Source organism: Meriones unguiculatus, chromosome 11 (assembly GCF_030254825.1).
Source record: "Meriones unguiculatus strain TT.TT164.6M chromosome 11, Bangor_MerUng_6.1, whole genome shotgun sequence".
Taxonomy (NCBI): domain Eukaryota; kingdom Metazoa; phylum Chordata; class Mammalia; order Rodentia; family Muridae; genus Meriones; species Meriones unguiculatus.
This window is the reverse complement of record NC_083359.1, coordinates 50,632,796-50,907,489: the sequence shown is the minus strand read 5'-3', so window position 1 is coordinate 50,907,489 and position 274,694 is coordinate 50,632,796. Positions and strand designations below refer to the sequence as shown.

At 43.0% G+C, this 274,694-nt stretch overlaps 1 protein-coding gene, 1 long non-coding RNA gene and 1 pseudogene across 8 annotated transcripts; 1 reads left to right on the top strand and 2 right to left on the bottom strand.

The window, feature by feature from the left end:
- Positions 1-24,760: 24,760 nt before the first annotated feature.
- Positions 24,761-29,754, bottom strand: LOC132646349 (uncharacterized). The gene is made up of 2 exons (XR_009584538.1): positions 26,019-29,754; positions 24,761-25,639 (listed from the first exon to the last, which is right to left on the bottom strand). It is a non-coding gene; the product is annotated as an uncharacterized LOC132646349 (long non-coding RNA).
- Positions 29,755-31,389: 1,635 nt separating this feature from the next.
- Mrtfb (myocardin related transcription factor B) lies at positions 31,390-190,603 on the bottom strand. 7 transcript variants are annotated; one of them, XM_060364204.1, is made up of 19 exons: positions 190,359-190,577; positions 182,246-182,306; positions 173,303-173,380; positions 128,803-129,019; positions 123,058-123,120; positions 69,767-69,832; positions 68,078-68,133; positions 66,464-66,539; positions 63,360-63,521; positions 61,688-61,866; positions 52,772-52,909; positions 49,486-49,745; positions 46,060-46,141; positions 44,571-45,605; positions 42,898-43,032; positions 41,370-41,525; positions 40,959-41,096; positions 36,974-37,034; positions 31,390-35,232 (listed from the first exon to the last, which is right to left on the bottom strand). In XM_060364204.1, exons 4-19 carry the CDS (start codon positions 128,954-128,956, stop codon positions 34,697-34,699), a joined length of 3,297 nt encoding a protein of 1,098 aa, XP_060220187.1. In that variant the 5' UTR covers positions 128,957-129,019; positions 173,303-173,380; positions 182,246-182,306; positions 190,359-190,577; the 3' UTR covers positions 31,390-34,696. The 7 variants fall into 7 exon arrangements, with proteins under 7 accessions (XP_060220187.1, XP_060220186.1, XP_060220189.1 ...); XM_060364203.1 differs by lacking the exon at positions 173,303-173,380; XM_060364206.1 differs by lacking the exons at positions 123,058-123,120; positions 173,303-173,380 and having other exon boundaries at positions 190,359-190,576.
- Positions 190,604-232,801: 42,198 nt separating this feature from the next.
- On the top strand, positions 232,802-233,282 carry LOC110559022 (centrin-2-like; annotated as a pseudogene).
- Positions 233,283-274,694: the final 41,412 nt, after the last annotated feature.

Below are 274,694 nucleotides of genomic sequence, written 5' to 3'. Positions count from 1 at the left end.
CCAGATATTTAGGCTTACAGTTTTTATGCCAGCACTCAGAAGGAAAAGGCAAATGGATCTCTGAGTTGAAGCAAAACTAGACTGCACAGAGGGTTCCAGGCCATCCAGGGCTACATAGTGACCCTGTTTGAAAAACAAAACAAAACAAAACAAGAAGCAGGTATCACCTTCAAGACCCACCCTGAGCAATCCACATTTGCTAGCTGGGCTACTGGCACAGAAAGCTCCCCAAACAGTGTACCAGCTGGGGACATGGGGCCATTTCACATCTGAGCTATAACAGCAGCCTAGCCATATTACCTTTGGTCCTACTTTATTCCTCATTTGTTGCTGCTAATCTAGCAGGCCACCATAAGGTTTATGTAATTCCCCTCTTCCTGGCCTAGGTTGCTCCCATTTTTTCCTTTATTGTAGAACTGTTGCTCTGGCATCTTGGCATACACCCTGGAGCATGTATGCTGGTTTCTCAAGCACAGGCACAGGATCATTGCTTTCCTGAAATGGTTTTTCACTAGCTGTAAGCAGCATTTCTGGTAAGTGATACAACCAGCTGCCCCCAGCACAGCTGCCTGTCCACCCCACAGCTGCTCCCAGCACCACAGCTGCCCCCAGCACAGCTGCCTGTCCACCCAACAGCTGCCCCCAGCACCACAGCTGCTCCCAGCACCACAGCTGCCTGTCCACCCCCCAGCTGCTCCCAGTCCCCCAGCTGCCTCTCCACCCCCCAGCTGCCCCCAGCACCACAGCTGCCTCTCCACCCCACAGCTGCTCCCAGCCCCCCAGCTGCCTCTCCACCCCACAGCTGCCCCCAGCACCACAGCTGCCTCTCCACCCTACAGGAGCAAGACTGGCATTCGCTCTGACAAGAGTTCCTCAGTTTTGGCTTGTGTGGGGCTAAGGGAGGGGCAGAAACAACCAGCTCCGCACTTTTTATGACAGTGTAGCCAAGGCTGACACGTACGCTAAGGGTTTAGTACACCAGATTAAACCAAACAAATGCCTTGGGATCTTTTTAGAATAATGAACTTCGTAAAAAGCAGTATGTAAGCGTTCAGAATTCATTCCTTGGCATATGCTGTCACTGAATTGCCCTGAATGATGGATGGTGTGCTTCTGCATAAAGGAAAGAACCATTTACTTCAATTTGGAGTCATCAATATATAAAATTTCAAGCTCTCAGAATTTTACCCATACTGTTGAGAAAGTCTTTCCTATGTGTTTTGTGTTTTTGGGGGTGGGGAGCAAGAGTGGGTGTGGACAGCCGCAGCTGATGCACTTCTTTCTTACACGCTGAGTTAAGGTCTCAACTTAAACCCACAGCCTGCCAGGCTAGCCAGCTGGCTTCCCTGTGGAGCGTGTGCTCCTGATGCCGAAGCGCTGCAGGCTCCGCTCACTGGTGTGGGCAGACACACCTGCTCTGTTTAGGTGGGTGCTGGGGATCTGAACTCAGGTCCTCACAATTTTGCAGCAAGCATCTAGCCACTGAGCATTGCCCCAACCTGGGGATGTTACTTTGATGATTATACAGACCATTTTCTAGGTCTTGTATTTTAAGTTTCCCCACTATATAAATGACTTTCCATCTTTTGCCCCCAACCCCCCAATATATAGAGCTTTTGTAAATGTGCACTTCCATCTTCCATCACACATTTACCACTCGGGATTAAAACCTTGAGTTTGTCAGCGGGGAATGAAGCACCATGATAAAAGCCAGGCGGCCTGGTGGCTGGAGCCCCAGCCTCAGGAGTGCAGTGCTGTGGCCTGAAACTCCAGCTCTCAGCAGCAGGGAGGTGGAGGCAGGAGGAGGTTCAAGGCCATGTTTGACTACACAGTGAATTCGAGGCCTGCCTGGGCTACACGAGACCATGTTTAAAAAAAAATCTAGAGTGGAAGGAATACCTACATAATTAAAGATGAAATGGGTGACAGAGTTTAAGGTGATTGTTTAAAACTGTCACCTCCCGTCACCAGACGCCAATTACCACGTTCTCCTCAGTGCTTGGTGCGGGAGGTGATTATTCCCAGGTTGTTCTTAGCAACTTGACAAGACAAAAGGATGGAAGGAAAAAGAATCAAAAGGTCCTAGAGACTTTGTTGAGAACCAAATGCTATCTTTTGCTTTCACCTTGTAGCTTTGAACTCGACAACCATATAGGTAAAACTCAGATGTGAAAATGCCGCACACTGGCTCAGTAAGATGGCTCAGCAGGTAGAGTCACTTGCTTGCTGACAAGTCTGATGACCTGAGTTTAGTTTTTAGAACCAGGGAGGAAGGAGAAAATCAGTTCCTGAAAGTTGTTCTCTGAACTCCAGATGTATGTGTGCTGGTGTGCATGCACACAGTAAAACTTTTTAAAAAGTCAAGCACTAAATATTTTCTTTCTCCTCATCATGTTATGGATACATTAATTTTTTTCTCTATGGAAGTCAAAATAAGATTTTAAGGGAAGCCACGTGTCTTTGTGGCTCTGAAAAGGTTGCCCTCATGTCTTTGTAGGGCGCTGGCTCACTGCTCGGATTTTGAAGGATTTACTGGTGCTCACCTGTAAGGTTTGGCAGTTGTCATGGCGTGTTAGCCAGCGCTCCCTTGTCCTCTGCTAGCTTTAAAAATAGCGTAAGTATTACCAGCAAGATGGTTCAGTGAGTGGGGAGCTTGCCAGACAAGTCTTGTGACCAGGGCTTGATATTTGGTACCAACAGAGATTGCCCTCTGATGTCCTTGTGCAAACTGTGGCATGTAGACATGTACCCCCCCCACACACTCACACTCACACTCACTTTAATAAAAATGATAACAGCCACACAAGTAGGGGCAGCGATGACAGCTCAATGGGTGAAGCACTTGCTTTGCAAGCATGGAAACCCTGAATTCAGTCACAAGACCCATGTAAAAATGAGGTTTGCAAGGTTGTGCGCTTGTAATCACATGAAGGAGGCAAGAGAGCAGCCTCCCTGGGGCTTCAGTGGTGAACCAGTCTAGCGTAATTGGTGAGCTCCAGGTCGGTGAGAGACCCTGTCTCAAAGGAGGTGGATGACACTCAAAGTTGTCCTCTGTCTTCTGCACACATGCAATCACCCATCAATAGAACGGCCCTCAGACTTGCCTACAGGCAATCTGATGGAGCCATTTTCTCACTTGAGGCTCCATGAACACACACATGTACCCCTGAACACAGGAACATGCACATGTGGGTACACACAAAAGAATCATAAAAAATAATTTACAAATATACCCAGATTTCACTTAAACCCATGAATAAAACCAGGGGAGATTAGTTGTTGCAACCCTTGGTAGGTTTTATCTTTTAAAACAATTATAAATTGGTTTATTGATGTTTTTGGTTAGCATGCGAAGGGACAGACTTAAGACATTTATACCATCTGCCCCATTGCTCTTCCTTGGCCCCTCCTGTCTTACCCTTCCTCTGCCCAAATAGCCCTCTTTCTGACTTCATGGCATTTGCATAAATGTGTATGTAAAATACATACATTTATCTATTTGCATACATTTGTACACAAGATCTGGAGTTGTACACTCTGCATATGAGAGAGCTTTGTGTGCCTGAATCTGGCTTGTTTCACTTAACATAATGTGTTAGTTACTTTGCTGCTGTGATAAAACCTGAAGACCAAGGCAACTTCTGAGAAAGTTTATTTGGTCTTATGATTCCAGAAGTTCAGAGTGTGTGATGGGGGGGGGGGGGGCATGGCAGCAAGCATGGTGACTTGAACAGAGAGCTGGCAGCTCACATCTGGAGCCATAAGCAGAAAGTGGAGAATGAGTAGTGAAAATGACTGAGTCTTTAAACTCTGAAAGCCTGCCCAGAGTACATACCTCCTAAACCTCTCCAAACAGCCACCAGCTGGGGACCCAGTGTTCAAACGCATGAGCCTGTCGAGACTGTTCCCACTCAAACACCATGCATGGTGGCTTCAAGTTCTGACCATGCTCCTACAAATGACACAGTCTCCTCTTTCATGCTGAGTAAATCCAACACATGCACACCCCTGTCACAGTTCCTTCATTTGTCTGTTGATACCTTCTCAGCCAATCCCATTGCTTAGCTGTTGTGACTAGCGCTGCAATGCAGGTGGCCTGTGGGCAAGCTGCCTTGGCTCCTTCAGGTGTACACCTCACAACAGTGGACTTGGGTCATATGATGGTTCTTTGCTGTTGTTTATTTGGAAGTTCCATACTGATTTCCATAGTGGCTGCATCCATTTACATTCCTAAGAGCGGTGACTAAAGGTCCTTCTCAGCCTTTGTTCTTTTCTTGATGATAGCCATTCAACTAGAATGAGAAGGAAGGATTTTCATGCTTCCATAACATTGTGACCAAAAGCAACAAGGGGAGAAAAAGGTTTATGTTGCCTATAGTTCCATACCACAGTTCATCATGAAGGAAGTCACGGCAGGGATGCCAGGAAGATCCTGGTGCCAGGAGGCAGGGACTGAACAGAGACCATGGAGGACACTGCTTATGGCTTGATCTGCATGGCTCCCTCAGTCTGCTGTTTATAGCACCCAGTCTACCCAGAGATGGCACACTCACTGCGATCTGGGCCCGCAATCACCCATCAATAGACTGGCCCTCAGACTTGCCTACAGGCATTCTGATGGAGGCATTTTCTCACTTGAGACTCCATTTCCCATATAGCTCTCATGTCAACTTGACAAAAAAAGAGAACCTCTATGTAGTCGTTACTTTTGAGATAGGATCTTACACTGTAGCCCAGGCAGACCTCATCACTCATGATTATCCTCCTGCATTCACTTAGTTCAAGATAGAATTACAGATGTGGTCCACCACATTCAGCTCATGCCTTTTTTTATTTGCATTTCTCACACCTGGCAAAGACTGTTGAACATTTTTTTCCCATACATTTGTGGGTCATTTTTTTTTTTTTGAGGCCTGCCTCTTCAGCAATCTTTTTACTCTAATCATTCTGATAGGCATGCAGTGCCATCTCTTAAGGTCTCTCTATGTAGACAAGGCTGGCCTAGAACCCATGATCTTCTTGCTTCAGCCTGATGGATTACAGATTTGGAACATTGCTCCCAGCTGGATTCTCTTTGTAGCTTTGGCTGTCTTGGACTTGGTTTGTAGACCAGGATATCTTTGAACTCAAGACAGATATCTATCTGCCTCTGTCTCCCCAAGTGCTGGTATTCCTTTTTTCCTTTTTTATTTTTGAGACAGGGTTTCTCTGTGTAGTCCTGGCTGTCCTGGAACTCACTGTGTAGAACAGGCTGGCCTTCACTCAGAGATCAGCCTGCCTCTGCCTTCTGAGTGCTGGGATTAAAGGTGTGCGCCACCACCACTGGCGATGACTGCGATCTGAATTGGCATTTTCCTAAGACTGATGTTAGGTGTGAGCATAAGTATTAGTGTTCAGAACTATTGTGTATCCTTACTAGGTTTATTTTCTCGTTATTGTATGTAAGTTGTTGAGATGTTTGATGCTGTATGCAGTACCTGTATGCCACCTTTTGTCCTGCACACATCCTGTGAAATGCAGGGCTTCTACATTTGGTAAGCTCTGCTTTGTCACTTGATTTTTGTGACTCCTTGTTTCTATATTGGTTCATGTGCTTCAGTAACTTTGAAAGCCTTTTTCTCCTTCCTCTCCTCCCTCCCTCTCTTACTCCCTTCCTTCTCTGACATATCTTTACCTCTTTGTTGGGAATCAGCTGCCTGCGTGTCTGGTGTTTTGTGCTCTGTTTTGTCTCGTGATCTGCTTGTCTTTCTTTTGCTTTAATGTACCCATCTACGTATCTGAGCCTTGAAAGTAGGAGTTTTGTCTTGAGCTTTATTTTTCTTTTTCTCTTCTTCTACTTAAAAGTATTCTCTCTCTCTCTCTCTCTCTCTCTCTCTCTGTGTGTGTGTGTGTGTGTGTGTGTGTGTGTGAGAGAGAGAGAGAGAGAGAGAGAGAGAGAGAGTACACATGAGGAGTTCAAGTGTGAAGATCAGAGGACAACTTTCAGGAATTTATTTTCTTTATTCACCAGGTGGGTCCCAGGGTCAGGCTTGGTAGCAAGAACTTTTGCCTGCTGAGCCATCTCCCTACCCATTTGAATGTGTTTGTGTGTGTGTGTGTATGTTTATTTTGTGTATCTGTGTATGGTGTATGTGTGATGTTTGTTGTTGATTTGGGGGTAAGTAATATAATGTGTACATTCTGAGACTCTCTTCCTGTTATTTCTATTGTTTACACCATTTAATGGTACTATAGATATAGGTGGGCTTAAATTTATCATTTTACTATGTACCTTTCACTTCCCCATGATTTTTAGTATCTTTTTCTTTCTTCCTCCTCTGCCACCTTTGGGCTTTTGACGTTTTTGATGTAGTCTCATGTAGCCCAGAGTGGCCTTAAACTTGCTTTAGTTGAGGACCCCCCTGTCCCGACTGCAGGGATTACAGACGTTTACAGCCCTATCTAGTTTTTGTGGCCTCGGGGACTGAACCCAGAGCCTCACACAGGCAGGGCAAGCACTCAGCCAGGGCTCAATTCCCCTTACGTGGTTTATTATCTGCAACTCTTTTTCCTGTTAGTACAGCATTGCTGCAGGTGCCATCATATCCCTCCCTAGCTTGTAGTTTGAGCTGTAAAGAAATTGTACCAATTCAGAAAAAGACTATAAACACTGAGAACATTGTGCTCTCATTCCCTCCCCTGATTTGACGCTGTTTCTCTCATTTTATAAACTCATTATTTTGGTTTAGTTGTCAATAATCTTCTTAAAAATAAGGACTTTACATGTATTTTGTGTGTCCATATGGTGTATGTGCACATGTGTGTGCTCATGTGGAGGCCAGAGAAGGACACTGTGCCTTGTTTTATCGCTCTCTGCACTAGGCCCCTGAGACAGGGTCTCTTATAGGGCCTGGAGCTAGACTGAAAGCCAGCTGCCCTAAGCTCTTGTGTGACCCTGTTCCTGGGGATGTGTGAATAGACACACTCACCCCAGATAAGCAACCAAAACAGACAAAAGCAAGATGCCATCAAAGTCCAACCTGGTGAATCAACGAACTTTTTGGGGATTACTTACATGAATATGGGTGAGGGGTTAATTTACAGGGATAAAAAGATGCAAGGATAATTTGCATCACCAAAAGCCCACCCCAGCATGGGGATCCTTCGTGAATGCTGGGAACCTGGCGTGTACTGCCACAACCTGCTGGGAGCTCAGCTGGTGCGAGCATCTTCTATACAGCTCTGCTAGTCTCATTGTATCTCACCAGTCCTTACTATTTACATACACTTTGAGAGGGAAAGGTCTAGTAAATCTGGTCAGTTTCAGGGACTTCCTAAAGCCATTGAGTTGTTTACTTCTTGAGTTTAACAGCTTTGATGAAGGATGGAATTTTTCACTTCTCTTTAGAATACCCTGAATCTCAAAGAGCTTCCCTCCAAGATGAAATGTTTTACTTCAGAAGAAATTGCTACACAGCACAGGCTTGTGGTAGTGTGGATGAGAAGGCCCTCGTAGGCTCATATATTTGAATGTTTGGTCCCTTGATGGTGGAACTGTTTTAGGATTAGGTGTGGCCTTGTTGGGAGAGGTGTGTTACTGGTGCTTGAACCAGGGCCAGTTGCTCTCTTTTCTGCCTCCTGCCTGTAGTTAGGGTGTGAGCTCTCAGCTACCAGTCCAGCACCACGCTTGCCTGTGGGCAACACTCACCACCATGTGATGGTCATGGACTAACTCAGTGAAACTTTAAGCAGAACCCCAATTAAATGCTTCCTTTTATAAGTTTCCTTGGTCACGGTGTTTCATCACAGCGACAGGACAGTAATTAAGACAGAAGTTGGTACCAGGAATCGGGTACTGCTATGATAAGCCTGACTATGCTGTTCTTTGTAGAAATAGAAAAGACTTTAGGACGACTTTGGACTAGAAAAGTGGTTGAAAGCTGTAATTGGGGCTTAATGGGCCATTCTAGAAAGAGCTTGAAAGATAGTAGTGCTGAGAGCAATGTGAAGGTCATCTTCATGCATTTTAGGCTGAAGAAATCCCTCAAGCCATTAGCATTTTTTGTCTTTTAAAAATTAGCACATGTATTTCATGGTACAATGTAATGGGTTTACCATGACGTCTTTAGTCATGCACACTATGAATTCCATGTTCTTGATTTTAGTTGTCCCACATCTCCTTCTCCACTTTCCCACTGGCCCAGTGACTCTCTCTTCCCAAGTAGATCTCCTTCTGCATTTAACCTTTTGTTTGTTTGCTAAAGTTTAGATTTTGCGTAAGAGAGAAACAATGGCTGATTGTCTTCTGAGCCTAGTTGTTTCACATGATCCCGAGTTTCATCATTTTTCTTCATACAATAGAACATCACTCTCAACAACTGAGTTGTACTGTTGGTGGACCCCAGGATGATGCCATAACTTAGCTGTGTGACAAGTGCAGCAGTTAACACGGATGCTGTGCATACCTCTGCGGGTTCTGACTTGCATTCCTTCAGGTTATACTAACAGGGATATAGCGGCGTTCTCTGGTAGCCCTGTTTTTCATCTTTGAGGGCCCTCTATGTTGATTTCCATGGTGGCTGCTGTAATGTGCATTCCTGAAAACTATGTGTGAGAATTCCTGCTCCCTCTCCGAATCCTTGCCTTCATTTGTCATTTGTTGTTGTGTGTTGTAAGAGTGCAGGAGCACATACACCATACCGTGACGTGTGTAGAGGTCAGAGGCTAATCTTGGGTGTTGGTCATTTCTTTCCACCTTGTTTGAGGCAGGAGTAATGCTGTCTATGCTAGGCTAGCTTGTTGGGGTTGGTCTGGTGCTATACATTCTGTAATTTTGCTCCTTGAGGTCTGTTTTCTGTCTTTCATGAGCAGACACTCATATAATCAAAATTATGTTTGTAATACTTGCCTCCAAATTATCCCTGATTGGCTGAATAAATGCCTACACACCTGAGCAGGGCAGAATTGAGGTAGGCAGAACCAAAGTTTGAAGGCCTGGAGGAAAGATGGATCAGGAAGGAGCAGAAACAGGTATGAGAGAGGAGAAGGAAGCAGAAACTACCATGGGTTAGCAAAGAAGAACCATGTGGCCAGGAGGAATTTACTTTTCCGACTGGCTGGAGAGAAACAGCCCAGGTGGAAAGCATGTGCACTGTACTGTCTTGCATGGGAAGTAGCCTAGACAGGGACGATCAGAGCAAATGGGTGTGGGATTGGAAGGTGGTGAGGTAGTTTAGAGGGTTAATATTTGCTCAGCCCCAGGTGAAATAAGGCTTATTAAAAATCTATCAGGTATGGGACTGGAGAGATGGCTCAGTGAATAAGAGCACTGTCTGCTCTTCCTAAATGGACCCAGGTTCAATTCCCAGCACCTGCATGGCAGCTCACAATTGTCTGTACCGCCAATTCTAAGGATCTGACACCTTCCCATGTAAAATAAAATTAAATAAGGAAAAGTAAAATTAAATAAGTTATTAAAAAAATCTGTCAGGTATCTCTGTCTTTTCTTGATATGGTAGTGGGTTAATAACCACTGCAATAATTATAGAGAATTAATAGTTAACAGTATTAGCCTTTTTATTTCCCACAACACTATCTAACTCAAGAGCTCCTGGGAGTCTTCTGGCTCTGCCTAGCTTATGTGGGAGGTCCTCACGTTTCTAACAGGTGCTTTACCCACAGAACTGCCATCACCAGCCACATTTTTGCTTTTTTGTTTTTGGTTTTGGTTTTTGGCTGTGCCGTTTTGATAGGAATGGCCTCATAGGCTCATTTATTTGAATGCTTAGGGAGTGGCATTATTTTAAGAGATGAAATAATGCCTTGTTGAGGAAGTGTATCACTGGGGGTGGTGGGCTTTGAGGTTTCAAAAGGTCAGTCCAGGCCCAGTGGCTCTCTCTTCCTGCTGCCTGTGGATCTGAATATGTAAATCTCAGCTGCTCGCCGGTTCTCTGCCACGACAACAATGAACTAACCTCTGAAGCTGTAAGCCAGCTTTAAATGCTTCGTTTATAAGAATTGCCTTGGCCATGGTGTCTCTTCACAGCAAGAGAACACTAAGACAACAGGCATTTGTATTAGTCAGGGTTATCTAGGGTAACAGAACTTATAGAATGAATCTCTTTATAGATACATAGTGGATTTATTGGAACGACTTACAAGTTACAAGTCCAGCTAATCCAACAATGGCTGGCTATGAACAGAAAGTCCAAGAATCGAGTAGGTTTTCAGTCCATAAGGCTGGATGTTTCAGCTGGTCTTTATTAGAACTGGAATCCTGAAGAAGCAGGCTCCAAAGCCAGTGAAGGAATGACTTGCCAGCAAAAGCTTCTTTCTTCCAGCAGCAGTTCTTATCAGCAGCAGTCCTCAACAGTGGGTTGCAACACTTGTGGGGTCAAATGACCCTTTCACAGGAGTTGCAGATCAGATATCCTGCATATTAGATAGTTACATCATAATTCATAACTAAAAAAAATTAAGTTATGAAGTAGTGGTGAAAGTAATTTTATGGTTGGAGTCACCACAATAGAAGGAACTGTATTAAAAGGTCACAGCATTGGGAAGGTTGAGAACCACTGTTATTTAGGCTTCCAGCAGAAGGTGTGGTTCAGGTTAAAGGTGTGTGTTGTTCAGAGTAGGTACTGAGAAAGCAAACCTTTCCCTATCCTGCTCATGCAAGGGTATCGTGTAAAAGCAATCCTTTAAATCAGTTATTATATTATAAATTATTACCAAGATCTAGGTAACAATGAAGGTAAAGGAATTCCAGGTTGTGAAGGACCCATTGGTTGAATGACTCTATTCACTGCTCTTAAATCTGTTATCATCCTCCATTTTCCTGATTTCTTTTTTACAGCAAACACAGGAGAATTCCATGGGCTGGAAGACTCTTCTCTATATTGAGCTTTCAGCTTTTCCTGTATCGGTTGTTCAAGGGCCTGCAATTTTTCTTGTTATGGGCCAGTGCTCTTGCCACACAGGTCTATTTGATAGCCACTGTAAAGGCAAGGCTGTTGGCATCTCAGCAGTGCCCCCTCCCCCATATATTTGGAAACTCAATCCCTGTGATGATCTGTGCTTTTGACAGTGGGCAGTTAGGATTGTGAAACAGGGTTACACGGTGGGTTCACAAATCATGCCACGCAACTGGTTTCGATAAACCATATCGAAGGTTTATTAAGGGAAGGAGAAGGGGTCGCAGAGATATTCTGGACAGGGTAGGTGAGAGAGAGAGAGGAGGGGCTTTGAGTTCTCTTATAAGGCGACCCAGAGCATGCGCAGGTGGTTTCAGGTGGTGCATAAGTGGCCTCACAGATGCCTGATAACTGGTTTGTCAGGTCCCTTGGGGCTGGTGGTAGAGATGCCTGCTTACAGATCCCAAAAGGCACAGCTTGTGATTGTTCTTGATTATACTCCTGCTTCTCCAGGAGCATCTACCATTTCATCCCTAATTTCATCATCACCTGTCTCTGGGATTGCAGAAATTTTAATTTGAGTACCCCATTGTTGTAAAAGATCCCTTCCCCATAAATTTATGGGTATGTCAGCCACATAGCGTCTCAACTTCTCTATTTGCCTTTACTTGAGATAATTTACCAATTTTTTAAAACTGTGTAAACATTTTGAAGTGGTCATTCTGGTTTCCAAAACTTTTGGGAGAGGATACTGACATCAGCTCCTGTATCTACCAAACCTTGTATTTCAACACCATTCATTTGTACCATTAATTTGGGTCTCTGCTCATTAACTGTTGTTTGCCAGAACAAGTGTTTTCCAGTACTTCCCCAAAGCCCCTGTTCTTTCTGCTGGAGCAACTTTGCCCTTGATGGAGGGAAACAGTAACAGCTGAGCAATTCTATCCCCTACATTAATTTGTATCTCCTTTTTCACATAGGCCATAATTTTAATTTCTTCTTTAATTTCTTGCAATCTCCATCTACAATACACAATAAATTCTTGAGAAGTTAATCCATCTCTTCCCAAGATCATCCCTACTGTCCCTGAAGGCAAAGGTTCATAAACTCCCGTGGTTAATTTGTAACATTCAGCTCTTGGGGATAGGGTAAGAGGTTTATCTGTGGAAAGATCCAAAGCTCCACTACCTTCAGTTGTGTTTATCAAATCCAAAATTCTTAGTTTTGGTTTTTCTGCCTGCCCATTACCTCCTGGCTGTCCAACAGAAGAGAGCTCATATTGTTTGCCATGGGGCCTCGAGCTGACAGGCCCCTCCATTTCTTTCATGGTGGCAAGAGCTTACCTTGTATGTCTCTCTTGGAAAGGTAATCCCTAGATCGATGCTTTCCCTTGCCACAGCTGCTACAAAACCCTGGGAGCCTTGTATTCCATAGTAGCTAGAATCTGCTTGTTCCCATCTACTTGTAAATGTATCATATTCCTCAGAGTTAATACACCTATTTTGTGCTCTAAAGCAGGTAACCTTACAGTTTCTCTGCAAATGGCCAAATTCACCACAATTAAAGCACTGGGTAACTGAGACCTCTAGTATAGCTTGTCCTATGACATTGGCATGATGCTCCTGAGAGCCAATATCAGTTGTCTCTCTTATCCATTCATCTATTGGGGCTCCTCCTGCTTTTAATGGTTTAAGCGTTCTCTGACATTAAGTATTTGCATTCTTGTATGCAAGATTGGTAAGTATCAATGCTTGTCTGGTCTCAGGGTCAGGTATGGCTCTATTTAGAGCTGAACCCAATCTCTGTAAGAAGTTGGTGAAGGCTTCTCCAGGGCCTTGAATTATGTTAGTAAATGAAGTGGTTGTTTTACCAGGCTCCCAACCATATCCCACACTCTTAATGCTGCAACACGACATTGTTCAATCACTACATTATCAGATTGATTTGTTTTTGTAAATCTGCCACAGACCGGCCCAGCTGGGGTCCCACATCCTCGGGAAAATCAGAGGTTCGGATATCAGGTAAACACAGGTTAGGTGGATTTTGACAGACAGAGACCACACCAAGAAGTGTTTGAATCTGCTGTGATTTACTGAAGTCAAGCTAACACTTATATAGTGATTACATAAAGAAGCACCTTGAAGTTGACATACTTCCTGGAACATTCAGACTTTTACCAACAATACAAAGTTTACATTTTAACTGAAAGGGCAACCTGATATAAAGCGGTGTCTACAAAAAATCTTGGCCTAAAAGCTTTTAATCAAAACAAATACAAAACTTTAAACTCGTGGCTATTTACGCAGTTCTATTGCTGCTAATCAGTGAGGAAAAGGCCAGGGGTTGTCATTGCCCTCCAAGCCAAGTCGGCTAAAGATTTACAATCCTCCCTAGAGACAAGCACTGAGGAGAATTCCTCCTGTTTGTCTTGCTAAGGATTTACAATCTTCCTTTAGGGATAGGATGCTTGAGTTAAAACTCATAGTATAATATAAAACCTTCTGACCTCCTATGTTTGCCTATCTTCTTTCTGCCTCATCATAAACACCTGTGTTTGGTAATGGTTTTGTAGTAGTTTTACTGCAGTGGGAATATCCAGAGTACTCCTCCTGACAGATCCTGATTAAATATTTTCTTTAGAAAGACCTAAAACTCTTGCCCCTTTATTACCTACAATGTCTGGTTTTTCCACAAGCAATTCCTGATGCTGAACCCGATTTATTACCTCTCCTAAACTTTTTCCTTCCACTCTTATTTGCTAAAGCTTTTAGTAATCTATCAGAAATGTGTTTCCTTAAATAGTTAATTGTGCTGTTCCAAGAATCACAGAGAAACAGCCAAAATGCTCATCAATCCAACCCTGCAGTCGAGGAAGCGTGGGACTCTCAGAATACGTCTTTTTGGCTTAGGTGGCCATGGTGGGGTACTTTTGCCAGTGACCTGCAGAGAGCCTATTCCTGAGAAAAACGTATCTCCCGTCTAGTAGCACAATCTGTTGATATGCTACACTGACGACGCTGGAGAGGGTGTAGCATAAATCAGCACAACACCCTTCGCCAAGCAGCTGGTCCTTATCAACATTTATCTCCCTGTTATATTTTGGCTTCATTGCTCTACTACAAAAACCACTGACCAGTTTCTAACACAGCTGACACCAATCTCTCCCAATCTTGGGGCATAAGTCTATTTTGGGTAGCCCAGTTGCCTAACATTTGCTTACGAAACTTGAATGTATCCCATACTTTAAAGTGGACTCTTTAAAATGCTTTAAGTCTAGCATTTCTATTGGATGCCATGTCCTCTCCTCAGAAGCCTCACCACCATCAGTGACAGGCATATGCTTCACAAACACTGGGAAAGCTGATGGTGCTTGCTTAGCCCCAGAGGACTCTTTGGCAGTGCACTTGGCTCAACAGTAACTCATTTCCCCATTCTACCTCCTGCTCTTCCCAGCCTCTTGCCTCACGCAAGTGCTCTGGGGACTTGGCAGCGTGAAGCAGGGCGGCAATCTGCCTTCCAGCCTGATTTACTTTCCTCTTTCATTCTGTGGAAAATTTCCACTCGCAGACATCAGGCCCAAACCCTTTTGTTCTCCTTCCACTGGCACTTTTTGCTTTCTAAGCACCTCAGCCTCTACTTAAAAACTCTCTAGATGCATATAGCTTCTGCCATCCTTTCTAACACCAAAGAGTTGAGTGAACCTTCTGTGTTTTTAGCTTTCAACACTTTTCCACACAGAATATATAAAGACTGAAGCAAACCCAGAGAACTCCCTCAAGACGGGAGACCAACCAGTGGCAGCAGCTGCTATTTTGCCGACCTCCTTAAACAGCATTGCCACCTGACGATTCCTCTACTACATTAGAAGTGAAGTTACCCATTGTGCCTAAGCCATGCTGGGCAACACCTGTTGACCTTTTTTTTTTTTTTTTAACAAACCTGCTTTAGTGTTATTAAATGCTTCTACCTCCCTTTCAACCCCCCCCCAACATGGGTAGGAGGGAAATAAGGTTAGTGGGGACAGGGGGTGGTTTTTCTCTCTGCTACTTTCCACAGATAGGGTTGTAGGATTCTTTTGGAGCAATACCGGTATCAGTCATTCAGAAATCCAGAAGTCCATGGAACTAGCAAATCAGCAAACAGCAAATGCAACAGCAGGATGAACCAGCAGCAAGCAGTCTCCTCCAAGCAGCCGTGCCTTCTTCATCTGGGCTGTCACATTTATACCCCTCAAAGTCCTCAGAATTCAACTAATTCCACCTGGCAAAGACCATGAGACATTCAACAGGTGTGAACAAACAAACCCCCCAACTTGCAATTTTAACAAAAAGGTGTTTACATATCATAAACCAAAACATCCACAACAGGTGTGTGTCTTCCTGCCTCAAAGGTCTGGATTAGAAGTTGATCTTCACATTAAGAAAAAAACCCTTACACGAGTGCCCTCCTTGTTTGGATTTTAGTTAATTCCAGATATAGTCAAGCTGACAATCAAGAGTAGCCATCATACTATCCTAATAAGGTTGAGATAGACTCTCACTGTAGTTAAATTTTGTATTTTCTAGGCCTAGGGAGATGGTGCAGCAGTTAAAAGCACTTTTAAAAGCACTTTTGCAGAGGACCTGGTTTGGTTCCAAGCATCAAGCATCTACTTGGTGGCTCAGAACCATCTGTATCTTCAGTTCTAAGGGATCTGACACCAAAAACACCAAACAGACACACATTCAGATAGATCACCCAAACACAGAACATAAATCCAAAATCAAGACAAACAAATTAACTAAAAAATAAAAAAAAATTTATTTCCTTCATTTCTGCAGATGTTGAAAATCATTTTATGTAATTATTAGACATTTATACTTTTTTGACAACTGCTTATCTAATTTATTTGCCCACTTACTGGATGATTTTTTTTTTTCTGCCAGATAAACAGCTGGCAAAGATTGTGGGCTGTCTCTTCACACTGCTAACTGTTTGTTTTGCATTTCATTGGCAAGCAGTCTCGCTTACCAATCCTTGGTATTATTTTCCATGCTATTGTAATTCTTATAAGAAAGTGCTTGGGATGCGACAAGATGGCTGTGCCAGGAGAACACTGCATCTGAGGAGCAGGACAACATTTTCCGAAAAGCGACCAAGAGACTGAACTCTGGGCCCTAAAACAACAGCGATCGTGAGGAAACCCCCACGGTGTGGGGATCAGTCAGGTCCACTCTCAGTTCATCCAGCCAGAACCTGGAAGAGATCCCGGGTCACGTAGGCACTAGGTCACCAGACCAGAGCCACACGTGTCCTGATCACCTTCCCAGGCTGAACAGTGGGCACAAAACCACTGAGAGTCCCAGTCGCGAGAAAAACCCACAGGGAAGGAAGGAAACGGGACTGGCCTTGGGTCACCCAGAATGGCGGGTGTGAGCTGCCATCACTGAACTGGGCTACAGCAGCGAGCACAGAGACTTGCTGGGCACCCAGCTCTCCATCACAGACAGAGATGTGGGCCCCAGGGCACCAGAGACTTGGAGTCCCTGTTGGGAGAAAACCCCACAGGGAAGGAAGTAAATGGGAACAGACTTAGGCTACCCAGTATATCCCTGGAAAAGGTCCCGCAGACTGGCCCAATCCAGGGACCTGCTGTGCACCAGCTGGCCTGCTGCTCCCAGGAGAGCGGTACTCACCTGCCACAGATTACCACTTGGGTACTGGGGCACAGAGCCCCAACGTCAGACCTACAGAAGCCTGGGATCCCCAAGATCAACCCCCGGATACTGCTCCAACGGGCAACCAGTTATCCCTAACAAAACTGACCAAACCACGGGACACACAGATTACAGCAACAGCTCACTAAATTTACAGCAGGAAAACCAGAAGCAGGGCAGCTGTCTCTAGGACTTCTCCAGGTGAGAGGAGAGCCCTCTTGACTAACAAGAACCACAGTTACCACTCAGGTCTGTATGCCTGAGGTGAGCTGTGGCAACTCCTGAAAAACACTGGCCATACAGTGACCATACCCAAAAAGCTGAAAAGGCTTCCTTCAGGAAAAACCATCTTCCTGCAAAGGGGATTCTCTCTACCACAGGATTCCAGGAACCACCAGAAACTAAGACCCAACAGGTAAGATAGCCCAATGGGTAGAGGCCAGCGTAAAAGCTCAACCAACAAAAGACAGAGCAATATGGCATCTCCAGAACCCAGTTATCCAGAGGCAAGTAGCCCTGGACACCCCAGCATAATTGAAATTCAAGAAGATGACCTAACATCTATGCTTACAAAGAGGATATCAGAGGAAACAAATAAAACGTGTAAAGACTTAGAGGAAGATAAACTCAAACAGATTATGGCCATCCGTAAAGAAATAGAGAAAGATAAAAAACAAAACAAAACAAAACAAAAACAGATTATGGCCATCCGTAGTAAAGAAATACAGGAAGTTGCACCCAAACAGTTTGTCGCCTTTAGAGAGGAAATACTTAACTCACTGAAAGAAATAAAAGAAACAGAAGAGCGTTCAAACAAACAGCTAAAGGAATTGAAGGAAAAACAGAAAAATACAGGTGAAGGAAATCAACAAAACGGCTCAAGATCTGAAGATAGAATTGGAAAAATTAAAGAAAACACAAATGGAGGAAATTGTGGAGAGAAAGAGCTTAGGGAAGAAAACAGGAACTACAGAGATAAGCATAACCAATAGACTACAAGAGATGGAAGAAAGAATCTCAGGTGTGGAAGATACAATGGAAGAAATCGATGTAACTGTCAAAGAAAATGTTAAATCTAAAAAATTCCTGACACAGACCGTCCAAGAAATTCAAGACAACATAAAAAGACAAAACTAAGAATAATAGGAATAGAGAAAAAAGAAGATTGCCTCCTCCAAGGCCCAGAAAATATTTTCAACAAAATCATTGAAGAAAATTTCCCCAACTTAAAGAAGAGGCCAATAAGAATACAAGTGACCTACGGAACACCCAATAAATTAGACCAGAAAAGAAATAATCAAAACAGTAAGTATACAGAACAAAGAAAAAATACTAAAAGCTGCAAGGGAAAAAGGCTAAGTAACATATAATGGCAAACCCATTAGAATTACACCTGACTTTTCAACAGAGACTATAAAAGCCAGAAGGGCCTGGATGGATATCACGCAGACCCTAAGAGAACACAGATGTCAGCCCAGGCTACTATACCCAACAAAACTCTCAGTCCTCATAGATGGAGAAAGTAAGATATTCGATGACAAAAACAAATTTCAACAATACCTACACACAAATCCAGTGTTACAGAAGACACTAGAAGGAAAATACAAGCCAAGAAAACTAGCTACTTTCAAGGAAACACAGGAAATAATTAACCTCACTACAGTAAAACAAAAAGCAACCAAGCACACAAACTTATTACCACAGCCAACATCAAAATCAAAAGATCTAACAGCCACTGGTCATTAATCTCTCTCAACATCAAGGGACTCAATTCTTCAATAAAAAGACACAGACTAACAGAATAGATGCATAAACAAGACCCAGCAATCTGTTGCATACAAGAAACACACCTAAGTCACAAAGATAGACATTACCTGAGGGCAAAGAGCTGGAAGATGGCTTTCCAAGCAAATGGACTCAAGAAGTAAGCAGGAGTAGACATTCTAATATCTGATAAAATAGACTTTCAACCAAAATTAATCAAAAGAGATGGGGAAGGACACTTCATACTTCATACTTCATTCCACCAGGAAGACATCACCATCCTGAACATCTATGCCCCAAATGCAAGGGCACCCACGTTTGTAAAAGAAACATTGATAAAACTTAAAGCACACATAGATCCCCACACATTAATAGTGTGAGATTTTAACACCCCACTCTCAACAAAGGACAGGTCAACAAAACAGAAATTAAACAAAGAAACAATGTCTGTAACAGAAGTCATGAACCAAATGGACCTAACAGACATTTACAGAACCTTACACCCAAACACAAAAGAATTTACCTTCTTCTCAGCACCTCATGAAACCTTCTCCAAAATAGACAATATAGTTGGTCACAAAATGAGCCTCAACAGATACAAGAAGATTGAAATAATCCCTTGTATCCTATCTGATCACCATGGAATAAAGCTGGACCTCAACAACAACAGAAACAGCAAAAAGCCTACACACACATGGAAACTGAATAACTTGCTACTAAATGACAGCTGGGTCAGGGAAGAACTAAAGAAAGAAATTAAAGTCTTCCTAGAATTCAATGAAAATGAAGGCACAACATACCCAAACTTGTGGGACACAATGAAAGCAGTGCTAAGTGGGAAGTTCATAGCACTAAGTGCCTTCAAGAAGAAATTCGAGAGAGCTCATTCAAGCAACTTAATGGCTCACCTAAAAACCCCAGAAAAAGAAGAAGCAGACACACCGAAAAGGAGTAGACAGCTGGAAATAATCAAACTCAGGGCTGAAATCAATCAATTAGAAACAAATAAACAATTCAAAGAATCAATGAAACCAAGAGCTGGTTCTTTGAGAAAAATCAACGAGATAGACAAACCCTTAGTTAAGCTAACTAAAAGGCAGAGAGACACCATCCAAATCAACAAAATCAGAAATGAAAAGGGGGACATAACTACAGACACTGAGAAAATCCAAACAATCATTAGGACTTACTTCAAAAGTCTACATGCCACAAAATTTGAAAATCTAAATGAAATGGACAATTTTCTTGATCGATTCCACTTACCAAAGATGAATCAAGACCAGGTAAATCAATTAAATAGTCCTATATCCCCTAAGGAAATAGAAGTGGTCATCGAAAGTCTCCCATCCAAAAAAAGCCCAGGACCAGATGGTTTTAGCACAGAATTCTACCAGACCTTCAAAGAAGAGCTAACTCCAATTCTCTTCAAACTATTCCACAAAATCGAAACAGAAGGAACACTACCAAACTCATTCTATGAAGCCACAGTCACGTTGGTACCTAAACCTCACAAAGACTCAACAAAGAAAGAGAATTTCAGGCCAATCTCCCTTATGAACATTGATGCAAAATACTCAACAAAATACTTGCAAACCGAATACAAGAACACATCAAAGATATCATCCACTATGACCAAGTAGGCTTCATCCCAGGTATGCAGGAGTCGTTCAATATACAGAAATCCATCAATGTGATCCACCATATTAACAAACTGAAAGAAAAAACCACATGATAATCTCCTTAGATGCTGAAAAAGCATTTGACAAAATCCAACATCCATTCATGTTTAAAGCATTGGAGAGATCAGGGATACAAGGCACATATCTAAACATAGTAAAGGCAATATACAGCAATCCTATAGCCAACATCAAACTAAATGGAGAGAAATTTAAATCAATCCTACTGAAATCAGGGACAAGGCAAGGCTGCCCACTCTCTCCATATCTCTTCAACATAGTTCTGGAAGTCCTTGCTAGAGCAGATGATATGATAGCATACCTGAGTGATCCCAAAAATTCTACCAGGGAACTCCTACAGCTGATAAACACCTTCAGCAAAGTGGCCAGACACAAAACTAACTCAAAAAATCAGTAGACAAAAGGGCTGAGAAAGAAATTAGGGAAACAACACCCTTCACAATAGCCACAAATGACATAAAGTACCTTGGTGTAACCCTAACCAAGCAAGTTAGAGAACTGTATGAAAAAAATTTCAAGTCTCGAAGAAAGAATTAGAAGAAGATATCAGAAGATGGAAAGATCTCCCATGTTCATGGCTTGGCAGGATTAACATAGTAAAAATGGCCATCTTACCAAAAGCAATCTACAGATTCAATGCAATGCCCATCAACTTACCAACACAATTCTTTACAGACCTGGAATGAAAAATTCTCAACTTTATATGGAATAACAAGAAACCCAGAATTGCTAAAACAATCCTCTACAATAAAAGATCTTTTGGTGGTATCTCCATCCCTGATCTTAAGCTGTACTATAGAGCAACAGTTATAAAAACTGCATGGTACTGGCATAGAGACAGAATGGTGGATTAATGGAACCGAACAGAAGACACAGAAATAAACCGACACACTTATGGACACCTGATCTTTGACAAAGATGCCAAAACCATACAATGGAAAAAAGATAGCATCTTCAACAAATGGTGCTAGTCTAACTGGATGTCTACATGTAGAAAAATGCAAATAGATCCATACTTATCACCCTGTGCAAAACTAAAGTCCAAGTGGATCAAAGACCTCAACATAAAACCAGATACATTAAATTGGTTAGAAGAAAAATTGGGGAAGACCCTAGAACTATTTGGTACAGGAGACAACTTCCTGAACAGAACACCAACAGCACAGGCTCTAAGAGCAACAATCAATAAATAGGACCTCTTGAAATTGAAAAGCTTCTGTAAAGCAAAGGACATCAAAACAAAACGAATGCCTACAGATTGGGAAAGAATCTTCACCAACCCTCTACCTGACAGAGGACTAATATCCAGTATATATAAAGAACTAAAGAAGCTGAAAAGCAACAAACCAAGTAATCCAATTAAAAAATGAGGCACAGAGTTAAACAGAGAATTCTCTGTAGAGGAATATCGAATGGCAGAGAAACACTTAAAGAAATGCTCAACCTCCTTAGCCATCAGGGAAATGCAAATCAAAATGACCCTGAGATTTCACCTTACACCCATCAGAATGGCCAAGTTGAAAAACTCAAGTGACAACACATGCTGGAGAGGTTGTGGAGAAAGGGGAACCCTTCTCCACTGCTGGTGGGAATGTAAATTTGTACAACCACTCTGGAAAGCAATCTGGCGTTTTCTCAGACAACTAGGAATAGCGCTTCCTCAAGATCCAGCCATACAACTCCTAGACATATATGCAAAAGAGGCTCAAGTACACAATAAGGACATTTGATTAACCATGTTTGTAGCAGCTTTATTTGTAATAGCCAGAAGCTGGAAACAACCCAGATGCCCCTCAACTGTAGAATGGATACAGAAATTGTGGTACATCTACACAATGGAATATTACTCAGCAATGAAAAACAAGGAAATCATGAAATTTGCAGGTAAGTGGTTGGAACTGGAAAGAATCATCCTGAGTGAGCTGTCCCCTGAGTGAGCTGTCCCAGAAGTAGAAAGACACATGGTATATACTCACTCATATAGACATATAATATAGGATAAACCTACTAAAATCTTACACCTAAAGAAACTAATCAAGAGGGAAGACTCTGACTGAAATGCTCAATCACCATCCCAAAAGGCAAAGAGGATGGACATCAGAAGACAGGAAACAAGTTAGAAGCCTGCCACAGAGGGCCTCTGAAAGGCTCTGCCCTGCAGACTATCAAAGCAGATGCTGAGACTTATGGCCAACTGTTGGGCAGAATGCATGGAATCTTATGAAAGAAGTGGGACGTAGTAAGATCTGGAGAGGACAGGAACTCCACAAGGAGAGCAACAGAACCAGAAAATTTGAACACAGGGGTCTTTCCAGAGACTCATACTCCAACCAAGTACCATGCATGGAGATAACCTAGAACCCCTGCACAGATGTAGCCCATGGTAGTTCAGTTTCCAAGTGGGTTCCAGAGTAATGAGATCAGGGACTGCCTCTGACATAAACTGTTTGGCCTGCTCTTTGATCACCTCCCCCTGACGGGGGAGCAGCCTTACCAGGCCACAGAAGATGACAGTGCAGCCACTCCTGATGAGATCTGATAGACTAAGATCAGAAGGAAGGAGAGGGGGACCTACCCTCAGTGGACTTGGGAGGGGTATGTGTGAATAAGGGGGAGGAAAGGTGGGATTAGGAGGGGAGGAATGAGGGGTTTATGGGGAGACACAAAGTGAATAAAGTGTAATTAATAAAAGTAAAAAAAAAAAAAAAAAAAAAAGAAAGTGCTTGCCTATGCCTATGTCTTGACAGGTTTTCTTTTATGAGTTCCATGGTATAGTTTCAAAGTTTCAGGTTTTATTCTGATTTGGTTTGATACTTGGTCAAAGAGAGCCCTCCCTTGATCCAGCATGTCTCAGCAAGCCTTCCCCAGGGCACACACTTCTGCTGTCTGTCAGAATCCAGTGTCTGTGGCCACTGGGCTGATTTCTATTGTTTGGTACTGTATTGTCACCATAGCTCTGTAGTAGCTTTTAAAATCAGACCCCGTGATCCCTCCACCGTTGCTCTTTCTGCTCAGGGAGGGGTGGTTATTCACTCTTTTGACTCTTACTCCATAACCAGTTTCAAGATTGGCTTTTGGAACCTTGATGATTGCACGACTCTCCAGCTCACTTTTGTTAGTGCCCTCCCCCCTTCTTTTACAGTATTAATCCTCACAATTTATGAATACGAGATGGTTTTCCATTTTAGTATTTAAAGACATTTTTGTAGGCATAAGGTTATTGTGTAATTAAAATGCTGATTACTGTACCCCATATTTGGTTAGTTTCTTTGTTCTGAGACTCCACTGTCTCAATAATGTGTAAACACTGCCCCCCCCATTGTCCTATGATATGCTAATAAAGCATCTTACAGCCAATCTGTGAGCAGGGCTGCACTCCCTGCCAGCCAGGGGAGGAATTACAGGAGGAAGTAAAGGATTCAGCCTCAGGGCCAGGAGACATCAGGAGAGGGCTGAAGCAGGAAAGCTACAAAGTGCAAGTATCTCTGGTATGTATGATGGGAGGAACCCAGATTAGTTTAGTGAGTTAAGAATAGAGTAGTCACTTCTCAGTTAGTGTGTTGTGAAGCTTATTATTAAACAAATATAAAAGAGTTTCAATTATTTGTGTGATAGCCAGAAACAAACACAATTTTATAAAAATAACATTAACATTTCGGCATCCAACGTGGGGCCAAACCACAGCACAATTTCTTAGTTCTCTTAAGAGACAATTGCAGTTTCTAATTAGACCCTCCCCCCAGGAGCAATGCCTTCAGCCAGCTGCAGAAAAACAAGGTCTCTCCCTTCCCCCACAAAGCAAAAGCAGTTCTTTTAGGAGGCCCTTGTTTAAAAAACAAAACAAAACAAAAAATATCTCTTCAATACAAGCAAGCTCCTCAAAGCCAGACTTTCCTAGCTAAGGTAGGAAGCTAAATCCCTTTGAGAAGAGGCCCTTGCTGGCCTGACTAATGCAGGCCAGAGGAGCAAACACCTGTGACTCAATAACTCCCAGAATGAGGGAGGGATCAGGATCCAGTGAGGGAGGTAGGGACCTCTCTCTGGAAGCAGGAGCCACAGATAAACTGAAAAGCCTCCAGCATCTGAACTGGTGAGGTCTAGAAGGGAAGCTGGGTCTAAGAAAGTAAAGTCCTTAGGGGAAGGTTTTGAGATTAAAGATTATTTTCTATGTTGAAAATGAAAATGGAAGAAGACACACTGATACAGTGCTTCTGGATTTCACTTGAGTTTGTTTCTCTTAACACACAAACAATTTTTTCAATGACAATTACAGTTTTGTATAGTGTCTTTGGGAGAGATCAGAATGAAGCAGATTTGGAGAAAAAAAAGAGTGAGAAATTAGATGCTAAATTAAAGGCCATAGAACAGAGGTTGGAGTAATCTTTGAATAAAAATAGAGAAGCTTCAGAGAAATCCAATCTGGAACTTATAATAACACCAAAAGAAATAGTTCCAGATGATAAAAGTCCACAAAGGCTTGAGGAAATTGCAGAATGGCAGCCCATTGAGATGCTGGGTACAAAGTCTTCAGCTATAGGCCAACATGGTCAGACTGGATATTGTATGTGTATTGTCAAGGTTCAATTACTGGATGAAGGTCTACATGCTAAAGTAGAAATGCTGATCCTGTTTGGTGCTGTCTTGGAACAAGGTCATTCAGTGGCAGCAGGTGTAATTATTTATTAAAAAGCATGAGGCTGGTGACAACTGATATTCTCTGCAAGAAGTTTATTAGGAGGGAGGGGGGAGCAGGACATGGAGAGAGAGAGAGAAAAGGGAAGGGGCACCCTGAGAGAGAGAGAGAGAGAGAGAGAGAGAGAAAGAGAGGAGAGTAAGAGAAGAGAAGAGGGAGTAAGAGTGTAAGAGACAGACCATGTGTCGGGGTTGGCCCTTTAAGGGGCAAGGTAACCACACTTTCCAGGTGTGGCCACCTGGCTGTCGACACATGATGACATCATAGGTTGCTGGGTAACACAGGAGCAGGTTGTGTTCCAAAATACTAACATTCCTCCCTTTTTCTATAATTAAAAATGGGGAGCTTGGGCTGCTTTTTATAAGGTAAGTTAAAGTATATAAATTTCAGCTCATTGGAAGCAGCTCTTGGTTGTCATGCAAGGGTTTGAGAGAAAGAATTATAGCAACAAAATGGCCAGATTGCAAGGTCAAGAGTAAGGGAAGCCTCTGCCCTGGAAAATTTAGGGTAGAGGGTTGTCAATAGAGAGAGTTGCCAGCCATACAAGACAGCAGGTAGGGGCTGGAGAACGCTGGGAGAACCTGGAGTTGCTTGTCCTGGTCCTGAAGCACACCATTTCAGCCTTTTGTTAACAACAAGTGAATAAAGGGCGTAGATTCTCTTCTGGCTACTTCCTGCTGACACTGGGGGCGCTGTAGGGAGGTCAAAAGGCTGAAATGTTGGCCAAGTCCAGGAAGAATAGGCTGTTTTGACACTTTCCAGGGTCTGTAAGAACATCCATGGCTGGGAGGGAAGGTGCAGGTCCAGCTTGTTGGAAGTCTGTGAGGTCAGAGTTGAACACCTGTAGCTGCTTTGGCGCTGTTGTGGCTATAGGAAACATCTGTGTCTGGCAGGCCACTGAAACACATATATAGGCAGAAGATAAAGTTGAGTAGGGAGAAAATCCTGTAGGTATACATTGAAAGGTTTGGATCAATGAGGCTTGTACATGGGAACCTCCGTCTACCTGGGGGACCTTTATTTACCCAATCACTGGCAATATTTAAAGAAGGCTTTGTTTTCGATCTGTCATTGAGGTGAGGTTTGGTTACAGAAGTGTGTAAACTTAGAGGCCCTGGTGCTAGCTGGCACTAGGTGTAGAAACTTAAAATTCTCCAGAGGGCATCCTGTCTGGAGAGATGGGCGTCTGGGCGTCTCCCATTGGGGGCAGAGAAGTCAATGACCTTCCAGAGGCGTCCCAGTGGGAAGGTGTGACTCCGAGCAAGAGGGGTCCTACCTGGTCCAATAGCTCATCAGCTTTTGGCCAGAGACGGGGCGCTCTGCCCAGTGGGGCACAGCCGGGGAACGACGGTTCGCCTAGCGCTAGGCCTTCCCACGAGCGAGCGAGAGAGGGGGAGAAGGAACCATGTGCAAGTGTGGGCCTTCCCATGAGCAAGCGAGCGAGCAAGGGAGGGGAAGAAGGAACTGTGTGTGAGAGGAGACATACAGCCCAAGGGAGAATGAGGCCCTAAAATGGAGGTCAGCACAGAGGGTCAAACCTAGACAGTTAAGGCTATGGCTGGGGGGGGGTCCCTCCATCTTAAAAGATAGTATGACGTTGCTGAAGCTATGTGGTCAAGCTTCCCCTACCAAGACAGGTGTTTATGCTGAGAAAATGGAGTGAACTCACTGATCTAGTGGCTGGTCAATAAGGAGAATTCACCAATCCAGCCAGTGGTTGCATGCAGTAAATAGCAGTCTGGTAGCCAGGAAAGGAAGTCCCAAAACTGGGCAAAGGGGAGGAGTTCCACCTTTTGAGATAGGCAATAAGTGCAGTACTTATCTGGAGTCCAGTTGACCTGAGAGGTGGATTTAGGTGGAATTTCTGCAGCTTACAAGAATTACTTTTATGTTTTAAGGAGATAAAACTTTAGACATGTTAGTATCACAATTGTACTGTACATTATAGAAAAAGGCAGTAGACATACATATTTGTGTTAATAGCATAAGTATTTTTAAGGTGAGCTCTGAAAAGGCGCCTTTTATGAAGTAAAAGGGAAACTCACTTGATCTTAACTTTTACTATAAGTATACATATTATGGAGACTTACAATCTTGATCTTAGAACCATAATAGTACATGGTATAGTGGAATGTTTTTGTATCAGAGTCAGATTAATAAATTAGAGCCCTATTGGCTCTGGACAGTCAATACAACAGTAGCACAACAACAGGAGGAAATATTAAGCCTTTTTACCTATTTAAGATACCTTAAATCACTTTAGACCTTGTAACCTTTATAACTTGCATTTACCAACCTTAAAACATTTTTCAGACCCTCAAACATTTATAAATTGCATTACCAACCTTAAGACACATTTTTAGACTCTCAAACATGTATAACTTGTATTTATTAACCTTAAGACATCTCTCAAATATGTTTTTTGAGAGGAACCTTTGTATTTAGTTATTTACCATGAGACATAGTTGAAACTGCTATGAACATTTATTGTCCTTTAGCTAAAGGGATGGTAAAAAGGTTTCATTTAGGCCTGTTTCTTGAGTCTGGACTGTGTCTAGGCCTGAAAATAGCAGCTCTAGGACTTAAACTTAAGGCCTGGTCTCCTGCATATGAAGAGAGCTGGGAAGGCACCTGAAGTCTCCCAACACAGAAGTTGGCAATATGTCCATGGGTCCTCATTCTGAGGTAAAAAACAGACCTGTGCGAGAACTGTGGAGGTTGCTAAGTCGAGGAGCCACCTGTCCTCTGCCAGGCCAACGAGCTAGAAGGCTGGAAGTGACTGTGCTCTTGTGCTGGTTGAACCTCCATGGCTGGGCACAGAGGACAAGCCTGCTTGGGAGCATTTTGACTTCCAGAGGCCAGTTTGCCAGCAGTCAGCTTTGGCATGTTGCAGCAGCAGGACCAGCATCCACTTTGGCTGCATTTCAAAATGTCACCTGGCAGAACAGACTTTTGGCTAAGCAAACTTCTTGCGTTTTTGCAGGAACGCCAGCAGCTTCCGAATGCAGCTAGGTCTAGAGCCCTTTGGGATGGCTTACTATTTTTACCAACTCCTATATTGTGACTCAAGTACCATCCTCAGCTGTTTATTAAAAATTGCAATGAGACCATGTTTGCATCTGGTATTTGTCTGCAGGACTATAAATATGTATCTTATGAAATGACTATTAACCTGCATTTGTTAACCAGTAAATATCAACCAGAACTTTAGGTTTTGTCCTTGCTAAGTTAGAACCTTAAAAGTCATGAATATAACTTATTAAAGTGAGAGCACAAGAGTTTTTGTATGATTTAATATATAAAAGTTTATAGCTTATAATAGTCTAAGGCTATACTACAGATTAATAACATCATTTTAAGAGAACAAGACCAAGCTTATATTAACCTTTTGATAGCAGAGATACTGTAAATTGATCCAGTTTTAACATAAATAAATACCTCTAAAATTAATAGATCTTAATTTAGAATATTGGTAAACAACTTGTACATAATAACAAACCCTTGGGCTATAAGTTTAAAACCAACAATTTAGCAGAACAGTGTAAACCAAATTTAAAATTAACCAAGCATATTTTAACTCTTTGATAGTAGAGATGTATTAAATTGACCCAGTTTTAACATAAATAAATACATCTAAAATTAATAGATCTTAATTTAGAATATAGGTAAACAATTTGTATGTAATAATGAACCCCTTAGCAGAACAGTATAAAGCAATCTTAAAATTATATTTGAGCAACACATAAACCAACTTAATTTGAATAGATATTTATAACTTCTAAATTTTATTATTATATAAAATTTATTTTGAAGCAGGGTTGAATCATAAGACAGTAAAATGTAACTTTGAATTTTTATAAAAATCCATACCAACTTGAAACGTGGTTCATTGTTGTGGCCTGGTCTAAAAGATAAGATAAACAGTTAATTATGATTAAGACTTATAAATGCAAACCCAATGAGAAAATTATATAAATTATATAAGGCATTAGATAAGCATTTATCTAATTTAATTTAATTTAAAGCATAAGAGTAAAGAGTAAAGAGTACAGAAATCAGGGAGAAAAGTTTTTATTTTATTTTTTTCTTAAAGCTTGGGAAAAGCCTCTTAGAAGAAAGCACGGGGCTAGAAGCGAAATGGGGCTAGAAGCGAAAGGAAAGCAGCTTGGTGGGTGCAGGGGAAGAGCATAGCAAGAGGGAGCAGGCAGCGCAGGCACGGCAGCTTGGTGGGGGAGGGGCCAGGGGCGAGCCAGAGCACTGGAGAGACTGCGGCAGGGCGCGCGGGGGGCGGGGCCTCTCTGCCCGAACCTAAGATGGCGCTGCGCTGCATTGTTAAGTGAATGGTTAAGCTATTCTTACACCCACTTCCTCCCAGGACCAACATGGCACCAGCCGGGTATCCTGCGGGAAATTTAAAAGTTTCCCAACTGTGCTGGTTTTTTAAAAATTTCTTACCAAGTTTTCCAAAGTTGATTTTTGTGGTTGTGTGAGTCTCCACCACTCGGGAGCGCTGGTCCGGGTGGGGGCCTCGCTGGCGGTCACGGCACAGGCAGGGGGCGCAGCCGCAGCGGGAGCAGGCAGCTGCTGAGCGTCCAGCGCCATGCACCCCCGGCGCACGCCCCTGTAGCCTCATCACATCCCTCCGGGGCTGCACTGGGCATCTCCAGTCACTGACCAGAACCGGACCTGCACGGCTGCGCCTCTCAGAGAGCCCCTGCCAAGGTCCTGTTAGATTACAGGAGTCCGAAAGGGACCCTAACAAAGCTAGGCGAGCCCTTCCCGGGTTTCGGCACCAATGTAATGTTATTAAAAAGCTTGAGACTGGTGACAAGCAATATTCTCTGCAAGAAGTTTATTAGGAGGGAGGGGGGAGCAGGACATGGGGAGAGAGAGAAAAGGGAAGGGGTGCCGAGAGAGAGAGAGAGAGAGAGAGAGAGAGAGAGAGAGAGAAAGAGTGTGTAAAAGAGAGACCATGTGTCGAGGTTGGCCCTTTAAGGGGCAAGGTAACCACGCTTTCCAGGTGTGGCCACCTGGCTGGCGACACATGATGACATCATAAGTTGCTGGGTAACACAGGAGCAGATTGTGTTCCAAAATACTAACAGCAGGCGTGCTCCATTTTACAGAGATTAGAGAACTGAAATATATGCAGCATGTCAGAGGTTCATAGGCAGACTTCCAATGGGCTTTTGCCATAAATTCTGGAGAGCATGATCCTAAGGTTACACAGTTACTAGAAGTTATGGCAATTATGGATTAAATGTTTCTTCTTGAGGGAGGGAGAGAGAAGGAATGGGAGGGAAAGAGAGGGTGGAAGAGAGAAGGGCAAGAGAAAAAGCAGAGAGAGACACACACCTAGAGACAGAGATAGAGAGGAAGATAGAAAGGCAGGCAAAGAGAACAGGATTGGGGGTGGGGCAGCCTAGCAGCAGCTGCTACTGTAGAAGGGAGTGAGAGAATAGGAAACCCCAGGATTATGCGACCAGATAAAACTGTTAAGGACATCTGGTGTCCAGCCATCTAGATAAGCCTTCTCCACCTCATGCTGCTGGGTCAGGATGTGGAATAGCCATCATCCATCTGCAGCCATGCTGCATCCAATGCTTTGGTGTTGAGGCTTCCTAACACACTCAGTGGACTTTGCCAGCATCTCAAAGACTTTGTAAAGCTCAGTACTACTTGGGGGTAGGGGGGAGGGGATTCTAATGCCACAGGCCAACAGTCCTAGAGCCTGTGGTCTCCTACCCACCTAGCCCCATTTCTGGGTATTTCCTTTGAGGATCCCTTCCTGAAGTCCAACCCCAGCATCGAGCTTGCTGGCCTGGCACAGAGAAGGGCAGAGTAGAGCCGAAGTCCAGCGAGCCTCGCCTCATCAGAGAGTCTCCTCCCGATCCCTGCTGTAGTGTTCCAGCTCTGCCATCACATAGGCAGGCAGATCTGTGATACGGGGACACTGCAAACAGTTAAATTACTGCTGTTGGCTGTGCTCTCGCACCCAAGATACACAGATAACTAGCAATTTAATGAGCTGTTTTCTGCACTTGGGGACTAGCCTTCTCTGTCACACTTTATCACTTATGCCTGTCAGTTAAGCTTACTCACCACCGTTTGGTTTCTTCTAAGCCAAGATGGGAATAAAACATTAACTCAGATTTAACCATAGGATTCTGGCTGAAATGCCTGCCCGCCCCCAACTTACTAACCTCTAAAGAGCATTTTCTATGGGCCATAAAGTACTTTGAACATTAGTTACTTTTGAGAATTGGCTGAATTGAAGGGCTCAGTTCTGGGTGTTTGGAGGTTATGCTAGTGTGCTTATGGTCATCTCACTGTGAACACGTGTGTCCCCATAGTAGCGTGGACCACACACTTCAGTGCTCTTCACGAAGTAGCTGCTGTCCCTGTGGAGGACAGAACAGGTCTTAATGGTCAAGGAGAGGTCAGTGGGTGCCTGAGCTTCTGTTGTATGCTGTGTGAGGACATTGGGCAGGCAGCCTCCTTTCTGTGGTCTGCATGCCATACCCTACTAGGCCACCTGCTGATCGGCTAGGAGCTGTTCTGAAGATGCTGTCCTGCCTAAGGCTATCCCATCTCATAGGTCTACAATGGTTCCAGGGCCCCCAGTGTGTTCTTCTGTACACACAAAGTCATGGTACATCAAAATGTTTTTATTTGAGACACAAAAATGCAAAATCGCTGAGATATCAAACATTTCCCAATCAGCTACAATACTGTCACTATGTACAAAAGATGATAAATGCGCACACATATAAAAATACAGTCTGCATTGCCTATGTACAGTACATGTGCAAACGTATGGCATTCAGACACAGTACAGAATTGAGTCAGGGGTGCAAACAGCAGGTACAAAGGCATCATGGTTTTTCTTTTAAAAACAACATAAAGGCAACACACGAATGGACCCCCAATTGCCATGATTTCCTGTTCATTAAACAAGTGCTTCAACACGCATGGCACTGCCCACTGGTGCTTTTCTCCTGTCTTTTCAGGAGGTGAGATGCTAAGACATTATGTGAGGAAGAGAAACACAACAAGCAACAGAGGGCTAACCATGATAGGGAAGAGCACAGCTTTGCATGACTACCAAGTATGTTACTCTTACACCAACAACAGCTCCATAGTATTTTACAGGAAGACAAGAAAGAAATATCTACATCTCTTGAATATCATAACTTTAGATGGATATCTTTTTGGGACTGACTTGAGATCACATTACTCTCAATTTAAATAAAAAGTGGCTGCTTTTGGCAAATACCTGGTGATGCCTTTGGTTCCTTTTAAGCATTTTGGATTACTATTGATTTCTTGAGGTCAAGTAACTTTGATGGATACTGAACCCTTTCCTAAGCCTTTGTCTTCTGCCACTGGATGGGTTCCTCACAGCAGAATGCAGAGGTAACTTAACTGGCTGTTTTCCAGGAAGTCTAGCCACTCGCTAAAGCTTTGTCTTGGGTGTTAACATAAAGTTTCGTTTCACTGCTGATGTCTCTGATGACATGCCATCCTGGGATTCCAGACAGCACCCAGTAAATCTGAGATAGCCAAGCTGCTGTCATGAGCCTGTGACACCTCCACTCCCCAAAGCAGTGGGTCTGAGTGGAAGGTAAAAGCTTCTTGTAAACATGTGTATAAGCCTTAAGCGAAAGAAACGGGAACACCTCAGGTACTGTGAGAGGGTGAGTGGCAGAAAAGGTGACCTGCTCCCTGACAGTCATTTTTACTGGACAAGTAAAAATGGAGCCCACAGGCTCTTAAATGAAGAAGAGATTGAAGGTTGAACCAGGAAACAAAAATGACTACATCTCAAGTGCTACTTTCCAGTTTTGTCAGAAATATCCCAACTAGCTGAATGTTGAGAATGATGCTCTCCAAAGAAACCTTCTGTGAGCATGAGCACTGCTTCTGGATAAACCTGGCCTTCCAGTTAGTGTGCTGGGATAACCTGTGGCTAGCTGTCCCCGGGGCAGTGGGTCCCTGTGCATGTGACATCCTCAGTGTTGTGTGGGATGACAAACAGAGGCAAGTGAGGCTGCTTGCATTTGCTGGCCTTGACCTGGCTGCTGTGCTAGCCGGCTGCAATAGTCGCTCTCGGCCACTTTCTCTGCAAGGCTTGGTGGTACCCAAGTCCTCAGCCTCCTACCAGCAAGAGGTCCGGAGACTAGCCACCGTGGGAACAGCTGAGGCCGCAGATGAGATGGGGACTCCTCTTGGCTGATTGCCTGCCACCTACCGGGTGCCATCCACTGATTCTTGGTACTATAATTGGACACTCAAAGCTGGGGAGAAAGAGGACTAAAGCTCTCCACCAAAATAGAGCTGAAATTCCCAAGGAGAAACTACCTTCCCAGGTCCCCAGCTGGTGCTGGAACACAAGCAACTGTGAAGCAGAACCACCTCGGTTATATCATGTCCTATGAGAGCGCTCTCAGGAGGCTTGGTCGGAGGAGAATATCCAGCTATCAGAGTGTTGAAGCGAGGGAGTTCTGCTCACAGAGGGCTAAAACCAGGAAAAGGGGCCATTTTGATCACTTTGGGGCAAAACTGCCTTAGCAATGATTCAGGTTCTCTCTAGATGATGGGGCAGGCTACTTCCTCAATGTGCTGTGGAACAGGCATATGTATTGATGTAGGAAACCCACCTGGCTCAGGTTAAAGGGGGGGAAGGGGACGGGATAAAGCTGTCATTTAATACAAATTCTATACTCTGGTCGGTTATTTACAAATTGCCAATAACTAAATAACTAGATCAAGAGTTGTGGAAATTCCGTGGCAGTTGGCATTTTAGAAAAATTCTTAAATTACTTGACAAATGTAGATTTAGATTTCCATTCTAAATCAAGAGAAAAAGGAATAAAACCTCCAGTTTTAGGCATAGGCTTGAAGACACACTGAGAACAGGCAGGGCATCCAGTTACAAGCCTATGTAATGAGAACCAGGGATCTAATGACAGAGGGATGGTCTAACCTGTGCTCAAGGTGTCCTAGAGTCTGAAAGACACCCCACACCTTCCATTCTTCTAACTCTCTAGCTTGAGAAGGAATTTCATACTGAAGCCTTTTTTGGTTCTTTGAGATGGGCATGGTCACCAGAAAGAGTCTGTTAGCAAGTCTTCAAAGATGGAGACACTGTGGCTCAGGTACTCTAGCGATATCTTAGTTAATACAACAAGTAGGACCAGTGGATGCCCATCTTTTTACTCTTATCTCAGGCTGTAGAGGTCACAAGGTCAAAGCACATTCCAATGTCTAACATCACAGGACCAACCTCACGCACCTGAGTGAGGCCACTGGGGAAGCTGTGGCACCATCACTGTATCTGGACTCTGCGCACTGGGCTCGTGGGTGACAGTTTTTTATATAGTCATGTGCTCGTGGTGAGAGGCTGTTATTCATTTAGATTCCCAAACTCACAAAATGACCTATGACATCACACAGCCACGAAGATTTCAAAGTGGAACTTGGAGCCTCCAGTAGAAGCTGCCGCTGCTGGCTGCCCAGCCTGTGCAGTGCTTCTGACCTTGCTGTAGCCCAGTCAGGCCACTCGAGGGAGCACATGGGCGGCGGCTTCTCCCCTCCCTGGTGGCCTGTGTTTCAAGTGGAGCTGCTTGTCTCTCCTTAGGGCCATGAGGTAACCACAGAGGGTGAAAGGTAGTTGAGGACCTGAGCCCTAGTGCCACTTCCTGTGGATGGTGCCTGACCTTTGGCTTAGATAAGGCCTCCTGCATGCAACAGGCCTCTCTGTAAGTTGTGGAGTCACTGCTAGACGCATGACGTGTCTCACACTGGCTTCCAGGCTGTGACTTTCCTTTTTATCTGAGACAACATATTTTAATTTCAACAGTGCAGCTCTAACTATAGCTCTAAGCACTGACCTTTCAGGATTGTTTTCATGTTTTGAAACCTCATGAGCTCTGAGACATGTGACCTGTGACCTTAGTCCCATGGGAGTGGCAGATCCTGGGGGTCCAGAAAATCAGCAGAGAACATGCTTGGTGCGGTGGTGCTCAGAGGAGTGAGCCCGGAGGACGTGGTGGGCATGGTAATGTCTAGCCATTCCATGTTGTCCAGGTTGGAGTCTGACAGGTCGAGAGACAGACAGGGGGTCCCTGCCACCAGCGGGGTCTCGGAGGTCTCCATGGGAGAATGGGAGTGGTACAGCATGCTGGAGTGGCTCAGCAAGTCATTCTGCAGATCCTCTATCAGAGAGAAAGGCCCTCTGTCGTCACCGCCGCTCTGCACTGGGGCAGTGTCACTGGCCGGGGGTAAAGCTCCATCCAAGAAGGCTTCTAGTTGGTTTTCTAAGCTGGCGGACAGACTGTTCACAGGTTCTAAGGATGCAGGTGGTGCTATCTGGACCTGGGGCGGTGGTCGAGACACCACAGTACTGACTGGCATTGTGGTGATGCTGGCTGTCACTGGTTTCATCTTGGAAATTGGAGAAGGTTCTTCTTTTATTGGGAAGGAGATCTCTGCAGGAGAATTGAGGTGTTAGTAAGGCTTTATGTTAGTGATTGCTTTGTCACTCCATCTTAGAGCCAGGAACAGCATGCCCGCTCTCTCTTTTCAGTTTGGCAGTATGGTCTAGAAAGTTCCAAAAAGACCCAATACACCTAATCAGTGGCTCAAGGCTGACTCAAGACTGACGCTGGCTCCTTTGCCCTCCTTCCTTAAGGTGAGGTGGGCCAGCTGCTACTCTGAACTCTTGCTCTGTTCTGAGTTATAGAAACCTTGGAGGATTATGTAAACAGCTTAATAAGCACCCATTATTTAGTTTATCCTTAAAAATTAATTTTTCTTTATGTGTCCATGTGTGTGTCTGTGTTCCTGTGTGCAGGTGCCTATGGAGGCCAGACAGGGAATCTGATCACCTGAGCTGGAGTTACAGGCACCTGTGAGCCATCCAACATGGCTGCTCTGCCTCTGGGCTGCAACCAGCCCCGGAACTTTCTGAAAAATCGATTCTGTGCTTACTTTCTTTTAAAGACACATGAGCTGGGGCAGCCTTTTGTGTGTGTGTGTGTGCATGTGTGTGCATGTGTGTGCATGTGTGTGCATGTGTGTGTGGTCAATGTCTGGTTTAAAGACAACAGACTGTAAACTGATGACTTACTTTAATTTTTAACTAATTATGTAGTTATGTATGTGCATGTTGCCACAGCATGTATGTGAAGGCCAGAGAACAACTTGTAGGGATTGGTTCTCTTCTTCCACCATGTGGATCCTAGGTCTCAAACTCAGGCTATTACGGTGCCTAGCAACAAGCATATTACCCACGGAGTTATCTTACTAGCCCTGATGACTTACTTATTATCTGTAAAATTACTCTGAATTTTAATGGAACAACTGGAGGGAGCACAGGCCGAGTTACTGGACTGTCCTCACCCTATGGTGAGACTAGTGTACAAGACATTTAGTGCTGGCCCGCTCGCTGTGTGGGAATGGTCTTTCCTTTTTCAGAGGGACACCTGTGGGGATCTAACATCACACCCTGTTCAGTGCTGCGCCAGAGGCCTCTGTTACGTGGCTTAGCGGCCTAATGTGAACAGTGTCAGGACTGCCTGCTGTTAGAACTGGTTGTTTCTCAGACAAGCTCCAGCTTTAGAGAAAGGCTGACCTGGGCCTATGGTGTGAGACTGCTTCCTGTGGGCTCCTGTCCAGATTTTTTAGATTTAAATTTATTTTTTTAAAATTTATTCACTTTACATCCTCATTGTAGCCTCCTCCTTCATCTCCTCTCTCCCTCTTCCCTCCTAGCCCTTTGCCCTAGTCCTCAGAAAAGAGCCCTCCTTCACTACTATCTGACTCCAGACTATCAGAGTCCATGTCAGAGACAGCCCCTGCTCCTTTTACTAGGAGACTCAGTCTCCACTGGGAGACTGAGCTGTATATCGGCTACATCTGAGCAGAGGGTCTAGGTCCTCTTCATGCATGGTCCTTGGTTGATTCATCAGTCTCTGCAGGGACCCCTGGGCCCAGATTTGTTGGCTTTGTTGGTCTCTTGTAGGTGACTGGTCCCCTCTGGGTCTTTCTATCCCTCTACTCTTCCATAAGACTCCCTCTGCTCCACTCAATGTTGAGTCTCAGCATCTGCTTCAATCTCCTGCTGGGTGGAATCTTTCAGAGGACATTTATGGTAGGCTCCCATCCTATTCACTCTCTTCAGCCACTTTTGGTGTCTATTCTATTTGCCCTTCCCAGCTTTTGACCCACCTCCGCTCTTTATGAGGATGTCGAAGAGGTCGTCCATCTGCTGACTGTGCACGTTGGAGACCTGCAGCCAAGGAGAGCAGCGTTAGCCACCTGGACCAGGGCAGTTTCTGCAGCTACACCCGGAGGATTCCCTGAGCTTTGGCTTTAAACTAACATTTGATAATCTAGAAAACAGCAGAGTCACTTGGGAAATGAAGACATTTACCCAAAACATCACAGCATGATAGGCCAACTAGGAGCCCAGCAAGAAGTCAGCTCTGTGACTTCCGTATGTCCCTTACTGTCACTGGGAGATTTCTAATAGTTTATTTTAAACATGGCTTAACTTGTTTGCATTTAGCAAGTATTGACATATAAAAAGATGATCACATTATGCATGTGTTTTCAGCTTTTAGGTTTACTTGAGACATAAGTTGCACTTACCGTATGTGGTGGTTTGAATGAAAGTGACCCCCACTGGCTTATAGAGAGTGGCACCATTTGAAAGGATTAGGACTTGTAGCTTTGTTAGAGTAGGTGTGTCACTGGGGGTGGGCTTTGAGGTTTTAGAAATTCAAGCCACTGCCGGCTGCCTGCCAATCTGGATGTAGAACTATCAGCTACATCATCAGCACCATGTCTACTTGTGTGCTGTCATGCTTCTGGCCATGATGATAATGGAGTAAACCATTGAACTGTGAGCCAGCTTGGCTTTATAAGAGCTGCTGTGGTCATGACATCTCTTCACAGCAATAAAGCCCTAACTAAGACAGCACAGATAATGGAATTTAGTGTTCTGATACGTGTCTAAGAACCCCAACAAGATCACCACTTCTGTCACCTGGGAAACTCTCTTGTCTCTAGGACACCAGTGTCTTGTCTTCTGTCAGAACAGGTGAGTTTCCTGTCAGTGATTCAGATGTGTACTTCTTGAGGGTAAGGTATGGGGACGTGGATTCTTTTAGGCATTGTCACTGTTCTGTGGTTTATCCATGTTGCAGTATATACCTTAAGGACAGTTCACTTCTTCTTATTGGTGACTGGTACTCCATGAGTGGAAATGCCCGCTTGCTTATTCATTCACTTCTAATGGACACTTGGGGTGTAAGAGAGTTCCTCTAGACATCTGAGTACAACTCTTCGCACAGCCATATCCTGTTTTGTCTTGTGTAAGTATCTAGGGGTGGACGCCTGGGTCACAGAGGGGATGTACACTTACATCCCGTTAGTGCTACACCTACGCCAGTGTTGCCATAGTAGCATAAGCTACAGGGCGGGGGTATGTTTTCTCCGGAAATACGCCCCCTGGAAGGTCCCTGGCAAACTCATCCCACTTGGAAAAGAGACGTGTTCTGAGATTTTTACGCTTCTTCAGTTGTGGCTCTGGGGCTGGAATAATGAATTCTTTGATCTTTCTCTGTGACTCCTGAAACAGCACAACTAATTTTATAAAGAAATTTATTATTAGTAGATTGTTAAAGGCTTTAATAAAAATAATAAGTTTAAGGAAAGTAATGAATTAGATTTAGTATTAATAGGCATTAATAGTGAAATAATAATAGGCTCCTTAAGAAATAATAGCATGAGAGGTGCAGCTGGCGGGAGTCTCCCTTCCTTTCAGTGCCTTGTTCCTAGAGAAGATCATAAATCTTGGGCAGGACATATGGGAGGAGGGTTAACAAAGGTGTAGTTAGATTTTGATATAGAGAGGGACTTTGGCAGGCATCTGACTTAGCTCCTGACTTTCCTCTTCACTGGTTAGCAATAATGAAACTATATTTGAGGTTTCTTTTCCTTTGTTTGCTCTGATCAAAAAGTTTTTAGGCCAAGATTACTTGTGGGTACTGCTTTATGTTTGACTGCATTTTGAGTTAAAATGTAAACTTTGTATTCTTGGTAAAAGTCTGAATGTTCTGGGAAGTATGCCAATTTTAAGGTGCCTTTTGTGAAATCATTATAAAAATACTAGCTTGATTTCAGTAAAGTTGCAGCAGAGTCAAAACCATCAAGGTGTATCTGTCTGTCAATTCTTCGCCGAAACCGTGTCTTTCCTGTCCAAAGCCTTGTTCTCCCGTGGACGACGGGAGCCCGACTGGGCCGGTCTGTGGCACGTTAGGAAATGGTCTTAGGAAATGGTCAAGTTGTTTCTTTCCCAATGATAGGCATGCTCCCACCAGAAGTGGCTCTGCGTTCCCATTTCCACTTCTGTGTGTTGTGGGATGGAGCTGCGGTTCTAACACATTTTCCTGGTGATAGCTGAGTGTCTGCACACACTTATTCATTAGGTGCTTATCAGGAAATGTATGTTTAAGTCTTTTGCCACCAGCAGATCTAGTAAGTTTCCTGTTTAAATAGTGTTTCCCCAAGCCTTGACTTAAAACCTCATCTTTGTGTTTCATGGATTATGCTTTCTTCATGGGAAACTACATGGAATTTACCTTTTTTTCTTGAAGGACTCTCTCACTTGATACAGAATCCGTGTGGCAGTCTCTTGGGCCCCTCCTCACCAAGAACGTAAACAGTGTTGCTGCATTTTCTGGTTTTCATTAGTCTCATTGATTTTGTGAGTGTGCTTGTGCATTGTTTCATGTATGCCATGGTGCATGGGTAGTCAGAGGACAGTTTGCAGGAGTGGGCTCTCTCCTTCCACCACGAGGGTCCTGAGGATGAAACCCAGTTCTTTTGGCTTAGTCGGCAAACCCACTGAGCCACCTTGTTAGTCTCTTAACATCAGTTTTGATGAAAACCTGACATCAGTCACGTGACTGTTTCTTTCCAGTATCTTTTACTTTGATAGAGTGGTTGTAACGTGGAATGCTATGATGCAGCAGGAATTCTACTTGGCTAGGTTAGTGCCTGCTGAACATGTCAAGGCTGTGGAAACACGAGCTCCTATCTCTTCAAGTTCTCAGCCACCTCACTGTCTTGTTTTTCTTTCTAGGGCTTCCATGTATTCACTGTGGGAAACCATTACACAGGCTCAGAGGCGCTAGGCACGGGTTTGTGTGTGTTTTAGATTAGAGGTTAAGTGACATATTTATGGGACATATATGTATACAGTGTAATGGGCTACTTCAGAATGGCTCAGGCTTATGGACTGTTCAGATTAGCTCACTGCCTTTTCCTTCTCCCCTCTGCTAAGTTCATCTATGATTCTCCCTCTCTCTCTATCACCTTTTTCTTTCTTTCTTTCTTTCTTTCTTTCTTTCTTTCTTTCTTTCTTTCTTTCTTTCTTTCTTTCTTTCTTTCCTTCCTTCCTTCCTTCCTTCCTTTCTTTCTTCTCTCTCTCTCTCTCTCTCTTTTTTAAAGACAGGGTTTCTCTGTTTAGCCTTGGCTGTCCTGGAACCCCCTCTGTAGACCAGGCTGTACTTGAACTCAAATGATCTACACCTGCCTCTGTCAGGTCCATTTCTCAGGTCCTATGGGAGGCTGGGATCTTTTCTCCTAAGGAAATGTTCAACTCTGAAAGGGAGCTTTGGAGAGGCAGGGGGCTTAGATGAGCTTAGGTTAGGCGAGGCTACATCTTTTGTTTATATCTGAAAGCTCACTGGAGGCACAGAAGCCACTACTCCCATGTTAAAGAGGACCCAGGAAGGCTCCAAGGAAACATTAACACCTTGCCTGAGGCCACATTGTCACCGCTGATCCTAACAGTTAGTGTAGGCAAGAGGCTTGTGAGTCAATTAAAACCAGCCAGCTAGGTGAGGTGTGGTGGTGGTGGACACCTTTAATCCCAGCACTCAGGAAGCAGAGGCAGGTGGATCTGTTATGAGTTCTAGGTCAGCCTGCTTTACAAAGTGAGTCTAGGACAGCCCAGCCTCTACAGAGAAACCCAGTCAAAAACAAATCACCTCCCACTCCAACCCCCCAAAACCCCCAAACAAGCCCCCACAGCCAGCTAAAATATAAAACTTCTAGCTGTAATCTCTGTGTTCCAACTGAGGCAAGTTGGCACAATCTGAGAATGACCTGAAATGTGATGGGATATGACTGTGACCACACTCACCTCTGGAAGGGCTGGCTGGGTGCTTCGTGTCTGCTTGATGGCTTCCTCGTAGCGAGGTGGGTCTTTTGTCTTGGTGACTGGGGCCCCAAACAAAGAGTGCTGGACAACAAACTGCTGGGGTGGGGGTGGTGAGCTCGGCTGCATCAAACAAGGGAGAAGTACTTGTTAGCTCTGGGCAAGCCATATTTGCTCCTGCAGTGACTCAGCTGTGCTGTTCTACCCACAGCGGCTCAGTGCCCCAAGCGCCTGGCAGCTGGCAATTGGTGGCTGTCTTGTAGAAGGACTCCTCTTCACTGCCCAGAAACGCCAGTCACTGTCAGTTCAGCCCTCAGGACCATTAAGTCACCATTCACTCCAGGTGCCAGCATGGCTGTATGGCAGTAAGTGGATGCTGCTATCACTATTGCTTACCTTGCTGGCTGGGCTGGGTCCATTTTTCAGGGGTGCAAGTGGGGTGCTTCTAGATTGAAGAATAGGGTTGGAGGTCTTACTGATGAAGGGCTGCTGGGTCGTTGGGGGCTGCCTCTGATACTGAAGAACTGTGCTCGGTGCCGAGTTTGTGAAGACCTGTGACAGCGAGGGAAAGAAAATCACATTTTAGAGCAGAGGCCAACAAACTCACCTTCAAGGCTGTGGGTCACAGAGTCTCTTCTGGAAGCTTACTCTTCCAGCAGGAGCATGAAGGCAACCCTGGACAGTGTAAGACAGCAAGGCAGCTGTGAACAGGATTGGATCTTCAGACACAGGTGGGGTGTGGGCTCCTTTGCTAAGCAACTTATTCTTTGTGCCCTGTAGACAGGATCTTAGGGGAAAGGCTCAGACACTTTTCCTTGCTCACTGGGGTGACAGGTCTCCTTCTAGGGCATAGGATAAGATAACAGAAGCCATTTTGCCTCTTTTACCCTTCCACCCAAGTATGCCATCTCTTTGGACACCACAGTCTGTTCAAATATTGCTTTTTTCCCCCCGTCACTGCTCCAGTTCAGAGGGTGGCCTCCATGGCTCTGCATTCAGTGCAGTTTTCTGTCCTATTCTTGGGCCAGTGGAGCCACCTGCAGACCTCTTCCCTCTGCCTTTCCTAGTTCCTTAGTCCTAATTCCAGACGTCCTTTGCAACAAAGTCTCTCCCTGGGGTGCTGCTCAAGCTCTCCTATGACATGCCTATCCCATGGACAGTGATCCTGCCTTTGAAGTCTCATCCCTTCTAAAGAACCACTTTCTCTGTCAGCAGGCCAAAGGGAAGATAGTTTCACGAAACTCTGAAATGTTTCATCTGCAAGTTGTATCACAGCCACAGTTTAGGACACCTGAGCTTACAGACTAGGATGCCTAATTACCTGTTCAGGATCAAAGCTCTGAGCCTAGGGAAAACCCAGGATAGAAGAGCTGTTTTTGAAGCCTCAAGGTTATCCTTTTTTCCCTTCTTTTTCTGAGACAGGGTCTGGCTACGTAGCCCAGGTTGCTCTCACACTTGAGGCTTCCTGCTTTAGCCTTCCCAGTGATGGGATGGGTCCACCACACTGGACCCTCCCAGCTCTTCCTCCTTGATATGGCAGAGACTCTTAAAGATATACACATATAAAAGTTCTTACTTGAAAGAGAAATCCCAGAAGCACCCTTTTTATCTTCAACTGGTTCCCCATGGAACAGCACAGTTAATTAGAAAAGAAATATAGCTTAAATTCAGTAAATCTAGTATACCAGAATTAGAAAAACATACTCTGGAAATGTACTTGGAAAAGGGTACCTACCATGTTTTACACTAAAGGTTTTTCCCAATCCTACAAGGAGTATCTGTGTCCAAAAAGCTTTGGAGCTATGGTTGAGGATCATAGGGGCTTCCCAAAGAACAGGCTCTTGGGATGATGCTCACTGACAGGGGCGAGGTGACAGAAAAGAGCAGCAGTGGTCTGCCCCTGAAAGCATTCCACCTTTCTTACTTGTTGAGGCTGGCCCAGCACGTGCTGTGGGAAGGCTTCCTGCTTCTGAGGCAGTGCTGGGGCCAAGGCTGCAGCTGGAATCTGTGTGGCAGCAGCTACCTGAGGCTGAGCCTGGGCTCCTCCTTGTGCTGGGGTCTAGGAAGTAAACAAATATTAATCTTAGTGTGAAGAAGCACATCTGGAATTGAGTTTTTCATGCAGCACAACTGTTTGCTTGGGGATCGTAGTTATCTTATACATCTGATCCTCAGCAATTATTTTCAAATTTGTTTTTTTACTGCTAGAAATATAAGAAAAACTATCACTAATTGGGTGTCATATGACACTGTGCTGTACCCACATGTCATGTCCTGAAACATTTTCTCCTTCCTCTGGTCACCCCCTTCTCTGGAAATGGGGACTAAGGGTTCAAAACTGTCTTGCTTCCGGAAAAACACAGTACTTCATTACCTATGGTCACCCACCTGAACAACACATTGGGAATTCTATCAACCTTTCCTGAGTGAGCTTGACAATCTAGACAGCTGTCTTTATAGCCTCACTGTTCCTTAATGTGGCTAAGATCTCACTTGACAAGTTTTGAAGGCAGAAAATATAAACAAGACAACTCTATACACAATAGTTAGGTCTGCTGCACTTGTAGGAGTACCGCGGAAAGCTGTGATCCCCAACTGTCCACAATCCTGCTTTTAAGCTTGCAGCATACACATTTTGGGAACAGCCAGAGATGCTGGGGACACAGCTATACACAGGCCCAGCAGAAAACAAGTTCTGTTCTTGTATCAACTTGAACGAAAGATCTGGATCCATTTTTCCCCCTAAGATACGTTATAGAATAGACTTCCTACTCATGGGTACTCTACAAACAGAGCAGGGGAGTTTGGTTGTTTTCACTTGCTGAGGTTGTTCAGGTGCTGCCTCCTGAACCCAGGTGTGAGCTTATTTTTGCCCAATGCCAAAGGTACTGTGTAAATTACAGCTGAAGCACCGACTTCGTGTTTTCCTTAAGGCTTCATCTGGGTAAGGTCCACCGGAAGTGCAGCACAGGAGTGCAGTACACTTGCAGGTCCCCAAAGCCAGAACAGACCACTCGCTGATTTCCTCAGCTGAAGCATTCTTATGTAAATGGAGCCTCCTAAGAATAGGCATAATGACAGCCCCCATCAAGCCCAGACAGAAGACATGGGCTTACATGTCAGATCTGTCCTCAGACTCCTAGAAATGGCCTGTCATTTAGAAGCAGGGCAGGAAGTGATGGACTCAAGGCACATAGAGCCTATGTTAATATCATTAATCTTTTTTAAAAGATGTACTTTTCTAGGTATATGTTTGTGTGCCTTTGTGAGTTTAATATGCAGGTCCCCAAGAAACCACCAGAGTATAAGAACACTTGGAACTGAAGTTACAGACAGTTGTGACCTGCCTGATGCGGCCTGATGCTGGTGCTAGGAACTGAATCTGGGTCCTCTTTGAGAGCAGCATGTGCGCTGAACTGCTGAGCATCTCTTTAGCTCAGCATCCAAGAGAACAGGGAACAGAACAGGAGGCCACCTTCCCTATTTTTATTATGTAAACACAGTGGTAGCATCACACCTTCCACAACTGTAGCCCACAGTAGCTGTGCAACAGCTCAGGGCTGGCTGCGCAGTACTTGCTGTAATACAACACTGTACCTGGAGTTGGAGGTTGCCCACTGGGAGTTGCACTGAAGTAACATTCGAGCCCTGGATGGACAATGGCAGCAGCAGCTGAGTGGTCTGTGTGGTCAATAAGGCCTGAGGCTGAGCAACAAGGGCAGGTGGCTGTCCCTGGGAACTCAAGTAAAACTGCGAGACGACATTCTGCTGCTCTGCTTGGGCCACGGGGACCTCCTGCTTGATGACCACAGCCTTTTTGGCAACAAGGGTCTGGCTACCTGTGCAGATGGGCTGGCCTACAGAGTGGCCAGGTACTGGGATGGGCTGCTGAGGGCTGGAGCAGTCAGGGAGTGAAGCCTCATCCTTGATGGAGGATGCAGCACTGCCGTGTTTCTGCTCTGATGTACTGAAGGGATGTGGGGGGCCACTGGGCTGGGGGTCTGGTGGCCGCTGCTGCCCACGCTTTTCCACCTCAAGCTGCATCTTGAGGACCTCCACAAGCTTCTGTTCTTGTTCCAGTTTCTTCTTCAGCTCTTCAATCTGCTTTTCCTTCTCCTGAAGCTTACGGTCCTTCTCAGCAGCATCCAGTTCTAGGGTCGATAGGGTACTACTGGTGGGACTCAGGCTGTCCTCATGGCTTGCTGCCCTTAAGGGAGATGAGCACAGGAACTGGGAAGGGGACATCATGGTCATGATCTCTGTGAAGGTGTCTGCCATGTTTGTGTCGTCAGTACTGAGACTGGACTGCTCGGAGGGTGAGGGCGAGATGGGCAGAGGGGACTGTGCATTTTCAACAACGTGGGGCACACTGCTGGGTCCAGAAGGCGGCAAATCTGCCTTGAAAGTAGATACCGAGCTAGTCACGGCATTATGTAGTGTTGTGACCGGCAATGCCACTGTGACCTCTGGGTTACTGCTGATAATAGCTGCTGACGACACTGCCACAATACTGCCAGTGGCAAGGCCACTACTGGTTACTTCCTGGTAGGGTTTCAGGCGTTCGATGAGGTCTGGCTTAGTGCCTGACACTGGCAGACCCCTCAGTTTGAGCTCTGTCTTCAGTTCTGACACCTGGAGGTAAAAGCAGATCAGGTGCTTGGTTTTACGAGTCCCCGCTTCCCCCCCCCCCCGCCCCGAACCCCCAGAGAGAGATGGGCTGATACTCCCAGGAGATGTCTGAACCTGACATATAAACAGAGTTTCTCCACAAGTACACACTATGACAACGTGAAGTCTACAGAGGAGGCACAGAAGCCTGTGAGCAGTAACTAGAAAATAGCTGACATTGCAGTAACTGCTACACAAGAAGTGTTCTCTTCTGATGGTGCTCAAGTAAGGTCAGCAAATGAGAATTATCAGCTATTTAAAAGACAAAATTTAATGGAAGCAAAAAGGAAACAAAGGGTGCTACTATGTTGCTGGCGTTGACCACCTATGGAAAACTCTGCACATGACAGGCAAACCTGAGCATTCACTCACATGCAAGCACAGTACTTAGATGTGGACAGTTTGAGGGAATCATCACCTTTAAGTCATCCAAACTAGAAGGCAGAGGTCCTGGCTTCCTCGCAGCTGCACTTGTGCTACTACTGTTGTTCTTGTCATTTCTTCAAGAGGAAAAGAAATCAGAATTTACTGCAAGCTGGTTCTAGGTTTGGCTCTATTAACAATCTATCAGCTTACAGGGAGAATCAGTTGTGGATACACACGAGAAGATTCAGTATTGTGGAAATGCCAAATGCATTCTATCCCAGTCAGATCCCTAGAGGCTCTACCTGTTCGGGTGGAGGAAATTTAGAAGGCCACTCTATGCTGATGCAGAAAAGGCAAAGGACTGGGATTGGCTAAGATGCCCTTGAAAGGAAAGCTGTAAGGGCCACTCACTAGCTGTGGCAGGTGCGGCATGTTAGCAGCTACTGCATTCATTGGTCCTTTCAGTGCTTGCCTGATGTGATGCAGTGCAAAACCTTGTCTTGAAAATGAAGCTCTTTGAGGTTTAGGTGAAGTGATGTTTTATGTATAAATAGTCTCCTCTCAAATAGAACACTCATCTTGTAAAGCTTTTGTCTTTACTGTCATTCAATACTGTCCCCACAAGGAGCATTCTTGGATATTTTTGGAATTAACCTCACTACAAAGTTTGTGTAACAGCTATATTGTACTTTATTACCTGAGGTCCCCAACCCCTTGCCAACTTCCATTTCCTATTTAGTGATACTGTCCTTTGGAGAATATAGCCAAGCATTTCTAGGTAGATTACTAGGGCTAGGTAGATGGCGCAGTTGGTAAAGTGCCATGCGCACTCGAGGACCTGTGTTCAGATCCCCAGATCTACATAAAACATAAAAAAGCACAGAGCTATTTGTCTGTAATCTCAGCTCCGTGGAGGTGGTTATGGAAGGGTCCCAGGGTTTGTTGGCCAAGCGAATAGGCCAAATAACTGAGCTCTAGGTTTGATGAAAGAAACTATCTCAGAAAATAAGGTGGACTGTGACCAAGGATCCACCTGGTATTGACCTCTGACACCCACACATTTGCAGACATAAACACAAATGTAATCCTTAGCTACCTTTTGGCTGAGACTCTATGCCTGGGCCCATGATTCAGTGCTTAACTTATTTCTGTTATTTTAAAAGCTGAATTTTCTTTTCACCTAAGTCATAGATGAGAGAGCTGAGGCTCTGAGTCCTGAGGTGGGCTTCGGCTGCTTCCTATAACTCCTGCTTGTGTGTGGCCACACTGCACTTATCTGAAGACAGGCTTGTTCCTATGATAATAAGGAGGCGCAAGTATGGGTAGGACATTGCCCTGCCCTCACCAGAGCTTCAGGACTTTGTCTTCTTTTTGAGATAGGGTCTTTTGATGTGGCCTAGGCTAGACTTGAACTTGCAACCTCCATCCTTACCTCCTTCATGCTGGGACTGTGGCAATGCCTGACTAGATCTGGCTGCTAGTCTGTTTGTTTTGTGAGGAATCTTTGGTAAAGATTAACCACATATTGGAAAACAAAATCCTCACTTTTTAGATCTGGGAACTGGCCAGAACTTGACTTCTGTCTTTCCGTAGTTAAATGACACATGATACTAGATGGCTTTATCCTCTTCCTGGGGCAGGGGGTTTGGTCTGGCAGTGGAAGATGCTTGTGGAGAAGAGGGAAACTGAAGCCTCAAGGAACTATAGGCCTTGTGGAGTCTGGATTCCTATGCCATAGGTGTCCTCTTCCCCGGTAAAGAGGTAAGCTATTTCAATTTTTATTTTGGGGCTAAGGAGTGGACTCAACAGTTAAGAGCCTTGTTGTTCTTGTAGAGGACCTGGGTTCCACTACCATCACTACATGCCAGTTCACAACTGTGTGTCACTCCAGTCCCAGGGGATCTGATGCCTTCTATGATCATCTTGGGCAATAAGCATGACCAAGGTACACAAAGATACATGCAGGCAAAACACTCAGACACATAAAATAATAAACATTAAATATTGTTTAAGGTAAAATATTGTTAAATATTGTTTTATGTGCATGGATGTTTTGCCTGCATGTATGCCAGTTTCATTCACAGGCAGATATCACAGGAGAATTCTTTCTGTGGAATTTTCAGTTTTAGTTTCCTCACTGGGAATGGAGTGACACTTCAGGAGGGCTGATAGTGACGTGAACTGTGAACAGCTAGGTGAGCAGTCACCACCACTGTGGCTATTACTAGTGTCTGAGGAGGTGGTGGATATAAAATGCCTGCCCAGGTCTTAGACAAAGATAAAAGGAATGACAGTTGCTTGGTTCTGTCCCAACTCTCTGTGGCCTTCCTTGGATCCCTTCCAACAAGACAGTTCGCTTGGACTTACCTGCTCTTAAATAATGTTACAAAATTACTTCTCCATCTCCATGCTCTGCTGTTTTAGGCACGTGCTTCACAAGATAGTCTAAATTACCAATGGATTTAATCCTCATCATGATATTTACAATCACTCCCCAACGGGGAGCTATTATTTTGTAACAACAGCTTTTAGAAAAGTGGCCTTGGCCTGCAGCGTTGGAGTGTGTACAGTTGTACTGAACAGCTCTCTCACAGTATTGTCCTAATGATAAGCTTTTCTATCTTTTACTAGTCTATTCTCCAGAGACGGATAAGTGGGAAGTGAAAGATAAGAATTTTGTACCTTACAGTTTTAGGAAAAGCATATTGGGATGAATATCGAAAACACTGTCTAATCAACGATTTGAGGGTACAAACTTGCCTCTGCTGGGCCCGGTGATAGGTGCTGAGGTGTGAAAATGGCATTCCTCTCTATCCTGGGCATGCAGACCTTGCCCTGTGAGTCAGCTGCTGCCTCTTCCTTTCATCAACTCCTCAGTGCCCTTTGCCCCGAACATGTTCAGAGTCTCCTTCACCATCAGCATCCAATTGCTGTTTTAGTGGCTCAGGACTCAGTCTCACCAGTTCCCACTGTCTGAGACATTGCACTATCTCCAGGTGGTGCAGAGTCTTCTGCAGACAGGAACTCTACTTACTTTCTTTCACTTGTTTTAGGAACTGATGAAGGTCCCCATCAGGCAGCTTTGCTCACCACCACTGCATGCCCCTTGTCTTTCCATCTGTTTGGAAGAGCCTTTCATGTGGAACTGTCCACAAACCTTTCCTGACCACTCCTGCCCATGTTTCTTCACTGTAGGTGGGTGTGCACCCTGTGTTTTTTCTTGTATCATTTGATACTGACAGGTCCAATGGGCACATCTTTCCTGAATATTGTAAATATTTGTAAATATTGTAAATAGTTGTAAAGAGCTCAGAGCCTACTGGAGGACAAATGCTGGACGGCAGGTCACATTTGTAGACACTTGGACCATAGCCAAGGGAGGGTGGTCCTTGAACAGAGTGCTTGGCCATACCCAACCCTCTGTAACTTGGGACCCTCCCAAAGCCAGGGCATAAAGCCATACCAGGGCAAACCTTACTTGATGGGTGCCGGCAGGATGGTCTGGTAGTTGTAGTGCTGCTGCTGCTGCTGCTGCTGCTGGCTCAGGATCTGCAGCTGCAGGAAGAGCTGCTGCTGCTGGAGCAGGCGGGCATAGTTGGAGTCCATCTGTGGCTCATTCTTCTCCCCTTTCTGGTTGGGTGGAATGTACTGGTGGTACTTCAGCTTCTTCACTCGGGGTTTCGGATCTTTGCATTTTTTGCTGCGGTGTTTGTCGTTTGGATTCTTGGGATGGCTTTGCTATGGAGAACATTTTAAGAGATGTCCACCCATGAAAGTGATTCTATCATATGCCTTAGCGATTCAGAATTTAAAAAAGCAGTGCACCTTAGACAGTGTTGAGCGGTATTGGAGGCAAGGGGGAACACATAAAATACATTTCAAGAATCATTGACCTGGGCCTGTAATCCCAGCATTCAAGAGGTAGAAACAGGAGGTTCAAGGTCAGCCTTGACTATATAAGACCCTGTCTCAAATAACAGAACCACAAAGACACTTGCAGACTTAGTTTGACTTAACAACTGTCATTCTACAGTGCTCCCTTGACACAGCCGAAGTACTTGGTCTGGCACTGCCTGTGTAAGCGTAATAGACATTTACTCTGGCCTCCTGTATAGAGATGCGAAGTGTTTACACAGTATCACCTAGTGATAAGCAAGCTGTGCACTATGTGTATAATACGGGCATGATCACGTCAGCATTACAATGTGGCACTAAAAATATAGCTATGAGACGGGTGGTGGTGGGGGTGGCACACACCTTTAATCCCAGCACTCAGGAGGTAGAGGCAGTCAGATCTCTGTGGGTTTGAGGCCAACTACAGAGTAAGTTCCAGGACAACCAGGGCTATACAGAGAAACCCTGTCTTGAAAAACAAAACAAAATAAACAAAGGAGATACAGCTATGTAAAAATAAATAAATGTTTCTGTCTAATGAGAATAAGATATAAGTAGCTTTAAGGAAAATAAAGAATGCAAAATATTAAGTAATATACATTTCAAAAAACTGAAAATATTTAATTTTTATTTTTTAAATGTGGTGAGGCCATACATCTGTCCTATCTTAATGACCGACAGGCAGCTTTTTCCTCAGCTGTTCTTTTCAGTTTCAAAATCATCAGACAATTTTCTGCTTTTTGGTTATTCATACTACAACTTTATCTGAAAAGAAAAACAACAAAAAACAAAGCAAGTTTGTTTTGTCCTACTCTGGCTTGTTTGTTTTTGTTTTATCTTCTTATTCTTTAGATGAATGTTTGCTTTCTAAAAAGAAACAGTGTAGGGAGGGAAGGTGGGGGGAATCTTGTTGGAGCTGAGAGACAGTGACAGAATATACTGTATGAAAAACATCTGTTTTCAATAAAAGAAAAAGATGTAACAAAACAAAAAAGCAAAATGAAACAAAACAGTGGGCTGGAGAGATGGCTTAGTTGTTTAGAGCACTGGCTGCAGAAGACCTGGGTTTGGACCATTTACATATTACACATATATACATGCAGATGAATACTCATACAAATAAAAAATACATTTAAAAATTAAAAAAATCCAGACAAAACAAAGTGTCATTCCTAAGCTAATTTAGTGATAGACAGACAACTGACTAGATCTTTTGCTCATAACCAAAGAATGGGAACTTTACAAGTCCTTCCATGCTGCAAAGAACCTAGAGCAGATGCTCAGGCTGTTGGCTGTCATGCACATCCTTCCTATGTGAATGCTAGTGGGAACAGGGATACCCCATGTCTGCTCACTGGGAATGTGCCCTCTTCTCCATGCTCTACAGGCTGCAAAGACTCTTCCTGTCATAAAAGAATGGTTCTGCAGCATGACTTTTATAGTGGTGTTGCAGTTAATGGAAACAGGCTGCTGACTCATAAGAGCTCAATGTGCATCTTTTCCCAACTCTGTGCTTGTGATGTCACACAGCATACTTGAAGCTGATTGCTCTGGTGGGAGCAGGTATCCCTTGGAAACTGGCAAGGCTGCAACTTGCCAGTTTCAGACTGCTGAATTATTACATGCCCTCCAGCACACCACTCAAATGACACTTAATTGGCTAGTCAGTTTCAGCATATACCCAAAAGAATCTGCCAAATGTGAATGTTGCTGGAGCCTTGTACCTATAGAAGCCCTTGATGTAACCCTCTGCCTGCCTCCCCTGGAGTCAAAGCCTCTTGTAAAAGAAGAAATCAGAGGAGAGAAGCAACAAGGACAGGCTAGCATCCTGGGCCTTTTGTGCCATTGAAGGATATAATAGGTGATGGATGCATTAAGAGTGACTGTTGATATTCCTGGTTCTAGTGTTAATCTGGGGAAAGGTGTCCTGGAGCTAGCGTCCCCCTGCCTCAGACAGCCTTGGTGGGAAGATGGCAGACAAGACTATGCTCATCTGAAAGGCACACCTTTGTCTTATAACTGAGTGCTGCTGTGACCATCAGGGTAGAAAAGGCTGGAGTAGAACCTGGGAGATTGGATCTTTCTGGCCAGGCCACTTCTTAACTTATTTGAGGGTCAGAGTCCTCTGCATGATAGCAAGAGGTCAGCCAACACTAATGTACTATTTAGTTTTAAGAGTTTTGAGACATGTACTTTGACACTTTTAGGAAGAGCCACCTAAGAAATGATTAGACTATTCGTTGTTATTCTCCCATTTTATTTAGAAATTGTAAACAGGATTTTAAGAAGTTTAAAAATGTACTGCATATTTAAGGTTTTCCTCTTTCCCTGGGATTTATTCTAATTGAATTATTTCAACCATAAGCACTTTGGGGAACAGATAAGCCATGAACTGGGCTTATCTGAGATCACAGCAAGCTGCTTCTGGCCAGAACAGCCGAACCAAAAGGCCCTGCAGAGCACACATACTCTCATCTGGACACCCAGAGCTTCTTTACCTTGTGCATGAAGCATGTCCAAAGTTGGCTGTCCCAAAGACACCTATCTGAGGCCACAGCTCCAGTGCTATGCTGAAGCAAGTCCATCTGAATGTGCTCAGATGAACAGGGACTGCTGATGGCAGAACTCCTGAAGCATGCCATACAGCACAGCACTTCCTACAAGCCAAGCTCTGTGTCACTTTTCTGTTACTGTGAAGACATGACATGTGTGGATCCAGCCCAGCAAGCACTGCAGTTTAGTTTTCAAGGTTTGGGCTAAGAGGCAGGGGATATGGGGTGGAGTCAAGACACACTCCTCTGTTTTATGTCCACAGGCTTGAGGCAAAACCATGGAGTGAAGACCTGCAGAGCTGTGTCTTGGGTACCCACCTTCACCAGTGTTGGGCCAGGCTTCACTGAGGACACAGTGTTTGTAGGGAGGACAGGAGCTGTAGACCTCATGGGAGGCTGGTCCGCAGTTAGAGGGGTTTTCAAGAATTCAGGAACTGCTGGGGACACTGAGGTAAACTGGTGGTAAAGGCATAAAAAAAAAAAGACAAGGCCATGAGATCAGTTACTGTAAGAGAACTGGAGCTACAAGGAAATGACCTCATTTTACAAAACGGCCCCTTACTGATTATCTAGTACAAAGTGGCCAGCCCCAAACTTACTCATATAAGCAACAGGAATGGACTCAGCAGGTTGTATTTACATATTTGTCACACATACATACTCATATGCTAAAGAATGAGGCTATGAATTTAAGGGTGGGGATGCATGGAAAGGGCTTAAGGGAGGAAAGGGTTAAGTGATGCAATTCTATTTTAATTAAAAATGTATAAAAAACTTGCAAATATAAAAATGAAAATAAGTCTAAAAGAAAAGAAAGAAAGAAAGAAAAATACACTATTGTGCCTAGGATCCAGATAGAATTATAGACTTAATGTTGAAGAAGAAAATTATTTACCCTTTACCTCTGTCGCAACAGGCATCTGAAACTAAGTAAGGCTGGACTGATGCATGGTAGTGCTTTTAATTTTTTTTTCCTGTCAGAAATATGGTCAGAACCATACTTATTTTTGGAAAAAAAATCAAGACCCATAAAAACACTTTAAATAACAGATGACATTCCTAAAGCTTCCTTGATAGGTAGGTCATGCTAACCTTGGCTCATTCACGTGCATGGTTGGGTCTTATGGACCTGGACCACGCCTCCCTTCTGCTGTTGGCAGCATCTCAGTGGGGGCTCATGTTATCCCTGGGGGCCTTGAATGTGTTGCACACCTCACACTTCTGTCTTAGAACTGATGCTAACTGACCACATCCTTGTGTCTTTTAAGAGAAGCTGTTCCTTGAACAACTCTCAAATGCAGCATAGCAATAATCAAAATCAGTTCTCTTGTGGAAGTATTTTAAATAACAAACTGTATTTCCCTTCCGTAAGATAAACAACCTGAAAACCTGGAGTGCTATTAGCAACAAGAAATATGAAGCCTGGCTTGTATAATCAATAAACAGTTGTGTAATTGCAGAATGGCATCCTCATAGCTTTCCTCATGCTTGGATGTGCTTGTGTGAGGGAATGTGAGGCTGTACAAGTCCAGGACTCTCTCCGTAAGCTCCTGCTGTTTGTTTCAGCTTGTGATTGTTAACATTAAACAATCTTTGTAAAGAGAGCTGTGATCAGTGTCACTTTATCCAGAAATGAAGGCTATGGACTTCTGCTCTCCAACAGCATGGAGATATCTGGATCCCTGACAAACCTGTGGCTAGCCAAGTTTCCTGGATCAAGTAAAAGATGGTACTTCCTTAGGGGGCACATCTTACGTTATTTGCACCTTTTACCTGGCATACTTTGGGGACAGAGACACTGATTTCTGGGTGGTCTCACAGGACGCACAATCTTTGGCTCTTGTATCTGGCATATGAAGTAGAATCAAATGCTTACAATCTGAACTATACATTTACCTCCTTACAAAAGCATTCTACTTGGTGAGCTGTCTGACCGGCACAGGCATTCATCATCTGTCTGAGAGTGAGTCAAGCATTAACAACTTGAAGGGTCATCAGAAGCATGGGATGCTTGTGAAGATGTCTTCTTGCCTGCAATCCTAGGCTGTGCCTCCTTCAGCCTGATGCAGACACTGTCTTCTCACTATCTCTACTACAATGTAACTGCTACCCAGAAAACCCAAAGACTAACTCCACTGAAATACAGTGGTTACTCACTGTACCTGATGAGAAGATAAACAAGTTGAGAGATAACTAGAGACCTCCAGGCATTCTGTCAGGGTTAGCATGTCTTCAGAAGGACCCATACCAAAATATCCTCCCCAAATGGCACCTAGATCATGTTAAGGTGTTAGGCTCCTATTGGATAAAATCGCCAAAAGAACCCAGGTGTCAGGGTTCTGAAACGACTGTGTTTTAGTTTCTAAAAGGGTTGAAAATATCCAGACCATAGAGGAGATTTTCTGTGTTCTATAGTGAATTACGCAATATGTCATCACCTTAGAAAGAATACTAAATGACTGTCTAAACCGGCACCAAAACCTGCACTCACTCTGTGATATCTAACTTCAATGATTCAGAATTCTCTTCCTAAAGAATCGAAGCTGCAGACTTGACTTCCCATAGTGTGACTGTTCATACCACAAAATACAGGCTCATTATCACTAACAGCTTCATTTTCATCCTAACACCATCAAAGAACATATCAGGGGGCTGGGACTAGCTCAGCTGGTAGAACGCTTGCCATGTAAGCATGAGAACTGAATTTGGAACCCTAGCATCCATGCAAAAAATGCAAAGTCTGACAGTGCGCATCTGTAATACCAGTGCTGGGGAAATAGGTAGGATCCCTGGACTCCTTGGCTAGCCAGCCTCGCCAAATAAGTGAGCCGCAGGTTCAGTGAGACGAGACTGAGTTGAAGACGCATAATGTTAGCTGGTTGCGGTGGCACATTCCTGTAATTCCAGCACTCAGGGAGGCAGAGGCAGGCAGATCTCTGAGAGTTCAAGGCCAGTCTGGTCTACAAAATGAGTTTCAGGACAGCCAAGGCTACATAGAGAAACCCTGTATCGAAAAACAAACAAAAGACACATAAGGTTAATTTCTAGCTTCTAGACACACACACACACACACACACACACACACACACACACACACACACCCCTCCCACATAATTCAAGGGAAAATGGCAGAAAAATATTAAATACTGGATATTTTGAAAATAAGTTCAAACAGAGACTTTTAACTTTAAAACTACCATTTCTTTTGCTAGAAACTGCTACAGGAAAGTTCTGCCACTACAGAGAAGACGAGAGCCGGCTGCCTCCCCTGGAGACTACTGTCTGCATATGAAGGCCCAGGTGTTGCTCTTTGGAAAGCTCTCACTTTTTAAAATTATAGCTTTTCAATCTCTAATAAGCATGCTTTTCATCCAGGATGCAGAAAATGGCACCAAGCAAATATATTCAAACTGTGACTATTCTTTGAATACTGTTTATATATTTCAATTCCCACACAGATAAAATAAACAATGAATGAGCTGAATACAAACCCAAACACATTTTGTATGTTAAACACAGGCATATAAAATTCTTATTTTCTGAAGTATGTCACCTAGAATTTACTACTTTTTTCTATAGTATATAATTATAAGCAGAAACACTTGATTTTGAGAGAAGAAAATGCTTTTTGTCTTGTTTCAGGAATCTTTACATTATTTTGTTTATCCTCAACAACCTTATATAACATACATTTCACTTTTAAAACAAGAAGCAGAACGTTAGAAGTGCACAAAGACACCAACACAAGCTCTGGTGGGTCCTGGGTCAGTACCTCTTTTATACATGTACCCATGGTGAGTATGGATCTACACACAGTGTGCAGGCAGTAAGATGTATACAAAAAGTGAGGCTGGAGATATAGTTCAGTGGTTAAGACTCTATATAGCTCTTGCAGAGGATCTGAATTTGGTTCTCAGCATCACACTGGGTGGTTTACAGTTCCCTATAACTTCAGCTCTAGAGCGGCCTGTACCCCCCAAAGATACAAACACATAAGCCATTAGAGCTAAGCACATTTAGAACTACTCATGATGTTTCCTGGAGCCTCTATGAGACCCATTCTCTTCCATAGCAACTATTCTATTCCCTGTTCATGAATTTAATGACTTGATATATAGTGTGTCTGTCCCTTTGTGACTGGCTCATTCATCTAGTATAATGTTCAGGTTCATCTGCACTGTAGTTGGTGCAGGACCTCTCTCTTTCCCAGCATAGCTTTTTCTTTCTGCATTCAGACAAGTGCACACTAAGGCTGCTTTTCTGTGTGTCATGAGATGCTGCTCTCAGGAACAGGAGTGAATGCTTGGTATGTATGTATGTATGTTATAGAGAATACTTATGTTATTTTTGTTGTTTCAACTTTTTGTTTTTAAGACAAGGAATTACTGTATGGCCAGGCTGGCCTTGAATTTGGAGCAATCCCCGTGTCAGCTTGCAAAGTACTGGATTATAGGTGTGTGCCACAACATCCAACTTCCTGCTTTTAACTCATTCATTCAGAAACAGACCTGCTGGGTCATTAAGATCTAGATCTATCTAAAATGTTATTTACTTAGTTTCTCTACAGAGACTAAATTTATGTCATTGGACTTGGTGGCAAATGATTTTATTCACTTGAGCCATTTCACTGGCCCAGTAAAATTGTATTTTTAAGACACCACTTTCTACAGCAGTAACTACACGTTACTATAGTGACAATGCACAGGAATTCTAATTTTTTCACATACTTGTCAGAACTTAGTGTTTTCTGGGTATGTAATAGTATCCTGTGATTTTGATTTATGCTTCCTTAATGATTACTTTATGCTGCATACGTTGTAATGGCCTTTATTTCCATTGTTTATATAACACAGTTATGAAATACCATGGGTCATCATCTTATTGGCCACTTGTATACTATCTTATTTAGGGTTTCTATTGCTGTGACAAACACCACAACAAAAGCAACTTAGGAAGGGAACGGTTTATTTGGCTTATAGTTCCATATCGCTGTTCATCACCGAAAGAAGTCAGGATGGGAACTCAAGCAAGGTAACAATCTGGAGGCAGAAGCAGATGCCATGGCAGAAGCCATGGAGAGGTGCTGCATCCTGGCCTGCTCAGCCTGCTTTCTTATAGAATCCAGAGCCACCTACACAGGGATAGCAATCATTAATTAAGAAACCCCCTACAGGTTTGCTTACACAGTTTGGTCTTATGGAGTCATTTTTTTAATTGAGGTTCCGTCCTCTCAGTTGACTTTAGCTGGTGTCAAGCTGACATATCTTTTTTGGTGAAATTTTATTCTTGCACCTATTTTTGAATAGTGTTCTCTTGTGAGTGTCCTTTATGTGTATCAGAGATATTCCTTTCTCAAATACTTTCTCCTATTCTATGAATTGGTTTTATTATTATTACTTTATTTTTGTGGGCTGACCCACCAAAAGTAGGTATCTTATTCTGCTAATAAGATACTCTCTACAAAATTTTTAAAACTTTGATTGGACCTAATTAGTTACCTTTACTCTTGTTGCCTGGGTCTTGTGTTCAAGAAAACAGGGCAAATTTAAAGTTAAGACAATTTTTCCTGTGCTGTCTCTTAAGTCTTTCCTAATGTTATGTAGTTCACATTGTAGGTCTTCCCGCTCTAAGCCTCCTCCCACCAGCTCGACTGCTTATGAACTTCTGAATGGTTAACCCACTGACAACCTCAGTGCCCTCAGATTCTACTTACCTCTCACGCCCACCAAGGTGGCAGCCTTGAACACACAGGCCTTTCTTTGGTGGAACACAGTGAATATGTGCTGTGTGTTTGGCTTATATTTTCTGTGGTTCTATGATAAAATGAGTGACTATCTTGCTGGCTCAGAATGTGAGGAGCAATATGCTAAGGTCCTTTCCCTTTAGGGAAATCAAGAGTAATTATATTAAGGTAGGTAAACATGAATAGATTTTATGTACGTATCAACGTAAAATGCCCACCGCGGGCTCCCAATGGTTAGTCCCAAGGTCGGGGGTGGGGTTTTGGAAGGTAATGGAACCTTTAAGAGGTAGAGACTTAGTGTAGGAAGTGGGTCACTGGGGGGGAGGGGGAACCCACTTCCTAGGCCCCTGTTTTCCATAATGCAGTTGCAATGTGAAGCGCCACTTTGCCTCCTGCCGTGCTTCTCCTGCCACAATGGACTGCGTCCTCACTAACTACAAGGAAAAACAAGCCCCTTTTCCTTGAGTTGCTTCTTGTCAGGTATTTGATCACAGCCACGAGAAAGGTGGCCAATAAAAGAAATTAAGAAACCTGCACAAATACAATAAAGTTTAAAAATTGTCCAAAAAATTATCAATTCTAGATGATATAAAAATCCTAGACTAAACTGACATAAGGCTTGCCTCTGTACTTAATTAAAAAAAATGAAAACAGAACAGAACCCTGACAGTCCTACTCAAGATTTCCTGTTTTCAGGCATCAGGTTGCACAGCTGTCAGAGTCATGCAGATAGATGAACAGAAGTGTAAGGATTATCAAATTCCTTATGCACAAATATGCAACATTCAACACAGGGAATTTGTGACAGATACATACATACATACATGAGAGGTGATGCTGCAGTGAAGCCATCCTTGCCTATTCACGGGGTTGTTTACCTTCCCCAAAGCAAGTCTTTGCCACTGGCCTAGTTTCTGGGTACAGGGGAGTAGGCACTGTCTTGGTGGAGTAGGTACACACAGTGCTGCAGCCATACTGAAGGCATCTGAAGGTCAGTTCCTCAGGTCAGGAGCAAACTGAGGCTTAATGTACACTACTCTGCAATAAGTAATTATTCTTTGAGAAACATTACATTCACATTTTCCTTCAACAGGTGCTGCAATGTCAGCCTCTGGTTAGTTTCTCACATAAACTTGGATAGGGAACAAGTTTCACAAGCAAAATAAAAGCCTGGCAGTGACAGGGAGTATAGCAATCTCTCCTACAGGTAGAGCCTCTGTGGCCCTTACTTTTCTTGTTACTGTGACCAAACACCTACCTAGGAGCCTGAGGGAGGAAGGGCTATTCTGGCTCCGTCTTGTGATACTCTCCATGGTGGGGAAAGCATGACAGCTGGAGGCTATTTGCACATATCTGGCAGCAGAAGAGACAAAATGCTGAACTTGCCTGGCTTCCTCCTTCCTCTCGATTTATTTGGGGACCTGTCCCATCGGGCAGCACTGCCCTGGGTGTCCTCTTCTCACCTAAGCATGTCTAGGAGACAGCCCAGTAGACACATTCTTGCTTCAGTCTCCTATCTGACTCCAAAGCTAGTCAAGTAGATAATGAGGACCAACCATCACAGCCCCATCCAGGGACAGCTGAGGTGACAATTCTCTTCCTAAAGCTACAGCCATGTGAGCCTCACAACTTGACCTACAAAGACAAGCAGAACAGTAACCCAAATGGCTAAGTAAAACTTTTTTCTAAAGTTTATTTACTAACATACTTGACATTCTTCTTAGGCCTATTTTTCAAGCTTAAGCACGGGTGAAGTAAGTAAATGTGAGGACACAGTAAAGGCAGGCCTCCTTTCTCTCCCACCTGCTCAGATTTCAGAGGATGCTGCTCCTCAGTTCCCCTCAGGCCTTGATCCAGCAATACTGGGGGCCACAGACACTGCTGTTCTATGAACCTGGACAGACTATCCGGACCGTCACCATCCATGGTATCTCTGATGGGATCACTTTTAAACACAATACAAACATCTATATATTTTCCAGTCAGTCATTCAGACAGTTTAATTAAGTCAGCCTTTATTGAACATTTTTGAGAATCGGGTGCATACATACATGCACACACCTACACATACAGACTTAAGTTGTCTACCCTCCACATATACACTAAATTGTCTACTACCTGCACAAAATTGCCGGCCCCCAACTCTATGTGGTCTGCCCTTTACAGTCAGAGTTCTTTATTCTTGTTTTCTTGTTGAAGACAACAAACAAGCAGAATATATATATTGGAATACAGTGATGAGTGTAATGAAAAAAATGATGCTTCAAGACACATTCCTAACAAGAATGTGTTCACAAGAATAGGACAGAAGACGGTGCATTTTCAGTCTCTGATGTTTTCACATTTTTGTCAACTCAGGCTACCCTTACACCAAGGCCCAATTCAATAACTGGCAATTTAGCCAAAGAAATAATCAGCTAAATGCCAAAAAATATAATCAGCAAGCATGGTGAAGACAATGGCACCTCAGTGTAAATAAAAAAGTGAAAATGAGGAACTGGCCCTCAGTAGCCATGACATGGACTGGTTAACTGAGATGTGGTGTATCAGTTCAATTCTATTACAATATGTTTTTTGTTTTTAAGACATGGTTTCTCTGCATGGCCTAGGCACAACATGGCTGAACCTTGGATTTTATACTAAGTGAAATGAGCCAGTCACAAAAAGACACACAGTGTTGATCCCACTTTTAATGAGCTACCTCAAGAGTCAAATTCATTGTAATAGGTTGTAGGACAATGGCTTCTCGACAATGGCAGCTGGACAGACAGGAATGGAGAAGGTATCAAAGGGTATGGTATTTCAGAATCACTGCAGATCTGCTGCAAAAATGTGTGAATATATTTGACCCCTTAAAGATGGTTCAAATGACAAAAAACAGGTTATTTCTATCTATTTAGTTTGTTATTACTGTAAGAAGACGTGGTGGCCTGAAGAAAAGTAGGGCTCATTGGAAGCGGCACTATGGGTGGTGTGGCCTTGTTGAAGCAGGTGTGACTTTGTTGGAAGGGCTATAAATAGGGGGTGGTCTGAGGTCTCAGACACTCCAGCCATGCCTAGCATGGCAGTCTTTTCCTGCTGCCTGCAAATAAAGATGTAGAATTCTCAGCTCCTTCTCCAGCACAATGTCTGCCTGCATGTCACCATGCTTCCAGGATGTAGTGGACTAAAGCACTGAAACTGTAAACCAGCCCCAATTAAATGTTTTTCTTTATAAGAGTTGTTTCAGTCTTGGTGTCTCTTCACAGCAATAAAACGAGATAGAAAATTAAGGAAAAAAACAAAACAAAACACCAAAACCACAAAAAACAAAAAACTAGAATAATGTCTGCGCATGTATATCAGAACTGTATATCAGAACTATTCAGTGAGAACCAGCTGTGAAGTTTGACAGTGTTTGGCTCACAGGTAGAAAGTGTGAACACCTTAAGATTTTTCTTCTGGTGAAAATAGTGTCTTGACAGTCTACAAGAATGTTAGGAAGGTCTTACCTGGGCCGGAGTGTTTGCAGTTACAGGAGGTGGCGAGGCACTGACTTTTGGCTCACTGGGGGATGCAACTGAGCCCTGAGACTCCTGGCTTGCTGGCTGGTCTGGAGACAAAGCGTCACTGCTATCTTCATCAAATGAGAACTCACCATGAGTGTGGGGATAGTCCTCCTTCACCACGCCTGCAGAGAGAACCGTGGATAACTTGGCTCTGGAACCCCAAGTCTGACCAATAGAGGAGAGTTTAAGGAGCTGCTTTAAAGCTGGGCTCTTCCAAGGGGATTTACACTGCTGTTTATCATGCACTCTTGGGGGTTTGTTGTCCTTCCAGTCAGATCAAACCTTTGGCCCCAGCCCCAGCTACAGGAGGAACATAGGGCTGGAGTGCTTTGCTGTTGCTTTTGTTCTGTGTGGTGCTGGGGATGGCGCCCAGGGCTCTGCATGTGCTAGTCAAGATGCCAGAGCACCAGCCCTGCTCTGCAGCTCCACCCACAGGGGAGGATTCTTGATGACACTGGAGAATATTGCAAGAAGGGGGCAATGCAGGACGTAAGGTACACAACCTCCTCTTCAAAACATAGGCAGCTGGGCAAAAAACGGAAAGAGAAGAAACCCCTCTGAACAGAGTAATATTTAACAGCTCCACGTGGAACCCAAATGTTAAATGCATGGAGGAAAAAGAGTGGGAGTGTACCTAGGGATCTGCATGCCAGTTTCCATTTCAGGGAACAACACACCTAACTGCATTCACACCTTACCTTTGGGGGCTATCTTCCCAAATGTTTGGGATCAGAGTTGACTGTTTTAGAATTTTGTGGCTTAAACTCACACTGACTTGGAACAGGAAGTCCTTAGGAGTATGAGAGCTGTACTAACTTGTTTCTCAGTTAGTATAAAAACTATGAAAAGACTGCGCTGAATAAGCCTCATTACTCATTTAAACTGAAATGCTTTAAGTATACTAGACACAAACAACACAACAGTGACGGGGCAAACCTTGGTGCTAGAGAGTGTGCTGCGCAGGTACAGGCCTAGAATCAGGTAGCAAGAACAGAATGAGCAGCAGAAGGCAAATGTAAGAGCAGTGTGAAGCAGACAGATGCCACTTCCTTTCAAGGGTGGAGTGAAATACATGGCGAGTCTTCTTGCCCGTAAAGCTAATTATCTTTTCTAGATAGATATAATGAAGAGTCTAACGATATACAACAGTAGAAATGAAATGGTACAATACACTAACTTATAGGAAATATGATAATAACATGAGAAGTCACTCTGACATGAAATGACAGTCCATGCTAACTGCTACCAGACAGGCCATTCTCTAATCTGTAACAAAAGGATCTCAACAACAACACTAAATGACCATCAGCATCTATTTAACTCAGAACACAACATCCTTGATTGATGCTTTTATTATTATTATTATTTTTGTTTTGTTCTGGAGGCAACTTCTCGTGTATCCTAGACCTTCTAAGTGCTGAGATAACAGTTAGGCACCACCATGATCAGTTTAGGCAGTGCTAGGACTAGAACCCAAGGCTTCCTGCACTGGAGGCGAGTGCTTTATTAGCTGAACCACACCCACAACTCTGATGCTAGCATCTTAGTCAGATCTGTTTTATCTGAATCTCCTGTACTTCCCTTTCTCCTGAAAGACAAAAACTGGTACTCTTGCCTATAATTGCTTCCTTGACACTTGAGTCCACAGGAAGGATGTTCTTCTCTACTAGCTCCATCGGACCAGGCCTTTGAGCAATCTTCTCGTTCAGGTCATCTGCCAGCCGAGCTCTTTTCAGCTTCATCTGTGTGGCCTGAAGAGACGGTTCTGCAAACGTTTCTGGAAGAGGAAGCATAGCTTTAACCATGGTATCTATCAGGCCAAGTTAACTAAACTAAACTACTTGCCCAGGGCTAGGCTCTGGGAGGAGTGAGTGACTGCTGAGGGGGCTCAGTAGACTTTGTCTCCCACAGTGGGACAGCTACCTGTCTACGCAACCCAGAGGCCCCCGGGTTACCATGAACTGAAGCCAGAAATGGGACCTGCATCATCTGCCTACAGTAGGAGTCAGATTTGTGTAGAATACATTTACTAGTTATCAGGTGACACAGCATGAAGACACATGTGGCTCAGGCCTCTAAATGCATGTGGTTCTCATTTCACCTCACTGGAAAGGAAGGAGGCACTAAGTCTTAGGACAGAAATGAATTTTCTTCAGCGGGAAGAGCTATGATTCATATTCTTGGATTGATTTGTGTGTATTTCAGGGTCAGTAATCAAAATTAAGAATTTGAGCTTATTTGGAACAAAGCCCTCATTTTACACAGATTATAGTACACAGAACCACAGTTGCTCCACTCTAGCACTCCCAACTCCTTTGTTTCACCCTGTCAGTTCTGGAGCTGTGCTAAGTCATTAACATCTCTTTCCCACTGTCTTGAGCTTTGTTTCTGCTGGTTTAAAATAAGTGGGGCACTGTCAGCTCCAATTCTGAGTTGACTCTGAGCTCTTATGAGATGAGCACATAGAACTGAGTAGACACACCACATTAGGGAGAACAGAGCAGCCAGCCACAGTTAGTTTCTCAATGTTTCTTGAAGCTCAAAGTAGGAGAGCCTTCTGTGCCTCTTCCTTCCCCCTTTAACACCATGTAATGATGGCAGCAACACATTTGCAAAGAAAGTCTTCCCCAACTGTAAGCAGGTATGGCAGGTTGGTATGCTTCCGTCTGTCTCACTGCCCCCTTAACTCCAAGAAGCTGAGGCTCAATTTCTGCTGTTCAACTTTGGAAAAGAATTTAGACTCTAATCTGCCAAATACCCAATTCAATCAAATTAAGTTAATGTCAAAATATGGCTGGGAGTAGTTTTAAGGTAATTCAAAAATTAAAGATTCTTTTTCATTCTTCAGCTCTCAACTTGAGGTTTTGTGTTTCAATAGATGTTCATATATATATATATATATATTTAAAATAAGTGTATGAGTGTTTGCCTGCATGTGTGTGACTGGTGTCCAGAGAGGCTAGAAGAGGGCATTAAACCCCTTGGAGCTGGAGTCACAAGAGGCTGTGAGCTGCTTGACATGAGTATTGCAACTGAACAGTGTCCTCTGTAAGACCAGTACAACATGCTCTTAATTGTTAAGCCATCTTTCAGCTCCTTGGGCTTTTCTCTCTCTCTCTCTCTCTCTCTCTCTTTCTTTCTTTCTTTCTTTCTCTCTCTCTCTCTCTTTCTCTCTTTCTTTCCTTCTTTCTCCTTCCTTCCTTTTCTTTCTTCCTTCCTTCTTTCTTCTTTCCTTTCTTTCTTTCCTTCCTTATTCCTTTTTCTTTCTTTTTTCCTTCCTCCCTTCCTTCCTCCTCTCTCTCTCTCTCTCTCCCTTCCGTCCTGCCTTCCTTCCTTTTTTCTTTTCTTTCTCCCCCTTCCTTCCTTCTTTCTCTCTCCTTTTTTTCCTTCCTTCTTTCTCTCTTTTCTCTCTCTCTCTTTCCTTTCTTCTTTCTTTCCTTTTCTTTCTCTCTTCATAAAAGAAAATTTTGGGTGGATGTATTTTTTCATTTTAGTTCTATTAATGACATCTTCTAGAGTCCGAAGGTAAGTACAGACAGTGTGCTGTCCACAGACACATACACTCACATATTGTCGTTCTTTGCTGTGTTACTTAGTGGAGAGCTTGCTGAAGTTACTGACAACTGACAGCTGCAGTGCCCTACCTTAACACTGCATCTCTGATAAGTTTTTTAGTTCAGGAGACTTACGAGAACACAGCCCAAAGCGGAAAAAGGCATACATCTCCAGCTTCCCACTTAGCACCAAGAAAAACACACACAGTCTTTAGGTTTGTGGAGGCCAGTATGGTACTTGGCACTTCTTTAGAGCACATTCTAATGCAGTTACTGGCCTGTATCCTTGCTCAGTCATAGGTGCCTGGTTGTTCCCTGTCTGCTCCTAAAGCGTAACATGCTGGAAGGAAAGTGGCATCTGCCATCTGGCCAGTACAGCTCTCAAACAGCTCCCTATTGCTTGCCTCTTGAAGAACTGTACTTTTGGCTGTGTCTGTGCTACCAGGATGCTATCCTGCATGTGAAGATCATCTAAATTTTGTCACTAGGCCCAGATTGAACAAACTCTTTCTGCCTCACAGCTGTTTCCAAATGTCTAAGATGTCTCCAGATTCTTCTTAAAGCTTAATACACTTGACAGTGTCAAAGGATCAAATTTCTGTTCTTGTTCAATAAATTAGTTACAGAAGCAGAACAACGGGAGAACTAGAACTCTGGAAATCTCTGATGGAGAAGCTGGCTATCTTAGAGAGAATGACATGTGAGCCATGCATTCTGCAGGAATGGAATGAACTTGTCTTGCCTCCAAGGGCTAAGACTAGATGGCCCAGAGGTGATCAGTGACAGTCATATCAAAACTGCTTTAGGTAAATAGTGACATGGAGGAATAGCAACATGTATGGACATCATTTCAGGTAGATATCAATGAGATCCAAGCTAAATAGATGACAGAAAAGTCCTATGGACCAAAAACTCCCTCTAGGACAGTACGAACAGAAGTTAGGAACCAGGTGGTAGAAGCACCAGTTCACAAGTGATTGCCTAGAGGTCAAAAGCTCCCCAGATTTCTAACACAGAGCTTTAGTTTTGAGTCTTCATTGTGCTTTTCAATGTGGAGGATGTCAGCCTGTGGGTTAATTATTGAAAGGGGGATAAATAAAAATAGTGGACATCTCAGTTTCTTCTTAAGGAAATGCAGCCAAGCCAGCAGAAATAAGCCCCTTACCTTCTAAAATGTGCATCCTGACCAGCTCGGAGCGGTCCGGGCGGCTCCGGATCTTGTGCTTCAGAAAGTTTTCAGTCTTTAAAAAAAAGTATTATTCATGGTTCATTGTAGTTTCAGATTTTCTTTAAAAATAAATTGTATACCCTTTTCGTTGTGTCAGAGAATGACTAGAAATTAGCACTTAGGAGAACTATCATTTAGCACAATATACAGTGTAGTCTTCAAAATCATCCAGGGGTTTGAAGCATATTAGTATAAATTAACGACTTACAGAGTTTTATAGTTAAACTGAGAAAAGCTCAAAATTTTTATATGAGCTTTGAATAATGTAAGATTTAACTCCTTTATATAAAGCCAATACTTTAGAAAAGCAGACATTACTTAGATATTAGAATTCTTAAAAATAATAATATATTTTATTTACACTCACATTCTCAGACACATTCTCGAGAAGTATACTCAGTTCTCTAACAATAGGTCTAGGAGCTCGTTACTGTATTCTGGGGACAGTCTTAAGGAATTTTTATAATATTCTTATTTTCATACTGCCTAATTACCTGTTCTAAACAGGCAAAACAGAAAGAATGATTGCGCATAATGGCACCGAGCATCCACGTGGTGTGTGGCCACAGGGGAACCGCTTTTAAGAACACAGTTGAGTGCACTGTGTTCTTTATTTAGCTGTTTTCAATCCTCAGGCAAAAGAACAGTGACACAGACCCACAGGGAAATTGGACAAGCACCTTCATAAGCATCTGACTTCGTTGTCCCTCTCCAGGGCTAACACACAGCAGAGGCTCTTGCCCAGTCTGTGTGACAAAGACTCTGGTCTTGTCCTGATTGCTTTCTCATAAAACCCAGGACTGCCAGCTCAGGAATGGCCCCACCCACCATGAACTGGGCTCTCCTTTATCAGTCATCAGTTAACAAAATGCCCTATAGGCTTGCAAGTTGGTGGGGGCATTTTCTCAACCGATCTCTCTTTTCAGATGATTCTAGTCTTAGTCAAGTTGATAAAAGCTAGTCAGAACAGCCCTGAAAACAAATGAACAAAACTAGTTACTGTTTTGTTTTGTTTTTTACTTATGGTGTGTGTGAATACATGTACATGTTTATATGTGTGAGCATGTGCAGATGGAAGACAGCTGTCAGGTGATTTTTTTCAATCTTTCTCTCCCTCTCTTTCTCCTTCCTTCTCTTTCTTTCCTTCTCCTTCCTTCCTTCCTTTCCTCTATCCTTCCCTCCCTTCCTTTTCTTTCTTTCTTTTTTGATAGGGTTTCTTTCTGAAACTAGAGCTAGCAAGCACCAGAGACCATCTCACCTCAGCCTCCTCAGTGCACTCCAGGCTGAGACTTGTTTCACATGGGTGCTGGGGATTAAACTCAGCCCGTGTTAAATACTTGATTAACTGAGCCATCTCTGAGTTACTGATTTCAAAAGAACAAAACTGAATTGTCACGTACTTTCTGTAAGCCTCTAAAAACCAAGCATGCCAGAACACATGCTATCTACACTGCACATCTTGGAGATACCATGTATGCTCTGCACTGAGACATTTAAGAGGACTGGTGATTAAGATATAGCAGAGAAGATTTTTAAAGTGAAATTACTTACTCTGGCTCGCTCCAGGCTTTTTATCTGCTCATGGAATGCTGCTGGACTCTTTAGAGCTGTGAGGAAGAAAACACATAGTTTCCATAGCATAAACAGGAGCTCTGCTTAGCCTGCCACTCTGCTAATCCTATCAGTGCACATCTGTGCTGGCATCTATTTACCAGTTTCTTTATGAGACCTCTTCATTTGAAACCTTCAGGGTTACCCAATTATTTACTTCACAAATAAAACAAGTAGACATTTCAAAAGAGCTGCTATATAAATGGCTGTGTAAATGCCATATCAGACCACTCCATGGTCCAAGGACTTTCTTAGGTCTTTGTTTTTAGTGCCCAAACAGCTGCTAGACAAAGCCTACCTGGCCTTGGACACACACTCTCATGTCTCATAGATCTGAGGTACCATTTATTCAGAAACCACAAGTGGCTTGGCACTGTGGTGTAGCGCAGTAGAAATGTTGTTGGTCTCCCTAATAAGCCAACTTGCAGAGTAGGAATGAACTCTGGTACAGATGCTCAGATGTGTGAGTCCCTGAGATCACAGAGCTAAATGTTGGTTAAAGTGAGATTTAAATCTAGTATTCTAAATTTGTTCTTTGTACCACACCACAGTGCAAGACATAAAAGATGATCCTTTAATCAGTTAACAGCATTCTATTTTAGAATGTTTACTGTCATCTTTGGAAATTCTTGACTTGTGTATATTTACCATTGCCTTGTAACAACAGGCAGGTAAGAACTATGGACTTAGGTCAGTAGATGGCACACAGGACCAGCTCTCCACAGCAACCAGGGCTCATCTAACAGCAGTACCTTCAGCACCGTTATCTGCTACTGCCTGACTAGCTGGCTTGGGGAGGACTGGCAATGGAGAATCTGGCAGATTACCAAAGTGGCTTTGGGCTACCACATCTGGATTTAAGATATTCAGATGACTGACAGTAAGTAGTTTATAGAAGTTTCACTAAAGAGGAGAGGGAATCTGTGGAATAAAAATTCTTTATCTTTATTAACTGATAAATGATAAATGAGTCCTGGGCTAGCAATGAATTAGAGAACTGGGAAACAAGTTTGTTTTATAATTTCTAGTGTTTTAAAGTAGAAAAATTAACTCTTAGAAAAGTTAACTTCTAAACAATAAACAGGTAAATAATAATAAATAATCCAGAAATGTAATTCTATGGTTTTCCCATTTTCCCTTCTAGAACTTCCAAAGCTGATGGTTAAAGGTAAAGGAAACAGTTTAGATAAATATTCTAAAATCACCTGTTATGAATCTCTTGAAGGAAACAACTATATTTAGGCCAGAAATATTGCATTAACTGTAAAAAGCATTCTGTCAATTTCAAACCCGAGATACGTGTAGACCATAGCCTAGTACCAAGGAATTGAATTAAGTTTAAGTAAAACAGGTCCTAACTTAATTGTATCACATTATTCATAGAGCTTTAATCTCAGATGTGCCAGCAGTTATTAATCCAACCATTTTAAAGCTCAAACAAACATTAAAGTTCACAGTATTTTAAAGGCATTCTTCATTAGTATAAAATTCAAGCCCATTTTTAATGCTGCATCTGTTTTAAAATGTATTCTAAGGGTTCTCCTGAGTGGGCCATTGCTGACACCTGGCTTTCCTGAAGAGCCCACCCATTCTGTCCCAGCACACTAGAGAGAAGTGACTTGGTCTTACGTGGCATGATGCCCTGGTCCACTAGTTGTTCTCTTGTCCTCCTTTGTTGCAGCCTCAGCTGGAGCACTGAAGAAAGAAAACAGTTTGAGTTTATTAGCAACTGTAGAGCCTAGTGCCCACAGTTCCAGCAGAGACACTGTTAGCCTTTATTAAACACCCACGTCAAAATCCAATAGGAAGGAAATCAGTAGTGAAGGTCAGTGTAGTGTCCATATCTGTAATCCCAAGGGGTTGAGGTAGGAGGGTCAGCAGGCCTTGGGCTAGCCAGGTCGCATGTGAGTTCTAGGACATTCTGAACTACAGGATGAGACCATATCTTAAGGGGGGAGTTGAGGAGACATTACTTGCCACTAAGTTGTTAAAAAAATTATGTATGTATATGAAAATATATAATTATATATATTATATATACACTGTAACCTGCTTGTTGGTAAATTCTGAATTTACTCAGCAATTCTTTTGTTTAGTTAATATCCTAATTTATGAAGAATGCTAGGCATTTCCTATTTAAAAACTTCACAGAGTACTCAAGCAAACAAAGATAGCTTATACATTATGACTTGTTCCACAGCAACAATAGGAGACTCCTTGACATTTTTCTATGTTAATAGTAACAATTTACTTTGAGAAAAGACAGGCTTGTTTGGAAGGACTTCTCTATCAGGAAATAATTTAAAAGAAACAGCTTTGGTGATACCTGAGTACATACAAATTAGGCCAGGGAGAAACTTCTAAGTTAAAAATTTAACAGTCTTTGCATTAACACACACCAAATCTCATCCTACAAGGTCTAAGAAAGCTATAATCAACTGGTATCACTGTTTAATACATAGCAAATTGTGAACATTGGTAGAAATAAGACATACTAATTTAGGAAGTGTGGAATCTGGCTTGTCAAATAAAATTAATCTACCCCACCCACTGATTTTTCAAGGAGATTCTTTTTACAGCATCTATAAACATTCAATTTGGAAAACAAGCCTATCTTAAAAATAACATATCATGGGCTGAGAGATAGCTCAGAGATTAAGAGCATTAGCTACTCTCCCAGGTCATAAGTTCAATTCCCAACAACCACATGGTGGCTCACAACCATCTATAATGAGATCTGGTGCCCTCTTCTGGCATGCACGTGTACAAGCCGACAGAACATTGTCGGCTCCAGCAGCAGTGTCTTTCCCTTCCTCACAGGGATTCTCAAAGAAAGGTCACAGAAACATCAACAGCTCCCTTATAATAAATAAACCTTAAAAACAAACAAACAAACAAACAAACAACCACACACATCAAATACAACTGAAAACTTTTTCCTAGTTAATTTAAGATGCTTTGATTTTATTTTAAAATTATGGTTAATATGACTAAGGGTCTGCATAAGTCAGCAACACTCTAAACAAAATTACCTATGCAAGTGTCTTAATGGCGGGGAGAGAAGACAATTTTACAGCATGGAGATAGTGGCTGAACACAAGGCTTGGAATGTAGCAATGTGGTGTCTCCCATTTTCAGGAGACCCCTGTGTGCCTCAGGGACCAGAGTCCTGACAGTTGTAGGCCCTGCAAAGACTGCAGAGCTGAGTTCTGCCTTATGCTGCATTGAGGCCTCAACTATTTTATTTGTCCAACAGTTCTTATGAACACCTTCTTATCAACACTAGACAGGAGCACTGAACATAGAAATGTGACTGGGGGTTTTGTTTTTGGACCACAGAGTTTCACTGATACTGCATTTAGAATCAAAATGGTTGATATAAAACTGTTACAGAGAGCGGAAGCCAAGTTAAAGCAGCTTAAACAGCAAGCATGCATCCTTCCGACACTAGGGATTGCTGAGGAATGCAGAAGCTAATGCTGGGTGGTCACAGCAAGGGGAACCCCAAGGAAAGAAATGAGTGGACACAGGGGCAGGGTGCCACTCCAATTCAAAGGGTCTATGTTGGGGTGAGGCTCCAGCAGCAGTGTCTTTCCCTTCCTCACAGGGATTCTCAAAGAAAGGTCATAGAAACATCAACAGCTCCCTTAAAAGAACAAACCCCAGGGAGGCAGGGAGGCAGAGGCAGGCAGATCTGTGAGCTCGAGGCCAGCCTGGTCAACAGAGTGAGTCCCAGGACAGCCAAGGCTACAGAGAAATCCAGTCTTTTAAAGCCCAAAAGAAAAACAAACAAACAAACAAACAAAAACAAAACTCAACCCAAATCAAAAGACCACTACAGCCATCAAAACAACAAACAACCCAAACCAACAGAAAAACAAACAAAAGACCCCAAATCAATCCCCACAATATGGTATGTAGCTATGAGACATGATTTGAACACAGTGTACTCTCTGCATAATGACATCGGTGAATGATGAGGACACCAGCAGCTACTCCATCTGCAAGCCAATACCATGACAATAGTTTGTGCATCTCAGAGGCTCTTCTGATTGGACGCTGGCTGTTTTAGGGGTCCACAAGTACAGAAGTAAAATCCTGAGTCATTCAAGACTGAAACTCACTCATGTTGACATGTGCAATGCACCTACTGTGAGGTTAGCTCATAGAATGGATGAATGCTACTCCTGGGTTTCTCGTGCCAACAATCCTGACTGCAAATGCACGTGCTTTCCTTCTATCTCCCAGTTCGTCAATCTGAGGACAGTAACTGTGTGTCCAACAATTCCACTCAAATCTGATCCTATATACTCAGATGAAGGTAAGCCTCCCTAGACCCCCTAATTTCAAATACTAGACACTAACCTGGGCTATTCATACTATAACATCCTCTTCATACTTGAGAACTTGCCTGATTGTTCCACAAAAAGCAGGAAGGCACTTTACTTATATCGCTGCTTTAGTATGAAGGGCACAACTCAGAAACAGACCAATGGAAGAGATGCATTGGGGGTGGGGTGGGGTGTGTTCCTGGGCTTCCATCCTTTCTCTGACTTTATCTATGCCTTCCTAGAATTAAAGGTATCCAGAAGCCATCTAGGGCCCTCAGCTACCTATCATGTAGCAGATCCCAATTGTTCTCATCACTGGCAACACTGAGCAGCCTGTGCAGAAACTGAGGGCTAGGATCAAAAGAAGATGTTTACAGAAGATGCTTGCTCAGCCCCGCTCCCGAACTCCTATCACCTAGGAAACCATTTTAGGAGCTGTGTGCAAGAACTAGAGGCAGAGAGCAGGTGCACATTTCTCATACAAACAAAAACCATACACAAATCACTGTCACCACACTGGCACAGCCTTTGGTTCTTTGCTTTGCACATTGTTGTCTTGTCATGCTCTACACAGCAATAGCACTACTTTTAGCAGCTGCAGCTTATATCTGCTGGGGTGCCACCCAGTTCTCAACAGCCACCATTGATCACTTACTTCTTTCCAATGTTTGCAATAATCATATTTTGGTGGGGTTTTGTGCATAAAATTTACCTCCCATTTCTTACATTTAAATTTCTAGACAGGAGGGTGCCTTGAGGGGTTCTGCACCCAGCATGACTGCTAGATAATAAAGTAGTCTGTGTATATACCATCGTATTTTGAAGTTACAAGTTAGACCACACAAGACTTCCTACTCCCTTCATCGAGGTTAACAGTGTACTTGTTGACTCTAAGATGGCGTGTCTCATAGCTCTCAGGGCTGGCGGTCACGGTCTTGCCTATTCATTTCTGCAAGCAGGAAGATTTTGACATTTTAATTTAAATCTTCTTGTTAAAAAACACGAAAACCAAATTGTGTCAATACAAGTGTTTTGAACTTTTGCTCTATTTTAATAAAATGAAACATTTTAATTGCTACTATGAAATCATCTAATGATTGACCTTGTGTCTTGAAAACATGACAAATGGTATTAAAAGTGTCTTCTTTTAGTTACTTAAAATTAATATCTAACATAAAAGATCTTACATGTAATAACTTATACAATACTTATATAAAATTTCAGCCTTTCAAAGTAAAATGACCAGTATTGAAATGTTCCCTTTAAAAGTATCTTAATAGTGTAATTAATAAAAGTTAAAAAAAAGTTAAAAATAAGTGTCTTAATAACAATGAACAGTTAGCATGAGCTGAGCAAGTTAAAACAAAGCACAGCTTTGGCTTCGGGACTATGTAAGGGTCACCTGAGGACTGTATATTAGAAAAACAAGGCACAAATGACACTTTCTGGGAAACAGGATGGGACTCAGCCCAAGGCTTGGAGACTCTGACTAGTTAGAATTCAGTGCTGGGTGAGAAAAGGGCAGGTGGAGCAGGGGAAGAGTGATGAGCAGCTGCTACAAGTTAGAGAGAGGAGCCAATATTGTTATTTAACTATAGGACAAGAGTAAGGTTTATTTCATGAGAAGTGAAAAAGACCCTAAAAACCAACCCAAACCTGAGCAGTCTAGTAAAGGCTGGGTAAGCTGGGGCAAAGGCAGAGACGGAAATGAAGTGAACACCCTGGAATTGATGATACACTGATGGAAGAAACTGCAGGACAGTGAACAGATCTTGGCTTCAGCTTTTTTTCCAAACAGATGTTGGAGTAATTAAGAGAGCAAAGTGGTTGGGACTCTGGCAAAAAAGTATCCCGTATTGTTTGAGCAGGATGAAGTGAGGGGCCTGATTCTATAAAACAAAATGGCCCACAAAAACATTATCTTCTAGGGTTGGGCATGGAGGGTCAAGTAGGCCTGTGTCTAATCTTTGTCTATCAAGTAATTCAGTGGTCAAATGGGATTTGTTACAAGCAAATCACCTCATAAAAAATTTATTTTGAAAAGTCAAAGTGATGAATTATTCTACTTTCCTTCAAAACAAATGTTTAAAATGGTGATGACTGTTAATATTTTTACTTCCACTATACTTCAATCATGAAATTGTAAAACTAGAAAAAAATTTCCTCACAGATTTCCACATTTATTTTTTATTTCAAATCTCCGCGTGGGCAGGTATACATGTGTGCAGGTGCCTGTGGAGGCCAGAAGTGTTGGATCTCTGGAGCTTTTACAGGCTGCTGTGAGCCGACCACGCTGGGTGCTACGCACTGGATTCAGGCCCTCTGATGCACAGTATGGAATGTTAACCCCGAGAAATTTCCAGATTTCTTCGCTGGGAAGATTATTTTTTTAGTTATAGGGGAAGAAGTTACTTCAGAGGTTTCCTTTTGAGCCCAGGCTCCAGAGAAACACCCCCGCCTATGATGCTGGTACCTTGATGTAAGAATCACATTTTTATATAAAAGTTTCCTATTATTTGCTGAAATAAAAGTGAATATGGACAGGTAGTAAGAAGCAATGTGGAAGCCATTCCGTTCTACTCAGACTTCTATCATCTGTCACCACTATGAGAACTCCATGGCTTCAGAAAATGTCCTGTGAACATACTATTAACAGTACATATAAACTATGCAAAGGAAACACACAGGGAAGGGCTATATTCATCATGTAGGTTGTGAGTTGGCTTTTAAAAAATGAAATAGTTTCTTTTCTTCTTAAAAACTTAGTACTTATATAGCAAGGACTCTTGTTAATATAAACAGTTAAGAGCTTTATTCAGTTTGGCATATTTGATGATACAGTTGTAGATTAAATTTCTCATAGTGGATTTAACATCCTGACAGAATCATTTGCCACCCAAAAGTGGTACCAATACATAATGTAAGGAAGCATGAGATACTGTTTCTACCTGTTCCATGTATATAAGCATATTTTAAAATAAATTTAGAAACAAAAATTGCCTTAATCTATCCGACTACACTGGTGACCTCATGCCAAATAATATAAATATTCATTGAGTGATGAGACATAAGGGCTACAGAGAACAGGCATCCTAGGACAGCAAGGCTGGGCTGTGGTGTGGTGAAGAAGCTCAGGGAATCCTGGGGAATCATTCCAATGTCCAGGGCAGGAACTCTGACAGGCCTAATTTTCCTTAATGCTTTAAGAGTTGTTTTGAGATGATTTCAGGCCTGGGTTTTAGGCCTGAGTATTTGGTAGACCAGTTTTAGATGTGAGTTGCTCAGGCTGGATCTTAGGAAGCTCATATTTGATATGGAAGCAGAAATGTCAGATGGCAATTGGCTTTGTGTGTCTGTTGTATCTGAAGCCACAGGATTTTGCGGAGGCAGAGACATAAACAGAAGGCAAAGGAGTTCAGGGCTCAGCTGTCAAGAAATCCAACATTAAAAGTGCACTTGTGGGTCCAACTCAGAAAGAAGAGAGGAATGATGAAGTGAGAATGTCAGGTGCTTCCGCTGCTTCACATACACAGGAGTTGTGATGTGGAAGACAGGCTGGAGGAGGCGAAGCAGGAAGGAGCAGGAATGTGTCCTACATGCTGTGGGTGGGGCTGACACCCAAGGACAGCCTTTGTGAGGATACTTTATTATAGGAAGGCGGGTCTGCAGGAGGCTCATAGTTTTGTTTTGAGACAGCCAGGGAGTTCTGGAGCGATGGCTTATATTTTCTCAGAGAAGTAGGAAGAAAGGTCCAGTTGAAAGTGAGGATGAAGGGAAGGTTAGCTGGGAGGTTAGTAAAGGAAGCATGAAGTACTTACTCATAGCACAATTGGAAAACTTGAAAGGGAAACAATGTCATGTACTATTCCAGATAATAAGGCAGCAGCTGTGGTTAGGAAGTCATTCACTGGCTCTGAACTACGCCATTTCTATTAGCAAAAAAGACCACAGGACACAAATCTGAACATTTATCTTTCAAAATCTCTGTATATGGCATCTTTGTTAAGAATAGCACATCCTTGCAATTCTATTAAGCAAAATGAAGTACTATTCTGCCACAGAAAAGAATATGTAGGTTAGGGGCTGGAGAGAGAGCTCAGCAGTTAAAAGTATTTGCTGCTCTCGCAGAGGCCCCAGTTCAGTTCCGCATCCACGTTGTGTGGTACAGTTCAGTCACCTGTAACGCCAGCTCCTGAGGATCTGCCTCTCTTCTGGACTCTCAGTACCTGCTCTCTCTCTTTCATTTTATTTCCCTCCCTCCTTTCTTTCCCCTCTCTCCCAAAATACAGACACAAAAAACAGCTCTTAAAAATTTCTAAATGTGGAAAACATTTATGTGAAAGAAGCCACACATGGAGTGTCCCATATCATTTCAGTTATAAGAAACATCCAGAATAAGTGAAGCAGACTATTGGCTGCTAGGCACCATGGAGAGGGGACGTGGGAGCAACTGCTGATGGTGTCATGATGCTCTTGGTTATGAGATTATGAGGTGATGAAATTTCTTTGAGCCTACATTGTGGTAATCATTGTGTAACATGGTGAATGTGCAAAACACCATTGAATTGCTTCCTTTAAAACCGTTAATTGAACATTAGGTGAATTTCACCTTAAAAGTGAAATTTATTTATTTATTTCATTTCCACTATTTATTTATTTATAATAAAGAACTACATAGGATACACTAAAAAAGTAACTTCTCAGGATTCACATCTTCAGTTTCCTACCCCTTTCTGGCTTGTCCCTTTTCCACCAACACAATTCCATGAACCACTAATTTGTGACTAAAATTTTATATTTATATTTCCTGCCATACTGACTTCTGTTTATTTCTCCAGAATTACACCTTTTCTTTGTGTTTCTAGCATCTTCTACAATGTTTACTTAAAAACAGCATTTTTCCTCACTTCACATGGATTAGTTAGAATAAGCAACTAGCTTCAGTTTCCTAATACTATGCCACATTTCTATGGGTCAGTGATTATCCTGGGTCAAACAGTTTCACCTTACTGTGTGAATATGGGAGTTCTTTTTCCCAAAAATTAATGTTTTTTTTTTTCCTTTTATTAATTGACTGTGTATGTGTGGGGGGCATAAGTGTGAGTGTGAAGACCAGAGGACTGACTTAGTGTACAGGCGATTCAGCTGGCCTGCCTTCAGGGTCCTAGCAAATGCTTACATCATCACCCGTAGGCACTGCAGCCAGGTGCACCAGATGTGTGCAAGGATATAAGGATATACTCGCCCTCAGCCCTCCACCTCCCAATCTGTTCCAGTCTCTCTGTCTCTCCCCCCTCTTTCCTGGGCCCTCTCCCTTCTCCCCAATAATCCTCCTTTATACCAAATAACTCCTCAGGAGTGTACACGTTGGCATGGCTCACCATGGTGCTACCTCACTAGTGCTGCCTCTTCACGATAGATTGTAACACCAGCAGAAATCAATTCCCCCTACTATGAGGGTCCCTTACTCAGGGAGCCATCCTGTCAGCCCTTGTACTTATTTTTGAATTGATACTGGTGGTAGAACTAGAAACAAAATATAATCATGTTGTTGTGAAGGATAAAGGAGACTAAAAAGGTTATGAGCAAAGGCATGAAGCCTACAGAAGCATGGGGGATCCAGTTTGCTTTTATTCCTACTCACACTGAATGTGAAATCCATTGTGAACCTACAAATTCTCAGATGCTAAAGGAACCTGCAAATGTCACACGTATTTTTGGTGTCTAATTTACTCATAACAAAATAAGGTTCTTTAAGTAATTTTAAAAATGTTAGGCAAAGAGATGAAAACAAAACAAAATAAAACAAAACAAAAAACAAAATAAAACCTTGTGGCGGCATCCCCTGGACACTGTGCTGTTTGTACTGACTGAAAGCACCTCCATCTCAACTTGCTGTCTGGAACAAAGGCAACTGCACAGGGTGCCCACAGATGCAGGGCTCAGCCATGACCAGAAATCAGCATCAGCACCAGAATGTTTTGGCTCTTTTCTGATTAAAATAGGAGCAACAGCAGCAGAGTAACTAAAATGCTGTGTGGATTAGCTTCCAAAGAAAGTTGCCTGTGTGTGGCATCCAACATTAGGCCTCCCATGCAGCCCTGCAGCTGCATCCTCACAAGCCTGGGAAGGCCTGCTGCCCAGCAGCCACCTTCTAACAGCACTTAAAGAGCCCAACTGAAGCCAGGCTGAAAATCTTCTTCCCCGCACCCCTTTTCAGTACCAGGGCAGGAAGACAATGTTTTCACTACTCAGCCCTGGAAATTTACAGGAGCTTCGAGAACTCTTGGTTTGGCTGTTGCTTCTGTTGCCATGGAAATTGACTGCTAAAAATGGGGCATATTTCTTTAAACTGAGCATACCTTCACACAGATTCCTTTTTGCAGAAGTTGGAGGGAAGGAATGCCTGCTTGTTTTGGTATGACAGGCAATGTGATTGATATTCAGGTAGGGGTGGAAGGGCAGGGATCATACTAGCCATGGCAGAATTTCAGGAAGATGCACACATTTCTCACTTGGTGAAAAGCAGTGGAATAAGGCCCACAGAGGCTCTAACAGGCACGAAGGAGAAGGACACATCCAGGCAGTTGCCTGATGCAAGAGAGATCAGAATGTTAGAACAAGGGTTTGATTACTCCCCCCCAACCCCAATTTTTAACTTGAAGATTCATGAGGCTCTTTATGTGAAGACTTCTTATCTATATGGTTCAAAGGGAACAGAATTCTTATTTTTCTCGCTTTGTGGGTAATGAAAATTCAAATCCCTGTGCTATGTTAGAAGCACAGTGGAGGTCTCTAGTTAAACCTTCACTCATTTCTTAATCCTTCTGCAATGCCAAAGTGTGCAGTTCTGAAATTTTTAGCATCTAAGGTGGGTACTCTGAACAACAACCAACTAGAAACGAATCAGGAAAGCAGGAATACTGTTTCTATTCACTCTTCCAGAAAAGCCAGTGCAAGCAGCTCCAGGAACTCACCCAGGATCCCTACCCGGGCTTTTCTCATGTGGTGGGGTCAGGAATGTGGCGAGGCCTTCACTTAGTAGGATTACCATCCTTATAAGAAAGATACCACAGAGCTGGCAGAGAGCCCTCTGTCTCATATTATGTAAACATGTAAATGCATACACTTACATATGCGTGGACTCATGCATCTACCCATGTTCGTATGTGTGCAATGCATATCAAAGCATAAAGACAATGAATAATGTTGTGATTTGTGCTATCTTAACAGCACTGTGACTCCTCATGACGATCCAGATGACACATTAAGTAGTATGTGGCCTGAAGGGTCACCCCCCTGTACTTTACACAAAAGTTTGTTACACTCCTGGTATCATGATCTCATGGATGCACAGGGAAAGACTGCTGACTGGTGTTTAGATTACTAGATGGACTAGTGACTAGCTGTACTCTTTCCATTAACATAAATAAGAAAAAGTACAATTTGAGCCAGTGAACAAAAATGCTAGAACTTACCATGTCCATAGATCTCTAGATACTAAATGAATTTATATAAACAGGAAAGTTCATCATTCAGAAATGGTACATGCTAGGAAAGTGCCTGCCTCTGTGTTCTCTTGCTTTAGCAGCTTGGAAACTAGTCTGGTCTTACTCCAAGCTGAAAAAGAAGCAGGAGGGATCCCAGTGCTGTGCTGCCACTTACAACTTCTTGAGCAGCAGGCCCCGCTGGGAACTTGCCTGTCATCACCTGCCTCTTTTCCCAGCAGCACCATGAAGTGGGCTCCAATATTTATTTTTTTAGAGAAATTAAGTACTTATCCATTATCATATGTAAACTAGTGACAAACAGAAGCAGAATTAAAGTCAGAAATTAAGCCAGGGCAACCCAGGAAGTCCATACACACAGCCCTGCTGACTCACCTCAGGAGATGGGACTTGCTCTGAACGACTTTTAATGAGGGAGAAGCTCAGGCCCTGGGGTTTGAAATACAGAGAACAAAGGCAGCTCCTTCCCTCTGAGACCTTGGATTCCAGAAGGGGTAGTTTTTATAGGAACAATGTTGACACACAGGACAACAACAATCCAAGGAAGTGTGAGAAGGACAGGGCACAGGCAGGTCCCTGTAGCAGTGCCTGGCATCTGGAATCAAACTGGGTGCAAGGGAAGGGAAGCTGTGCTCTCAGGGACCACCACAGGCCTTCTGAGAGAACAGTGCTAGGGGACTGGGTTTTATTCCCCCATATAGCAGTGTGCACAGCTCAGCAAGGCTGAGCTTCACTCTGATGGCTCTTGCTACTGGCAGGGGTGCAGGACTGTTGGGAGGGAAGGGAGGTCTGCTCAGCATCTGATTCCACCTTAGCACATTCCTTGAAAGGCTGGGCCACAGTGCTGCAGTGTCTGGGGAGAGAATGTAATTCTGAAGAAGGACGGACAGGAGGTGGTTAGGGAAGGAACCCGGGATCACTCTCATGGCAACCCTTGTCATAAGCCACTTGCTGCATAGAGGTGATGTGTACTGAGATGGGACATCTGGAGGTCTGAAGAGAAGCTGGGTTCCCAGGCTGAACTACTGGCTCATTTGGACCAAAGCACATGTAATTTTCTTCTGGTGTCATTTTGTTTTGTGTATGTGTACGAGCTTACAGGTATTTGGATGTTTATGTTATCATCTTAGTTTCCCAATTTTTAGGCTACAGATGCTTTTAGAATGCATTGGCTTATGGAGGTTTATAATAGCTACCAGAGTCCTATGTAGAAGGCACTCCCCTTTCTGCTAAACAACATGATTTTCAATAAAAATTAAACTGTTATAATTTCATCTTAAAAGTAGCTATACCCATTTAAAAAGAATGAGGCATGTCTGGAAAAAGATTTTCTTCATTCATGTGTTGTCACTTAAATATGAAACCATATTTTTTCAAATGTTCTTTATTAAACACTAATTTAGTGGTAATTCACATGTATACCATGATGGCCTAATTGTGATGGCAGAACAGATGTTTAACATGGTGGTCTCTGGTGAAATGCCAATGACTCCAGTATGTTATTGGAAGTATACAGGAGATAACCAAGTATTTCCAGCTTTTAAGATGAGTGACTTTTTTTTTTTTTTTCCCTTTTGAGGCAGAGCTTCACTAAGACCAGGCTGTGGATCCTCCTGCTTGGGCTGCCTGAGTGCCAGGATTCTGGTAGGGCACCATGTCTGGTGTGAATGACTTTCTTTAGGAAAGGGTACAGGAGCTACATGTTAAGAGATTTTAGCCTGGAAAGCTGAAGAACAGAAGACCCAAGACATATTGTCCAGGCAAAGTTTACTGTGACTATGGAACTGTGCCAAATTTTTACTTAATTAAAAAAAATTCTTTTTCAGAAAGTAGTGTTACCATGTGGTCTAAGTAAAGTAGACTAAAGTAGTGTTACCAGGTGGGTCTTAAAGCCCTGGGCTCATATGATCCTTCTGCTTCAACTTTGGAGCCACTGCATTGAGTGATAGATAAACACAGGCATAATTTCACATTTGTTCATTTCTGCCACATGAAAGCTGTGCTTTGTCAAAGTTACTTATTTTGCTTATTCTCTGCTTATTGTCTATCTCTGGGTTGGATTCCCTAGAATATCTCAGACAAATGTTCTTTCTTTCCTTAAACAGATCTATGACAGACATGTTCTAGCACAGTGTTTCCTGTTCCTCAGGCAAACTCACACTTCACCTAGCCGTTCCCTCAGATCTGAAACTGCTCCTCACCCCAATACCAAAGTTCAGTCCAGTGAAAGGTCTGAGATATGCAGTCGCTGTCAGAGGACAGCTACTATAAGGATACACCAACTCCTGGCTGGGCCTGGAATGTGAGATGCAGAGGTCATGAAGGCACTTTCAGCTACAGTACACAAGCCCAGCCAAATACACAATCTAGCGTTCTTTATCTCATACTTTATTTTCAACAGCAGAGAGTTCATCTTAACTTTCACTTTTTTCTTTTTACTTTGCTTTTGATAAATATGGTCTATAAATAGCTAATAGCACTGGCGCTATGACTCATTCATTTTCAATGACAAGTTATCAAAAGGTTTATCTGGATTAAAGAACCCCAACTCACTGACTATTCCTGAAAATTCCTATGAACCTGCTATAGACCTGTAAGTTAAATTTAAGCTTCTATGTGCGGAACATAATTAGAAAATCTCCAGAGCCCCTGTAGATGAGGCAGGAGGTGAGGTTCACAATGTTGCACCCACAAACTGAGCTGCCATAAGGAATGTTCTATTTTGACTTTCTTCAGGGAAGTCACGATGATTGCTACTTCTCACCAAAAGCAGAAAGAAGTCAAATTCTCCAACCATGCATACTGACTAGGAATCACCAAAATGTGTGCATAATGATAAGCATTAGCAGAGTGTGTGGTGATGTCTTCTGTTGTTCAATCTAATCCCTGGTATATACAGCAACTACTAAATGGAGCACTTTTTCTTTGGGTTAAAGTTGTGACTCCCTGGTAGGCCACTTATTAAGCATTTGTAAAATCCTGGAGGAGGAGGAAAAGCTTTAGCTTTTACATATTGCAAATTTTCTTGCAAAAATTATACAAAGTTGTATATGTGTGTGCATGCATGTTGTTTTTTGTGCATGTGTGTGATGGCATGAGTATAGGGGTCAGAAAACAGCTTGTGGTAGTCAGTTCTCTACTTCTACCATGGTGGTCAGACTCAACGGCAAGCACCTTTACCCACTGGCCATCTCGCTTTCTCCATATAAACAAACAAAGAAACAAATAAATCTGAGCCCTATATTAATTTCAGCCAATCAGCACTGTCAACAATTATTGGCATTGGAAAAGACGTCAATATAAGCAAGCAAGACAGTTGTCACTTGAGGTAGAGAAAAGTCCAACCCTTAAAGCAGACACAAGTCAGCAACACCAGAGTGACCAGGCTGGGGTCTATGTGACTAGATTCCTGTGATGAACTAGCCATGGCCTAGAAACTTAAGATTATTATGATTCAGGTGTTTAAAAATTCTACAGGGTTGTCGTCAAAGAAACAGATCCAACTTTCTTAATGAGTAGAAAAACCCAACAGAACTGATGTGAGACAAAATAAATACCTTTAATAAGTGCCTCTTACCACACGAGGATAAACTTTTAGGCATTACTAATAAATTACTTATGTATTTACCTCTTTTGCCAAAATAGCACCAGATCTAGTTAGTCTTGAAGGCATTCTCAATAATTAGTCAATCTAAGACATCTGAGTGACTGTCTCTCTCATGAAGCAATGCAACTGATATGAGGACGACACTGCTCAGGAGGTGCTGGGCCCGAGGTTAGAGTTGGCCAATACATTTCACTCACCATATGCATCTACAGTTGGAATTGGGGCACACTGAATTTCAGGGTTCAGTTCTTCATAGGAAGAACCTATTTTCATATAACTCAAATAAAAGAGGTTCCTAAAATTTTTTTTCTGTTCTGATTAAGTTCAGATCTGAGGCACACTAGACAACATTTTTTGTTTTGTTTTGTTTTGATGGTTTTTGAGATAGGGTTTCTCTGTGTAGTCCTGGCTGTCCTGGACTCGATTTGTAGACCAGGCTGGCCTTGAACAGAGATCTGCCTGCCTCTGCTCCCAAGTGCTGAGATTACAGGCATGTGCCACCACACAATTCTTGATTTAATATCTGGCTATAAAATTTTATTCTCATTTAGGGACATATATAATACATTAAATAAGTTAAATAAAAATGCCAAACCCAGTTGCATAAAAATCTGGTGAGATGTGAAATTCATTATCAATCATTTTTGCAGAGTGTCCTGAAACTTGAGGCTTTCTCCTCTACTTCTGTATGAATTTGTATTTATGAATATACAGGCTACTTCTTTATGAGAAAAACATATGTTGGCTCTTAAACTTTAATTTCTGCATAGAAGCAAATAGTAACAAAGGGTTTACAAGTAGGTAAGGGGGTGGATACTGTTCCTCTTCACTGTGCAGATGAGGAAATAAAAGTGCAGAGCAGTGAACACATCCAGGCTCACAAAAGTAATGCCGCACCTGGGCTTGAACCTGAAGACCTATCTCTCCACAGCCCATCTTTGCTCTTTCAATACTGCACTGTTTACTGCATTGCATAACCCTCAGGACTGTCAGGGAGATTCTAATTATGTAATCAATCAGCTCACGACCCTTCTACCATGTATACATGTATGTATGGTGTTGGGAATCAAACCTGGGAATTTTATGTGCTAGGCATATACTCCATACTTCTACTCTTTTTCTTCATATTTTTGATCCTTATTTCCTAACTCCTTTAAATCACATTCTGCTGCTGATACGTATTTTTAAATTTTTTTCCTATTTCATTTAACTTGCCTGATTTTACAAGCACACAAAGCTGTTTTAAATATACAGCATTAGCAGGAACCTGCACTTAAATGTCTTGATTTAAATGATGTAAAGGGAATTCTTAAACTGTTTATCAATGAATGTTAAAACCTCTAAGCCCTCCTTACCCCTTCTCTGACTCTTCATGTGTCCTAAAAACTCACCTGACAGTGATTTTTCTAACACTCTACTGTAACAAACACTGCATAGTCAGAGCACACCCATTGTTCAGTTCTCAGCAACAGTCACTTATGTCTCACTGTGTGTTATCTGTTGTGACCTAGGTGTTTTTTCTACCCATTCCCAAAAGTAGTTCAACTCTGGGAAGTCCAAGAATTGTTTATCATCTTTTGCAATCAACAGCAGTCCATTGTCACATTTCCACACTCTTAATATCTGACAGAAAAGGGTGGAAGCAGCTCACTGTGTTACTCAGGGAAATGGGGTCCCTTACAGGTTGGCTCTCTGTAGGAGGGACAGGACTGGAGGGTTCTGCAGATGGAGCTGAGGGCATGGAAAGGAAAAAGCCTTCCAGAAGGACTGAGTGGCCTTTGGGATCAGTGACTCAGGTCTCAAATGGAAGAAAATCTCATTCTGTTCAGACTCTGGGCTTCCTCACTCACAGCCCTTGTTCTCAGCTGTAACAGCGAAGCGTGCTGCGCAAACAGGAGCAGCAATCCCAGATCTCTGGCCATTTTTAAAATCAGTGCAGTGCTCACTGACAATTACAACTGACAGTACGCATCCTCAAGCTTATGTGCTTGCTTTTTTTTTTTATTAAATCAAACTATGTAACATGCTTTTAAAAACAAAAATGCTTATAATGCACACAGAGTTGATCCAACATTTGAGGATTCAAGTAAGAATGAGCCAACTATCTTCCTGCTGCTAAACAACGAAAATTCAACATTAATTGGGAAAAATTAATTTTCATGAAAATTATATAACTGTAAAACAGAAATGAAGCAATGTTCTGATTACTGGAAATTAAGAAAATGGTCTCTCCCAAACCCACACAGTATATGGGAGACCCCCAAATTGGGGAGACACATAAACAAATCTGGATGAATTTAACTGAAACCAGGATTGGCTTCCTAAGTGTCCTGATTAGTAGCAGTCATTGCAGCGTGCTCACATCCTGTCAGCTAAGCCTCTCTGGAAGCAGCATTAAGCATTCACTGTACAGACCTCGGACAGAGTATGGGTAACAGTGAGCAGAGAGACATACAGATACATGGAAAGCAGAAGGAAATGACACCAGCCAGGTGACAGAAGCAGGATGCCTATACTCATGTTCCTGTCCAGGGACAAACTGACCTTCTTTGAGACTTTTCTGGTTGCTCCCCTCGAGGCATTCTTTTTCTTTGAAAGGTTCGAAATCCCCGGCAGTTAAAATCTCTGGGAAGCCCTGCTGCTGCTTCTTGGAGCTATCGATCATGGTGAGAGGCTTCTGGAGACAGGCAGCATCCAGCGGGAGACGCTCACTTCGCAGGACAGCAGACAGCACAGAATACTCTGGCCCTCCTCCCCTCCCACAGCACCCTAATCACAGGGCAATTAAATGTCTAAGTGGAGCAAGGCAGCCATTCTCTTGGAGTTTCCAGCCTGACCTGCAGACACACTCCAGCGGGCTGGAGCCCTTAACTCTTCCACATTGGGAGGGAGGCAGAGCCTGTGAGGCACGACGCTTAAGATCCCACCCTCTTTCCCAGCCATCCCCCTTCCCTTTGCCATTCCGGCCTCCCCCGCACTGGCGGATTCGATCTGCATATAGATGGTCCCAATCATCTGACAAGCACTGAGTCAAGCAGTTAAAAATAAAACCTCTAGCTGTTAAAGAGAAAGCTCTGCTGACAACAGGAGGAAGAACTGTGTCTGCAGTCTCTCTCCTGCTCTCTATAAGCAAAGCCTTAGGCTGTGGAGTACATTACCGTGGCCAGATAAGCACATGTACTACTCAGGAAGTTCTCCAGCTACACAAATGACAGCAGAGGGCACCCAAAGGAAGCAGAGGCACCAAAATGAATGAACATGCTATCAGCACATCTGGGTGGAAAGTGTCCCGTTACTCCCACCGTCCTTAGTGGGAGCCTTTTGCTGCTACGCTAGGCAGAGCCAAGGCTTTGTAGCAAGGAATGTGCTGCAAATGCAGCGGCTTCCCTGGCCATTGACAGCCCACAGAGCTGCAGTTTGCCTTTGTGCCACTAGTTGGCTGAGAGAGCTAACATCATGATTAATTTTTTTTAATTTCACGCATTTATTTATTTACTCATTCACTTATTTATTTATTTTTAAGGAGAACTGTCCTCCCAAGTAAGAAGCAATGGAACTGAGAGTTTATGCTTCCTAATAGATTCAATAAGTGATGGGATGGAGTTTTATTTCACAACAGAGAGCGTCTTTCCTGCAAGGCACAAGCCGCTGCTCACACATGCAAGGGGCACTCTGACAGAAAATGTCTATGGATGGAAGCTCCAGGCAATGTGGAAACAAGTTTATTTCCATAGTTACCAAATACCAGCAGACATAATACTCTTATTTTACGAGTTCAAGCCTTTGCATTGAGCTCCCATATGTCTATCAAATGAAGGACATGACCTAGGAGCTGTGCTCCATGAGGAGTCTTGGTGAATGAATTTTAACTTCTGCACAACCAAGGGAAGAGGCTCAGCTGGAAGAAACCATGATAAAATGGCTGACAACACTGTCTCTGACCAGGCACCATCGATGGAAGATGAATAAATATGCCTCTGAAGGAAGTACATTACCCTTCAAAATAAAATGCAGTTATATATTTAGTCACACAAACAGCATGGCCCTTTGTGGATTGAAGAACAGTTTACATCTTGAGCCCACAAGAAGCATTATTTTCTCTGCTTACACAGATGGGTCTGGATGAAGCCTTCTGTCCTCTGCCTCTGGTTCCAAGGCTAGTGTACACTTAACCTACACTGTCCTACAAAGATTGCTATCTACCCTTCTCCTACATCTCTGGACAATGGGATTACACAACATATGACATGCTTTTTTTTTTTTTTTTTTTTTTTGTCAACTGAGACTCCTTTTGAAGCAACAGGCGTTGCCCAGGGCAATGTAAGCCTCAGAACCTTCGGAGGCATCTATCACACTGTTTATATGCCCTAAAGCAAACCTTCTGCTACTGTCCTGTCCCTGGACTTATTCTCCAGATAAAACATTCCTGTCCTTCCAAAGGAATACCAAGAAGTAACTGCTGTTTAGCTGGGTACTTCATTAGATGTTTTGCACACATGATTTCATGTTATCCCAGTAGTCCTGCTGACCTCCATGATGATTTGAAATCACCAGACACTGACAGATCCAAGACCAGAGTCACAAAATTGAACCAAAGTAGCAGTTCTCCAAAGCTGAAGGTCTTTTTACTGCACTATACTGCCTGCTTTCTTCTAGAATAGACCCTTTCTTCTAGAATAGATCAAGGCTTTAGCTAGAGATAGCTTTAATAGCAGAAGTCATAGGTTTATGACCTCTCTGCTCTTGGTGAGAGACCGCAATGCACTGATTTATAAAAGCATTTTAACTTTTTATGAAGAAGAATACTTTAAGTGATCAATCAATCAATTAAGCAAACAATCAGTTATCCTGTTGATAGACTTATGAATTCAATATTATTAACCCAACTGAGAGATGGAAAAACAGAGGCCTAGGAAAATTCAATACTTCGTTAGAGACAGCATATCTCATAAGTGAAGGCCACAATACTCAGATAGTAAGCTTGGCTCTAGGACTTCTATCTTGCAGCACTTCAAAAAAAGAACAGTGAAAACAATAGCTGGGCACGTACTTTTCCTAGGTAGCAAGTGTTTTCAGTCTACAGGTTCAAAACCATGAATATATTTTAAGCTATACTCATCACTTTTTTTAAAAAAAGATTTATTTATTATTTATACAGCATATTTATTATTTATACAGCATTTATACACGCGAGAAAAGGGCACTAGATCTCATTATAGACGGTTGTGAGCAGCCAGGTGGTTGCTGAGTATTGAACTCAAGACCTTTGGAAGAACAGCCAGTGTTCTTAACCTCTGAGCCACCTCTCCAGCCCTATACTCCTCACTTTAACACTGTGAAAGAGGCCCTTTGAAGAATCCTCTGCAGGCATATTATCTCTCCATGGAAGTATCAAGATCCCAACAACACAGCACTGTCCACTGCAGGGTTATAGTAAAGTAGAAAGAAAATAATTTCTCTAGGAATGGATATATCTAAAAAAATGTTTTTGTTATTTTTTTTAAAACATTTGAAGTAGTTTCAAATACTCAAGAATTTTTCCCAAACTCTCTGTGAGAATTTCTGACACAGTATCTCTTGAAGAACACTGATGTGTAGGATCCTACACACCAGGGTACCTTTTTTTACAGAACCACAGCCTAATGACCAGTCCTGAGACAGCAAGGCTGATAAGCTACTGCCATCAATCCACAAACTTCATCCAAGTTCCAAACTGTCCAGATCCAAAGCAGGATCCCATGTGACTCTGAGGTGATAAATCTCTTCAGGTACCTTCAATCTGGCACAGTTTCTTGGTCTTTCTTGCCTTTTCTGTCATTGAATTTTAAAGACTACAGGCTACTTACAGAATGATCTGCAGTTTGGGTTTGGGGACTGTGTCCTTGCGATAAGGCTGGGTGATGCACTTAAGCAGGAAGACTACCATTCTGCCTGTAGTTAGAGATGCCCCTCGATTTATGTCCTGATACATTAATTTTAAATAAAAACACTTCTAAGTTCAAAGTGTATTAAATAATACCCCAACATGCTGGGCAGCACAGCAGCAGGGCACCCTGGCGTGTCTATTGGCTCCCAGTAATCCCAGGGCTGACTAGGAGTGGTGGGCTTTTGGCTACTGCCTAACTCTTGCACAAGAGGACTGGACTACATATCACCAGCTCAGGAAAAGATCAAAGTTCAAAGCACAGTTTCTACTTAACATGTATTGCTTTTACACCCCTGTAAGTTGGAAACTTATAAGCAGAATCATAAATTGTGAATCATCTATCTATATTAGAGGTATATCCAACTGTAAGAAAATAAATAGCTGGAAGATATTGCCAATTTACAGCACAGTCTCATGGCTTCCTGCTTTGTTCAATGGGTTGTACTTATAACTACCATTTATTTGACTGTCTCTATTAGGCCAGGCCTTCTGGTTTGGCATTATCCCCTGACAAGAAGTTTCAAGGGTACAAACTCCTGCCCCACTTAGAAACTAGGGTCTGAATGTGAGGTGTGGTCACTCTTCTGGCCTCCTGAGCACAGACCTAGGGTGTGCTGTATGAATTTATATGTTTACATGTAACACATACACACATCTGCATCTCTGTATATTAAGAAGTATAAAATACACTGTGTTCAGATGTACATACCACACATCTGTATTTATTTATCTACAGTGAACAGCACAGATTCACCCCAATGCTTCCAGTTTCCAGTCCAACACCTAAGGTTCGTGTTCATTTTCTCATCTCTCCTCTCATGACCCTCTTTTCTCTCAGGTGAGATATGCCCTCTGGAGTCCCTGCAGCTGCCCACAGTCTGTTGTGTAGTTTGCCCTAAATACGAGGACATCTCATTGTGACTTACCCCACTCAGTGTCCCAGGGCAGTCTTTGGGTTGAACAGAGAGGAGAGAGAGCCTTATATTTCTTTAGCAGAGACCCACAGAATCATAGGAACCGCTTTTGCAGAGGTCTGCTCTTCTTTCTGTCATGCACTTGCACAGTTTTATTATCATCTGGTTCTATTATCATGAGCAACATTTAACTTCAAATGATATGCTATGTGACTAAAATCACTATTTAAGATAAATTTGTTGTGCTAATGTTTGTGTGTATGCACACTCAAAAGAGCTCTTTAACCCTGAGAGGGGCTGCCATAAATCAAGCCAATTTCCTCAGCACCAAGCGAAGACATTTAATAAGCATGAGAAAAAATGGCTTAGAGTAGCAATGTTTCAAGAAAGGCTTCAGGGATCAAATATAAACAAACATGGCTCAAGGGACCCATATAAAAACCTGGCAGAGCCAATGGAGGGTCACAAAACTACTGATGAAAAGATTACTGCTGGGACGACCATACCCAGAGAGAACAGGGAATATTCTTAACAGGGCTTGTTCTACTGATGCAAATCCTTCAAAAGTAACAAAACAAAAAGGCTGCTGGGACTGAGGATGCTCTACAGGCATTCTGACTGGAAGTATAGAGAATGTGGTCCTCCTTGTCAGTGTGTTGATTTGCCACAGATCCTCACCCAGCTGCTGCTCTCTGGAGAGGAAAACTAGGCAGATCCTGCACACTGGCTGGATACATTCACAGAAAAAACATTCAGTGCAAAACACACTTCAAGTTCTCTGCTAAGGAGACCATGCTTCTATAAGTCTTACTGTGGGCTCTTATTTCTTTCCTTTTTAACACTATATACACTACTCTGAAATATAAAACCATTATTAAATACATCAGTTAACTTCCAATGGTGAGTGTGAAATTTTTTTAAAAAAGGAAATTAAAATTAAATTGTGCTGTGATTGAAATATGATCTTAAAAGGTCTTCATCCTTATTTAAACAATACATTTTTGTCAAGAATGATGATACATTCCTATAATTCCAGCACTTAGAAAAGTGAAACAGGATGGCAGTGAGTTTCAGTCCAGAAGGGCTATAGAGTGAGACCTGTTTTAAAACAAAAATAAAAACAACAAAACCCTCCATTCAGACTGGTGGAGCAGGGTGAAGAATAGAACATGGCCAAGGATTCACCCATAATTCATTCTTAGCTTCACCACTTTCATTATAGAGGCTTTGCTCCATGGCAAAACTGACTCCATGTGAATGTGTCATGCCAGGTTACACTGCTTAAAGTCATGGTATGAGAGATGTCAGAACACTCTTATTAGCTTAAAGAAGCCATCTGAACCCTTTCCCGACTTCTAAGCTTTGCAGCTACATAAATTGACAATTGGCTGAAAGATCCACAATGAAGAGCTCTCCATGGATTCTCTTCCAGGCAGTCCTCTCAGTTCTCAGAAGACATCAACAGCTTGTTTGTAACAGAGGGGGAGTTAACAGAACTTTGAAACCTCAGCAGAGATGTAGAGAATGACAGGAAATTGAAGCGGACCAAATCCCAGCAGAGACTGGATGGCGGGTTATCATACTACGGTCAGTGATGCTAGAGTGGCCGCTAGAATAATAAGAAACCCTGCCAGTGGAGCTGCCTTCTTCACCCCAATGCCTTATCATAGTTTTCTCCTAGTCCTGTTTCATGAAGATATGACATTACAAGGTTATGTAGCATGAAAACAAACCTGCATCTTGGATGTACTTGTGTAGTATTTTACACTCAGATCTCATTGACTTATTTTCACCCTGCAGCAAAGTCTTTTTATTTATTTATTTTTATTTTATTAATTACACTTTATTCACTTTTTATCCCCCCATAAACCCCTTCTTCCTCCCCTCCCGGTCCCACCCTCCCTCCCCCTTCTTCACGTATGCCCCTCCCCAAGTCCACTGAGAGGGGAGGTCCTCCTTTCCTTCCTTCTGATCTTAGTCTATCAGATCTCATCAGGAGTGGCTGCATTGTCATCTTCTGTGGCCTGGTAAGGCTGCTCCCCGCTCAGGGGGAGGTGATCAAAGAGCAGGCCAATCAGTTTATGTCAGAGGCAGTCCCTTTTCCCATTACTATGTAACCCACTTGGACACTGAACTGCCATGGGCTACATCTGTGCAGGGGTTCTAGGTTATCTCCATGCCTGGTACTTGGTAGAAAAATGCAAATTGATCCATACTTATCACCCTGCACAAAACTAAAGTCCAAGTGGATCAAAGACCTCAACATAAAACCAGATACATTAAATCAGTTAGAAGAAAAAGTGGGGAAGACCCTAGAACTCATTGGTACAGGAGACAACTTCCTGAACAGAACACCAACAGCACAGGCTCTAAGAGCAACAATCAATAAATCAGACCTCATGAAACTGAAAAGCTTCTGTAAAGCAAAGGACACCGTCATCAAAACAAAACAACTGCCTACAGATTGGGAAAGAATCTTCACCAACCCTTTATCTGACAGAGGGCTAATATCCAGTATATATAAAGAACCAAAGAAGCTGAAAAGCAGCAAACCAAGTAATCCAATTAAAAACTGGGGAACAGAACTAAACAGAGAACTCTCTGTAGAGGAATACTGAATGGCAGAGAAACACTTAAAGAAATGCTCAATGTCAGTAGCCATCAGGGAAATGCAAATCAAAACGACCCTGAGATTTCACCTTACACCCATCAGAATGGCCAAGATGAAAAGTCTTTTTTTTTAAATCAATTCTATTTTTAAGTGTGTGTGTGTGTGTGTGTGTGTGTGTGCAGGTATCCACAGGGGTCAGAAGAGGGCACTAGGTCCTCTGGCTCTGGAGTAACAAGAAACTGTGAGCTGCCTGCCTATGGGAGCTGGGAACCAAGTCTGGGTCCTCTGCAAGTGGCCACACTCTTAACCACTGAGCTATTTCTCCAGCCCCCTCCTTCCACAGAAAACTTTTTCTCTAAGAGGGAAGCCAATGACTCTTATCTTGAGAAACCCAGCAGCATGAGAAAAAACTATATGTACGAAGCCCTCAATGAGAAAAGATCAAACTTTTTTTAACATTCATAACAATGGCTTTGAGATCACAAGAAACTTTAGCATCTTTTGATCCTCAGCACCTAAGATGTCACATGTACTAACATGTGACAACACAATTAATAAATATGCATTAATACTAATAAACGGCTATATAAGAGAATATTACTCAGCAATTAAAATTACATCCAGCAACATAAATATACTCAATGAAAGAAACCAGACAAGCCCTGGTATGATATATGTATGATTCTGTTACTTTAAAAAAAGTTTAGATATAAAATGACATGATTTTTAGTCAGTTCTAGTGAGTGCAGGTCTTCAGTCTGGTCTCTGACTCCTCTGACATGCCTTTCACCAAAAGCAAACACTAGTTCACTTTTTTTTCCTGTGTTATTAATGCGGTATGACTTACAAAGGTGAGTATTTAAAAGATGATTTGTTTTCAGGCATCATTACTAGACTGATAAAGTTTAGAGGCTAGATGGTTCTGGGGAAGGGGTAGTACTTTAGAGCAAAGAGATCCTGGACAAATGGACATCTTTGTGTGTTACTAAAGAAATTCAGCAACAGTAGCAACTCTTCATCACAGCCCCTGTGTGCCTTATTCCTATCATGCCATCTCTCCACCCCCTACACTTAGATTTTGAATAAAAATTATCTAATAGATTTTTATTGACGGTTTTATTTATAAGAATAAAAAATGCAAACAGTCATCTGTCCGTAAGTGTACAAATAAAATTTTGAAATATCCAAACAAGAGAATATCACTCAGCAGTAAAAAAGAATAATATCTAGAGACACAGACAAAACTCAGAATAACCATACTCAATGAAAGAAACTAGAAAAACTCAGTACACATATATTCACATGTGTGTATATATGTATAGCTATATACATATTCATCATATACACACATGAATGTATACATACATATATATACATATATATATACACATAGCATGTTTCAGTTTCTGTAAGATCATAGAAAATGTAAATTAATTAACAGGGACAAAGATCAGACAGTGGTTGCCTGGAACCTGGCATGGAAAGAAGAATGAATTAATTGCACAAGATTATGAGGAGAATTCTAAGGCTGATGACAGTGTTGGTTATATTATCCTGATTGTGTTGATGGTGTCACAGGTGTGTAGACATGGTCAACCTTAACCTGAAAATTTAAATACAAGCAATTTATTGTATGTCAATTGCATTTTAATAAATTTGTCTGCCTGCCTTCCTTTCTTCTTTCTTTCCTTCCTTCTTTCTGACTCTGCCTCCGGAGTGCTGAGATTAAAGGCATATACCACCATGCTGGACTAAATCTTTTTTCAAAAAACCAACAATGGTATTTGTAGGAGCCAAAAGAAGGGCCTTTTATACAATATGATATCCCTGAAATAGTTTCTACTGTTCAGAAAACTGAGCAAACGCAAACCAGGTGCACTTACTCGTCTGTTAAAGGGACCTCAATGGTAACTGAGGTAGGTTTTCTCAGGGAGCAGGACTAACAGCCCTATGTCACTGTGATAGGCAGGAGGGCATGACAGATCAGTATGCTGCAGGTAATCATAAGAGCAGAACACACAGATTAAAGTAAAAAAATGTTACATGTGAATAAAGGTGCTTGCTGACCAAACTTGACAACCCAAGTTCTACACCTGGCCCACAGAGTAGAAGGAGGGAGCTGACTCTCAAGTGCTGTCTTGACAGACCTACACATTTATACATACAAACAAACAAATGTAAAATGTTATCTTACATGTAACCAGAGCCATGAGAGGATGACAGAGAGATAATGGATCAGAGAAACATATTTGCAAAAATAATCCCTGGAAATTCCCCTAACTAGATGGAAAACAAACTTAAGAGACTTTAGAAACCTACATATGCCCAGTGGGGCAGAATCAAATCGAGAGAAGGGTCTCTGTGAGCATAAAGAAGTAGTCAGAGAGCACCACAGCTTGGGATTCTTATGAGCTGCAGGCCAGCCTAGACTATACAGTGTGACTGTGTCTCAACAGAGCCAATGAAAACAAACGACAACAACAAAAACATTCTATGTAGGAACAACAGAAAAAACAAACAAAACGAAGTGGGGGAGCTCCTACTAATAAACTAAGAAATGTGTGAAGCTCTAGACAACACAGAAGTTGGACTGAATTGAGAGACAGACAGTCCTAAAACACAAACAAGACAACAGAGGATCTCTAAGTTAACCTACAGATTTGGTGTGAGCCCAATAAAAATACCCAGCAGTTTTTCAACACAGACTGACCATCTGACAGTTTATATGAAAAAAAAAAAAAGAAAGAAAAGAAAAGAAAACAAACAACCCACCACCCTAGGAGAGGCAGGAAAACATACAAAAATAAATGTCATGTAGTGGAGAGGGGGCAATACCAGCTCTGGATTTGGAGGAGGCTTGACAGTCAGACCAACCGACTGCCAACTGCTTTTGAGAGCACCTGATTCCCAGCACCCTTATTACGTGCCTCACAGCTCCAGCTCCAGGAGAATCCTTTGTCTCTGGCTCTCATGGACAACTGCAATAATGTTCTCAAGCATGCATGGGTGCACACACACAATTAAAATAATACAAATAAATCTTAAAACAAAACACCCGAGAGGCCCATGGATCTAAATGAAAGAAAAAATTCAAATCATATGAGTACTGTGAGTGAGAATCAGGGTTTTTCTAGGTCCTGGACATTAGAAAAGGTTTTAACCTTTGATCAAGATGCAAATGCAATAGATGACTGACAAATTTTGGCCACATTAAAACAAAGTCCCAAAGCATGCTAAAAAAGAATATTCATAATATTCTTCAAAAACTGAAAGTTCCAAAAACCTTGCAGAGAAAAGGAAAAAAAGATCACTTATCTCCCACACCCAAAAGTATTATAAAATAATCCTTAAAAACAGGAAAAGATGTTCAATCTTACTCATTAGTTTACTCATACAATTAGAGAAATTTAATCAAAGTCAGCGAAGTATCAAATGGTACAGATATTCAGCACACTTGGCTGCATAGCCTGTGGGAACTCATCTGCTCCTGCATTATTGTCTGGAATGTGAGCTGGCATCCTTCAGGAAGGATGTGGGCCAGCCACCTGTGAAAATTAAAATAAATAAATGTAAAGAACCCAACACACAGAGGAAGACTGAAAAAGGATGGGCTCTGTTAAGGGTCCTTTATGTTGTGTCCAATAGCAAACTTAAGTTTTGGTGAGTTATAACTGTAGTTTAATGAATTACACTCTAAACCTGTTTTTTTGGTGCCTGTCAGTCTGAGTGCTGTGCCTCCAAGGTGACTGTTGCTGTAGCTTGAATTACTGTGCAGTCTAAAGGCAGGGACTAAAGATGCTCAGTCCATTAACAAAAGCCACCAACTGTGAACAACAGCAACAACAACAAGAACCCAACACACTGAAGAGAGGACAAGAGCCAGCCACAGGCACCTTTGGGTGAAAATAAAAGGATATAAACACTCAGTCTATGTAACAGATATTTTAAACAGCTTTGCTGGAATATGACTTACAAAATACACACTTTGTATAAAGTGCTGACTTATTTTCATAATGCTAGGGGCTAACAATACTGAACCTAATGTGTATTCTAAACTTAACAGGATAAAAGCTATTGGCTGGTTGTGCTCGTTAGTTTTTGTCAACTTGATACAATCTAGAGTAACCTGTGAAGACTGAATATAACAAAGAAATGGCTCCATCAGATTGGCCTATAGGCATCTCTGTGGGGCACTTTCTTGGTTAATAGATGTGGGCAGCCCACTGTAGGCAATGCAGCCTTGGGCAGGTGAGCACTGGTTGTATAAAAAAGCTGACTGAGCCCATGGAGAACATGCCAGTAAGCAGTGTCTTCATGGTCTCTGCTTTGGTTCCTACTTAAATTCCTACATCAAATTTGAATCTTGGCTTCCACTGATGATGGACTGTAACCTGTAAGCCAATAAATCCTTTCCTTCCCAAATTGGTTTTAGTGTTTTATGACAACAATAAAAAACCAACTAAGACATTTGAGGTTATAGAGATGGCTCCACAGTTTAACTGCTTGCTCGTTCTTACCAGAGGACCTGGGTTTGATTTCCAGCACCTACAGTGGGCAGCTTACAACCATCTGTAATTGCAGTTGCAGGGAATTAGAAGGCTGCTTTTGGCTGTAGCAGGCACTACCCTCAAAAAAATGGACTATGGTTCTGAGCAGAGATTGCACAAAAGAAACAAAAATGAGTGATAAATATCTCAACAGGAGGCTGGCTGGTGATGATGTATGCTTTTAAGACTAGCACTTGGGATGCAGAGGCAGGGAGATCTCTTTGAGTCCAGCTTGGTCTACAGACTGAGTTCCAGGACAGCCAGAGATACACAGAGAAAAACCAAAAGTAAGTAAATAAATATCTTGAAAGGTGGTCATCATCCTTAGAACTTAAGAAAATGCTAATTAAAACAGCTCTGAGATTTGGTCTTGCCCCAGTCAGGATGCTAAGAGAACTGAAGGACTGTGACAAGGATGCCGATGTGCCGCTCTCCACAGCTAATGGCTCTGGTGAGAGGCAGGTAGAATAGGATTCAATTTTCTGTAGTGGCTGCCTATTGGGAGTCTGACTGTGCTCCACTGAGTGTATGGACAATACAAATAGAACTTTCCCCCCCTTCCTATTTTTTTCTTTCTTTGAGGGGGGGAGGGAGTAACTAGGGTGAGGGTGTGACATAGAAGGGCTGGGAAGTGAGTATGATCAGGGTGTATGATGCAAAATTTCCCAATCCTTAGTAAAAATATTATTTTGGAAAAAAATGTTGGCAAGGATATGGGGAAAGAGGAACCTTCATTCATTGTTGGTGGGACTGCAAACTGTTCCTACCACTCTGGAAATCTGTGTGGAGAATCCATAAAAAGCAAAAAATAAATCTACTAGATGACCAGCCCAAATGACTGGATAGCCTACTCCTCAGATACTGGCCCATCCATGTTCACTGCTACTCTGTTCACAACAGCCAGGAAACAGAAACAACCTAAATGATGAATGGATAATGAAAATACAGCACATTGGATGTGAGTACAAAACCTGGAGTAACCACAGAAACCAAAAAAGTCAAAATAGACTAAGAGAGAGGGAAGAAAGAGCTCTCAGGAGGAAACAGCAAGACTCAGATGCTACGAAGGAAGGCATGGGAAGACTGGGAATGGGGAAGAGGGACTTTAATTGGAGAGGGGAAGAGAGGAGCAATAGAGAGGGAAAGGATCAGAGGAGGTATACCTAAGAATGTTAGAAAAAGCTGTAGGGAATCATTATTTTATGCTTACTTAAAATACATTTCACATACATACATACATATATACACACAATTTAAATGAAGCTGTATCAGTAGAGGTTATAATGCTTTCTCCAGTTCCAGGTGGGAGAAACCTCCTTTTTGAGTTATTGGTCAGTCAAGTCCAAGACACCTCAAAACAATATAGACTATTTTCATTGCCCTTGATTGTCTCCCAGAATCTGAAGGAAGCAGATTCTGGGAGACAATGAATGACACCATAGATTTTGAACAAAGGTCTCAGAAGAACTGACCTATATTTGATCTGGAAGCCTCTGATCTGAGGCCTGGAAGATGCTATACAAACTTCTAAGGAAGAAAGTCAATCAGTAATTCTATCTAGCTGGGACACCTACAAAACATGACAATTACCAGGACAGCAAAATATCCCTAAAGATGTAATGACACTTACATCTTGAAGGTAACCAATAGCTGTCTAATTGGGCTTAAGGCCTACTCAACAGGAGGAAAGTCATGCCTAGTACTGTAAACCTAGCCAACCACTCAAGACTAGTGAGGCTATGGAACCCAGAGGAAAAGCCTATTACTACTATCTTCTTAAACCAGTGTAATTTCTAAGTGCATTCTAAAAATTTATCTTTATGCCCTCAGATAAATGTAGCTCTCATCCTTTATCAAAGAGGACTCTTTTTGTAGAGGGTAGAGATAATCATAGAAATCCACAGCCAGTAAAAATGCAGTGAACAACAGATTGTGAGGTGCCCAGCCCGAAAAATGCATCTACCACACATCCTATTCCTCCTGTTAAGGTTCAGAAAAATCTTGGAGAAACTGTGGGTGGAAAAACTGTAATAGCCAGAGGAACAGGAGATCTGCTATGACATAGTGTATATGGCAAAAAGGCTACAGCCATGAAGTCTCAACAATCAAGCTACTTAAACAAGATCCAAACAATGACAATATCAGTTGACATGTGTAGGACTCTCTTATATCTGTATGGAAGCATTACCTGCCAATAAAAAGCTAATGGCCTGTTAGCTGAGGCAGGAAACAAGGAGGCAGGGCCCTGGAGGTGGGGGGGGGGAGGGAGAAAGAGAGAGGGAAAGGGAAAAGAAGGAGAGAGAGAGAAAAAGGGAGAGGAAGAGGGGGAGACAGAGGTGGGGATTCACCTGGGATTCTGAAGATGGACTTATAAAACCGAGTAGAGGTAACCAACCTCGTGACAGAACTAAGAATAGAATAAATGGGATACTAATTATGAGCAAGTCAAGGAACATGCCTTGCTACATTGACCCAGGCATTTATAAATACAGTTAAGTCTCAAAGTGGTTATTTTGGGGGAGAAACACGAATTTACAGACATGCCAATGTAGATAGGATAAATCTTACAACCCCTCCCCCAACCCCCATGAGGAACTACAGGCAATTAATGACTACTGGAGAGGGAAAATCAGTTTTCTCCACGGATGAGCCCCTAACTGGTTATCCAATACCAAGTGTTAAGTCCTAAAACTCATATAGATAAGGCATATACACACACACATAAATATACATTCATATGTATACATGAAACAGTAATAGTTAAAGAAAACAAAAGAGATAATACATGAAAGTAGAAGGAAGGCTTGGAGATAGAGAAAGAAGGAACAATGGGGATAGGAGCAAGATATGATGATAGGAGATTGAAGATAATAAAAAAATATATGTATGAAATGTAATGAAATCCATTATTTTGTACAATTGATAAATTTTAAAAATAAAGTAATAAAATATTGAAAAGATATTTGATAATGGGAGTGAGTTACACACAGACAGGGAAGGCTCAGTGAAACCTTAGGGCAAGGATGACGGCATGATTTCATGCTCAAATAAGATGGGGAGGGAGGCTTGTACCTAAAGCAGGATATCATCTAATCTATACACAGAGCACAGAAACAAAAAACACCACTTGTAGTTAACGACCAGTTTTTTGCTCCAGACAAGAAGCATCAACAGCAATAAGATATTTAGACAGTGTCAACATATTTCTCCATACACATTATTATGAAAGCTTAAATGGAAAATAGAAAGATTGCTATGGTTAAACCTAAAAGTAACCTGTATTGGCCAAACAGACGACACACCTTACTTTCTCGTCCAATGCATGAGAAAGATAACTTCCCAGCATGGTGGGCTACTAAAGCTACAGCCTGACATAATTGTCACCTCTTGGGTGCCAGGAATCAAACCCCAACTAGGAGCCATTATACAAAATAACTGGCCAATATCTTCGAAGATGTCATAGAAAAGAAGAAATAAGACTAGAAAAAGGTTCCACTTTAAAGGAGAAGCAGAGACCAGGCACTGGAACATGAACCCAGACTAGAGCATAAAACAAGAACAACATTATTTCTTCTACATAGGCTCTGGCTAGATCAACTGGGGACCTGAGAGGTGTCTGATATTAGTTAACAGCAGTGAGTCAATGTCACACTCTCATTTTAATACTGTGGCTTCATGAGAGAGTATCTGTATTTTTAGTAAGCACATACCTAAGTATCTAGTACTAAGAGTACCACATCAGGAATCTACCTGCATGTGGTTCAGAGAACAAGCCAACTCTAGATGTAGAAAGAACAAGACAATTTGACAGTAGGGATTCTTTGCATCATTTCTGTATACATCCATCCATTTTAAAACATAAAGTTTCAGAGCCAGGGCTGGTGACACATATCTGCATTTCCCTAATGCAGTAGTCTTCACTACTCAAGAGGTTTAGGCTATGATCACTTGAACCCAAGGCTTCAAGGCCAGCCCAGGTAATAGAAGACCCATTCTCAAAGCAAACACAAAACAAAAACAAAGCTGGAGAGATGACTCAATAGTTAAGAATGCTGGCTGCTCTTCCGGAGGGCCTGGATCTGATTTCTAGCACCCACTCTGCAGCTTACAACTGTCTGTAACCCCAGCTTCAGGGAACTCAGTGCCCTCTTCTGGCCACCATGGTCACCCACATGCAAGCAGTACAGGTATATATGTAGGCAAAACACCCACACACCATAAAATAATTAAAAAAGCTTAAACCCCCCAACTCTCCTCAAATAGACATTTAAGATTTGTGCATTTCAACTTATGTAAAACACAACTCAACTTTTAAAAAAAGATGGCAGACCTTTTCAAGTAAATAAGAATACTATAAAACACTTCTCAATGCTTCCAATAAAAGCACAGCTGACACATCCTTAGAAAGCTGACTATGGGCTATGTCAAAAGCCCAGAAAGACATCTGGACTCTCTGGTCTAGTGATTCTGTATCTGTGATTTTGTTCTAAAGAAACAGCCTGAGCATCTTTTTCTTTTCTTTGCCTCTCCTCCCTCTGTCCTTTTTTTCCTCCCTCCTTCCCTGCTGTTACACACCAGCAAGGAGTGCAACAACAATCAGTATGATTCAATCATGGCATACACATAGCCATGAGATAGCTTCAAAACTGGGAAATAATTACTGAATGTCTTATTAGAAACAGTGAATTGACTACAGGGGAATATTTAATAACCAGGAAAAAATCAGTATGAAAGCAAGAAGAGAAAATGAAACCATATTCAAAATGAGAGCCATGTGAGACTGAGCACTGTGATAGAAAAGGTAGATAGAGGCAAGCACTGTGAATGTGCCCATCAGGATGTTTAAATGGAAGCTCATAAGCATGCTGAAGCCCACGGGTTTTCTGTATACATACCCACAATTTAACCTGAAACACATTTTTTAAAGAAGTAGACAGCTGGAGTGAGTTTGTAGGTGAGCAAACAAGACTGAAGAAGCATGATACAGTATTACTGGTGGAATCTGTGCTGAGACATAAATGCTCACTGTAAAATGCTCTTCAACATGTGCTGTGTGCCATAAAATTACTATAATAAAAAGTTGAGAACAGTTTAAAAAACCCTCATGCAACTATGTATTAGTGCATGAGATCTCCAGATATCATAAAAGATGCACACTCACACTATAAGAAGAAAGCAACATACACTGAAATGAGAGAAACTTTGCTAAAGAGAACAAACATTCTCCGTGCACTTTTTGGGAGTACAAAATGATTCAGCTGCTTCTGAAAAAAGATGTGCAAATTTAAACAACTAAATACATAATTAGCAAATCTATTCTCAAACATATACCAAGACTATCAGGCAGTGTTGTGCACAGAAGATCTGAAATAGAAACAAGGTCTTCATGAAAAGAGCATGGGTAAATTGTGATGTGTTCATACAATGGCATATCACTGAGTAATGTAAAATCCTGAGTGGACATCACAAGCACTGTGATGAGCATGAAGCTCTACCAAGACTGCATGGGGCAGGACTCCATTTACAGATGGTCTACAGCAACAGCTCTCTACAGGTTGAGACCTGTAGGTCATGACCCCTTTGACATATCGAATATTTACATTATGGTTCCTAACAGTAGCAAAATTAGTTATGGAGTAGCAATGAAAATAATTTTATGGTTGGGGTCACCACACATGAGAAACTGTATTAAAGGGTTGCAGTGTTAGAAAGGCTGAGAACCACTATTCTAGAGAAAAGGATTAACCACATGTAGTACAGGTCTTTCTGGGTGCCAGCAATGCCCTACATCTTGACTAATAAGGGCTCAGGGCCCTTAAGTGTATACACTTGTCAAAATGCAGTTAACAGGATACTTTAGATGTGCTTATTTTAATGCACATATCACGCATATGTATAACACATATATAGTATATTCCACTCTGAAAACAGAAACTGCTACTGAATTTTACATACTTACATACTTACATACATACATACATACAAGTTAAGTATACTGCTGATGGCAACTTTTTTTGATGTACACTAAAAATGTGATGGAATGATAAGCAGAAATAAACAAGGTTCACATTGGTATAGAATATAGGTATTTATTATATGGATACTGATTGTATACGATCAGGTTAAAAAAAAACTATCCTGATAGTACTTCTATGTTCATCCCACTGTCTGTCTGTCTGTCTGTCTGTCTGTCTATCTATCTATCTATCTATCTATCTATCCATCCATCCATCCATCCATTTGGGTTTTCAAAGACAGGGTTTCTCTGTATTGCCCTGGCTGCCCTGGAACTCACTCTGCACTCCAACTCAAGGGATTCTCCTGCCTCTGCCTGAGTGCTAGGATTAAATGTGTGCCCCACCATACCTGGCTCTATTCTAGAGTTTCAAATGATAAGATTGACATGCACACTTGGAAGTGAATGCTGTACTTTGTAAAGAGAGATGATATTAGAATAATTTCTTTCTTAAAAGTTATTATGTCCTCCTTTTATTTACAGGGAAGGAGACATAAAAATATAGTTCTAACTGCAGAAAGACAATCTCTTGTTCTTCAAATAAATATTCAGTGGATATTAAACCAGAATAGCCACTAAGAAACAGAATGATAAATATTTCTGTAGCAATTTGGAAAAAAACAGAAAAGTAATCACAATTAAGGTATGCCATAAAGGCAACGGCTGCTACTGAGAAGTTGGAAAGGACAAACAACCTTTTTAATCAGCTAGTTGGACAAAAGAGAGTAAGAGTGTTGAAGGATGGTATCTTGCAAACCAGAGCATGGGGACGAGAAAGCTGGGATGGGAAGGGAAGAACACCTACGAAAAGATGAGGTCACAAGACTGAGTTACTGGGGGTTAGAGCTGGTAGTTGCACAAGATTTCAGCACTGGGTGCAGGGAAGCATGAAGGATTGCTGGAGAGCTGTGCAAAAAGCTCAGGCATGACGGGACTTGCAGCTCTGTAGGGTGTTTGGTTTTTTGCTAACTAGAATCATGGAAGCATAATGGTGTGGCGTATGCTTGGAAGGGTTCCTAGGACAGTGAAGGAAAGCATGAGGCCATGGCCTGAGTTCAACAAGGACAGGATTCTTCTTGGTTTTCCTATTATCTGTTTTTCTGGAGAAAATGGTTGCACAGCTGTACCAGGAAGCACGCTTGATGCTCTAGACTGTGGAAAAGCAACACAGAGGATGGCAAAGAGGGAGGAGTAGCCTGGAAGTACTTTCCCAAGACCAGTCTTCAGGGGCAGCCAGGGCTTTGAAACCATACATCAAGTAATTAAACCTTCCTGTGAGATGCACACTCTGGTTAGAGGAAGTTCCAAACATGGACAAAAGATTCATGCTGGAAACTGTTTCTGGGAACAAGGTGTACCACTTCATCTGCCCCCTTTGAACAAGAAGATATGCAAACATCACAGCTAACCTTTATTTTGTTTTGTCTTCAGTTTTGTCCCCCTTAATTCTTACCCAGAATCAATCCTAATCCCAATAAAAATAAGTCTACTCTGAGAAAAGAGGCATGCTTATCACTGAATTTGAAGTCATGAAGACCTCGGCTCAGACCCTGCTCACCCAACATTTTCAGACCTGTAACCTGTAAAGTTGCAAATCTCTCAAAACTTTAGTTCCTCTTAGTTTTCACTTGTAACCCAAGGAGAGTGATGATCCACCTTTAGGGAGGAGGCCTGAGACAATGAAGGAAAGCACCAGGCACAGGGCCCTCAGTCAGCAAGGACAGGATTCTTCTCGGTCTTCCTAATACTTGCTTTTCTGGTGAAAATAACTAAGAAGTGATGTTTTTCTTTTCTTCCAAGACAGGGTTTCTTTGTGTAGCCTTGGCTGTCCTGGACTCATTGCAGACCAGGCTGGCCTTGAACTCACAAAAGATCCTCCTGTCTCTTCCTCCCGAGTGCTGGGATTACAGGTGTGAGCTGCCATGCCTGGCTAATGGTTTGTTTTTAAAAGTGGGACTGATATATGGCTCAGTGGTTACAAGTGCAGACTGTTCTTGCATAAGACTGGAGCCCCAGCTACAGGAGATCTGATGACCTCTCTGATCTCCATGGGCACATTAAAATTAAATTCACACATTCATTGACAATACACACACACACACACACACACACACACACACACACACACACACAATCTCTCTATAAGCTCAGTGTGCTTGGTGTCGTAGCCCATATCTATAATCCTAGCACTGGGGAGGTGAGGTAGGATCAGGAGCCCAGGGTCATCCTTGGCTACATAGTTCATGGGCTCGCTCAGTGGTAGGTCCTTTGCTCAGTGTTCATTATTTTTCTTTATGCTTGTTTAGTGTGTGTATGTAGTCCTGGGGATCACACTCAGTTCTGCAGACTTGGTGACAAGCACCTGTACTAATTAAGCCAGTTGTTACACAACCTTGATACCTTTAATGTTTACCATGTTCTTTAGGACACATGACATGTTTCACTGTTCTGATGACTCACAGCAAAGTATCCTTATCCACAGTCATGTGCATCCCAGACATCTTCCACTGCCAACTGTCTTAGTTACTCTTCTACTGTTGTGACGAGACCCCATGACCAAGGAAACTTAAAGAAAAAGTTCCTGGGTGATGGTGATGCACACCTTTAATTCTAGCACTCGGGAGGCAGAGGCAGGCAGATCTTTGAGGTCAGGCCAGCCTGGTCTAGAATGAGTTCTAGGACAGCCACAGCTACACAAAGAAACCCTGTTTTGAAAACCAAAAAGAAAAAAGAAACCTCAAATCCCACTTCCAGTGGGATTTGTCCAGGGCACACCTAACACTGCAACCCCTTAATACAGTTCCTCATGTTGTTAACCCCAACCACAAAACTACTTTGTTGCTATGCCTAACACCTTCACACACATGCTGAAGCTGATTCATGCCCACACATATACACATACACACTAAATACAAGTAAAAACAATGATGACGGTTACTGATAAAGAACTTAAGACAGTGTTTGTTTCCTTAGAAAAAACGGGAACCTCCCAGAATTCCAGAAGAAATGTGATTGGAAATCACTTTGTAAGTAACTTTAAAATGATCAGGTGAAAACTGTCATTTAGAGATGCGAGAGGAGAGGACCAGGAAACATCAGGAGAAATGTACCTGACCTAAGATATAACTAAAAAAAAAAATCTCCATCTGAACGTATATTTGCTAATGCTTACGAAGCCCTGGCCTACAGGACCTGCGGACATCTTGAGACCTTGTCACAGCACTTTGCCACAGCACTTCATGTCTGTTATCTCTGCTTACTGACCAGGCCTCTGAAGAAAGAACGGTGTCAGTCATTCTGTCTGTACATTACCAGCTCTGACTGACTTCAATGCCATTGTCTTTATGCTTTTCTTGAGAATATATTTATTTTATATTTAAATTTTTAAATGCATATAGCAGAACACACAAATCATACTTTTGTAACTTGGTGACTTCACTTTTATTCACATATCTATCTTCATGTATAATTCTTCTTAGAGAAAAAATTCTTCTAGTACTGGTGGCTTCTTCCAGTTGGTGCCACTTCAACAGTGAATTCAGAAAGTGTCCTGATTTATGACTTTCTTTGGTCTTCATGAACTGCTTCCATGTTGGACAATGGAATGAATCTGGGGTACGCTAAATCTGTGTTCCTGGGCCATGGTTACTCATATTTGCTGCCAAAATAAATTTTTATCTCTTGAATTAAAAAAAGGAAAGAGAAAAAGAAAACCATCATTCAAACAATGCCTGAAAGATGGCTAGGACATAGACCAGTCATGTCCTAAGGTAAGAGCCCACATACTTCTCACTAATTACAAAGAATAAAGGGTACTTTTACATAAAAATAGGAAGGAGAAAACACCATCTGAACCAAGAGAGTACCCTTAACGCATCCAATATGGGTTAATCTGTCACTCACCTCTTGATGTGACTTACTGAGGACAGAGCACCCATGTCATACTCTTACTTAAACTTCCCACAGCAACACAATCAGACAAATAAAAATAATAATTTGCCATTCTGCAAATAACTAACTGGCTTAGATACAAAACAAACAAACAAACAAACAAATAGAAAAGAAAAAAAAAGCCAAGTTGCAACTGCACTGCATTAAAACAATTAAAAACCTGTCAGCTAAACATATGAAGCTGTTCTTGGTATCGTCATGGCTGAAATGCAGAACTAAAAAGGACATTTCCAAAGGGCATGAGGAGATTAAGTGTGAAATACATCTCAAACACTGCTATTACATGCATGTCAACTTTTGATAAGAAAATTCTGGAGAACGTTTCTATTCTTAACAAAATGTATGCTAGTGTATGTGGGCATGCCTGCAATGTACACACCCATTGTTCTGGGGGCTGCTAAAATACCCTAACTCCAAGAGTTAAGAGAACATGTAAAAAGGCTGCTATGCTATTGTGGAAAATTACAACGAAAAATACTCATGATTACTTTATCCATAGAAAAGATAATTGATTTATAAAACTAGTAAAAGCAGATTTTAATTTTAGTTGTTAAATGTCAAATAGTTTATTATAAAATAAATTGCCATTAGAGGGTGATCTATTTTGTGTTCTTCACTTTCCTGAAAAGTGAAGTATACTTGTTTAAAAGATGAGTAAGAGGGTCAGTGACTGGTAAAGGCACTTGCCACTAAGTTTGATGACCGTACTCCAGTCCCAGATGCTGGAAAAAAAGACCCAAGTCCTGCAAGTTGTCCTCTGACCTCCACATGAGCGCAACGGTACATGAGCAAACAAACACAACACACATACAAACAAATAAACAACAAATATAATTAATTATTTAAAGATTAAAAAGATTCAAATGATTGTTGAAACATTTTTTCACTAGAGAAATTCTTAAAATTTGTTTGGTCATTTCAGAAAACCTCCAAAAGTAACTACGTAGAATAAAAAGACATAGCAAACTGCGCACGGCTCTAGGCTCAGCATTGCCATGGTAGTAGCTGTGAAGTCACTCTTCCTCAAGCAGTAACCCTTGGAGGTGGGTGGGCTTAAGGATAGGAATGCACAAAGGCAGCAGAGGAGATTCCTGCAGTGGCAGTGAGCTTTTGTTTGCATGAATGTTCACATGAATAGCACTTGTACTAGTCTGAAGAAGAAATAATCTCCACAGTCTTAGGCACTTAAGTGCTTGGCCTCAGCTCTTGGCCTTGTGCAGCTGTGCTGAGAGAAGTATGTCACTGGGTGCAGCCTTTGAGAACGTAAGGTCCCACCCTGCCTGTAGTTTGCTTTCTCTATTTCATGCTTAGTTCGGGGTAGAGCTCCTAGCTTCCTATTCTTGCCAATATGCTTGTTACTTGTCATGCCTCTATTCAGCCATCATGGAGTCTTATCTTTCTGGAACTATAAACCCAAATAAACTCTTGTATAAGTTCCCCTGGTCATGGTGCTTCATCACAGCGATTAAAAATTAAGAGCATAGCATGTGCAATACTTTTTGGCTAAATTGAGACAGAAGGCAAATGCAAGGAGGCTGGTGGTTGACAGGACAATGTTTCCATCTTTAGCTTCTCCTTCTAGCTTTACACATGGCACTTTATATCTTTCTAGCAATTTTATGCAAAAGAGGTGACACCTTAAAGATGGCTTTAGCTTCTTACTAAAACCAATCTTTCTGCATTGTAGCTTTCTTTATAACCTCTGTGAGAGCTTTAGAGTATCTATAAAACTACATTTCCGAGGAACCACTTTGTGCCTTATTTAGCCTTCTTGTGTCTCAGTTTATGGGGCACTTGAAATGGAAAGTTACATCCTATCTCACAAGTGCAAGGCTTTGCCTCTTTGAGAAAGAAAAACTCTGTGCAGAATTCAGGTTTTCTCTGGCTGTCCCATGGGAGCTAGGCCTACTATGTAGCAAAGAGGTAGAATGTAACAAAATGCAGCACCTGTTAGAAAACAGGACAGCTGCTTTTTTGTAGTTATTCATTGGTTATCTCATCAAAGGGAATGAAGATTAATGCATGGATTGTTTTTATAAAGTATAATCTGACTGCACACCTCAGAAAGGAGGCAAAGGAACAGTGGCTTCTGAAAGGGCACAGTATGGAGATAACACCTTTTAAAAAATATCCTGGATTAGCACACCAACTAACCCCTTAATTTAAATGATCAGCTCTGAGTGGCAGCCATGCCTGTAGTGCCAGCACTTGGGAGGGTAATGAAGGGGGAGGTCTAATTCCAGGCCAGCCTAGACTACATAATGAGACCTTGGATCAGAAAAAAGTTACAAGCAAAACCAGACCCACACACATAGCATGTGGGCTAATAAATTAAAACGCTATACTATGAAACTCCTTTGATAAAATCTCAGTCTGACAACTCCCAGTTCTAGGTGTCAATCAAGAGCTGATCCTAATTTCATTCTGCTCTTATTTGGCTTCCCACATTAGCAGCAGGTTTCCTGAACCTACCGAGAACTACTGGACTCATTAGCTCCCTGTTGGTACTATTCTCCTACTCTTGGTTCATCTTCAGCTCTGGTGCATTTTGATACAGATGACTAGAATACTCAACTTGCTATCAGATATGGTCTGCAGTCTTTCACTTCTTCTCATTCCATGTGAGATGGGATTACAATAGCACATGTGGGCAATGATGACAGCTCTATGAGCCGAGATGTGGACCTTATGATAAAACAGGGGCACAGCCTTTGAAGGCCAGACCACAGAAAGTCTGCTCAGTGTTTCTAGGGTTATGATGAGAAAGGGACTGAATAGTGTGACCAGCTGGTCACAGTGATACCCTATTTTATTTTTATCGCCATGTTCAAAGTAAGGAACAACATCAATTTTTCCTTAAAGCTTTTGCACACTAGTAAAAAATGATAACATATGAGTTATTTAGAGTCAACTTTATCAGCTCTAAGCAGACACGAACCCCTCACCCTGTATCATAATATAGTAATAGCCTACTGTTCTGTTGTCCTGCAGGTAAACTGGCCTTCCCTCCAAAAACTGGCCTCTAGGGTTCTGACAACTGTTTTTTTTAAAATTAAATCTTTAATTTTTATATTAATTACAGTTTGTTCACTTTGTATCCCAACTGTAGTCCCCTCCCTCACCCCTACCCAATCCCGCCCTCCTTCCCTCTTCTCCTTCCATGGCTCTCTCCAAGTCCACGGGGAGAAGGGAGGTCTTCCTCCCCTTTCATCTGACCCTAGCTCATCAGGTCTCATCAGGACTGGCTGCATTGTCCTCCTTTGTGGCTGGTAAGGCTGCTCCCCCTTCAGGAAGAGGCAGTCAAAGAGCCAGCCATTGAGTCCATGTCAGAGACAGTCTGACAACTTCTTCTGTTATCACCTGAGTCAGGGTGCTCAGTATATAACTCACCGCCTGCCACCCGGCCATGTCTCTCTTCTTCCTCTCTCCTCCTCTTCTCTCTGGTGGTTCCTCTGATTCTTTGTCTCCTTCTCCACTCTGTATTCTCCTCTTTTCTAAGCTCTTTCACTGTCTCAGATTTGCCTTTCCCATAATAAACCTCTTTATAACCACAACCTGTTGTGCAGTGTGTAATTTATATCATAACACCTACCGAGTCCCTGATATCCCACAATACATGTTTTTAAGGGAAGGGAGCTGGGCATGATGGAGCATCTCTGTCATCTCAGAACTTGGGAAGCTGAGGCATGAGGATCAAGACTACCAGACTGTTACAGAATGAAAGCATGTCATTCCCAGGAAAATGGACGTGACTTAAGAAAACACGTTAAACAAATTAATCCTGTCTCAGAATGACAAATATTCTTCACTTTCTCTTATCGATTTCTCCTGGATTTTACAGAGAATACAATCCTGCATGAAGAACTGTCTAGGGAACATGGGGGACTACAGGAAGGCAAGAAGGGCCTGAAAAGGGAGGGTAGAGGGCACAGGGAACATGTGTTTAATATACAACACATACTTGTATGAGTATCTAAATTAAAGAGACTAGTCAGATTCTATCTCAAAGACACAGAGACAAGAAGGGTGAGAGGGAAGAGAGAAGGAGACAGAAGTGTGTATGTTGTCAACTGACAAATACAGCTTGCTACTCCACCCCTGGCCTTCTCCCAGGTGTAGGCTTTGGTGGCAACTTTCCTTGAGTCAGGTGGAGGATGGTGGGAGAGTATGTATGCATAATACATTTATAGTTGTGTGTTTTTCTCTTGGTGAAATCTTGATGTCCCTGATAAGAAGGTTCCCATTTTATGCACATGTGAGATGAGAAGTGTACCCCGTGGTTATCTTGAAGGGCTGGCTTTTTCCCAAGTTGAATCTGATTCAAATACTGAAGGAAAGTGTTTGTTTTTAAAATTTCAGTATTTCTTTAAGGAGAAAAGAACATGAAGCTATTAAGGAAAATAGACCCTGCCAACTTGAGAAGCCTTTTCTTCCCAGTGTTTATACACGGAGGGAAAAATGAACTTTTCCAAGTGAGCAACTCTTGCCACTGGATCCAGGAGACCCAGGAGGCTTAGAAATGTCCATCATGGCAGTCCTGTTGGCTGCTCTTGTCAGCTGAGATGTGCAAGGCTGTTCTCATTTTTTTTCTGGTTTTATTCACTCATTGCCTCAAAGCACCAATAATCAGCACTGAGATGACACTGCTGCTACAGTCTGACCAGAAAGTCAAACCCCACACAGCCCAGAGGACAGGCACAGACTCAGGCTAAAATGTCAATTCCGGATCACAGATTTGGCCATGACGAAGTGACCAACACTGGGCTTCACTTCCTGCCATGAGAAACTAGGAAAACCAACATGCACATAGGCATTTGCTCACACACACTGGGAAATAGGGGTTATGTGTCAGGACTCAGAGATCAGGAGGGTGAGGCAGCTTGGACACTGTAGAGCAAGTTTCTCAAAAGGAAGACTTTGCTGACAGAGTACTGAAACCTCCCTGACAATGCCCTCAGTCTCTGCTTAGGACAGTGCTCTGTGATAGAGTAATGTCTCCCAAGACTAGGTAAAAATGACCAGCTGAACTGTCCCCACAGCACACATGCTCCACGCAAGCTCAGTGGAGAGCTCTCCTGAGGAAAGACAGCAGGGCAACAGCAGAGATGTCAAAGGAAATCAAAGTGACTTAAGTCCTGGTTCTTAAAGCACTCTCCTAGTACAATCGAAGACCTGATCATAGGGTCATGAGAGCAGGAGAGCTGGCCCTGCCCCTCACTGGATGCAGCACTTGGGAGAGCAGGCCCTGAACCTTCCCTGGGTAGCATTGTAGAGCTAGCTGGTCCTAGTGGCAGGGGTGTTGTGGAGGTTTTGGTTTATGATATGTAAACATGTTTTTATTAAAATTTTAGGTTAGGGATTTTAGTTTGTCCACACCTGTTAAGTGTTTCATGTGGAATGTGGTCTTTGCCAGGTGTAATTAGTTGAATTCTGAGGATTTTGAGGGGTATAAATGTGACAGCCCAGCTGAAGAAGGTGCGGCTGCTTGGAGGAGTGCTTGCTGCTGGTTCGTCCTGCTACTGCATTTGCTGTTTGCTGAAATGCTGGTTACATGGACTTCTGGATTTCTGGATGACTGATATTTGGTATTGCCCCAAAGAATCCTATGACCCTATCTGGTGGAAAGTAGCAGAGAGAACTCCACCCTCTGTCCCAACTAAGCTTATTTCCCTCCTACCCGGTGGTGCTGGAAGGGAGGTAGAAGCGTTTAAAAAAATCAAGGTCAGCACAGGGGTGTGGGTGAGCTGGCCCCAAGGGTGAGGAGAGTGAGAAAGAGCTGGTCCTGATACTCATCTTCTGTGAGGTGGCAGGAGTGATGCCTTCCCCCCTTATCCCTTGACACTTGTGACAGTGGAAGAGCTGGCCCCAGGGTCCTAAGAGTGGGAGAGCAGGCCCTGTACCTTGCCTGCTCAACACAGTGGAGCTGGCCCTGATGGCAAAGGCACAGATGAGCCAGCCCCAGGGGTGTGAGAATGGGTGGGCTGGCCCAGCTTCTTGAATGTCTGCGGCACTTTGGAAGAGTGGGCCCTGCCTTGACTGGGCAGCACAGTGATGCTGGCTCTGGAGGAGTGTGTGCTGGTGAACTGGCTCTGAGGGCACGAGAGCAGAAGAGGTGATACTATCTTCTGCTGATGGCCACTGGGTGGCCTGGCCAGAGAAGTGCTGGAGAGCTGGCCCTGGTGGTGCAGATAAGGGAGAGCCAGTGGGCTGACCAGCTCAGCTACCACCCAGGCCCAGATTCAGGGCTTTGAATTGGCCCATCTCAAAATCTACATCATCTGTGAACTGTTGGAGCACATGAAAGGTCCCATCCTGCTGATCCAAAGCTGCATGATCTCCATGACACAGGACAACAACAGGATAACTTGGAGGAAGTCCTGTGAGGATACAATACTGATGGCATCACAGAAGCCAGAGACCTTGAACCAGACCAGTTTCAATGAACATTTCCAAGTGAAGATGTATGGACAGGAGGGTACACTGTGTGACAAACTGTGACACACTACAGCTTCCATTAACAAGATGTTTTCTATGCTTTATTTTTGTGTGTGTTTTTTATTAAGGGCAGGCTGCAAGGGCAGAGGGTGGATACAAGGGGATGGGGAGATGGGTGAGACTGGGTACGTCATGTGAAACTCACAAAGAATCAATACAAAGTTTTTTTTTTTTTTTTATGTACTCTAGATATTCACAGGCAAAACTTAAGACAGGCTTTAAGGTGACCTAAAAGTTACTCAATGCCTATCAAGCTAAAACTCAGAGCTCCACTGAAGGCTGAGAAGCCATGAGAGAGAAACATTTTATTGGGTGGTGCCAGTGCCACTTTTCACCTAAATTTCAAAATACCACTGAACACTTAGTGGATAGGGGAAGTAGAACTAACAAACAGTGTAAAGATAAAAGTGAAAAAATCTTAAAAACCACTGTTAAAAATGGCAGGAAAAGAAGAACTAAAGAGAAAAAAGGGACAAACAAGATACCAAGAGGATGGGTCCAAACACAGCTATGGCTACAGCCCCAGCTCCTCTGCCTTCTAGTACTCAGGGCTTTGCTGACTCAAGTAATTTGCTCCTTGTCAACAGGGCATTGCAACTTTGAGGGATTTATTCTGTCTTCCTAGTCCTTTTTCTCTACTGACTGCAAGAGAGCAAGCTGCCATTTTGGAGAAGCCCAGGCAGCAGGTGTGGGGTGGCTACCAGCCAACAGTCAGGGTGTAGCCAAGGAATAGACTCTGCTGAGAACTACAGGCAAGATAAGAAGAGGCCGTCCTTAGCTGGCCTACTGATGAGCTGCAGGCTCCTGAGAGACCTTGAGCAGAGGTGACCAGATGTACCAGGCCTGACCAAATCCCTGACCTGCAGAACCGTATGACAAGACACCTGGGCACTGGTTTAGCCGTTACTGAGCCACACACAGTAATTACCATAAGTATCAGTGATCTAAATATTACAACTGAAAGATTATCAAGCAGGAGTAAGAAAGATTCAGTCCTATGTAGCCTATAAGAAACCACCTAAAAATACCGATGGTTAGGAACCAATGGTGATGCTAACAGTAAGAAAAACACTTTAGAAGAAGGCTCATTACCCAGGATGAGGATGTTTCATGATGTGAAAGATAAATTCATAAAGATACACAATTTTTTTTTAAAAGGAGTGCATAAAATTGGGACTCAAGGGGCTGGAGAAATGGCTCAGAGATTATGTACACTCATAGAAGACTGAAGTTCTGTTTCCAGCATTCACATCAGGTGGCTCACGACTGGTTGCAATTCTAACCCCAGGGGATTCAGATGTCTTCTGACCTCCCTGGGTACCCTGTGCATACACACAGACACAAACACATATACTTCAGTAAAAAATTAAAATAAATCTAAAAAAAAAAAAAAAAAAAAAAGGAAACCCAACTATAACTAAGTAAATTACTGTCTTCGTTTGCTTTCTTTTCTCTTTTGGTTTTTTGGAGACAGGGTTTCTCTGTGCAGCCTTGGTTGTCCTGGACTCACTTTATAGACCAGGCTGGCCTTGAATTCACAGAGATGGTAGAACTACAGGTGTACACCACCACGCTTGGCAAAAGTGACTTAGGGAAGAAAAAATTCATTTCAGCTTATGGTCCATCATGAAAGAAAGTCAAAGCAGTAACTCAAGGAAGGAACTGAAGCAGAGATGATGGAGGATCACTGGTGACTGGCTTGCTCCCATGGTTTTCTCAGATTGCTTTCTTTATAATCCAGGACCATCTGCCCATGAGTAGCATTGCCCAGTATTGCTCTGGGCCCTGAGATCAATCATTAATCAAGAAAGTGCCTCCATACTTTCAATTTGATGGAGGCAATTCCTAATTGAGGCACCTTCTTCCCACTTTGTGTCAAGCTGACAAAAATTAATGAGCATATTATCTTATAAGAAACTTCAAACACACGAGACAAAGATTACCCTGAAGGATCCAGTCATGATGGCACACACCTGTAGTTGCAGTACTTATGATGCAGACACACTGAGGATTGCCCCAAGCTTTAATGGCAGAGCAAGTTCCAGGCCAGCCAGGGTTCCACAGTGAGACCTTGCATCTAAACAAAGGGGACAGTTCAGTTATGCGTAAGGTGCTTGCTATGCAAGCATGAGGACCTGGGTTCAGATACCCAGCAACACATAAGAGCCAGACATGACAGCAAATATCCATAACTCCAATGCTGGAAGTGTTGAAAAACGGTGGGTGAATCCCTGGAGCTCAGTGTAGGCAAATTAATAAATTTCAGGTTCAGTGAGAGAGGTTCAGGTTCTGCTTCACACAAAACAAGGTGCAGAGTAATTAAGGAAGACACAGACATCAGCCTTTGTTCTTTACATACATACATGTTCACACATGCATACAGACTCTTACATACGGCACACACACAGAGAATTATACTGAAAGAAAAAATTCACAAAGATAATTGGCAGTTTTAAATTTCTGAAACATGGTTGAACAAGTGAACAGAAGATCATTAGTGACTGCAGACATTTCATAAGTGGAACTTGACATAAATATAACATTCTATGCTTAAGGGTACATGAGATAATCATAGTTGCTTATAAAATGCATACATTTCCATGAAAAAAAAAGCACATTTTAGAGAATGATAGTGCCATAACTGGAGAAAATACAACCAAAACCACTTGGCTTTGAGTCACAACCCCCACGTTATTTAAATGTCAACATTTGAGTTTGAACTTGATTTCATTAATATAAGATCAAATTCTTTATCTTGAAAATCCTCAAAATTATGACATTTGTACATCCATGTAAAATCTTATATACTCTGAAGGTGTCAGTGTAGGTGGTGTGAATGAGAAATGTCCCTATATGCGCACTATACTTGGGTGGGTTATAGAAAGGTGTGGCCTTGCTGGAGAAAGTATGTCACTAGGGCTCAGCTTTTAGAGTTCATAGCCTCGCTCCACTTACAATGTTCTTTACCCTACAGATTTGTGGTTGAATGTGATCTCTTAGCCTGCTAGAGTAACCTGCTGCCAAACCTCTCCCAAACACTATGGACTCTCCCTCTAGAACTATAAACCCAAAGAATTGCTTTTGGCATTTTATTACAGCAACAGACAAGTAACTAATACAGTCCACACTGTGCTTCTCTGGAAAGAATTTGGCAATCCTGCAGATACTCTATGTCCGTGACAAGCAAGCAAGCACATAGTTACACAAACAGAGAGTTCACTAGTGCATCACTACATTCCAGTTCTTTAAAAAACAATGGCGACTAGTACACATGCACATGAGGGGGGTGGTGGTGGTATTAAGATTTTATCTATTAAACATCACTGTTATTCCTGGTTTGAGAAAAGCACTCATCCACGTCTTTTCCAGTGTATATAGTTTACACAATGATCAGAAGCCACCCAACTTGATACAATTCAGGACAATCAATAACTATTTGTGACCAATTTATTACTTCACTTCAGATTCCTTCCTGTTCCTTCCCTCCACCCCAAAACTAGAACCATCTAAAGCATCCTGGGTTTCCAACAGAATATGATGAAATATATTTTATTTCTACTGCCAATCTGAAGGGTCTTGGTTGAGTACATTTACTTGTTTGTGTCCTTTAAAAAGTTATTCAAAAATTACTACCATCTTACAACAGAAATGGATATGGAGCCATAAGAAATTTCTAGTTGTACAGGATTCTTAACAGTTGAATTCTGTGGATTCATCTAAGGGTTAACTCGTTGAAAAGAAACAGGAAAAAAAAGCTTTAAGGACAACATCTCCACCCCTACTTCCTAGTGTGGAATCCTGCCCTACCTCTGGCATTTTAGACATGCCACTCAGGCTTCCAGTGGGACAGCCCCAGGACTTCTAGCATTTAAAGCCAACTATAAACCCAACCAACCCTAATTACGGCTTCTCTTATGTAATCCAGTTTGAATCCCCTGGGTTCTGCCCTTCACATTTATTTTTATGTGTGTCTGTGTATAAGTTATTTTATATAGAAATATATATTTATATATATAACTTTTAAAAAGCTATGATAGCACACAATAGTATTGAAAGCGACCCAAATAAAAACAATTTACAGCTTTATCCACTGAACTTAAAGCATCAGGCAAAACAGCTGCTATCACTGAAAGATCTCTCAGAACAACATTCTAAGTCACCACAAGCATTTCTACTTTTGTGCATTTCAAAGATCAATGGGAAGCAAGTCACAGCAACATAAACATGTTCTTAATACCCATGTTTATTTTTTAACAAGTCATTTCTGGACCTAATCTAATTTGTTAAATAATTAAGTCATAATAAAAAAAATCAGAGATGTGATTATGCCAGAAATCCTGTAATTAAAATGAAAAAAAGTTTAGATGATGACCTAGAAGACACCTCCTTAAACATTACAAACAGCTATTTTATTACTTTAAATACTTAACATCTCCTTCTCAGCACTTATCATCCACATCACAAGCCTTCAGCATCGTAATAACCACAGCTATTGACTTCACCTCCTCAGAATAAGAACACAGGAGAGAGAGAGAGCAGCTGTGCATCAGCCCTGGGTGGAGAGGCCTGTCGAGGAGCCTGCTGACTGGACACACCCTACTGGCACTCTTGCAAGTAGTCTGTGAAAATGTCAGCTTGGAGTCTGTTCTGGAGGACAAGGTCCCTAGAGGGCTGAGTGCTGGCCTATTTGTATTTTCACATGCTTCACAATCTGAAAGTCCTTCCTTGTAGACACTGACTGATGCCCAGGGAATGGTAGGACTGTGGGAACTGGCAGGACCCACAAGACACAACTTCATGGGAAACCTGTGCCCACTGCTTTTGCCCACTCAGGGCTCAACAGATAAGCTGCCTGTTAAGAGTTGTGAAGGTATATAAGCAGCAGGAAGAAGCTGTGCCATTTTATTTTCTTTAAAAAGAAGTTAATTGTGGAAAGGGGAAGCAAAAACTACTGGGACAACTAAAAACAAAACAAACCTATCAAGTTATAAAACATCATTGGGGGAAAGCTATGAAAGTGATATCCACTTCTAATCAACAGAGATAACAGATTTTCTAAGTATCTATATGAATTCTGCACTGTTCTAAACACTACAGAGATAAACCTATTCTCCTGTCAAATCAATCTACAGAGCAGGCAGTAGGTGTGGCCCCCAACCTGTGGGAGGGAAGCAGGCAGATGGAGGAAAATGCACAGCTAATAAAGGTCCAACTAGGAGCTAGCCCCTGGCTGGCATCAGAGTTGGTGTTCTGCTGTCTGCTGCTCCTTGGAGGTTTCTGCTGATCAAGCCCACAATGCTGAGTGCCCAGTGTGTTCTGAGAGTCATCTTCACATTGCTTGTCTGTATCTGGTCAGGGGAACCGCTTTCAGAGGCCTATGTACCCAATAGTTTCATAGGAATACACTGAACTCTGAATTGCTGGAAATCTAAAAATTATTTTATGGCAAGGCACACAACAGTCATCTCAATAAGGTTTGCTAATATTTTAAAAAATATCTTTCAGTAGCCAGCAAGATGGCTCAGACACTCAAAGCAACTTGCTGTCAAGCCTGATGGTCTGAGTTCAATCCTTAGAACCCATACAGTGGAGGGAAAGAACCATTCTGCCTTTACATGACACAAGCATGTTGTAGATGTAAACATGGTTCTGTTTTAATCCCAGGTGTAAGATATGGGACTGAATCAGATTGTTCACAGCAGCAAAGTATTCACTTCATGTGGGCTCTGAGAGGGGTTCTTTCTCAGCTGCAGATAGTTTAACTCTGAGGACTCTGGAGAGGAAATACATGCTGGGGGCAGGGAAGGGAAGAGGCTCTGAGAAAGAAGGCTGCTGGTGCTTCCTCCCTGCTGCTCCTGGTTGCTATTTATGCAGTTTGATGAGACGATGGAGAAATCCTAAAAGGTAGAGGTAGATTGGACTTGCCGCAAGGAACCCAACTACCCTAACCAGCAGGAAATAGCTAAAGAGAACTCTGCCACTAACTTTCTCTCTCTCTCCTACCCAGTATTGGGGTGTTGGAAGGGACTGGGATGGAGAAGGAAGGAAAAGGCATTAAGAAACCCAAATTAAAATCGTTTTAAAAGTATGCCTACAAGTAGCACCCAGGTGTCAGGCTTAGAATAATGGCTGTAGAGGAGATAGTACAGAGTCTCCTCTACAGGAAGGATACAGAGAAATGAATATACCGTTTCAGGATACGAGGAAAAGGTTTACTGTGGTTGCTACCGCTGGTTTCTCTTCTGCTGTACTTCCAGAAGGGATTTTCTAGTTTTGCTTCATCATCTTCCTGCATTCCATTTTAAAGAAGGTTGTGAGAATGGTTGAACAATTAGAAAACTTGTGAGTGGATATACAGGGGTCTGAGAAACAAAAAAATGGATTAAAAAAATCGGAAGGTTCACTGGTTTTAGAAAGGATTGCTGAGTTGGCAGTGCAACCAGAGAATTTTTGGGTAGAGACTGAAATGCTTGGAAAGCAAAAAGCACCATTGGGAAACAGTAAGATCTGGAGAGGACAGGAACTCCACAAGGAGAGCAACAGAACCAAAAAATCTGAGCACAGGGGTCTTTCCTGAGACTGATACTCCAACCAAGGACTATGCATGGAGATGTCCTAAGACCCCTGCACAGATGTAGCCCATGGCAGTTCAGTATCCAAGTGGGTTCCATTGTAATAGGAACAGGGACTGCCTCTGACATGAACTGATTGGCCTGCTCTTTAATTACCTCCCCCTGAGGGGGAAGCAGCATTACCAGGCCACAGAAGAAGACAATGTAGCCACTTCTGATGAGACCTAATTGACTAGGATCAGAAGGAAGGAAAAGAAGACCTCCCCTATCAGTGGACATGGGGAGGGGCATACATGCAGAGGGAGGGATTGGGACGGGAGGAGGAAGGGAACCACAGGGGGGATACAAAGTGAATAAAGTGTAATTAATAAAGAAATAAAAAAAAACAAGTTAAAAAAAAAGCACCATTGGTAAAGGGACCTGGTAACTAAGAGCCAGTTTCCCACAATTGCCACTCGGCCTACTCCAAGCACTTTCTATGTCAAGTTCCCATAGCCCCTGTGTGAGGCAAAGAGCAGGGAGGAGCAGAAGGCCATACGATTGAAAGGGTTAAAAAAGAACAGCCCATTTCAAGAAAAAAGATTAATCTTGAGCAAACTGAGCTGCCAGAGGAGCAGCCTCAGGTTAAGAGATTACCATCATTAACTTTCCCAGTAGCCAGCAAACCTTATGTATCAAAATGTAGTAGCCAGGAAACCTTAGGTATCAAAATGCTCAGTGCTTCAATTTGGTAAATACAGTCATTTGAAAAGAAATTGGGACCAAGTAGCTAAAAGCCTCAGAACTCAAAATGGCCGGTGGTTAGCTCTGAGAAATATGGTACATTCTGCCAAGAAAGCCAATGAGACATTTCTCGAAGTACTGGGTTCTTGGCAAGAAAGTTTAAGCTTCCTGGAATTCGACTAGTGAATGCATGTCCAAGAGAGACATACAAGGTAGCTTCTTGTCATTAGAAAACAGCTTTGGAGTCCTAGCTTGAGGCTTAACAGCAAAAAGTACCTGCAGTTCCAGACAAGAGCAGCTGAGAGCAACCAGGTTGTAGTAGAAACTATTGATCTAAAGAGTGTTTGATTCCTTGATCATCTTCAAAAACAAACAAACAAACAAACAAACAAACAAACAGCAACTCTCATTCGTATTAAAAGAAAAGCTTTTTTTTTTTTTTAAATCAGAAAGGAGGCAGTGTTGTGGATGTAAACATGGTTTTGTTTAATCCCAGGTGTAGGATATGGGACTGATTCAGATTGTTCACAGCAGCAAACTATTTGTCTGGTGCACCCTTTGCCAAGTGCAGATAGTTTAAATCTGAGGATTCTGGAGAGGGAATAAATGCCAGGGCCTGGACAGAGAAGGGAGCATCAAGAAAGAAGGCTGCTGGTGCTCCCCCTGCTGCTCATGGTGCTGTTGATGCAGTTGGATGAGAAGAAGTTGGAGATAGCCTGAAACGAGGACAGGGCTTGCCGCAAGGAACCCGACAATCACAGCTAGTAGAAAATAGCTAAAGAGAAGTCTGCCCCCTTTTCCTATTAAGGTTCCTTCTCTCTTACCCAGTGTTGGGTGTTGGAAGAGACTGGGGTGGAGAAGGGAGGAAGAGGCATAAGAAACCAAAATAAAGTGGTATAAAAAGTAACACCTCACAAGCACATGTGTATACACACTTATACGCACAAATAAATAAATGTATCTTTATCCTTGAAGTACCAATTTTCAACATTATGGGAGATGTTGGCTATTTTTTTTTTTAAGTACAGTACTCCTCTACAGCCCAATCAACTGCCCTGTCAGGATGATGGCTTTCATTCTAGGCAGCATTTTAACTTTGCTATCAACTTCTAATCTGCAGAATGCCAACCATCCAAACACCTGGCACATTCTAAATGCAGCCTGTGAGAACCAAAGACTAGTGGCAACTGAGACTTTCTTATTACTAAACACCAACATTTTAAGATGGTGAAAACAGACATTAGCACTTTCTCAATGAAAGCAACGTAAAAAAGAACACTGATTATTTGGGCTTGGAAAAAAAAGATGAAATGGTGTCTTTTAAACTGATAGAGTGGTGCTGCCATCAACACATTAACACATACCTGCTGAGGACCACCGGACTAGAAATCTGCACATTTTAAATTAGACATGTTACTTTAAGAATAACATCCATCAAGTCAACGTCTCCTTCCTTTTGATAATGAGAAGCATTTGACTAATAGAACTTATATGTTTAATAACATGACACATGACAATTCTGCATCTATGGAAAATTCATTAGCTAGCTATGATGGAAGCATATTTATGATTCTGCTTAATGAAGAACACAAGACAAAAGTGAAAATGACATAGAGGAGTACATGATGTGATGAGAAAGGGCAGCCAGGGGGAACACATGGCTGAAGCTGCAAGACAAACACTGCGATGGTGTGCTGTGACGGTGCTTCTCAGACTTACCTGTGCTCACAGACTGAGCCGGCAGTGGAAGCTGGAGTCCTGACTCCCCAAAGACTACACTTCCTGTTAATAACAGTGAGGGCAGCAGTGAGGCAGAAGAGCCAACAGTATGGTTAAAGGAGTTAGAAAACACTGATTATGACTGCTTCTTAGTTTAACTACAAACCAAAGAAAAATTCTAATCCATTTGTTGTTCTGTTATAATAGTACTACATTATTAATATCTTAAAGTATAAGCTAAATCACACTGAATAAAAATACTCATGGACCATGTTCCCTAATATCCTCCCTGTATTTAATATGCTCTTCTCAGGTATGGCAGAGTACATGTTTCTGCTGCCTCTTTTCTCTTCCTTGATGCTCTCTGAGGGAACCAACTCCTTCACAAATTCATTCATTATTCACACCAGTACAATGTCTAATAAAACATATAGTATATTCTAATTTTAGGAAAATATCTTAACTTATATATAAAACATACTTCTTGAATCTAGTACCTAAAAAGGCTTTTTAAAGTGTTTAGGTTAGGCATTTGTGTATGTTATGATAATATTTCAATGGTAGCTTAAACTAAATTGCTAATTACTACTATTCTCTAAGTCACCCTTTTAATACATATAATAATCACTGATGGTCCAGGGACATTTCTCTAAGAGACACTATTTAAAAGCCCAAATGACTCCAAATGAGGTACCAGGGGTGCTGTAAGTGGGGACTGTAGCCTTGTGGATGCACCAGATCAGATTCATGTCCAGCTCAGAAGTGTGGAAGAGGGTCCCTCTCTCACTCCCTGTCACCAGACAACACACTGAAGCAAACTAAATCCTTACTAACAGCAACTATCTGAATAAGAAACCCAGAGCAGAAAAGAGGGAAGACAGGTTATAGGCGCTTATGGACATTGTGAAACAAAACATGTTATTCAATAGGAGACTATAAGGCCTTTATGAAAGGGAGTGCCTCACCCCTGGGGGTTTATAAGGCTTCTCTTTCGTTCTGAAGGAGTCAGGAGATAACACTGTTCACAAACACCATCATCTGCCACAAGCAGGAAGAATTTCATTTGCAGGTGTCAGTCTAGCATTTGTTTTTGAACTTTATAATTGTGCTTAGTGTGTCTTAAAAGCTGATTGAAAAGTTAAAAACTTGAGTATAAAATATTATGCATATACAGTTTATTTTCTTAGTCTGACTTCTGAAGAGAAATAATCAAAATTCATCAGAGTTTAGTGATACCCTGAGGATTCAATGTAAGCATTTTGGACCCAAATGCTAACAGGAAAGCAACTGAGGGAGTTTCACAGAAAATGATCTACTGCCGTTATCTCCAGGATAGAAAGGGAGAAAGGAAGAGCCTCAGCTCTACCTTTGCTATCTGTTCATGGCCTCTGTGATACTTTTAGAGTTTTGTGGCTTCTTGCTCCAGAAACAAAAGCGCCCATCTCCTCATACTTACACTGCACTGTGCCAGCTCATGTGCAGGCTGAGCAACAGAGTTTGCTCAAGAACAGTGTTTATTACCTTTGTACATTTCCAAATACCTGGACCAACAGGTTAACGAGGGGTGGAGAAATGTTCTCAGAAAATGCAAAGAACAGAGCAGCTGTGAACAGAAGCCATTATTCACTAAGGTGGCTGCCCTTGGCTAAGTGCCACAGTCTGGAAAGTTCCCTGACTGTGTGTGGCAAGATAAAGCCCTGTGCTGAGTCCACAGCCAGGCGCTCTCTGTGCTTCCTTCTGGGCAATTAACTTTTGACTATGTTGTTTCCTTTTTAGTAAGGCACCATTAGTGAACAAAATAAAAGAGGTCTAAGTTGTTCACTGTGTAAATTTAATGCAACAGAAAAAAAAAATCTCATAAAAAATTTCGGATGAGGCTGTAAGTTCAAGACCCTAACTATGGTAACCAGTAATCTGAATATTTAAAAGAAATCTCCCCTTACTGGGACCTTACATATGTTATTTCACAGTTAATGCTTCAGATGAGACTGGTCAGCTGAGTTAGACAGAGGTGATAGGCCAGAGTCAAACTCCTTTCAGGACAGGCAGGCGGCAGGCACTGACTTTACTACTGCTGGATATTACTGAAGTTGATGAGCCTGATGCTGTGTGAAGGGGATGAATCTCACTCTCACAGAAGCACCCAAGATGCTCTGGAGAGTGTGAGACACCAGCAGCTCTTTATTACAGCAGTTACAGTAGCTTCTCTGCAGGAGCGCTGGCCATGGCTGATAGCTCTGCAGCCGTCCTGTTCTCAGTGACCTAACAACATGGTACCTGCCAGAGCAGAGTTCTCCTTGAGTGTGGACACAGGAAAGGGTAGACATCCTCTAGGAATGTGGCATCCACTTAGACCGTTCTCCACTGAGCTTTTCCTACTGAACACTAAAAGCCAACACAAATATGGAAATAATATGGTGCCCACTGGTGTGCACTGTGTGGAAACAAAGCGCAGTGTTCCTGTGGATGGACTGTTTCCATAAAGAAACTGCAGATCTACTTTCCTTTATAGGGCTCATCTGGAAAAGCTAACTGCCTAAATGACTGCCTTATTGAGATGTTACTAGCTGTAATTTTGGCAATATTCAGACAAAAAATTAGAAAATCAGACAAAATATTCAGAACAAAAATCTAGTGTATTTGTGCTGAACAGCTTCCATATTTACTCCAGAGTGGGAACATTCTGCCACTGAACTACTGGAATAACAAAAATATTTCTAAAAAACACAAAATCACATGAGGGCAGATACTGGATTATTTACTTAAATGTGAAGCCATCTGCTCACAGAGCTGAATTATGAGCTCCGATGATACAATACTTCCAATCACTAATCACAGACTTAACTACCTACGATTTCTCCAACAGAAAAGAATGTATCACCAGAAAGAAAAGTTCAACTGCTTAGGAGTAAAACAAAACACACAAGCGAGGACAAGTTAATGTGATTGCTTTTACAGTAGTTAAACAACACTTTGTAAATGATTTTGAGACCAATACTACATTTTGATACGATTTAAACATGGGAGTAGGAAGACCTGAAAAAAAAACATGAACAACATACATGAAAACATCAAAGAAAGCAAGTTAGGGTCTATCATCTATCTTTATTACTTGACATATATGTGTGTGTTTGTGTGTGTGTGCTCTGCTCAGACCCAGAGTTCTTTTTATTTAACATCTTAATTTGTTTTAACTGGACAAAATGACACATATTTATAATATCTATATGTAATGGCGATTTGAAATATGCACACTTTTTGGGGTGGCTAAGTGAAGCTTTATATCATATTGCCTGTGGGATGAGGATATAGATTCGACTCTCAGAACTGTCCAGGAATGCCAACACATCCTTAACCACAGTCAGTACACCACTTCAACTCACTCCTCCTGACTCAAGTTCTTATCCCTTGACCAGTGTCTCCCCAAAACCTAGATTTATGATAGCTGTACACAAGCTATCACACTTCAGAATGTGTATGTAACACAGGTGATGTTTCAAACTTTCTGCAGTCACCTCTTAGAAAAGGGAGTTAGTTCCCTCCTGTTTGAATCCTTAGACGGTACCTCACTGTGAGATGGTCTTCCATGGCTTAACACTGAATAGAAATTACTCTTGGGGAAAACACATTGGCTAAAAAGTCAACTTCATTCAAAATTAAATTTATGTTTATAGAATCACTATGGTGATATAGAAAATTACTTATTTCCAACCTAGAATCCTGAAGCACTACATTGTTGTTACAAAAAAGTGTTTCAAAACTATTTTTAAAAATATTTTCCTCTCAGACAGGACACTAGAAAAAGTAGTTGATTCTAGGGAAACAACCAGGCAGGCAAAGGACAGACTGGAGGCCAACATACTCTTCCTGTGTACTCAGAGCAGCTTAAATAATGTGCATTTGGCTTAAAAAAAAAAAAACACAAAGCAGATTTATTCTAAAAAGTTCACATCTACACAAGACTACAAACAGAGACAAATCAAACATAAATCAAGTCACAAAGATCATGGATATGAGACAACTGGAGAAAAGCAGTCCTACTATTTCATGAGTGGTGCTTAAAATTTATCATGAAAACTTCAGTATGTTTTAAAAACTGTTGGAATACAGAGAGACAGAAACAAAGATGTATCCTGAAAATTACAGCGAAGGAAATTAATTTGGGCTGACGAAACGCTAACCACACGAGTCATGCAGAATTTGGGCAGGGTGGTTTAATAACCGTGAGAGTACAAAGAACAATCATTCTACAAATGACTGCGTTATTTCATGAAATACAGCTATCTTAGTAAATTAAACATTACACCCTTTCATCTACCTCCCTAATGACATACACAGGAAGGGGATATACTTCAGTGGTAGAGTGCTTGCCTGGCCTGGATAAGGTTCTGGGTCCAATCCTAGCACCAAATAACAAACTCTGACTTGTCAGAGGGGAGCCTGTTCTGTACTGCATCCACTTTACACCAGGCACCTCCATGAGCATCTGTTAGAAAACATGGCTAGCTATATGAACTATACCACAATGGTATATCGCTTCATGTGCATTCCCTTCTTTGCTACACACTACCAGTTTGTGAGAGCTTGACCTTCTGATTTTAGAACAAATACAACCCAAATCCCTGGAACATAAAAACTGGTCCACAGGTACAGTGCAACTTGATTGTAGGTAGTCATTTATGAGTACATATGCTTGTCTCAGCCATTGTCCAGAGTAAAGCAGGCTCTTGGTGACAGACTGTCTACAAGCCATCACTCAGGGTTTTTAGAGAACTAAGCATATGTGTTGTTTAGGCTAAGATGGTCAAAGGCAGAGGCTAACAGTAAGATTCAGGACAGAAAACTACATGACTCTTAAAAGAAAGCACAGCAAGTTCATGTCAAACCCTGTGCTGAAGGACTACATAGTGCCCACTGTCCTCAGAAGGAGACGCCAGTAAAAGAAACTGGAACACAGTCCGTCCCTAGAAACATAATAAGGTGATAGGAAACATTCTGCAGAAAAACTATTTTATTTCTTCTTACTTTTAAAACTGCATTTTTTTTTTAAAAAAGTGTATTTGTTAAGGTAAAAGCACGAGGACACCAATGTGTTCACTGAACATCAAACTGTGTTTATAGTTGAAGTGTATTAGAATTAAGTGTATTTAGTCTATCTTTATTCATTAGTATTGTTTTCTGGAGACTCTGGGATGCTTCTGTCATCAAATGAGAATCTACCACACTGATAAGGACTAGTTAGAAAATACTCACTCTGCATATAAGAATGAACTAGTGCCAAATAAAACCTAGCTCATCTTGTGCCCATGAGTATAAAATCACATAAGTTCTTGCTGTCACTGAGGTGGGCTAACTCTCATCACCTCTGAAATTAAGGTCCAACACTCCAGAGATGGCAAAAGGAAGGAGGAAGTGGTCATGGCCAACACCCATTTCTCTGGTATCAGCAACTTCACAATGCCTTTCCAGCAAGATGTCTTGCCAGTCCAAGATGTGCTAATCTAAGGCTGACTTCTAAAAGGCAGCACTGCTATCAAAGACAGTTGCTGGTGACACACGCAAAAAGGTGAATGGGAAGTAAAATCTTGCCCCTCTCCTACCATTTCCTCCTACCTCTGGGAGACTGTCCCTTGTGGGGACTGCCAAGTGTTAACTGATAAAGAGTCACTCACAAATTGGAATTACTAAACTCACCAAAAAGATGACCCTCTAGATCAAAGTTCCACATGCAGCTGAAACACTCACCATTCTTCCGCTCGTTCAGAGGGGGTAAGTGCTGGCTGGACTGTAGAGAGAGTTCCTGGAATTCATGAGCCACAGCCTCACTTTGAGGACTTGGTGCAAGGTGGGCTAGAGGCCCCAGCTCTTCCTCTGTGTCTATGGCCCCTGTGTGCTCCATTGTGTTCCAGCCACTGGCAACAGGAAGTATGAGACACCTCTTCTACACAGCCTGCTGTAGAGACTGACAAAATTAAAAAAAAAAAAAAAGTGTAAATTAAATGGTATCTTAAGTTTCTCCAGTTTACACAAAGTATTAAGACATGCTCCCAGGCTCCATTACAATTCAGTTCCAGTTCAGTTCTATTCATCTCAGCACCTCAAGGTCCTTCTCCCACTCACAGGAATATAGTTCCTATCTAAAATGCATTTATACAGTAAATAAAAGCTAGAAGATACTTTACATATATTTTTGTATCAAGGATTAAAGAGAATTATAGCTACTGATGTCATTAAAAGATTTCAACAATGCTAAGTGAGAAGTCAACAAATACTAATAAAAATAAAGTCAACAATCACAGCAAACAGTAATATTTCAGACAAACAAACACCGAATAAAGAAAATGCAGTTCATAAGAAGGAATGTGTATCTTACGTCACCAAGACGGGTGCTGCTTGTTACCACAGTGTAACAGTATAGCACAGTAGACTGTGCTGACTACTGAGAAGCTGGTAACAGCAGAATCAAAGACACAATAAGATACTAACGAGGTATCATATAGGAAGCCAGGGGGTGGCAGTCCATCCATGCCATGCAGTGGTACCATGTCTGTGGCCCCACTTATGCCACAGTTCTCTGATAGAGATTTTCAGCTACCTAGTGGCTGGGTAGTTTGCAGTTTTGACTATTACAACACAGGAATTCTCCTGCACAGGAACCTGGATACATTCTTCCATTTCTCTGCCTACATACCAGGAGTGGGATGACTAGGATCACATGGCAGCAATCTTGCTGTATTTTTAAGAAACTGGCAACATATTTTCCACCCCTAGTGTTGGGGTACCAGATCCCAGTTGGTCCAATATCCTTGCCAATCCTTGTTATTTTAGACATTTTAGTGGGCATGAGGTATTTCACGGTAGTTTTGTATTGTTTCCCTGGTAACTAATGATACTGGACATCTTCTTATATATTATTTTCCATCCCTTTATCTTCTTGGATTAAGTAGCTACTGGAATCTGCCCATTTTTAATAGTATGTAGTTAGTTTTTTACAATTAATTCTTGGATGTTTGGCATATTCTGGACACAGGCACTTTGTCAATATGCTTCTAGCAATTATTTTTTCTCCACTTTTATGTTCATTATGGTTTGTAAAAATTAGATAAGTTTGATTCCGTAAGGTCCAGTTTATAAATACTTTTATGCACCATAGTTTTGTTGTTGTAGCTAATAGATCTTGTAGCTAATAGCCCAAGGTCACAAAGCTTAACTCCTATGTTTCCTTCTAGAAACAGAAATACTTATGTCCAAGACGTAAAGTTTTATATATGAAGTGAAATATGATTTAACACTGTGGCTTATGGACATCTGACTGTTACAGCATCATCTGTGAAAAAGATCATCTTCTCTAATAAATTTTGTACCTTTGTTGAAACTCAGCCTCTAAAGTATGCATGTATCCCTTGGCTTTTTATTTAGTTCCTCAAAAAGAGTGAACTATACCCCAGATCTCTGGGAGATCCCTAAGCACTACATGTGCAGGAAGACTCTGCAGGCCACAGTTACAGCAATAAGAACTATACTGAGGAGCTGGGCACAGTGGTGGGCGCTTGTAATCCCAGCACTCAGGGAGGCAGTGGCAGCTGGATCTCTGTGAGTTCGAGGCCAACCTGGTCTACAGAGTGAGTGCAGGACAGCCAAGGCTACACAGAGAAACCCTGTCTTGAAAACAAAAACAAAATCAACTACACCGAGCTGCGCCGAGCTGCCAGACACATGGAGGGAGAGCTGTACAAACAAGTGAGCAAGGTTACATTCCCCCTAGGACAGTCTTAAGAAACCATCAAAACCTAGTCTGCAGCTACCAACCAGAACACCATAGTCACTGAAAATACCCTGTAATAACAATGGCAATATGCCACCAGCAGATGGGGACTACTAGAGGACTCATGTGGGACAAAGAAAAGGTGTAGTTGATAGAACATCTTAGGAATAAATGCATCGAAGTGCTAAATATGCAAGTGAAGAACTAAAACTAGTCTTTCAGCTTAATTTCTTCAACATTAAATTCAATGCAGAAGTTGTAACTTTGGTCTTGCAGGTGAAATTCATATGACAATTTTAGCATAAAGGATGAAAGGGGCAAATGCAAGCAGCATTTTTACATCTCTATAGATTATAAGTAAAAACTTTAAAAAACTGAGACATTAAGGTAGAATACAGCAATTCCTAAAATAACTCTACACAACAATACAAATAATCTTAGAAGAACTACTGACAGAGGAATTTAAATGATATTCTAAATAATACCCAAAAGAAAGGAAGGATGGTAAGGAGGAGAAAGATGACACAGAAACAATAAAATCGTAAGCTTTATTTAATACAATCTTCTAGTTATTACATTACATTTTAAGGGGCTAAACACTCTAGTTGAAAGAGAAGTTGACAATGTTTGCTTCTTTTTTAAAGCCCAAAAATGTATGCTCACAACTAACACATAAAAAAAAAAAAAAAAAAGACACAGTTCTGTTTGAGGTAAAGGAATACTAACAGAAAGCCAAGAAGAGGGTGATGCCATCAAATAATGCTGACTTCAAAAGCTTCTATGAGGTATACAAATTCGCAAGCAAAATTACTTACTTTACTAAGAAACGTGAAAATATACCTCATAAAATTTTCAACACTGAATTTTAATTTTTAATTATGTATTCCTACAAAATAAAATCTGTCATGCCAAAATGTTCTGAGGAAAACAGTACCATGATGCCCTTCCAATGGCAGGATGGACAGACCCTGAACAAGTGATAATGATCTGGAGGGTCATTATCTTTAGACAGAGACTCTTAAATATTTTCAAGGCAATATTACCTGTTTTTAATACTGAAAGATCTTTGTCTACTTGTGCCTTGACATTCTATTCACCTTAAACTCCCACACACTTCCAAATCGAGAAAATTATAAGCTAAGTAAATCTTTACAAAATGTAGCAAAGGGAAAAGAGTAAGTTTTCAAAAAAGATTAATATTCATGAACATTTTTGATAGAGCATGGAATGTATTTTGAAATTTGCAGCATGTCATCTTAAAATCTACTTAAGTGCTTGAAATTTTCTTTTGAAAGTTAAATGCAGCATCAATATAAACAGCACTGTCTAGAAGTCTCTAATTGAGACGTTACATACAGCCATTGTGAAATGTTAAAAGAAACAGTATTAGAATGGATTGCCTCACTGGGTCACAACTGAGCTGTAAGGTAAAATATCACTCAGTTTGAAGGGGATGAAGAATGACAAAACTATGAGCTGTCCAGAACTGACAAAGTGAATGACTAGAAAGTTTATTCCTTATAGAATTTAATATAGAATTTAACATTAAAAACCCAAAACCAAACCAAACCAAAACAAAGCAAAACAAAACAAAACAAAAACCTTCAGCACTCATCTGTCAGGAAGTAAACACAGAGAGTACAGAAACATTAACTTAGGACTCAACTTCTGTTCTTAAAACAAGTCAGACACCATTCTCCAGGGTCTAGCTGGCTAAGAGTAGTCTTCACTCCTCATCAAAGAAATGTCTCTTTGCAACAGCCAGAGACCATTAAAAAAAACTGTAACTAATCAAAATGCACAATTGTGGAGCCCAGTTACAACTGACACATCTACAACACAGCTACTACCCCTAAGGCTCAGAGAATATTGCAAAGAGGAAAATGAAAGATTCTAAGGGGAGGATCGGAGAGATCCTCTGAAAGATTATGTGGCTGCCTAAACATGAGCTGAACAAGGATAACACCAATACCAGACAATAATAATGTGGACAACCCTAGACAAATACCTTGAGGAAAAGAAGGAATGCCGAGAGTGGGAGAAACAGCCTCTCTGAGGAATACCCATCAATTGGTCATTCAATAACAAGGGGTCAGATCTGAAGATGTACAGACAAGTAACAGTATACAGAAGGAACAGGTTACATTTATGTATTTAAGAATACACAAATATCTGTAATGATGAAAGAAAACGAGGTCACCAACTCAAAAGAGAGCAAGGGTCACATGGAAGGGTTTGGAGAGAGAAAAGGGAAGAGAGAAATAGTAATATTCTAATTTTAAAAACAATTATCAGCCTGGTGGGTTGGTGGTGGTGGTGGCAACAATCACCTTTAATCCCAGCACTCAGGAGGCAGAGGCAGGCAGTTCAAGGTCAGCCTGATCTACAGAGTGAGTTCCAGGATGGCCAGGACTATACAGAAAATCACTGTATGAAAAAACCAAATAAAATAAAATTTAAAATTATCAATACAAAACAAGTCACCATTATTTAATTCTGTTGTGATGATAGAAAAATATGGAAAAACAAAAGGTGTGGTTTTTTTTTCATCTTGGCTCTCTCAATCATTTTTAAAAATGGAATCAATACCACAAAAAAAAAAAAACCAAAAAAAAACCCAAACCAAAACAAACAAAAAAAGATAATACCACAAATAATAATTTCATATTTTAAACACTATTATTGGCTTAAGGTAGTCCTTAAATCAATATTAACACTTATTTTCAAATGAGCATAAATTCAAAGCCAACTTTCTTTCCATAACACCTCCTTACTTATAATGGCTAATTTCTGTGACACATAATAGCTAACACATAGTCCCTGCTACACAGAGAAAATGCTAACTGAGAAGGGGCTCAAGTCATGTCTATGTGGAGCTTTGAAAGTTCAGAAGTTTGATACACAACTAGTCAAATGCAGATAGGAGGATTACCCACTGCACACAGAAAAACAAACAAACAAACAAACAAACAAACGAAACAAAACAAAACAAAACACCTTAGCCATAGCAAAGCTGTGCCTCTAATCTTCAGGTTCTCCTAAATCACAAACAAGACAAACAAACAAACAAACAAAAAAACCTATGACAAAACAGCAGACTTGAATAAAGATGTTTAAAAGACGTTAATCACATAGAAACCACGATCAAATCTGTTTATATTTTATGAATAAAAGTTATTTCACAGTTGTAAAAATTGATCAAAATAATCACAGAAAAGAGCATCTCATTTCAGTGGAAAGGTGTAGGCAAAAGGTTATTGTGTAATTCAAATGTTGATTTCTGTACAACCCCCCACCGTATCTAGTTGCAACCCTTATTCTGAGAATCTCCTGTGTCAGTGTTGTATAAACACCTGCACTGTGCTGTTTAAACACAATTGCTTCCCAACTGTCCACTGATATGTCAAAAAAGCAACTTAAGCCAATGGCTGAGCAGGGGAGAGAACAGGGCTGGACTTCCTGCCAGCCAGGGGAGGAGGAGTTAGAAGAGAAAGTAGGGGAAACAGCCATCAGCAGAGGTCCAGGAGAGAGCTCAGCAGAGAAAGTCACAAAGCACAAGTATCTCTGGGATGTATGCTGGGAGGAAGCCAGATTAGTTTAGAGAATTAAGAATAGAGCTAGTACTGCTCAGGATTGTGCTGTGAAGCTTGTTAAAATAATATAATGGAGTCTCAATTATTTGGGTGAAAGCCAGGCTAAGAGAGAAAACTGAGAAACAAACACAATTTTATAAAAATAATCATAACAGAAAGATTTTGTAGGATCAATTCCTAGTAAAAGTGTTACTCTTTCCACTGTAACAATTAGCCTCTGAGGAGAGGAGAGACATCCAGATTCTTCTACAAGGAGTCTGAAACAGAGTAATTCTATTGCTAGCCAGAGAAACACTATCTCCTGGGACTCCTTTCATAGCGAAGAAATCATCTGTATAAAGAGTGGGCACAGAGAAAATTCCTGTAGCATGTATGAGGAAGAAATGGCCTGGAGATGAAACAGCTGTGAGACCTTACAGAACCCAGTGACTGTGCATGGGGATATCAAGGAACCAAGTGCTGACAAGCTGGCATTTGTCAGGAGGAGTTCTCTTCCTCAGTAAAAGGCAGCAGCACAGGAAGAGCAAGCACCCTAACAACAGAAAGAGTGACGGGAGGGAGCTGCTGTTGTGAACTATACAAGAGAAGTCTGGAGTGGCAGAGTAGGTCAGCTGAGGGATAGGAATTCTAATGGGGATCAGCCTAGATTTGGATTTTAAGAAGGTAACTGTGGCAGAGAATGAAATGCCAGGAACTAGGCTGTGGTGGTGCCAATGGACTAAATTTCAAATAGTATTTAAGAGACACAATTCCAAAGTGTCAGGGCTGGACCATGCATAAGATCAAAGAACTGAGAGTGGGTAGATGCTTCCAGACCTGGAGTTAGAAGGTAGGTGCTACACCTCACAATGAGGGCAAAGTAGTGAGAGGCAGAGGAGGAATGCCCACTGTGAAAAAAAAATTGCAGACTCCCAGGAATGACTATGAAAGAAAGGTGTGGCTGGGGGCAGAAACAGCTGTCTGATGTTGGGCAAATCCACCGAATTACACTCCAGATGCCAAGAAATAGAAGCTGCAGACTTATGTACTGATGTAAGTGGGGCATCTTTTGACACTATGGTTTATTCAAATAAACACCTCTAAGTAAGACTGTTATTTCTAGCAGTTTTACTTTATGTGTAGTGTCAAATGCAGGACAAAAGATACTATAAACATACCCAATACTGACAATACTCTGAACAGAAAAAGTTATGTAACAACCCTTCTCTGAGACAAGGTTACAACTCTGAGAATGCCAAGTAACGGTTTGTTTTCAACATGACATGGAACAGTGTATAGGCTGTTCTGCCAATAATGTCGTTGTCTTAATGATAATGACATATAAGCAAATAGTCAATGTGATCTATAAGCAGAATTAGTAAGTACAGAATCCATGTGGCCTTTCACTTATATATTAAAACAGCAGAATTAAAGGCAGAATTAATGCCAATCACTTCTAAGTAAAATGCCGCTTTCATCATGAACATTTGTTTTCAGTTTTATTCATAATGAATGATGCTTAAAGAGTAAGAACTGATTAGAGGATTAATTTTAAACTAGAATCATTTTCACATTTAGTAAGTACTGCATTTAAAGCAACTGCTGAGGTATGAACCAAAAGTGGCATCTGATTTAGATTTTAAGCAGTAAATACTTTTAATCAGATTAAATACTTCATTTACTTATTTTTGTGCAGTGCTGAAGACTGACCCCAGGGCCTTGTGACAGGGTCTGCCATTGCTGTACCACTGAGCCACACTTTCTAAACATTTTCTTTAACTGGTTAAAAACAAACAAACAAACAAACAACAAAAACCATCATATTCTCATTTGCAAGCACTCTACATCAGAAAGAAAAAAATAAGAAAGAAATATAAGGAAAGAGAAAACTAAACTGTCTTTTTATAGCTGTTTGCGCTTCTTGATATCAGCAATCAACAGAACTTAAGTTTAAATTTACAATACATATGGTAGAGGCAGAGTGTGAACGCAGGAGAGCTGGCCCCAACCATCACCTATTGTGTGGTGATGTAGGGGAGATGCACACATCCCACAATCTCCCTCTGCTACCTGCAACAGGCAGGTGAGCTGACCCCAAGGATGTGGCCCTTCACCGCCTGCAGCACGGGAGCAGCCCCTACACCTCACCTGAGCAATACAGTAGAGCTGGCCCTGGTGGGGGTGGGGGAGGCTGAGGTGAGCTGCCCCACGAGCATGATCATGGGAGAGCTGGACTCACCCCTTGTCTGCCATGGTGGTGTAGGCTCTAGATGACCCCCTTATCTGTCCTCCACCACTTGTGCAGGTGGGTGAGCCAGCCTGGTGGGGTGGGTACAGGAAAGATGGTAGGTTGACCAACTTAACTTCTGCCCAGGCCCAGGTCCATGGCTCTAAGTTGGCCTACCCACCTATGAACTGCTGGAGAGCAGCGAAGAGGCTGGTCCTAAAGGATATTCTAGAAAAGAATGAGGATCCAGTATTGATGGTGAAGCAGAAGCCAGAGGCCTTGAACCAGGCCAATGGCTCATTGCAATGAACATTTCAAGAAAAGCTGTTTGGGCAAAAAAGAATACTATGTGACATACTGATACACCACAGCTTCCATGGCAAGATGTTTTTGTTGTTGTTTTTGTTTATTTTTATTCTTTTTCTTTTTGGGGGAGGTTGCAAGAGCCAAGGGTGGCTATGATGGGATGGGGAGATGAGTGGGTTTGGGATACATGATGTGAAATTCGCAAATAATCAACATATATATATTTTAAATTTACAATACATGAAATAAGCCCAGTCTGATTTGGCTACCCAGGATACAATGACTAAGTAAGCAAGCAGTGCATGAGAATCACAGGACTCCTAATTTGTAATGAAACATTCATGTTTGATATATTACACTTACTGATTAGTAACCGGAAACGTTTAGCTGTGAGAGAAAAACAATAGAATGGACACATCTTGAAGTACTTTCTTTTAAATATAGTGTACAAACAGCCGTTTACTGCCAGCATTCTGACAGAGAGCCACAGTTTGTCTTGAATATGAGCTCCAGTTTTTGCTTCAAAAAAGTACATTCAAAAAAATGTACTCAAAAACATTTTGAGTACAAAATGTTTATAATACTTTCAAAATTTCAACCCACCTTTTCCCCGGTTTCTCACCTAGTTCAGAGGTTTATGCATCAGGCCTTTGTGGGTCTAAACATCAAGTATTCTGTACTCTGACTGAATCTATTTACATGACATTTCAGTTACTGCAGCAGCCTAAGCGTGTCAGAAGCAGGTACATCTGACTTGTAGTTAGAAGACTCCATTGGTAAGTCTAAACTCCAGCATCACCTCTTGTTCACAGCTCTGTCTGGGACAGAGAAAGGAGAAGGGTGTGGAGTAGTGGAGGATGGAGAGATTTGACCACCAAGCACTCACAGAGTCAACATTGGTGCCAAAGTCATCTCTACATAGAAACCTGAACCCTGTTAATATAGATTACAACCTGAACATTATTTAATAAATACTCTTAGTTCTTTGCAAATATATTAGTATTGTACTGGTAGATGATACCCAAGAGCTCATCTTTAGGGCTGTGAGAGAATACACTCTATAAGCATCTGGTATCATTAACAAAGTATGAGATAATTTACTCTGATCTTATCAGTCCTACAAAACACTCATGAGTTGTTTGCACCCATCTCATTCTCATGTATAAAATAAGTTTTAACCATCTGTGAACATTTTATCACTTGCTCTTTAGTTGTGGATAAAAAGTACCTATTTTTAAATACTTACATTTTTAATGCTGAGTTGTAGATAAGTCATTATTTTCTTGTTTCTCTAGAACTCATTGCTATTTCCTCATCTCTTCTCTCAGTGCCTGTCAACCACTAGTCTGCTTTTGAGTCCCTGGATTTGCCTGCTCTACATATTTTGTTAGCAAAAGAATCACAGACTGGCCTTTTCGTGTGGCTTCTTTTACTTAACTTAAGACTCACTCATACTGTCTCTCAAGCATTGGCATTTTATGGAGTTTATGGTTAAACTATTCACTGTGCAGATTCACCGTACTTTGTTGTCTCCATTCCTGACACGATGGACTTTGGCTATTATGAATTATGCTGTGGTGAACATTACTGCACAAGCCTCATGTGAACATATATATGCCTTTGCTGCCTTGGGAATATGCACAGGCCTGGAATTACTGGGTCACAGAGAAACTCTATTCTTAGCTGTCTGAGGAAATGCCCAATTGGCGTCTACAGGGCAGTACGGTTTGATGTTCAGCCTAGCAAAATATTACTTCTCCACTTTCCATGTATCTTTTTAATTTTATTTTTTAGACAGAGTCTCATATAGCCCAGGTTGGCCTTAAATGTTCTATGAAGCAGGCAATGATCTTGAACTTTTGATCCTCGTGCTTGCAACACCTGAGTGTTAGTTTATTGGCCTGCACCATCATGTGGTACTAGGGATTGAACACGGTACTTCCTGCATGCTAGGCAAGCACTACACTAACTGAGCCACATACCCAACACATAAATATATTTTAAAAACAACAGCTACCCTAGTAGATAAGAACTGATATCTAATTGTCATTTTAATTTGCATGCCACTAACACCTAATGAAAGTGAGAATCTTTTTTTTGTATCAGATTTTATAAGTCTATCTAAAAATATTTGTCTTTTTATTCTGAATTAGAACAATCATTTCTATTTAAACCTGTACTAAACATTAAACATAATTAATACTACATCATAATAAATTTGCTGACCACAGGAGATGCCTGCCAGAAAACCAGAGCCACTGTCAGCCAGTAGAGAATGAGAGCTAACATTGAAAGTCCAAGGATTTAGAATGACTCCTGCCAGAGTTCTTCTGATACGAAATATACATTATTCAGAATGTTCAAACTTCTAAAAACTCAAGAAATATGATTTAATTTCAGATTTTCAGATTAGTGTCAGTATGACAGGTTTGACATTGTTATTTGTTTCCATAATATATGAATCATAATTACATGATTACTGCCAAGAAAGTCCACTAAATAACATATTTTAAGGTATCCTATGTCTATATAGATCTCTGTGATGAGCTATTAAAACCTCTTCTTTTTGTTGTATTCTAATAGTAATGAATTGTGCAACTGTTTTTTTAAATAAATTTAATAATTTATCTAAAGATAGATTTGCTACTATTGTCTCTCATTCTACTGACTGACCTGTCTCTTTCTTAATAGTGTGCTTTTATATGTAAGTCTTTAATTCTGATGAAGTCTGATTTATCCAGTCTTTCCTTTGGTTGCTTGTTTTGTTATATTACCTAAGAAACCATAACCAATTCCAAATATATAAATTTGTACCCATGTTTCCTTTTAAGTGCTGTAGTTTTCTTCTATCCATTTTGAGTTAACATGGTATGTGCCATGGAGAAGGAACACAACCTCATTATTTGTAGTTGTATTTTATTTTGTTTTTTGAAGAATTTTTTTTTTCCTTAGCCAATTTGGTTTCACTCTGGCCTGGAACTTGTAGCCTTCCTGCTTTATTTTCCTGGGAGCTGGGACGACTAGTGGGTGCTACCATACACAGCAAGGCAGTCCACTTAAATGGTCTTGCTGCTCCTGTTTAAATTTAACTCAACATGCATGCATGTTCATGTTTAGAAGCTTAGTTCTCTCACTGATCTATATGCTTATAGATCAGTACCACAATGTCTTACTGCAGCTTTGTAGTAAGTTTTGTCTTTGAGACAATTTCAGCGCAGTCCTGGCTGACCTCAAACTTACAGCACTCTGCCTGCCTCTGTCTCCCAATCCTGGGGAGTAAAGGTGTGCGTTACCATAGCCAGCCACTGTAGCAACTTTTAAAAATGAAAAATGGAGCCAGGCAGTGTTGGCGCACACCTTTAATCCCAGCATTCGAGGAAGGCAGAGGCGGGTGGATCTCTGTGAGTTCAAGACCAGTCTAGTCTACAAAGTCAGTCCAGGACAGCCAGGGATACACAGAGAAACCAGGGCATCTTCCAACTTTGTTCTTTTTCAAGGTGTTATTCTGGGTCTCTTCTTGAATTAGCATGGGAACTTCAGTTTCCCCATTTTTTTTTTTTCAAACACGGATCTTTAAGGAAGCTCAAGAGTACTATGTTGAATCTATAAAAAAATTGCCAATAGTTGTAATAATATTAATTCTTCCAATCATGGGATGCCTTTCACTTTCTTTTTTAAGATTGTCTTTAATTTTTTTGACATTGTTTTATGGTTTTCAGTTATACTTTGGTTAAATTTCTTCTGAGTATTTTATCTTTTAGATGATTTCTTCTTGAAGTCCTCATTGCAAGTACAAAGACACACACTTCATTTTAACTCATGAATTGTTTCCTCTGCAACCTGAACTATTTCATTAGCCTTAACAGGTTTTCTTTCTCAGGTTCTTTGAGGATTTTCTATATTAAAAAATAATGTCATCTGCAAATCATGATAGTTTCCTTTCGTTCCTTCCTACCTAGACATCTCTATCTCGTTTTCTTCTTTAACTGTCCTGGCTAGATACTCTATACAGTGCTTAGCAGGCCAGAACCTCTATCTCCACACTAATTCCTGATTTTGGTAACTTGAGTTCTCTTTCTTTGTCAGAATAGTCAAAAGGTGGTGTTGCCAAAGTACAAACATTTATTATTTTCCATTTCCTAAAGTCTTTCTGCACTAATCTTCATTTCCTTCCATCCACTTGGCTTGTGTTTGGTTTACCCTTTTCCAGTGTATTAATATGGGAAGCTAGATTATGAATTTGAGATTGCTGGAATAGACTGATTTAAAGTTCTAAAGCATAGTGCTACCATAGCTTCAGTAATGAAAGGAGACTTCTAGTTGAAAGAATTAGACATTTTCACATGGGTATCCATAGCTTGGCTGTGTAATGGGGAGGCTAGTTATGATTCTGAAATGATTTGGATCTTTTACATTCCAGCTTTAGAGCTTTGTACTCCAAATGGTGATGTCAAGAAGAAATCATCTGAAGATAAAATACCCAGAAGAAATTTAGCCAAAATATAACTGAAAACCATAAAACACTGTTGAAAGAAATGAAAGACAATCTCCAAAAAGTTCAGAAAGTTCAACTCTTCCTCCTTGCTAGTTAGTATCTGTATTATTTCATTTGTGAGATTCATAAACTATAGAGACCACTTTTCATGTCTGAACTACTTAAGCCAAATGCTTCCTGAACTGTCTCTCTAACACTGGAATGTAAAATATCCAAATCATTTCAGAATCAGAACTAGCCTCCCCTTTGGACAGCCAACCTATAGATACCCATGTGAAAATATCTAATTATTTCAACTAGAAGTCTCCTTTCATTACTGAAGCTATGGTAGCAGATTTTTTTTTTCCCAAAGAGTAAAACACTACCTCTCATTTCATATATTAATACACTGCAAATGTGGCTGCTACACTATGAGAAAGCCACCAAGACACCACATAGAGCAGTTGTGAGATGACATGGTACGACCAAGAGAGATACACAGTCAGCCCCAACTGTTTCAGCTATCTTTTCTTTGGTGTTGTAGCTGAAGCTTCTGCCTGACCACAACCATACTAGAAGCCAAGCCAGAACTTCCTCAAAGAGCCTTTCCCAACCCACAGAAATCACAGGTTTGGAGGTGATCTGTTATATAGTGGCAGGGACTGGGACTCTCTATTATGTCCTTAAGATTATAAGGGGCCAGTTAAGCTGAGCTTGGTGGGACAGCCTGCAGTCCTAGTGACTCAAAGAGGTGAGAAATGAGGGTAGCCAGCTCAAGGCCTGCCTATTTACCAAAACCCTACCTCAAAAAACCCCAAACAACAACAACAAAACTTTTTTTCCCCCTCAGCGGAAAGGGTAGGTGCCAGGGATATAGCTCAGGGGTCAATTACTTGCCTAGCTTTTGTTAGACCCTGACTTCAATCCCAGCACCAGTAATATACAAGAAAATAAAATATTACCATGGGTTTCTATTTTTAATTATATCTGCATGGGCCAAATGCCAAGAGTTGGGAACCCACACCACTGGCAAGCCCAAGCCACACTTGTGCAACATGAGCACAAACTGTTAACAGTTTTTATGAAAATAAACTGTTAAAATCTATGAAAATTACAAATGGGTCAATCCTTTGACCTGGCACTTTATGCTCTAGGAATCTGTTCAAAATGAACAGAACAACAGCATTAGCCCTCTCCTGAGAGAATAATCACAGTGTCAAAAATGATTATTTCAGAACTCTAAAAATTGACAAAGGCAGACAACAAACAGAAGTGCTTGTTCAGAAGGAAACTGTTAAATCTGGATAAGCAGACATTCTATGGTACTGTGCAAATCATATATCTGGACAGAGACTGGCATCCAGAGAACAGAGACTTCTTGCAACTCAACAAGAAGACGACATCATGATTTTAAGCACACAAAGGATTGGACAAACACTTCTCTGAGGAAGACTTCTGGCAAGCACCAGTGTTAGGGGAAATGCAGCCAAACCCACAGTAGGGCACACTTCCTACTGGCAGAACCACTATTAGAATAGTGACATGAATTCACAGAAAGAGATGCTGGGAACATGAGAGAAACAGGAAGCCCACCTAGTACTAGCAAAGTGCAAACTGCTTTAGTTACTTTGAAAAACTTTGAAATATTAAGCATAATTTTCAGCAGGAGATCCTGCAATTCTACTTCTAGGTTATCTGCACAAGAGAAACATCCACAGCAAAGACTTGGAGGTAAATGTTCATAGCACCAGCAGCATTCAAAATCACCAAGAACCACTTATGAACTATCAGGCAGTGAATGAATACACAGCGTGGGATAATCATTGGATTCTGCTCAATAATAAGAAAGGAAGCAATCTTGACTGACACGCAGAAAAGGACAAAACTTGAAAATGTTACAGCAAGTGAAAGCAGCCAGCTCCCAACAATGTACACTGGTTCCATTCATAAGCAGGGCCCCAGTAAGCCTACAGAGGCAAGTGAAACGGGTGGCTTCCTGGAATTGGGGTCTAGGAAGAAACTAACTGTACACGTGTGTAACTGAGAGCTTTTGGTTTGTTTGATTGAAAATGATGTTAATTATACTGCAGTGTTTGCAATAAAATTCCATACAATTACAAAAACAATCAAAACTTACACTTTAAATGACTGAATATTATGGCATGTAAATGATACGGTAACATTTTTCACAACAACAAAATAAACACAACCCAAATGACCTTCAGCTGCGAATGGAACCATTAACTGGTGCTAGAATACAAGAGAGTACTGAGAGAAAATGAACTACTGACACCTGAAACACAACTTGGTTTACTTGCATCACAACCAGTGAAAAGATCCATACTTCCATTGGACCGATGATGCTGAAAGTGTGCTACTAGGTAAGCCAGGGATGCACCTAACTCCAGCCCTGAAACCTTCCAGGTAGACAGCCACTGGTACCTTCAGAGCCACAGGAGCTAGTTAAAAGTGAGGCCCACAGGGTACTGACTTTGACAGGATAAAGATAACAATAACAGACTTGTGGTGTACAGCAGAGACTTGAATAAATCAATTTACGTCAATAATGTGAGCAATTAGTGTTATTATTTTGTCTGCCACATTCCTGGTTATTGGCATCTATTATATGAAATAACACAAAAAGTACAGTAATTATTTTTAAAAGTTTCAAACTACATGTCAACCTCATTTCTGGCTTGTCTTAAATTGTACTTCAAACTTTCTAATTTGGGGGTATTCCTACCAACTCTTCTGACATACACACACAAAAAAAGTCTAATGAATAATGACAACAGAATTTTAAATTTCCATAAAACAGGCTGGTTCTAAAATGAACACACTAAGTAAGCTAGCTCAATTTTCATATAATATTTCTATTCTTTGAGAATATCACACAATGTACTTTGGTCATATTTATTCCAAACTCCTCCCAGATCTACCATCTCTCCATCCCCTCCCAACATATAGTCCTTTTTTTTAATTAAATATACATCAAGTCCAATGTGTGACCCATGTACTTCTGTGTGGGGGTCCATCGACCAAGACGTAGTTGATCTACCAAGAGCCTGCTGACTCTCCCTCCCTGAGAATCCATGAACTCCGCACAAATCTTCAGTTAGGAGTGGGGGCTCCTGACCCCTCCTACTCTTTGCTAGAATGTTGACTGGTTTAATCTTGTGTAGGTCTTGTGCAGGCACAGCCGCTGAGTTCGTGAGTACAGCAGTCATGCTCAGAGAGATTTCAATCTAGTTCTTTCTGAGCACTGCAGTTTTTCCACTTTTTCTTCGGAGATGGCCCCTGAGCCTGGGGTAGGTGGGTAACACAGATGTCCCATCAGCACACTACACATACTGATTTCTTACACTCTGATTTGGCCATGAGTCTGTGTTAAACACTTTCTCTGATAAGGTCTGGAGCTGTGTAATGTATGGGCATAGAGATATTTAGAGGACGTTTTGAGTCTATATCTGTTTAACAGAATAGTAATAACATGTTTATTCCTGGGATATAAGCTAGTTCTAAAAATAACCGAAGCTGGAATTATAGTTACTTTTTGAATAATTTTTCCAACCTTTAGGATATAACAAGTATTTAGGTTTTAAGATATTCAGTATATGGCTAAATTCAGATTTTTTTTTAAATTAAAAGTATGTTTTGTTTTTTTTTTTTTAACAATGCATCATCCCTAAATGTACTTCTTAAAACTAGTCATTCAGGAAGCGCTATTCCTAATTGTCTGAGAAAGCACCAGACTAATTTCCAGAGTGGTTGTACAAGTTTACATTCCCACCAGCAGTGGAGGAGCATTCCCTTTTCTCCACATCCTCTCTAGCATGTGTTGTCACTTGAGTTTTTGATCTTAGCCATTCTGACTGGTGTAAGGTGAAATCTCAGGCTCATTTTGATTTGCATTTCCCTAATGGCTAAGGACGTTGAACATTTCTTTAAGTGTTTCTTGGCCATTTGATATTCCTCTATTGACAATTCTCTGTTTAGCTCTGTTCCCCATTTTTTAATTGGATTACTTGATTTGTTGCTGTTTAACTCCTTGAGTTCTTTATATATTCTGGATATTAGTCCTCTGTCAGATATAGGGTTGGTCAAGATCCTTTCCCAATCTGTAGGCAGTTTTTTTTTTTGTTCTGATGACAGTAACCTTTGCTTTACAGAAGCTTTTCAGTTTCATGAGGTCCGATTTATTGATTGCTGCTCTTAGAGCCTGTGCTGTTGGTATTCTGTTCAGGAAGTTGTCTCCTGTACCAATGAGTTCAAGGTTCTTCCTCACTTTTTCTTCTAACAGCTTTAGTGTGTCTAGTTTTATATTGAGGTCTTTGATCCACTTGGACTTCAGTTTTGTGCAGAGTGATAAGTATGGATCTATTTGCATTTTTTCTCAAGATCTAGCTATACCACTCCGAGGCAGATATCCAAAAGATGCTCAAGTATACAACACGGACATCTGCTCAACCATGTTTGTAGCAGCTTTATTTGTAATAGCCAGAACCTGAAAACAATCCAGATATTCCTCAACTGAGGAATAGATACAAAAATTGTGGTATATCTACACAATGGAATATTACTCAGCAATAAAAAACAAGGAAATTGGGAAATCTGCAGGTAAATGGTGGGAACTGGAAAAGATCATCCTGAGTGAGGTATCCCAGAAGCAAAAAGACACACAGGATATATACGAACTCATAAGTGGATATTCAACATATAATATAGGATAAACATACTAAAATCTGTACATCTAAAGAAACTAATCAAGAAGGAGGACTCTGGCTAAGATGCTCAATCCCCATTCAGAAATGCAAAAAGGATGGACATCTGAAGAGGGAGAAAACAGGGAACAGGACAGGAACCTACCACAGAGGGCCTCTGAAAGGCTCTACCCTGTCGGGTATCAAAGCAGATGCTGAGGCTTACAGCCAAACTTTGGGCAGAGTGCAGAGAATCTTATGAAAGAAGTGGGAAATAGTAAGACCTGGAGAGGACAGGAGCTCTACAAGGAGAGCAACAGAACCAAAAAATCTGGGCACAGGGGTCTTTTCTGAGACTGATACTCCAACCAAGGACCATTCATGGAGATAACCTAAAACCCCTGCACAGATGTAGCCCATGGAAGTTCAGTGTCCATGTGGGTTCCACAGTAATAGGAAAAGGGACTGTCTCTGACAGGAACTGATTGGCCTGCTCTTTGATCACCTCCCCCTGAGGGGAGAGCAGCCTTAACCAGGCCACAGAGGAAGACAATGCAGCCACTTCTGATCAGACCTGATAGACTAGGATCAGAAGGAAGGGGAGGAAGACCTCAGCTAACAGTGGGCTGGGGGAAGGGCATGGGTAGAGAAGGGGGAGGGAGGGTAAGATTAGGAGGGGAGAAGGGAGGGAGCTACAGGGGGGATACAAAGTGAATAAACTGTAAAAAACAAAACAAAAAAAAAAACTAGTCAGTCTCTGTAGACTCAAACTTTTCACCATATTTTTATTTTTACTTTAACCAGTATAAAAAGTGTCTTTCCATGTACTCATTATTATACTGTTAGCTCTGAACTTCTGTAATGGGCCAAGGAAGCTTGGGATTTTGAATTTAGTTCAGGAAAGCAGTTATTTAGAGTTACCACTTTTGTACTGGAGAAGGAAAGACAGCCTGGATTTCTGTGTTAGCAAATCCTTTGTTTTCAAGCAGCATTATTTTAATTATTTCCCATGAATACATCAGAGTGCTTAAGAAAAATATTTTCACAATTTAAAACCTTTAATTACAGGCCAGGCGTGGTACTCATGCTTTTAATCCCAGCACTCAGGAGGCAGAGGCAGGTAGACCTCTTTAAGTTTGAAGCCATCCTGGTCTACAAAGAAAGTTCCAGGTCAGCCAGGGCTATACAGAGAAACCTTGTCTTGAAAAAAAAAACCAAAAAACCCAAAAAACAAAACAATAACAAACACACACACAAAAACTCCTTTAATCATGACTTAGAAATGACCTCAGAATATTATGAACCTTCTACCATGGATCTGATGTGCAGAACTCACTGAGTATGAGTGACTACTACAGCAGACAGGTATACAGAAGAATTTGTTATTTTAGGATTTCAAAACAAAACAAAGCAGTCTTCATCAGAAGACTGGTAACATGATAGTTTTAGAGAAATTACAACCGATAGTATAAAAATTACTAACTGGATAAAACTGGGGTGTTGGGTAGAGAAGAATTCTGCCCTCACCACTTGCCAAGCTGTGCCTACACTCAGGGCACCTCCTATTTGCCCCCTTGCCTGGCATGTAGCCTGTTCTTTTAGGCAGACTGCATGACTATTAAAACTCGAGCTAGAATTCCATTTCCTTTTAAATCCAGAAGGAATATAAAATATGACAGATTCAATCTCAGTGGAACTGAGGATGAAGCAGGTTCCTCCCAGAGAAGAGGCAGCAATGTGCCCAGCTCTGCCCTCACATCTACCTTGCCACAGGGATCTCAAGTAAGACTAAGGCAGCTGCCTGGGGCCACCAGCAAGCATGCACAGCAATATAACACTTGAACTCCTCTCTTGCACACTGGATAGCAGTGAGAACGCTAGGGAAGTCGGGCAACAGTCCTCAAATACAGGCAAGCAATCTGGGGGTTTTTATTTGCAACTACATCGAAATCCTAACAGCTATCAAAATACAAATGCAGAGTTCCCAGTTTTGAACAACCTGCAAAGTACTTAACACATAGGCAAAACATGAAGCAGAACACACTGCTTAAAAGCATTCATAGAGAAAAACTGAAAAACAAATGTTGGTGTATTCATTCCAGTGAAATCACAGCATAATTGACCAAAAGGAGATAGATGGAACCTTCTGTACTTTAAAGATGGTCTTGATATGTAACTAAGAAAAACAACGGTGTACAAACACAACAGACTATGAGACTGCAAGACAAAGAAACATAGAGAGTGCAGCAAGGGAAGTGAGGCAAAAGAAAGCGCACCCTGAGGCATCCCTTGTGTCCACATAACTATATTAGTATTATCGTTTGAAATGGGTATTGCTATTTAGTCCTGGCTAGCCTTGAACTCACGGAGATCCTTCGGCCTCAGCCTCTGGCATGTTGGGGTTAAAGGTGTGCACTGCCACACCCACCTTTAACTAAAAGTTAATTACAGTGAGATGAAAGACAATGGAGCTCCATAGCTGCACTGTCACATTCAAAGTGCTCCAGATACACATGGCAAACCGCCACCACAGCAGATACCATGAAGCAGAGACCCTGCATAGGCTGGGCTGTTCTGCAGCTTCAGACATTGCTGGGCCTTCAGTGACTGAGCAGCATGTCCATAGTCTGCCAAACATACAAGACATTATCAATTTGAAAAGAAAACATTTCAAAAAAGACTTGGAGGTTTTTTTTCTTATTTGGTGTCTCTTAACAGTTCTCTTCCCCACCACTAAAAGGCAGCAAAGGTTTCATACGGCCTTAATAACCTGTATAGCAGCCAGTTCTCTCCATGTTGTTTCTCACTAACTTGGTCCATAATACACAGCTCTGTCTGGAACAAAGCAATGTACTCCTGCTCTTAACATCTAAAGAGGCTGTGTTACCCATGTTCAGCAGAAGCAGGGCAGCTAACAGAAACTCCTTGCAGTGTAAACAGACATTTTAAAGTAAAGCTTTGCTTCAAAAGAACAATGATAGAGCATTTTTTTCTGACTCAATTCAGTACAAAGTAATGAGGGAAAAATACACTTAAGTTTAAAAAACAGAAGAAGAAAGAAAGGTCCTATGAATTGAGAAGAAAATTACAAGAATAAGAAGAGGTTGCTTTCAAGTGAAGTTGGTGCCTCCCCATAGTCCTCATGATGGTAGCTTTAGGCTTTCTGATGGAGTACAAGCTTGAGTACTGCAAAAGGCTTTTTATGATGGTTAGAGTTTAAAAAGGAGCCAGGTGAGAGATCTCTGAAGAGACAGTTGGTACAAGCTGGAAATGGAAACATGGAGGGGCAAAATGTAGATCTCAAGACTCTCAGGCCCAAGACTGCAGCTAAAGAGTCAGGACTTCGGTCCTGACTGCTACGTCCATCAGCAATCAGTGGCACCAGCAACCTGGGTTCCATAGACAGGTCTAATCTGTGCCCTCAAAGCATCAAGTCTATCAGCTTTCCTAGTGCAACCACTGACTACTCTACCCCAGACTCCAATCATCACGGCAGGGTCTTTCATAATACATAAACATGAAGCCATGACAATGGCAAGTGTAGAAGGTACTAACAGTGTATAAAGCCCAATGAAGCAGACGCCATGCACGGTGAGCAATCCAGACAAGTGACAAAGTGGCATTAGCAATCACTGGGGAAAAGACAGACTATGCAACAGTGCTGTTGGTTCATGTCACTAGTATATTTTCATGAAAATGTTTTTCCTATCTTATTCTCTCTTATGTTCCCATATAAAAATAAAGTATGGGTAGATCAGACTAACATTTAAAAGAAGGACAAACTTTTGGAAAAACAACAACAAAAAAACACCCCCCCAAACATCGTATGACTGTAGTAGTAAGGGTTCTTCAGAGTCACAGAAATATAATAATAATATTTATTTATAAACATTATAATAATATTTATTATCCTGTATAATATTTATAAATATTATAAATAATAAGTAATAAATATCATTTATTTATAAATATTATTATAATACTTATTATTATTTCATGATAAGGTCCTACCATGTAGTCTAGGCTGCAATTTATTGAAATGACTTGTTCTAAGCCAGTGAAGAAATGGATATGCTAGCCCCAAACTGTAAAACCTATACACTTTTTGCAATTCATCTGTGGCCCAAACTTGCCAGAACCATGTGGCAGCAGAATCAGAACCTGCCCGCCTTAGGTCCACATGGACTCTGCTTAATGTTCAGTGTTGCTAGAACTCAAAACAGTAGTGAGAAGGAGAGTTCACATTTGCAATCCCAGCATATAGGAGGCTGATGCAGGAGGCTACAAAGTCCAAGACCAGCCTAGATTTCATGGTAGTACCTTGTCTCAAAAAGAAAATAATAGCAATTATACTAAAAATTTAAAACTGTTAAAATATTATGCAAAATAAGACTAATTCAGAGAAATGCTGCATGTTTTCTCTCACATAGAATCTAGAGTCTGAAGAAAAGACATCAAAGTAGAAGGTAAACTATGTGGAAAGGGAGGAATGAGAGCAGGGGCAAGAGGGTCAAGAGGGCAGGAAACATGCATTCTGTATGTGCATGTTTCGAGACACACTGCTTCATACAGTTGTTATGTGCCAATGAAAGAGAGGAGAAAGTCAGTATTCTGACATGCACTGGGTTCAGGGTTCAATAAAGGAGATCATGGAACTACACCAGAAAAATGAATGTTTGCTAAATTAATTGAATAATCAGGAGAAAGGATGATTTGTGTACTCATTGCTGTCTGCACGAACAGCGTGAAACTGCACGAACAGTATGAAACCCCTACACCACATTGGATGCCATGCGATTAAGTTTATGGAACTGTTTCTTAAAGTCTTGGCAATTTGGCAATAGGATCCCAATGACTTGTGGAGTTCAGATGATTTGTGGAAAGAACTAAAATGAAACAACAATAAAAACCCAATGCACACAAGTTTCCTTATTTCCTTTCCAATTCCTTCTCAGGTAGCTGCTCAGAGGACAGAGAAAGTAAATCAAAAGGGTCCATCAGTGGGCTAAGTCTGGATGCATCTGCTGCCAGGAAGATGAAAGAGATGTGACATCTCTCCAAACCACTGTTTGCACATCACTCACCTGATTCCCTTGTCAGCAGGGAGAGCAGATGCTTTCTGTACTTGTGTTGAGAATCAGTGGTTATGGCTATGGCTTCAGAGGAAGGACGCAGGCCTCTCTTATTGATATTTCTTTCAAGAGTATCTGGGAAGGGCTTTCTGGGGTAGACAGGGAACTAATTTTTTTAATCCTAGATACTGAAAACACAGTAATTAGTAACACAATCAAGATGGTTCCTTGAAGGCTTTGGATGTTAGAGATACACGCATTCGGTGTCTATGATAATAGGTGTGTGTAGTAAGCTCTGGTGAGGAAGCCTAGGATGACAGTCCATGGGAGAGGGACCCAGCATCTGAGAGACTTTACAAAAACCTCCCTGAAAAGGTAAAGCTGAGAGCTGAAAATGTAACTAGAACTTCTCAGCCCAAAGGAACACAAGAGAAGAAAGAAAATGGACCCAAGCAAAGCAGAGGAGTGAAAAGCAACTGCAGAAAGCTGAGGATGGGTGAGGTACAGAAGCCAGAGTGTACACAGAATGGCAGGCCAAAGCCACAAGTGCTGGCAGGAGAGGGCTGCCACCCAGAGGAAATCCTGTTTGGAATGGCTTTCTACTTCTGAGGTTCTGGAAGATACTTCATCCCTAAAAACACACTACAAATAGAAACTTGAACAGGAAAGGCTGAAATCTTATTCTGCTGTGGTGAGAGTCCTCCTGTGCCCCAAAACATGCCTAAAGTGTACTTCAATGGGGTAGGAGGAACAGCTGTACACTGTACATCTAGAGAGCTCAAGACTGAATACCAAGTGAGGTCATTGCAATGTGCTGCTGATGCTGAAGAGCAGGATGGTCTGGCAGGATACTTTGAGACCATAAATTTTCCAGAAGCATAATTTGAGCTATTCAGATGTCAATGGAAAGATTCTGGTTGTGTTCAAGTTTCCAACCACAGCTCTAGTAGCATAACTCATACTCTGTATTTTGAACCTGTGACAGTTTGAAAAGCAAATGCTGGTACTCTGTCCCAAAGACCCAAAGCAAGACATACCACCTATTCTACTGACAGATCCTTGGCACTCCCTGTCAGTGCAACAGACTGAAAACTAGCTTACTTTAGTCTCTATTGCAGTATTTCTTGTTCTTAAGTGTAAAACAAAAAACAGCACTCAGGGAGGCATTGGCAGGTAGATTATTGTGAGTTCGAGGCCAGCCTGGTCTGCAAAGCAAGTCCAGGACAGCCAAGGTTACACTGAGAAACCCTGTCTCAAAAAACTAAAAACAAACAAACAAAAAACCCAAGAGCCTTACAAAGTCAAAGGAGCTCACAGGGGTAGGGTGGGGTGGTGTCTGTGTGGGAAGGGTGACTCCTCACAAGCACACTTGTATGAAACCATCACCTCCTTTCACTCTTGTCAAGTGTCACTGGTGACCTGACTGTGTTCCTGGGCCTGACGTCTGGCTCTTTGGAGTCTTGACATCAAGCCGGGAGTAGGAATTCCTAATCACCCAACTCCAGCAGATGGACTTTCTCAACAACCGGAACCTTCCTGTTCTCTGCACTTCGGTCTCCCTCAGTAACAACCCATCCCATCCCATCCCTGTTCCATCCTAAACTCCAAGGACTCAGGGTGAGCACATCCTTTCCTCTGACAGTTTGCTCACCCACCCATTCCTTTTTCACTTTTTGGTTATGTATACTCTGCACTTCACTAAAGTTTACAAACATCTGCAACCCAAAAGTTCTGTGGTAGATGCAGGGAAAATGCACCATTTTAAAGACAGAAATCTCTGCCTTACTTTGCTATATCAAATGGCAATTCAATAAAGTGTATGCTGTCAAACAGTGATGAAATCTTCAGGAAAAAAAATAAAAACAAAACAACAAAGCAATCATAGCAGAACCCTTCATGGGACCTAAGAGTGCTTAATAAGTGATGGGCTTTTGCCCAAAGAAGCCCTTAGAAAGAGATCTGAATGTGGAGAGGAGTTAACTACAGATGTGGAGAAAGAGTAGTCCATGCAAGTCCTGGAGGCAGGGACACTCTGGTGCAGTCCAGGCAGTGCAGCAGCCTGGAGCAGCAGTGGTGAGGGAGCCTATCCTATTCTCATGAGAGATGAGAATGGGAACTCTGGATGGACTCCTTCTGCAAAGCAACCAGGCTACTGAGAGTTTAAGATTAGGCTACCAGTGGAGTGAGAGCAGGCCGCCAAGAATCCTGGTGCTCACCTTGAAGACACTTGCAGCCCTTCCAAGTAGCCATTTTTCTTTCACAGGCCTCAGCAGAGTTCACTAACCTAGCTCACCATCATTTTCAAAACCCATCCTCATACCATACCTCCATTACCCTATCTCCTACCTCATGCAGCTACTCTCTACAAGCCGGTCCCCCTCCCTCAGTTGCTGTAGGATAAGGCCCTCAACAAAAGGATTCTTTTTGCCACCCCAAATTCATGAACCTAACTGAGCTACACCCTGGCCTACCTGCACTCCTTTTCCTCAGGCCTGAGTCTCAGTCTGGCATCTTTCTGGGACCTCCACACCTCAGATCCTTTACCTCTGCCCCCATCCCTTATATGGTCTCTCTTTCTGCTTTACAGTCACTCAAATGTCATAGCTTCTTTGAGCCTGCCCAGCAGAACCTCAGCACAGATTAAACCACATTCTACCCTGCTCCATACACACCCCTGAGCAGGAAAAAAACTGACAGCAACAGTTTTCATGTCAGTGAACTCTACTCTTGAAGAGGTAAGAGGGGGAAGGCAACCACATACAAAGAGTGCACTGGATGACAGCTGAGACTGTCCATCACCAGCATGGATATTCCCATGTGGTGGTTCCCCCTTCTAGAGGAGATGTATTGACCTGCCCTTACTTCTCTCCAAGATAACTCCATTTCTCCCTCTACTGCCCCCGATATTCAGAGCCGGTGAAGAACAGGGTCCAGATGCAGACACTGACACACATGATATGGTAGACTGAGTGTGAAGGAGCCAGGAAGTAAATGTGAGTCAAGGACAGAGACATGGGATGAAATGGGCACACACTGAAGCCTCAGCCACTCCTTCCTCTTGGCTAACCAGCCCTCTCTACTCCCACTCCCATCCTTCCCCTCTGTAGAACCTTCTGTGGTAGTGGAGAGGATATAGCCACTTCAGCAGTACCAAAGCCGAACTCTGATTCTCCTATCAGACCCATGAAGGCAAACACTGATTCCACCACAAATCTATGAACTGCAGCTTCATTCTCTACGCCTGCTCAGAAAATCTTGTCCACACTTGTAGATGAGAGGCCTCCCCAACAGTAAATGGTGATTTTCCATTTTTTCATGACCCCAGTAACACATCTCATCCTTCTAAGTTGATGAATTTGGCTTCTACTCTACTGAAAGCAAAAACATTTGGTGTGATAGTCTTCAAACTTCCTCTCTATGATTCAAAGTCTTGCATGGCTAATATCTACCTACCTGACTTTACCTCTCAATTCCCCATACTCTCTGCTTCTTTCTAAGGTCCACCCTCCCATCATCTCTGGCCCCTCTTCAGAGTTCTATTCAGTTTTCCTAAACCACTCTCACTTCTTGGTTAATTTGAAGGTATCATGAAGAGATATTTTACAAAACAAAACAAAACAAAAAGCATCTGCGTTTGGGAGATTTCAGTAGTTCAAATGCTTGTTATGAATGCATAAGAACTTGAATTCAGAATTCCCAGCTCCCATACCAAAGCTGGACATGTTGACACACATCTGTAACCCATGGTGGTGAGGGTAGACCCCAGGGCCTACTGGCCAGCCAGCTAGTCTAATGGAACTGGAAGACTCATTTTCAGTTTCAAAAAATATACTAGAGCATGACAGGTTAAGACCTCTGAAAACATACACACAGACACACACACAGACACACACACACTCACGAATGCATGTTTTCCTCATCCCTACAGTGCAAAGGCAAGCACACCTCATGCATGTGCTCACATATGCATAACAATACACACATAAAAATGAAACATTAAGGAAGTCGGAAAAACACAAGATGCTTATGGTAACTGTGATGATAAGGCAGAGTAGATGTCAGGACAGTAAATGAAGCAGGATAGATGGGGCAGCCAAGCTCACAGAAAATCTTAAAAGCCAGAGCCGAGTGACTTTTAAGTGAGGAAATGCTAATGACAGGATCAGTCTAAGACTAAGAGCCTAGAATTGAATGGGATAGGAAAGCAGAGGCCAGAAAGCGCTGGAGTCAGGTGGGAAGGGTCAGGAGATGCACAAAGTGATATGACACGCTAGGGGAAAGGTGAGTTTATAATGTAAGCATCCTAGAAAATACAACAGGACACAGGACAGTGAGAAGGGACAGAGAACAAGAGAGGACATTTGCAGAACACAGCAAGTTTGCTGACTAGCAGCAGTGACAGAGGAATCAACATGCCAACTCTACACAGAGGGCGCAATGTTACATATGACCTGAGTCAAAACACCTGTAAGGCTGAAGCTGTAGGTTTCAGCTACTCTGAGTATATAGAAGCATAGGCCCAGAAGTCATTTGTCACCTGCCATAAACTAGCTGTGAAGGAGCAGGAACAAGAACCCATCTCCTGACCTTCTAAACTCATTACTGCCTTTTCCAGAGCCCAGCCATTTCAGACCCGGACATGTCTGAGGTGCCCCATGCCCCAGCAACAGGCCACTGTTAGCTAAGACTAACAGGTCTAGATTGCTTGAACTTATTAACAGCTGCTTGAGTCATATCCACAGTGCTGAATACTTTCATTGCACAATTGCCTAACACTATTTGTTACCTGTTTTCTTGTTAATCCAAAGAACCATAACAAAAACATTTAAAGAAAAAGAACTGTATAAAACATAAGAATCCCTCTTAGCAACCTGACAATTCTGTGTTTCCAACAACTTTTCAAAGTGCCAGCTCCACAATGATGGCAGCTGAACTGACCCAATTCAGACATCAGACTTGATTGTGGCTTTGCTCCCATCTTACCTTACATCCTCATACCTGATGTTCTGACCACACATGCCTGAAGCCCCTCAAAACCCTAATCTGAGTGCATGTTTGCTTAGCAGTGTCAAGAAGGTCTCTCTGTGGCTAAGTGGCAGGTGCTGCTCAGCTTGTTTCCACTCCCATAAACAGTGTCCTTGAACTTACAGGCAAGGAAAAGCATTCAGTTTAGAGTTTGGACAGGAAGGAACCAAATACTAGTTTCTTCTAGAACAAGCTGCTTTTTCAGCTTTCTGGATGAAAAGACTTTCTGTGTTTTTCAACAGAACACTAAAAAACAATGAAGATAGACACTTAAGCTGCCTTAAGTCCTTTTAAAGAACAATTTCTTCTAATGACTATGATATTTAAATCAAGCCAGGAAAAGAAAGAGAAACTAATAAAACAGAAATGTAGTATTAAAATTTTAAATGGACTATACAATTTTTAGATTGCTATCTAGTGGGCCTCATACTTTCTTTCTGGTAATAAGACATTAATAACACTTTTTGTTTTGTTTTAAGAGAGGGTTTCACTGTATAGCCCTGGCTGTCCCGGAATTTGCTTTGTAGACCAGGCTGGCCTCAAACTGACAGAGTTCTGCCTGCCTCTGCCTCCCAAGTGCTGAGATTAAAGGCTTGTGCCATCACTTGTGGGTATACTTTTTGTTTTAAATGTCCTCAAATACTGAGGTACTATTCTTGATAGGGCGGATAACAGCAAGGTTTTCTTTGTTGGCATAGTTGCTATTGTCATGAAACTGCTTTAATCAACACATATAAACCAAATTCTCTGTTGAACACAGCTTTTTAGACTTTAACTTCAGAAACATTCATTGTTTCTTTAAAAAAATATGTTTCTTTAAAAATAAACATAAAATGCAGCCAGGATCCTGAGTGTGAGTAGAGACGGGATTTAACTTCTCCCAGCCTTCTACAGAGGGAGCAGTCAGCTCCCATGGCCTCACTCCAGCTAACAGATGCAGGGCCAAGAAGACAACTGGTCTGTCCACTAGTGCTAATATCTTTGCGTACTTTAGGATGTCACTACCATACACTTAGAAATCCTGTCAGGGTTTTTAACTAATTTAACCTTATGATGAAACCTCTCACTCTAGTTCCTAAACAATGCAAGTTCAACTCTATACAGGAGAGACTTATGTATGGCAGAGAACTAGAACTAACTCTGTTTAGGAAAAAAGTAATATGCATGTAGAACTATCAATTAGTCAGTCTCCTCAATGTTGTTCAGCCCACACCAACTCCACTCCTCCACTATCTCTAGAACCAGGCAAAGCAGTTCAACTGGCTGAATGCTCCACCTGAGAAAACCATAGTCCATCACCATTGCGTAAGCAAAAATCGCCCCAGAAGAGGCGATGGTAGGTCCAAGAAAGCAAGGCAGGGTAGCCAGAATCTGGAATGAGGCCACTGTTTCCCGTCCTCTGGGATTAGAAACTTAGAGAAGAAGGAAGGCACTCAAGGAGAAGTTCGTCAGACTTTCTAGCACCCCATAGCAATCAGATGCGCTCTCCTCATGACCTTGCACCTGCACCCTGTTCTCTCGGTAGAATCTGCCTGGTGTGTCCCAAGTCTCCGCCTTTCCTTCTGCCTGTAAGACTGAAGCCACTGAGGTAAGGAGACTATGCCTTCTCACCTGTGCTTCTCTTCTTAATTCAGCACAGCAGCTGGCACAGGACAGCTATTTGACACGTGTTGTTGACATGTGTGTTAGGGAGTAATATGAAGTCTGTCACTGGTAGATTACCATCATCGCTGTACTCCTATTCAGTATCTCAACTCTGATAAAAACCACTGTCAGAAAAAGCTGTGCTGAACCCTTTCTTTCAGGTATGTAGCTGCCCTCTGCAGTGCAGACTTTGGATGACCAGCCCCTCAGCATGCCATAGGTATAACTGTCTACGCCGAAAGCTGGCAGGCCTACCACACAGGAAAAGTTCAACTTTCTCCTCAGACTACCATTTCTGTGACCAGTCCTCTCTGGCAACCATGCCAAGGCTGCCTTGACAACAGTGCACAAGCCACGTGAAGTATGCTTCCTCAGTCAGCACACTGAACATTTGCATGCATGGCTATACCATACTCTGACATCTAACACTTTGTCTTATATCTGTCTTGTTCATTCTCAACTTGGCTGAAAGCTGAACAAGGACAGAAGCTATGTATATCCGCCCTCACTGAATCCTAGTCCAATACTTAGCACAAGGTAGGAATCTAAGAGCTAACATAAACAACCTCTAATATTCTTTGTAGTCTACAGTAAGCTAACTTGTTGGAAAAACGCCTTCCAGGAGCTAAATGAGCAGTGACAACCAGTGCTGCTAAAGGGCACTGCACATGATGCTTAGAAAATGCCTCTCTTAGCCACACAGCAGCCCCGGGAGGCTTAGAAGGCAAACTCAGGTGGCCAATGGCAGTTGAACTCGGATACTTACGGTCCCACCAATACTTCTTAGCTGTGCTGAGGCTGTGGTTTAAAGAACGGATTTAGACGAACCTTCCTTCCTTCAGCCCATGCTGGCAGCTCCCTTCATGAGAACACTGTCTTCGCCCTCAGCTCTCCTGGCCGCCTGGCAGCAGTCCTCCAGCAGCATGCACACTGCTTCCGTACCTGCTGTCCTGCCCGTCCTGCTTGTAACCCCCAGAAGAGTCTACACTCTTGAGGACAGAAACCTTTGTACAGTGATAGCATGGCAAGTGCGGCCAACACCTGTCACTGTAGCTGTTGGGATAGCATTTAGATTCATGGTATACAGTATCTTTCATAGATCAGTATCAAAATCTACATTATAACTTTCAATAATTTAAATTTGTTGCCATAGCAACTGGGCAAAGTATTCCTTATAATAGTGAGGAAGGCAAGTACTACCTTAAGGTTCAGCCAATAAAATAATTCACAATCATTTGCTTTTGTTCGTAAGTGTAAAGAGACAGAATACAGCATTTGTCTTCCTCTAACAACCTCTCTAAGAACTAACTTTATTAATAACAGTAAAATTTGTATCTTCAAACTAACTAGAGCATCCATTAAACAAACGGTAATGTCTCACTACTCCTGATGGCAGTGCCTTACTACTGTATTTCACATCCTGACCTGCAAAAAAACATATATCAAAGTATTTTATTTTTAAGTGAAAATCATTTATTTCAGAAGACTGACCTTTTATGGAGGACAGCCTCAGAAGTTCCCTCAGGGAGGGGCCAGGAAGAGAGCTTTCAAGGTCAATTTAAAATATGACATGACAGGCAAAGGAGATTACTCTACTAACACAACAATCCTAACACAAAGAAAGACATGGGCTCAAGTTTTCATTCTTTTGGTATTTGACTTCCTGAGATGAAGTCTCACTGTGTGGCCCAGGCTGACTTGGAATTCAGAATCCTCTCGGCTCAGCCACAAAAACACAGTGACTACAAAAGTGACTAATTTTCATTCTGAAGCTGGTTACGAGTGCTTACTGACTCCTGCAATATTATAGTTTTAATTTCTGGACATTAGTTCCCATTTTTTTTTTTAAAAAAGATGGCTTTAGCTGTGCACAGTGGCACATGCCTGTAATCCCAGCACTCAGGGGAAGCAGAGGCAGGTGGATCTCTGTGGGCTCGGGGCCAGCCTGTTCTACAAAGTGAGTCCAGGACAGTCAAGGCTACCCAGAGAAAACCAGTTTCAAAAAAATAAAAGTATCAGCCCAACACTGCTGGCACCTGTAGCTCCGGAGAGAGGTGCAAATGTTCCAGAGTCACTGCCCAGCTCCTTCACCGCTTTTGCAATGTGAATGGCCATCAGAGCCAGGAAAGAGGGCCACAGACAAGAGGATTACAAAGTGGAGGGCCCATGGCAAGCTAAATACTACAGAAAGTGGTCTCAACCAAAACTTTCGCCAAGCTCTCAAAGCTCGTGTTTTACAAACTCCTTTCTCAAATCTTACCATTGTAAGAAACATTAAATATTAGACTTTTCTATTAAACACTATAAAACTTGTGTTTATGACAAGGAATTCAAATATTCTTATCTTCTTGCCCTGTAAGACTTTTATGCTAATGTTCAAACCCTCCCTCCCAGATAAAACCTTTGTTTCCACAAAGCCAGTGCTGCATTCTTAGAGCTTAAATAGCTTAGGTGGCCCACCTTTCCCACTTTCCTTCATGCTCTATGCCCAAGTCTTTCTCCCTCCCCCTTTGGAAAATACTTTTTATTATAATTTTTACTTCTTTGGAATTCAGTCCTGGAACAAGCAGCTGAAGTACCTATTTAACCAAAGCAGACCCGGTCTCCAGGCTCTCCCAGCATCCCTCAATCCCTACCTGTTACAAGGCATAGCTGGCATATTTTGTGCTGTTCCATAGGTATACCTGTCTGTAAAACCACTATGCTCTTCATTTCTATTTCAATGACAATGTATTGCCATCTTGCTTGGCTGGCTTTATTCAGAGGTCAAGCAGGCTGACAGAAACCTAAGCTGCAAAGCCCAGAAGACCAAAGAGGAAACAGGAACCAAGGAACAAAACATGCATCCAACAAATACAAACTCAGAAATCAACAGCTAAACCTATAATCCTCCCAAACTCAGATGCCTAAAACACCAGTGTAAGAACACAATCAACAACAGCCAGGACAGTATGATACGCTAGCGCCCAGCTAGCCTAGGCCAGCAAGTGTACAGTGCAGGCATATTGTGTAAAGATTCAAATACTGATTGCTGTGTCCCCGCCCCCATATCTGGTCGTAATCCTTGGTCTGAGAGTCTCCTGTCACAATGTTGTATAAAAACTGCTCCCTAATTTTTCCCTGATATGTCAATAAAACAGCTTAACAGCCAAAAGCTGAGCAGGGGACTGGACTTCCTGCCAGACAGGCTGCACAGAGAACAAGCTAGACACAGGTGAAGACAGAATGAGCCAGAGAATGAGAAAAAAGGAGTGAGAAGATTCAAACACATTGCCAAAGTTAGTATGAGGCCAACCAGAGCAATTCAGTCAGAAGCTAAGAGAAGATAGATGGAATAAGTCAACTTTGAGAAGAATTTTGAGCCAGACAGCTGAGTTGAACCAGCCAGCCAGAATTCAGGAAGAGAGGAAAGGGTGAGCTTATTCAGAAGTACGTCTCAGAGGCTGAAAACATTCTAGGCCTAGATCAGATTGTATGGAGGCTAGAAACTTCCAGGACTAGGTCTAGGTTAGCAGACAGATGCACTAAGCCTCTGAGATGACAGTTAAATAAGTTGAATAAAATAATAACAAGTAACATCTGAATATTCTAATGCAGCTGATTGCACAAGAAAACAACCTTAAAACCAACTTTATGAAGATAGAGGTCCTTAAAGAAGAAATGAAAGCCAGGCAGTGGTGATTCAAGCATCATCAACAGAATACAAAAGATGGAAGAAAGAATCTCAAGGGTTGGAGACATCACAGAAGAAATAAATTCATTGGTAAAAATATATATATATATGTGTGTGTGTGTGTGTGTGTGTGTGTGTGTGTGTGTGTGTTAAATCTAAAAAGTTCCTGACATAAAACATCCAGTAAATCTGGAACACTATAAACAGGCCAAACCTAAGAATTATAGGAACAGAAGAAGGAAAAGAGTCCCACCTTAAAGACCCAGAAAATATTTTCAACAAAATCAAAAACAAGCTGGGGCAGGAGGATCTCTATGAGTTCAAAGCCAGCCTGGTCTACAGAGTGAGTTCCAGGACAGCTAAGGCTACACAGAGAAACCCTATCTCAATAAAATAAAACAAAAAGGAAAAGAGAGTGAAAGAAAGAGAGAGAGAGACCTATAACTATAAATGAACAAGACACTTACAGAACACTCTCCACTATACAATAACCAAAGCACTAAATGTGCAGAACAAAGAAAGAATATTAAAAGCTGCTGGGGAAATAGGCCAAATAACATATAAACTCAAACCTATTAGACTTCTCAATGTAGATGCTCAAAGCAAGAATGGCCTAAGAGACCACAGATGCTCCAGACTACTATACCTAGCAAAACTTTCAATCACTATAGATGGAGAAAAGAAGATATTTCATGACAAATCCAAATTTAAACAATATCTATCCACAAACATACTAGAAGGAAAACTCCAACCCAAGGAGTCTAACTAAACCCCCCCAAAACACAGAAAACAAATAACTCCACAACAGCAAAAACAAAAGAAGGGAAGCATACACATACAAACACATTCATCCCCCCCACAGCCCCCACACATACACAGACACTCTACCACTACCATCATCAAAATAACCAGAGTCAACAATCATTAGTCATTAATTTCTCTCAACATCAATGGATTTAGTTCATCAATAAAAACACACAGGCTAATAGAATGGATATGAAAACAGGATCCATCATTCTGCTGCATATAAGAAACATACCTGAACAGCAACATTACTTCAAAGTTAAAGAGCTGAAAACAAATTAATCAAAAGAGACGGAGAAGGACACTTTATACTCATCAAAGGAAAAATCCACCAAGATGACACCTCAATTCTGAATATCTATGCCCCAAATACAAGGTCACTCACATTCATAAAAGAAACATTACTAAAGCTTAAATTACATATTGAAACAAGCACATTAATGGTGGGAGACTTCAACACCCCACTGTCACTAAAGAATAGGTCATTGATTAAAAAAAAAAAACTAAACAGAGAAATAATGAAATTAACTGACATTATGAATCAAATGGACCTAACATATATCTACAGACCAAACATAAAATAATATACCTTCTCAGCACCTTACCAAAACTTCTCCAAAACTGACCATGTACTCACTGACAAAATAAGTCTGAACAGATAGCAAAAAAATTAAAATAACCCCCTTTATCCTATCAGACCACAACAGATTAAAGCTGGATTTCAACAACAGAAATGTCAGAAAACCTACAAACTCATGGAACCTGAACAACTGTCTATAGAATGACCACTGGGTCAAGGAGAAAATAAAGAAAGAAATTAAAGACTTCCTAGAATTCAACAAAAATGCATGAGCAACACACCCAAACTTACGGGACACAATGAAAGCACTGTTAGGGAAAAAGTTCAGAGCACTAAGTGCCTTCATAAAGAAATTAGGAGATCTCATAATAGCGACTAAACAGAACACCTGGAAGCTCTAGAACAAAACAATCAAACATACCCAAGAAGAGTAGATGGTAGGAAATAATCAAACTCAGGGCTGAAATCAATAAATTAGAAACAAAGAGGATATTAAACAAAACAAAACAAAACAAAACAAAAACCAAGAGCTGGTTCTCTGAGATAATCAACAAGATGGACAAACCTTTATCCAAACTAATTAAAAGCAGAGAAAGAATATCTAAATTAACAAATTCAGAAATGAAAAAGGGGACATAATAACAGACACTGAGGAAATCCAAAGAATCATTAGGTCTTTAAAACCTATACTCCACAAAATTGGAAATCTAAAAGAAATGGACAATTTTCCTGATAAATACCACTTACCAAAGTTAAAACAAGATCATATAAACAATCAAAATAGATCTATAACCTCTAAGGAAATAGAAACAGTCATTAAAAGTCTCCCAACAAGCATCTGGAGAAATGGCTCAGAGGTCAAGAGCACCAGATCATCTTCAAGAGGTTCTGAGTTCAATTCCCAGCAACTATATGGTGGCTCATAACCATCTATAATGAGATCTGGTGCCCTATTCTAGTATGCAAACAAACATAATAAAAAAAATCTTTAAAAAACAAACAAACTCTCCCAACTAAAAAAAATATATATAATTAAAAAAGCCAGGGCCAGTGGGTTTTAGACCAGAATTCTACCAGACTTTCAAAGAACTAATACCAATACTCCTCAAATTATTCCATAAAAGAGAAACATAAGGCATATTCATTTTATGAGGCCACAATCAGCCTGATACCTATGTTATACACTAAGACTCAACTTCAAGGGAATTTCAGACTAATTTCCCTCATGAACACTGACACAAATAACTCAATATAATACTTGCAAACAGAATCTAAGAACACATCAAAAACATCGTCTATGAGCTGGGCATAGTGGTACACGCCTATAATCCCAGCACTCAGGAGGCAGAGGCAGGAGGATCTCTGTGGGTTCAAGAACAGCCTGGTCTAAAAAGTGAGCCAGGACAGCCACAGCTCTTACTGCACAGAGAAACTCTGTCTCGAAAAACAAAAACAAAATAAAAAACAAACAAACAAATCACCCTCAATGATCAAGTTCTTCATCCCAGAGATGCAGGGATGGTTCAACATATAAAAATACGTCAAAGTAATCCACCATATAAACAAACTGAAAGAAAAAAAAAAATCACATGATCATTTCATTAGACACTGAAAAAGTCTTTGGCAAAATCCAACACCCCTTCATGATAAAAGTATTGCAGGGATCAGGGATACAATATTATCTTTATTGTATTTAGGTCTAGGCTAAGACCTAAATACAATAAAGATAATATACAGTAAGCCAACAGCCAACATCACATTAAATGGAAAGAAACTCAAAGCAATTTCACTAAAATCATGGACAATGGACAAGCCCATTCTCTGACATCTCTTCAATACAGTACTTGAAGTTCAGCTAGAGCAATAAAACAACTAAACGAGATCATGGGGATACAAATTGGAAAGGAAGAAGTCAAAGTATAAATATTTTCAGATGACATGATAATATACACAGGAACCTCAAAATTTTACCAGAGAATGCCTACAGCTGATAACACCTTCAGCAAAGTGGCTGGATACAAAATTAACTAAAAAGAATTAAAAAAATAAAAAATCAGTAGGCTTCCATATACAGAGGACAAACAAGCTGAGAAAGAAATAAGGAAAACAATACCCTTCACAATAGCCACAAATAATATAAAATATCTTGGTGCAACTCTAACCAAGAAAGTAAAAGACCTATATGACAAGAATTCAAGTCTCTGAAGAAAGAAACTGAAGAAGGTATCAGAAGATGGCAAAATGTCCCATGCTCATGGTCAGTAGGATTAACATAGTAAGAAATGGCCATTCTGCCAAAAGCAATCTACAAACTCAATGCAATTACCATCAAAATTCCAACACTATTCATTACAGACCTTGAAAGGACAATACTCACAATAAAGGACAATACTCACCTAAAAGCTCAGGATAGCTACAGCAATCCTGTACAATAAAAGAAATTCTAGAGGTATCATCATCCCTGACTTCAAGCTGTACTACAGAGCAATAGTAATGAGAGCCACATGGTATTGGCACAAAAATGGACAGGGTGATTAATGGAATTGAATCAAAGACCCAGAAGTAAATTCACACACCTGTGCTCAGCTGATTTTTGATAAAGAAATCAGAAATATACAATAGAAAAAAAGACAGCATCTTCAGCAAATGGTGCTGGTTTAATTGGACATCTACAAGTAGAAGAATGCAAATAGATCTGAATCTATCACCCTGCACAAAACTCAAGTCCAAGTGGATCAAAGACCTCAACATAAAACCAGATATACCGAACCTGACAGAATAGAACATGGGAAACAGTTTGGAACTCATTGGCATAGGAGACAACTTCCTGACCAGAACACCAATAGCTCAGGCTCTAAGGTCCACAATTAATAAATGGGAGCTCATGAAACCGAAAGCTTTTGTAAGGCAAAAGACACTGTCAAAGACACAAAATGGCAGCCTTCAGAATGAGAAAAAAAAAATTATCCACCCCATATTTGATGGCTGTTATACAAAATATATATTAAAAAAACTAAACTAAACATCAACAAAACAAATAATTTAATTAAAAAATGAAGTACAGATCTAAACAGAGAATTCTCAACAGAGGAATCTCTAATGGCCGAAAAACACTCTTAAAAAATGTTCAATATCCTTAGCCATCAAATCAAAATGACTCTGAGATTCCATCTTACACCTGTCAGAATAGCTAAAATCAAAGACACAAGTGACAGCTCATGCTGGAGAGGATGTGGAGCAAGGAGAACACTCCTCCATTGCTGGTGGGAGTACCAACTTGTATAGCCACTTTGAAAATCAATATAGCCATTTCTCAGAAAACTGGAAATCCATCGACCTGAAGACCCAGGTATACCACACCTGGGTATATAACCAAAGGACGCTCCATCCTACCACAAGGACACTTGCTCAAATATGCTCATAGCAGCTTTATTTGTAATAACCAGGAACTGGAAATAACCTAGATGTCTGTCATCTGAAGAATGGGTGAAGAAAATGTGATACATTTATACAATAGAGTACCACTCTGCTATTAAAAACAATGACAAAATGAAATTTGCAGGCAAATAGACAGAACTAGAAAACATCATCCTGAGTGAGGTAACAAAGACCCAGAAAGACAAACATATATACTCACTCCTACATGGATATTAACCATCAACTATAGGATAACCACGCTACAATCCACAGACCCAAAGAAGCTAAGTAACAAGGAGGGCTCAAGGTGTCAGGATGAGTGACTCACTGAGAAGGGGAAACAGAACAGATAGCATGGGTAGATAGGAGGCGGTGACTGGATCGGGGTCAGGGGAGGGTATGGGAACAGGACGGCTCAGAGGTGAGGAGGATGTAGGGAGAGAGTACTGAGAGAGACAACTGGAATAAGGTGTATGGGGGCAACTGGGGGACGAGCTATAAACCTAGGACAATGGAAACTCCCAGGTATTTATGAGGGTGACTCTAGCTAAGGCTCTTAGCAACTGGGGATATGCAGCCTGAACCAGCCATCTCCTGTAACCAGGCAAGACTCAGTAGAGGGATTGGGCACCAACCCAGCCACAAAACCTCTGACCTACAATTTGTCCTGCTAACAAGATGTGCTGCATAAATTGTGGGATTAGCCAAGCAATGGCTGGTCCAGCTTGAGACCTATGCCACGAGAGGGAGCCTACCCCTGACACTGCCAGAAGGCCAGAAACCAGAGGCTGAATAGCCCAGAGAGACCCAGGATACTGCAACCCCCCACAAAATGGAAGATGAAATTATTTCTAATGATATTCTGCTATCCTCATAGATTGGCATCTAGCTGAATTGTCATCAGAAAGTCTTCACCCAGCAACTGATTGAAACATATGCTAAGATCCACAGCCAAACATTATAATGGCGGAGCCGGGAGAATCCCGCAGACATGGCAGGGGAAGGATTGTAGGAACCAGAAGGGTCAAAGAGACCACAAAAATCAACTAACCTGAGGTGCTCAAAAAGACTGAACCACCAACCAGGGAGCCTACGTGGGACAGACCTAGGCCCTCTACACATATGTTACAGTTGTGTAGCTAGGTCTTCCTATGGGACTCCTAACAGTGAGAGAAGGGGCTGGCTCTGACTCTGTTGCCTGCTATTGGGATCCTTTCCCCTACTCGGTTACTTTGTCTACCTTTACTAAAAGAGGAGGAGCCTAGTCTTACTGCAACTTGATGTGCCATGGCTGGCTGATATCCATCAAGGCTGGTCCCTTTCTGAAGAAAAAGGGAGGAGGAGTTGGAAGGAAGGGACTGGAAGGAGAGGAGGGAGGGGAAATTGCAATCAGGATGTAAAATAAATAAAAATTTAAAAAACCTCATAAACAGATTTTTAACAAAGTAAACCAAATAGTATATTAAAAAGTTATACATCGTGACCAAACAATGCTGATGCTAAGTTGGTTACATCTGGAATGTAATATAATTCTCGACACTAACAAGCTAAGAGAAACAACCCAACCCAACCATATGATGACCTTAGCAGATGCAGAGCACTTACAATGCAATCTAACATGCATCTTAGCTAAAAGCAATACACAGCAAGAATGTAAGGACTCAACTTGATAAAGGGACCCACAGAACCCTACTGTTCCCACCACACTTAGTAAAATGCAGAATGCTTCCTTAAGATCAAGGAACAAGGCATAGATGTCCACACTCTCAGTTTGATCTAACATCACACCAGAGGTTCTGCTCAGTTCAGTAAGGCATTCAAGTTAGGAAAAGTTATGCTTTCTCTGATTTATAATGACGGTGGAGTAGTGTTCCAAAATTCCTTCCCTTGGGGAGATGTAAAACAACATATACATCCTCCTCCTATTAGTCCAATGACAAACCAAAGTGCAACACCACAGTTCACTCTGGGAACCAATCAGCTGATTGGGCTAACCTGTAGAGCATGGGTAGGAGTTACAGACAGGAATAGACAGGGACTCCAAAGCAGACGGGAAGGTCTGCACCCAGCATGGATGAAGGCCCCTTTTCCTTGTCTTCCCTAGCTTACATACTCTAGCCCCTCCCCAATGCCTAGAGGCCACATGCAAGCAGAGCAGTTCCATTACATTCAACTGGCTGGGAGGAGAGGCCAATAACAAGGGTCTATTGACCCTCTTAATTCCTAGTCCTGGGAGGGAATGTCCTCAGTCCACAGGCTCTGTGGTGACTCACTCCATCAAATATGCACAACTGGCCTCATAAAGACCTGACTGGGAGGATGGTACCTTTACAACAGTGTCTATACACAAAAGCCAATGAAGAACGAATGTATAGCAAAGTCCTAGGCTAGAGCCCCAGTGCCAGCAAAAGGAAAATTCCAATGAAACCTACAAGCAAGCTACTAACAAGGGAGCTCAGCAAGGTTGCCAGATGTAAAAACTGGAACCAAATCTCCATGTTGGCAATTTGCACCCATCTATTGAGATTCTAAGAACATCATTTATAATCACTAAAAATAAAACATTTAGTACAATATGTAAAAACTGATTCATTTAGTATAATACCTGAAAAAAACTGTCTAATATTTATACTTTATAGCATTGCTGAGAGAAAATAAACTAAACAAAATGGAGAAAAATATGTTCAGAAAATAATCAGTATTAAGCAAGCTTTATTCAAGCTGACATTCAGATTCATTATTTCAATTAAGATGACAGGAGGCATTCTGAATAAATGCAGAAACTAAACTAAACCTTAGATGCATATGCAAAGGACCTAGGAGGGCCAAAGAACTATGCAGGACAAACCTGCAAGATCAAGATGATGAAGCCATAGCAAGGAAGACAATGTGATACTGAGACTGTTGGAAGAAGACCAAGTTCAATGTGATCCCTCAGAGCTGTCATCACAACACTCTGAAGGCTGAGGCAGGAGGATTAACCAAATATGAGGCCAGTCTGGGTTACAGAGTAAAAGCCAGTGGAAGACAAAAAAAATGGAAAACAAATACCACACACACACAGGTCATTTTAATATATGGTGCTAGAACAAGTAAATATCCATGTTAAAAAAAAAAAAGTGAACTTTGATTCACATCTTATACAAATATTAGCTACGGTCTGGGGTTATGATCAGTGATACAGTACCTGTTCAATATGCATGAAGCCTACCACTACAGACCAATCAAGCAACCAAGCCATCTGTAAAGACATGAAATACTTCAAACTATAAACTTTCTCCAAGGAACTGGAGGTAAGCTCTGTAGCCTTGGATTTCATAAACACTTCTTAGACGTGACACTAAAAGCACAAGGCTTGAAGGAACCAATTGATAAACTTTACTCACTGAAGTCAGAACATCTATTTTTTCCAAAACACTGCTGGGAGAATATAAAGACAGATCACAAACTGGGATAAAATAGCTCAAATCATAAATCTGATTAAAAATTAGATACAAATCTACAACTCTCAAAAATAAGGAAACTACCCAATAAGTAAACATCTAAGATCTATGACACTTTATCAAAGAATGACAAGCACAAGAAAATATGTTCAACCTTTAGCTATTGAGAAAATTCAAATTAAAACCACAATGCAAGATAACTGTATTAGACTGACTAAAAGAGTAACAGTCTGGCCCTCGCAAGCACTGACAGCAACCTGAAGCAACTTAGTTCTTATGCACTGAATAGTCAGAATGTAAAAGGACGCAACTGCAGAAACAGTTGGCAGCTTTCATGCCTACCACAGGGCCTGCCCCTCCCTGCCCAGGTGTGTTAGTATGTGCTTGTAGCATTCGAGTGTTCAGATGATCACTGTACACAAATACATCCAAACAGTGTGAGCAGCAAGCAAACACACAAAGTTGGTATACCCACACAACACGATGGCACTCAAAGGAAAAGTACCAGCATATCTACAGTATCCAAACAGCTTATGAAAGCAGCAAACATATCCTGTCATATAAATCCAGGGACAATGCATCTAAAGTCACAGAAATGGGCAAAGGACCATGAGGGTAGATTAGAGGGGTGGAGCCAAAAGTCTTGGGGGATGATGTATACATTCATGCTCCTTATCTGGTTGGTGGTACTATGGGCATATGAGTGTGTTGGAACTGATCCAACATTTGGAATGGTCAATTCATTGCAGCTGTCAATTACACTTCCAAGAATACTGCCAGAGGCTTGGTGGTGGAGCTCAGCACATGCGAAGCCCTCGGTTCAGTCCCCACTACTTTAAAAACATAAAAAGGAAATTTAAAAAGATTATGGGTTAGCGTGATTGGTTCTTTTTGTCAACTTGCCACAAACTGAAGTAACCTGGCTGGACTGTGAGCAAGTCTGTGGGGCATTTTCCTGATTGATACAGTAGGCCCAGCGTACTGTGGGAGATACCCAGGCAGGATCACCCAGGCAGGTGATCCTGGGTTGTATAAGAAAGCAGAGTGGGAAGTCTCAACAGCAAGCTGTAAGAGGCATTCCTCTGTGTCTCTGCTTCTGTTCCTACGTTAAGCCACAGCCCTGGCTTCCCTCAAAGAGGGACTATAAAGTGCAAGCTAAATCAACCCTTTCCTCCCCCAAGTTGATTCCAGTCAGTGTTAGTAAACCAGAAAGTAACTAGAGCAGCTGGTGCTAACGCTCAGTAGAGAGGGCCTTCCTGGCACACACAAGACCTTGTCAGACCCTGCCATTAAAAATAAAGAGGTACACACCTTTAATCCCAGAATGAGGCCAACCTGGTCTATATAACAAGTTCCAGGCAGGCCAAAGCTAGCTACACATTAAAAAAAAAAAAAAAAAAAAAAAAAAAAAAAAGAAAGAGTGAGTTGCCTGAATTCTGCAGCTCTTTCAACAGCATACTGAAACTTTTGCTGTAGCAAAGGACTGATGTTATTGTCTTTAACACAGCTTTCCCTTTGACCTTTATTCTACATAAACACAACTGTAAAAGTAAATGACTATTGGGTAGAAAAGTGAACTAACTGGTCTCCCTGGATTGTGCAGTGGTCTACTGACTGGCTCTGAAGAAAGCCTGAATGTTTAACTCAACCATGACTGATTTCTGTCACTAGATACTGAAATCATTACTACTGAAACCTGCCCTAAAGCAGTTCATTAAGCCAGGTAAACTAATTCACTGTACATGCCCTCTTGTCTGGCCTTGTTGAAGTGCTGGACTTCATGCGGCAGGGCCAGGATCACATTACAAAGCTGTTGTGTCTTCTCTTGGGTAGACTTAGTTATTGTACTAAGTACAAAGTGAAGGAAGGCGGTGGAATACGCACTGCAGCCGACCCACAACAGCCACTCTACGAATAGAGCCGGCTGGCTCCAATCCTTCCTGCTTGGAATAGGAAAGGGAGTGGAAAGCTCACAAGGACTAGACCGAAAGCTTTGAAACTAGTAATAACAACTGAAATTTTCAAGTAAATTCTTAGAGGTTATATCAAAGACTTTATATTCCATACTTTTAAGTATTCCTTATTTTTATATCCAATAGCTTTTCATTTCTGTTTTGGGGGGATGTATTTGTGTATTTTCTGGTTTCCAACAGGCTCTTGCTGTGTATCCTTGCCTGGGCTGGATTACAGATGTGTGCTACCACACATCTTAAGAACATTCTTTATTCTTGGTTTTAGAGAATTCTGTGCTATGGACTCAGTACAAGAACTGTGTCATACAGAGGATAACAGACATCTTCCTACTGATCAAGAACATCTATTTGAAAACTACTCTTTACTGTTCCTTGAGTGATACTGTTTCTGGATTTTTCTCCCTAAGAATCAACTAAAAATGGACTTCAGGTTCCCTTGGGAAAGAGTTTCATCTTCTAAATGCTCTCAGTTGCCTCTGAAATACCATGTTTTATCTTCTCAAAAGAGCAATGTTATGAACACCAAGCTTTTCGTAGCCTGACAAGAGGATTCTCTGCAGCATGTTCTATAAGCATACCCTAACCTGGACCCACATTACCCTGCTAATCCTGCAAGTGTTCAGTAACCAGGGAAGACTGGAGCACAGGCTCTGTGAGCACAGTCTGCAAATACCCTGCTCCAGAGAGCAGTGGCACCCACCAAACAAAAGATGACAAGTAAACTACAGTACCCAGAAATTCACTTTCTGATTTTTGTTTTTCAGAGTTTTAAAAATGAAAATGATTCTTTATTTAGCAAAACAGTAAAACAACAACAACAAATTATCCAAAAAGCTGACACACAGCATGTGACGAATCCAGACTTTGACTTAGGTTGTCCTGACTTCTCACAGTGGAAGAACAATGTCTGTTGTGTGAGTGCCCTTCAAGCTCCAGAGCCATCGCTGCTTCCACATGACATGTCACTGGCAGGTACAGTCCTACTACTACATTTTACTCTGAAAGGAAACACTTCTAAGGCATGGCCCAGCATCTGCTGCCAGTTACCAATCACTTGGTACCTCATACCCATCATCCTCACCATGCTAGCGAACACTCAGATGATAGTGACCATGTCACAACCACAGAGCTACTTTGCATTACTAACAGTTCAGAGGACATCTTGTACTGTATAACAGGGAGTCTCCCAGGCCAGGTGCGGCTACACCTGCTGAGAATGTAGACTCACCTCACCATGTAGACCTATAGTTTAATTTTTCTAAGTGGGGCCAGTATTCTTTAATTTGCCTTAATCTGAAGGTCTGTCTTAGCATAGAGGAGAATTTATGACTACAGAGCTGGCTGCATACCACACCATCTACTCTGAACATCTCTAAGTCCATAGCCTGTGCTACTATATTTATGCAGTGAAGCCAGAGCTTTCTGGTAAGATGGCTCAACAGAAAAGTGTTTCCTGTAGAAGCATGAGGCCCTGACTTTGAACTCAGCACCTCTACCACCTCCCTGTACCACCCCCCATCCAGCTGAGCGTGGAGCTGGAGAGATGGCCCAGTAGTTAAAGAGTGCTCACTGCTTTTGCAGAGATCTGCCCTCTTCTGGTCTTCACAGGTTCCTACACTTTTTGTCCTCTTCTGGTCTCCACAAGTTCCTACACATAAATGGTACCCAAACACACAATCAGGCATAGACAGATATGGATAAAATAATTTTTTCAAGCTGGTCATAGCAGTTCACTCTACAACCAGCCAAACTAGCAAACCCTAGGGTCAGTGAAAGGCCATGTCTCAAAATATAAGGTGGAAAGCAACATAGGAAGACATCTGACATCATCATCTGACCTCCACCCTCAACGTAATTATTTTTACATCTATGGATGGCTTTATTAGCAGTACTATTACTCTTTATCATGTTTAAAGTGGCTTTAAATTATGACAATTCTAATTTATCAGTGCTTAGGAGTACATAATTTGTGGACAGCTATAACAGGGTGCATTATTAAATAACTTCTCATTCTTCCACTGTCTATGTAATACTGGCACAATGGTTTTTCAGTGGTGCTCCTGGAGCCCAGTCAAATGCCAGCAGGGTCTTGGAATGAAGCTCCTGCTTTACCTACTACAGACTGATATTTCCATGGAAAATAAATACATCCAGAAAAGGAGCTAGCAGGCCACACAATTCCCACCATTTTAGGACTTCTGCTATCTTTGAGATGAAGAATAAAACAGAAATTTGGACCTCACTACGTAGAAGCAAGAAGAACCTGAACAGCATCTACAGCCCTTTGTCATAAGGAAAGTCCAGACACGGTGAACATGACCTGTTATGAATAAAACTATAGCACCTACAAGTGATGTGTTTGTGAAATGTTGTTTACCTGCTGTGTGTGTACCTTCCTCCCCTCCCTCTCCTTACCTCCCTGTTATGGGTGTTGTAACCTGTTCTGGTCAGGATTTCTATTGCTGCAATGAAACATCATGACTAAAAAGCAAGTTTTTAGTTTACTGGGGCTACAGGGCTGTACTGGGCTTACATCCTGCTATTTATCATCAAAGGAAGTCAGGACAGGAACTCAAACAGGGCAAGAACCTGGAAGCAGGAGCTGATGTAGAAGCAATGTAGGGGTGCTGCTTACTGGCTTGCTCAGCCTACTTTCTTACAGAACCCACCCAGGACCACCAGGTCCGGGGTGGCACCACCCACAATGGGCTGGACCCTCTCCCACTGATCGATCACTAATTGATCTCATAGAGGCATTTTCTCAATTGAGATTTCCTCAGATAACTCTAGTTTGTGTGTGAAGCTGACATAGAATTAGCCAGCACATAGCCTAGCTTTTTTCTTTGTCTTGTTCTTTTATATTTTTGTATAAATATACAAAATTTGGTTTTGGAAATCCTGACTACCCTTCCTCTACCTCCCAAGTGCAGGGACTGTATTATGATTCATGCCAGCACTCAGCCTAACATCTATAAGCACTTTAACAAAGTGCTTAAATTAAAATGCTTTTTGTCTCAGTATGGACAGATTATTCAGATTTGCCACCTTCCCATTATTTGTGCTCTGTCCTTGGGAAAACAAAAATCATGTCTGCCAAAATTATATGAGATTGTGGTTACTTTTTTTTGTTTGTTGTTGTTAGTTTTGGTGTTTTGTTTTGTTTGTTTTTTGAGACAGGGTTTCTTTGCATAGCCTTGGCTGTCCTGGATTCACTTTGTAGACCAGGCTGGCCCCGAACTCACAGAGATCCGCCTGCCTCTGCTCCCCAAGTGCTGGAATTACAGGTGTGTGCCACCGCACCTGGCACACTAATTACTTAACTCACTAACTACTTCTTTAAAAAGTTATCACTTTAGAAAACACAATAAGCTGTACCCCATCAGCTGCACTTGGATTGGAGCAGGAACTGGTAAGTACATCTCAACTCAATAATCTCCACTACAGTTGACTTAAAGTGTGGGATTATACGTAAAGGTCTGAGACCCGGGGACAGGAGTTTCCTGTGTGATTATTAACCTACACGACAAACTCCACACCTTTATTTACTTATGCTTTTAAAATGTTTTTGCCTATGTGTATACTGCATACATGTGTGTATACTGCATACATGTGTGTATGCATGTTGGTATGTGTATGCATGCATATGAGTATAACAGATGTGTTCGTGAGTGTGGGCCCAAAGGAAACATCTGGTGTTGTGCTCAATCAGGATTTATTGAAGCCTTTTATTCTCTCAGTTAAAACCCAGAGTTCCCTGATCAGCTGGTCTCACTTGCCAGTTGGAGCACCTGTGCCTCCAGGGTGTGCAGATTCCAAGAGGACAAGTCTGCCCAGTTTTACCCGGGTTCTGGGTATCCAGACTCTTTTGAGGTAGTGTCTCACTCTGTAGCTGGGCTGGCCTGGAACTCTTAGTAAGCTAGGGTGGCCTAGAACTCAGAGAATCCCTGCCTCTCAGTGCTGGCCTTATGAGAATCCTGTGTTACCACAGTTGGCCCGGTTCTTCCATGTATTCTTTTCTCAGTCTTTGAGTAGCTTTGTGAAAATGCAGCTCATCTAAGGCCTTAATCCATCTGCAAAGTCTACAAGCTTTTAGCTACAGTTCAAATGAAAATGATCAGTTTTTTAAAAATAACTATAGCAACATTATCTTATAGTAATTTAAAAGGCTGTAACTTGACTTCTTGCAGAGATATGTCTATTAAATTTCAACTTGTTAAGATCCTGAATTTGCAGCCAAATTTAATCAATGTTCTATGGTAAAACAAACAAACAAAAACAAAAAACAAAACTATCCCTGGGTGACCTGCTTTTTTCTGAAAGAAACTGGAGGAGTAGTGGGTCTTAGGGAGCAGGGAGGTTAAGGTGGGTTGGAAACTGCTGTTGGGATACACTGAAAACAAACAAACAAAAACAAATAAAATCATGAGTCAAACAAACAAAAAAAACTAAATAAAAGTAACTTGTATCTTACTGTAAGGTAGACAGAAAAGATTCCAGGCAATAAGCAACAACATTAAAAAATATAATTAGCATTCTTTATCTGTCAGTTCTGCAGCTATGGATTCAACCAATTGCATATACAAGATATCTTTAAAAACGCTACTTTTATCGTGTCCATGTCCTCCTTTCCCTAACCTACACCATACAACAATTTATACAACATTTACACTATACTAGGCATGATAAGTAATCTAGGGATGATTTAAAATAGACGGAAGATCTGGAGAGATGGGTCAGCAGTTCACTGGGCAGCTTACAACTGCCAGCAAGTCTAGCTCCAGGGGAGTACCTAGGCCTCTATAGGAACCCATTCTCCTGCATAGATCCTGACACACACATAATTAGAAATAAACCTTTAAAACAGACAGAAGAATGTATACAGATAGGTAAGCTGGGTGTGGTGGTACACACCTGTAATCTCAGCACTCGGAGGCAGGTAGATCTCTGTGAGTTTGAGGCCAGGCTGGCCTACAAAGCAAGTCCAGGACAGCCAAGGCTACACAGAGAAACCCTGTCTTGAAACCCCTTCCCTCCAAAAAAGAATGTGTACAGGTTAGATGGAAACTTTATTATAAAGGCCTTGCACATCCTTGGATTCTGGTACTCAAAAGGTGTTTGGAAACAACAGTCCTGGAACTCAGAGATAGTTGAACATGCAGACACCACCATGCCATTGGCAGGGTGGTTAAACAAGAATGTTGAGCTTACAAATGCAACACAATTGCATTTTTGCCTTAAAAACACTTTGCCCAAGTCAGAACATAACATTACTAATATATATAAACACAAGCATGCTTTTATAAAATTTAAATATTAAAAATAATAGCACACTCAAGCCACCAATGGTTTGGTTTTCTTGGACATGGAGAGAAGATGGAGTTGGAAACAGAGTCACTTCAACATTAAATGGCAAACACCACAGTCAACCTTATCTCTGGCCCAGTGTCCGGCATCTCTTATGAGATAGAAAGGAGTCTGATTTGAAGACACCAAGGTTTGAAACCTGCAAATCATTTTATTTTTACACAGAAGACAGAACTATACTAATATTCTCAAGTCTAAAATATTGCTGTCAAACTGAGTCCTTATTTTTAAGGTGAACTTCCAGCCCCTCCCACTCAGAGGCCTGGAGTTACTAAGCTCCTTACTTCACATTTCCATGGCTGTCCAGGGCATGTTTTCTGAGTACAATCTGATTGTCCCAAGTGTTTCATTAACATCTTGAGTTTACAGAAGAGATCTGGAATCAGCCAGGATTCTATCCTCTGACTCAGTTATTCTTAAAGGGAAACTCTCTCTGTCTTTATCATTTTTATTCCCTAAGTCTAATTTTAGAAAAAAAAATTAATTTATTGACAGAATTGTCAACAGGTAATTAATGACATTAAATGTCAGGTGGAACAAAAAGGAAAGGAAAAGAAAAGAAGAAAGAAATAGGTACAGTAATATTACTTTGACCTGGAAATCACAGACTACACTAGAAATGTCCCTTTGTCAATAAAGGCCTGGCCTGATACAGTAACTCCCATGTCTCTGTTTGCTCTCCATCTAAGAGATGGCCCATCCAAGCACTCGCTTCAAACGCTTATCATGTGGCAAGCGCAGGATAGAGGCTCTGGAGAGGCACAGTGAAGAAAATATTCTCTAGCTTCTGGCAGTGAAAGAAGTCAAGTACATCAAATTATTAAAATGCTCACCCCAGCAGTGTATACCTAAACTAAATTGGTCTAAAACAGGTCAGCTGACTTCTTACCTTCTGCTCTTCCCCCTCTTAACCTCATCATCCTTGGGCAGAAATGGCTCCCAAAGCCACAAACTTTTGAGGTATCTGAGACCTCTCCCTTCCTGTCAGATCCTGGGCCAGCCTATATTCCCAGAGTGATATGCACCGATAAGACCTCCCAGACACCTTCCCCTTCTACTAAGAATCAGTGACAATGGCAGAGGGCTCCAGTAAAGAGGGCACAAAACTCACCCACGCTGGAGTGTTGCTGTGGCTTTTAAAACGAGAGCTGGAGAGGAGGAGAGGCTCACTCCCCTCTGGCTTCAGTGTGAGGCAGCCCTGCCCAGTGCTCAGGCCCACACTGCTCATTCCCACTGTACCTGCAGTACTCTGGTTTCTGCAATACTATGTTTGTGTGATACCTTCTCCAGGGATCTTCAAATAATTCTCCTCTAACCTGCCACAATATGAGCGAGCTTCCTGCTAACTTGCAGCGAGGCACCCTGACTAGCTCTCCTGCCCCATGCTTTTCCAGTGTCTGTCTTCACTGCACCTATTACTACTATTCTGCTAAATGGACACGGCATCAAACTTCTCTCTTATCTCCCATCTCTTTCCCCACAGATTAGTGCGGCTATCAGGACTCATCAAGACTTACAACTGGTCACACAGCAGGCTTAAACATGGGTGTCATGGATGGCAGGTGCCATATGCACAGCATACCCAGCAGCAAGGACCAAAAGAGACAATCACTGGAGATAAATTCTTGTCCCCACCTAGCTTTAGCATCTGAGCCCACTCTGTGCACCTCGACTCCCCAGCCCAACACACAAATAAAAAGCCAAGAAGTAGAAAGCACCCAAATGTCCACCAACTGATAACCAGAATAATGTATTTCCACATACCAGAATATTATACTGAATTAAAACTGAGGCTTTGATATCTGCTACAATGTAAATGAACCTCAATAACATGCTGTGCTGGACAGTTTTATGTCAACTTGACATAAGCCAGAGTCATTTGAAAAGGAACTTCAGTTAAGAAAATATCCACACCAGAGTGGCCTGTGAGCAAGCCTATGGTGCACTTTCTTGATTAATGATTGACGTAGAAGGGCTCAGCTCACTAAGGGCAGTGTTACCTGTTGTGACAGTGATCCTAAGTTATACAAAAAAGCAGGCTGAGCAAGTCACAAGGAGCAAGATAGCTCTCCTTCACAGCCTCTGCAGCAGCTCCTGCCTCTAGGTTCCTGCCCTACTTGAGTTCCCATCGTGACTTACCTGAGTAACTGTGTGTAAGCCAAGAGTTATAAGCTGAAATAAACTTTTTCCTTCCCAAGCTATTTTTGGTCATGGTGTTTTATCACAGCAGTAGAAACTCTAAATGAAAGTACCATATACTAGATGCCTACATTTATATGATACATCCAGAATAGCTAATCCATGAAGACAAAGATTAGTGCTGCCAGGAACAGGATAATGTGTGGGAAGTGATTGTAGAGGGATTTGGTATTCTGCATGGAGAGTTCACAATATTATGGACTTAAGACAGTAGTAACTGGTACAGAACTCTATGAATACACTAAAAACCACTTTTATGTACCTTGTGTAATTAAATATGAGCAAAACCATTATTTTAAGAAATAATGGCATAGAGGCAAATCATAGTGCCTCTGCTCAGGGTTCTGCTTGAATCTGCCTGCAGCAGAATAAGCTGTCTTCAGGACATACAATATGTTCAAATGAGGAAAGAATTTATTTTCCTACCAATAAATCCCTATAGTGATCAACCATAAAAGCAAATCCAAAGTAAACAGAGCCAAGAACAAAAGAGCATACAATCTGCAACCAGCCAGTAGGTATAGGATGGAACCACCTCAATACTGCATAAGAAAAAGTGTTCTCAAACACAGCTCACTTCCAGCTGACCACGGCAACTTCAACAGGTCCAAGGGCACCAGCCTCATGAGGAGAAAATCCGCAGCCTCTGGACTAGCACAGAGGGAGACAAGCTCTCTCCTCTGACTACAGCAAAGGCCTGCACAAGGCCTGTTTGTACTTGGCTGTCAGGAGCCTTGCATCTTAAGAGCATTGCTAAATTAAACAAGTCTGAAGACAGCCAGACACAGTGGCAGGCTGGAAGACTTCATCAGGATAAGGATGTAGGAAATCAAGAAAAAACAGCACTGGGAGGATGACATAGCTTGACTGTCATTCTGTTCAAGATTGCAGATTTTACCATATCACAGGCACTCTAATCATTCCTAACACAATGCCTACATCTTTTGTGGGCATACAGAGACATACAGATCTGGAAGCCAAAGAGAGGATTTGAGCCATGCTTTTTAGAACTCACTAGCTACATGCCCAAGGACAAATTTTACTGTGTCCTTCTATCAGATGCTGAACGAACAAAATAAGGTCATGAAAACAGGCTACAGTACTCAAGAATGCCCCGCCATAAAACTTTTTCTCCTCAGAACTCCATGTGATACTCTATACAGGACTTTTCCTCAGTCCCAGTCACTGACACCAGTCATGCTTCTTCCTGGATTCATCTCCATGGAGCAACCACCAAAAGACGCTATGAAGACTGTATATTAAGTAATCTCCCTCCTCCATCCAGCCTGACACAGAACTGAAGACAAGAAGCCATCAATAAAGCCTCTCAAATGAATTAAATCAGGGTGTGACACAAAGCCTTCATTCACCTAACAGGCATTTAAAAGCACTGAACCGAGACAGTTGAAGTGCATATTGTACAGAACAGTAATTGGTAACCTTTCCATAAGACTGATGCAATCTGATTATAATTCCCAAGTGTCAGCAGTCAGTATTTAAGGTAAAAGAAAAAGGAAGTGGGATGGCTTCAAGCACTGGGAGAGAGGTGTGGGAGGGTGTACTCTCCCCCTGACAACAATTCTCATTTGACTGAAGGCTGCTAGAACAAGCTCAGACTGAAAAATTCTGTCACATTAGAATCAACTGAAATGCAATCAAGATGAAATTTAATGGATTTAATATACACACTTAACCTTCCCTTCTCCGAAGACACGGAAAGAAAGAAACAGAGCCTGTGTGGAGTTGTCTCTATGCTAAAGGTGAAGGGCTGGTGTGAACGGGATTCTCACGTGAGATGTCAAGTCAGCCACTAGGCTCGGCCGCAGATGAATTTCCATCAAGCTACACACAAGGCACAGCTTCCAGGGCTGGCAAGGAAGCAAATTTTTCAGGGAGGATGGGACATAGAGCTGAGGGATGTGGAATTCAGGAAATAACTTTTGGCCTCAGGCTACTGCTTACCCCTACCCCCACCCCATCCAAAATTCTACCTTTAGCCTAGAAGCATAAGGAGCGATTAAGTCAGGCCAGCTCTGGGGGCATGCTATTCCTACCACACAGCAGCAGTTAGGCTCTTTTCCCCACACAGTTCAGTCTTATCTCCCTCACTACAAAACAGTTTTGTCTGGGAAGTCAACAGCAACACACCCTTAATGCTCAGGCTCAGCCTCCCGCCTTTGCCCAACTTTCCATCCACCGACCACTGACTGAGTCTGCCAGTTTAAAAGCTAAACTCTGCCTGTAATGGGAAGACACACCCACCAAACTACCCACTATGTAAGAAAGCCTTGAAATCAGTGTACAGTGCATTTCACCAATGCAACTGAATTTGAATTAAGACATCCATTTACTACTCACTTTCCCCAACTTAGAACTGGTTTCAAGGCATTCTCGCCAGTAAAACTAAAGGGACTATGTAAACGACTTCTATACTACCACAGAAAAGGGATTCCAGAACCAAGAACTGAAGAACAATAAGGGGAAATAGGATGGCTATACTATTATTCCCAGTAAATCCTTCTGACCAGAGGCAATGTCAAAGGAGGCACAGGAAAACCTCTTTCATTCAGAGCCTGTTACTTGTTGTCCAGTCCACCTCAGTTCAACTGTGAGCTATTTCTCATAAGGAGCTGTTAGCATTGGCAAATGGCTCAGCAGGGGAAGAACGTGCCCCAAAAGCTAACGACCCAAGTTCAATCCAGACTTCATGATGGAAGGAAGATATCAACTCAAACTTGTCCTCCGACCTCTACCTGTGCACTCCCTCCATGGGCACTCTGTGTGTGTGTGTGAGAGAGAGAGCGTGTGTGTTCCTGTCTCTCTTTCTCCCTGAGATGGAACAAATTTAAAATGTAGGTCCCCTATATACCTCACAACCCCTAGCTTCCATAACCTTAAACACTATACCAGAGAAAAGGAGGTTATGAAGAAATCATAAAAAAAGACTTACCTCAGTAAAAATATTTATTTTCCTGTCTTACATTCTCTTTCTTAGCACCTTTATTATGAACCTGAAAAAGAAAGCAGAAATTACTTTTTTTTTTTTTTTTTTTTTTTGGCCACTGACCTACCACATGCCAGCAAGTGATTACAGACAAATCAGAGGACTGGGGTCACAAAAAGGGACTCCAGGAAACAAAACCCTGCTGTGACTGGAAAGCTTCCAAATTCTTCAGGGATCCACAGATGATGGGGTCTCTGCAGTAGGCTGGGAGCTGGGGATGGACTCAGACCACCTGCACCACCCAGGACATCTTTAGTTGTGCCCATTTTCTGTGTGTCTACCAACAGCACCCAACTAAGGACATGAGGGTCACATCTGATGACCCAGCCAGGGACTCTTTGGTGGCTCTCGAACAAGCATTCACGTTTTTGTTATTGTAGCTTCTTATAAAGAAGAACCTGCCTCTCACATATCCCCCTAACATTTCCCATGGCTCCTATAACTGTGTTCAAGTGGCTAAGAGCATAACAGGTAAGAAGAGGATGAGATGGGCTTCTGACTCGCAAAGCAGAAAGGAAGACGGGGTCGGTCAAGTCTTCCCTCACTTGTTTAACTTTGGTGTGCCTCCACCAGGTGTTTGCTGGAGTACTAGCTTCTTCATGGTATGGACATGGTCTCTCTCCAGTTTCCAAGATAATTGTGGAACAAGTCATCAGCCAAACAAGCTACTGGATGTGACACTGTTGATCCTGACTGTCATACTGACTAGCATGAGGCAACAGAACAGTTTGAAGAGTATCCTAGAAACACAGGTCGAGCAGCAGCATGGCCAGGGTGTGTTCAAGAGAGGGTTAAGCAGTGAGAGGCCAGAGGGCAAAAAGGCAGCCTTGAGTGCCAGACTAAGCCTCATTCTCTATTCTCAAGTGTATTGATTAGTAAGTGTACTACGGCAAGCCTATAATCCCAGCTAGTTGGGAGACTGAGGCAGGAAGATTACAAGCTCAAGACTTGACTGAATTCCAGGGTGAATTCAAGGCCAGCCTGAGAAACTCAGTGGGACTCAACCCCAAAATTGAACAATAAAAGGAGAGAGACACTGAAGTTGTCAGAGCAGTGGCAGTGTCTGATATGCTTGCCTAGCATATCAGAGACCCTGGCTACATCACCACTACCGGAAAATAATTTTTTTAAAAAAGTTGATGACTCTGCTCAAACTAAGATCTCAGCTTTAACTTTATAACATTCCTGTGACTTTTCTCTTTCAAAAATGTCAAGGAAAGAGCAGGAAATGGAAATGGGGAGAAGATAAACGTACAGACTAGCTAAGTTTGTCCCTTTCACCTTAATATGTCTACTTAGTGTCTTTTATAGATGGATCAATTCAGGCTTGGAAAAAGATAAACACACTTTAATGTGGTTTCACTTCTTTCTTTATTTTCCCTTAAAAAAGTAGGGCATGGGTGGCGAGAGGTGACTAACACACACAGCAGCACAGCACTGAATTCCCAGACAAATGCACCGAGTACAGTGGGCAGTCTATGCCCCAGGCCCTTGCCCCCAAACCAGGCTGAATCCTAAATGGATCAAAGACTGAAATGTAGAAGTAAATTCATGGACATCCTAACAGAAACAGGAATGAGGATGCCTCCATGGAAACCTTAAAGAAAAAGATGAGGAGCTAGAGCAATGGCTCGGTGGTCAAGAGCACTGGCTGCTCTTCCAGAAGATCTGACTTCTACTCCCAGGACCCACATGGTGGCTCCCAACTATTTATAACTCCAGTCCTCAGAGGATGTAATACCATCTTCTGGCCTCTACAGGCACTGCATGATGTGGTGCACAGATACACATTTAGGAAAAACAACTATAGATATGAATAATTGTCTTTAAAGAATATCTTTTTTTTTTTTTAATGAGTCTGGAGAGATGGTTCAGTGGTTAAGGACACTTGTTGCTCTTGCAGAGGAACCAGGTTCAGTTCCCAGCACCCACACTGTTGGTTCACAACCATCTGCTACTCCACTTCCAAGGGATCCAATAAGCTCTTCTGACCTCTGTAGGCATGTATATGAAACACATACTTACTTGCAGGCAAAATCGCTTATATACATAAAATAAAATTTAAAAATCTTAAGAAAGAAAATAAAAAAAATGTGAGCCTTCTGTTTTTCACAGTGCACCAAGGTGAATAAATTCCAAGTGATAAGGTGAAGACTGAGACTACAGGCACACAAAGACAACCTTGATTATCTATAGAGTCCTAGAAATCAGAAAAAGAAAAATGCAGAGGGCATGGAAAGATGGTTCACAAAAAAGGAAAGTGCTGGCAAGGTGGCACAGAGAGTAAGGTGCTTGCTGTGCGAGCATAAGGACACAGGTTCAGATCTAATATTCACATAAAGCCAAGCATGGTCCTGCACGTCTGGAATCCCATGTTTCTACAGTGAGACAGTAGGCTGAAAAAGAAGGATCCTTGGGAAGCTTGCTGGCAGGCAGCCTGGCCTACACAGCCGCAACTGTGCCACACAGCAGCAGAGACTGTCTCAAGGTGGAAGATGAAGAACGATGCTCAAGGCTGTCCTCTAACCTCTACGTGCATAGTCTCCAAACAACAGTGATACAGTGACACACCCTGACTTGTGCTGTGCATATGTCTTAGGGTACTATGGCTGTGAAGAAACACCGTACTGATCATCACTGAAGTAGGTCAGGAAAGAAACTCCAACAGGACTAGAACCTGGAGGCAGGGGCTGGTGCAGAGGCCACAGAGGGATCCTGCTTATTGGTTTGCTTCACACAGCTTGCTCAGCCTGCTTTCTTATAGAACCCAGGACCACCAGCCCAGGGATGGCCTCACCCACTGGGCTGGGCCCTCCCAAATCAATCTCTAATTAAGATAATGCCCTACAGGCTTGCCTGCAACCAGATCTTCTAGAGGCCTTTTCTCATTTGAGGCTCCCTCCTCTCATATGACTTTAGCTAACACAGCATGTAATTCACAGATGATTTCACACTCCGTGGAGTATGTTTATGAGTTACATGTAAACACTATCTCATTGTATAACACTAAAACAAATCTGGATTTCATCATCTACACAGAATCTTTCACAGAAACTAGGGGACAACCAAGCCTGTGTAAGTTCAAAGTGGTGCAACTTGTGAAGAAAGGAATTATTTATGATAATTAAAACACACAGCCCACTGACCTAGCAACCCCACTTCTGGGAGCATATCACAGACATGCTTGTCTGAGTATAAAATCACACTCAAATTTTCACAATGGCATGATCTGTAAGACTGAAGACAACACAAATGTCTCTAAGTGGGGTTGGCCAAGCAGAACCAGGACAGAGCAAATGCCTAGAGCTGTTTAAAAATGTTTTCTGGGGACTGGCCATGTCCTACCCTGGCTTTCCACTAGTCACATGAGTTACACGCTCATTTACAGAAAACACCCTTTTTAAAGATTGTATCATTTTATTTTGTGTGCATGAGTACACATGCATATGTGCCACATGCACACAGTGACCTCAGAGGGCAGAAGAGGATTCCCTGAGACTGGAGTTACAGCTGGGTGTGAGCCAACCATGTGAGTGCTGAGAATTAAACCTGGTCCTCTGCAAAAGCCCCAGAAAACATATATATATATATATATATATATATATATATATATATATATATTAAAACAGGGTTTCTCTGTGTAAGAGCCCTGGCTGTTCTAGAACTTGATTTGAGAACCAGTCTGGCCTCAAACTCATAGAGCTCTGCCTGCCTCTGCCTCCCCGAGCACTGGGATTACAGGCATGCACAACCACACCAGCTTTAACAGATTCTTAAATGTTGAAATAATACTCACAAAAGAGAACTGCCTCTAAGCCAGAGTCCAAATTTAATGATTAAGAGAGACTGTTTCTTTTCAAGTCTATATTGAAAGACAATTTTAGTGTGGCCATGACAATAAGTTAGCATTTCCCTACTCAGTCAAGCAAAGCATGAGATGACGCCCCAATGACTTAATAAAATGCAAAGTGCCCCCTCACCTGCCCAGACTTCCGTGACATGCTGTATTCTGCTGCTACTTCTCCATGTATATGTGTATGTCATATGTATTGTGTATACATGCATGTGTCTGTGTACAGATACATGTGTGTGGCTGCACATAGATGTATGTGCAGATGCATTTGGAATCCAGAGGTAGATATCAGGAATCATCCATGATTGTTCTTTTACCTTATTCACAGAAGCAGGTTCTCTCACTCAAACCCAGAGCTCACTGCTAGGGTTAGTCTCACTAGCCAGCTTGCTCTGGGCGTGCAGTCTCTGCCTTCCAAGGCTGAAATTACAGGTGGGCCACCACTCCCACCCAGCATTTACCTAGGCCCCTTCCAGTGCTCAAGCCTGTGTTATAAGCACCTTAACTATGGAACCATCTCCACAGCCCCTCATCTGGCACTTCTCACAGGCTCAGCTCAGCACTGGTCTGCATGACAAACAAGCCTCAGGGTCTTATGAAGAGCTGCTAGCTGGGGGAACACCAAACATGAAAGCAAACAAAAACAAACCAAAACAACAACAAAAAGACAAAACCAAGTCCACCTGGGAACAAGGTGCTCAGCAATTGTGGGGCAGATTTCCCTCGTCTTCGGTGTCGAATGGCTGAGACACCCAGGGACAGCTCTCCGCTACACTGCCTGCTCACACAGTGTTTTCAAACACATTTCTTACGAAGCAGCAGCAATTGTGAAATTAATCCGAGGATGGCCCATTCAAGAAAAAATTATGAGAACAAGCTTTAGAGAATGGAAGAGCAAATAAATCAGCAGACCAGCATACCTCACATTCACCTCATGCTTGCAGAGGCCACCAGCCCACATAAGACTCTTCTACACACACACACACACACACACACACACACACACACACACACACACGTAAAGAATTCCAGTTAAGATGGAAGGGTCTGGGAAGGTGAGTAGCTTCATTTTGCAAGTTGTCCTTTGGATTGAGCTTCCATTGTTAGAAATCAACCAATGTGTGAACACATTTGTATGGTCCCTATTTCTGAGATGGCATCATCATCAAGACACGCTCTTAATTCATACTTACTTCATTTAAGATCAGGCAGGTTGTGCTGGCTGGTCCTATGTCAACCTGACACAAGCTAAAGTAATTTGAGAAGAGGGAACCTCAACTGGGTTTAGCTTGTGGACAAGCCTGTGCCACACTTGCTTGATTGATGACTGCTGTGGGAGCGCCCAGCCTGCTGTAGGCAGCGCCAGCCCACTGTACTGTCCTGGGTGGTATTAAGAAAGCAGGTGGCACGAGTCACTCCAGAGTGCTCGTCCACAGCCTCTGCATCACCTCTTCCAGGCTCCTGCCCTGAGTACCTGCACTGGCTTTCTCTGATGATGGTCTGTGACGTAGAAGTGTAAGTAAACTAAGCCCTCTTCTTGAACTATGGAACCATCTCCACAGCTCCTCATCTGGCCCTTCTCACAGTGCAGCTCTGGTCTGCAAGACAAGCAAGCCTCAGGGCCTTATGAAGAGCTGCTAGCCGGGGGAACACCAAACATGAAAGCAAAAACACCCAGTCCACCTGGGGACAAGGTGCTTGTGGTCATGGTGCTTACCATGGCAAAGAAACCCTAACTAAAACAAGAGTGCTTTTTAAAGTGGTGATTAAAAAAAAAAAAATTAGCCTTTTTTACCATGAAAATGGATAGCAATAAAAATTACTTTCACTTAGCTGAATTTTCAGCTCACAAGGGGTCACTGTGTCTATGGCTGGACAACTTTAAATGTATCCTATTTTCACAAGACTTTATTTAGATGTTAATATCTATAGTGCCTTTCTTATGTAACAAGTAACACAAAATAACAAGCAACTTATATTTAAAGAAAAAAGTGAAATTAAACTTTCTTTTCAGATTTAAACATGTTGAAGAAATCTACCTCACCGTGGCTACAAAATGTACTGAGCTGAACTTTTCTTGATTTTGTGTGTGTGTGTGTGTGTGCAGCATCCCCCAGAACTGCTTAGATAGGTAATTTTTGTTTTTACTTCTGAGCACATCTTTATTTTCTAAATTCACTAATAAGAATGTCACTAAGCAGAAAAGGCCCGTGGGCTGCACTGACTGGTACTGAATGCCACTCAGAGCTATCACCATCCATGAGGCTGCCGAGGCTTCCAACTCCATTCTCAGCTCAAGCTACACAGTTCAAGTATGACCAAGATTTCCAACAAGGATTTCCATCAACAAGAACAGCTGCAGAAGAACAGATACTAACCCTGAGTCCTGAGACCCAAAGATAATCAATGAAAGTGTCACAAACCAATGTCACAAACCAAACTTTTTTATATATCAGACACATCAGAGAGAATTTTATTTTCACTTCACAGTGAAAAGTGAGTATTAGATTCTGTGGCTATAATTAACTAGATAGTAGAGCATGTGTTTTGTATAGTGCTTCTCAAGAGGCAGAACTGTCCCCAAGGCACACTGTTAGTTACTGAAGAGACTCCTAGGCAGGAGAAGAAAAAAAATCTGCAGTGTTTGGGGTCCAGGACCAAGACCCAACTGGAACCATAGGTGATAGAGGTGATAATCAAGGCCATCCTGGCTCAATACAAATGAACATTCCTTTGGATTCAATATTGAATCATCTGGAAAGATACTCTGGGAAACACCCACCATTCTGCCCCAATTCTGTAGGACAAAGTGGTGAGGGAAAAGGGAACGGTGTGAACTTTCACCCTACACGTTTCACCTGCACCACAGCACTAGGCAAATCCAACTATTTCAGTCTTCTATTTCCTTATCATCAACGATAAACATTAGGGATTTGGTGTGATTCCTTAAATGTTGATAACTCGAGAGTTTGTATGGGTTACAACGTAGCTCAGAATACAGCATATCTGGAGGGCTGTGTTACATGAGTGTTGACTGAGACAGGCTGTGATTTATGTTGCACAGTGTCATTCAGCCTACATTGTTTCTCTCATTACCATCAATTATCCCAAGTAAGATGGTTTTATGTCTGGTCCCAATCCTTGTTCCTGACATGTTCTGAGCCACATGGTTACACAAATACATGCGCGTTCGTGTGTGTGTGCGTATGTGTGTGTGTGTGTCCCTGTCCAGACTCACTGGCCGCAGGGTCTGTGGCATTGTATCCTACCGAGCGTCTGGGCTGTACAAACACCATAGCGCATGTCTTCCCCTTTATTTCTTTCTTACACTTAAAGGGGGGCACTCCACTGACCTTGGTTCATGGATATGAAGACTTATTATTTATGAACTTTGTGTCAGGGTGGCAAACGTTTGCCACAGAATCAAGAGGCCTTGCTTACAAGCTTCACAACCACTCATCCGAAGAGTGCGATCTCGTGCCTCAGACAAGAGTTAAACTTTTCAAAAGTTTCCTTTGCCTGAAGCAAACCTCGGGCTACCCTCCGGGCCTGAGACCCCACGCCAATGTACTCCTCATCACTCTCAGACCGCGTCTGCTCTCACACAGGGCCAAAGGAGGGTTTTTGAACACTCAGAACTAGGGAACCTTCTGGGATAGAACAAAAGCGAAGGAAAACTTTCTCCCTAGAAACATGGGATGCTGCGTGCAATTTCAGGAGGGCTTTCAGACACACACACCCTTTGCATCGCCCCCTCCAGGGGGTGGACCCCGGGAGAAGACCCGAAAGCAGGACTGGGGAGGAGGATGGAGGGTGAGCCGGGGCGTGGGCCGTCCCCATCCCACCACGTCTCCGCAGTGTGGCTTCGGTCAAAGTGCAGTTGCACCTCTCTGCAGTTCCGGCGTGGGAGCGCGCAAGTAAGACGCCTGGTACCAAGCCAAGGCTGCCCGGAAAGATCGGGGGGCAGCCGCGAGCAGGGACCCCCGACGAGGGACACCGGGACTCGGTGGCCCCTAGACCGCGGCCGCCCCGCCCCGCCCCGCGCGAGTCCCGGGACAGCTCGCACCAGGCGGTGCTGCAGCAGCCTTGAGAGGCCACCGAGGACGCGCACCTTCCGGCCGCCCCTCTCCCGGAGCCCGGCCTCGCCCTCCGCAGCTCTGCCCTTCCTCAGCCCCAACAGCCGCCTCTCGCCCGTCCGCAGCTCACCTCGGGCCACCGACACCGCCGCCGCTGCCGCCGCCGCTGCAGCTACCACTAGATCTCGCGAGACTTCGCTCCGCCCCGCGTTTACCCTCCTCCCGCCCGGACACGACGGGCACCGACCCCGGCCTGGAAGCTCCGGGAAGTGCAGTGCCCACCTCGGGCTGTTCACAACGTGCTTCTCTTTCCTCAGCCGGCATCCGCTCGCGCCCGTGACCCGGAAAAGTTAAAGCCCAGGTGCGAGGCCGCTACCACCGAGCTCTCACCTGGCTGGCCCGGAGCGCATGCGCAGCCGGGCTGCGGAGCAGAGAGCTCCTCGGTTGCTACATAAACTCTGGCTGAGCCCACAGTCAGATGGTCAGTCATTTAGCGCCTGCTCTTCCAGCAAGCTCACAGTTCATGCTACCTCAGTAAGCGCATTCTTACGGCCTCCCCATTCCAGAGGAGGCTGCAGCCAGGTCGATGCCCGACCTACACCTCGGTGTTGACTTCTACTGTTGTTTCCTCCTCTTGAACCCAGCTTCACTCAGAATTCTCCAAAGTATAAGAAGTGACCCTGGCAGGTGATCTGTTGCAAGCCCCCTTTGTGCAGTTAGACAAAATAATGTTTCCCATTCTTTGCACCAACTCCCTAGGGCCCTAAAAGCAATATATGCTGCCCCTTGAACATAGTGGGAGAAAGCAGGATGGATTGGATCATGGACATGGAACTAGAACATACGGTGTTCGGTCAGCAGTTCTAGACCACAGGGTTCACATATCAGATATCCTGGATATCATATACTTACATTAAGACTCTTAAAGTAGCAAAAAATTACGTTATGAAGTAGAAAGTTATGTAATGATCTTACAGTCGCGGGGGGGGGGGGGGTTCGCCACAGCATGAGGGACTGTACTAAAGGGTCCCAGCACCACTGCATTAGGGAGAACTGTGTGACTTCTTACCGGGAGAAAACTTAGAATAATTACTTCTAAGGAAGAAATGCTGGCATGTTGAAATGCATCAAAGTAGGTACCCATAATCTCCCCAAGCCTGCAATGAAGAAAATACCCCACATGTTCATAGTAAGGCAGTATTTGAACTTGCATTGAGTCTAGGGCCTGGTACTGCTTTGTGAGAAGGTCTTGTCTTAGTTTAGGGAAGAGACACCATGAGCTCGCCAATTCTTACAAAGGAAAGCATTTAATTAGTGCTGCATACAGTCCAGTATCATCATGTCAGAAAGCAAGGCAGAGTGCAGGCAGACATGGCTCTGGAAAGGTAGCTGAGAGTTCTATATCTGGATCCTTAGGCAGCAAGAAGAGAGAGTGAGCCACTGAGCCTGGCTTGAGCTTCTGATACCTCAAACCACAGCCCCAATGACACAATTCCTCCAACAAGGCCATACCTCCTAATAGTACCACTTCCCATGGACCTCTTCGGGCCAATTTTATCCAAACCTCCACAGTCTTGTTCTGCACATTCCTGTGAGCTGACCCCTCTGTGGCGGTGTCTGCAGAATCAAGAGCCTGGAAGGTTCTAGCTCATTGCTGCAAGCTACACTGGGGCCTATCTGAGCTAATCCATCCTGCCAGTCACATTGTGCCAGAAAACATGGTCCCACACCAACCTTCACAACCTATTCTCCCCAGAAATCACGCCTCTTATAGAGACTAGAGTGTCTGGATTCTGAATGTAACAACACAGCTCAACAAAATGGGGTAGTACATGAAGAAAGGAGAGCCAGTTCAACTGGTTCAAGCACTGTTAGTTTGCTAGTCCTCCCAGAGACCCCTAAAAGCAGGTTCTCCAGTGAAAGAACCAACTTGAGGAGATTTATCATGGAGACTAAGCCCCACAATATGCTGCCAGCAAGATTAGCAACCATGAAAACCTGTGACATAACTCAGTCTAAGTCCAAAGGCCTGAGACCCAAAAGAGCTGATGATGCAGCTCTCAGTTTTTGGCTGAAGGCCCAAGACAATGCAAGGGGTAGGGAAGGAATTGGCCTAAGCCTCAGAGTCTGAAGACCATAGTATTGGAAGTCTCATGTTGAAGAACAGGGCAATAGTCTTGCCTCTAGAGGAGTGCACATGTTTGCCTTTAGCTACTGAGGTTTACTCAGCTCACTGATTCAAGCTGCAGTCTTCTCAAGGCGTGCCAGTGGACACACTCAGACATATGGGCTATCTGAGAATCCCTTAACCCCGTCACACAGATGCCTCACATTAACTGTCACACACCTATGTGGGGCTGTTGTTACTTTTTTGCAGATGAATAAGCTAAGAGCCTAGGAAACGCATGGAAGTGCCTAAGGACACACAGTTGGTAAGTGAAAGTCAGGGATCCCACTCCAGGTCACTAACTCCAAACCTGCAAAACTTGGCTTCGGTGACCTACAAATTATTATTGGGTTTTTATGTACCCAATTGTACATAAAAACATTACTGCCAATACTGGCCACCGAGTTCCATTCCTGGGATTGACATGGTGAAAGGAGAAAACTGACCCTCACAAATTGCCCTCTAACCTCCCTCCCTACAAATTCCCTGAGATTAATATTTTTTACCTAAAGTGTTCACTATTTTTCTCTGGGTAGACCAAACCTTCAGGGATCTCATATAAAATAAGGACATAAATAGGTTTTGGAGTATGAACTAAGTTAATGTTCTTGACGCATGTGTAAAAGTACACAGACTGAGACACTCTTCCCGTGGGAAAGAGCTCTGCAATGTGTGTCTTGTTTCTCGTTTTCTCATATAAACTCCAAATCATGCGGGAGAATATGCTTGGGTGTGGCACTGCAAGTACTTTCTAGCACAATGAACACAAAAATACCGGTCTCATATAACCCAGGCTGTCCTTGAATCTACTGCACAATAGAAGATGAGCTTGAATAGCCTTGGCTCCTGCATCCTGAGTGCTGGGATTAGGATGTGTGCCATCATATTTAATTGGTTTGGTGTTGAAGGTTGAATCCAGAGCCTCATACATGGTAGAAAGAGCTCTGCCAACTGAGCCATTGCCCGAGCACAGCGAATTTTCTCCTGGTCATGGAAGGAGACTGTTCAGAGTTCATTCTCTCCAACTTCCTATAAGAGGAGCAACATGCTCTTTGAAAGGCTCTCTCCACTTATACTGGAAAGTCTACCCAGACATTTTAAAATATCTGACTGTGGAAGTCACTGAGAAGGGGAAGCAGCCACAGAAAAATGAAAAGCAATCAAAACGGGCAAAGAAATAAGAAAGAGGGATAAAGCTGAAACTTGTTAAGAAAATTCTGGTGGGATTGGGGATTAACGTCAGGAACATTGTGATCAGAGAGAAGAGTTTATAGGAACTGAAGCTGCTATCACCTTAGGCCTGTCACTCCCAAACTCAAGCCTCTATACTGACACAGGCCATGTCCTATGTTTCCAACACCAGCTTGTTACAGGAGTGATCCTCAGAAGGGGTAGGTGTGACAATGTCCACAGGGCATGGCTCGACTGTAAAGTGGGAAGAGGTGACTAAATGTGTCTGTTCTTAAAGGGTCAAGGTATACCATATAGCATGTGCTATAATTAAGGATGTAAGGTTTCAAAATGTCTCTTGATGCACGACGGACTGTATAAATGCCAGTAATACTGGCATTAAAGCCCCCAATGAAAACACTTTAAGGACTAACTGGCAAGTATTGTGTTACTAGGTATGGGAAAGACTGACATTTCATGGTCTTGTTCTTCTCCTAGCAGAGAGGTAGGAATCAATAAGAAGAAATGAGTTCCCTAAAAAGGAGCTGAGGAGATAGACGGCTTAATGGCTAAAGCTCTTGCCTGGGCAAGTGTGAGGACCAGCCTTCAGATCTTCAGGACCCACATAAAGTCTGGCATGGGAACCCACATTTGGAATCCTAGTGCTCTTACAGCCAGATGGGAGGAAGAGACAGATGAATGCTGGAAGCTCCTGACACACTGAGGCAAACAACCGAGACACTGTCTCAAATGAACAACCAGCTTGTCCTCTGGACTCCGTGGACACATGCTACAGCACATGTCAGTCTCTCTCATACACATACACCATACACATACACAAAGGTGTTTTTTTTTAAAATAGCTGCTGGAAGGGGGACAGGAAAAACGTGATTAAAATGAGTCCTTCAGTATCCACCAGAGATAGTAAGTGTCTTAGTGTTCTACTTTTATGAAGAGACACTATGACCAAGGCAACTCTTGTAAAACTAAAGCGTTTAATTGAGGGCTGGCTTACAGTTTAGAGAGTTTGTCCTTTATTGTCATGGTAAGGGGCATGACAACAGGGAAGTAGGAATGGTGCTGGAGGATGTATAGCTGAGGGCTATACATCCTGATAGCAGGTAGGAGACAGAGGAAGCAACACTAGGCCTGGCATGGGCTTTTGAAACCTCAAAGTCCACTCTCAATGACATACTTCCTCCAAAAGGACAAGCTTCTTAATCCTTCCAAACAGTCATCAGCTGGGGACTAAGCTTGCAAATATATGAGCCTATGGGGGGCCAATTTCATTCAAATTCCCATAGTAGGCAAGGTAGAAAGGGGACAGCATTCTAGAGATAGGAACAACAGGGATCCGCAAGAAACAGTGGGTTTCTGGGAAGACAGGGCACTCTGGGGCCTTCGGAAGCATCATAAGCCATGTTTACGGCCAGGGATGGTGACACATACCTGCAATCCCAGCTCTGGAGAAGCTGAGACAGGAAGATTATTGAGTACCAAGCCAGCCTGAGCTTTACAGCCAGACCAGACCCTACTTCGACTTCAACCAGAAAAGACCTGTACATGATATGACCATGTAGAGGCACTGGAAAGGAGGTGACTGAACAGAATCACAAAGGCCCCAGATGCACTCTGGCTCACCCAGTCTCATCATTGTGGAGTCCTCCATGTCAGCCCAAGGGCTTGATCAAGGGTTTGATCACTTCTTTTGCTGTGATAAAAATACCTGATAGAAGGGGAGAAAGGGTTTATTTGGTTTAGAGTTCCAGGCTAGAGTCCATCATTGGAGAGGAAGTAAGGGGCAGGAACCTAAGCACCTAGCCACAAAATTTCCACAGTTAATAGCAGAAGGACATGAATGCACCTATGCTGCCTCCCTGCTCATGTTCAGCCAGCTTTCTCCACTCCCATATAGTTCAGGGTTCGTCCCAGGAAATGGTAGCACCATTCTTCAGGGTGGGTCTCTCCACCTCCATTTACAACCAAGTCAATGGCCCCCCTCCCGACATACCCACAGCCCCCCCCAACATGCCCACAGGCTCCCCCCCCCCCCCGACATGCCCACAGGCCATCTCTCATTAAGACTTCTTAGACCGCTCTCGGCTGACAGTTACAAGTAATCATCATTTCTTTGGTTCTGTTGCTCTCCTTGTGGAGCACCAGACCCTTCCAGGTCTTTCTATCTTCTTTCATAAGATTCCCTGCACTCTGCCCAAGATTGGCTATGTGTCTCAGCATTGGCTTTAATACCCTGCTGGGTAGAGTCTTTCAGAGGCCTTCTGTGGTAGGCTCCTGTCTTTTTCCTTGTTTTCACTTTCTTCTGTTGTCTATTCTGTTTGCCTTTCTGAATGAAGATTGAGCATCTTACCCAGAGTCCTACTTCTTTCTTAGCTTCTTTAGGTGTACAGATTTTAGTTTTATTTTCCTATATCTAATATGACTAATATGCACTTATAAGTGAGTATATACCATCTGTGTCTTTCTGCTTCTGGGATACCTTACTCAAGATGATCTTTTCTGGTTCTTACCATTTGCCTGCAAATTTCATGATTTCCTTGTCTTTAATTCCTGAGTAGTATTCCATTGTGTAAATGTGCCACAATTTCTGTATCCATTCCTCAACTGAGGGACATCTGGGTTGTTTCCAGCTTCTTGCTATTACAAATAAAGCTGCTACAAACATGGTTGAACAAATGTCCTTGTTGTGTACTTTGGATCTTTTGGATATATGCCTAGGAGTGGTATAGCTGGATCTTGAGGTAGCACTATTCCTAATTGTCTGAGAAAGTGCCAGATTGATTTCCAAAGTGGTTGTACAAGTTTACATTCCCACCAGCAAGGGAGGAGGTTTCCCCTTTCTCCACATTCTCTCCAGCATGTGTTGTCTTTTCTGAGACTGATACTCCACTCAAGGACTATTCATGGAAATAACCTAGAACACCTGCACAGAGGTAGCCTGTGGCAGATCCATCTCCAAATGGGCTCCCTAGTAAAGGGAACAGGGGCTGTCTCTGCCATGAACTCAGTGGCTGGCTCTTTGATCACCTCCCCCTAGGGGTTGGGTAGCCATATCAGGACACAGAGGAAGACTATGAAATACAGTCCTGATGAGACCTGATAGGCTAGGGTCAGATAGAAGGGGAGGCGGTCCTCTACTATCAGTGGACTGGGGAAGGGGTATGGGAGGAGATGAAGGATGGAGGGAAGACAGGATTGGGAGGGATGAGGGTGGGGCTACAGCTGGGATACAAAAGTGAATAAATTGTAATAAATAAAAAATTATATTAAAAATAAAAATTAAAAAAAATCAGCAAAGATAGGCTGTAATTGACAGCTGATGTATCTGTAGGCAAGTAAATGTCTCAGTATGAGTCCTGCTATCCCAGAATCAATCTTGAGATAAAATTTCCACTCCTTTGCTAGTAGGACAAAGGGCATGATGTCCCCAGTCAGCCAGTGGTCTCACAGGAAGCTGCCCCCCATAAGAGCCTTCACTCTGTTGTTGTACTGCCTGCAAAGCAGCAGCCCTGATGCCGACAGCAATAGTAATAGCAGCTGGGGTAAGCCCCTGACACCCAGCCACTTTGAGGTGGTAGAGGCTAACCTATCTTTCATTGGTAGTGAGTTCATGGGTCAGGTCTATGGTGTGGTTTGGGGCACTTTTCTAAGGAGCGTAATGGAAAGTGTTTCCCTTCTTCCAGTGCCTCTGTGGACACCTAACATCTTCTACCCTTCCACCTTTCTGCTTAAAGCACTAGGGATGTGTGTTCAAGAACTCTGACCCCACAGAGGCCAAGGAGAGCTGGAGGCTGGGAGACTTAGGGGAGAGGCTTGTTGACTGCAGGGGCAAAGGCAACTTTCTCTGCTTTAACTGAGAATCTCTTGGAAGCCAGCACATTCTGTGGTCACCAATGCTTTGCATAAAAGGGATGGGAGCCATCAAGGCAGAGAACAGAAAAGCCAAAGGATCTTGGCTGCTTGGTGACATCAGCACACTGTTGGGAATGCTCCAGATCCACAGGGCCCTGGATAGTCCCTTCACTGAACTAATAACCAATTACATGTGGTTTCTATCCTCAGCAACCCAAGCATTCAAACTGGCACAAGAGGAAGAAACGTGCACACCCTAAGGCTGTGCCTGAGCTGCTCCAACTGCTGCGCAGGCGTCGCGTGCACTTTTCTCCCCATCAGTCTTATTCAGTCTTACTCTCCCCATCAGGCAAGCCCCATCTGGTTGTCTTTCATTCTGGAGCCCGTCATTCATTCCCCGCTTCTCCCGTCTCTTTGATGGGCGAAGTGGTCTCTTCCCTTAGTTCACACAACTGTTAAGTAGCAAAGAAGAAGGCTGTCCAAATTTCAGGCTTTTAACTACTGCATTTAATGACATGTGCCCAACCTCATTACATTAGAAAATAAAGCTTCCTGACTCTGCTGGAGAGCATAAATCCAGCTCTGTCTCTTATTCTTTGTTCCTGCACACACTTCTGTTTTCTGCTTTGTTCTGCTTCTTTGAGGCAGGACCTCATGTAGCCCCTGCTGGCCTCCAACTCATGTAGCCCAGGTTGACCTCACAGAACTCATGATCCTCCTTCCTCTACCTCCCAAGTACTGGGATTATAGGTGTGCTACAAATGTTCCCCACCATACCTAGCTTTGAACACGAAATGAAGTTGGCAAGACCACCTTCTTGGAGGCTGCCTTTCATCTGTGCTACTCAGAAAAGATGTCTGGCTCCCCACTGTTTGGGTGCATAATCTACTCAGTCTACTCAGTTGGGTCACAATCTACTCAAAGAGTGTGAATAGAGGGATAATGTGCCAGTTTCTGGGACAAAACATTAAAAGCTAGAATGAGACGCGGTCTGCCTGTCCAGCATGGCAGTTCCCTGGACAGTGGTGGCTCTGCCAAGCAGAGTTCTCAGCCCACCTTTCACATGTACACATTATGAGCTAAGCATGAGCTCTCTGGTTCTAGCCATCTAAACTGGACCTTTATGGTTGTCCTGGTATGCACTGGTCTGTCTCAACTGACTGGTTTTCCTCCATAGCTATTAGTCTTACATGTGTGAATTCAACTGAGAGAACAATGTTTTAAACTGCATCTTTACTGGGCAGATAACCCTCTAAACAAGCACATGCCAACTCTTCATATCATATTTATGCTGTAGTGTATTAAAACAATCCAGAGATGGTTTAGTCTACTGAAGGTTATAAATACTAAGTGCAAATACTATGTCATTTTGTTTTTAATATTTCATTTGTTGTATGTATGTTGTATGCAAATGTGTGTGGGTACATGTGTAGGCATGTGCATGAGGAGGCCTGAGGCTGATGTGGGAATTGTCCTCAACTGCTCATCTATGTTCTTCAGTGAGGCAATGTCTCAATCGAACCAGCATTGGCTGATATGCATAGTCTTGCTGGCCAGCCTGCTCTAGGGAGTCTCTGTATCCACGTTTATGTAGGTTCTGGGAATCCGAACCCTGGTCTTTACTGTTGCCTGATACACTAACCACTTAGCAATTTCTCCAGCAACTGAAAGATACAGCATGAAGTGGGAACATACAGTTACTTTACAAGTACCCTTGTTGGTGGTACAGAGTCCCTGTCAAAATCAGTCACCACTGGGATGACAAGGTTCACAGCTTACCGACCTAACATGGAACACTACTTGTATCTGCTTTCGCATATATGGCTACTTTGCACTAGGCCCTCATTTCTCTCTTTGGCCTTAGGCATGTGTTGCCTTCACCTTGAACTGAACATTACCCTGAGCACCAAACTGTTGGCCATGTCACTCCTTTACACATTCACACTTTTCCCATTCCAGGATCTGTCTGGCATGTCTTCCAGCATCACTACCTGTCCAGATTCTTGAAGGCTGTTGGTGCTGTGACATCCAACACTGAGTGGCCCTAGTGTTGTCATCCAGGTGTTTCTGTCATTAGATTGCAAATATAGAAAGGGTGGAGCCTTGGCTGCCTTTCTCTCAGTCATGTGACTAATATTAAGAACACTTGTGCTAAAAAGCATCAGCCTTGGCTACCTGAATCAGTACTTGGATGAGTAAAACCAAAGCTTTGGGGCTCAGTCAGTGAAATGCATGTTGTGCAAGCTTGAGGACCTGAATTCAGATCCCCAGTACCCATGAGAAAAGGTGGACACTTAGGCACACTTCGGAGGCAGGAGCAACTCCAACACCTGCTCCTTTGCCAGTAAGCACTATCTTAGAAAATAAGGTGGAGAGCAATTGAGGAAGACGTTGATGCCCTCCCTCACACTTGTTCACACACCTACTTTAATACATTCATGGGACACAATAACACACTTTCAAAGCCTGACTACCCTCATGACAGACATATCTAACGAGACCACACAGTGAATATTGATCAAAGCCATCCAGGGCTTTCTTCTACCCCTTCCCACTTTCTGGCTTTGCAGCCACTGCACAGTGCTTCGGTTCTCTGGACCTCAATTTCTCAGATGTGAAATGGGATTGATGACAGCACTTACCTCACACAGTGAGAATTCAGGAAGACACAAACTCAAGAGTATTGTTCAGCTTATAAAGAACGTGGTTAAAATCCCAGCCACCTTCAGCACCATCACACCATCGCTGCCTTGTTGTCTTAACTGCTGTGAGCACTGCTCACATGCCCCTGATGACGTTACCCTTGATATTACTCACCACATCCTCTGTCCCTTCCTGCCAACTCAGAGTAGCTTTGCTAAACATTCCTCTCAGAGATGGAGAGTGTTCTTGGAACTCTAAAATGAGTTCTACATTGTCTCGTGAAGGTTCAGTGTGCAGGCAATGATTCAGATACCCTAACCCCGCAGGGAGCTACCCAGTGGCTTCCTGGGAAGTCTATGCCTTGTGATGTTCTCTCCAGACTTCCTAGAGACAGCTAAGAAAATATGGGCTCACCCTCGGCACTCTCTTCTGTGGTCTTGACATTTTTTTTTTTTGGCTGTGGAATGTCAGGAGTTTGCAGTCTCTTCCTGGTAGAAGTGGCAGCCACCTTTTGCCAGTGGGAGGGGCAGGGCTCAGGCGTCACTGGTAACATGAGAAAAAGCAGTACATGGAGCCGGCTTTTTTTTTTTTCCCTAGGAAAGGCTTACAGAAGTGGGCCTCTGTGGTCTGCAGTCCTAAAGCTTGTAGGCCAATGATTCTCAACCTGTGGGTCTCAACCCCTTTGGTGCTCACATATCAGATATTTACATTATGATTCACAGCAGTAGCAAAATCAGAGTTATGAAGCAGCAACGAAATAATCTTATGGTTGGGGTCACCACAACATGAGGAACTGTCTTAAAGGGTCACTATATAGGAAAGTTGAGAACCACTGATGTAGGCCATCAGAGAAAGCACATTCTGGCTGCCTCCCCTAACTTTCCCACATCCAGAGTGCAGTGGCCACCATTTGGATTCTTGGTGGAAGCATTCTTTGTGGTTTCATACTGAACATGACCGTGCTGTTATGAAAGGATGGAAACCCAGAATTTCCCCTACACACAGTGTGTTTATAAACTAAGGAACCTCAGAGGAGGAAAAAAGTCTTCAGATAACTAAGTAAATGCAAGAGTAAGTTCGGATTTTTTTGATGGTGTTGGTTTTTGTTTGTTTGTTTGTTTGTTTTGTTTTGTTTTGAGAACCCAGCTGTGAAAGGTTGCTGCTGGGACACTGAGGTGAAAATTCACAGGTATAAGGATGGAAAGTCAGATGGACATGAAACAGCAGCCCTCTTGGGAGGAGATGGGACCAGACATCACTTAGAGGGTAGTAGCAAGTGCTTCTAAGGGAGTTGGTGTCCGAAGTGAAAATCTACTGTTGCAGGATCTCAAAGGACCACAGCTGAAAATAGCCCCATCCTTTCTTCCCAGTACCATGTTGACACAGAACTGCTCAAATGTGTTTTCATTCCCATCTCTTCTGACTCATTTGCCTGGAATAATGAGCTCACATTCCAGAGCCTGGCAAGCCTCTTGGGCTCCTGCTCAGTGCTTTCTACAGAAGGAAGCACAGCAGGTCAGCATCTAACAAGGTCCAGCACCCACCGCTCACTCTGATGCCAAGCCATGTAAGGGGCAGAGAGAAAGGGGGAAGGCATGAGAGTGAACATTTGTACAGCTTTGTCAAGATTTAAGTATCAATCCTTTAACTGGAGGGAAAATATACAAAGTACAAATAAGGCATTAAGGCCTAAAGGCCTAGTGTCAAAAGTTCCTAGACTATGACACTTCTCTCCCAGATACCGGTTTCTAAATATCATCCAGGGAAAGGAGCCAGGACTCCAGGGGAGAGAGACACGTGGAAAGGTATGGGAAAGATCACCATCAGCCAAAGCTGGGAGAGTTTCAGCAACACAACAGTGACAGCATTGGATTCTAAGTCATAGAATCAACAGATCCCATGAGTCCATATGGATAGGAAGCAGGGAGGGGAGGAAGCATTCTCTTCTTTAAAGAGGACTTATAATTAATAAATGAGGAAGAAATGAAGGAACCATAGCAGTCCCCTTTGGACCACAGCATTAATTTCTAAGAGTGAAGCCTATGAATCAAACGGGCACCATGTTAATCAAGTGATTCAGGTTAAAAATCATCGTTAATAAACCATTCCAGGGCTGAATGCTTAGCATAGTTTACAGCACTTGCTGACCACCCATGTGACTGATGAAGACAACTCTCCAGTTTTCTAAAAGCATGAAAATTGTATATACTAAAAGATATAATAAAGACCTTAGCTGGGCCTGTGGACAAGCCTGCAGCCCAGGACTCTCGAGGCTGAGGCAGGAAGGATGTACGTTTGAGGGCAGTCTGGACTGCAAAGTATGTCTGTCTCAAAAAATAAAAACCCAAAGCACAGCAAAACAAAACAAAGTAAAGTACTTGTGACCAATTTCTACCTTGTGATGAAGCTTCAAATGGGATCCTCACTCAACAGCACATGCTTAGCAGTGTGCTGATCTTTACAGAAGTGAAGCTGAACACAGGCATACTTACTAAGATCTCACTAAGGAAAATACACTAAAAAGGAAGAAAAAGGGCTCAAGAGCTGTCTTGTAGTTAAGAGCAATTGCTGTTTGCTCAGAGTACCAGAGTTTAGCTCCCAGCGCCTCTGCTGGGTGGCTCACAACTGCTTTGACTCTGATCAAGGAGATAATGATATCAGCTTTATTTTGGCTTTTGCAAGCAGCAGCCCTCACATGGACACATATACACGGACATGCATATACACAGAAATAAAATGGAATCTCTTAAAAAAAAAAAGTAAGGGGCTGAAGAGGTAGCTCGGCAGTTAACAACACTGACTGTTCTTCTAGGACCTGTATTCAATTCCAGCACCCACACAGAAGCTCACAACTGTCTGTGACCCTAGTTCAAGGGGGCCTGATACCATGCCACTGCATGCATGTAGTGCGCATGTGTACATCCAGACAAACACCAGTTTGTCACATAAAAGTAAATATTTGTACAAAATTAACTAAGTAGAAAATGTCCAGAATCACTGTGAGCAATGGCAGATGCAGGCAATCAGCAGGAAGGTCTGGAGAATGGTCCTAAACTGGCAGAACTAAGGCTGGAGCTGAGGAACAAGGAAGAGCTGAATCTCCTGGGAGAGAATGAAGGACAATGACAGGCAGGGGCAGCAAGCATGAAGCCCCGAGTCAGGAAGGATTTTGATGTGTATGTTAGTTGTTTTCTGTTGCTCTAAGTAAATGCTAGAATCTGAGAATGTTATAAGAAAAACCTTTTTTTAGCTTACAGTTTTGAAGAGTGAAAGTTCATTCTGCCTGCCTCTTGTGAGCCCATTTGGGGGTGCAATGTGTGATGCAGGGCGTCCTGATGCGACTGCATTCAGTAGGAAGTGAGAGTCAGGTGTTGGGGCAAGAAGCTACAAAGACACATGGCCCAGCCTTGGTCTGTGAAAGTATACTCATGCGTGTGCACATGCGTGTCCCTCAGGTTGGAGATACAGTCTCTCACTATACCTGAAGCTGGACTGACTGACAGAAAGCTCCAGGGTTCCTGATTCTTCACTGCTGCAAATACTAGTACCTGCTGCCACTCCTGGCTTCCTGGATCCTGGGAATCCAGACTCAGGTCCCCATGCTTATATGGCAAGCACCTACCATCAACCCCAAGCCTTGCTCTTTTTAATATATGTAACATATATATATATATATGTATATATATCATATAACATGTAACAACATACTCTCTTGGGAGTGACTTGGGCTCCTGTGAGAACTATACATTCCTTCCAAGAGTATACCTCAAGAGCCAATGTTCCAGCTGCCTCCCATTGGGTCTTCTGAAAGATCCTTCACCTAAACAGTCCCTTTCTGGGGATCAAGCTTCTGATGTGTGAACTTTTGAGGGACAAACTCAGACTCTACCCAGACCATGGTAATGTGTTTCAGGAGATGCAGTACCCATTACCATGGCCAGGAGGCTTTAAGTTGACTCCTGAATCCGTGTATTTGCCACCACCGCCATTTTCCCCATCATCCTTCCAACAAGCCCGCCAGGCAGAAGAGGAGGAAACAAGTAATACAAACCCTTCAGCAAATGTAAGGAGGGACAGTGCGATCTCGGCATGATTTTAAATCTAAGAGCGAATGGCATGACACATCAAAAAGAAGCAAATCTCCCTGCTGCTCTCCTCTTGCTGCAGAGCCTAGAGCGACCAGAGTGGGAGCAGGCAGAGCAGGTACAGATACACTAAGGGAAATCCAGAGCAGAACTTGAAAGTAAGGAGAATAAAAAAGAAATGAACAGTTTTTATTTTAGAAAACAGAGAAGGATATTTTGGGAAGCATTGTAGAAATCAAGAGAGAAAGGATGTTCAGGAGGCTTTGAAAAAAAAAATTCTCAGTAGTCAACTTTGCCTTGACAAGTCTTTCACTTAACTATCTATCTATCTATCTATCTATCTATCTATCTATCTATCTATCTATCTATCTATCTATCTATCTATTTTTGTGGCAGAGTCACACAGTGCAGCAGACTGGTCTTGAACTTGTAACTGCCTCCCTTCTGTCTTCTGAGTGTTAGAATTACAGCAGCGCCTGGACCTGCACCCAGAGCCTCCAGGTTCCCAGAGCTTGTGAAGCTGGTCACACACTCAGGTGTGTGTGTCCATATGTTTTTGTTTAGCTTGAGAGCGTGTCTGTACTTTCACACGTAGGTCCACATATGGGGGTATGGTTACCCATCTGTATGTATATATCTATGTATCCACATACCTGTGTACATGTGTGCCTAAATACACTCTGTATCTCTCCCATCCAAGTACTAACAGAGTCTGTCTAGTTCCTGTGATCAGACAATATCAGGGTTGTTTAGGTTGGTGTGGCTGAGATGAATTTTCCTATTTGACTTGAGACAGAGTCTCACTTGATGGCCCAAGATGTCCTGGAACTCTATGTAGCCCAGACTGACCCCTAACTCACAGTGACCCACCTGCCTCAGCCTCTCAAGATCCTGGGATTGCAGGCATAAGCCACCATTAGCAGCAAGATGGAATGTATTTATAACTACTGGGGGTTGAGCCAAGTTGTAAGCAAGTACTCTAATGCTGAGCAACATCCCCAGCTCTGTCTGTATGTCTGTCTGTGTACCTCTGTGTGTATCTGTGTGCGTGACTGCTCTGCTTGTGTGCATCTGTCCCCTCTGGGTCTAGATGCCTTATTATGTGTGTGTGCATGTGTATGATTGTGTGCATGCATACATTCTGTGTTCCTATGTGTGAGTGTGTGTGCTTGTGAGCATGTACATCCCATGTAGTGCATGTGTGTATGTGTCTTTGTGCGTGTCCTGAATGTCTGTGTGCCTCTGCCTTGTGTGTGTAATCATTGCAAGTGAATTTCTTTGACAGAAAAGACAACTAAGTTGCTGCACAATCCAATCCAGAGGGAGGGCAAGAAGTCAACCTACACAGGAGGGAACATAGCCCTAGGCGGGAAGGTAGAGCTCTCAGAATCCAATGACCTCTTTGCATTGGCACCGGAATTTCCCCAAGACTGGGAACAAGGTGGTGGGTGGTGAGTTGAGTCAGTACTTTCTAGCGACCTCTCTGCTTCACAGCTGTGGAAATTGAGTCTCACGGGTAATGTTTTCATCAACTGAATAGGAGCTGCCAACTGCTGAGCCAGCAGAGTGGCTGGCCAGAGCACACCCGGTGGCGGCGATCCCCGTTCTTCTGGCAGCTTTCTCCCGTGGCGTAGTCCTGCACACTTGCACACCAGCAACAGCTTTTTATTATCAAACACTACAGTGTCTGCAGGAAACATTCCAGCCTCAGCAGCACAAACTGAAGCATGCTTTCCCACAGAGGTGCACCACACTAGCCTGACGCAGGATCCAAGACACTAGCACTGTCCCTACCCCCACTAGGTGATCTGCCTGTTATCTACACATGTATGATGGCATGTTGGCGTGGAAGGCATCACTTCTTTATTTGATAAACATTCAGATTTTGTTATCAATTTTTGGGAAATAATAAAAGTATTCAACTCATCAGAAACTATTTAACATCCCAAGTCCTCCTGAGCTCCTAGAACTTGGGCATTTGTTATGTGAGAGGTAAAATCAGGAGAGTTTTCACTTGCGTGTGTGTGTGTGTGTGTGTGTGTGTGTGTGTGTGTGTGTGCTAGCGCATGTGCAAGCACAAGCATTCATTCATGTGGGAGTTTGTCAGGTAGGCTAGGCTGCCAGCAAGCTGCAAGGAACTTTGTCTGTTTTCCCAGCATCAAGGTTTTAGATGCCTGGTTTTTGTTTTGTCTGGTTGGCTGGTTTTTGTTTGTTTGTTTGTTTGTTTTGTTTTGTTTGTTTTTGTTTTGGTTTGGTTTTTTGCTTTTGTTTTGTTTTAATAAGGTGGGACCTGGGGAATGAGCTATGTTCCCAACCTGAGCCAACCCTGCTTTTAGCCTTTTATTTAGGATATGTGTGAGGCACAGGGGTGCCTCAGGTGGGGGTTGGGGGGAGTACTAGCTTCACGTGCATGAACTTGACTTTCATTCCCAGCAGTGTTATCCAAGCACTGGTGGGGGGGGGGCAGGGAGAAGGTTAACAAGTCTGAGACTAATGTGTTTGAGGCCAGCCTGATCTACATGAGACCAAGGGTGGGCCTCAAAAAAAATACAGTTACAAGAGCAATACAACCATTTCTTTTATGTACTAGATCTAACCGTTTATATTTTTACGGTATTTTTCTTCTCTGTGTACCTCTCTTTTTGTGTCTATTTACATGTCTTCATATACACACACGTATGCAACTATCTCTCAATTTTAAAAAACAAAACAAAACATTGGAGGGCCAGCAAGATGGTGCAGCAGGTAGAAGTGCTTGTTAGAAAGCCTAATGACCTGAGTTTGATTCTTGGAGTTCACAGTGAAAGGAGAGAACTCTCCAAAATTGTATCTGATCTCCACATTTGCACCACGGTACAGACATGCAAACACCCTGGTCATAAACAAAGTAATAATACAATATAATAACATAACTTCTAAAATGCATTGAGAATGACTTGCCAATATGATCGTTTAGCCCATTTTTGCCTGTTTCATGTGTTTGTTAAGAACTAGGGCATGGTCATTTAATGAATACCTCTCAGCTATTTAATACACATCCAAATGTTGGACTTGTCAGTTGTCACAATGAGGCCATCTGAATCATTTTTGTATTGTTTTTCTGATTCAAAATCAATCCAGAATCATACTACATTTGTCTGTCTTTTCTTTTCACCTTCTTTTAACCTAATTCCTCAGGTCTTAATGATGTTGTTCAAACTCTGTTTTTAAGAGAGAGAAAGCTCGACAATTGTTTAGACAGATTTGCAGCACAGGAAAAATTCTCATGTTGTATGCTAGTGGACTGGAGAATTCGATACTACGATGGAGCAGCTGAGAGTGGCCATTGTCACAGTAAATTCTACCAGAGTGGACGCAGGACTAGCCACAGGATTATCAACATGGATTGCTGCAGCCATGAATCATCTGAAGGAATGGGCGGGCATGGGAGCGTTAGCAGGCCTTCTGGTGTTGGTCTCCTTGGTTTGCCTGTGGTATATATGCAAGATTAGAGTCTTACAACAGTGTGATGCAGCCATGATCATTCAGGCCTTTACAGCCATTGAAGCAGGACATTCTCCCCAAGCATGGTTGGATACCATAAAAAGCTAAAATGTTATGCTCAGGATGTGAGGCTAAGCACTGCACTCAGGGTCAGCAGCTTTCGACCCAGAGAAAAGCATGTCTGATTGCATGCGGGTTGATGCCCCAGGTCCCGCCTCTGAGAAAAAGGTATCAGACGGGTCTGATGCTCTTTGGGTGGATGACATCTAAATGAACATCGGTACAAAGTCCCAATTTATTTCTAATATCAGAGATCAGACCTCTACTCTTGCCTGATGCGTCTAAAACAAAAAGGGGGAACTGTAGAGAGCTGCGGAATGCTATGCCTTAAAGATGGAGCTGGTTTCCGCCTTCCACCTTCCCGATGGTGAGTGCTCTCTGTTACGAACAATTCCACATTTGGCTAAGGCTGAGGATCTGGCTTGCTTCCATGTATGTGGACCTATCTGCATTGCCCACGTGGCACGCCTGGGTTGGCTACCCAGAGGCTACTTAAGCTGTGGGCTGGCTTTCCCCAGGGTCAGAGGACTGTTCAAGGTTCCTGAATAAACTGCATTGAAAAAAAAAAAAAAGAGAGAGAGAAAGCAAGCTTCAGGCTCAGGCCCTTGAAGTGGTGGCAACATTCAGCAATGGTGTAACTGGTTTTTCTGTTGTGAGTGTTTATCTTCATGCAATGTTCTACATATTAGAAGTCACGCTGGTTTGTTAATTAGGGGAGCTATTCATTGTCTTGTTTTAATTTCACTCTATGTTTTATTTTTTTGTTTGTGTATTTTTGCAAGGTTGGGAATGAAACCCAGGGGTTCACTCCTGTTCAGGAGGGACTCTACACCCAGCTCTTCTTCCTTCCTTCTTCCCTTCTTGTCTTTCCTCTTTTTTTCTTTGTCCTCATTTAACAAGTGAACTCATTTGAGGAGATGTGTTAAGGAAGGAGAATCTAATCAAAGAACATTACACACTGGTATGAAAATGTCACAACGAAACCCATTATTTGACACAATTAACATGTGCTAATAAAAAAGTGTTAACTTAGAGGAAAATATCAGGGAAATGGTAGAGCAGGGATTTAGATCCAGTGCAGTGTTCCTCAACTTCAGAACTACTAGCATTTGGGGCCAGGTTGTTCTATGTCGTGGGCCACCCTGTGCCCTTGTAAGGAAACAGGATAGTGTGTGGTCGTTTCTCTTTAGTTAGGGAAGCAGCAGAATGTGTCTTCAGACATTGCCAAATGTCCAGTGGGAGGCAAAGTCACCCATCAAGTGCGAATGCCAGAACCATGAGCAGAGCCAATGGCAACAGGTGGGCCTCTTGGAGCAAGCACTTTCCTTCTGCCCAGTTCAGCTCAAGAGGTGCTTAGCAAGTGTCTCCACCACATGTCTGATCCTTCACAAGGTCCTGGGGAGAACAGGACACAGGCCAGCACTCTAGGAGCTGCCCTGGCATAAAAAGGGGGGCTGGAATGGGAGAGGATTTCAAAGAGGGAAAACTCAAAAGGAATTTTGCACCTTCAGCTGCAATTACTTTGCCTGAGCTTCTTGTCTTCTAGCACTCTTCTGCCCCAATGACGCTTTTGAAACTGTGAGTGGGTCCTTCCAGCCCCTAACAGAAAGCCTCTGGGTCTATTCCACCACCTCGATCCCATCTAAATGCCCCTGTGCTATCTAGTGTCTGTTCCCCTCTGTAGCCCTGTTCTGTTGCCCATGACATTCAGGCTTCAGTGGCCTTATACTTTGCTGTCTGCTAAGAGACACCCTCTCCCTCTGCTCCTGCTAGCTTCCGAATGTACCCTGCTCTGTGTGAAAAGCTCTGTTCCAGATCTTCACAGAGAGCCTTGCTTCCACTCACCAGGCTTTTGTTCTGGCCACCTCCCCTGTCCTTCTGACATAGACACCCTGTGTTCCCCTATCCTGGAGAAGGCTTTCATGGTACTTTTAGCTAGCTGACTTGACCTTCACTTGAGCGACTATCTGGGCAGAGGCGGCTGCTGGCCAATGATGTGCAGAGGTTCTCCAGCACGCCAGATAGGGCACTGAGCCCTCCTCTTTCTCATTTCCTTCCTCCTTCCTTTCCTCCCTCCCTTCCTCTCTGCTTCTGTTCCTCCCCTTCCTCTCCTTCTCCCTTCCTCCATTCCTTCCAGAATTCTTCCTTTCTCCTTCCTCCCTTTCTCTCCTCCATTCCTCCCTTGCTCACCTCCTCCCTTTCTCCCCTCCTTCCTTCTTTCCCTCTCCCCTCTTTTTTGCCTCCCTTCCTTGTTGATCTACAGGGGTGGAGCGAAATTGTGTTCAGGCCCCCTAAGGCCAGAGAGGCTCTCACGCTCTAAGCTTTAGAACCAGTGCCACCATCCTCCTATTTTCTGCTCCTGAGGGAAAAGTGAACCCCAAGAGTTTGAGCCACTGTTACCAGCAACAGCACCCCAAACCCAAATTCTATTTGAAATTGTAGTGTAATTTTACTATTCATGTGTGTGTGTTGTTGATACAGAACATGTATACATGTTTATGTGCTTCAGTGTGTCATTTCAATATGTCTATGCAACATGTTTAGACCAGGGTCACCAGCACATCTGTCTACCACTGCCAACATTTATTGTGTCTTGGAAGAGTCAAATCCTCTTCACTAGTTGTTTTGGGATATACAATTAAATGTCATCAGCCACAGTTACTTATGTGTCATAAAACAAGAGTGATCTCTCTATCCAAGTGTACCCCTAGACCCCCCAACAATTCTCTCTCCATGATTCCATATCCATTCCCCTAGGCTCGGGGCTGACTGATGATCAAGTCCAACAAACACTGACCTGTTCGCTCTCTAATTCTCTCTTGTATAAACCAGGAGTCATCACTGGGCCTTGAGATAGTGCAAGAATGAAAGGAGTCAATGGAGGAGTAGCACTTAGAGCCGTGCCTGGTGTGGAATCACTGCTCAGAGAACTGTCGTTGTCTGTTTATATCAGGATGGAGCTCATTCACAGATGGAAGGAGCGATCTGTGGTCTGTGTGCTTTTGCAGTAATGCACCTTGGCTTCTTTCTTTCTTCAGCTCTAAACTCTTTTACTTGGTGCTAACAAGTCAGGCTATAGATTAAGAATAATGACTATGGTAGTTAGAAATTATTCACACTGCTTTCCGAGAGCTGCTAGGTTAGCACTTTTGGGGTTTGGAGAGAGAGAAAGATAGTGCACAAAACATGGTATATTTCATGTACAGGCAGGAAATGCTGGGCAGGAAATGCACCTTTGCTGTGTGCACCATGGGAAGGATGAGGCTCAACATTCATTGTAACTGGTGCTCCTGAAAGCCACCCAGAGCTCCGATAGCATGGTGACAGAAAGCTACACCTCTCCAGAGCCCAACAGATGTATCTCTTTTAACTAATCTATATGAATTATATATATTAGTATATATATATTAAACTCAGTATATATTGTACTCAGTAAAGATGTATCTTGCAGGACACAAATGATTATAATCTGCCAGCTGGGGTGGAGCTCAGCTGGTAGAATGCACACTCCACACACAGAGCTCTGTGTTAGATGCCCAGTGACGCATAAACCATGTGTGTGACAGATGCCTGTCATCTCAGCCCTTGGGAAGTGAAGTGTGGAGGTTTGAATGAAAACGGTCCCGATAGGAGTGGCACTCTTAGGATGTGTGGCTTTGTTGGAGGAAGTGTGTTACTAGCTTTGAGGTTTTAGAACTCAAGCTAGGCTCAACGTGTCTCTCTCTCTTCTTGCTGCCTGAGGATCTGGATGTAGAACTCTTGGTCTTTCTCTAGCAGCATGTCTGCCTGGATACTGTCATGCTTTCTGCCATTATGATAATGGTCTAAACCTCTGAAACTGTAAGCCGGCCCCAGTTAAATGTTTTCCCTTATAAGAGTTGCCTTGTGAGCAAGAAATATTGGTTCATATGCCTTTAATCCCAGCAGAGGCAGGTGGATCACTATGAGTTTGAGGCCAGCCTGGTCTACAAAGTGAGTCCAACACAGCCAGGACTAAACAGAGAAACCCTGTCTCGAAAAACAAAACAAAACAAAACAAAACAAAACAAAACAAAAAAGAGTTGGCTTGATCACAGTGTTTCTTCACAGCAATAGAAACCCTAAGACAAGCACATAACAACTTTGGGGTCAGCTTGAGGTACAAGAACCCATTATATTTGGTGATTCTGAAGAAGTTCACAGTCTTCCCTCTGTAACCTGAAACCAACTCAGCAGTAGTGAAAGTTTTCAGGCCCCAACTGTGTTAATAACTGCAGTTCTCCAGAATGCACTCTCTACTTGGCACAACACTGGTGTCACGTCACCAGCCATGGTTAAGATCACAGGCAACACACATACTCAGTAGCATCCGTTTCTCTTCCTTGCTTCTTTGTAAATTCACCTTTTCACCAGTGAGATGCTTCACTGCCAGCAAGCTTCATGACCCAAATTTGATCCTCAGATTCCACATTGAAAGGAGAGAGCCACATCTGAAAATTGTCGTCTGATTACCACACGTACACCATCACATATAAGCACACACAACTACAGAATAAATAAAGAAATGCAACAAAAAACTGAAGCTCACTTTTATTTAGTCAAGTGCCAAGAAACATAACTCCCTGATGAAGCTGGCACTCAGATGTTGTTAGCACCAATAGCCATGTCTTCATTTATTTCTCACAGGTCTATGAGGGAGATTAATGCCACCTCCAATTTACAGCCTGGATAAGCTGAGATTTAGACAGCTTGAGCTGCCAAAGGTCAGACAGTTAGCTCCCAGCTGGTGGATATTGAGTGGGAACTCAAGAAACTTGATTTCAGAAGCCGTCCTCTTCTGACTGTTCTGGTCTTCCTATTCAAGCATTCTCTCTCCTTTTTCTCGATGCTGAGGAATGCTAGGGTAGCAAGCTAGGTTTTCAGATGTGGGCCACCACAGCCACACGTTCTGCCACTAGCTGCCTTCTTTCCTGAAGTCACTTATGTCTTTGACTGGGAACTCACTGAGTGGGATAGGTGGGTTGCAGCCAGCCTCAGGAGTCCACCTGTCCCTGCCTCACCATCCCTGGGATTATAAGTGTGCAACGCCTTCTTTGATTCTGGGGATCAAACTCTGGTCCTCATGTATGCAAGGCAAGTACTTTACTGACTGAGCATCATCCTAATCCACCCCTCACTCCACTCTTATATGCCCAGTGAAACTCAGCATATAGAAGAGGGAGGGAGAGGCAGGAAGCAATCAGCCTTCAGATGTCCACTTGAGCTGACCTTGCCAAGGCAGAATTGTTAGGTGGAGTATGGAAAATCCAACTACTGGGAAGATTCTACATTATTTCCCATGTGAGATCCTGGAAAGACTCAAATAAAACTGGCAAACAACATATTTAGGCAGAGGGAGGTCTTAGATCATGCACTTAGAAGTTTCCAGAAGGTTCCATGGATCCTATGGAGGGATGGAGACAGGGGCTGATCCTTCACCATCTCACCTCAGAGATGGTGAGGGCCAAAATGGATTGCTCTCAGAGAACAGTGTGGCATCGACAGCAGGGCCAGACAGCTGTCCAGGAATCCTGAAGTTGCAGGCTTGACAACTGCAGTCTTCTAGGAAAGTGACCATGGACAAAGGAGGCCCTGCCATGGGCTCACCAGAGCAGCAGTGAACAAATGAGACTCCTTTCCACACTTCTCCCTCCCTCCCACTGTGTGCGAGACAGAGGAGATGGGTGCAATGCTGAGACAATGAAGTCTCTGGGTGAAGTTCCAGTCTCTCTTGGCTAAGAGTCAGCGATAGGCAGAGCCTGAAGTGGGGGTCAAAGCAGGTTTGGGGCACCAGGGAGGAGTCTTTGCTTCACATACCTCAGCTGCAGAGAGAGAGTGTTCACCCTTTTACTATCACAGTGGCTTCCTGCTTCTCCTGCGTTTGCAGACAAACACAGTGAAAAGTGCTGTGACTGCACACAATTGCTGCTGTGGCTTGACTCTTGTCTGTACCCCGTTGGCTCGCAATTCCTAGATGCTGGTCCTAGTTTGCGAAGTTTCGGAAACATTGCAAGGCAGGTGTCTAATTGGATAAAAAGCGGGTGAGTCACTAGGGGTTTGTCTTTGGGGATCACATTCTTCCTCATTCTGTCTCCTGCCACAAGGTAAGAAATGTGCCCCCAACTCCATTTTCCCTCCATGACTTTTGGTAGAGCCCGAAACCAATGTCTGAAACCGTGAGTCAAATATATTTCTCAACTATTTGCCATAGTGTTCCAAATTCTGACTAATACAGTCCCTGCACATCAATCTTACTTTAAGATGGGACCAAAATCCATCCCGAGCATAATGAAGGCAGACGAGCATCAGAGTTGATTAGGACCACAAGGAAGGGCGCATACTATGTGTAGGACCTTAGAACATATGCCCTCTCCATCTTCCCACGGACACTGTCATGGATGTAGGTTTATCTTGTCACCACAGGTGTTCACTCACACTTTGTGAATTGGATAAGTGAATAGATAATGGATGAGGGCCTGGCTAGGCACATCAGCAGTCATGGAGAACAAATGGAATCTCTCAAAGTTCCACACTGTTCTTGGTGAGATTGCCTAAATAGCAGAAGGAAATATTTTTTCAGTCTCAATTTAGATGTCACCTCCTCTAGGAAGCCTTCCCTGATGCTCACAGTTGGGTCTAGGTGTCTACATGTTAATCAATACACTATAGTTAGTTTATTGTGGTTCAACCTGGCAAGATTGTCAGTAGCAGGTCTGGCTTAAGATAGCATTCAGGAGCTGAGAGGAACTTACATTGTTTTTGTTGTGCTGGGACTGAACTCATGACCTTGTGCTTTACCAGTGAATTACACCCTCAGTCCTAGGAACCACTTCTTGAATGCTTCAAGGTCCCCAGCAGTGTGGTGAATGCTTTATCTAGTAATGTTCCTGATTGCTGTAATAGTCTCAGGAACTGGGGTGGCCTCTGCCTATGTGCAGCCATGGTAAGACATTAGTCCTTCTGCTTCATTTCCACATTTCTCTTTTCTAGACTGACTGGCCTAAATTCTTGAGGTTTGGGAAGAAAGGGGAATGCTGGGAGACAGGATGGTCTGGGTGGCGAGGTGGGTGGGTGTTCGCAGCTGGCATCTGCTCTGAAAGCCAGACACAATGTGTTCTCCGTCAGAGGAGCACAATGCCAAGACCACCCGAGGAGAAACACCCTCGAGGCCCCAGTGGGGCGTGTTCACCTTACACCCCGAAGACTCCATCTGCTCCATGATTGGGAACAAATGGTGCAGGAAAGCTTAGGCTACCGAGTGCATGGTACTTCTGGAGGGAAGAATTAGGAAAACCAAAGAAAATGCCTCAAATCCCAGCAGCACATATGGAAGCGTGTAGCGGCGAGTTGTAGTGGGACGTGGACAGTTACACAAGAATATCGGCCCCCACGGCCAAGAGGGAAGGAAAGACCAATACTTGCGGCACACCAGTTCAGCAGATAATGTAAAACGAGCTTTTGCTTTGTCAGTGGAGCTCCGGGGGTCTCTCATGGGATCTAACTCCTTTGTAGACCTTTCCTGCCTGTGTTCTGTGCTGCCCTTAAATTTGACCCTTTTTATGGCTGGGGGCCTCAAGAGTTTGGAGGCTTACCGGAGCAAACAACTTAGCAAAAACAATCTGTCCTATAAACAAAGCCGGTGGAAGGCGTCCAGCCACACACAATGGAGCTATAATCTTCTGGGCACACATTTCCCGTCCAGGGCATTAGCTGTGCGCCACTTCCTCCTAGGTGAAGAAGGCCGCTTGGCCTTTGAGTCCAAGGACAACAATGCTGTGCACTTCCCCTACTTGTCTGCAGTGTGCGCAGCAGGAATTCAGAAGCAGGGGCCGTAGTCTTTCCCTCCTTTCTCTTCATAAAGAAGCACTGCAAGCCGAAAGGCAGGGTGACATGTTGGGGAAGACACTGTGATTAGGACCACATCACCCTGCTTTCTGCATGGGCTCTGTCACCATCTAGCCCTGTGCTCAGGATGAAGACTTTAGCTGTCCAGAGCTGCAAGTTTCTGTCATCCAAGTGGGACAATGTATGGATGCCCAGCTTCACTGGAACCCAGGGGGGCATGAAATGCAGGCATTGGCTCGCCGTTGTCAGAACAATTACAGAAAAGTAATAGGTCTTGTTAAACATGTGGGAAAACCAAACCCCTACAGCTCTTTGAGAAAGGGTTCCATGGATCCCAGGCTGGTCCTGAACTATGTGGCCTAAAATGCCCTTGAACTCCTGATCCTCCTGCTGCCATCTCATGAGTGCAGGGGTTATAGGTGTGTGCCACCACAGTCAGTTTATGCAGTGCCAGGGGTTGAATCCAGGGCCTCTTGCACGTCAGGCAGGCATTCTGTCAACCAAGCCATAACCCAGCCCAGAAGCTAGAACTCTTGTCTCATTGTTGCTGAGAATGTAACAAATACAGTGGTGTGGAAAACAGTATTGAGTGTCAAGAAATTAAAAATAGAGCTACTGCACAATCCAGCAATCCCCTTCTGGATATATATACAAAATGATTGAAAGAAATCTGTGCACCTGTGTTCATGGAGCCATTGTTTACAATAGGCAAAACATGGAGACAACCCAAATGCCCATCTGTAGGTACACAGATAAAGGAAGTGTGACAAGTGCCTCAAAGGAAGGAAATCCTGTCCCATGCTACAGTGTGGATGGAGTCTGAGAACACTGATAGAAGCCAACCAGGTGCAAAATGCAAATATGGACTGCAGGCTAGTGCTTACGTGAGGTTTCTAAAGTTGAGCTCATAGAGCAGAAAGCATTGTGCCTGTGGGGGCTTATGGAAATCTGTGTTACTTTTCAGACATAGTTAAAAATAATTAAGGCCTGGGTGTGTGGTTTAGTTGGTGGCTTGTTTGTACAATAAGTCCCGTATTCTGTCTCCAGCATTGCATAAACTTGGTGTGGGGACATAAGCCTATAATCTTAGCACTCAGGTGATAGAGAGCCAGAAGTCCAAGGTCATTCCTGTTACCTATTGAGTAAAAGGACATAAAACCCTGTCTAAAAGAACATTGACATACCATTTTTCTATCTATCAAACTGGTGGAAAAAAAAAAGCCAGTTGTCATGGTGCATACCTGTAATTTTACAATTCAGGAGGCAGAGGTAGGAAGACCATGGATTCGAAACCAGAATGTGGTATGCAGCAAGTCCCTCTCCAAACCATACACAATACAAAAAACAAGAAGACCTCAAAACCAACAACAACAGTAACAAAAACAAAAGATAGGAAAAAATAAAATTCATAGCAACAGGAGCTAGTGATGTTGTGGAGAAATGGAGAATGAGAATGTAAATCACTATTTTAATGGGCAATTGGCCTGTCTATCAAAGAAGAAATCATGCACCCTAAAACTGAGCACTTTCTCTTCCTTACTTATCCTTGAATCATCTGTAAAGGATTTTCAACCTTCACTGTTATAAAAGCAAAGGTCAGGGATTTCTAAATGGCCACCAATAAATAAAGTGACGTGTGCTGTTTAATTAAGGCGGTGTACCAGATGGCAACCCAGAGAGCTCTCAGAAGCATGTTGTTGAGTGAAAACCAGTTATATGACACACAACATTGCTCATAAATTAAAAGAACAAGCAACACTAACTCTTTGTTTACGGCTTTAAAGCTAATCAGAAAGCAGGACTTGTGACACCCTCTGGAGTGGCAACCTCTGAGATGGTCCCTAGTGAGCCTCACCCACTGCTACTCAGGTCTCTGTATCAGTCTCCTCTGCAGTGAACAGGACTGTCCTGGGTCCTCCATATTTCACAGCCTCTTGACAGAACAGAACTGTGAGTGATGGTGTCTGACATTGCTTCCCATGTGCTCCCTGGCTCGCTCTGTTGCTGATTCTGGAGCCAGGCAGGTAGCATGTTATCTCCCAGGCAGCCTGGGAGATACCCAGATGATACGGGGTTGAGAGTTGCTACCAACTTCCAGCACCACCCTGGGCCAACTTAGAGGTGAATCTACTAGTTCAATTAGGCCTTGAGGTTACCATGACCTCATGAGAGACCATGAAGCAGAACCACTCCTCTAAGATGCTCCCAAGTGTCTGACCTATGGACACTAGTCTAAGTCATGAGTAGTCTTCTGAGGTCACTTAATTTGAGGGTAATTTCTTACACAGCTGCAGGTGACTTATACAGCTGTGGGTTACTTGCTGGACCTCTGCTAGGGGCCTATGCTCCCTTTTCATTAAAATGTGTCAAAGGTATACTAAAGGCATCACAGGCATAGCAGTGTACACCTATAATTCCAGTTCTCAGAAACTTTGGGTAGGAGATTTGCAAGTTAGAGGCCAGCATAAGCTCTATGATAAGATCCTGTCTCAAAACAAAACAAAATAAAATCAAACCCTCAGCAAAATAAAATAAAACACAGCGACAAGAAAAACTAAAGTCCTATCAACATTAAACTTTACACTCCTTTTTATGTTCCAAGAATGTCTAATGGTTCCACAAGGTCTGCTTCTGCATATGACACGAAGCCACTCTCATCAGGAGCCAGTGCCCAAACGCTTGATAATGCTGGTCTGCTCTGTTACATAAACTATGACCAGAGTCGTGATCCCTTTCCCTGTAGCTCAGAAAGCGACTGTATTTGGAAACCAGATCTCTAAGGAGGTGACTAAAGTAAAGTCATGGGCTGGCTCCTAATGCAATATGAATGATATCTGTATAGAAGGTGGTTAGACACAGACAATTGGATACAGGAAAGCCAAGGAGGGAGGCCCCTCTCACACTGTGGGCCTGGGCCTCCAGCCTTCAGAACTGAAGAAATACCCTTCTGTTGTTTTAGCCACCCAGCCTGCAGTCATTTGTCATCGCAACCCTAGAGAGCAAATCCACAGTCCAACACTCTTGCCTTGCCAACTTAGGTCCAAAGGTAGATGTAACTCAGCCAAGGGCGCAAAGAGAATAGTGAGCGGTAGAGCAGCACACGGCCCCTAACTGAAGCTGTTTCTTCCCACGATGAGACCAAGTCCCCACAGAAGGAGAAGACTTGGAAAATGTTGGTGCACATCAAGCAAGCTCCTGGCTCCATGTTCATGATGGCAAAAAACAGCCTCTGGAAACTGAGGAGATGGCCCAAAGAGTAAGAGCCTTGCTCTTAGAAATGGGGGCCGGACTTTATATACCAGCACCTCCATACAGTGCATCCACTGGTAAGCCCAATGCAGTGTGGGCATGGCACTGAGGCTTGCTGAGGCTGGCAGGCTGCCAGGTTAGCTCCTGGGTTAGTAAGGGACATTGTCTCTAAGGTAGTAAGAGACATACCAGATCACAGAATGTCCTCCTTTGTGAAAATGCACAGGTGACTGCATGTGTGTGCTCGCATACACACACATACCTGTGTATACCGTGCACACATACACAGCACATGGACACAGACACACATACACAAACACACACACACATACACATGGAAGAGATGGCTCAGTGGGCAGAAACACTTGCTGTGTAATCATGAGAACCTGTTAAGATCTCCAGCACCTATGTATGATACTGACACCCTACCTTCAGCACCTGCCTAAAAGGCTGCTGTAGCTGCATCAGACTCTATAACCTTATTGCTGTGGGTGAGGGGTGGTGTGGTGGAGGTGGAGACAGGAGTTTGCAGGCTGCCTGGCTAGCTCCAGATTTAATGAGAGGCTTGCTCTCAAGAGAATAGTGTGATGTGACAGAGCAGGTCCCCCATGCTTTGGCTTCTGAGAGTAAGCATCGGCACACACATTTGCATACTCATACTCTTAAAATAAAGTAAGTCTTTAAAATGCTCTATAGAAAGAAGAACCAGTGCTAAGGGTGGCTTTATCTTGCTGGGTTATTTCTCAACAGAAAGGTGTCAGTTCAAGGAATCGTGTCTCCTCAAGGAAGCAATGCGTAGCATCCAACATAGCAGTGGTAGCCAGAGGCCTGTGAGCATGTAGAACGTACAAAAGTACATTACAAGATTTTTAAAGGGAGCTCCAGAGTGGCTCAGTGATTAAGAGTGCTTGCTGCTCTTGCAGAGGTCCAAAGTTTGGCTCCTGGAACCCATGTTGGATGGCTCACAGCTGCCTGTTACTCTAGCTCTAAGGGCTCTGACACTCTCTTCTGGCCTCAACGGCACCTATGCTCACGTTCATATGTCCTCACAAACACACACACACACACACACACACACACAAAAGTAAAAAAAAAATCTTCAAAAAATATTTTAACTTTTACCTCTGGGGCTGTGGAGATGAATCAGTCCATGATGAGCTTCCCTTGTAAGCACAAGGAGCTAAATTCCATCTCTGGAACTCCTACACAAAGAGAAGTCAGATAGAATGGTATGCACTTAACATCCCAGTGTGAGGGAGGCAGAGATAGGAGGATCCCTGGGGATCTCTGGCCAGCCGCTGTGGCCTACTTGGTGAGTTCCAAGCCAATGAGACTCTGTCTCAAAAACAAGGTGTGTGTCTCCAGAGGCGCAACACCTGAGGCTGTCCTCTGGGCCCCCACATGTAGACATAGATGCACACACACACAGCATCTCACTTCTGAGAAAGAGACTTTCTCAGGAGCCATTTTCACTCTAGAGGACACCCACAGTTCTCATCTCATGTGCATTGGCCTTTGTGTATCTTCCCCAGTGTCTTCACAACACATAAAACCTGACAAACTCCAAGAGATCAGTCTGCCTTGCTCCATCTCTGCCTCCCAGAGTCCTGGTGCTTGTTAATGTCCTTGTTGTCATAACAATGAAGACCTACCAGGTGCTAGCTGTGTGTCCGATGCTGCACATTGCCATCACTCCATTGAACTCAGTGGCACAATGTGGGGACTGTCATGTCCCTTCTGAAGACAGGGACACCTCAGTGCCCTACCATGGCATGTCATTGACTTCAGTGGCACAGCTGAGACAGACCCAAGCCCACTGGCCACACCTGTTCTACAGATGGGCTCTATTTGGTTGTAATAGCTTTTTGTTATTGGTGCTTTAAAAAAAAAATCTCAATTTGTTGCAAACATTAAAATGTTAGGATACTTCACATAAAGAAGCCCAATTTCTGGAGTTTCCAGGAAAAAAAAAGTAGATGATGTGAATAGTACCATGAGGAGATAATTAACTTCTTAGGGTGTAGCAAGATGAATGGAGGGAGCAGTCACTACGAAACTCTGCACAGTGTTTTAGGTGTGGGGCTGGCCTAAAGGGTCAGATGGTGAGAGTCATGCTGGTCTGTTTCATGCTGTTATGACAGAATGCTAGAGGCCAGACAATTTATCAAGCACTGAAGTTTATTTGATGTATTGTTCTAGATGCCTCCTTCTGCGGAGGGCTTCTTGCTTTGTGTTCTATGGCAAGAACAGAAGAGCGTGTGTACCGGAGAGATGGAAGTCCCTCCCTCTCATCAGGAGTCTGCTTCCTCGATCAGCGTGTCAGTGACAAAACACCTGGCAGAGACAACTTTAGGGGGACAATGTGTATTTGGGCTCACAGTATTACAGCAGGAAGACAGTGTGAAATAGTACAGCCTGCCACAGGAGTGTGTGGCGTCAAGGTGCACAGGGAATGGAGAGCCTGTGCAGGTCAGAACCTGCAAAAGCCTGTTCCCAGTGACCCACTTCCTCCAGGTTTTCCTATCTCCTAAAAGCACCATAACCTCCCAACACTGCACCAGATGGGGAACAAGCTCTGGAAATAAGAGCAGGAGGGGAGGAACAGGTCAGATTTAAGTATGACACCCACCAGCACGCTCCATGATCAACACTGTGTAAACCCGAGGACAGTGTCCTTTTCGACCCAGCACAGTCTAAAATCCCACCGACCTGCACTGCTTCACCGAAGACTAAGTGTGGAGATTTGTGCAAAGTAGCAGTAAAAAAAAAAAAAAAGAAAAAGAAAAGAAAACAAAACCAAAAACCAAAAACCAATGCATGATAGAAGCTGTGTAGGGACCAACTGGCATCTTGTAGAGGAGGGAGCCTTTCCTGGGCTGGACTCAGGTGTGGTTGAAAAGGGAGCATGATGAATAACACTTTTATCACTCTGGGTCTGTTTCAGCATCTGGGGTTTAAAAAAAAGCAAAATGCAGATGTAACAATTTTATTCATATTACTTAGAAGAGTACAAGGGTTTCAAGAGCTGTGGTCAAATTAGGACAAAGAAACAAAGACCAAGATAAATAGGTAGGTAGGTAGGTAGGTAAGTAGGTAGATGGATAGGTAGGTAGATAGATAGATAGATAAGTAGATAGATAGAGGTACTCCATATAGATACAGATAGATGAGAGATAAATGGGTGACTGATATATGATTAATAACTAGATAGTTGACAGATGAATGAATTACAGAAGATAGGTAGACAGAAGATAGCTAGGTGATTGATGATAGAGATGTAGATAGATACATTGATATTTGATTTGATATAGGGAAAATTGATTGATAGATGGAAGACTGCTTGATAGAGGTTAGATAATTGGTTATGGAAGGGTGGTTGATGGGTAAATAGATACACAAGTCATGTGTTACACACAGTATTACTCCAACTTATTACCTGTGATTTAATGATTGAAAATATTTTAGTCATATCTGTGCTATCTACACACAACCATTTTTTGTCATAGTTCCCTAAACTATACACTGTGGAGATTATAAGTGTTTGCTTTGTGTTGGGTATAAGCACTCAGAAAAGGTTCAGTGTAGACTTTAGCTGTAAGGTTCACTGTAGCACTTTATATCAGGGATTTGAACATCAATTCATCTTGGCATTGAGGAGAGTCCTTGGAACCAGTGCTCTACAGAGACACAAAGGACGACTGTACTTTCTTTGGTTTTATCTATTTTTTTATTTTTTATTTTTATTTTTTACAATTTATTCAATATATATCCCGATTGAAGTTCCCTCCCTCAACTCCTCCCAGTCCCACCTTCCCTCCTTCTTCCCACCTACCCCTTCCCCTAGTCCACTGAAAGGGGGAGTTCTCTTTCTGTGCCATCTGCCCATAGCTTATCAAGTCTCATCAGGACATCGCCAGGAGCAAGTGATCAAAGAGCAGGCAATCGAGTTTATGACAGAGACAGCCCCTGCTCCCCTTACTTGGGAATCCACATGGAGACTGAGATGCCTATGGGATACATCTGAGCAGGGGGTCTAGGTCTTCTTCATGCATAGCTTTTGGTTGGTGCATCAGTCTATGGACTCCTGAGCTTAGGTTTTTTAGCTTTGTTGGTTTCCTGGTGGGGATCCTGTCAACTCTGTGTCCTTCTATTCCCCCCTTCTACCATAAGACTCCCTGCACTCTGCCCAAAATTTGGCTGTGAGTCTCAGCATCTGCTTTGATTCCCTGTTGGGTGGAGCCTTTCAGAGGACCCTCTGTAGTAGGTTCCCATCCCATTTCCTCTCTTCCACCGCTTCTGGTGTCTATCTTGTCTGCCATTCTGAATGAGATTTAAGTATCCTCCCTAGGGTCCTCCTTGTTGTTTAGTTTCTTTAGGTCTATAGATTTTAGTATAGTTATCCTATATTATACAGCTAATATCTGCTCATAAGTGAGTGTATACCATGCGTGTCTTTCTGTTTCTGGGTTATCTCACTCAGGATGACATTTTCTAGTTTAATCCATTTGTCTGCAAATTTCATCATTTCCTTGTAGTATTCCATTGTGTAAATGTGCCACATTTCTGTATCCATTCCTTCGCTGAGGGACATCTAGGTTGTTTCCAGATTCTGGCTATTACAAATAAAGCTGTTGTGAACACAGTTGAGCAAATATCCTTGTTGAATGGCAGGGCATCTTTTGGATATATGCCCAGGAATGGTATAGCTGGATTTTGAGGTAGTGATATTCCCAGTTTTCTGAGAAAGTGCCAGATTGATTTCCAAAGTGGTTGTACAAGATTGCACTTCCACCAGCAGTGGAGGAGGGTTCCCCTTTCTCCACAGCCTCTCCACCATGTGTTGCCACTTGAGTTTTTTTTATATTAGCCATTCTGATCCGTGTAAGATAGAATTTCAGAGTCTTTCTGATTTGCACTCCCCTGATGACTAAGGGTGCTGAGCATTTCTTTAAGTGTTTCTTCACCACTCGAGATTCCTCTGTTGAGAATTTTCTGCTTAGCTCTGTACCCCATATTTTAATTGGATTATTTGGTTTGTTGGTGTCTAATTTCTTGAGTTCTTTATATATTCTGGATATTAGCCCTCTGTCAGATATAGGGTTGGTGAAGATCCTTTTCTAGTCTGTTCCCAGTCTGTTGACAGTATCCTTTGCTTTTCAGTTTCAGGAGGTCCCATTTATTGATTGTTGATCTTAAAGCCTGAGCAGTTGCTGTTCTTTTCAGGAAGTTGTCTCGAGTTTGAGGCCCTTTTCCATTTTTTTTTTATCTTAAATAGAGAAATACTTTTCATTCAATCATGAATCTGGTGTACTATTTTTAAATACACATCAATTTGTATTATTATTAAAATGATGTCTATTTCCTATGTATCAAAGTATGGAGAATATGGATTTAATGAAATCCTATTTCTTACCTATCAGACAATTGAAGAGAGGTACACAGCTACATGAGCCTCACCTGAAGTCACAAGAAAGGTATGTGTGTATGTGTGTGTGTGTACATGTGCTTATGTGTGCACAGGTATATATGTGTGTGGACAGCCTTGAGTGTCATTCCACAGGTGATATCCACCTTAAATTTTTTTTGAGACAGGGTTTCTCAGTGATCTGAAGCTCACCAGGTAGTCAGCCTGGCTGTAGGAAGCCCAGGGTGCCTGCCTTTCTCCGCTTCTCTAATATGGGATTATAGGCGCATACTTCCACATCCAGATACTCTCCCCTGTCGGTTCTGAGATCATGTCCAAGCACTTTATCAACTGAGCTACCTGCTCAGCTACTCCCTGCAGGTTTCTTAATGTATAAGTTCATCAGTGAGGGGGCTGCTGGCCTTTGGGAGCAGGAGAATTCTTTGAGTTTGTTGTGAGCATTGCAAGATGGCCTGCCATTGTATACCAGCAGTGAGGTCTCTAGAATCACAATGGCACAAACTCCTGACCTTATAATCAAATACCCAAGCTAAGGGGAGGGAAGATGGTTTAGTGGGTAAAGTTCTGCTCTTGAAACACGAGGACATGGATTTGAACCCACAATAAAACCAGATATGGTAGTGTACTCTGTAATCCAATGTCCCTACAGAAAAATGAGAGACAGATGATAAGGTCCCCAGAAGCTCACAGGCCAGCTAGCCAGGCATTTGTGATGGGAAACAAGAGACACTGTTTCAAACCATGTGGAAAGCAAGGACAGATGCCTGTGGTTATAGCTCTAGGGTGTCTCTTGTCTCCAGGTCCCATGCTCAGCCTCCCTGGCTCTCTAATGCTTAGTGTTTTACTAATGTGTGCTGTATGCTATCAGGTGCTTGGAGGGGTTCTGCTTGACTCCTTTGAGGTCTCATGGGAAACGTAAGGCTACCAACCCACCAACCCAGGATCCAGGCTGCTGGATCTGAGGGAGTTTCTCAACTAGTCTATGGCTCTGTCTCCTTTCTGTAAAGTAATGATGGTGTACTTCCGACCTCCAGAGGCTGGTAGGAAGGTAACTAAAGTGAGCAGGTACAGGGCCTACAGCTGGCATATGGCCTGGAGTAGGCAAACAGCTTAACTAAATTTTCTGAGCTGTCTCTCATTTGTGTTGCCTACAATGTTCAGCCATGATCCTTGCATAGCCTCAATGCATCCTACAAGCAGTCTGAGAGGTTTGTGTTATCCTGTTTCACAGATGATGAAGTGAAGGCAGAAAGAGGTGGCCTCCATGGCAACACAGCTCCCACAATCAGAAACTAGCAGAACCAGAAACATTCAGCAGACCTGAATGTCTCTGACTAAGCAGAGGAGGGCAGAGGAGGGCAGAGGAGGGCAGAGAGGGCAGAGAGGGCAGAGAGGGCAGAGGGCAGAGGGCAGAGGACAGAGAGGGCAGAGGGCAGAGGGCATCACACATCATCCAGGGTATTGGCAGACTGCAGTGATGTGGCTAACTGCAATACATTTTAGTTTTCTTACTGAAAAACAAGGGCTTTGGTCCAATTTCCTTGTGTGGCTTCTGGTGGCTTCTGAGTCTTGGCTATTCAGTAAGATTCAGAAATCTGGGCAGAGCAGAAGGCAGCAGAAAACCACACTCTCAGACCAGGAACACCGAGTTCCTCTCCTCTCTATGCCAGGTGAAGTTGGCCTGCTGGCCAATCACAAGCATGCTCACTCCTCCCTCCCTACCATGCCTGGGCATCTACCCGACTCTTGGGGCATCTGAGGACACACAGGATGTTATCTTGGCTTGACAAAGCCATTGGGTCTAGATCGCTGGGGCCCAGTTTCCAGGGAATGCATCTGGTGAGACTGCAGGTAACCCAGATAGACAGTTTGTATTCTCCTTAAAGGATATTTCCCATGGGACCACAGGCAAGTACAGCTGCCTCATCCTGATGGGAAAGTGATTCCCAGAGATGGCGTAGTGGGTGGCAGGAGCAGTTCCTGAAGCTAAAAACATCTGCAAATGTCTGTGCCCTTTTCTACCTGTGCAGACATTAAATGAAGATGGTGTCCCAACATGATGCTTAGGGCTTTTCCTACAGTGTATATACTCAAATTTAATACTCTCATAGTCTTATGAGCAGGCAGCTTTCACCTGCATTTTACTTTATGTGATTTTGTTTGTTTATTTTGGAGATCAAACTCTTGAGACTCACGCATGCTTGGGCAAGTGCTCTACCACAGAGCTTTCATCTCAGGCTTTTTTATATTAACTTTTGAGAGGCTCAGCCAATTTACGCAGGACACGCTCAGTAGCCCAGGCAGACCTTCAACTCCTGATCCTTCTGCCTCAGCTTCCTAAGAAGTGGAGATTGCAGGCTTGTGCCATCAGGACCGACTCATCCGTACTTTAGAATAGACTCTAAGACCTTAAGTAAGATGTCCATACAATTCAATAAAGAACAGAGTTGGAACATGAATCCTGGCAGCCTGACTTATTACCAATGGGTTGTGTCTCACTGGCCTCACTGGCTGCTCTTTTCAGGTTTCTGAACTCCTCAGACATCACACTGAGGCCTGGTGTGACTTGCTTTCAGGTGGATACAAAGGAGAATTCTGCCAAGGACCAATAGGAAGAGCCAATCCGTTCAGAATGCTAGAGCTGGCTTTCATTGGCACCTGGTGTGCCCCTTACAGAAAAAAGGTAAAATGTATCATGTGCCCTGAAACAAACAGGCCTAACCCTGAGCCCTTGACTTTAACAACACTAATCCTCACAGGAGTCTGGCAAGCTAAGAGGATATGATACCCAGTTAACAGATATAAGCAAAGAGGTTGCAATGGGGCGAAGCAACTTGTCCCAACTAGGAAGGAATCCAAACTCAAACCCAAGGGGCTCTTGAGAGTGGAGAGGGCAATAAACTCAGAGCTTCAGGCAGCTTGCTGGAGGGCCCTTATGCCCAGCCTAGGTCAGAGTGGAACCCTGGAGCGATCTTGCCTGCTGTCAAGCCTGGGCCAGCTTGTGTCTGATACCTCACCACCTATTTAGGACTCTTCTAGGAGTTGCCAGCTCTGCCACTCATTCCCCTATGACAAGAGACAGGAGCCCTTCTCAGCCAGGGGCCCAAGCTCATGGTATTACAGTAGGGGCCCTGAGCATGAAGACCCAGGTCTGCTCTGTCTCATCTATGCCCAAGCGCACAGGATCTCCATGTACCCAAGAGTCCCATGTTCCCTTCTATTTGCTGTACACGGTGTACGGCATGGGGAAACAATAGTAATCCAGGACTGGCCCCAAACACAACTTGCCCATTCTAATCACCATATATTGTTATGTCTCTGTCCCCAAGCTTTTATAAATAAGCTACCTTAAAGTTTTGAAAGTTCTTGAATCTTGAAATAGGTTTAGAAGCTGTTGAAATCATAGTCCCCATGTAGCTCTGCTCTTTTCACCTGGGCTTAGGTGTTCAAAGCAGGGCCTTTTAAGCAGAAGTGACTCTGGCGGAATCACCCCTTCCACGTGTTCAGCTGCTCACATGCAATCACTGTTTTCCTGCAGTCACTGTCCCTCTTTCAATGGAACACACTCTAGAACTTCATCCTGCAGACAAGTCAGCACTGTCCTTGTCACCATCAGTATTAGGGACTCCGCCTGCCACCACCATGGACTCTACCATTGTTCTCCTTGACCTCACTTCCCATCTGCCCCCTTGACTGTCACGCTGCTCACACTGGTCCCAATCCTAAACCCTGAGTACCACTGTTGACAATCACTATTAGTTTTTCATTTTGAGATATTTAATAAAAATGACATCACGTAGTATTTAACCTTTTTTATTGGATTTTTTTCTCTTGGCATAATGTCCCGGAGAGCTAACCAAGTGGTTGAATATATCAATGTTAATTCCTTCCTGTTGCCAAGTAAGAGCTGGTTCATTCACTTATCTGTTGAAGGTCATTTGGGTTGTTTCTGGTTTGAAGTTATTACAAATAAAGCTGCTATGGCAGTTCATGAACAGGATTCAGCACAGCATGCACTTTCATGCTTAATAGGAATGTACAGGAAGGCAATGTCTGGGCCTCAGGGAACGTGCACATTTTAACGTTCAAAGTGTATCACTGTTGCTATGGTTGTGTGTGTGCAGAGACCATGCTGTGCACATGCAGATGCTAACACAGCTTTGTGCAGATGGTTCTTTCATTCTGCTTTCACCTTGAGTTCCAGGGATGGAGCTTACGTCATCAGGCTTGCACAGCAAGCACTGTAACCTCTTAAACCACCACTGTGGTCCCTGTATGTCTAAAATGTAAGAAACCGCCAGGGGCTGGAGTGCCCAGTACTTAAGAGCTGTTCTTGGAGAGGGCCCAAACCTGGCTCCCTATGGCAGTGCATAGCCATCCGGAACTCCATTTCCAGGGGATATAATGCCCTCTTTTGACCTCCTGAAGCATGAGGCATGCATGTGGTACACATACATACCTACAGACAAAATACTCATACATATAAAACAAAATAAATAAATCTAAAAAAAGAACAACCAAATTTGTTTCGAGTTGCTACATAAGTCTAGATTCCCACCAGCAATTCATAAAAAACAGACAGTATGCCAATTCTTCCTAGGTCTGAAAAGTGTTTGGTTCATACTAGTAGCTGCTTTATTTTGCATTTCTTTCATGGCCAAAGGCACTGCACATCTTTTTATATGCTTATCTAGACTTCATGTGCCTCTTCATACCTTTGACCCACTTTGGAATGGTATTTAAAAAAATTTTTTTTTTTTAATTTGGGACCCATATACGTACGAGTGCTTATATGCCACTGTATACACATTGATGTGAGAGGTCAATTTGTAGGAGTCAGTTCCCCTCCCTACATCATGTGGAACCTGGGGCTCAAACTCAGGTCTCCAGGCATGGCAGCAAGTACCTTTACCCACAGAGCCATCTCCATGGCCCTGGAATTGGGGCATTTAGTTAAGTTTTAAAAGGTTTTGCATGATCCTGTTTTTATTGGTTGTTTTGGGTTTGGGTTTTGTTTTTCCTCATAGGCTATGACAATGTTTCCAGATTCTTAACTGGTTCTTCCAGAAAACTAAGGTTTTGAAGTTTGGTGAAGTTCAACTTGCCATGTTTTTCTCCTTGGGATTGTGCTTTTGAAGTTGTATTCAGGAGTGCTTTAGCTAACATGAAGCCATGAAACTTTTCTCTTACATTTTTTTTAAATTCTTTATAGTTTTACATCTTACATTTATATCTATGATTCATTAGGAGTCAAGTTTTGTGAGGTTTCATTTGAGCTTTGTATTTTTGTGTTTTGCTTCATAAACATAGTATTCATCTCCACTTAGCTCTACCAGTACTTGATAATTTTCTCATCAGTATGTTATAGATTTCATTTCATTAACTTTATTAGCTTTACTAGGTTTTAGGTGATTATAAATGACATTGTAATTTTCCTTTTGGATCCAATTGCTCATTGGTTGCAATGTGGAAGCAGTGTGTGAGGAGTGTTGCATCTTTCTGACTCAGTGGGAACTTAGGCCACTCAGATATTGTGATCCTGGAGATCACTATGGCCATCCCTCCTTCTCCCTGACTTCTTGGACAGGTGTGTCTAAAGTATCTTCTGAGAAGTCAAACTGCTGGGTCAGGAGATGTGCTCATTCTTGACTTTAATAACTCCTGCCCACGCTGCACTCCAAGGAGGCCATATCCATTTACAGGTCTGGGCATTTCACTTCTGTGCACCCATAGCAACACCTGATACTGTCAGACCTCAGGCCTTCCCTCTTCAGAAGGGACAAGCGGGGAGCATGGCATCCGGAGGAGCCAGCCTTCATCCTCAGGGAGACCACGTGCTTATGAATTCTTCATGACTTAAAGTAATGGACAGTGGCTTGTAAGCAACTCCTCTCTACCTGACAGCTCGGATGCATTTCCCATCTGTCATGGGAGGAAAACACACCTGCGCACACAAAGAGGAATCACGATTACTTATGTAAAGAGGTCGGGGAAGGCCCAGCAGGAGACAGGAATGCGGTGGTTGGTGGTGAGGTGGAGGAAGGGCTGCAGCAGCTGCCAGGCTCCTAAGCTCACTTCTTGTAGCAGGCATGGAGTAGCTGTTACTATTCTTCTTTTTAACGTATTGATCTATTTTTCCAAACACTCGTTCATTCATCCACAGGCTTTCCTCAAGCTCACTATACAGTGGAGGATGAGGATGGCCTTGGACTTCTCATCCTCCTGCCCATAACCCCAAGTTCTGAGACTGTAGGTGTGGACCACAACACTCACTTCATGAAGTGATAGGGATGGTGGAAGCTCCTGAAACACAGCTTAGTAATTTGCTCAGGGTCACAAATAAATAGATAAGTTATGAACTAAGAACAAGCAACTGGCTCCAGAGTCTGAATCATTAATCATCCCTGCTGTAACTGCTTCCTTCTGCTAGGGACTTCTCCAGGTTTACACAGGACACAGGAGTGCTCCGAGGAACCCGTGCATGTGGCAGCAGCACTGTCATATGTGTCAGATGAGCTGATAATTTTCCTTGCTGCATCTAAGTTTATATATATATAAGATGAAAGTGTAAGATCGGATAATGGCAAGGTTGTGAAGCCCTGGCTCTCACTCTGCCTCAACTGAGACAGAACTGGAACTCAGGAAGTTAGGACCTTTGCCACCAGTTACTGTGCAAAGTAGCAGTGCAAAACTATCCCATAATTTTGCCTCCTTGCTGGGTGTGGTAGGTAGGGGGTACCCCAAATATGTACATATTTTAGTTTCTGGAACCTAGAAGTTGAGTTGTATTCCATGGTAGACATTTTGCAGTATGGTTGAGGTTATAGATCTTAAGAAGATTGTCCTACTGGTTCAGTAGACTCACAGGAGCTCCACCAAGCAGAGAACAGGCTGGGCTGTAGAGTGGTTCCTTAGCACACATGGGACCTTAGATCCATTTTCAGATACTCTTGGAAAATAAAACAAACCCAAAGAGAAGAGAACTTTCTGTGACTTGTGCCAGAGAGGGTTAGCGGGAGAGGTCAGAGCGCAGCAGCCACTACGCTCTTTCTGCAGAGCTTACTGGGAAAGCGTGGGAGCACCCAACAGCCTAGGCATGGAGGAGGCCAGGAAACCAGCCTTCAGCTGTGCACGACCTTAGGCCTACAACTGTTTGAAGGGAATTCAGCCTGCAGCATGACCTCAGAAGCAGACCTTTTCTAGAGCTTCCCCAAAGAAGTGCAGGCCTGTGAGACGCTAAGCAGGGGACCCCTTTGTCCCTGGACTTCTGACCTCCAGAAACATGACATCATAGATGTGCTTGGGTTTAAGCTGCTAAGTATGTGGCAATATACTATGGCAGCAAATAGGAAATGAAAAGTCCCTTATTGGTGTTCAGCACATGGCAGGGGACTGGCTGGGCCTGAAGGCCCAGACTCTTGGCAGGGCTTGATCTAAAAATACCTCCTTCCCTGGCCTGCCAAACCCACTGATATTTCCACTGTTAGAGCCACATTTTGAAAGTGAAGCATTTTCTCTATAAAGGTCTTGATGTTAAACTCAGACATCATCTAAGGTGAGGGACTGGGGTATAGTAGATAAAGATGATCGCTGCCAAGCCAGAAGACCTGAGTTAGATTTCTAGGACCTACATAGTGGAAGGAGAGAAATGACTTTTGCAAGTTGTTCTCTGGCCTCCACATATGCATAGCATGATGGTGTACACACACACACACACACACACACACACACACACACGGTGTTTTACTCACTTTTGTAATGTCATGAAAAACATAATTATAATGGCAGGGAACATGGAAGCAAACAAACAGGCATGGTGTTGGAGAATATACTATATACATATAGTATATGTACATATAGATGTACATATACATGTGTGTATGTATGTACATCTATATGTACATATGTGTGTATACATATATATTAGTTTTTGCCTCTCTATGTATACCTATATGTATATGTGTGTAGATATGAATATATATACATATACACATGGGTTGAACTCAGGGCCTCATGTGTACTAGGCAAGTGTTCTACCATTGAGCTGCATCTCCAGTGAATGCCTGGCTTTGGGATTGATCTCAGGTCCTCAGGCTTGCCAGGCAAGCACTTTTACTGACTGACATTTACTGCTCTCTTTCAAGCATAGTGCAGGCTCTAGGAGCCCATATCCTGGTCCAAGATGTCCCCCTCTCCCTCAACACCTTTCTTCTTTCTTTACTCCATGAGCTAAGCACCAATATCACACACTCTGACTGCTGTCTGTGCTGTCTCATTATAGGCCCAGAAATAAGAGAGCCAAGAACTGTGCACTGAAACCCTGGAAACCATGAGCTAAATTGCTCAGGTCAGGTATTATGTCACAGCAGTAAAAATGTCAACAAAATGTATTATCAATACATTTTGCTTTTAGAAGGTATAATAGGCAGCTCATAATGCTCATCTATAAGTCAGATATGGAACCGTGCTAGACCTAGAGTTAATGAGATTGGAGAGAGTAACCAAAGAAGCTAGAGTACGCTGTTGCCTTAACAACCAGTTGCAGAGTCCCTTTGGTGATGGCCTCTAAGTTTAGGAAGACAAACATGGCATCTAGTGGCCAGAAAGAAAGGGTGAACCCTAAGCCTGAACTTACTGAAGAACAGAAACAGGAAACCCTGGAAGCTTTTGATCTCTTTGACGTTGATGGAACTGGAACTATAGACATCAAGGGCCCTGGGCTTTGAACCCAAGAAAGAAGAAATCAAGAAAAATGACAAGTGAAACTGATAAAGAAGGAACAGGAAAAATGAACTTTAGTGACTTTTTGACAGTAATGACTCAGAAAATGTCTGAGAAAGACATCAAAGAAGAAATCCTGAAAGCTTTCAAGCTCTTTGCTGATGATGAAACTGGAAAAATACCCTTTAAAAATCTGAAGTGTATGGTCAAGGAGCTAGGTGAGAACTTGACTGATGAGAAAAGGCTGATGAGGCTGATCGAGATGGAAAGGTCAGTGAGCAAGAGTTCCCATGCATCATGAAGACCAGCCTCTATTAAGATTAGCATTGCTTTTTCTACTGCAAGCATGTGTGAGTAGATTTAGTGCCTGGCATTTTGTGAAATATGGCTTTTGATAGCCTCCCCCCAACCTCTGGGGTCATTTTAGCCATGACCTTGAATCTACTTTTGGCCTTTGGAAGTATTCTTTGATACTGAGTTCTTTGTGCATTTGCCTGCTGACTAACTCAGCAGAGCGAGCGAGCACACAAAGAGTGGGGAAAGGTCTGAAGGCGTGACGCCCCATCTGCCATTACTTCATGTTGCTCACGCATTTCCATATAGCTACAAACTCACAACGGCTTCTTAGATGTCCAGGCATCCCTGTCACCATAAGCAGTGGTTCTAAAATGGTTTCCGTTTTTGACACCAGAGTGCAGTTTTGTTTTGTTTTGTTTCTTATAAAACTCAATGAACGCTTTGCTGTGGCGTTTGCTTTGTCTTAAAAAATAAAGCCTTTCTCAATTTAAGCTTTCAAAAAAAAAAAAAAGAAAAGAAAAACAATGAAGATAAAATAACCAAGAAGGTGACGATGTGCCCGTGAGTCGTCTAAGGTGCCCACCTCATGCTGCTCAGTCTGAGCCGTGCACCAGCCAAGGCTTTGCAGAAGCCTACCATGTTAGATGCTACCATCTGTGGGGGCCCTGTAAACACCACAACCAGCAGAGAAATGATCCGCATGAGGCAAGAAGGAAATGCGGCTCAAACTGCTAGACGCTGTCCCTGGGCAGGTTAGTTTAGACATATTTAAATACCTGACCGCTTTCGAAAAACATTTCCTGGTTACTGCATCGAAACTCTTACGAAGGACATGTCACCTTTTTGATAAGGATGGGTTCTACAGCTTAAGGCCTAGGGGAGGATCTCATGCAGTCATCCTAGAGGTCACCAAGCTGCACAGTGTATGAGACATTTCCCCTAGGAATGGGTTCTGTTTACAAAGGAACAAAGCATTCCTTCCACCAAAGAAACAAGCCTGTGTGCTTAACACTCCTGGTTCCCCTAGTGCTATCTGTGAGCACGGGACCTCATGCCCTCTACAGTTACTCTCTTCTTATACTTTTGGAAATTGAAGAGTAGAGCAGTCTAAGGTCCTGGGACTGGGAAAGGCGGAGCTGGGGTTTATAATAAGCAATTTGGTCTGCAGCCCCTGTTCTTTGTTAAAGCTGGTTGGGAGACCTTTGGAGTCATAGGCAGGTAATGGTTGCTGGAGGGTGGTCATTTCCTTCAGGGTGTAGTCCTTGGCAATTTGCCCACATCCCACTGAACACCTCCCGCCCATGCCTCACAGAAGCAGCACTAATTAAATTCAGAAGACAAAGCGAAACAAACGGGCATAGAACTGGGAGGGGTAATTATTGGGAGAAAGGGGTTTGGGGAAGCGTGAGGGGGATAGCAGGGTTACGTGGAATGAAAAGAATGAATATCACTATGTACATGCATGAAATTGTCAAAACATTAAAAAATCAGAGACAAAAATCTGTAGTCATTAGGCTCTATTTTGTGACACACACACACACACACACACACACACGCACACAATTTACTTTATTTACACCCTGAAACAAGAAATAAAGAAAACTACCCTTCAGGCTGAGTGTGGTGGGGCACACCTGAAATCCCCGCTTTCAGTGAGGCAGAGGCAGGAGGATCTCTGTGAGGCGGAGGCCAGCCTGGTTTACAAAGAGAATCTAGGACAGCCAAGGCTACAGAGAGAAACCCAAAATAGAAAAAAGAAAAAAAGCATCAAAGGGTGGGCAGAAAGAAATGGCTCACCAGGTGAAGGACTTGCAGTCTCAGCCTAAGGACCTGAGTTCCACACCCAGTATCTGTGTAAAAAGCCAGCTGTGGAGCTGAGGAAATTTAGACAGCACATCACTAGGCTAGCTAGACAGCAACTCTAGCCTAATCCTTAGGCGGCCCCAGGCCTCACTGCCTCACAAAGCAATATGACTGGCAATTGAAGACAAACACAGTGTTTGAGGTTGGTTTCAGGTCTCCACAATCATGCTCCTATACCCATGTATACTCACATCCCACTACTCTACCCACAGATCTCTGGATTTCATACTCTGGGGAAGGACTGCTAACCTAGGATTGAGGGTGAGTTTCAGGAGGTGCATTCCTGAAATTATATGCAGCTATTTATATGGCTACAAGTGTATGTTTTCTTTGGAAAGAAAATCCATCAGTTTAAGCTCTGAAAGGATTAGAGAACCTAAAAAGGGGTTGAATTACTGATTTAGGATCATGAGTAACTTTGGTTCATGGAAGCCATGGCATGGACTAATGGATAGAAGACAGATGGTTATGGGGAATGAGCTGCCGATGGGGGCTCCTTTCTAGAATATTATTATCTGGGAAGAGCAAGGGTGGATTAAAGGGAAATGTCTTAAGATGAGTGAGACTTGGGCATGCTGGTTTGTTAAAGGAAAAGAGAGAGAGAGAAGGAAGTATGGAGGGAGGGAGGGGGAAGGGACAGACCAAGACCCATCATGAAGAATCCAAGAAAGTAAAGCAAGACTTACAAATAAAGAGCAGTTTCCCTCCTGAGTTCCTCAGCTCCCCCAGGAGTAGAGCTGAAGAGCTTTTCCCACCTGTCTGCCCCTGTCTCACTCTCACTGTGGGTCAGGCTCTCGCCAGCAGCCCATTCTTGCCACAGAACAGAACCAATAAACCATGGAACATCCTGGCTAAACTGATTGTCAGCTTGATCGGATCAGGAGTTTACTAAAGAGCACATGCTGCTTCCTTCACTGATGTTACAACTGGCTTCTTTGGACTTCAGCACAGACTCCAGGCCAATAGCTCTCCAGGAATCCTTCAAGCTTTCAGAGACAGAGTGGGACTGTCGAGATACCCAGCCTGTGAGCAGAGTAACCAGCAGGTTCTCTGCCTCTGGGGTGTGAGACAGCCATTGTTAGGCGTAAACTACCTGTACCATGATCTAACAAATCTTTTTTTTTACCTGTACATTAATTATCTCTGCTTTATTTTTCTAGAGAATCTTAACTGATGCAGCACCACTCACACATCCATCAGCCTCTGCCTCTTAGTGTTCTTTAAGCAACACTCCTCCTTCAGCTCCTGACACAGGTTTCTTCTTGCTGGCATCATCATCACTTCATGGCCTGGATCCTAGCGCATGCATGGGACATTTCCAATAGCCAAGAATGGTCAACCATTGCTTGCTGAGACAGAAATCTGAAGTGCTCCCTAACATCCATTCAGGACAGCTGGACCCACCCAACTAATTGTATAATCTAGTAGCTATTTATGAAGGAAGTGCTACTCTGAGCTGGGACCGGGGCATATAGTGATAAGAAGACAGAAGTGCTTCCTTTCCTCACAGAACTCAAAGTCCAACAGGGGCGACAGGCTTTTAAACACATAAGATGTGGTAACAGGATGACATTAGGATAACATGCTGGCCTGTGGCTCAGTTGGTAGAGTGCCTGGTTATAATGCAGGAAGCCTGGGTGCCATTCTCAGTACTGTACAGACCTGGTGTGGTGATGCATGCTTGAAACTCCAGCACAGGGAAGGTGGAGATGGGAGGACCAAGGGCATCCTTACCTACTGTAGCGAGTTCTGGATAAGTTGACATGAGATGCTCCCTTGAAGTGAAAGATATGATAGTGCATGCCTGTAACAAGGGCAGTGCCAGCATTTGGCTCTTTTTTAAATGGAAATTTAAATTTCAATATTGCTCCTATTAGACCTTTTGTTAATATTTGTAAGCACTAAGACTCACTGGACATCCATTAGTCAGAATTAAACTTGGGACTTTTACTCCATAAGGAACTATTAATTTGGTTTCATAACCAGTTTATGAGAGACTTTGTCTGCACCCTGAAAAGCAGATGGGGTTACCAGAGTTAGGTGCTAAATAACAGTTTTCCCAAAAAAACAAAAACAAACAAGCAAACAAGAAACTGGGAAATCGGTAACAAGCAATTGGAGATGGAGCCCCATTTACCCAGCCAGTGTAAACCTGGGTGTCAGTACTGCAAGAAAACTTAGAAATGACTGCTGTGCTTTGAATGAGGACATTTCCCGTCGGCTCAGGCATTTGAACGCTGATGGCACCAACTGGGGAGGTAGGAATACCTTGCTGGAGGGAAAGCTTTGAGAGTTCACAGGGTCACCGGGCTTCCAGTTCACACTCTGCTTCCTGTTCACAGCTGAAGATGTGGATTCTGCTTCCTGTTCACAGCTGAAGATGTGGATTCTCTGCTTCCTGTTCACAGCTGAAGATGTGGACTCTCTGCTTCCTGTTTACAGCTGAAGATGTGGACTCTCTGCTTCCTGTTTACAGCTGAAGATGTGGACTCTCTGCTTCCTACTCCTGTTTCCAAGCTTGCTGCCTGCTTTCAGCTCACCTCTGCCACAATGGGCTCTTATCCCCCTGGAACCAAGACCCCAAATGAACTTTTTACTCTGTAAAGCAGCTTTGTTCATGGTGTTTTATTATAGCAATGGGAGATATGTGAGTATGGGAAGGTGTTTGTGGAGTCCAGGAGAAGAGGCTGGACTTGGAGTTAACAAGCGGTTGTGAGCTGCCCAGCATGGGTGCTGGGACCCAAACTCAGGTCCTTTGTCTGCATGAGCAAGTGCTGTTAACCACTGAGCCATCTCTTATTCCTGAATGGACTTTTTGAAATGGCCAATTAGATTTTTAGAAGAGTTTTTTTTTTTTTTTTTTTTTACTAAGTAGCTTTGGCTGGAACTTTTCATGTAGAACAGGCTGGTCTTCACAGTGATCCACTTGCCTCTGCATCACAAGTGGTAGGATTAAATGTGTGTGCTACCACACCTGGTAGTAATTTTGTCTTTGTCACTGGCTTTTGGTAGGAAATATAGAAATATGTGAAGGTGGTTTTTGTAAGAATGTCCCTCATAGGCTCATGTATTTGAATGGTCCCAATTGGTGGACCTATTTTAAGAGGTGTGACCTTGTTAGAGGAGATATGTCACTGTGGGTGGGCTTGGAGGTTTCAAAAGCCCAAGCATTCCAAATTCTCTCTCTTTGTCTGTTTCTGTTTGTCTCTCTGTCTCTCCCTCCTTCCTTCCCTCCTCTCTCTCACTCTCTCTCTCTGCCACATGCCTAGGCTAGTGCTCAAACACCATGCCTGCCTGCTGCCTGCCTACTGCCATGCTCCCCACCATGACTATCATGGAGCCCCAAATTAAATGTTTTCTTTTATAAATTGCCTTGGTCATGATGACTCCTCATAGTAATAGAAAAGTAACCAAAGAAGTGAGTGAAGTTGTTGAAGATAAGGGCTGTTTCACTAAAGTCTGTTGTTATAGCCACATCCTGGTACTGGTCCTATCTTCAATGAGAACTGTAGCCTTTTGTTCTCTGGCATACAGAGGTGGGGCAGCTTCTTTATGCTTTTCTCATAGGCAGTCAAACAGGATGAAAAAATGTTCCTGCATCCATGAACCTCCATTGTCTTTAGTTCAATTTAAGCCTGACACTGACTGCAGCATATTTGAAAAGACCATGCCTGAACCTTCAGAGAAAGCTCCAATAAGGCAGAGAGATGCATTAGTTATATTTATCTTACTGTGATAAAACTTGTGACCAAAACAACTTCCAGAAGAAAGTTTCTTGGGCATAGGGTGTCAGAGGGTCATGAACAGCTGAGGATTCACTTCTAAACCACAAGCTGGAAACAGAGCTAACTAGGAATGTCATGCTCCAAGGATATACTTTCTCCAACAAGGCCACACCTCCTAAACTGTCCAAACAGCACCACCAGCTGGGGACCAAATATTCAAATGCCCTAGCCTGTGAGAGACATTCTCATTCTGACCACCATATACAGAGACAGTGAGCTTCAAACAGCTCTTGCTTCTACAAATAAGCACACATTCCCCTGGAATGAGGACTTGATGGCCAATACAGGCAAGGGCTTCTGTGTAGAATTCTTTACAAATTGATGGCCTTCCTCACATGGAGTTTCTTTTTTAAATTATTATTATCATTTATTACAATTTATTCAATTTGTATCCTGGCTGTGGCCCCCTCCCTCGTCTCCTCCTCCCAATTCTACCCTCACTCCCTCTTGTCTCCCTATGCCCCTCCCCTAGTCCTCACTTCTATTTGACCCTAGCCTATCAGGTCTCATCAGAACTGCTGCATTGTCTTCCTCTGTGGCCTGGCAAGGCTGCACCCCCGCAGGGAGAGGTGGTCAGAGAGCCTGCCACTGAATTCATGTCAGAGGAGAGAATGGGGAGATAGAAAGAGCTGGAAGAGATAGGAGCTCCAAAAGGAGACCAACAGAGCTGTAAAACCTGAGCCCTGGGGGCTCTGAAGAGAATGATACCCCAACTAAGTACAATGCATGGAGAAGACCTAAAACCCCGGCTCAGATGTAGCCCATAGATTCAGTCTCCAACTGGGAGTCCCTAGTAAGGGATGGAGTTTCTAAGGTGAGACTTGAGCAATAAATCAAATCCAGAGGGAAAGGTAGAAAAGTGAAAGTTCAGTGATGAAGGGCAGCTCAGGTAGAGTAAACTGCACAGTTTTAGAAATGCAGAAGTAATGGCCCTGGTTATGGGGGAATATTATCTTATCTCAGTGTCTTTATTAGACACTGAGATAACAGCACTGTAGACATGGGTCCTGTGAGAATAAGGGTGAGGACAATTAAGGAAATTGATTTTTTTAAAGGCAGTAAAGGAGGCAGGATGGATGCTTGTATGTATTATTCAACATTTGAAAAGGAAATCTCTTCAGCATGGGTATAAATTAATGCACCATAGGAGATTTTTGGACCAGGACTGAGATGTACAATAATAGGGCTTTCAGCTATGTGAGGGCTCCTAGGGAAGCTTGAAGTGCTAGTGCTACTTCATATAGAAGATGGTCTGTGGAAACACACAGCTGAGATTGTAGCAAGGTGAACACAGGACATTAGGCTTATTCTCTGTATCTCCTCAGACCTCTAGTCATCTTCACATGTGGAAGGATGCTGTTTTGTGAACCAGAAACCTTAGAAACCTTAGGCCGTTAATGGTGTGCCCCTGCATATGGAGTTCCTTTGCTTCTCTGACCCTAAGTTCGTTCATCTATTTAGTGTGGGTAACACATAGTTCTGTTTGATACACTGCCTGTGAAAAGCTTTCAGAAATAAATATGGCACACCCACCATCTCTGTAGTACCAAAACCAATGAAGAAAAATGATCACCACCAGAACAAAGGAAAATAATATTTTCAAATAAGATTTATGTCAATGGGGGCTGAAGAGATGGCTTAGTAGGTAAGAATGCTTGCTACTCAAATGTGGGAGTTTGAATCCTTAGAACCATTGTAAAAAGCTGGATATGGCCACACATGTGCCTGTAAGTTCAGCACTGTGGGGGTTAGACATAGGGGCTGGCAGCTAGACTATCTCAGTGCTCAGGGGAGACCCTGTAATAAGGGAATAAGGTGGAGGATGATGGAGGGTGCCCTGTAACTTGCTCTGCTCTCCACAATGCACCTACGCATGTATGTGCACACATGTGCACTTAGACCACACACATTACAATTCATTCATCATTCATCCGTTCATTCATTCATTTTCTCTCTGTCTGTCTCTCTCCTTTCTCCCTCTCTTTTTCTCACCACCAATCTCAAATCAAATAAATTAATGGATCAGTGGGTTCAGATGGAGCCTGCAGGTGTAGTTTGGGAGAAAGGAAGGAAGGAACAGTAATTAATAAAAATTATGTTAATATGGGAGGCAAAGACAGGATTCTTAGGGTTGCAAGTGACTTTGATCTCAGTATTAGGTTTCAAGGAAACACATACACAGGTTAGTCTCAGGATCAGGAGCTGCCAGATTTAAAGACTCATGTAGTGAAATGGCAGCTCTGTCCATCTCCTGCTTGTTTTTGTTGCTGGTCTTTCTCAGACAATGCCTGCCTTCCTTCTGCAGCTGCGCTGAAGTAGCTCTTATCAAGCGTGATGGGACATGGCTGCACCTCAGAAATCCTTGTGAAAAGCCCCTTGGCTCAACCTAAATGGCATTCTCACTCATCACTGAGGGAAAGTGGTGGCCTCAGTGGCCAGTTCTGAGTCACATGTCCACATCTGAGCCAATTGATGACTTAACCACATGGGTTGAGAGTAGTGTGGTCAAATCAAGTTCAAACACCCATTAGTGGTTACCAACACATGACATATATGATCCCTTAAAGAAGCAAATAGGACTCACCAGAGGGGAAAACAATCATTCTTTAAAGCTAGCAAGGGGGTTCAGTGGGTAAAAGTGCATGCCAGTAAGCCAGATGACCTGAGTTCAGACCATAGAACCCACTGATCCATTAATTTATTTGATTTGATATTGGTGGTGAGAAAAAGAGAGGGAGGGGAGAGGGAGGGGAGGGAAGGGGAGGGGAGGGGAGGGGAGGGGAGGGGAAGGGAGGAGAGGAGAGGAAAGGAGAGGAGAGGAGAGGTCTTCTCTAACTTTCACATGTAAGTGCCCACTCCTCCCCAAATAAACAAATGAAAATGTAAAAACAGAAAGAAGTGGGGGGAGCCTTGGTAAAAAGCTGCAAGCTCTACCTCATTTTCTGTCCTGGGAGGAGCCTCATTATAGGGGCCTTCAGGAATTACAGCTCACTGGAAAGGCTTGACTGCTGCCACCATCTGGGTAAACCTCTCACAGGCTACAACTTCCTAACTTGCCACAGCTTTCCCACACCTGTTCTTTCCTTTGATCTAAATTTAATACTCCTCTGAGTCAGAGAAGTTAAGTAAATTGCTTAAAGTCACACAGCCCAGCTAGGCTTTCAGACCTAGCTTCTATATAGAGGAAAGGGCTCCCTTCCTGGATCCTGGTGTGCAGAGCTGCTACAGGAAGATTAGGAGGAATCCAGGCATTTAAGCAGGAGGACTCACAAAGCAGAGTAACTGACAGTCTTATCTCCATGTGCAAGTCTAGTCGAGGTCCATCGTTGCACGAATACAGATGTGCAGAGCTTTCTGGGAGATCCCACTGAAGCCATAACTGTGCTCCTCAAGTGATGACGAGGATAAGGGACATTCACCCTGCATTGTAGTGATTAACTTGCTGTGTTGTTTACTGACAAACCGTGTGGCAGAAAACAAGGCCAAGCTTCTCCCTGCTGGCTCCAGACCCTTCTTAGGCTTGCTCACCTGCACATAGGAACATGGACATATATACATACATGTGTTCAGGCACACATACAAGAAGTGGGCTGTGGAAGAGAATATCAAGGAAGAGTTGTTAGAAGCGTTCATTCCCACGACCAACCCTGACATCATGAGAACTGAGGAACCTTCAGGATCCAAAACGTCTTCACCAGTTGGCCAGCTTGCTCTTCCTTAGCTGTGTGACCCCCGTCTCCCCTCTCCCCTCAGCCCCCATCACCCTAGTTGGGAAAAGTCATGACTTATTTAACACATATCTGTGAGGTTGCTTGCTAAGTGTTCTTGGTCCTAGAGCAGTAGTTCTCAACCTTCCTAATGCAGTTCCTCATGTTGTGGTGACCCCAACCATAAAAATCATTTCATTACTACTTTATAACTGTGATTTTGTTACTGTTATAAATTGTAATGTAAATACCTGATATGCAGACTATCTGATATGCGACCCCTGTGAAAAGGTCATTTGACCCCCAAAGGGGTTACAACCTGCAAGTTGAGAAACAATGCCTAAGGGAATAAGGGATGAGGTCTCAGTTGGGATGTCATCCAGGTGAAAACAAACAAGTACCTGGAAAATAAACTCATGTCAAATGATGCTGAGTAGTAGTAAAACCACAGCACAACACCACACAACAACAAAACATAGACCACACCTGCTGGAGGCAAGGTCAGAAGATCCTTGAGAAAGACTGGGTTCCCACAGCCAGATTCCTCAGGAGTGGGAAAGCAGCCGGTGGCTGTAACTTGAGAGCAGTCACTATCTGAAGGACCTTGGAGACCTGGCCTTTGCCCACCGCCCCCCATCCCGTTCAGTCACAAAGGAAAGCAGATGTTGTCTTAATCGGTTTCCAGTCCAGTGGCCAAGAGCAAACAAACGATGTCATCCATGTGGCATGCTTAAGGACAGGGTTACAACACTGATTGCTGCTGCTGGGGCAGAAGGGATTCTATATGTGATTTTGGCTGAGTTTGTCAACTGTAAATAAGGACTTTCTCAGCCAGCTCTGTCAGAGATGTCCCACATTCTCAGTGCTTTCCTCTTTTTCCTACAAGGTCCCAGCCTGCCAGTCTGCTTCAAAATATCAAGGTGGCATCTGGGCATGGTAGCACACACATTTATCCCCAGCACTCAAGAGGCAGAGGCAGCCTGGTCTACAGAGGGAGACACCCTGTTTCGGGAAAACAGATAGAAACAAAGTGGTTTGCTGACATGACCATTGCAGAAAGGTTTCCATCACCTTAAGGGAGTCAGCTTTTAAAACATAAACTGCTCGAGGCCCTTGCCGCGCAAACAGTTCGTGGAACCCGTAGTGCAGGTAGAAATGAGTGTAGAGGATTAGGCACTTTGCTGACTGAAACATCTGCCTGGCCCCGATATCAGTGCTTTTTAATTGCAATTGATTGATATCCGGTCTTTTGGGGGGAGACTGAATTAATCCAATAAGACATACCACATATAAAAATTCTCTTCTCCACATCATGCTTCCTCATCCGTGCCTGAGAGCAGGTGCCTCTATGCCCTACCAGACCAGCCAGTATCTCTGGTTTCACCTAGAAGTTCCAAGACATGGGCAGCATCTTCTTAAATACACTTTCTGATATTTTAGGCTTGCTCAACACTGGTGATTCCCAGAGGAGTGAGGGTGGGTGGTGGTGGCAAGGACAGAAGGCTGATTTTAGCTCTGCTTTGGGGCTTCTTGAATCATCTTTGATGGGAAGCTGGAGAGACTGAAGAAAAGATTAAGCCTGTTTCATCTAAAAGAGCTCACTCAGGAGGTGCTGGGGAGCTGGATTGACGGGTAACAGTACTTGTTTCACAAGCATAAAGACTGGAATTTGAATGCTCATTACTTACATAAAAAGCTGGGCATGTGCCAGTGGGTAAAGATGTTTGCTATCAAGCCTTACAACCTAAGTTTGATCCCCAGGAACTCACATAGTAGGAGAGAACCAATTCCCACAAGTTGTTTCCTGAACTCCACCTGGGTACTGTGGTGTGCGTGTGCGCGCGCGCGCGCGCGCGCGCACACACACACACAAACACACACACACAAGAGCTGGGCATGGCTGTGAATGAACTTGTGATTTCAACATCAGAAACAGAGACAAGAGGATGTCTGGGTTTTCCTGGACAACAGCCTAGTCCCAAATTCAGAAAAAGACCCTGTCTGAAGGGAATAAGGCCATGATAGAGCAGGGCCCAGTGTTCTCTAGTTTCCGTGCTTGTCCAGGGCACACCCATCTATACCCACACATGCATGCACACGACACAGACATATCCCCCCTCTCTCTGTCTCTTTATCTCACTCTCTCTTTCAGACACACACACACACCATAGAACATGTACACACACACACACACACACACACCATAGAACATGTACACACACACATACACACACACACACACACACCATAGAACATGTACACACACACATACACACACACACACCATAGAACATGTACACACACACACACACACACACACACACTAAAGAAGTGAAATAATTCACTTCTATGGATAAGTGTGGTGGCACATTTCTATAGTCATAGCACTGGGGAGACAAAGGTTTGCTAGTTTGGGGCCAGCCTGAGTTCAAGGTTAACTTCACTACAAAGGAAGATCTTGTTTGAGAAATATCAAGGAGGTCTGAGCTACAGCTTAGTGACAGAGTCTGTCGGATAGAGCATTTGAGTGGCATGAGCTAGACTATGGAGCTCTAAGCCCAGCACTGCCAAAAACCAAGATATAGATGTAGATACACACATGCCTATAGGAGCTGGCTCAGTGTGAAGGAGCTCTGCGGATGGCGCTATCGGGCTGCCAAGTCTTAGGTAGTTTCCTCCCCACTGGCGACAGGCTTAACTAGGGACATGATCTTGTGTGCTTGTTGAAAGTGTTCGGCACTCACAGCAGTTTGGCATGAGCCAGATCTTTTACTTGCTCGATGCTTAGACATGTGGGACTTTGGTTTCCTCACCTATGCAATGGGTACATTACAAAGTTGTCCTGTGGAAGGGGGGCAGAACCTGTAGAAATGCTAGGGGATCTCCACAGTTCACTGTCCCCAGAGCGTCACAATTCCTCCCCTTCTCTGGTTTCTGCTCACAACCACCCATTCATATAGTGCCATAGGTCCCGATCTTTCAAATTCCTCCCAGGTTAGGTATTTTTCAGACCAGCTGTCAGTCCAAAGTGGTATTAGTTAGCATGCAGGTCTCGGGGTGTTCCTGTCATTGTTGATGCCTGTGAATACTTCTCAAGAGACTTAAACCTTCTGTCCAGTGACTGGGAGGTGGCTGAGCGGGTAAGAGCATAGGGCTTGGATTCCTATTCCCAGCGCCACATAAAAAGACATGCACGGTTCATGTTCTGTAGCCTCAGTGCTGTGGTAGGCGGACACCAACCTCCTGCACAGCTCCAGATTTAGTGAGCGATCTTGTTTCAGGGAGTAAGGATGCTCCCACCCAAAAAAGTAAAAACAGAAATCTCTCCTCATAGCAATTTGAGAAATAGATTTGTTGATTTTCCCATTTATTTGGCATAGTGACATCTTGTGGTCCTTCATTTTTTTTAAAATGTATTTTCATTGAATCTTCCAAATGCTTTCCTTTACTGTCATGGATGTGGATATGGAGTTCAGAGAGGTTAAGTAACTTGTTCATGATGGCTCAGCTGGGTAATTCCAAGCAGCACCCACCTCACCCCTCCTCACCCCTCTGTCCCCTCCTCACCCTTCCTCACCCCTCTCTCCCCTCCTCACCCTTCCTCACCACTCCTCATCCCTCCTCACCTCCAGGATCCCAGCTTCTCTCTTGTCTCTGGAAGTGGCTTTCTTTGTCTTCTTCTGGATTATCCACTGTCAACCACAAAATCACTTCAAGGGTTCTCAGAAGTGTGTTGTCTAACAACTCCATCTTGTTGGCAGTGGGAAAAACTAAAGAGGGGAGTTATTTACCAAAAAGTTACAGAAGTAGGAGTGGCAGGGTCAGAGCCAGCACCTCCCCACCTCCCCTCCCCTACCTCATGCAGGTTAGGCTATGCGTGCGCTCACCCATCTGGCTCGAGCCTCTCAGATAGTATTCGTTGTGTGTATTGATGTTTGGCCTGCATGTATGCATGCATACTGCATGTGTGCCTGGTACCTGCAGAAGTCAGAGGAAGGTAGCAGAGACCCTCAACTGGAGTCCCAGATGGTTGGGAGATGCCATGTGGGTGCTGGAAATTAAACCCATGTCCTCTGAAAGAGCAGCCAGTGCTCATAACCTCTGAGATGACATCTCTCCTGGCCCACCATTCTTAATTATACTTTGTCTCTCCAGCACTATCCAGCAATGCTGTACAACAGACCTTCTTTTATGATGGGAATGGCCTGGAACTATGTTGATTAATATAGCAATTACACACTCCATGTGGCTGCTGATCACTTGCAATGTACCTAGCGCAAAGTAAAAATAGACTCTAATGCTGCATAATTTTAATAAATTTCCCTTTTTTGAGCTAGAATCTCATGTAGCCAAGGCGGGCCTTGAACTCTTGGTTCCTCTGACTCCACCTCCCAAGTGCTAGGATTACAGGCATCTGCCCCCACTCCTGTAAGTTTACACTTCTCTAGCTACATGGGGGTCAGAGCTACTAAATTGGGCAGGGAAACTCCAAAGGTCAGAAGTTATTCTGAGTTTATAGTCCCAATGGGTGTATTATTGTATGAGTAGATAACTTGTAAAAATCAATTTATTTACTTTTATTTTATACATATGAGCATTTTGCCTGCACATACATAGTGCATCATGCATGCAGAGGTCAAAAGAGCACATTGGGTCCCCTAGAACAGTAGTTACAGATTTCTGTTAGCTGTCATGTGGGTGCTAGGAACTGAACCCAGGTTTTCTGCAAGAGCAGCGAGTGTTCCGACTGCTTAGTTATCTTTCTAAATCTTTTTTATTTACTTTGTCTATGAATGTTCATGTGTATATGCATGTGTGTGCACATGAGTGTGGGGTCAGAAGTCAATCTGTGGTATAACTCCTCTGGAGCTGCCCACCTTTTCTTAGGTAGAGTCTCTGACGGGTCTAGAACTCACCAAGTAAGTCAGGCTGGCCAGCCAGACAATCTCCGGGATTCTCCTGTCTCTGTCTTCCCAGTTCTGGGATTACAAGCCCATGCCTGGCTTTTTATATGGGCTTTTGGGACTTAGGTCCAGTCCCAATGTTTGTACAGAAAACACCTCATCAACTGAGTTATCTCCCAGCCCTGAGTAGATAACTTTCATATCTACCAACTCCAGTTTACCTGGCCCTGGGGAAGGGCTAACTTGAGTTTGATTTACTGGCAGAGAACAACCTGAGATGCCTTCGCAAAAGTGACTGGACTGTCTCTTCTCACCTGGGTTTGCATACCATCTTCTTCAGGGGCTGTTTTTCCACCAAGTGAAGGCAAAGGTTCTCCACTGAACTCCCACATTCTGATCCTTGACTCTGGCTGGACAAAAGGCAGGGGTTTCTATTTCATTGAAAATACTCCAGGAAAAAAAAAAAACAGATGAGACAAGAAGAAGCTAAGAGAGGCAGGGGACAAGATACAGCCCCCAATGACATGGACCCAATTCCATTTCAATAAAAATACCAACTAAGCCCAATCTGCAGAAACCACATGATGGAAGGAAAAAACCAGCTCCCAAAAGTTGTCCTCTGACCTCCACGTGTGTGTGGGTATGTATGCCCTTCCTGCACATTCCCAAAAGGGAAAGAAAGAAACTCAAAGCTGCCTTTGATCTCCACACTCACTCAAGAGCACGTACACACCTGTGCTCAGCACACCAGTATCACAAGCACACATGCATATTATCAATAGCAAGTACAATTTTAAGAAAAAGAATGAAGTTGGAGAACTCATAGCTCCTGATTTCAAAGCTTGCTGCAAATGCAATAGAACAGGAATGAGGCTGGGTGGATCAAGTTCATAAGTAAATCCTCACATTTCTGATGCTCACCCAGGTGTGTGTGTGAGAATACTAACTTGACTCTGGGTTATGATAAAAGAAAGACATAATGTGGGTGGGAAGTGTGTTAATGAGCCCAAGGGGGAATTGGAGAGAAGCAGTCAGGGATGAATGTGGTCAAGACACATTATAAACATATATGAAAATTTCCAAGAATAAATAAAGAGTTTTAAAGAGAGATGACTTATTTTGGCTCTTAGTTTCAGAGATTTCAATGGAAGGCCACCTTTGGACCCGATGAGAAGCCAAATATCATGTCAACCAGAAAGCAGAGAAAGAGGAACACAAGGGGCACAGGACAGGACCCTGGTGGGGACAAGAAGGGGTGTAGGACAAGATTCTGCTGAGAGAAGATCTCATTCCTAAGCTTGACAGCAGGTCAATGCTATGTTATTCCTTACATCCTGGTTTTTTTGTTTTTTTTTTTTTTTCTTTTGAAAAGTCTCTTTGCTCTCCTTTTGTTTTGTGGTGCAAGAGAGATGGCTCCACCAGCCCCAAGAGTTCTGGGTAAGCCCTCTGTTCACAGCCAGACCCCAAGCCCCTGTTTGCTTGAGAGTCTTAGTGAAGAATTTTCACAGACATTTCCTGGTGTTTCAGAAGCTGGAGACATATCTTTGACACAGATGTGTGTTTGAGGTGGAGACTGGCCTCTGGAAGTCCTGAGTGGGGTTAACTTGTTCCTCTAGGTTCCCTACCTATACACATACTTTTTGAATGGAAGCCAGCAATCTGCACCAGCAAGATGGCTTAGCACCAAGCCTGGCAACCTTGCTTTGATCCTTGGGAACCAATTTCTGTAAGTTGTCCTCTGACCTTTGCACACAGGTGATAGTCCGTGAATGTGTGCACATGTACAAACACACACATGTACAAAATTAAACAAGTAAAATGTAATATTTAAGAGAATTCAGTGGCATCTGAGATTATCTCTGGGACTTCCTTTTCCTGGTGGGCACTCGGCAGCAGGAGCTTGAGCTAGGAGAAATCTAGGGTCCCCATTCTGTCTCAAAGAGCTTGAGCTCTTTGACCTTTATTTTCCTACCTGTTAAATGGGGATGATATCACAGAATCCTTAGATTGGAGATGACAAAATAACAAATCTTTATCACGTATTTGCTGTTACACCCCTGCCCCATGCCTTGTCTTCCTTCTCCTGCCTCTCCACCTCCCTGTCGCTGCTCTCTGGAACATCCAGGCTCATCGATGCTTTTGCCAGTCTAGCCATCTTGCTAGCCCTAAAACTGACTTTTACAGCCCAATTTCTCTTTTGTTTTCTGCTACTTTCCTCTGCTCCCTTAACCCTTTTGAAAGCAACCCTTTGCTTTCAAAAAAGACCTCCAAAGTGAGCGCCCTGTACTTCTCTTTAAAAAAAAAAAAGCCTCAGAAATGAGCTAGCAGTATCATTCCTTACCAACAGCTTGCTTTTGTATTCCCAGCTGTTACTCATTAGCTGCTGGAGGCTCCTGGGGCAGGGCCAGCCGCCCTCTACGCCCAAGCCCAGGTATAGAAGGAGGGTGGGGCGATGCCCGTATGGTCCAGTCCTTCAGTCAGCCATATTGCTCTTCAGTCTTTTGTAGAGACTAAAGGTTAGGCACTGTGCATCCCAGGCCCTTGGTAATAAGAATTTCAGCCAAAGGCAAGCCTGTACCTCGGGGAGATCCGGGCCTGAGACCTAGGCAGCAGAGGGATCAAGGTCCATCCTGTAGCCAAGCAGGGCAGGCAGATGCTCCAGGGTGGGGGTGGGTTCCCCGTCTGCTGAACCATGGTGCCAGTGCCCTAGAGGTCATTCCTTCTGCATAGCAGAGCATGCCAGAGGTGTGTCCTGGGAGCTCTGGCCTCTGAAGCTTCCATCTCCACAAGCCAGAACCAGCACAGAACTCTGAGCACTTGGCTCGTTCTGTGACTGGGATGGCTCATTCCAAGGCCTGAGGTCTCTGAGCATCTCTGTGGCTGATGGGGAAAGAGAGTAGGAAGGTGCTGTGGGGCCACTGGGCTTTGCCTCAGACAGTAGGGAGAGCCCAGGTAATAAAACCCACAGAAGACTCTGATCTGGCCAGAACTCCTCCTGTTATTACATTCCTTTTTGCCTTGCAGACATCCCACCAGGATGTGTCATTTTAGCTACTCTTCTGGTCCTTGGAGATCCCTTGTGGCCACATCTGTCCATCATTGACCCTCATTAACTCGTGGCCTTTCTGGCCTCAGGCAGGGCTGAGTGATGGTAGGTGGCTTTGGGAAATATCCTGTTTGTCTGGCATCCAGCTTGGCTACTCTCTTACCTGACCAAATGAGGATCCTGTAGAAAGCAGGGCCCAGGGATGCCTCAAGCCTTCTTTCTTCCTTCTTTAAGGAACTTGTAGGAGTAACCACGAGCAGCTTGGAGCAGAGCGTCCTCCCACCCATCCTCTACTCTGCTGCCAAAGCCATCTACCTAACCCTCGGATGAGATCGCTGTAAGCTGGCCTTACATGACCTTCTTGGGTTTGATAGCTATGGATGGGTTTCTACCTGGCTCTTCTGTTTGTTTTTATGTGTGCATAGGTGTGTCCATGCATGTGGAGACCAGAGGGCAGCACTGGGTGTCTTCCTTAATCACTTCTCCATCTCATCTCTTTATTTAAAGGCAGAGCTCTCTGTCACTGAACCTGGAGCTCAGTGATTCTGCTAGACTGTCTGGCCAGCAGGCCCAGGGAATCCACCCCCACCCCTTATCCCCCATCCAACCCCATGCTGGGGCTCCAGCTGTGTACCATCACACCTGGCTTTTTATGTATCCTCACGATTGCCAAGCAAGCACTTTGCGGGCTGAGTCATCTTTCCAGCCCCATGCATTGAGTTTTGAACACCACTGTTTGTGTCCTTAGAACAACAGCTGGCGCAGGCTAGTTTGTCTTAGCCCAGCCTCTTTCCCTCCTTACATTACCTGCCTGGAGCCTGCATGCATTTGAATTTCCTTCTGGAGCTTCCAAGGAGAGAGAAAAGAAGACAGAGGTAAATGGTGGGTAGATGGGCCATATGAATGGATGCATGGATAGGTTCGTGGATAGTGGATGGATAGCTGGAAGGAGGATGGATGGGGATGGATGGGAGAATAGCTGGCTTAGACTCAGATCTCAGGCTTGTTGGGAGATTTAAAAGGTCTCCAGCAATGCTTCTGGAACATGTTCTGGGCAGGGTGGCCTTGGGACATGCACCTCTGTGGGAGCGCCTTCATGAGAGCACCCACCATGACAGCAGCTGTGGTCCTTGGAGCAGGAAGCTTCCCTGCTCTCCACATTTAGGCAGGAAAGAGCACTCTGTGTGGGGGTGGAGGATGGAGAGAGACAAAGACAGCAGGAGCAGAGGGAAGTGGAAATGGGGCAGAGGCGTGCTGCTTAGCAACCACAGAAGAAAATTTAGAGAAGTGACAGGGCCATTTTGCCTGGTACCTCAATAGGAGGGAGAAAAAATTCTCACACACCTACACTGATCCCAGGGCAGTAATTGGAGAGGAGTTGGTGAGAACCCTTGGGTCTGTTCTGCTCATTGGTGAGGGGCCTGGACAGCCACACTTCAGGCACAGAAACTGTGTCCTCAGCAGCTTGGAAGGGAACCTTCTCCCTGCCCCGCTAGGGAGAAGGGAGGGACTGAGCCTTGCAGGCTACATGTGAAGATGGCATGTGGTCTGAGCTGTTTTTTCTCTGATGTCAAAGGCAGTTTCCCCAGGGAACCAACACTTAGGAAGGCTGGGAGGTATCTGGGGACTTTTCCCTTTTGTCATCTTTTCTATCAGACCCTACTCAAGGCCCCAAGTCTGTTCCTTCCTCCTCAGTGAGATTCCTCACTTGCTTTTCTTTCTTAATTTGATTTTCTCTGGCTCAGAATCAAGATCAAAAGAGGAAATTCTTTCCAGTCTTTTAGGAGTGATTCCCAGAGGCTCCCTCTGGAGAGGCATACATAATTACCATAATTATTTTAAAAGATATCTCTCCTGGCTCACTCGCCCACTTCTCCATTTCTCCTACAGGCTGGAGGGAAGAAAGAAAGCTTGGGAAGTAGAGCTGAGGTTGCAGCTGGACCAGCATGCATCATATTCTCATAACCAAAGTGGGGTGCACACGTGTGCCCTCGCAGTACACTAGAGAGCTGTGGTGGCACGGACAGCATTGACTACTGGCATGCCACCTAACGGAACCATCTGAAAGGAAAGTTGTTCCCTTTATAATTTGTTTCTAATCATTTTAATTTCAGGTCTCAAATTAGTCCTAGATATGGCATTGACACTTTCCCCAAAATGGCTATCTTTACTTTTAATGACAGCAATATTCCTCAGGCTTAGAATAAGAAAACAAACAAACAAAACAAAACAAACAAACAAACAAAAAAACAAAAACACACACACACACTCACACAGAAAACCTAGATACACTTTAATAGATGCTGACCTCCTTCAGTTCTTACTCTCTCCCCCCCCTCTCTCTCTCATGTGTGTGTGTGTGTGTGTGTGTGTGTGTGTGTGTGTGTGTGTTTCCTCATCACTAAGTCTTCAAGCCTTCACAACCACACTGAACATTTCTATGTTTGTTCTAAGTTAGAACTCAGGTCTTCACACTTTTATAGCAAGCACATTACCTGCTGAGGCATTTCCCCAGCCCTGCTGCATGAAGACTTTGTAATATATGAAAAAGGCTTGTTTCGTACAAGCCTGCTTCTTCATAGACAAAAGATAAAGAATGAACAGGGAAGATTGGAGAGCAGCCCAGATTGCTAATCCCTGATCAAGGAAATAGCTTGTCACCTAACGTGTCCCTTTCTTAGGTTCTTTTTGGTCCAGTTGCCTAGCAGTTGACAGTGGGGGTAGGAGTCCTTAGGTGACAGTTGTTTTGGTTTGGTTTGGCAGAGCTGGGAATGGAACCTAGAGCTTCCAGAATGCTCAACAGCTCTATCACTGAAAAACAACCCTTAGGCCTTGGATGACAGTGTTTGGGATTTCAAAAGCTGATCACCAGTCTACACTTTGGGGAACAAGGCAGGGAGGCCACTGGCTGCAAAACTTCATTAATAGTGGTCACAGCTGACTGCCCAGTAGAAGTCCAGGACAGAGATTACTCAGATCTGGGCATCCATGGCTATGGGGCCTGGCACCATCTGGCCCTTTCTCTCCCTGGACACTCTGGTCTGTCCACAGTGATGTATGGGTCTGGGCAATGAGAGAAGCACAGAGCCTTCTGGTAATGCTGGAGTTGAGACTTTCCCACTAGCTTTGAACCTAAGTGACTGAGGCATTTGTCTCCCATGGCCATTTCTTTTAATATAGGAGGGAGTCAACAACAAGGGAATGGGAGAGGGAAGCAGTTGGGGGAAGAAACCCAATCCCGATGGTATCATTTCCATCCCTAGAACTAGCTATGCCTGAAGCTAAACTCTATACTCACTGCTCTCAGAGCCACTGCGAAGTCAACTAATTCTCCTTTCATGTAATCCTGTTAGGTTTGGTACTCCAGTCACTCGGAACCACAAGAGTCTTAACTGATGAAATGGCTCAGTGAAAATCCTTGGCAACGGTGACAGAAAGAACTCTAGGCATAGTGTGTTTATGATTCTATGTCTCAGGAGTTGGAGGAAGGAGGACCAAGTTCAAGATCACACTCAGCTATGTATCCAGTTAAGGTCTAGCTTGGGCTAAAAAGACTTTGTCTCCAAGAGCCAAAACAACACAGAATCCAGAAATAGCTGTAAGGGCCTGTTCTGCTGACACGGGAAGGTGGCACTGCCTCCCCATAGATATTGGCACATGAAGAGCTATCACTGTCACAAGAAGCTCCAAGTGCAGCTCCGCACCAACAGGCACAACAATCTTGTCACAGATGCTCATTTTATAGGAGATGCATTTTATAGGGACCTTCCATGAAGCCTAGTGGCTCCAGGACTCTTCTGGGTCACTAATACTAGCCCCAATTGTGGTCTGGCAAGGCTGCATAGCCCAAGGATAAGTGATCAAGGAGTTTGCACTGAGATCATGACAGAGACAGCCCCTGATCCCCTTACTAGTGACCTACTTGGAAACTAAACAGCCCATGGGCTACATCTGAACAGGGTTCTAGGTCCTCTCCATGCATGGTCCTTGGTTGGAATATCGGTCTCTACCTTCCTTCCTTCCTTCCTTCCTTCCTTCCTTCCTTCCTTCCTTCCTTCCTTCCTTCCTTCCTTCCTCTCTTCTTTCTTTCTCTCTTCTTCCTTTTTCCTCTCTCTCTTTCCCCCCACTGTGTGAGACAGGATGGCCTCATCCTCCTCAGTGGTGGGGTCGTAGACATGTGTACCGTTATCCAGGCAACCTTCTGTGGTGAAAGCAAACTCTGATAAGGTTTGATGGGAAGAAGTGGCTGTTAGGTGCCACTCAGTGATGCTCACATACTGTGTGACAGGATTGTCACCCCCAGGAACTGTATAGTACTCAGCCTACATGACTGTCAACATCCCTGAAAGAGGTTCTTTCTGATATGTTTCAAATCCAGGACTGCAGAAGAGACCCCAGGGTAAGGTCAGGACACCCTGTTCATTAGCTGGCATATTAGGTGTGTCCCTTGTCTCCCCTCCAGGAAGGTGGAGACCTGCAGCCCAGCTTCTTTCATCCTCCAGGCTATGGCAGCATCCAAATGAAAAGCCAATTTGCAAAGTTTAAAAAGAGAGAGAGAGAGAGTACCATGGGAAGAGGCTGGAATCGCTGGACTCCCATCAGTGAACAAGCATGTATGGCTAGATATAAACCAACCCTTCCACTTCCTCCCCACTCAGGGCTGGGAAGAGGCAGACTGAATGGTGACCTGAAAGGAACCTTTCTGTCCCCAAAGGGAGAGAGATAAGAATTGTGAAGCAGAGAAGCAAGCACTGCTACAGGCGCTTGAGAGTTTATTTTTACCCTGTTATCTCGATCCTGAAATGTCAGGCTTGGAGCTGCCTCATGTTCCCCCCAGTGTGGCAGCGCAGCCTGGAGATGGGCCTCCTCTCCTCCTCTGCTTCCTCTGCCTTCCTGTGAGAGGCCCAGTGCTATGGTGATGGGAGGCATGGAAACACTGGGAGAGAGAAGGGGGAGGCAGGACCTTTTATTTGGGTTTCAAAACAGGCTCAGTTCCTCATAGGAACAGGGCGTGCAGAGCAGAGGCCCTTGGCAATGATGGGCATGTACCTACTGCAAATACATGTGAGTTCTACATTACAGAGCACACAATCCCAACTAAAATCCGCTTATATAATAAAGAACAATTAAGTGGCTGAGGCAGCAGGTCAGGCTTCAGGTGAGGCTGCATCCCTGCACTCAATGCTGTCACAGGACTTGGTGTTTTCTCCCAAGTAGCTCCGCCTTCAGTGTCATCGGCTTGTGTTCAGAAGCCACCCTGTGCTCCCCCACAACCCCCACACAATGCTATGACCATCCTCTGTGGTCATCTTCGTTCCAGGAAAAGAGAAGAAGCAGAAGGTTACCTAAGTCTCTGAGTAGGGTCCATGCCCATCCCTCAATCAATCACCCTGATGTGAAGTCAGCAAGTGGGAGATACTTCTGAGTCATATCAGCCCGTTCCCAAAGGTGGGGACGAATGCCAGGCTGCAGGCACGAACCTGTCTCGTGGTTGATTCACATTTTGGTTTCATCTGTTCTTCCCCAGGAAGCTTCTGAGGTTGAAAGCTATTGTTCTTTTTTTTTAACTTTTTAATTTAATTTTTTCACAATTTATTCTTATATATCCCGATTGAAGCCCCCTCCCTCAACTCCCCCTAGTCCCACTCTCCTTCCCCCCATCCCTTTCCCCTAGTTCACTGAAAGGGTGAGTTCTTTTCTTCTGCCATCTGCCCATAGCTTGTCTTATCAGGATTACCTGGATCCTCTTCTGCCGTGGCCTGGAAGGCCGAATCACCAGGGGTGAGTGATCAAAGAGCAGGCAACCAAGTTCATGGTAGAGGCAGCTCCTGCTTCCCTCATTCGGAGATCCACAGAGACTGAGCTGCCAATCAGCCACATCTGAGCAGGGGGTCTGGGTCCTCTCCATGCATGGACCTCAGTTGGTGCATCAGTCTCTGCATTCCCTCCTGGGCTCAGATCCTTGAGCTTTTTGGTCTCCTTTTGGAGTTCCTGTCCCCTCCATGTCCCTCACTCTCTTCTTCCATAAGACTCCCTGCGCTCTGCCCAAAGTTTGGCCATGAATCTCAGCATCTGCTCTGGTACCCTGGTGGATGGATCCTTTCAGAAGACCCTCTATAGAAGGCTCCCATCCTGTTTCCTCTCTTTCACAGCTGATATAATTTTAAATACAAATAGCAGGAGCAAATTAACAGAATCCACTGTTAAGCCTAACCAATGGATACAGACATCTGAGCACAGACATTTGACCAGTGTCTCAAAATGTAAGTTACTCCTATAGAATCAGCCAGATATATGTAAAGAATGGTACATTAAATGCAGGGCGAGTAACTAAAGAGTTAAATGTGTGGATTTGGGATTCAACCAAAATGCAGAGGGGACTCTGAACCTAATACCAATGAATACATATTATATATGAATGAATGTGTGCTCGATCTAACATCATTGTGGTGCTTTACTGATAATCTAGTATGCAGCACATTTTTAGTATTGATTAGAGCTCAGGAAACGATTTTTGAATAGATCAAATAATTATAACAGTGGGCTGCCTGGAGCAGTACTGTGTGAAAATTAACAGAATTTTTACTTCTGTAATTATATATGATAATTATAATAACTCACAAATAAGTTATGTATAATATAAAATCTGATAAGTTATCTAAAAAACAATTTTTCATCGAGACTGTGAGAAGTCCAGTAAAAATAGTATAATTCTACATTCACACTTCAGGAAGTCCACAGTATACACTAGCATATTAAAGGCACTGAAAAACTTTGCCATAATTTTATTTAAACTGTACTTTAGAATTTTTATTTTTAAATAGCTTTTTATATTTTCACATAATATCTGTTAACATATGTGTGGCATGCATACTCTTAGAGCCACCATGATAAAGATTGCAATAGTTTAATGATCTAAGTAGAAACTTTGCCTACATACACCACAAAAACACAGAGATAACACACACTAAAAAAAAAATGAAGTTCCCAAATTTGTTTTCTCAAAATCGTATCCAGTCTATTAAATACCCACTGTGGAGACAGGTTAAAATGTCACATAGGTATGCTGTATGGAGATCAAACTACACCCCTGGCCTGCCAGGCACAGCCTCTCACACAGGTTCAGTCACATAAGCTTCTCCATATTCTTCAAACAAGACAATCACCCCCTGCCCTTCAAGCCTCAGATCGACCATCTGCTGCTCCCCACCCAAGCAGGCTCTTCTCTCACATCTCCAAACTGCTGACTCCACTTCAGAGCGAAGACTCTGTTAAAAGCAACGACCTCTACGTGGCCTTGGGCAAGACTAGCATGTTTGGTATTATCATGTTCTATGATGGGTTGAACATCTCTTTGAATCATCAGCTTCAGGAAGCAAGATTAAATTTAATCTAGGCAACACATAGCTTCTGAACCCTGGTTCTGTGCCTGGCACAGTGTAAGCATCTAATGTTGATTAATGAATGAAAAGTCTTATCTAAGGTATAAGTGTTCAGGGTAGGATAATTTTCCCGTTTCTCATAGTTTTAAATTAGTGCTTACTAAAATGATGAGCCCAGAGGCTAGAGAGACAGCTCAGTTTTTGAGTGCTTCCTGCTTGCTCTTCCAGAGGACTGCAGTTCAGTTTCCAGAACCTATCAATGAATTCACCTGTAGCTCTACTTCTAGGGGATGTGGTGCCTCAGATCGTCCCGTCCGCTCCAAGGGCACCTGCACAGTCATGCTCATGCACATATACATATACATTTTAAAATCAATTTTCTCAGACTTTAAAAAGTCCGAAAGTGGCAGTCACACTGAGTTAGAATGAGAACACTGTTCAGAAAGTCAACAGAAAGAGTGCTTCACCCTGCACATTGCAGACCCGTAAGTGAATGTCAAAGTCCCGGTGTGATACACACCAATTTGATAGACCAGTGTGATAGATGCCCTGTTATCTCGGTGGCCACAAACTCTCCGAAAGATGTGTTAGCCTGTGGCTGTCCTTGGGGCAGCTGGGTAAGAGTAAACACACCAGCCACAATAGCTGTCGCTGTCTCTGTCCTCAATAGAAGACTCATCACGTGGAGGGGTTACGGGAGACAGAGTTGTTGTTCATTCTTTGGTCACCTAACCAAGCCCCCTCTCTCACTCAGGCTTTCCCATCATTTGTAATATCTTTATTTTTATGTGATTATTGGACTAATATCCACCTTCTCCACTGGACTCCAGATTTCTCAAGAGCAAGGACTGATCTTTTAGCCTCATGCTATACTGAATCATCCAGTGTCTTAGTCAGTGTTCTATTGCTATGAAGAGATACCATTACGAAGGCAACTCTTATAAAAGAAAGCATTTAATTGGTCTTCTTTACAGTTTCAGAGGTTTAGTCCGTTATCATCAAGGTGAGGTATAGGACATCACCATGGACAGGCAGACATGGAGCAGGAGAAGTAGGGAGAGTTCTACATCTGGATCTGCAGACAGCTTGGTCAGTAGATACGGGGAAATAATAAACAAATGAACTAGCACTGTTCCTTCCCAGACAGAAGGTGGTGACGTTCATGGAGAGGGAAGATGATGCGAAGCTACAATGTGTGAATGAACCCAATCGAGTCCAAAGGTTCCATTCAGACCAAGCAGGTCTGGGTCCAGGGTTACTAAACCACATGCCAGCAAATGGGGGAGGCTTCCAGCACAAACTGAACTAGTTTGTGAGGGACAATGCTTCTTTGGACTTTGGTGCAGAAAGTTCTGGGTCAGATACTTAAAGTTTAAGTGGGTCATGGCTCCTATGTCTATCAATAAGCTAAAAAACCAAACCAAACCAAACCAAAACAAAACCATTCAGGAATGGGGTTGTGTCTGTGAGATAACTGGGCCGAAGTTTTTGCTACCCTTTTGAGAGGTACTAAGATTTGGATTTTTCTTCAACACTGTCACATCCTCCTTTCTAGGTATCCTAAGGGGAGTTTCTCTGCACCTTAAATTTTTTGTCAACCCTTGTGGGTGAAAAGGAGAACACATTCATTCTTTAAGCACCACTTGGAAACTAAATAGCCCCTAGTCCTCCTGAGACACACTGAGTACTAATCATAAATCTAGGTGTGCAGACATGTTTGGGTCTCAAGCCTCCCCAGCCAACAGAAGGGGCTGACCTCTGACCTACAGAATCCCTTCCCAAACCAGAGGAAAGGGGGAGGGGTTTCCAGAGTCCTAGGCTCTGGCTGGTTCCCATGATGAGCTCATCACTTATTCTTAGAGGCAGGCCTCACATTAAACAAACAGTGCCTATAAATAGAGTGGGATTCACTTGGTGTCACCAAAAGGTCCTTTTCATGGGACAGACTCACTAAAAAGATGTTCTCAGGCTGCCTGGCTGATACTAAGTGGGGAAGAACTGCAGTTTTTCTTTTCAAGTGTGGTCCAGAAGGGAAAACAGCAGATGAGCTGGACACTGGGGTTTAACTTGGCTCTGTTGACTGCACGCCCCTCCTCCCCCTACACTCACACTGGCAGTCATAAGGCATGGAGAAGGGAGAAGGGAGAGGTCACTCCTCCATCAACACCCCAGCAGGGCAGCTTCGGCAATTCCCTCTGGGAGTGGATCATGGTTCAGACTGACAGTGTTCTGGCCTTTTAGATGAGATCGCATACTCCTAATGGGAGCATTTCCTCCTGGCTCCCTTCATGCTGCCAAGCCCAGGGAAGGCATGCATTCCTATGGCAGATCCTGGAGTAAAAGGTGTTTATGAAAATAGACCCCATCTTTTAGCTTTGTGTAACTTTGGCTCTACTACACTGAGACTGCCTGATTGAGAGGCAGCCCAAGGAGGGGCTGGAGACATGTGGACTAACTGAAGAGTCATCAGGCCATGAGGTGACAATACCAAGTGTTTAAATAACAAGAGCTATCTTTGATACAGAGAAGGAATTTCATACATTATTAAGAGCTGTGTAAAAAAAATCAATTTGATTTTTCTCTAACCCCTATAAGCTAGGACCTGTTGCTACCTCTAGATAAAATGAAGGCACCAAGAAGTGATATATTTGCACAGGGTAACACAGCTGAAAATTAGGGCTGGAAACCACATCTCTTGTGGTCAAAATCAAGTAATCGATATAACCTCCATTCCTGCCCTGCTGCAGCTCTTCCTCTTTCCCTTGGGAAACCCTGGGTTGCAGAGGAAACCTCTCCTCTCACTCTTGGCCCAGGGGCTTCTTATGTCTTGTCCTTGAGGGGTGCAGGCCTAAGTGTACCCAGCCCACAGGATATTGGGATGAGATGTTGCTAAAATTTTCTCCTTGGGGGAAACATGAACAACATTTGTCCCTCCTCCAAAGGTTTTAATGACAAACTGAGGCCCACTTCCCCAAAAGGTCCCTCTGGGGAACCAGTGAGCTTATTAGGCTTCCTTACAGAGCATCAGGGGAGACTTATAGGGCAGGAGTGTGGGTGTGCTTACAGCAGCCACATTGGAGGGCTGCACCCAGCAGGCATGGTGACACCCTAGCAGCCACACGACGGAGACCCTTCCCAGGCTCTATCCTCAAGCACCTCTATGAGGTCTCCTAAAGTAGGACAGTATTTTGTGCAGCTGGTTGGGAGGAAAGGCTTTGACCCTCTCTTTCCTCCCTCAGGCAGATAAGCAATACTCAACAAGCCCAGTTGTGAAGTTTGTTTGTTTGTTTGTTTGTTTGTTTTTCAAGAAGGTAGAGCTTAGCTCACATATATGGTGGCAGTTTGGCTTGGAGGATAGTGTTGTACAACACAAGGATGAGCAATAATGATGGATTTTGGTGTGTTATCTGGGAAGACTAGAATGAAGACACACTGAGCGTTCCTCTCGTTCCTCTCCAGTTTCACCGTGTTACCCCAGATAGAGCCTGCTTGGCTGAGAATGAAACCGGGACACTGAGGAAGCCAAGCTGTAGGACTGATCTTGATGGCCTCACAGGCTGCAGGCTGTTCTGCTTCAATGCTGTACCGGCAGGAGGGGCGGGGTTTCCTTTGCTGTTCAGGCAGCTCAAGGTGATGGCTTTACTAACTCACAGTAGAATATCCCCTACCTGACTGACCTTGGCCTGCCATTAAAGATGGCATGGCCCAACAAACAAAATCCCTGTCTGTCCAGGGAGCCCTGTATGGCTCCCTCCCAGTACCCCTCAACTCCACCCCAACCCACCACCCCACCCGCACCTCACCCCCACCACCAACCTCCCCAACCCCACCTACATAGGAACTACATAGGTATTTTTCTTGCTGTTCTAACAAAAGTCTGGCGAGAAGCAAGTTAACGGAAGAGGGACTCATTGTGGCTTATAGTTCAGGGGCTTACAGACAGTATGGTGGTGGAGGCAGGAGGCAGTGCCGATGGGCTACAGAGTCTCAAGCCCTGCCCATGTGACCCACTTCTTCCCACAAGGCTCCACTTTCTAAAAGGTTCTGTAACCTTCCCAAACATTCCCACCAACTGGAGACCAAGCGTTCAAACGTATGAGTCCGTGGCAGACGCTTCACACACAAGCACAACCACCACCTTCCAACCCAGACCCCTGTTGGATATGGCCTCTTTTGGTTGGCATGATACAGGATCTGTACACAATGAACACTTCATTCTGCCTTTAAACACATCATTGAAGGCAGCTTGCTTTATCACTGGGTAAACTGTAAGATTTCTCCAGTGCTTCCTATGTGTTACATCCTCTTTCGGGGACAGAGGAGCTGAGTGAATATTGTCAACATGTATCTGAGGTTTTGCTGTAGCAGCTTCTCTGCTTAGTGTTTGTGTTCAGCGCTATATGACCTCATCTCCTGAAAGCCCACTAAGTAAACACAGCGTCTGCTTTACACATCAGAGAGAGTAAATTAGGAAATTGTAGGGTATGGAGATTTAAAGCCTTAAAAATTGCACAGGGACTTTCCAATTGTGATGGTGAATTAGTTGTCAGTTTGACAGAACTTGGGCCTTTGGAAATGCCTGATGTGCTGGGAGGAGGCACCCATAGGGTGGCACGACTCCCTGGCTGTAATCTGGTCTGTGTAGATGCAGAAAGGGAGCCAGCCACAGCGTGCATGTCTCTGTTTCCTGATTGTGGGTGCGACGAGACCAGCTGCCTCAAGCTCCTCTGTCTTAACTTCCTGATATGATGGACTATAGTCTTGAACTGTGACATAAAATAACCTTTCTTCCTTAAGTTGCTTTTGTTGGGAAATTATATCACAGCGATGGAAAAGTAAATAAGACATAGGATAAGGTTGTTGGTTTTCACAGCCAGTATCTGAGAATTTGCCTTGTCACTCGAATCCTTCAGGTATTGCACATCCCTTGTCACAAGCAGGATATAAAAGAATCAATCAGTATTAGAGAATCTTGAGAGGAGGGTTTTTGGTTTTGTTTTTTGTTTCTTTGTTTTCAGATACTAGCCTGTCCTTTGTTTCCTATCAAACACACACAAAAAGTTGGGGGTATTTTTACTTCTTCCTGCCCCTCCATTCTGGAGACAGCAATGTCTTCAAGAGGCTACAGAGAGTTTGTTCTGAATTCCCTGGAGGTGCAGGCATATGTGGGATTTTCCTTTTAAGCGTTCAGAAGATGAGAGACAGTTGTAAGGCAGCTGGTGTGATTTGGGTCTGTGTGTTCATGTGCTTAATGTTTGGTTCTCATTGTGGTGCTATTGGGAGATAGTGGAACCTTTAAAAGGTGGAGCCTGGTTACAGGTCTCAGGCTTTATGACAGTTTTGTCAACTTGACACAATCTAGAGTCACCTGGGGAAAGAGTGTCAATAGATCTTGTGGAAATCAGATTAGTTGGATTGTGTTGGTTGTGTTAATAAATGTGCAAAGTCCCAGCCCACTGTGGGTGGCACCATTCCCTGGGTTTAGGTCCCGGGTGAACTGAGTATAGGCATGCATGCATTCGTTTCTTGCTTTGCTCTTGACTGAGGACATAATGTGATCAGGTGCTTCAAGCTTCTGCCTTGACTTCCCCGCAAAGCTGGACTGTGACCCGGTGCTAGAAGCCAAGTAAACCCTTTTTCCATAGTTGTTCTTTAGTCAAGGTGGTTTTGTTTGTTTGTGGTTTCTGCTTGTAGTTTTTCTTAACTCAGAGCCATAGAATAGAAGCTAGCATAGTTCTACTAGTGACTTTCCTTGTTGCATTAACTCAATACCTGATAAAACCAACTTGGTAAGAGAAGGTATATTGCTCCCAGACCTTACAAGGTAGAGTCAGCTATCCAAGAATGCCTTCAATTAGGAGTTGATTCAAAGTGTGGCATAGTGGTACAAGCCTGTAGTCTTAGGACTCAGGAGATTGAAGCAGGAGGATTGCAAGTTCAATGCCAACCTAGGCTACGTGGGAAACAAACCAAGAATATGGTTCAAGGACAAACAAATCCTTGATCTCCAAATCTAAAGGCGCCCATTTTTAGCTATTCTCATATTGGCACAAGCACCACTTGCTGAGGGCCAAATACTTTAAGGTATTTTCTGATTCAGTCCTAACATCCCCTCTGGTAGCTCTTCTATGATTGTCCTTTACAAAGGAAGACACTAAAGCTTGGGAGTACATTATACAAGGTCACAAAGCTGCCCAGCTGAGCCTGTTTCACTAGGTCTTAGAGGCCAAGATAGATTTCTGTAGATGTGAGACTATCCCAAGGTAGGTACAAAAGAGTCTATGCCAGTTTTCCATCTCCTGCCACAGGGAAGACGTCTCAGAACTCTACTTATGATAACTGTCTTGATGAGAACTTTATGCACATGAGAGATGCAGGCTTATGAATTAGGCAGCCTGGATGCAGCAAGTTAGTGAAACATTGCCAGGTTAGGGTCTGCAATTTAGTTTCCTAAACTGGACAAAGATGATAGTGTGCCAGGCATGCTGGCACATGCTTATAATCCAGCTGAGACAGGAAGCACCTGGCTTCCAGGACAGCCAGGGCTGCAAAGTAAGAGCCTGTCTTAAATATTACCACCCCTAAGCCAGGAGCTTGCAATCCTAGCATTGCAGAGGCAAAGACAGGCAGGCTCTAGGAGCTTGCTGGCCAACCAGCCTATTGAACTCAGCAAATTCCAGGCCTCTGAGAGATCCTGTCCCAGTTTTTTTTTTTTTTTAGAAGGGATTCAAATTGTCAGTGCCCACCAGTGCCCGCAGGACCATGGAGCAGCTCCGAAGAGCCTGAGAGACCCACAGAGGCTCTGAGGAGAGACACTGGCTAAGGAGTTTGTAGAGCTTGTAGTATATCCAGAACAACTAAAAAAAAGGCAGGTCTTATGGGAAGATGCTTTTTAAAAGTGGTCTTAGGAAGTTGGAAAGAAAGATGGCAGAGCAGAGCCTTGGAGGAGAGTGGAGAAATGAGAGAGGAGGCTGCAAAGGGTATGCAAGGCACAGCTGCATCAAACAAAGGAACATGCTATGGCTGAGTATGAGTGGTCCTTGGCCCACCGGGAGTGTCAGGCCAGTGTTCTGGATCTGCAGCATGGAGCAGCCACTGCTGTAGCCAGTGATGCCCGCCATGCTGGAAGGAAGAGAGCTCTGGTAGCAACACTCGCCACATGCTGCAAGCAGAATGGGGAGCCAGCCAGCCAGGGGACCCACACAGAGAGGTTTGCAGTGGCCTGGAACTTTCCTGCTCCTGGGAACCCTACCCAACCGCAAGATCACCCTGATTCTGGGCAACAGGATATGTGAAATGAGTCTCAGCTATAGACCAGTATTTATGGTGTTTCTGGAACCAGAAACTTTGAATCAGATCAATGGCTCATTGCAATAAGTATGACACTGAGTGCAGCCGAGGTGGTGGTGGTGGTGGTGGTGTGTGTGTTGGCTGAGTGGGGCCATCAGGATGGGGTGCAGCAGCCTAGAGCTCAGGAGGACTGTACCTCTGCACTCATTGCCCAGCCACATGGTTGTTGTGGCTCTGTGCAACTACAGGATGTCTGAGATGGAGAACGGTTCATTTTCTGGGTTGGGCTCCTCGAAAAGTCTCTATGGTCCATGCTGCTGCCAGAGGCCATGTTGGTGCCCATGATCCATGCTACAGCCATGGGCTGTGCTGGTATCTGTGGTCCATGCTGCTGCTACAGGCTGTGTTGATGCCCATGATTTGTGATGCCAGTGGATATCCATAGTCTGTTGCCCCAGAGGCCGTGTTAGCAACTGTGATCTGTGCTGCCTATGGAGGCTGTGTTGATGTCCTCAGTCCCTGTTGCCTCTGGAGGTTGTATTGGTATTTGCAGTCTCTGCTGCCACCAGAGACCATGCTGGTGTTTGTGGTCTGTTTTACAACTGGAGGCCATGTTAATGTGTGTGGCCTGTGCTGCTGCCTGAGGATCTATGTTAATGCCTGCAGTTCATGTTGCCACTCAGGACCGTGTTGAGATCTCTGGTCTGGGCTGCTGACAGATGTGGATGTCTTTGGGCTGTGCTGCCCCTGGAAACCATGTGAAAGTCCATGATCTGTGCTGCTGCTGGCTTCTATAGGCAAGGAAGCTTCTTTAGTGGTATCTATGACTGCATAGCCATCACTGAAAATGAGAGACATGTGACAATTCCCCCTCCAAAGGGAAAAAGAAAAGAAAGAAGAAAGAAAAGAAAAGAAAAGGAAATAAAAGAAAAGAGAAATAGTCTAGATAGGAAGCCTTTGGAGGGAGTCCTTAAAAACTGAGAGGAAGATGCTAAAGTACAGCTCTTCACGGCTGGCTTCTGGGGAGGGAAGGGAAAGACTCAGCTTCCTTTAAGGGCTGGCCACTTGGAGTTTGACCACCTTCCAATGAGCATATGAGCAACACAAATTGGACTTGGTATATTTTTTCTTTTTTGTGGGAGGGCACAAAGGTGGGAGGATGGACCTGGGAGGAATGGGAAGCAAATGGGATCAGGGTACCATCACACACACACACACACACACACACACACACACACACACTGGCATCTTTCCCAAAGAGTAGTTCCTCATCCTTAGAATTTGTAAGCCATAACTATTCACAAATATTCTAATTTGCCTTTCACACTTTGGTATCTGAATAATTATTATTCTATTTTTTGAAGTTAACCTCAACTGTATGTTGCCCCCAATGGAATAAAAATGAATGTAATTTCTTCTTACTAGGTAGAGGCTTATACAACAATCAGTATCGACTGTCTAGTTCATGTGCTCTGGCTGCACTGAAAGACCACAGGCTGGAGGCAAAATGTCAGCATCCAGTGAGGGCTGAGCTCATCCTCTTGTTGAGAGCCACTTTAGAAAGAAACAAAAGCACTCATATGACAGAGCCTCACTCAACTGGCCAGGGTAATGTCCTTCTAACAGCTCTGAAGTGTTCTTTACCTCCTACAATGATAAATGACACCATGAGATTTTGGAAGGACATTCAAACCGTAGTACTCTACTTGTTTGTACCTGAGGTTGTCTTCTGACCACCCACCTAGCCCCCACACACTGACATCCCTCCCAAAGAGAAGTCCCTCCCTGAGTCATTGATGAGTGCCACCTCTCCGTCCAGTTCCCACTGTCACTAGACATGCAGTAAGAGTGAGAAATAAACCTTTGCATTTGAAGCCTTGAGGTTTGGAGCTGTTTGTTGCCACAGCATAACATGGCCTATCCTGACTACAGCAGTATTTGTGTAAGAAAAAGACTCAAAAACCTATACCTAAATGTACACCTGACCTATTCTACCCATATGATAGACTCTAGTAAAAATCGAGACAATATTAGGTATTAGTAATGATGTAGAGAAACCAGAATCCTTGTCTATTAATGTTAGGGCTATAAATTAGTATGGTCACTTTATAAAAGTTTGACAGTTTATTTAAAGTTAAATGTAAGTAATTAACATTATTTATAATAGTTAAAAAGCTGGATGTAATAACATTATTCATTATTATTAACATTATTACATGATTAATGTAATAATTAACATTATTCATAATAGTTAAAAATGGATATACAATGGCATATTACTCAACAATAAAAAATTAAAATACTGATACATACTACAACATGAATGAACCTCAAAAACACTCTGCCAAGTGAAAGAACCCACACGGATACAAGATACTATATATTGCATAATTAAATCTCTATGACATTTTTTATAATGGCAAACATGTAGGGAGAGAAGACAGATCACTGGCTACCTAGAGCTGAAAGAGGGATATGAGACTGACAACAAATAGGTGTAAGGGAGCTTGGGGAGGTGGTGACATAGTCTAAAACTGGACTATAAAAATGGCTGTGCAACTCTACAAATTTGTTTTAAATCTTTGAATCAGATACTTAATTATTTATTGTTTTGTTTTGTGTTTGAGGCAAGGTCTCTCTACAGAGTCCAGGCTGTACTAATCTTATGGTATGTAAATTCTATTCCAATAAAGCTATTTAAAAAGAACACAAACACAACGTTTGGCACATATCAAAAGCTCCGTAAATGCTGTGTTAGTTGCAGAATGGAATAAAATTGAGGACATTTCTCAATGATTGATTAAAAGTTAAGCTTGTAGTGCTAGGAGGCCTAGAGCTTGATGTACTTTTCATGAAAGCAAAAGAGCCTGAATTTGGGTCACTAGGAGCCATGTAAATGCTGGATGGGAGTGGAGATCCACCCCTAGTTCCAGCCTGCAGAGGCAGAGACAGCCGGCTAGCAAGACTACCCATGTTAGTGAGCTCTGGGTTTGATGGGGAGACACTACCTAGGTGAATAAAGTAGGGGGGAAATCAAGGAAGATTCTAAGCAACAACCTCAGGCCTCCACTTGAATGTGTGGCCACTCAGGCATGTATACAAACTACACATGCAGACAATGAAAAGAAGAAAAAAATAAAGAAGTAAAGATCTGCATTCTGGGGATTGGCAAGTCCCCTTTCTTCCATCCCGCAAATGTGAATTCCCTTTGTGCTGGTCTCCGTTGACAAGAGGCCAGTGGCTGGCTACATTGTCTTTCATCAAGCTCAACTAGAGACCAGGGGTCAGGAGAGGTCTTCCTTAGTCTCCATGATGAGGTCCACATGCCTCCAGAGAGGCCTCACACAGCCCTCACTGCAATCGAGCTGCTCAGACTGAGGGCCATGTTACTACCCATCCCACGCCCCAAACCTACACTAACAGAGACAGTGAGACATTTTCCTCTGCCTTTGAAAACCATCTGAGTGAGGAAGATGGACACAGCTTTCCCAGGCTGGCATGACAGTTTCATACTTTCAGCCAACCCTCATCTCTTCTCTTTCTTTTCCCTGTCCTGTTTTTCCTCCTCCTTTGTTTTGACGGGACCTCACTTTGTAGATCACTCTGGACCTCATGCTCCTCCTGCCTTAGCCTCCCAAGGGCTGGAACAGTATATGTGTGCCATCACTGCCTGACAGGTAAACCTTCTCCATGCTTTTCTATGAGACTATTCCATCAGCTTGACCAGAGGCAGGAGCTGAAGAGGGATAGCCAAGAAAGTTAAGGTTGCAAGCATGCTCTTTCTTGTACAACTGTTTGCAAAACAGCTGGTTTGCTATTTACACACATTGGGTTCTCAGGCTGGCTCCAGTGATCTCCAAACAGTGCCACGTTAGCCCAGGGTCCCTCAAATAAGATGAAAAATCATACAGAGCTAGATACACTTGGAAGAGCCAGTGTTCCCATGGCTGCTGGGAAGATGGAGGCTGGCCTCACAGTGCAGCTATAGCTCCATTGTCCCCGGCTGGGGTGGGCTTTCACATGCCTTCCACTCATCCACGCTCCTTCCCATACTCCTGTAAGCCAACTCCGATAAACTCCCTGGTTTGCCGAGCTGGATTTTGATACATTTTGTCGTTGGTGAGTGAGTGGACATTTATGTCATGTCTTCCCCAGAAAAGTCACACACGGCCTTTGACTAGGAGCTAGCTGACTTGGCTCTGTGGTCAAGGAGGCAAGAATAAGGAGGAATGATTTTATCTGAAACACTAGTGTTTAGGTGTCCAGCCAGGTCTCCCAGAGCCCATCCTTCCTACAGTGTGCCTTCAGTATCTTCCTCCCTCTGGCATTCGATGGAGAAAGGACAAAGCCAACATGGTTTTTTATTCAATAAGAGTTGAAGATGGCAAGATGGTGCACACCTGTGATCCCAGCACTTGGGGAGGCAGAAACAGGCAGATCTCTGTGAGTTCGAGATCAGCTCATTCTACAAAGGGAGTCCATGACAGCCAAGGCTACCCAGAGAAAGCCTGTCTCAAAAAACAAAAACAAACAAACAAACAAACAAACAGAGCTGGGACACACACACACACACACACACACACACGCACACGCGCGCACTTGAAGCTGAGCTTGTAAATACATTCATCTGTTATTTCTACTTGTGTAGATACTTGAAATTTTCCACAATAAAGTATTAAAAATAAGGAAAAAAAAAGAGTCTGAAAAATGCTTTCTGAGCAACTGACTTTAAAAATGAAGACAGATACTAACAGATGGTAGAAATAAAAAAAAGAGAGAGAAAGATAAAGAAAGTGAAGTAAACTATAAACCAGAAAGCCACTGAATTGATGAGATAAATCAGAGAGCAGCAAGTGCTTCTAAAAAAACCATAAAAGAGACAAACCTTTAGCAAGGTCACATGTGAAAAAGGAAAGTAGGAATAAATAATGCTAGAATTCAAAAGGGCTTCAAACAGATGTGGGAGATTAAAGTTGAAAGCATACTTTTCATAATTTATGTTGCTTAAACATTGACTAAAATAAAACAGTTAAACCTACACAGGAAGGGGGAAAGATCCGATGAGGAAAGTTATAGAATTCATTTTTAAACACTTTAATTATTTTTATTAATTAGTTTATTCACTTTGTATCCCAGCTGTAGCCCCCTCCAAATCCCACCCTCCCTTTCTCATCTCCTCCCATACCCCTCTCCCAGTCCAATGGTAGGGGAGGTCCTCCTCCCCTTCCATCTGACCCTAGCCTATCAGTTCTCATCAGGGTTGGCTTCATTGTCTTCCTCTGTGGCCTGTTAAGGCTGCTTCCTTCTCAGTTAGAGGTGATCAAAGAGCCAGCCCATGAGTTCATGTCAGAGATAGTCCCTGTTCCTATTACTGGGGAACCCTCTTGGACACTGAGCTGCCATGGGCTATTAGAAGGAAAAATACAACCCAGGAAAGCTAACTACATTCAGGAAAACACAGGAAATAAATAACCTCACTATAGCAAAACTAAAAGTAGCTAGTACACAAACACACTACCACAACCAACTGCAAAATCAAAGCATCTAACAGCCACTGGTCATTAATCTCCCTAAACATCAATGGACTCAACTCTCCAAGAAAAAGACACAGACTAACAGAATGTATATGTGAACAAGACCCAACAATCTGTTGCATACAAGAAACTCACCTAAGTCACAAAGATAGATATAGAACTCATTTTAAAAAGAGAGAGACCATGCATGGGCTGGGGCATGGCTCACTTGGTCAGGTGCATGCTATACAAGCTTGAGGCACCCGTTAGGGTCTTCACATACAAAGCCAGGCAAAGCCATACAAGTTTGTAATCCCAGAGATGGGAAGAAGAGGCAGGAGAATGCCTGGAGCATGCTGCCTGGCCAGCTCACTGGAGCTCCAGGCTCAGTGAGAGACTTTGCCTTAAAAATAAGATCAGACCCTGAGGAAGGCACTAGAAGTTGATTGACCTCTGGCCTCCATGTGTGTGTGTGTGTGTGTGTGTGTGTGTGTGTGTGTGCAATTCAAGGACACACTGGATAATATTTGAGACCCTGACTCAACAAGCAAACCAAAACTAAGCAAAAACTCCAAGCAGGGAGTGATTGGGCAAACCTCTCACATAAAAGGAGTAAGCATTTTCTCAAGGATTCAGGTCCACCAGACCCCCCCCCCCCCGGTTACAACTGCACTTGGAAATAGGGTCTCTGCAGATGTAACTATGAGGAGGGGAATCCTACAGGACTAAATGTGCAGCAGCTGGTGCCCTCATCTGCACAGAGAGCGCATGGAAATGACAGCAGAGGCTGGTGTGAGGTGGCCATCAAGTAATGCCCGAATGGCGAGAACACAGCAGAGCCACAGGGAGGCAGGGCAGGGTCCCCCTCGTGCTTCTGTGTCTGGACTAGAACAGCGTGATAGCTGCTTCATTAAAGCAGCCCACGTGTCCTGTGCAGTGTTGGTGTCACCAGGATGCAGACTGCAGGGAGAGACGTAAGTTTTCTAGTTCTTGGGTGAGCTCCTTCACCCTGTGAATAGAGGGCGGTTCAGACAAGAAAGCCTGGCATTATCTTTTAAATTACATTTTAGTTTTTTAGTTATTTGTGTGATGTGTGTGTGCGTGTGCTCCACAGCACACTTGTGTACATCAGAGAACAACTTTGGGTGTTGCTTTTCTCCTTTCACTCTGTGGGTCCCAGAGATCAAAATTGGGTTGTGAGGCTTGGCAGACTTCACCCATGAGCCATCTCCCTGTCCTAAAAGCCTGCTTCTCTGACTCAGCACATTCTTAGATTTTAGAAATTCTAGCCAACGTAGGAGATACTGTGAACTCGGGCTAAATCTGACCACCAGACACTGTATTTGACTTGCCTGGTGTTTAAAACAGTTTTGTTCACTTTCAACACTGAAAGACAAAAAAAAAAAAAAAAGTGCTAATGTTTTGCACATCTTTAAAAGATCAGGGGTAGATAAATACATGCATAAACGTAATATAAAATCTTCCCAGGAACAATAGTTGACACCGGTCATGCAAATACTCAGGAAGCTGAGGTAGAAGAACTGCTGTGAGTTTGAGGCCAGGCTGGCTGACACAGTGAACTCTAGGACATCCTGGCAATGGATGAGACTTTGTCTCAAACAATAGCAGCAACAACAAAACAGTACCCAGGAGGCAGAGGCAGATGAATCTCTGTGAGGTCAGGGCCAGCTTGGTCTACATAATGAGTTTCAAGTCAACCAGGAAAACACAGTGAAACACCGTCTAAAAACCAAACAATAAAAATAATCAGAAAATAATATTAAGCATTCAGCATCCCAAAGAATAAATGCTTCAGGATGGCTATTATTGCAGACTTGGCTAACTTGGCTAGTCATCTGGGAAGACAGTCTCAGTGAGGGGTGGTCTACACTGGCTTGGCTCTGACCATGTCTTAACTAAATTAATGGAAACAGGAAGACCCAAGACCCATCCTGCAGCAGGTGGCACCATTCCCTAGGTAGGGGAGTTCTGAACAGTGTAAGTGTGGAGAAACGGGCTGGAACACTGGCTCTGTGGTTACCAGCCTGGCCTGCTCTTCCAGAGGACCCAGGTTCAATTCTCAGCACCCACATGGCAGCTCACAGCCATCTGTAACTCCAGTTCCAGGGGACCAGGCACACAAGTGTTATGTAGATGTACATGCAGACAAAATACACATATGATAAAGTTTAAAACAGAATTTTTAAAAGGTGAAGAAATGTAGCCGAGTGTAAGCAAGCGAGCCTGTGGCATCACCTTCCCGCTCCTGACTGAGGATGTGGTGACCAAACGCTTCAAGCTCCCTGCAGTGAGAGACTTTGAGAACTGCCGTTGGAAATAAACTCTTTCTCACTAACTTGTTTTTGTCAGGCTGTATCTATCACAGTGGCAGAGATTAAACCAGAACAAAGAATGATCATTAAACTCAGGAGTACAGGGACAGAGGGACGAATGGAAAGCCAGAGACACACCTAGCTGCAGATGTCAATGCAGTATGACGAAGGTGTCAGCTGAAATCGGCTGTCCTGGTGCTGCAGCTCTTGTGCATTGCTTATCTAGCATGCAGAAGACCCGGGTTCAGCTGCAGTGCCCAGAAACACTGTGAAACAAAGCAGCTCAGCAAGTAAAGGAAATACAACAAACAGAGCTAGCTCACCGCCCTATAAAAGATCCATTGCTGAAAGGACACACTGGTATGTTTTTAATAAGATACTAAAAAAAGAAAAAGGAACAAGAACTTCAGAAAAACTTGGATGTATTTTACATATCAAGCAAAAAGGGAACTGAAAAACAATGAGATTTAAAAGCATTTAATGGTAAATGCAAAAATAGTAAAGAACAACAACAACAACAACAAAAAACTATCAAACAAACCAAAAGATAAGACAAATTGAGGAAAGGTTTGACACGTTTAAACAGTATTCTTAATGGACATAATATGTACCAATAAATAACTCAGTGAACACTGAAAAGCTGAGAGGAGGAGCAACACTGCTGGGCCCCACACAGTGTACCCACAGCTACACTCACACACCCCAGAAATGAGCAACGCTGACCGTAAAGAAACAGGAAGATGTCGCATTAGTAACTGAAGACATTACTCACTGGAGTAACGAGACTGTGTGGCCTTAGAGACGACGAGAGAAGCCACGGTGATTGTGCTCAACAGGGCTGCTGAGAGAGAAGTGCTTCCATGAGCGAGTGTGCGTTAACAAACCCTTCACACATCATCGCATTGCACTTCCTGTCTGTGTGTGGCCACCCACGTGAGATGGGGCGTGTGTGGAGGTCAGACGACACCTCCTGAGAGTTGTTTTTTGTTTGTTTGTTTTTGCTTTTCCCATCATCTGAGGCTCAGGGATAGAATCAGGTCCTTTGGCTTCGAGGCTTTATCTTTGCCTACTGAGCTATCTTGATGGCCCAGTATAAAACCTTTTTGGGAGAGCGTGTTTATATCTTTGCTTTAGAATTCTCACTTATCCTGAGAAAGTGATCATGACTGTGTACAAAGGTTTATTGCAAAAGATGCCCATTTCATCTCTGTTTCTAGAAAAGAACAGCATGCTAGTGCAAACTGGACAGTATGGGACTGGTTGGGCCAGGGTAAATAGCTCTGTCAATAAAGTGCTTAAGATGAGTCACAGGCTGGTGGGAGACAATGTGTCAAAACACAAGGTGGATGACACTCGAGGAATGACTCTGGAACATGCATGCATATAAAAATAAATTGAAAAATTAAATCCAAGATTAAAAGAGTCAAGGCTAGTGGGAGGGAAGTGGGGTAGATCCTGGCTTTCAATGCATGGCCATACCAAGAGTTCTAGCCTTTCAGGAGAATGAACACTTTATCAAGAGAGAGATAATTAATGTGAACAAAGAAGAACTATGATGGGATTGTAGGCTTCATTTTCTTTTCCAGACTTTTTTCCATAGCCCAAATTCA

Excerpts from the sequence above, each read along its gene's own strand:
- Mrtfb (XM_060364204.1), bottom strand. The coding sequence starts at position 128,956 with ATGGAGCACACAGGGGCCATAGACACAGAGGAAGAGCTGGGGCCTCTA. Across the intron at positions 41,097-41,369 it reads GACCCAGCCCAGCCAGCAAG|CCGAGCTCACCACCCCCACC; the intron begins GTAAGCAATAGT and ends TGTTTGATGCAG. Across the intron at positions 37,035-40,958 it reads CCCAGCCAGCCCTTCCAGAG|GTCTCCAACGTGCACAGTCA; the intron begins GTGAGTGTGGTC and ends CCTTGGCTGCAG.